Source organism: Salvelinus alpinus, chromosome 15, assembly GCF_045679555.1.
Source record: "Salvelinus alpinus chromosome 15, SLU_Salpinus.1, whole genome shotgun sequence".
Taxonomy (NCBI): Eukaryota; Metazoa; Chordata; class Actinopteri; order Salmoniformes; family Salmonidae; genus Salvelinus; species Salvelinus alpinus.
The window spans coordinates 54,072,655-54,361,012 of NC_092100.1; the positions used below are offsets into that span (position 1 = coordinate 54,072,655).

A 288,358-nucleotide genomic window follows, 5' to 3' on the forward strand; every position below is an offset into this window, starting at 1 on the left:
AGTAGCTATATGTCATTCAACGTGATATGTTTGTTTTTATAACACAAGAGATAGTCTGCCATACATAGGATCCTGAATATATATTCTAGGGCAGCTGGACATGGTAATTTTAAAGCAAATGGAGTGGAAAACATAACAAGTAGTGAGTAACTATGTGGTGGTTTAGCGGAGTGGGGACAAAGGGAAGGGGATGTTATGTTGTTGATTATGTTTCGGGTGTTTATTGTCTTGGGAAAAAGTATGTCATTTCTATTGAGTCAATCACCACCTTCCGGAGACACCTGAAACCCCACCTCTTCAAGGAATACCTAGGATAAAGCAATCCTTCTGCCCCCCCCCCCCCCCCCCCCTTAAAAGATTTAGATGCACTATTGTAAAGTGGCTGTTCCACTGGATGTCATTAGGTGAATGCACCAATTTGTAAGTCGCTCTGGATAAGAGCGTCTGCTAAATGACTTAAATGTAAATGTAAATGTATTGGGCAAAGCAATGATTTATATGATCTGACAGGACAGATATATAACTGGAGGGTGCTGTTGGATTGGTATCAGTGCATTTCAGTGCGTTTGTTCAGTGCATTTCAGTTGAACGTTGATGCACCAGGGGTATTCAACTCTTATCCTACGAGGTCTGTTTGTTTTCTGTTCTTGCTGAGACTTAATTGCCCTCACCGGGTGTCTGGTGTCCCAGGTCTAAATTGCTCCGTGATTAGGGGGGAACAATGAAAAAAAGCAGTGGAACTGGCTTCGAGGTCCAGAGTTGAGTTTGAGGACACTACACCTAGAAGCTGCCACAAACACCCCTAGTCTTCAGTACATCCAGAACCTAACAAGTATAATTTTCTGAACACAAGTTGATAGGCAAATCATTGGAAAAATCTGACGTCTCAGATTTTCTCACAGAGATTCCAGAGAGTGTGACGAGCTTGATAAAACGGATCCAGATGTGTGATCAAATCCACTCCTCTTTTCATAAAACCTCATTGGACCAACCCAGCTTGGTCCCAAATCTCTCCATGTTTGGCATGACAACGGCCATACGAGTTGGCTATAGCCTACAGCACAAACAGATCTGGGACCAAGGCAGTCTATTTGAAGAAAGATAATAACGAACAGTAAGAATTTCTCTGACTTGAACATTTTCACTCCCACTGTACTTTTCTGCCCAATGCATCACCTCGGGCACACTGCCTGCCCTCCAGGACACCTACAGCACCCAATTTCACAGGAAGTCCAAAAACATCATCAAGGACATCAACCACCCGAGCCACGGCCTGTTCACCCCGCTATTATCCAGAAGGCGAGGTCAGTACAGGTGCATCAAAGCTTGGACTGAGAGACTGAAAAACAGTTTCTATCTCAAGGCCATTAGACCGTTAAATAGCCATCTCTAGCCGGCTACCACCCGGTTACTCAACCCTGCACCTTAGAGGCTGCTGCCCTACATACATAGACATGGAATCACTGGCCACTTTAATAATGGAACACTAGTCACTTTAATAATGTTTACATACTCCTTTACTCATCTCATATGTATATACTATGTTCTAGTCAATAGCTCATTCTAATATTTATATATTTCTTAATTCCATTCTTTTACTTTTAGATGTGTGTATTGTTGTGAATTGTTGTGAATACTACTGCACTGTTGGAGCTAGGAACACAACATTTCGCTACACCCGCAATATAATCTGCTAAATATGTGTATGGGTTCAAACTGTGAGGTTGGTGAACAAGATGAACTGTAATACATTGACATCACCTGACCTTCTCTCTAATCAGTTCCAAATGTTATCTCACTATGGACAAAACCTTCACCCTGCAATCCACTCTACTTCCCTGTTAACAAGTGCATTTACCTAGCCCTGACCTTGCAGATATCGGATCTTGTTCACTAGGCACCAAACACAAGAAAATTACCCAAAAACAGGGAGGGACTGCTACCCAACTTGTCCAATAAGAAACGCACATTTTTGTTTTCTGTTGCGAAATGTTTAAAAATGTTTTCCATTGTGTGCCCTAATGAACAGGAGCCAGGTCTGTAAGCCTAGCTAAGTCAAGGACCGGGGTTAAGGGTGCATCAAGGATTGGTCAGGCTCAGAGGTCAAGCCTGACAGATTTCATGCTTTAATTTGGCCTGTCATGCTCTAGATTACCACTGGAGATGGAGAACTCTGAGTCAACCCAAGTAAGTCAACCTAGAACGATGCTGACTTTGCCAGGTTTTTCCTAACATGGTTTGTACAAATCTCAGGGTATGTATCGTTCATGACCCTTCGACAAGTCGTCATTGTATGTAATTACAGCATGCAAAGCTAGCAAAGTAATTATGTCATCGGTTCCATTTGAGAGAGGTTGGTAGTTCATTGAACATACCATATTTCATCGCCGCAACTATTCAAAAAACTCTACAAACATTGTTTCAGTTCAGTTGACTTGGGGTTTCAGTTCTTGCTTTCTTTTTCAGGTCACACGTTATTAACTTTAGGGTTAGGATAAGGATTAGGGTTAGGGTTAGGGTTACCGTGGCTTGCGAAAGTATTCACCCCCCTTGGCATTTTTCCTATTTTGTTGCCTTACAACCTGGAATTAACATTGTTGGTTTTTTTGGGGGGGGGTTGTATCATTTGATCTACACAACATGCCTACCACTTTGAAGATGCAAAATATTTTTTATTGTGAAACAAACAAGAAATAAGACAAAAAACATAACTATTCACCCCCCAAAGTCAATACTTTGTAGAGCAACATTTTGCAGCAATTACAGCTGCAAGTCTCTTGGGGTATATCTCTATAAGCTTGGCACATATAGCCACTGGGATTTTTGCCCATTCTTCAAGGCAAAACTGCTCTAGTATCCTTCAAGTTGGATGGGTTCCGCTAGTGTACAGCAATATTTAAGTCATACCACAGATTCTCAATTGGACTGAGGTCTGGGCTTTGACTAGGCCATTCCAAGACATTTAAATGTGTCCCCTTAAACGACTCGAGTGTTGCTTTAGCAGTAAGCTTAGGGTCATTGTCCTGCTGGAAGGTGAACCTCCGACCCAGTCCCAAATTTCAGGTTTCCCTCAAGAATTTCCCAGTATTTAGCGCCATCCATCATTCCTTCAATTCTTTTCTTTTTTAATTCTTAAAAAAAAATAAAAAAATACCCCCTTTTCGTGGTATCCAATCACTAGTAATTACTATCTTGTCTCATCGCTACAACTCCCGTACGGGCTCGGGAGAGTCGAAGGTCGAAAGCCATGCGTCCTCCGAAGCACAACCCAACCAAGCTTCTTAACACAGCGCGCTTCCAACCTGGAAGCCAGCCGCACCAATGTGTCGGAGGAAACACCGTGCACCTGGCCCCCTCGGTTAGCACGCACTGCGCCCGGCCCGCCACAGGAATCGCTGGAGTGCGATGAGACAAGGATATCCCTACCGGCCAAACCCTCCCTAACCCGGACGACGCTAGGCCAATTGTGCGTCGCCCCACGGACCTCCCAGTCGCGGCCAGCTGCGACAGAGCTTGGGCGCGAACCCAGAGACTCTGGTGGCGCAGCTAGCACTGCGATGCAGTGCCCTAGAACACTGCGCCACCCGGGAGGCCCCTATTCCTTCAATTCTGACCAGTTTCCTAGTCCCTGCAGATGAAAAACATCCCTAGCGTTTATCTTGATGGCCAAAAAGCTCAATTTTAGTCTCATCTAACCAGAGTACCTTCTTCCATATGTTTGGGGAGTCTCCCACATGCTTTTTGGCGAACACCAAACGTGTTTGGTTATTTTTTTTCTTTGAGCAATGGCTTTTTTCTGGCAACTCTTCCGTAAAGCCCAGCTCTGTGGAGTGTACGTCTTAAAGTGGTCCTATGGACAGATACTCCGATCTCCGCTGTAAGCTTTGCATTTCCTTCAGGGTTGTCTTTGGTCTCTTTTGTTGCCTTTTTGATTAATGCCTTGCCTGGTCTGTGAGTTTTGGTGGGTTTAATGATGCTCCATGGGATGTTCAAAGTTTCTGATAATTGTTTATAACCCAACCCTGATCTGTACTTCTCCACAACTTTGTCCCTGACCTGTTTGGAGAGTCCTTGGTCTTCATGGTGCCGCTTGCTTGGTGGTGCCTCTTGCTTAGTGGTGTTGCAGACTCTGGGGCCTTTCAGAACAGGTGTATATATACGGAGATCATGTGACACTTATATTGCACACAGGTGGACTTTATTTAACTAGTTATGTGACTTCTGTAGGTTATTGGTTGCACCAGATCTTATTTAGGGGCTTCATAGCAAAGGGGGTGAATACATATGCACCCATCACTTTTCAGTTTTCCTTTTGTAATATTTGTACAATTTTTTCAAACAAGTTTTTTTTTTCATTTCACTTCACCAATTTGGACTATTTTGTGTATGTCCATTACATGAAATCCAAATAAAAATCCATTTAAATTACAGGTTGTAATGCAACAAAATAGGAAAAACGCCAAGGGGGGTGAATACTTTTGCAAGGCACTGTAGGGTTAGTCATTTTTTTTAAACTTTATGGTATCCGTTTCAGATGCAAAACGCTTCTTAACCTTTAGGCCAATCTTAGCGTAGTTTTTCCAAAGCATGGTGATGTATGACCCTCGATGCAGATCTTCTAGAAGATGTGTGAGGGGGTGGAGACTACAACTCTAGGCCCAGGGTGTGGGGCTTACCAAAGGGAGATGCCAAGCCAAGTAATCTAACATGTTTGATAAACTACATGTGGGTACACCATCAAGAAATGTAGGTAGGAGGAGGATGGCAGTATAGTTAGGCTATGCTTCAGACAAACTATACATTTCAGATTTAAAAGAACATTCCCTGGTAAAATCATCATCATACAGTTATTATCACATTCCATATAATTCATAGTAAGCCATTATTTGAAATATTCTTTGTGGTTAATATGAACACCCGGCCCTGACTCCATTTTCATCCTACTACTTATTCTAAATCAAGAGTTGCAAGATTATGTTGATGTCTTTCCGTGAACTTTCTGTCCTACAGTATATTTCTGTTATCAAGGGGATTTGCTCAAAGTCAGTAAATCATTTTGTGGTGTTCCAAGACAGAGCAATGATGATCCAAGTTGTTCTTAACCCAGCTGGCTAATTATGTCATTTGAATTCAACAAATCAGTTTGACAAGAATTCAATGTATCCCAATTATGCTCAATTTGTTAGGTGACGTCCTTACAACCTTAAGCCCTGCATTTAAAATGCTTAAAAGCTCCATATTTTAATCCACAATTCAACCTGAGTCTATCTGTTAGTTGACAAGAATGTGCCTAGGATAAAAAACAGAAAATAGCCCTTTGAGAGCAAAACAGAGGGGAGCAGTGCGGAGCACGCCAAACCCTTTGAGATACGATCACATCTCCACATTTACCAGGGCAGATCTGAATGTTCTTTCTCTCTGGGCCAAGCAGCCACCCAGAGGTTTAAAGGTCTAAAGCCGCCCACTTAGCAAGGCCCACCCTGGCCACTTCCTGTGGATGGCTGATCTCCCGTAGCACGTTGCTGGCCCGGGGTGAAAGTAAGACGAATCCGAGATCTGTTTGTGCTGTCTTCTGTGACAGTGAACATAGGAATTGGCAAGATTGCAGAAACAGATCTGGGACCAGGCTAGGAAGAATGGGGAGAACTGAGGAGAATGTGGGGGGGCAGGTGTGTGACCTGGCCTGGGATGAGGCAGGAATGAGCTTCCACTATGCCCTTGGCCTAGTGTGACTACACTGTTGGAGGGGAGATGTTATCGGCTGGCCCGTCCCGACAGGGGAGTCTGGAACGAGGGCAGTGGGCAGCACCTCTCAGGCTAATGACACTCCTTCCTTGCTCTCCCCTGGCTGGTAATTGTTGCCTTGGCTTACAGCCTTAGACCCAAGCCCTTTGTGGTGTTCCAAGAGGCAGGAGTCATGATCAAAGTTGTTCTAAACCCAGCAATAATCCGCTAGCTAATAAACAAGACTCTGGTTTCAGGTCTTTCAGGTGTGTGTGTGTGTGTGTGTGTGTGTGTGTGTGTGTGTGTGTGTGTGTGTGTGTGTGTGTGTGTGTGTGTGTGTGTGTGTGTGTGTGTGTGTGTGTGTGTGTGTGTGTGTGTGTGTGTGTGTGTGTGTGTGTGTGTGTAAAGCTTGCTCTTTTAAGTTGGACATAACACGGGCATTTAGGTTTACCTCAGCCTAGGCTGAGAGACCTGGCTCTGTGTCTGTGCAGATGTTGCCTGTCATGCAGACTTAGCGATGATCTCTGATGACTGATGTTGACTGCAGCACTAACACATTACACAATACAGTTTGTTCATTGGGGAGGATTGAGCTGTTCCATTTATTAGAAGATATACTGTGAGACACATCTTATCTTTGTGGGATTAGAGGAAGATCTAAGACAATCTGGAGAGAATAAAATGCACAAGCTGCCCCAGCCATCCCAAAGATTCCACCGCTAGATACCAAGAGGCATGTCAAGGTGATGTAGAAAGAAAGGTATTTGAAGCGAAGAAACTGACCTTCATTGAGGTTCTTGGCAACACTTCACATTAGGTTGCTTTAGTACAACAAGGTTTCCCAAACTCAGTCCTCAGTCCACGTTTAGTTTTTTTCCCGAGCACTACACAGCTGATTCAAATAACCAACTCATAATTAAGCTTTGATTATTTGCAACAGCTGTGTTGTCTGAGGACAAAAAAACGTCCACCCAGGGGGGGCCCCAGGACCGAGTTTGGGAAAACCTGTAGTACAGTAAAGTACAGTACAGTCATGGTCAGATGATATAGATATAACTGTTTATTTGTGAGCTTTGTTTACACTTGTGACTGCTTTTCAAAGACGAGACACAAATTCCATCTTTCACAGAAAGGCTTTTTCTGTCCACAAGCTCTGATGAGCAAAAGCCCTCCAGCTCTGCTATAGCTGAAGTTTATCTGAACAAACAGAACTACACAAAGTAGGTCGAAACATACAGCCACATTGTGCAATATGGTAATAATAGGAAGTAAGGTGCTTTGATGTGAACTCTAAAGAGGCTAATATTGGATGGCATTTTAAAATCAAACCGATATACACTGCTCAAAAAAATAAAGGGAACACTTAAACAACACAATGTAAATCCAAGTCACTCACACTTCTGTGAAATCAAACTGTCCACTTAGGAAGCAACACTGAATGACAATAAATTTCACATGCTGTTGTGCAAATGGAATAGACAAAAGGTGGAAATTATAGGCAATTAGCAAGACACCCCCAATAAAGGAGTGGTTCTGCAGGTGGTGACCACAGACCACTTCTCAGTTCCTATGCTTCCTGGCTGATGTTTTGGTCACTTTTGAATGCTGGCGGTGCTTTCACTCTAGTGGTAGCATGAGACGGAGTCTACAACCCACACAAGTGGCTCAGGTAGTGCAGCTCATCCAGGATGGCACATCAATGCGAGCTGTGGCAAGAAGGTTTGCTGTGTCTGTCAGCGTAGTGTCCAGAGCATGGAGGCGCTACCAAGAGACAGGCCAGTACATCAGGAGACGTGGAGGAGGCCGTAAGAGGGCAACAACCCAGCAGCAGGACCGCTACCTCCGCCTTTGTGCAAGGAGGAGCAGGAGGAGCACTGCCAGAGCCCTGCAAAATGACCTCCAGCAGGCCACAAATGTGCATGTGTCTGCTCAGAAACAGACTCCATGAGGGTGGTATGAGGGCCCGACGTCCACAGGTGGGGGTTGTGCTTACAGCCCAACACCGTGCAGGACGTTTGGCATTTGCCAGAGAACACCAAGATTGGCAAATTCGCCACTGGCGCCCTGTGCTCTTCACAGATGAAAGCAGGTTCACACGCACATGTGACAGACGTGACAGAGTCTGGAGACGCCGTGGAGAACGTTCTGCTGCCTGCAACATCCTCCAGCATGACCGGTTTGGCGGTGGGTCAGTCATGGTGTGGGGTGGCATTTCTTTGGGGGGCCGCACAGCCCTCCATCTGCTCGCCAGAGGTACCCTGACTGCCATTAGGTACCGAGATGAGATCCTCAGACCCCTTGTGAGACCATATGCTGGTGCGGTTGGCCCTGGGTTCCTCCTAATGCAAGACAATGCTAGACCTCATGTGGCTGGAGTGTGTCAGCAGTTCCTGCAAGAGGAAGGCATTGATGCTATGGACTGTCTCGCTCCATCCACCAACGCCACGTTGCACCACAGACTGTCCAGGAGTTGGCGGATGCTTTAGTCCAGGTCTGGGAGGAGATCCCTCAGGAGACCATCCGCCACCTCATCAGGAGCATGCCCAGGCGTTGTAGGGAGGTCATACAGGCACGTGGAGGCCACACACACTACTGAGCCTCATTTTGACTTGTTTTAAGGACATTACATCAAAGTTGGATCAGCCTGTAGTGTGGTTTTCCACTTTAATTTTGAGTGTGACTCCAAATCCAGACCTCCATGGGTTGATAAATTTGATTTACATTGATCATTTTTGTGTGATTTTGTTGTCAGCACATTCAACTATGTAAAGAAAAAAGTATTTAATAAGAATATTTCATTCATTCAGATCTAGGATGTGTTATTTTAGTGTTCCCTTTATTTTTTTGAGCAGTGTATTTTATTAGGTTGTCCAACTGTCATTTCAGACAATGCCTTTTTCTCCCCAATTTCGATCTTGTCTCATCGCTGCAACTCCCCAACGGGCTCGGGAGGCGAAGGTCAAGTCATGACACCGCCAAACCGCGCTTCTTAACACCTGCCCATTTAACCAGGAAGCCAGCCGCACCAATGTGTGGGAGGAAACACTGTTCAACTGACGGCCGAGGTCAGAATGTAGGCGCCTGGGCCGCCACAAGGAGTCCCTAAAGAGCAATGAGCCAAGTGAAGCCCCACCGGCCAAACCCTTCCCTAACCCGGACGATGCTGGACCAATTGTGCACCACCTGATGGGACAACCGATCACAGCCGGTTGTGATCCAGCCCAGGATCGAACCCAGTTCTGAAGTGACGCCTCTAGCACTGCGATGCAGTGTCTTAGACCACCGCGCCACTCGGGAGCCCCTCAGACAATATCTTAGATTCAGCTGAACACCAAAGCTGCTTCTTGCGATTGAAAGTTTTCATGAAGTGTTGCCTGTATTTGTGAAACAAATAAAAAAAGCTGCTATATATACAGCTAATATGAATAATTTAGTTTGAAATAAATTGAGCATGTGTGTGTGCATGCACGCAAACACACACAAACACACACAAACACAGGCACAGAGGCCTCCATTATGATAGACAGTGGTGGTGTGAGTCAATTTATGACTCTGTGTGTCACACAAATATGCCCACACATTCTGTGTCACCACTGTGTCTCTGTCTGGCATATGTGGTCTTAACTTCTTATGGCTGCAGGGGCAGTATTGAGTAGCTTGGATGAAAGGTGCCCAGAGGTGCCCATAGTAAACTGCCTGCTCCTCAGTCCCAGTTGCTAATATATGCATATTATTATTAGTATTGGATAGAAAACACTCTGAAGTTTATAAAACTGTTTGAATGATGTCTGTGAGTATAACAGAACTCATATGGCAGGCAAAAACCTGAGAAGAAATCCAAACAGGAAGTGGGAAATCTGAGGTTGGTCGATTTTCAACCCAGCCCCTATTGAATACACAGTGGGATTTGGATCTGTTTGCACTTCCTACGGCTTCCACTAGATGTCAACAGTCTGTAGAACCTTGTCTGATGCCTCTACTGTGAAGTGGGGCCAAAGGAGACAGGAATTAGTCAGGTCTGCCATGAGGTGACCATGCTCTGACCATGCGCGTTCACATGAGAGGGAGATCTGTTCCATCGCACATCTGAAGTCAATGGTATTCTCCGGTTGGAACGTTATTCAAGATTTATGTCAAAAACATTCTAAAGATTGATTCAATACATCGTTTGACATGTTTCTACTGACTGTTACGGAACTTTTAGACATTTCGTCTGCTTTTAGTGAACGCGCTTCCTGACTTTGGGTTTGTTTACCAAACACGCTAACAAAAATAGCTATTTGGACATAAATGATGGACATTACCAAACAAAACTAACATTTCTTGTGGAAGTGGGAGTCCTGGGAGTGCATTCCGACGAAGCTCAGCAAAGGTAAGTGAAGATTTATAATACTATTTATGAGTTTTGTTGACTGCACAATTTGGCGGGTAACTGTATGGCTTCCTTTTGTGGCTGAACGCTGTTCTCAGATTATTGAATATTGTGCTTTTGCCATAAAGCTTTTTGAAATCTGACACAGCGGTTGCATTAAGAACAAGTGTATCTTTAATTCTATGTAAAACATGTATCTTTCATCAAAGTTTATGATGAGTATTTATGTTATTTGACGTGGCTCTCTGCAATTTCTCCGGATATTTTGGAGGCATTTCTGAACATAGCGCCAATGTAAAGTGAGTTTTTTGGATATAAATATGAACTTTATCAAACAAAACATATATGAATTGTGTAACATGAAGTCCTATGAGTGTCATCTGATGAAGATCATCAAAGGTTAGTGATTAATTTTAGCTCTTTCTGCTTTTTGTGACTCCTGTCTTTGGCTGGAAAAATGGCTGTGTTTTTCTGTGATTTTGCGGTGACCTAACATAATCGTTTGTGGTGCTTTCGCTGTAAAGCCTATTTGAAATCAGACACTTTGGTGGGATTAACAACAAGATTACCTTTAAAATGGTATAAGAGACATATATGTTTGAGGAATTTTAATTATGAGATTTCTGTTGTTTGAATTTGGCGCCCTGCACTTTCACTGGCTGTTGTCATATCATCCCGTTAACGGGATTGCAGCCATAAGAAGTTTTAACAGTCCACCCAAAGCGTGCACAAAACTCAATCGTCCTAGTGATAGTGAAAAACATGATCCTTTTTCTCTTTCTATCCGTTTCCCCTGCTCAGTTCAGCGAACTGCGATAATTGTAGAACACGGTTCCCTAATTGGCGGGCCGCGGGTGGCTATATTGGCCCCCCAAGTTTTCTGAGCACCAAAACAAAAACGAAATCAGCTCCAAATGATTTTAATTTTGGAAATATGTTTACAAGTATTCTCACGCATACTAGAGAGAAACGTGATCGTATACAAATGTAAGCCAGGTTTGAAATGATTGTGTTTTAGTCAAACATTATATCTGTTCGGGCTTCTTGGTGTCAATTTGCAGTTTACAAATGATTTGTAATTATGTTCCGACCCCCCCACACCATCTGCTTAAGAAAACATTAGCCTGCGTCTGAATCTAGTTGCTGATCCCTGTTGTGGAACATCTTCAAATTGTATGACATTGTGTCACAGAGAACATATGATTTACTTGCAGGAAATAACCAACCCCTTTGCACACATATCCTGGAAGATATATAGTGGGTGTATCTACAGACAAACAGATACTGTAGTAGTGTGTCTATACTGTACTGTAACCCACCACAAGAGCACTGAACACACACCTGTTTTCACTTACACTACATACCAGAATCTTACTTACTTAAGCCAATAAAAACTCCTATTCTGTTTGAAAATTGTACTGTAAATGTATAAGCAATCAGCTCACAATTGTCCCTCCTAAGTTCAAGAATGTTAAATATTTCCCACTGTGTTGAGGGATTGAAAATGTGTAGTCTTTCACAACAACAAACGTCTATTTGGGTTCTCTTTGATGAGCAACAGTTAAAAGGACTTCGTATGAATATTCGTAAGCATATGCATGACTGCATGACTGCAATGAGTGAAGGAATACCATTCATGCTACTGTTTTAGGAAAATGTATCAAGGAATTCCTTACTTTCCCTCTTTTCTCATATTTCTCTAAGTATAATCGCCTACACCAATAAAGATGTACGCTAACGTTCAGACATCTCTAGATCACAAAGATGAGACTTCCCATTTGCCATTACTGTTTCCAGCAACTCTTTTTGATTTCAGTTTCCATTTTAAGAGCAAGATCTGAAGCCAGGCAACTGTACCAGGGCACGACCCAAAACAATTAGCCAAACCAAGCCCATGACAGACACGTGAAGTTGTGTCGCTGGCGCTGTGAACACGACTAGTTTGCCTGAAACACAACTAGGCCTACACCCTGAATGCTCATAGTTCCTCTTATGAGTGACACGTTGCTTTCATCCCCACCTGACTCGAACATGGGCTCCCCAATGTGCCCATCCCAAGTCTGGGGTTTAGACCTAACTCACGAGCCCCCTGTCACGACCATCATCACAGATAAAACAAAAGGCAGACAACCACCCACTATATTTCTTCTGATGTACTATCCAGCTGCCCACAGTGGGTTCTGTGTTGGCAGGGAAGAGCGAGAGTGTGTGTGTGTTTGTATGTGCGTCTTGGCAGGGAGGAGCGTGAGGATTATTGCCAACCGAGGCTGAGGAAATGAAATATTTATATACTAGACTGACGCTCTGCTCAGCGGTGGCAAACGAAACCCCATTATATAGGATAGGGTTAGCACTGCTAGCCTGGTTAAACCACCACACTGAATGCCCCATCAATGGCGATACTGCTAGTCTAGTTTAACCAGTCTGAATGCTGCACTCAGTGGTGAGCCCTGAAGCACAAGCTCTATTGATGCATTTGTTTGTATAGCTGTTACGATATTTTTTTGAAAATGGATCAATTGTTTGTTTTTTTGATCAATAATGGCCAAACCCGAAAAGGAACAAAATGCAGCAAAACGAGATCATTCCAAGAGACCAGTCTGTTGGGTCAGAAATAAAAGGCCTTTGAAAATGGTTTCTAACTCTTCAGTGAGGGACCATGGATTGCTGAAAGGCCCGTATGCCGTGTCAACAGAAAGCTGCCTGGCTGTGCGTGGCAGCAGTAATGGGAGCTCTACTCTAACTCCAACCAAAGGTGTGACTGTGGTGTGTGGATGCTCGGCTAGTTAATCCCAATGCCGTAGAGAATGGAGGAGAGGGATTAACCCATGGTCCCTCACTGAAGAGTTTAACCCTAGCCTCCCCGAGGACGGTCCCTTTCTGAAGAAACCCCATGTTGAATTGGGGAAGAACGGGAACAGCCTTGCCTTGCCTTCTCTCTCTCTCTCTCTCTCTCTCTCTCTCTCTCTCTCTCTCTCTCTCTCTCTCTCTCTCTCTCTCTCTCTCTCTCTCTCTCTCTCTCTCTCTCTCTCTCTCTCTCTCTCTCTCTCTCTCTCTCTCTCTCTCTCGGGGATCCCCTCTTCTTCATTGTCCCATCACGAAGGCCAGCTGTCATTGTCCTCAGGAGGATGAAGGGATGAAGGAGGAAAAGAAAGCATTGAAGGGCGCATCCATCTGTGTCTGTCTGTCAGCTCCCGGTGTGTTTTAAAGAGATGGACCCCCTCACTGTGGAACTCAAATGACTTCAGGGCAATAAGGGGGGGTCTAAGTTGGGGATCTAAGGGGGATCAAATGGCTTTATCACCTCTAAATGAGATGCAATTAGTCTTGATTCAGGTTTGTTTTCTTACAGCCATGACTGACTTTGTTCAAAAATGTAGATAATAAGACAGGGAAACTCCGGCATTGACATGACTAAACATGGCCCATTGACAAACATTAGTAAGCAAGTGCATGTCAACGTGTATAACGTGTCTAACTATTGCGTCATGCTTAGCTAAGTGATCTTGGTCCCATTGATTACAGGTTCAATACCAATGGGTGTTAATGCAGTGCAACGGCGCCAGTGTGGAACAATAACAGACTAGCCACGCGAAAGAGAACTGAACACTAACAGCTCTTTTGTGAAAGTGTGAAAGAGCCGTGTTTTCCATAGGCAGGTCAGGCGAGGTCAGTAGAGCTACGGGCATGGATCTGTATAGAACCAACTGACTTGTACAAATCAAATGAATTGTGTAGATATTGGCTACGTTCCAATATCCATACCCGGCATACCACTTCACACTTCCTACTGCGTGGTTTGCTAGTGTGGATTTCAGAATAGAGCAGAATCCTCTATAAGTCAGTCCCTGTGAAGAAGATATGTGTTGTATTAACTAGACTGACGTAAATGTGCCGTGCATCAGCAAATTGAATACCACTGACACTATCATGTAAACCGCTGTGAGATAGCTAATTCATTACAACAGAAGAATCTGAGAATCTGCCCTGTGACTATTTGACCGGACAGCATGATCCACTTTTTGAATACACAAGAAGAGAATATGTATATCAAATCAAATTGTATTTGTCACATGCGCCGAATACAACAGTTGTAGACCTTACCGTGAAATGCGTACTTACAAGCCCTTAACCAACAACGCAGTTTTAAGAAAATAGAGTTAAGAAAATATTTACTAAATGAACAAAAGTAAAACATTTATCACAATAAAATAATAATAATGAGGCTATATACCAGGGGGTACTGGTACTGAGTCAATGTGCGGGGGTACAGAAGTCGAGGTAATTTGTACATGTAAGTAGGAGTAAAGTGACTATGCATAGATAATAAACAGCAGGAAGCTTGTCCCCAGTGATGTACTGGGCTGTAAGCACTACCCTCTGTAGCGCCGAGCAGTTGCCATACCAGGCAGTGATGCAAACGGTCAGGATACTCTCGATGGTGCAGCTGTAGAACTTTTTCATGATCTGTACCAAGGCCAAATCTTTTCAGTCTCCTGAGGGGGAAAAGACGTTGTTGTGTACTCTTGATGACTTTATTGGTGTGTTTGGATCATGATAGTTTGTTGGTGATGTGGACACCAAGGAACTTGGAACTCTCGACCCGCTCCACTACAGCCCCGTCGATGTGAATGGGGGCCCTGCTTTTCCTGTAGTCCACAACCTTCTCCTTTGTCTTGCTCACGTTGAGGGAGAGGTTGTTTTCCTAGCACCACACTGTCAGGTCTCTGACCTCCTCTCTATAGTCTGTCTCATCATTGTCGGTGGTCAGGCCTACCACCGTTATGTTGTCAGCAAACTTAATGATGGTGTTGGAGTCGTGCTTGGCCATGCAGTCGTTGGTGAACAGGGAGTACAGGAGGGGACTGAGCAAGCACCCCTGAGGGAGCCCCGTGTTGAGGATCAGCGTGGCAGATGTGTTGTTGCCTACCTTTACCACCTGGGTGCGGCCCGTCAGGAAGTTCAGGATCCAGTTGCAGAGGGAGGTGTTTAGTCCCAAGGTCCTAGGAGAATATATGGAGAACATAATATGTTCATTAATATGTTCATTAATCATGTACCTTATGGCAGGCCTCCAAAGATGGAGAGACAGCGAGAGTGAGAGAGGAGCTGGCTGGGGCCACCGCTAGCTATCTCATTTAGACTGACTACACCTGTACTTTTTTTTATGAGAGACTTAGAGGGGACGGCAACAACAGAGCCTCTTCACAGAGCTCATTCTTCTCACAGCTGTAGAGGACTGTTCTGTAGGTGGTCCCTTTCCCCACACACACCTGCTTGAATGTGGATAACCGGGCCTTCACCACGCTGTGCTGAGCAGAGCAGCTGCAGCACAATAGCAGGGCTGATATTTAGAGCTGGGTCTGACATCGTTTAACACCCATGCTTTAACAGTATCACTGCATGAAAGGTATTTGTGCGGTTTGGCCCCTGGCAGGTAATGTCAGCCGTATGCCATAGCCTTGTGGAGTTAGGCTAAAGCGGGCGATCAAAACACATTGCTGATAAGGCTAATGTTGGAGCTGATTGATGGCAATAGAGATCCAATAGAGATAATTCCACATATGTGACTGGCTCTGACAAACAGACGCTTGAGGGGGCAACATCTCAATGTAGATGTTACATTTCATCATGGTAGGCTGACCTAACGTGTTAGTAATGTGTGGTGGATGTCATGATGTGGTTGACTCAACTCGAGTGGTTAGGGGTTGGAGGGGGGTGTCCATGGCCACCTGTTTTTCCGATTCTGGTCACCATAGAGGTCTGTCTCGGTCTAAGCCCTGTGGCCCAGTGGGTGTTGTCCACACCCCTCCCTACCTGGAAGTGAGTTATACTGTCAGCAGCTTCTGTGAGTGGCCGGATCCTACCCTTTCATCCTGGGATGACGACTCAGAGGTCGGGAAAGACTGGGAGAGCATTCCCGGCTCCACCTCTCCACCCACTTTACAATCAACGCTTAGTCAATGAGCAATGGTTGGTCGTGGGACACATTGAACTTATCATGCTACTTCAATGGAAATGAACCTCCTATCGGTAGTGGTGAGAGGTTAGCATGTCTTAGGCCTAGGTTTCTGCTTATGTTTCCGACATTTTGGCACGCTATTTTTCGTCAACATCTCTATAATTAGATAAAGTATCTGTCAAAAGTTTGGATACATCTACTTATTCAAGGGTTTTTCTTTATTTGTACTATTTTCTACATTGTAGAATAATAGTGAAGACATCAAACTATGAAATAACACATATGGAATCATGTAGTAACCAAAAAAGTGATAAACAAATCTAAATATTATTATATATTATATATTTTTTATTTCTTCAAAGTAGCCAACCTATGCCTTGATGACAGCTTTGCACACGCTTGGCATTCTCTCAACCAGCTTCACCTGGAATCTTTTTCCAATGGTCTTGGAAATGGTTTCCAATGGTCTTTGAGCACTGCTTTTCCTTCACTCTGTGGTCCAATTCGTCCCATACCATCTCAATTGAGTTGAGGTCAGGTGATTGTGGAGGCCAGGTAATCTGATGCAGCACTCCATCACTCTCCTTGTTGGTCAAATAGCCCTTACACGGCTGGAGGTGTGTTTTGGGTCATTGTCCTGATGAAAAACAAACAATAGTCCCACTAAGCGCAAACTAGATGGGATGGCATATTGCTGCAGAATGCTGTGGTAGCCATGCTGGTTAAGTATGCCTTGAATTCTAAATAAATCACCAACAGTGTCACCAGTAAAGATCCCACACCTTCACACGTCCTCCTCCGTGCTTCACAATGGGAACCACACATGCAGAGATCATCCATTCACTTACTCTGCATCTCACAAAGACACGGCGGTTGGAACCAAAAATCTCAAATTTGGACTCATCAGACCAAATGACAGATTTCCACCAGTCTAATGTCCATTGCTTGTGTTTCTTGGCCCAAACAAGTCTCTTCTTATTATTGGTGTCCTTTAGTAGTGGTTTCTTTGCAGAAATTTGACCATGAAGGCCTGATTCACGCAGTCTCCTCTGAACAGCTGATGTTGAGATTTGTCTGTTTCTTGAACTCTATGAAGCATTTATTTGGGCTGCAATTTCTCAGGCTGGTATCTCTAATGAACTTATGCTCTGCAGCAGAGGTAACTCTGGCCCTTCCTTTCCTGTGGCGTTCCTCATGAGAGCCAGTTTGATCATAGCGCTTGATGGTTTTTGGGACTGCACTTAAAATTTTCTTCATTGATTGACCTTCATGTCTTAAAGTATTGATGGACTGTCATTTCTCTTCGCTTATTTGAGCTCTTCTTGCCATAATATGGACTTGGTCTTTTACCAAATAGGGCTATCTTCTGTATACCAACCCTACCTTGTCACAACACAACTGATTGGCTCAAACACATTAAGAAGGAAAGAAATTCCACAAATGAACTTTTAACAAGGCACACATGTTAATTGAAATGCATTCCAGAGCTGGTTGATAGAGCTGGTTGAGAGAATGCCAAGTGTATGCAAAGCTGTCATCAAGGCAAAGGGTGGCTACTTTGAAGAATCTCAAATACAAAACATATATTTTGATTTGTTTTACACTTTTTGGGTTACTACATGATTCCATATGTGTTATTTCGTAGTTTGATGTCTTCACTATTATTCTACAATGTAGAAAATAGTACAAATAAAGAAAAACCCTTGAATGAGTAGACGTATCCAAACTTTTGACAGGTACTTTATCTAATTATAGAGATGTTGACTAACAAATAGCCTGCCAAAATGTCGGAAACATAAGCAGAAACGTAGGCCTAAGACATGCTAACCTCTCACCATTACCGATAGTTGTGGAGGTTAGCATGGGGTATAATTTTGACCCTCTGTAACTTTGTCACTCATCATTATTCATAATTAATTCTGGATTATCCGTAATCATGGTAGCATCCACATTAATGTGGAAGTGTTTAGAAACATATGCTATTCTTATTTATAATTAAAGTGACACAATACATTATTTACCATTAATTTCTATTGGGCACAAAATGATCTGAAACACAACCAAAACAAACTGCAAATGCATCCAACAAGTTTGTAGAGTCACAGTGTCACGTTTGTCATATGAAGGAGACCAAGGTGCAGCGTTGTATGCGTATATTCTTCTTTTAATTAAAGAAAGAACACTGAACAAACTAACAAAACGAACGAAACGTGACGCTATATGAATAGTGCAGACAGGCAACTAAACATAGAATAAGAACCCACAAACACCAAAGGGAAATGGCTACCTAAATATGATCCCCAATCAGAGAACGACAAACAGCTGCCTCTGATTGGGAACCATATCAGGCCACCATAAACATACAAATACCTAGACAATACAAAACCCCTAGACAATACAAAACCCCTAGACAATACAAAAACTAGCGTATCCACCCTAGTCACACCCTGACCTAACTAAAATATAAAGAAAACAGAGATATCTCAGGTCAGGGCGTGACACACAGGCTTGATGTAGTCATTGTGTGCTAGGAATATGGAACCAAATACTAAACTTGATTACTTTATTTATAAGAATCTTTAGGAGTGTCATTCATTTTGACCCCTACCTTTGAAATTCATTTCTTATTCTTTGTTCAACCAAAATCTTCTCTGAGCAATTGTATTAGTGTAAAATAATATAATTTCCCACTTTTTTGCATACAATATACTGTAGCTCAGTATTGGAATTATTTATTTTATACAGTCATTGTTGGTCTTTATCAAGGGTGTCAATAATTTGGGACTCGACTGTAGAGCGTATTTTCTATATTTGCGTATTAGGTTCGAGTGCAGAACTCAGATGTTTACTTTATCACGTGTAGTCGAGCGGTTGCGGCTGGGTTATTAATAATTGTGGGCGGCTGCGGATGAACAAACAGCTGACCACTAGAAGGCGCGCCTCACACTTTGAAAACCTCCGCTCTACCTTTGCTCTCCCTTTTTGCTTGTTTTGTCACATAAACCGAAATTAGGCAAACGTGCTAAGATGTCATCAACCGGGAAATGGCGGTGCGATTTCTATCTATTGTTTAAATGATCGTACACCACAGAAAGACGATCAATATGCCTAATGCAACATGACAATCTATAAAATAACACATTTAAATGAATTGCTTCAACCTGCATCTATTCAACTTCAATAACATGCTCATAAAGTATCTCAGCCCCCTGCCAGCACAGCCCTGTGTTAGGCGACTAGTGTATGTGTGTTCCATGTGTCTCTGTGGATCAGACGTCCCAGGCCAGGGAGTGGGACATCACTAGTCTTCCTTATATGGGCTCGAGCAGGGCGAGCAGCAGAGCCTGTATAACCAAGCCCTACTAACCCTGTCCCTTTTATTTACATGTGTGTATGTGCATGCATGACTGTGCGTGTGTGTCTGTGTGTGTGTGTGTGTGGCGGGCACCACTGTGGAAAATCTACCCTGGCTATCAGAGTTGCTGCTTTGATATATGTTCCAGGGATATACTATAAAGTCCAGATACTTTGACTGTCTCTACTGTCTCACAGACAGCCATCTTGATTTATCATGTCATCTGTGCTGAGACTAACTGAACTTACTGAAGTCAGACAGCAGCAACAGTAGCAGCAGCAGTCAAATATGAGCTATGATTTGCCCCGTTTTATATATTTTTTCTCATAACCTGGGTGGTATTGTGAGAAATGTGTTTTTCGAACTGTCATTGTTTAAAGGAACTGTTTTATCAAACTATAATTCCCATAAAGCCATGCTTCTCCTCTTTCTAGCATCGTAGGCAATCTCACATAGCATACATAGCAGCTGATTTGTTCAGTTTTGTCTGTTTTTTGTTTTGTATCTAGCATTTCATGTAGTATGTACAGGCCATGTGAAATAATAATTTTCTATACGGTGTCAATATTAAGACAGTCACACATCCATGGAAGTTGGGTCAGAGTCACTGGCAGTTTGGACTTGGTGTCATTAACGCTTGAAGTAGGAGTCCTAATATGGACACCGTACTCCTGGTCCTGAGGGATTTTCTCTTCAGATTTGGCCATGTGACCACTTGAGTAAACATGTATTTAGAGGAGCGGTTGTAAGAACAGAACCCTTATTCAGACCAGCAGCAACACTAGGGCAGCAGACTCTGCAGTCTCCCCTAGCCTAGTCATCCCTTTAAATGTATCTCTACAACTCAACAGAACATGTCCTTTGATCCTACCTACATATTTTGCTCTGTGTCTTGAGTTTTCTATATCACTTTGCTCATTGTGTATTCATGAACAAGGTTCCATATCTTCCTGAGACCCAGCAATTCATTTTTGTCCTCTCTAGTGAACATCAATTATTGGTCAATATCTCTGAGGCCATACAATCCACTGTATTAAGTCTTATTATCCATTTGAGAGGACATTCTGGGCTTTTCAATGATACAGTATCACGTGTGGGGGTGTGACCTTGATAACCTTTTCTTCCTGGTTCTTTAAAACATGGCTGCCGTCAAAATTAGCAGTGAAGAAGCGTGTGTAATTATGAATGATCATTTTTCTGAGTTTGATATTCAAATTGTTTCTAGTAAGTGAATATATCAGGAATAGTTAAGTCGTCAAGACTGTGTAATCATTTTTTCACATTAAATAATAACAAAATAAGAGCTTATCAAGAAATGTCCTCTGTAGTGGACACCCGGATGCCGTAACAATTTTTTTCACTGACTGTACCCATTGACTGTAATGACATTTTTTCTCTCACATTTACGTCCTGATGACAACTACAGAGGAGAATTTTGCACTTACAATAAAAGATAAACAATATATTTTTGTTCACCCCAAACACTTACGTTATATAAAAAGAAATACAAAGTCCCAAACTTTTTTTTTTCAGGTCTCAGGAGGATATAATAATCCATTATGTGATTCAATAATATGTATGGAATCACACATAGTGTTTCTGGACATGCTATTCATGCTAGGTAGCACAAAGTACACTTAGAAAAATGGCTAAGTCTCCCAGAGACAATATAACATGATTAAAGGCGTACTTTATAAGTGCAACACTAATGGGAACTTAAAGGTAACAGGATTGTGGTTCCGTTTTTTCAGTAGCAGCTCATTTCAGAGGCTTTTAGGGGATTTAATTGTCACTCACAGTTCCCAGACCAGTCTAGCCTGGGTCAATAAAAAATTATGTATGGTTTTCTGTAGAAATTAGTGCTCTGAGGAGTGTGTGTGTGTGTGGGGGGGGCGGGGGTTTGGGTCGCAGGAAACTCACATCTATCAAACTAACAACCCTGTCCATTTAGGCTCTTGACAAAACACTACAGGACTCACTGAGTAATCGGATTGGTTGACACTGAATGCTGCTAAGGACAACTTTAGACTGAAGGACTAGTGTGAATGGAATGAGTATTCTGTATTATGGTAAGGCCTTCCCACCCAGCAAAATGTTGATGAAACGACGTTGAAAAGACAACTATGCCTGAAGTCCAATCTATGTTCGGTTTTGGTTGAAAGTGAAAGTTTAAAACACGCATTTTTCATGTCGTTGAAAAGACGACTTTACAAAGACATATTCGGTTTTGTTCGAACGTGAAAGTTGAAAATACCTATTTTCCAAAGACTTCAAAACGACTTATTTTCAATGTACTTGCAGCCAATACACATGGATTCAGTATAAAAAATGTCACGATTGTTGAAATGGACGGACCAAGGCGCAGCGTGATTAGAGTTCCACATCTTTTATTTAGTGAAACTTAAACGAAACAATAAACAAACAACGACCGTGAACTACATGTTGCTGAATGCACTCGCACAAACAATATCCCACAATGCAGGTGGGAACAGGGACACCTTAAGTATGATCCCCAATTAGAGATAACGATAATCAGCTGCCTCTAATTGGGAACCATACTCAAACCCAAACATAGAAATATAAACGACTAGAACACCCCCTAGTCACGCCCTGACCTACAACACCATAGAGAACCCCGAGGGCTCTCTATGGTCAGGGCGTGACAAAAAAAAATGGTCTGTGAAAATGTTTATTAATCAAATCAAAATTTATTAGTCACACGCCGAATACAACAGGTGTAGACCATACAGTGAAATGCTTACTTACGAGCCCCTAATCAACAATGCAGTTTAAAAAAAATAAGAGTAAGAATAAGAAATTAAATTAAAGTAACAAGTAGTTAAAGAGCAGCAGTAAAATAACAATAGTGAGACTACATACAGGGGGAAACCGGTACAGAGTCAATGTGCGGAGGCACCGGTTAGTTGAGGTAATCTACCTACATGTAGGTAGAGTTATTAAAGTGACTATGCATAGATGATAAAAACAGAGTAGCAGTGATGTAAAAGAGGGGGAGGTGGGGGGTCAATGCAAATAGTCTGGGTAGCCATTTGACTAGATGTTCAAGAGTCTTATGGCTTGGGGGTAGAAGCTGTTTAGAAGCCTCTTGAACCTAGAATTGGCACTCCGGTACCGCTTGCCGTGCGGTAGCAGAGAGAACAGTTTATGACTAGGGTGGCTGGAGTCTTTGACAATTGCAAATAGTCTGGGTAGCCATTTAACAATCATACACTGTATACAGTATCACTCCAGTATTTACATACAGTATTTCTTTACAACATTCAAGTGCTAATTATCTTTATTCCACTACTGAAGAAGCATGAATCAAATCATCCTACCTATTCATATTTCATATTTTGACATCCAGCATGACAAAAGATACATTTTTTAAATTGTTTTATTTATTGAATATTTGAAACATACAATATACTTGCAGTGAAGCCGCTCAATAACTACATCATACCAGTCATCCAACAGACTCCCATTCAGAGCGACACACAGAAGCATCCAGGGTCAATGCCCTGCTCAAGGGCATGTTGACCGATCTACCACCAGGCCAAAAAACGTGAACCCGAACCCTCCTAGATCCCCCCACAGTTCCCCAATAGTTTCACCCTCAACCATTTGAGACCCCTCCCACAGTCCCCCCCCAGGGAGATAAATAAATAAACAATTAATTCCATTCCTCACCCCCCAATAAACCAACAACAAAGAGAATGAACTAAAGAGAAAAAAGGAAAGACAGAAGAAAACAGCAAAGAACAATGCAAAAAAATAATACATTTAAAACAAAGGACATCAACGACAACTGAAATCATAACAGCAATGCCAACTGTATATGTTTGTGTGCATGTCAGGCACTATTACATGTATGTGTGTGTTCTTGTATGTGTTTATTTGAATGAGAATGTGTGTATATGCATGTGTACAAACACCTGCACGGCATCAGCCTCAGGCAAACCGGCATTAGTTATAAAAACACTGCCACTTAGTGTCATTCAAATGTACTTTTTATTATGTTTTATTTAGACTTTAAAAAAAAACTTTTATCTTTGACCATCATTCTCTCTCACACACAGCAACTCCACTCCCACTTGTCTCCAATTCCACATACCAACCCTCAGCTTCCCTCAGCCCATCCCATCTATCTATGCTGGCCACCCACTTCGGGTTTCTACGCAACACATATCTTTCAACTATGCTGTGATGTTTAACATATTATTTCAATCTATCTAATCGAATAGAATCCACAGATTGCGAGTTGAAGATAAATACTTTTACTAAGAGTATTAGTATATTAGTAATTGACTGACCCGGTCTCTCCAGATCTCCTAACAGTACTATTTCTAGTGTCAATTTTAGATCTATGTTATGCATTTTCAGCCATTCCTGAACCTGAGACCAGAAACAGGCTACCTGAGGGCAATACCAAAATAAATGGTCTATTGATTCTGTATCCTCACAACAAAATCTGCAGATCTTCGATGATTTTATGCCCCAAATATTCAACATTTTGTTGGTGGCAAGAATTCTATATAATAACTTTAGCTGAAAAGCACGAAGTCTTGAATCTTGCATTGTTTTATATATCAACTCATACACCCTGTACCATGGAATCGGGACATCAAAAATCTCTTCCCAACTATTTTGCAATTCGTATGGCAAAGATACATTTTTTATTACTACATGCCTCACCATTAATTGAATTACTGCCAATACATATTAAGAAAGGGGATTGCATTCAGTTTTGATATGAACATTTCATGTAACATTTAGTAATCATTATGATTTATGCAACCAACAGATAATTTATTTGTGCAAGTTTATATTTTGGGTTGGGCATTGTATCTTATTCTTACTCCTTTAATCACTGGTATCAACATATTGATAATGAGACACTCCCCCACCACCATGCGCCTCACACGCACTACGGTGCTCTCCAGGTGGCTATGCAATCCTCCCGGCATGCATTGCAGTAGCTCTGACAGGGGGGAAGGACATCAGGGTCGTGATCATTAGGCACCAAACAGAAGAAAACTGACTTCAACAAGGCGGGACAATATGGACACGTCCCATAACAAAACGCTCATTGTTGGGTTTTTTCCATTTCTCAAATGAACAAATCCCAGAGGTGGACAGGTCTCTGATCGTGTGACATAATACCGTGCCGTAGTGTTGGGGGGTGTTACTTGAGCGTAGCTCCTGTACTGTAGCTCTGCATCACTCAGTAGCCCCACGTACAGCATCAGAGCCTGGTTCACATAGAGCTGCTGCTCCAGAGGGGGTTGGCCCCGTGGTTGGCCCCGTGGTTGGCCCACACGCACGCACACAGTCACACACACAGTCAACAACATTGTAATAAATACACATCATCACAACACTCACCTGTATCAGTAGTGGCCTCTCCCTGTCCTGAGCCAGGTAGCCTAGAAGAATCCTCCAAACACAAGTCTGGGAATGAAGTTGAAGACTTCAGCTATAACAGAGGCTTTCTCAATTCAAACAATGATAGACTGACTCCACTGATAGTACAGAATGAATGACTGACTGCCCAGTTCACCATCAGTTCACTGTTTCACCTCATACTTGTATTGGAGCAGCAGCAGTTTATGGGTGATCACAAACTGGGCCTTTTTGTTCTTCAAAACCAGGTTCGACCTCCGTCAGGCCCGGAGGAAAAAGAAGACTTACTTTACAAGAGAAAGAGATGGGACAAAGACAAACCGTTTTTGACACCTTTTGATAACTTCTAGCTATCTCCCCACCCCTTACCTGTTGACAGCCTGCACTGGCCCAGTGAGCACTATTTCCAGCCAGCACTTCCGGAACATTCTCCAGCAGCTTCCAGCACACCCTCTGCCACACCATGTTTGAGCGTGTGCAGGAGGAGAAGAAGAGGGGCCAGCACTTCAAACACTAAACCTGCAGAAAGAGACACACAATTATGTAACTCTTCAGATGATACAATGGAAAAGTGTTGCAGTTGACAATCATCAGTGCAGGAGGAACACATCATGTTGAATGCAGCCTAGCTTAGCACTGTGTCCCTGAACACAGGCCTTCCCCAATGCATGGGCCACAAAAGTCAGGGAGCAGTCATTTCCATCTGGCAACAACACAGTGTATTGACAGTGAATGACATACAGAACAACATAAATGTTTGATGTAAACAGTTCAAGTTAAAAACAGCCATAAATAGACCCATAATCAGAATGTAATATACTGCGTTAAATAATGACTATCTTCTGCATTATATCAATTAGACATACAGATGGATGGATATACAAACCGGAGCCTGACAGGTTCTCTCTAGAGCAGTTATAGGATGTTTATAAAACCCAATAAAAAGCTTAGTCCCCCCCGCCCATAATCAAACAAGCATAATGGCAAAGTTAAGAGCTTGTCAGTCAAATATACTATAACCGAATCTATTAATTTTTCCCTCATACAAACACGTATTGTCCTCGTATCGTACACATATCGTACAGGTTACATACACAGGTTGGAGTCCTTAAAACTAGTTTTTCAACCACTTTGTGCATAACACAAGTAATTATCATTTCACTTATAATTCACTGTATCACAATTCCAGTAGGTCAGGAGTTTATATACACTAAGTTGACTGTGCCTTTAAACAGCTTGTAAAATTCCAGAAAATTGTCATGGCTTTAGAAGCTTCCTTTGAGTCAATTGGAGGTATACCTGTCGATGTATTTCAAAGCCTACCTTCAAACTCAGTGCCTCTTTGCTTGACATCATGGGAAAATCAAAATAAATCAGTCAAGACCCCAGAAAAACTATTGTAGACCTCCACAAGTCTGGTTCATCCTTGGGAGCAATTTCCAAACGCCTGAAGGTACCACGTTCATCTGTCAAACAGTAGTACGCAAGTATAAACACCATGGGACCACTCAGCTGTCATACCGCTCAGGAAGGAGACGCGTTCTGTCTCCGAGAGATTAATGTACTTTGGTGCGAAAAGTGCAAATCAATCCCAGAACAACAGCAAAGGACCTTGCGAAGATGCTGGAGGAAACAGGTACAGTATCTATATCCACAGTAAAACGAGTCCTATTTCAACATAACCTGAAAGGCTGCACAGCAAGGAAGAAGCCACAGCTCCAAAACCGCCATAAAAAAGCCAGACTACGGTTTGCAACTGCACATGGGGACAAAGGTCGTACTTTTTGGAGAAATGTCCTCTCGTCTGATGAAACAAAAATATAACTGTTTGGCCATAATGATCATCGTTATGTTTGGAGGAAAAAGGGGGATGCTTGCAAGCTGAAGAACCCCATCCCAACCGTGAAGCACGGAGGTGGCAGCATCATGTTGTGGGGGTGCTTTGCTGCAGGAGGGACTGGTGCACTTCACAAAATAGATAGCATCATGAGGTAGGAAAATTATGTGAATATATTGAAGCCACATCTCAAGACATTAGTCAGGAAGTTAAAGCTTGGTCGCAAATGGGTCTTCCAAATGGATAATGACCCCAAGCATACTTTCAAAGTTGTGGCAAAATGGCTTAAGGACAACAAAGTCAAGGTATTGGAGTGGCCATCACAAAGCCCTGACTTCAATCACATAGAAAATGTGTGGGCAGAACTGAAAAAGCGTGTGCGAGCAAGGAGGCCTACAAACCTGACTCAGTTACACCAGCTCTGTCAGGAGGAATGGGCCAAAATTCATCCAACTTATTTTTACTAAGCTTGTGGAAGGCTACCTGAAAAATTGGACCCAAGTTAAACAATTTAAAGGCAATGCTACCAAATACGAATTGAGTGTATGTAAACTTCTGACCCACTGGGAATGTGATGAAATAAATAAAAGCTGAAATAAATCATTCTGTCTACTATTATTCTGACACTTCACATTCTTAAAATAAAGTGGTGATACTAACTGACCTAAGACAGGGAATTTACTAGGATTAAATGTCAGCAATTGTGAAAAACTGGTGTAAGGTGTATGTAAACTTCCGACTTCAACTGTATCTAGATACGTATCGGATTGTCCTGAAAGGGAAAGATATATGGTATATTGTGGTTTGGAATGAAAACTTTTCAAACTATTTTATGTTAACATCAGCTACATATTGTCCTACATGACTACAAAAAGTCTGTTTAACAGTTATGCCACTGGTATGAAAATCAGCAATATAGTGTAGTGCATCACAGCCTAACATAACTCTAGTAAGGAGAATGCACAGCTCTCTCATCTTGAACTGTATTTGCCAGTGAGTGTGCACAAACTATGAAATAACACATATGGAATCATCTCGTAACCAAAAAAATCTAAAGATATTGTATATTTGAGATTGTTGAAAGTAGCCACCCTTTGCCTTGATGACAGCTTTGCACACTCTTGGCATTCTCTCACACAGCTTCATGAGGAAGTCACCTGGAATGCATTTCAGTTAACAGGTGTGCCTTGTTAAAAATTCATTTGTGGAATTTCTTTCCTTCTTAATGCGTTTGAGCCAATCAGTTGTGTTATGACAAGGCAGGGGTGGTATACAGAAGATATCCTCTATTTGATAAAAGACCAAGTCCATTTTCCAATTTTTTTATTTTTAGTTCCAACCAAGTAGGTGAATGGATGATCTCCGCATGTGTGGGTCCCACCGTGATGCATGGAGGAGGAGGTGTGATGGTGCTTTACTGGTGATACTGTCTGTGATTTATTTAGAATTCAAGGCACACAGCCAGCATGGCTACCACAGCATTCTGAGGTGATACACCATCCCATCTAGTTTGTGCTTAGTGGGACTATCTTTTGTTTCAACAGGACAATGACCCAACACACCTCCAGGCTGTGTAAGGGCTATTTGACCAAGAAGGAGAGTGATGGAGTGCTACATCAGATGACCTGGCCTCCACAATCACCCGACCTCAACCCAATTGAGATGATTTGGGATGAGTTGGACCGCAGAGTGAAGGAAAAGCAGCCAACAAGTGCTCAGCATATGTGGGAACTGCTTCAAGACTGTTGGAAAAGAATTCCTCATGAAGCTGGTTGAGAGAACGCCAAAAGTGTGCAGAGCTGTCATCAAGGCATAGGGTGGCTACTTTGAAGAATCTAAAACATAAAATATATTTTGATTACTACGTGATTCCATATGTGTTATTTCATAGTTTTGATGTCTTCACTATTATTCTACAATGTAGAAAATATAAAACATTAAGAAAAACCCTTGAATGAGTAGGTGTGTCCAAACTTTTGACTGGTACTGTAAAAGTCAAGGGGTCTGAATACTTTCCGAATGCACTGTATATATACACACACGTCACATGCGACTCGTAATAAGGCTAAGCAATTAGCCTATTAAAATGTTTTTCTGACTTCATAAAGATGATTAAGATAGACCAATTTTTGCTAGTCAGAGAACTGTCTAAATCACAGGCAGATATGTAATTAACATTGTACAATGAATGTATTCACATACAAGGCATGAAGGTTAACTTAGAAGACATAGGCATCTCTTTGTTAATGCTATTAGGCCAGAGGCCTAGAAACATTGGAAATGAAAATTGATCATGCAACCTTCCTCCATGGACTGAATACAAGAGAGAGAGCAAAGGCATTTAATTCCATTTATAACATCTGAAGGTGTAACCTTTCAACCCAAAACCAACCACAATTGACCAATCAAACGATACCAAGCTTACAGTGTAACCAGCATCTAAAAGCTTGTGTGAGGGATGAGACCAAAATAAATTAGACAGAATTCCTGAGAAGACAATACAATCTCTCTGCATAGAGTAATTCAGAGTTCACCCTGTACAGATAGATACATGTAACCACAGAGGTCATACATAGCATCGGAGTTATCCTCAGTGAACAAGTTTCAGATAGATACCAAACATAGATCATATAGCATTGTTCTATCACAATAGTCAGTGCTCTGGATACTGTTACATAGACATACATTTTGGCCCTTCAGAGGGGGAAGGGCTGACTAGTCCTTGGGCATTGTCCAATTGGACCATTTTCCATGCAGCTCCAGGTGACAGAGAGCACATTCATTCAGGCCAAGCCTACACGTGTGTGAGACAGGGCTTCAGACAGACAATAACGTCATCAGTGGCATGTGTCAGCGGAGGGTCATTGATGCCAGACAGACAGTGAGGGCCAAGGCACCAATTAGCAGAGCAGACCTTTACAAAGTCAACACATTTTGACAAATGTAGACAGAGCCATGGTGACTATAGATGATGCATCTAAGACTATGCAAAAGTATATCCCCTGCTATGTCTGGCCTGGGGGTTCAGTTTCTCAGGACTGTTCTCAATATGTGTTATTTGATATTACAGGGATCTGTCATTGTGTTGTGATAAATATGATATTGATTCAATATTAGTCTGATTTCACACATGGGCCTTTGTTTATCACAATCAGATTGGACTGTAGGCTATTTACTAATGCAATCGAGATGATGGCTTTTCCCATTTTCACAAGCTACAACAACACTAAGGTAATTTCCCGTGAACAACAAAAGTGAATGTGACCAAATAATTCAAAGACAGATCTCCATTAGGCAAAGGAGAATTATTCTCATCCATTTTGACGAAGCTGGATTCACGAGCTCCATGCTGATGTTCTTTGATTGGGTGGTTGGGGTGGAAGGTGGACTGGAGAGAGAGAAAATGAGAGCTTGTTTCTTTGTGCAGAGTGGTGGTTGGGCAGTCAGTCTAGGCAAGCCAGTTAAATGCATACAGCAGGGTGGGCGCCCTGGGGGTGTCTTGGTAATTGCTGGCGAGTCATAAAGGGCAAATAGAATGTTTACACTACCCTGGGGTCACCAGCATCATGTGTGCGCACACACTAGCATCATGAGCACCACCCAGCTAACACATTTCTGTTAGTTCTTCTGAGAACCTTTTTAGCATGTTTTGGCATAAGATTTAGAAGAACATTCCCTTACTGTCAAACAAAACATACCCAGAACGTGGTTACCATGTTCTTAGAATATGCAATATTAATGTTCTAGACACGTTTCATGGGACGTTGCAAGAACATTCATGTGTCCAGTTTTCTGTGGGTTAGGAGAACATGCCATCAACATCCCACCAACATACGCTTTGCCTAGTTAAATAAAGGTTAAATAAAAAATTAAATAAAATACACAGAACATGGTTGCCATGTTCTCAGGTACGTTTCTTGAGAACATGAAATGTGTCTAGAGCATTAATATCTTATATTCTGAGAAAATGGCCACCATGTTCTGTATATGTTTGGTGTGACATTGATGGAACAATATTCTCCTAACCCACAGAAACTGGACACATTAATGTTCTTGCAACATTTATGAAACGTGTCAAGAACATTAATATATTATGTTCTGAGAACATGGCAACCATATTCTGTGTAAGTTCTATTTGACATTAAAAGGGATAGTCTCTTGGAAACATTCCCTGCACATCACGGGAACATTCCTATGAAAATGTTAGCTAATGACCCGAGACTATTAAGTGAATGTTCTCTAAAGTTGTGGGAACGTTTGTTGCCAGCTGGGCACTCTCCAAAAGCTCCTGAAGATTTGCAGTGGGGCCCACTGTTTTTGTTATCCCGCTTTAAAAGCTAATTAGCCTTTCACCGTATCCCCATTTAATGCCTTCAGTACATGCCCATGTTTATATAGCTTGTAGAGGCTATCATTGCCACTGAGTAGTCTAAGAGAGGGTGTCATGTTAAAGGGGAATTTCACCCTGGCTCTGCCACGCCATACAGTCATTACTATATTAACAACATTCAAGTTTTAGTATAAACATCACAATTATCTAAACCATAAGCTAGCACAAGCACATTTTTATTTCACTGCTAGAATCGGGAAGTTTCAACACCCTGTGTATTCGTCTGCTTATAGTGAACCACAAAGTCCGGCATTCATAGCGAATGACTGGCTGTGCTAATTACAAACAAGTGTGTAAATGAGTTATCCTTCACCAGATTCAACGCAAATCCATTTCGACGACAGCTGAGAAGTGATGCGACACCATAATGTTTTTCCCGCTTCACAACAAAACAGAAGATTCTCTATTATAGGGAACCAAACATTTTCTAGCTTGCTAGCCTAGCTGGGTAAGTTAGCTAGCTAACGTTACAGTCCTGCATTGAACTCTGACAGCCATCAGCTAAATCATATAGCTATCTTTTGATATACACACTGTCAATCAATTTCGCCTATGCTATGGTAGTCGATGCTAGACTGGTAGCTAGCTACCTTCAGCAGAGTAAACATGTTTGTTTGTTCGGTCTACCTTTAACTGACGTAAGCTAGCTAATGCTACCAAATAAAGAGTATCTCAATTTGGTGGCCATCTATTCCATCCTTGTCTGGAAAACACTGTTACTAAAAATAGAATTGTTGATATAGCTAACGCACTCTCTCTGTGTGTTGATAGCAATGATGAATGTGTATAAATCATGTATGATTGGTTCTCAGCCATTCTCAGCTAGCTAGCAATCTTGCTGCCAATTTAGTGATGCTAGTTAGCTAACAGCAAGCTGACAATATTGAAATGCTTAGCTAGTCAGTCTAAGAGAGATCAATACAATTAGTGGGGTGGTTAAAATGGTGTATTGTTGTGTATTTTGTTGTAGATGGTACAGAATCTGATTTCACCAACATGCGCTTCCAACTCCTAGCTCTGCACAAGGTTTAGGTCATTTGGCCCAAATATTTCAAGCCGACGGCTAAGGTAGCTCAATTTATAGTAAGCATGGTATAAATATGAAACCATGTTTGCATGGTTTCTGTTTGTGTTATGGGGTTACAGGTGGTTAGAGGTAGCCTGAGGACCATAGAGTACCTTCCAGACCATGTAATCAATCTGCCCCTCTTCTGTTTTTACTTTTGTAAAACTCAGGGTATATGGAGTCATTCCACAGTGCCCTGCTGAAAAATACCCCAATGCGGGGGCATTTTGGGTACACAAGCATGAGGTGGTGGACATGCGGTTATGGAGCACAACAAGGTTGTGGGACAGAAACCAGCAAGGGACACTGAAAGGTATAGAAACAAGACTACAACAGTAATGACACAACCACCTCAGTATTCTCTCTGCAAATTCTCAAAACACAATACAAAAATGTCTACAAAATTCTCCTGCAAAGGGCTACGGTTGACAATAATGATCTGTCAAAGTCAATGGGCTGGGGGAGGTTACAGACAGTACTTTTTTGTTGTGCAGGGTTGTGCTTAGTAAATTAATTGTTGTGTATGAGAACGATCGAGATGCCATTTCTCCTCAATCTCCCATACACAACAATTCATACTGTGTAAGAACTGCCTTCCTAAGACTTTCCACACATTCTATAGCTCTTCACTTACTGTAGTTGACTGATCTTTCCTCTCAAAAGCAGCTCCCAATGTCCCCTCATTTTCCCTAAACAATACGCTTGCCAGTCCCATTCGGTTGATACCTTTACCAACAAAAGCATGTTGCCCTACGTCACTTCCATCAAACAGATGATTCAGATCTCAAATCTAAAATACAGGAGAGTGTACACTATTTAATGCTAACTCAAGACAACTGGGTATTCAACAACAAATATGGTAAAAGTAACACACAAAAGAATAATTGTATGAACAGTGTGATACAGTTCAGTGTGTCTCAGGTGTAGAGACACACAAGTGCAGAGAACTGTAGTAACAGATGTGATTTACCCAAATATTTTTGCTAACATCTTGTCTATTTCAAGTCTTCTTCTCATTGATCGACACAGGTGGGTGTCCACCCCAAAGTGCTGCATGTCATGATGACAGACCTTTCTCAATCAATAAGTCAGAAGACTTGAAATAGACACGAGGGCATTGCCCTTGTTTTTGTATTACTTTCTGGAGCAAAAAAAGTTTTTCTTTTAAAAACAAAGCATTTTCTAAATTCAAACTGACCCCCTGCAACTGGAGACATTTTATGAGACTCCTGTTTCACCGAATTGAGGACGAAGACGGCATTGCTAAGGTTGGTAGAAAATTCTCTGTGCTGCAACAAACAGTACCTATCCTGTAACTCCTAGTAATGGATGCCAAAAATCTTTGGTTGAATCACATTATCTAGTGTAACAATCTGTCGCTAAGAGAACTGGTAATGAGCAGATGATGGGAGAGGTGGCCATGATGAAATTGCCTTACCAAATAAACATACAGTAAGTTCAGGGAATACTTGTAAAGCTGTGGGAGGAGTGTTGTCCTGATCAAACTGCCATTCAGCTCCTCATGAGTCATCTGCCTGAAATCCAGCAAAATGTCTAACACCTCGAGGGATTAGTTCACGGGATGCAGTTCTGCTACAATGACACACGCATGCAAAGGAATTCTGTATCTAGAATCCACTCCAGCAAGAAGTCCAGGCAGCACACGGTATTATACTCTATTGTACAGTTTGAACGACAGTTGAACCGTGCCAGCATAACATCAATATTAGTAGACTAGTTGAACATGCAAATATATGCACAGGCACAGATATTACATTTGCAACAGTATCTAGCCTAATAGAAATAAATATGGCATAACCCTTAACCTTTGCAGTTGATAGACCGTACACATGAGCCTAGGTAGGTAGGCAGACAGTATCTACCGACAGCCATGTCTGTCTATCAGGCATGCTTAGGCAAATATTTTGAGTCAAACCAGCTTCCTGTCTATTTCATCCAAGGTCATAATCATAACCAATTTCAACCCTCATCAATGATGTTACATTGCTAGCTAGTAAAATGATTTACAGTTGCTGATGTTACACGTTTGCTAACAAGTTACTAACGTGAGGCGTGGCGCATAAGAAGTTAGCAGGCGCGAGGCTAACTAGCTAGCCAACTCCAGTCATGTGCTAACGTTTGCTGGTAAACCTAGTTTAGTTGGCTGGTTGTAATGTTGTAGCTTGCTGTTCAGTAGCTAGCCAAATATATGACAAAAAGACAAGAGGTTTTACAATTAAGATACAAAAGTAATCCGATTGTAAAACTTATATTTTTAGTCATCGATATGGCTATCGGTAGTTGTTAAGCTGGCTAACTTAGCTAGCTACATAGCTAGCTATGTTAGCAAACAGAAAAATTACTTAATTTCCCCCACTGTAACACAGAAGTATGTTGGCCAGCAATACACAATAGTGTTTCAGTAGATAAACTAAAGTTAGCTAGCTAGCTAGGTGGCTTGCAGGAAAAATAACTTAGCTAGGTGCACTATTTCTCATCAGTCCTCTCGGTGCTGGCACCAGCTGTATCTGAGCTTCTAATTTTAGCAAAATCCAACTCTTTGTTTCGAATCCTCTTTGCTATATTCCAGTTGAAACATGTATGATTGAAAGTCATAATGTACAGTGCATTCTGAAAGTAATCAGAACCCTTCACTTTTTCCACATTTTGTTACGTTACAGCCTTATTCTAACATGGATTTTAAAAAAAATCTCAATCTGCACACAATACCCCATAATGACAAAGCAAAACAGGTTTAGAAATTTCTGCAAATGTATTAAAAACAGAAATACCTTATTTACATAAATATTCAGACCCTTTGCTATTAGACTCAAAATTGAGCTCAGGTGCATCCTGTTTCCATTGATCATCCTTGAGATGTTTCTACAACTTGATTGGAGTCCACCTGTGGTAAATTTAATTGAAAAGACATGATTTGGAAAGGCACACACCTGTCTCTATAAGGTCCCACAGTTGACAGTGCATGTTAGGGCAAAAACCAAGCCAAGAGGTCGAAGGAATTGTCCGTAGAGCTCCGAGACAGGATTGTGTCGAGGCACAGATCTGGGGAAGGGAACTAAAACATTTATGCAGCATTGAAGGTCCCCAAGAACACAGTGGCCTCCATTTTTAAATGGTAGAAGTTTGGAACCACCAAGAATCTTCCTAGAGCTGGCCACCCAGTCAAACTGAGCAATCGGGGGAGAAGGGCCTTGGTCAAGGAGGTGACCAAGAACCTGATGGTCACTCTGACAGAGCTCAAGAGTTCCTCTGTAGAGATGGGAGAACCTTCCAGAAGGACAACCATCACTGCAGCACTCCACCAAGCAAGAATCTATGGTAAAGTGGGCAGGCGGAAGCCATTCCTCAGGAAACTCCTGCTTGGAGTTTGCCAAAAGGCACCTAAAGGACTCTCAGACCATGAGAAACAATACACCGGAAGCTGTCATAGGGTATATCATTCAGCGTGTGAAGCCCTGACCTGCCTTCCTCGTGGGCAATTATGTGTGAAACACATCTCACTGTCCTAGAAATGCTTCAAACATGATGAAAACAAGCCCAGATTCTGCCAGGGTGAAATTCCCCTTTAAAGCAGTGGAGTCCATTTAGCTGGTATGTCTGTCAGACTCACCGATTTGACTCTTACAAGTCATAGAAAAAAATGCAAGACTCCCACTCACAATTAAAGCTGACAATTGTGTTATTCTTTGTAGATTAGTAGTGGAACGTTTTGGCCCTCAAGATCTTTATTAGAACCATCAGAATTATTGACTGAAAATCCTGAGCTATGGTTCTCATCTAGCATTCAACACATCTCAGCTGCATTCTAGTCATGGAATAACAATATGCTGTAAATGATGTATAAGACCAGGATCAACATCCTGGTCATACACTGAAGATGAGGATCCTGCTCATGAATTAACATTAGAATGACCGCAGGAAAACAAGCTCTTGTCATGGAGTCAGCTAATGGGGATCCTAATAAAAACATTTTTTGTCTACCTTATATATAACTGTTGATGTTGTTTGTCGTGTTCTTTCCCACCATGCCCTCCCACTGGGCACAGACATTAATTCAATGTCTATTCTACGTTGGTTCAACGTCATTTCATTGAACGTTGATTCAACCAGTGTGTGCCCAGTGGGCTGGGGCTGCTGACCCCTGATGACCCCCAGGCTCTGAGTTCAGTCTGTGGTGAACCGTGGGTCTCTGAAATGAGGGCACGCCTTCCTGCCCTCCCTTCCTGGCTGGCTGTGAACTACCCAGACACCCCTAGGGCATGTTGGAGACAAACTACCCGCCACAACAAAACCAAAATTGGGTTCACAGCTCTCAATGCAGAAACCACAAGCCCTAGCCTTGCCATCAGGGAGACTGTTGAGCCTTGTGGTTAACACAGTCATTTAATAGTGGTTTAACTTTTGTTTTGTTGAGTGTCCGTGTGAGTGATAATAGCAATAGGCCATATATAATGTAGAACACACATGCCTCTCTGACATGCAGAATAGGGGAACACATCAGCTCTCTTCTTTCCGGACCCTTCTCTCACTCCTGGGCCCCTGAGCTCCTGTCAGTTTCAGATTTATACCGCCTCCAGTAGATTCCAACTGACAAAACCAACGGCCGTTTTACCTGACATGTTAAATGCAAGGGGAGAAAGTCCTCTGGGGTTTGGCTATAACTCTGAAAACGTCTCTCCGCTCTTGATTGATGTTCTATGCAATATCACATGCAGGCAAATTATGTGAGGTTAGAGACTTTTAGAATTAAAAAGCAATTTGTATTTAATCAAAATGTAGGCAATGAATTGAATGTTTCTACATGAGCTTTGGACCTATTTGTAGTGTTAGAATGATCTTGTTTCCTGCACCAAGTTGCTGTTCTTGGCAGTAAACAACTTGCAGCGTCCAAACCAAAGTCTGTGGTTGTAATCTTTTTTCCCCCCCCACTCTCACTCCAAATTGGCTTTTGCGTCAGCTTAGTCTCAGCCTAAGCACACCCTCCAGAAACTCCACAGGTTTAAATGTTGTTTTGGATGAACAGAAGAGAAGACCCCTCTTTAAAATTTCAGCAACAGCTTTCTAACAGTCTTTAATTGTGGGCTGTCTGTATCCCAAATTGCACCCTATATTACCAATTTCAGGCACTACCTTTGGCCAGGGCCAATAGGGCCACTAGTAGGGAATAGGATGCAATTTGGTTACGCATGCCATGCTCCAGAGATCCCTGGTGGGATAGCAGCGCTGCTTCCCACCACAACAAAGTGAAGCACCATGGGAGGGTACCCCTTTGATTCCAGGCCAAGACTCTGGGAGCTTTACTGAGCTAGAGCCAGACATCCACTGGTAATGGAGCTGTGAATCATATCAAGATCCTGCGAGAGGGGAATGTAATGAAATGGATTTCAGACATTCCACATCTAGCTTTTCCAATGTTCTGTGGATGGGTAAGCACGACTGCTGAAGTCACAGAGATAGAGAAAGAGAGGGAGCGAGAGAGAGAACGAAAAACAGAGCTGTGTAGTATGTCTGCCATAGAGAGATATGGCTACAGCACAGTGTTACTGTAAGAACACATGAATAGCGGACTCCGGTAACCTGCAGATATAACAACTTAGAGTATATAAAATATTTCTCTCTTCATACTTTATGAATCAGACCTGTGAATCAGGCCATCTAGGAAATAATGTATGCCCGCCATGTAGAGACTTAGGCTAGTAGCTACAGTACACGGTGTTACTGTAAGGCTGCTAGACTCAAACAGTGGCCTCCAGTAATCCGCTGAGAGAACAGAAGTATTTATTTCACTTCTGCTGCGTGAGAATCATCGAGACCATCTAGAGAAAAAAAGTGCCAACGGGAGAGTTGTTTTGAAACCTGGCCCACGTCAGGGTTGCCTATGTGGCGCCTGAATCTCACCCCCCACCTGCCGTCAGTACAGGCGTGCAGCACATCTCTCTGGCGTGGAGGTGTATACTGTGATCCCTGCTCCCATAGGGGCGGCCCCAGGACCAGGAGCATGGTCGATACCGGCATGCATGTCCACATAGGGGCGGCCCCAGGCCCAGGAGCATGGTCGATACCGGCATGCATGTCCACATAGGGGTGTTCCTAGGCCATGTTAGACACCAACACAGATATCCATGCTCACAGTGAGAGCATAGAGGTAGGGAGAAGAGACTACCCTGTCTGCTGACAGTGATAATGTAAATGTCATCACTACACGCTAGTGGTGAATTACAAACAAATGACCACATTAATGAAGCAATAAGGCATGAGAACCCGGGGATTATAGTGCGATAACTCCCAATTAAGAGCTGTTCTTAGACCCGAGGCGAAGCAAAGGGCTGGGAAACAGCCCTTAGGAGGGAGTTATCACACGATAATTCCCAGATTCGAGGGCCTTATTGATTTTATGAAACGGTTGTATATAACATAACAAAAAAAATATGACATGTTTTCCTTCAAACATAATTTTAAATGAGTAAATTTGTTTTATTTCGTCCTTCCACCAGACGATATAGTACGGGCAAAAGCCAGTTGTTGGTTCTGAAGTTGCTAACCATACCGGCTGGTCGTAAATTCTATTCTCATGTTTTGACCTAGTCGTTCATTCCATTTATTCCACGTTGCTATGCTAAACAAATCATTGGCATGCAGCAGGCTAGCAGAGTTTTAATGATGACGAGAGACAAGAATTTCAATAAATAGGAAACAAGAACTTCAGCAAATAATGATTTAACAAAATGTATAAATAGGCAACAACCAGCTGATTGTCAAGTCAATATGATACAGTAGTTATGGAGGATAGCTAGGCTAACGTTACTGCTCCTTTGCTAGCTAGTTAGCCAATTTAAGCTAAGACACAATCACATCAAGCAGCTGAAATGACCGAAAACTATGTGCATTTTCGTTTGTTTTACCTTTGTTTCCATTGCCAATCCCTTGGATATAGCATTATAATGATCCTGATAAATGAATTTGCCTGGATCAGAGAACCTGTCAATCTCGTCACGTTCATATGTACTGACATGGTGGAGATTGCAACGACAACAAAAAATGCTACATGTTGCACAGGTCAGATAGACAGACAGCGAGGCTTATATTACCCCTGCTGTACCAAACCAAATGTTAGGCAAGAGGCATGGGGAAATAATGTCTAGACTTTTTTACAACAAGGGGAGATTAAGTTTATGAATGCCTGGCTGGGCTGCGGGACAGTGGATGCACATTGATACTTGAAATGTCATTATGGCATCAAGGCATTTCCGTTTACTATCGAGGATCAAAATGTACCGTTTTTATAAGCTTGATCTATGGATGTCCTCACTGTTCTGACGAGAAGACAATTACGGGGTTCTGAGATGTACTTCTTGTTTGTTTGTATATTTCATTTATTCTATTTGTTCACAAAGACAATTTCGTCACTATACAATCAACTTATTTGAGTGAGATAAGGGCAAACACCTACATTCACTTTACCGTCCTTTATTCTCTGGTTGCTTTCACATGCACGCAACATCACCTCAATTGACTGCAATGGCTGATGTCATCAATGCATGGCTGCAAGCTTTGCGGAACTCCTGGTCTCTCTAAGAATCAAGTTAGAATGGGACATTCAGTACTTTTACCTGGCATTCGTCTGACCTGAGCTGACTGTAGGTATGCTCTGGGACAAATGTACAGAGACAGGCAGTCCAGCGCATAGAAGTAGAACAACTGGATTGGACAATCCCATTCAAGTCGATGTTCTGTGACGATAGGCTTTATCCATTCTAATTCTATTTCTTTGTGACCATGATGGCAGAGTTAGTTTGCCCTGTGGTGTGGGACATTCAGCCAAGCCATCACTAGTTCCTGTAAGTGCTGTGATGGTGATGACACATGAGGCTGCAGTACATTCAGCTCAACCATCTGGAGAACTAACTGCAGGAACAAACACAGGCAGGATAGATGGACGGACGTGCAACGGCATGTCAACTGTTTCCATGAACAACAACTGTTTCCATGAACACCCAGTAAGTCCCTCAGATCATTGAATGTCACCGCCGGTATAGTGATGATCAACGGTTAAGAACATCTGAGGGATCATTCGTATGATACATGGGAAAAAGGGAGTAAGTCAAGACAAAGCAATGACGTGATAGATGCCAGACAAATTCCTTAATAAGACCAAGAAGCTGAAATGAAATGACTGTCCAGGTCTAAAAAAACACTAGCAATGAAGAAGCGAAATTCCATTGAACATTAAGTTTATTCTGTGTCTGGGAAACCAGCCCAAAGTCTGAACAGCATAGTTGAAATTGGGATTAGATCAATTAGACTGTAAATGTCCATTAACATGTGTAGAAAATCCCCTGTATCATTGCCTGTACAGCACCTTGCTGTGATCAGGAATGCTGGTTCACTTCCTTACCTTCTGTACTTACCTTTAATTAAAGGGCTGTGATATATCCTTGGCTCGTTTACAGCACTAACAGAAAGTGCCGCAGTGTTTTTCAAAACCTTGTTGGGACGGTTATCTAACTAACTTACAGTACTGTAGTAAAGTTTCACCAGTGTGTGTGTGTCAAAGATAAACTTACATTTTTATACTAAGTGAAGGAATAGGAAGCATGAGTTTAATACAGTTTCCCCCCTCTGTCTCTTTGCTCAGATCTGTGCCAAATCGCTTTACACTTCATATTGCATAGAGCGAGAAAGTGCATATTTTTTGGCAACGTGCTGCTGCTGTATAATTGAAAAATGCAGAGTATCGAATGAACGGCCGTGATCCAGGTGTGTATAAGCAAACACTTTTTTTCAGGAATGCTGTGGCTTGAGAAAACACAATTTTTTGTGCAGCTAGGTAGCTGTGAAGCGAAGGTGGGGGAATGAAAACAACTTGGTATGAATGCAGGGTCTCAGATAGAGAGAAGAGTCAGAAACCAGCCAACTCTGATTAGAGGCCTTCACGGGTCAAAAATGTTGTACCCATTCCGAAATTGACCTGGGCCTTTCTCATCCGGACCCGATATGCATAATTTTCTTTATACAGTACCAGTCAAAGTTTGGACACACCTACTCATTCAAGGGTTTTTCTTTATTTTTACTATTTTCTGCATTGTAGAATAATAGTGAAGACATCAAAACTATGAAATAACATTTCTGGAATTATGTAGTAACCAAAAAAGTGTTTAAAAAATATATTTTATATTTGAGATTCTTCAAAGTAGCTACCCTTTGAATTGATGACAGCTTTGTACACTCTTGGTATTCTCTCAACCAGTTTCATGAGGTACTCACCTGGAATGCATTTAAATTAAAAGATGTTCCTTGATAAAAGTTAATTTGTGGAATTTCTATCCTTAATGCGTTTGAGTCAATCAGTTGTGTTGTGACATGTAGGGGTGGTATACAGAAGATAGCCCTATTTGGTCAAACATTAAGTCCATATTACGGCAAGAACAGCTCAAATAAGCAAAGAGAAACGACATTAAGGTCAGTCAGTGGAAAATTTCAAGATTTTTGTACAGCAAAAACCATCAAACACTATGATGAAACTAGCTCTCATGAGGACCGCCGCAGGAAAGGAAAACCCAGAGTTACCTCTGCTACAGAGGATAAGTTAGTTACCAGCCTCAGAAATTGCAGCCCAAATAAATACTTCAGAGTTCAAGTAACAGACACATCTCAACATCAACTGTTCAGAGGAGACTGTGTGAATTAGGCCTTCAAGGTCGAATTGCTGCAAAGAAGTCACTAGAAAAGGACACCAATAAGAAGAAGAGACTTGCTTGGGCCAAGAAACACAAGCAATGGATGGACAATAGACTGGTGGAAATCTGTCCAAATGAGATTTTTGGTTGCAACCGCCGTGTCTTTGTGAGACGCTGTCACGCCCTGACCTGAGATATCTATGTTTTCTTTATATTTTGGTTAGGTCAGGGTGTGACTAGGGTGGGTACGTTCGTTTTTGTACTGTCTTGGGTTTTTGTCTGTATCGGGTGTTTGTAGGTCTAGGTGATTTGTATGTCTATGGTGGCCTGATATAGTTCCCAAGCAGAGGCAGCTGTTTATCGTTGTCTCTGATTGGGGATCATATTTAGGTAGCCATTTTCCCTTTGGTGTTCGTGGGTTCTTGTTCAGTTGCCTGTCTGCACTATCTATATAGCTTCACGGTTAGTTTTGTTAGTTTGTTCAGTGTTCATTCGTTAAAATAAATAAGAATGTACGCATACCACGCTGCACCTTGGTCTCCTCCTTACAACGGCCGTGACAGACGCAGAGTAGGTGAACCGATGATCTCTGCATGTGTGGTTCCCACTGTGAAGCATGGAGGAGGAGGTGTGATGTGTGGGGGTGCTTTGCTGGTTACACGGTCTGTGATTCATTTAGAATTCAAGGTGCACTTAACCAGCATGGCTACCACAGAATTCTGCAGCAATACGCCATCCCATCTGGTTTGCACTGATTGGCATTATCATTTGTTTTTTAACAGGACAATGACCCAACAGACCTCCAGGCTGTGTAGGGCTAGGGCTATTTGACCAAGAAGGAAAGTGATGGAGTGCTGCATCAGATGACATGGCCTCCACAATCACCTGACCTCAACCCAATTGAGATGGTTTGGGATGTTTTGGACCGCAGAGGGAAGGAAAAGCAGCCAACAAGTGCTCAGCATATGTGGGAACTCCTTCAAGACTGTTGGAAAAGCATTCCAGGTGAAGCTGGTTGAGAGAATGCCAAGAGTGTGCAAAGCTGTCATCAATTCAAATGGCTACTTTGAAGAATCAAAAATATGTTTAAACTTTTTGGTTACTACATAATTCCAGTTTCATAGTTTTGATGTCTATTAAAAATAAAGAACATCCCTTGAATGAGTAGGTGTGTCCAAACGTTTGACTGGTACTGTAGATATAGAGACCCATTCCGAACGGATCCGAGGACAACTAGACCTGTTCCGTATAGACCTGGTCGGATCCAGACCTGGTTCAATCCAAGTGGGGGAAGCAGCGGAAAAGTCAAATTATAAGCTATTTTATTAATCGTAACTGATAACGCGCGAGGGAGAGACGGTATAAAGTGGTGATACTCTAGCAGGGGCCATACTATGTGTGTAGGTATTACTGTGATTGTGTGTGAGTGACATGGGTGGAGGGAGAAGTTAAGCTAGCCAGGCTGATTGAGGATGCATGCGTTTTCTCGTCCTACATAGTTATAAACAACAACAACTTCATTCAGAATATTTTAAGTAGCAGGCTACTTGTAGGATCTTGGTAATTTTTGCCTATCCTTCAACTTTTAATTCCATCTTTTTAATTCCATCTTCCATTGATTAGACATCTCCTAACTTTTGCCACACATGGGGCTCTATGACTGTAGCCTATTGGTGCTTTGTTGACTTATGATTGGCCAACAACAAGCTTCAAATTGTATTGGTCACATACACATGGTTAGCAGATGTTATTGCGAGTGTAGTGAAATGGTTACGAATATTGAAGTTGCCGTACCAGGCGGTGATACTGCCCGACAGGATATTCTCAATTGTGCATCTGTAAAAGTTTGAGGGTTTTAGGTGACAAGCCACACTTCTTCAGCCTCCTGAGTGAGGTTTCTTCACCACACTGTCTGTGTGGGTGGACCATTTCAGTTTGTCCGCGATGTGTATGCTGAGGAACTTAACTTCCCACCTTCTCCACTGCTGTCCATTCGATGTGGATAGGGTGGTGCTCCCTCTGCTGTTTCCTGAAGTCCACAATCATATTCTGTTTTCCCTGTAGGCTGTCTCGTCGTTGTTGGTAATCAAGCCTACTACTGTTGTGTCGTCTGTAAACTTGATGATTGAGTTTGAGCCATGCATGGCCATGCAGTCATGGGTGAACAGGGAGTACAGGAGGGGACTGAGCACGCACCCTTGTGGGGCCCCAGTGTTGAGGATCAGCGAAGTGGAGGTGTTGTTTCCTACCTTCACCACCTGGGGGGGGCCCGTCAGGATGTCCAGGACCCAGTTGCACAGGGCGTGGGTTGAGACCCGGGGCCTCAAGCTTAATGATGAGCTTTGAGGGTACTACAGTGTTGAATGCTGAGCTATAGTCAATGAACAGCATTCTTACATAGGTATTCCTCTTGTCCAGATGGGATAGGGCAGTGTGCAGTGTGATGGCGATTGCATCGTCTGTGGACCTATTGGGGCAGTAAGCAAATTGAAGTGGGTCTAGGGTGACAGGTAAGGTGGAGGTGATATGATCCTTGACAAGTCTCTCAAAGCACTTTATGATGACAGATTGTCATTTAGTTCAGTTACCTTTGCATTCTTGGGTACAGGAACAATGGTGGCCATCTTCAAGCATGTGGGGACAGCAGACTGGGATAGGGAGAGATTGAATATGTCCGTAAACACACCAGTCAGCTGGTCTGCGCATGCTCTGAGGACGAGGCTAGGGATACCGTCTTGGCAGGCAGCCTTGCGAGGGTTAACACGTTTAAATGTCTTACGTCGGCCACGGAGAAGGAGAACCCACAGTCCTTGGTAGCGGGCCGCGACGGTGGCATTGTATTATCTTCAAAGCGGGTGTTTAGTTTGTCTGGAAGCAAGACGTCGGTGTCCGTGACGTGGCTGGTTTTCCCTTTGTAGTCCATGATTGTCTATAGACCCTGCCACATACGTCTCATGTCTGAGCCGTTGAATTGAGACTCCACTTTGTCTCTATACTGACATTTTGATTGTTTGATTTCCTTATGGAGGGAATAACTACACTGTTTGTATTTTGCCATATTCCCAGTCATCTTTCCATGGTTAAATGCAGTGGTTCGCGCTATCCATGGTTTCTGGTTAGGGTAGGTTTTAATAGTCACAGTGGGTACAACATCTCCTATACACTTCCTTATAAACTTACTCACCGAATCAGCGTATACGTCGCTATTATTCTCTGAGGTTACCCGGAACATATTCCAGTCTGCGTGATCCAAACAACCTTGAAGCGTGGAATCCGATTGGTCAGACCAGAGTTGAATAGTCCTTAGCACGGGTACTTCGAATTTTGAGTTTCTGCCTATAGGAAGGGAGGAGCAAAATTGAGTCGTGGTCAGATTTAGGGCGGGGGAGGGCCTTGTATGCATCGCTGAAGATAGAGTAGCAGTGATCAGTGATTTTCCAGCGCTACAGTCAATATGCTGATAGCCTTGTTTTCAAATTTGCTTTGTTAAAATCCCCAGCTACATTAAATGCAGTCTCAGGATATATGGTTTCCAGTTCGCATAAAGTCCAGTGAAGTTCCTTGAGGGCCGTTGTGGTATCGGCTTGAGTGGGGATATACACGGCTGTGACAATAACTGAAGAAAATTCTCTTGGGAGATGATACAGTCAGCATTTGATTGTGAGGAATTCTAGGTCAGGTGAACAAAAGGACTTGAGTTCCTGTATGTTGTTACAATTACACCATGAGTCATTAATCATGAAACATTTACCCCCGCCCTTCTTCTTCCCGGGGAGAGGTTTATTACTGTCAGCGCGATGCACAAAGAATCCAGGTGGCTGTACCAACTCTGACAACATATGATTCCGTGAAACAGTATGTTACAATCCCTGATGTCTCTCTGGAATGCAACCTTTGCCCTGATTTCGTCGACCTTGTTATCTAGAGACTGGACATTAGCGAGTAATATACTCGGAAGCGGTGGGTGGTATGCCCACCTCCGAAGTCTGACCAGAAGACCGTTCCGTCTTCCTCTTCTCCGGTGGCATTGATTTGGGTCAGCCTCAGGAATCAGTTCAAATGCCCTGTGTGGTTCAGACAAATGATCGGCTTTAGGAAAGTTGTATTCCTGGTCGTAGTGCTGGTAAGTTGATGTCGCTCTGATATCCAAAAGTTCTTCCCGGCTGTATGTAAGAAATAATACATAAAAAAACAAAATACTACAAAGTTTCCTAAGGACTAGAAGCGATGCAGCCCTCTCTGTCGGGGTCACCTTGGCACGCGCTATTCTCGTGAAACGCAAGAGCAGCAGTATAAATGATTAAAACAAATGATCTCGCTCTCTCTACTGCAGCAGTCGTGTACGGGTCCTTCCGTACATGTCAGTTTAAATTACACATAGCCGAGACCTGTGACAATCATATCAGATCCGACCCAGACCCATGACATTATTTATGGGACTCGGGTATTCGGATCAGTGAGTTGGAACCGTGAAGACCTCTAGCTCTGATCCACAGTAAAATGTGGGCTCTATGGAGACCATGCCACTAGTTCCCTTTTCACACTATTCAGCAGAGACAAGATGCACTGGCCTGGCCTGGTTACCTATCCACCATAGTTGCTAGAATGGTGCTGGAAAGGACAATGTGAACTGGCTCAGGTTTTCACATTGTCCTTTCCAGCACCATCCAGCAACTGTGGTGATGGGTAACCAGGCCAGCACAGAGCATCTTGTCTCTGGCGGCAGGTAGTCTAGAGATAAGAGTGTTGGACCAGTAACCAAAAGACTGGTGGTTCGACTCCCCGAGCCGGTAAAGTGGAATAATCTGCTGTTCTGCCCTCTGCCCTTGAGCAAGACAGTTAAACCCCAACAACTGCTCCCTGGACGTTGACTAAGGCAGCCGCCTGCATCTCTCTGATTCAGAGGGGTTGGGTTAAATGCGGAAGACACATTTCGGTTGAATGCATTCAGTAGTACAACTGACTAGGTATTTCCCTTCCCAAGTACAGTATCTACATACATATACTAGTTGTATATACAAGTTCCAGTGCTCCCATCCCCCCATCTCACTCTCCTCCAGCCCCTCTCTGTCTCACTCCCCCTGTCTAAGGTAGAGGACAGAAGAGGAGGAAGAGGAACCCAAAGCAGACAGACACTACTGTTAAAACTCAAAGTGAGTCAACATGTGGTCTGAAAGTAAGTTCCAAGGCCTTCTGTGTCTCCCAAACCAGCCATTCTTTGAATGAGACCGACCACTGGTCTCACCGGACCTGGACTGGGACAGGCTGTCTCTGTGTGACAAAACCAGTCTGGCTGTCGGGAATAAGCTACAGCCTGTGGTGTGTGTGTGTGGCGTACAGTGGTCAGGACTAGAAAGCCATAAACCATCCTCTTTATACAACAGCGATTCTCCCTCTAACTCATGTACCACACATCCTCTCGACGTCTCCATACATTACTTACACATACACTCTGCTCTGGAAGAGAGGCCTCACTTAAGCAAAATGACTTTAAAACTCTTACATCCTGCATGTAGGTCAACAGGCAGGAACATACAGTACAGTACACTATGTTTGCACTGCTTTTATGCTGCCATTTTCTGCCATGTTAGCTGGTAGGAAATCATGATTTAGCTAGATCCACATTTTCACATACACGTCTTTCATATTTTGAAATAGAGATTTTCACGTTTCCCTACAGTGTTGATTTGAAATGTCATTACAATCTGAAGTATTTATTTCTGGGCCACATATCAGTTGGTTATCCTGTGTGGTTACTTTACTTGTTCACACACAGAGGGGGTTTTAACAGTCGTAAATGTAAGCAGACTCCCCCTTCTCAATTCCTTTGCAGTTCATTGCACTTTTTTAGCAACTACAGATTTTTTATTTTATTTTTTTTATTTCACCTTTATTTAACCAGGTAGGCTAGTTGAGAACAAGTTCTCATTTGCAACTGCGACCTGGCCAAGATAAAGCATAACAGTGTGAACAGACAACACAGAGTTACACATGGAGTAAACAATAAACAAGTCAATAACATGGTAGAAAAGAAAAAAACAGAGAATCTATATACAATGTGTGCAAAAGGCATGAGGTAGGCAATAAATCGAATAATTACAATTTAGCAGATTAACACTGGAGTGATAAATCATCAGATGATCATGTGCAAGAAGAGATACTGGTGTGCAAAAGAGCAGAAAAGTAAATAAATAAAAGCAGTATGGGGGGTGAGGTAGGTAAATTGGGTGGGTAGTTTACAGATGGACTATGTACAGCTGCAGCGATCGGTTAGCTGCTCGGATAGCAGATTTTTAAAGTTGTTGAGGGAGATAAAAGTCTCCAACTTCAGAGATTTTTGCAATTCGTTCCAGTCGCAGGCAGCAGAGAACTGGAAGGAAAGGCGTCCAAATGAGGTTTTGGCTTTAGGGATGATCAGTGAGATACACCTGCTGGAGCGCGTGCTGCGGGTGGGTGTAGCCATCGTGACCAGTGAACTGAGATAAGGCGGCACTTTACCTAGCATAGCCTTGTAGATGACCTGGAGCCAGTGGGTCTGACGACGAACATGTAGCGAGGGCCAGCCGACTAGGGCATACAGGTCGCAGTGGTGGGTCGTATAAGGTGCTTTAGTAACAAAACGAATGGCACTGTGATAAACTGCATCCAGTTTGCTGAGTAGAGTATTGGAAGCTATTTTGTAGATGACATCGCCGAAGTCGAGGATCGGTAGGATAGTCAGTTTTACTAGGGTAAGTTTGGCGGCGTGAGTGAAGGAGGCTTTGTTGCGGAATAGAAAGCCGATTCTTGATTTGATTTTGGATTGGAGATGTTTGATATGAGTCTGGAAGGAGAGTTTGCAGTCTAGCCAGACACCTAGGTACTTATAGATGTCCACATATTCTAGGTCGGAACCGTCCAGGGTGGTGATGCTAGTCGGGCGTGCGGGTGCAGGCAGCGAACGGTTGAAAAGCATGCATTTGGTTTTACTAGCGTTTAAGAGCAGTTGGAGGCCACGGAAGGAGTGTTGTATGGCATTGAAGCTCGTTTGGAGGTTAGATAGCACAGTGTCCAAGGAAGGGCCGGAAGTATATAGAATGGTGTCGTCTGCGTAGAGGTGGATCAGGGAATCGCCCGCAGCAAGAGCAACATCATTGATGTATACAGAGAAAAGAGTCGGCCCGAGAATTGAACCCTGTGGTACCCCCATAGAGACTGCCAGAGGACCGGACAACATGCCCTCCGATTTGACACACTGAACTCTGTCTGCAAAGTAGTTGGTGAACCAGGCAAGGCAGTCATTAGAAAAACCGAGGCTACTGAGTCTGCCGATAAGAATATGGTGATTGACAGAGTCGAAAGCCTTGGCCAGGTCGATGAAGACGGCTGCACAGTAATGTCTTTTATCGATGGCGGTTATGATATCGTTTAGTACCTTGAGCGTGGCTGAGGTGCACCCGTGACCGGCTCGGAAACCGGATTGCACAGCGGAGAAGGTACGGTGGGATTCGAGATGGTCAGTGATCTGTTTGTTGACTTGGCTTTCGAAGACCTTAGATAGGCAGGGCAGGATGGATATAGGTCTGTAACAGTTTGGGTCCAGGGTGTCTCCCCCTTTGAAGAGGGGGATGACCGCGGCAGCTTTCCAATCCTTGGGGATCTCAGATGATACGAAGGCGAGGTTGAACAGGCTGGTAATAGGGGGTGCGACAATGGCGGCGGACAGTTTCAGAAATAGGGGGTCCAGATTGTCAAGCCCAGCTGATTTGTATGGGTCCAGGTTTTCCAGCTCTTTCAGAACATCTGCTATCTGGATTTGGGTAAAGGAGAAGCTGGGGAGGCTTGGGCGAGTAGCAGCGGGGGGGGCGGGGCTGTTGGCCAAGGTTGGAGTCGCCAGGAGGAAGGCATGGCCAGCCATTGCGAAATGCTTGTTGAAGTCTTCGATTATCACGGATTTATCGGTGGTGACCGTGTTACCTAGCCTCAGTGCAGTGGGCAGCTGGGAGGAGGTGCTCTTGTTCTCCATGGACTTTACAGTATCCCAGAACTTTTTGGAGTTAGAGCTACAGGATGCAAATTTCTGCTTGAAAAAGCTGGCCTTTGCTTTCCTGACTGACTGCGTGTATTGGTTCCTGACTTCCCTGAACAGTTGCATATCGCGGGGGCTCTTCGATGCTATTGCAGTTCGCCACAGGATGTTTTTGTGCTGGTCGAGGGCAGTCAGGTCTGGAGTGAACCAAGGGCTATATCTGTTCTTGGTTCTGCATTTTTTGAACGGAGCATGCTTGTCTAATATGGTGAGGAAGTAACTTATAAAGAATGACCAGGCATCCTCAACTGACGGGATGAGGTCAATATCCTTCCAGGGTACCCGGGCCAGGTCGATTAGAAAGGCCTGCTCGCAGAAGTGTTTTAGGGAGCGTTTGACAGTGATGAGGGGTGGTCGTTTGACCGCGGACCCGTGGCGGATACAGGCAATGAGGCAGTGATCGCTGAGATCTTGATTGAAGACAGCAGAGGTGTATTTGGAGGGCAGGTTGGTCAGGATAATGTCTATTAGGGTGCCCATGTTTACGGATTTAGGGTTGTACCTGGTGGGTTCCTTGATGATTTGTGTGAGATTGAGGGCATCCAGCTTGGATTGTAGGACTGCCGGGGTGTTAAGCATATCCCAGTTTAGGTCACCTAACAGAACAAACTCTGAAGCTAGATGGGGAGCGATCAATTCACAGATGGTGTCCAGGGCACAGCTGGGAGCTGAGGGGGGTCGGTAGCAGGCGGCAACAGTGAGAGACTTATTTCTGGAGAGATTAATTTTTAAAATTAGAAGTTCGAGATTAAACATCATGAAGTCTTAAAGGAGTATATGCCATCTTTCATGAATTATTTCTCAATTATACTTTTAAAGTACAAATGTCAAATATATAAATCCTCATCGACGAACTCATCTCTGGATAGGGTCAACAGCTTCAAGTTTGTCTGCGTGCACATCACCGAGGACCTGAAATAAGACTAGTTTCAGGAAACTAGGCGTATGTCGCGGGTGACTACTTCATTTTTAATCAAAATTCATTTTTCCGGCAGAAATGCCTTCTGGAATATGTGAGCTTTCATGTGCCTTAATAATAAACTTGCATGACATCTGTAAATATGAATACATTTGTTAAATTACGAGCCTAGTTGGTTTAGCATCAGAAAAAAACAGCAATGTTCCCACTAGCCATGATTGGCTGAGATAATTAGTGGGCTGGACATGCCGAGAGATGAGTTCGGATTGGTCTGCTATATAGCACGCTTCTGTCTATTTGAGCTGGTCAGTATGTGTTGGTAATTCTGTCTAACGCGGCTTTTTAAAAATATATATAGTGTAGTAGAACTACATAAGTGTTGCTCTCCACTTTCTGGAGGACGATGAAGAGATGAAGAAAACACCTGTCTCTGGATTACATCTTCAAACTAAGGGCAACCATGGCATCCGTGACAGGGAGAAGCTTCCATTCATGATGTACACGGGTAAGATAGTCTAGCTAGCTACGTTTTCAGACATTACACGTTTCTAATTTTGACAGAAAGTATTTTTCATTTTAAGTTAAAGAATAGCTAATGTTAGCCTGCTGGCTTGCTAGCTAACATTACATGTATGATCTTATTATTCGTATCTCAGAGCCATTTGCTTTGATAGCTAGCTAACATTAGGTTATAACTAACATTGAACCTGCTTGGTTCGCTACCTGCAAATTCATGCAGGGTAGTAACATTATGAGTTGGGATTATGGTTAATTGTTTAGCTAGCTAACTGTCTTAACAAAAGATTCCACTATGCAAGTATCCATTTCAATAGAATGTCACAACTGTTGATAGACGTAGCTGGTAAATTCACTCTGGCTACCTTTAAAGCACTGGTAAGATAGTCTAGCTAGCAACATTTTCAGATATTACACGTTTCTTCTCCTGATTTCAGAGCACTCATGTGAGTGTGCCAGAGCGCCGAATAACTGACACATTTACGAACTCTTAGCACCCGTTGAATATGGCCAGTGTCAGTAAACGTTGGCAAAAAAGCGTAAATTGTTGCCAGCGTCACAGTTGCAGTCATCAACGCTCTGGATAACATAAAAACAGCCTAACCAGCTCTGTTGGGCGGTTAAAAATGGTCAGTAAGCCGTTCTCTCATTTGTGTCTGGAAGTAGCTAGCAAGCTAGCCAATGTTAGCCAGTTAGGTTGGGTGCTTGACTGCTGTTGTTAGGAAAGAACGCGAGGATCAACCCTTAAAGAGATGGGTGGGGATAAAGCTTAAGAGGGTGTGAACGATGCTGAATGGGTGTAGACAAAGAAGAGCTCTCTAGTAGGTACCAAAACATTCAAAAGCCATTTTCTCAAAAGTGAGGTTACAAGTTTATCAACTTTCAAAGCAGAATTACTTTCCCATTGTTCCTCAAATGCAGTGTATGATATACCATTTTGTAGCTCTGTGTCTCTGGTTTTATCAAATGTAAAAAAAACACCATTTCAAATTTTACTACATAAGACCGAATCAAGGCGGTCAGTCACAAATGGTCTCGGCACACCGACATCATGGTGAAAAAAGCGCAACAGCATCTCTACAACCTCAGGCAGCTGAAAAAATGTGGCATGGCCCCAATGACCCTCAAGAACTTCTACAGATACATCGAGAGAATTCTGTTGGGCTGCATCACTGCCAAAAGGTTGTGCAGACAGCCCAACGGCTCACCGGGGCCAAACTGCCTTCCCTCCAGGACATCTACAGCACCCGGTGTCAAAGGAAGGCCAAGAAGATCATCAAGGACCTCAGTCACCCAAGCCCCGGACTGTTCACTCGGCTACTGTCCGACAGACGGAGACAGTACAGGTGCATCAAAGCCAAGAACGAGAGGTGCACCAAAGCCAAGAATATACTATATAAATATAGTATATATTTCCGGACAGACAGTTCAAAACCTTGTTTCTTATGGTTGATTTATTATTGTATTTTTGCCATTTATGAATGTGTTATTCAATGCCTTTCTCTAGGCTGTAGTTGTAAAGGCCAAATTCTTTATTTTATAAGATTCTTTTTAATTTATTTTATACAGTGCATTCGGAAAGTATTCAGACCCCTTCACTTTTTCCACGTTTTGTTACGTTACAGCCGTATTCTAAAATTGATAAACAAAAAAACATATTTAATCCATTTACACACAATAACCCATAATGACAAAGGGAAAACAGGTTTTCAGACATTTAAAAAACAGAAATACCTTATTTACAGAAGTGACCCTTTGATATGAGACTCGAAATTGAATTCAGGTGCATCCTGTTTCCATTGATCATCCTTGATGTTTCTACAACTTCATTGGAGTCCACCTGTGGTAAATTAAAATGATTGGACATGATTTGGAAAGGCACACACCTGTCGAAATAAGGTCCCACAGTTGACAGTGCATGTCAGAGCAAAAACCAAGCCAGGAATTGTCCGTAGAGCTCCAGGACAGGATTGTCTCGAGGCCCAGATCTGGGGAAGCATTGAAAGTCCCCAAGAACCCTCCATCATTCTTAAATGGAAGAAGTTTGGAACCACCAAGATTCTTCCTAGAGCTGGCCAGCCGGCCAAACTGAGCAATCAGGGGAGAAGGGCCTTGGTCAGGGAGGTGACCAAGAACCCGATGATCACTCAGAAAGAGCTCAAGAGTTTCTCTGAGGAGATGGGAGAACCTTCCAGAAGAGCAACCATCTCTGCAGCAGTCCACCACCAGGCCTTTATGGTAGAGTGGCCAGATGGAAGCCACTCCTCAGTAAAAGGCACATGACAGTCCGCTTGGAGTTTGCCAAAAGACACCAACAAGATTCTCTGGTCTAATGAAACCAAGATTTAAATCTTTGGCCTGAATGCCAAGCGTCACGTCTGGAGGAAACCTGGCACGTCTGGAGCAAAGTACAGCGAGATCCTTGATGAAAACCTGCTCAAGAGCGCTCAGGACCTCACTAGGGTGAAGGTTCACCTTCCAACAGGACAACGACCCTAAGCACACAGCAAGACAACGTGTGGCTTCGGGATAAGTCTCTGAATGTCCTTGAGGGGCCCAGACAGAGCCCGGACTTGAACCCAATCGAACATCTTTGGAGACCTGAAAACAGCTGTTCAGCGATGCTCCCCATCCAACCTGACAGAGCTTGAGGATTTGCAGAGAAGAATGGGAGAAACTCCCCAAATACAGGTGTGCCGTAGCGTCATACCCAAGATGACCCGAGGCTGTAATCGCTACCAAAGATGCTTCAACAAAGTGCTGAGTAAAGGGTCTAAATCAGGGGTGTCAAAGTCAAATGGACGGAGGGCCAAATAAAAAATTTAGCTACAAGCCGAGGGCCGGACTGTTCGAATGTTCATTGAAAAATTTTTAAATGACGCATATAGTCTAGTGAACCTAATTGAACCTACTGAAAACCTAACAAATATATTCCAATATGATCAGATAAATAAAGCAATATTTTCTTATGGCTCTGTCAGTAATCTTTAATTTTCAACAGACACAAAAGACAAATTTCCTTTATATAAAAATCCCCATAACATGAACATTAAATGAAAGAAACCGGTATTCAAGGCACCATCAGTAGCCTATATTTTCTATTTTAGCAAAAGTGGGCTAAATTTACTTCAAAGAAAAAAACAATAATAGCAATTTTCTATCATCCACTCAACTGAAATATTTTTAAAATATAATTGGATTGAAATACAATAAAATAAAGTGCAAAAATCTATTAATCAAAAACAACACTTTGTTTAAGGAGAAGTAACATGCAGTGAAAACAAATATTAAACTTTAACTTTTAAACTTGAACTGAGTAAAAACTCTAAATATGTGATTGCACAGTAATGTTCACTTGTTTGAGGTTGAGGGTGATACTTGGTGGTGTCCCATCTTTTCCACAAGTTCATCAATGTTCGGGGTAAGGCTCTGAGCTGAGGAAATCCTCAGAATTGAGTGGAGGTGTTCAGCAGTAAGTCGACTTCTGTGTGATGTTTTGTTCAGGTTCATCAAAGAAAACAGTTGTTCACACAGGTATGTGCTGCCAAACATAGACAACGTTTGAGCAGCCTGGATGCGCAGCTGGGGCATTGTGTCGGGGAGGAAACGGGCGAACTCCGCAGCACCCACTGCCGCATATTTTGCCCTCAGTGCATCATTGCATTGGAGGTCAATCAACTCCATTTGGAGGTTTGGTGGTGAGCTTTCCACGTCAACAGCAAATGGGTTACCGAGCAGTTCCAACCTGCTTTTTTGTGCTTCAAAGTCAGCAAATCGGCGTCGAAAGTCAGCGGCAAGCATACCTATTTTATCAGCCAACTGTGCGCTCGGGAACGCACTGGTAGAGAGCTTCTCTTTCATGGTCTGGCAGCTGGGAAAGTGGCTCAAATTTTCTTTCCGCATCTGCGTCTCCCACAGAGTCAGTTTGGTTTTAAATGCCTTCACTGTACTGTACATATCAGAGATGACATGATCCCGACCCTGCAGCTGCAAGTTCATTGCATTCAGATGACTCGTAATGTCACACAGAAAAGCCATTTCACACAGAAACATTTCGTCTCGGAGTTGTGTTGTGTCTTTCCCTTTGCTGTCCAAGAACAGACAAATCTCCTCACGAAGCTCGAAACATCTTTGAAGCACCTTTCCCTGGCTTAGCCATCGCACCTCTGTGTGATAAGGCAAATCACCATGCTCCGTTTCTAACTCCGTCAGAAATGCCTTGAACTGGCGGTGATTCAAACCTTTGGCTCTGATAAAGTTAACTGTGCGCGTGATGATGCTCATTACATGCTCCATTTTCAAGGCTTTACCGCACAACGCTTCCTGGTGTATGATACAATGATAAGCTGTCAGCTCACCTGTCGCGTTTTCCTCTTGCATCTTTTCCCGTATCTTCGCCACCAGTCCGCTCCTGTGTCCACACATCGCAGGTGCTCCGTCGGTTGTCAAACCCACGAGTTTTTCCCAAGGCAGCTCCATCTCATTTACACATCTTGACACCTCTTCATACAAATCATGCCCCGTAGTTGTGCCATGCATAGGACGTAAAGCCAAAAACTCCTCTGTCACGCTTAGGCTGGAGTCCACTCCGCGGATGAAAATTGACAACTGGGCAATGTCAGAAATGTCGGTGCTCTCATCCACAGCCAAGGAATATGCAATGAAATCTTTTCCCTTTTTCACAAGCTGCTCTTTTAGATTGATGGACAACTGGTCTACTCTCTCGGCAATGGTGTTTCTGCTCAGACTCACATTTAAAAAGAGTTGCCTTTTTTCTGGGCAAACTTCGTCACAAACTTTAATCATGCAGTTTTTGATGAAATCCCCCTCCGTAAATGGCCGGGCTGATTTAGCGATCTCTTCTGCCAAAATAAAACTGGCCTTGACAGCAGCCTGGCCTTGTGATTTGGCTTTTTTGAACAGAGCCTGTCGAGATTTGAGGCCTCGTTTTAATTCCTCTGCCTTTTGTAGCCTTTGTTCCATGTCCATATTCTTGTTTTTGTCCGCGTGTTTCGTTTCATAATGTCGTCTCAGATTATACTCTTTCAGTACCGCCACACTTTCTCCACACAGAAGACACACAGGTTTTCCAGCTACCTCCGTGAACATATACTCCGACTCCCACCTTGTTTGAAACCCCCGGTTCTCAGTGTCCACCTTCCGTTTTGCCATTTTTGATGGGTATCTGAAAGTTAATTTTACTGTGATGCTGACGACTGCTGTGCCAATAAATATTGAAATGAAGCAGCCTACTGCTCGGTGCGTCACCGTTGCATTGTGGGAAATGTAGTATTGGTGCGTGTAAAAGATCTGCGGGCTGCCGGCTTGCTGCGGTCTGCGGGCCGGTTCTAATAATAAATCAAGATCATCCCAGGGGCCGTAAAAAACCTTCTCGCGGGCCGGATGTGGCCCGCGGGCCTTGACTCTGACATATGTGGTCTAAATAGTTATGTACATGTGATATTTACTTTTTTTATTTTTAATACATTTGTAAACATTTCTAACAAACCAGTTTTTACTTTGTCATTATGGGGTATTGTGTGTAGATTGTTGAGAAAAAAACAAAACGATTTCATCCATTTTATAATAAAATGTGTAAAAAGTCAAGGGGTCTGAATACCCCACCTCCACGGCTTAAATTTGGAGGTGTTAACAAACAACTTCCTTTCCAGACCAGTGTGGTCATAGCTCTCCCTGCACTGTGAGTCACGTGGGTCATGTCAGCCAGGCTAGTTAATCACAGTAAATAGAATAAAATTAATGTCTAATGTTTTTGTAAAAAATGTAACCCACCATGCATGGAATATCTAGCATTCGCAGATGGGGCCTAGATCGTCAGAGACTATTCTGGCTGGTCCAATGAGCCCTCTGTATCGCGGTCTCCTTCATGCAGTCTGCAACCTGGTCTCCCAGCCAGATGTTCAGCCACTTGGTTGTCTGGGCTGCCCTCACACATTTGACTGTGTTTGGAGCATAAAGTATTAAATTAATTATAAATTCCTTTCAACAATCAGTTTTCAAAATACACAACAAAATCTTTCAACATGTACCTGGCAAAACCTGGCTACTGCTCAAGCTTGGTAAGTCGCTTGGTGTGTCCACAGTCCTATGTATTCATGTATGTGTCCAGAGGACCTACCCTCGTGTATAAAACCGTTGGCGCTTACAGAATACTCACTTCGTGTAAGGCTTTTATGTTCTTCATAACTTCAGGCTATAGTAGAGTCTTCCAAAAGCAAGAGAGTTTCCTGGTACATCTCTTCAGTTGCAAAAGAGAGGGTAAAAGGGAAAGGGTGTAAATAATCAGTTGCACAACTGAATGCATTAAACCAATATGCGTCTTCCACATTTAACCCAAGCCTTCTGAATCAGAGGTGCGGAGGGCTGCCTTAATTGACATCCACGTCTTCGGCACCCAGGGAGCAGTTGTTGGAGGTTAACTGCCTTCCTCAAGGGCAGAAGGGCAGATTTTCCACCTTGCTGGCTCTGGGATTCGAACCAGCGACTTATCAGTTACTGGCCCAACGCCCTTAACCACTTTTAAGGGACAGTTTCACCCATATTTAGAAATTAAATACGTTGAGGGGAAGGTTGACAAGCCAGGTCAAATGTTTGAACAAAGGCAAGGGAGTGAAGAAGGAGCTAAATGAATAGGTGCGGCAGTAGCTTAAAGGTTAGAAAGGCAGACCGATATTCAAACGCCCAAGCTGCTGCGGGGAAATCTGCAGGGAGTGATCCGTCAGTCAGAGGGTTACCAGCTACACTATATCTGTATACTACCTACTGCTGTGGTGCCCTTGAACAAGGCACTTTAATCTAAGTGCCCATGAGCTGCTCCCAGCCTGTGATGTGTGTCACTGACAGAATATCTGTGCAAATTACCAATATAGCAAGTACGGTAAAAGGAATGCCAGATTATCTACGGCAGCTGTGCATGTAATGTATCCAGTCCCAACGTGGCTGCATGGTTCGAAGAGGCTCTGGTGAAGTTAAGTCTTTCAACTTCCTATTAAGGTTGTACTATTGGTTATCAATGCTGTTTTACAATGAAAATCAATGTTTTCTCCCCCCAAAGCTCTGTCCCCACTCTCAAAAAGGAATTTCTCAGTTTTACTTACCCTCAAACTTTAGAATCAAAGAGGCCAGGTTCCACTCATTCAGCGTATTTTTACAAAGCTGTCACTTTATTGGCCTTGGCATCTGCATTTAAGTACAGACATAAAGAAATGTTAGAAACATAACTAGCTAGTTAAACTAAATTGGCTGCATCAAATTTAACTTAAACTCTAATGTTAGCTAGCTAACAGAATTTGCATCCATCCTCCTCAACTTCACAATTCCGAATAAAGGTGTCACTAGCCAGCTCACTTAGCTAACAAGTGAAACAGTGTCCGAGACAGTCCAGAAGAAGCGTCAGACTTAGCTAGCTACCGTTACAGACACTGACATAGTTAGCTAGCCAAAAGTCGACAACATCCATACATTTTAGTTATATTCCGCGACAACACTTCAGTATGGTCACGAGGCTAACGTTAGCTAGCTACTGTAATGTTACCACAGCCAGAGATATTACCACAGAAACTGGCTAGCTAACGCTTAACTAGCTATTTCTCAAGTTAACGTTAGCTAGCTACCTAAATATGATAGGAATACCCATTTAACTTGAACGACCATCAAATTCATAATTCGTAACGTTTGTTACCATTGTTACCACCTTAGTCTGTCAAAATAACATTAGCCATTTTCCACTCGTCAGTCCTCTTTCTTCTATTTTATAAGGGCTTTCGCAACAATTGGATATGTATTCCACCACTTACTGTGCGGGTGTATAATAAGGATCCCAAAAAGTAAATAATGTGTGTAAAAAAATATATATATAGTACCTGTCAAAGGTTTGGACACACCTACTCATTCAAGGGTTTTTCATTATTTTTACTATTTTCTACATTGTATTGAAATGCATTCCAGGTGGCTACCTCATGAAGCTCGTTGAGAGAATGCCAAGAGTGTGCAAAGCTGTGTGCAAAGAGTGGCTACTTTGAAGAATCTCAAATATAAACTATATTTTGATTTGTTTAACACTTTTTTGGTTACTACATGATTCCATATGTGAATGAGTAGGTGTGTCCAAACTTTTGACTGGTACTGTGTATATACATCATACAGACTACCAAAAAATTAAACAAAATCAACCTGCTTTTCTGTAAAAAGAATAATAGATCTAATCGACTCCCTACACAGGCTCAGAAGATTCCTGTGAGGTCGGGAGAATTCCTAGCGACAATAACCAAAACATAACCGCTTCTAGTCACCCTGATTGAATCCACCTTTCCCACTGCTTTCTTCACAGTCCGAGATATTACAAATGGATTTCCCAAATGAACCTCCTTGTCCAAAAAACGTAGTCCAATAAGAAATTAATTATTGGACCGGTCCTTGTCTTCTACTACAACTTTGCTAGTTAGGTTCCATTCTTTGATTTTCACTATTTTCCATTCATTATCACTCACTTGCTGCACTTTCAGATTCAAACACAGTCGGCAACGTTCTCAACTGCATATCTCGTCCACTCGTCAGTCACTCAATTGTACTAGAATACTTGCAAGTATTCTGATGGAGTTCAACAGCTGGTACCGGGAGAATGAACCCACTGGCTTGGTCAAATATCCATAGCCCAACCTTAAAAACCCAGCACCAACAACCCAACCTTGCTGTATTTACAGAAAACAACCCAGCTATTGACCCAACGCCTGCAACCCAGTAATTGGATCATACAAACCACCACTCAACAACCTATGTTTGATTGAAGGCGTTAATCTGTATTTTTGCCTTGTAACTGATTGCTTCTAGAAAGAGAGAAGGAACAACACATGATCAAGATGAGCTACTACTTTAAAGCAATGAAGGATCTAATTGTTACAAATAATGAATGTATGGGCTACATTCATGAGAATAATACATGCATTTGCTTAACTTATCAACCTTGAAGAAGATACACTCATCACAAACATATTTCCAGGGTGTTGAAACATCTTCCTCCCAATACAGCCTCTTCCAACACCACGGATAGGGAGGGTGGGTACATCTGCAGATGTCAAATCAACTGATATTGTTGCTAGCTAACTTAGCAGTTGTGCTAGCTAACATGCTACTGAACAGTGACACTAGCATATTGACATGCATATTGATATTAAAATACAGCAACGTATTCACCTAAAAGTGTATAAGCAAATCATTAGTTGGCTAGTTACCTATTACATGAATTGTGAAAAAATATGATAGCTAACGTTAGCTAGCCAGTCAGTCAGTGGCGCTGACAGAATGAAACTGGTACCAACAAAATAACAAAATGTCTTTCACTCTATCCCATTAAAAAAATGACATTGCTAACTAGGCATCATTTAGCTAATACATGTTGAAGATTAGTTAATAAGTAAGACACTCACCAGACAACTGTTAGGTACTGTAGCTAGCTAGGTAGCTTGGTTTCCATTTTCCAACAGATGTTTCTAAACCCCTTGATTGGTCATCAACGGTTACTGGTCTTGGAACTCATACGTTCACCAGAAACAGCTTCTGGTAAACTGTTTGCAACTAGTGGCAATAAAATTATTGTTGCCAAAGGTTTGATGCAGATTCACCGCAAATGGCAAACGTTTGCAAACTTCTGGCAACATTTTGTGGCACACTATTTAGTTTACAGGCACATTTCCCACAAACTTGCTCAGCAACAAATTTATTTTTGTAAGTGTATACCTACTGCTGAACATTATCATTCTTAGTTTATCTTGTGTAAATTGCATTTTGATACGGGTACACTGCCCCTGCAGCCATAAGAAGTTAAATAGACGATGAGTTGAAAATCGACCAACCTCAGATTTCTCACTTCCTGGTTGGATTTCTTCTCAGGTTTTTGCCTGCCATATGAGTTCTGATATACTCACAGACATAATTCAAACAGTTTTAGAAACGTCAGAGTGTTTTCTATCCAATACTAATAGTAATATGCATATATTAGCAACTATGACTGAGGAGCAGGCCGTTTACTCTGGGCACCTCTGTGCACCTTTCATCCAAGTTATTCAATACTGGCTCTGCAGCCATAAGAAGTTAAATAGATTTGTCCCATTGTTCTTGATTTCTTGCCTTTTTAATGTATTTTTCTTTACATTTTAGTTGTTTGACATTTGACTGCATGGTTGGGTGCTAGAAACATAATTATTTCGCAACACCGCTATACCACCTGCTAAACTGTGTATGTGACCAATAAACTTTGATTTGATTTGATGTCAACAATCCTTCCTCCAAAAGACCATTCTATGGATTAAATCTCATGAAAATCATGGTCCTTGTTCTTTTGTCCTGGTTTCTTGCAGAATTACTATATTATTCTTAAAGTGAAACCATATACAGTGCCTTCGGAAACTATTCAGACCCCTTGACTTTTTCCACATTTTGTTAGGTTACAGCCTTATTCTAAAATGTATTAAATTGTTTTTTTCCCTCATCAATCTAAACACAATACCCCATAATGACAAAGCAAAAAACAGGATTGTAGAAATGTACATAAGTATTCAGACCATTTACTCAGTACTTTGTTGAAGCACCTTTGGCAGCGATTACAGCCTCTTGGGTATGATGCTACAAGCTTGGCACACCTGTATTTGGGGAGTTTCTTGCATTCTTCTCTACAGATCCTCTCAAGCTTGTCTTGGCTGTGTGCTTAGGGTCGTTGTTCCCAGTCAGGTCCTGAGCGTTGTGGAGCAGGTGTTCATCAAGGATCTCTCTGTACTTTGCTCCGTTCATCTTGGCCTCGATCCTGACTAGTCTCCCAGTCCCTGCCGCTGAAAAACATCCCCACGGCATGATGCTTCCACCACTATGCTTCACCGTAGGGATGGTGCCATGTTTCCTCCAGACGTGACGCTTGGCATTCAGGCCAAAGAGTTCTTGGATTCGTCAGACCAGAACATTTTGTTTCTCATGGTCTGAGAGTCTTTAGGTGCCTTTTGGAAAACTCCAAGTGGGCTGTCATGTGCCTTTTAATAAGGAGTGGCTTCAGTCTGGCCACTCTACCATAAAGGCCTAATTGGTGGGGTGCGGCATAGATGGTTGTCCTTCTGGAAGGTTCTCCCATCTCCACAGAAGAACTCTAGAGCACTGTCAGAGTGACCATCAGGTTTTTGATCACCTCCCTGACCAAGGTCCTTCTCCCCCGATTGCCTAGTTTTGCCGGGCGGCCAGCTCTAGAAAGAGTCTTGGTGGTTCCAAACTTCTTCCATTTAAGAATGATGGAGGCTACTGTGTTCTTGGGGACTTTCAATGCTGCAGAAATTTCTTGGTACCCTTCCCCAGACAATTCCTTGACGGCTTGGTTTTTGCCCTGACATGCACTGTCAATTGTGGGACCTTATTTCGACAGGTGTGTGCCTTTCCAAATCATGTCCAATCAATCAAATGTACCCCAGGTGGACTCCAATCAAGTTGTTTTTACATCTCAAGGATGATCAATGGAAACAGGATGGACCTGAGCTTAATTTCGAGTCTCAGAGCAAAGGGTCTGAATACTTCTGTAAATAAGGTATTTCAGTTTTTTATGTTTTATAAATTTGCAAAAATGTCAAAAAAACTGTTTTCACTTTGTCATTATGGGGTCTTGTGTTTAGATTGCTGAGGATTATTGTTTTTTATGCATTTTAGAATAAGGCTGTAATGTAACAAAATGTTGAAAAAGTCAAGGAGTCTGAATACTTTCCGAAGGCGCTGTATGTTCATTCTCCCTGCTATATGTCTTCTGCTGTAACATACCATTGGGAGTCTCAAGCCTCAGCATCGAGTCTACCATTCACTTAACTACAATAATAATAGAATACAATATAACTTCACTTGTCCATTGTGAAACGGTAGTGTCTTTTTGCAGTCTTATTACTTTTCCCAACCCCCGACACCACATGCTGTGTTACAGGTCGGGTTATGATGTTGAAACTATGATAGACCGCAAGTCTACAATGATCTTCTCACATTTGTAAGAGCTTAGATAGCCACTCTCTCTGTGGTTATTAATGTGATGTTCCTCAACCACAAAGAGAGCAGAGATTACATCCCTCCACGTTTCACCATCACCCTTCTGGCTGCTCCGTTTTACATACTTGCATTTGTTCGTTGACAGATTGCTGTCAAAAGACACAGCCATGTGAAGCCACCATGTAGGTTCAGCTATGGCATGACCGGGGGAGTTAGGAGTACTACATGGTTCCATGCGAACTCAAAAGCTGCGTCCCAAATGGCACTCTATTCCCTACAAAGTGTACTACTTTTGACCCCTATGGGCCCTGGTCAAAACTAGTGCACTATATAGGGAATAGGGTGCCATTTGGGGTGCAGGCAAAACGTCTGACGATACCCCTCAGGCATTTGCGTATCATATCTCTGTCTAGATGAAAAGCTATGCTGGTCCTAACTCTCAGTCCCAACTCTCATCATTATATTAGCCAGATTTGTATCTTATTAAGACTGCTAACTGAGGCTTACATTAACATTATTCAATGTTACCAACATACTACATATAATTTATATTTTAATGAACTAATCTTCATAAAAGCATGGTTAACTTGTCAGCTGTAGAACTCTACTAAACATACAGAATCAGAAGTCAGTCAACCATTCTCTACTGAGTAAGAAAGATACTGTAGATTCACTAGAGTTGTAAAAGTGAAGAAATGGAGTGTTTTGCATTTAGAGTATTTTTGTGTAATTTCTTTACCAATTTAGAGCACCCATGCATCAATGCTCTCTGAGACAATTGTTTCCATAGGTCTCCTTTTCAACAGATCCTCCCTGTCATTATTCATTGGTGATATTCAATTTGTCATAGTCATTCTGACTCATCTATTAATGTCTGGATGTCTGGATCCAGACCAAACCAGATGCTACCAGAGGGCCCCTGGGCGTACACCATTCTGACACAGGAACATCTCTATGTTATGCTATACCTTTTTCCTTGTGCTTTTGTATTTTTTTTTTCTCTGCCTCTCTATCTCTGTCTCTCGTCCCTCTCTTTCTCCCTCTCCATCTCCCTCGTAATCTCACTCTCTCCGTCTCTACGTTTCTGATATAATATCAAAATGACATTGATGTGGCTCAGTAGGTAGAGCATGATGTTTGCAATAACAGGGGTGTGGGTTCGATTCCCATGGGGGACCAGTATGAAAATGTACGCACTCACTAATGTATGTCACTCCGGATAAGAATGTCTGCTAAATGACAAAAACATTTTTTTTTTAACATTAAACGGAAACCATAAAGTTATAGTGTCCAATAACAATGGTAGACACAAATCAACATTTATTGCTCAAAAACAAGAACTATGAAAAACGGAATAATACAGTTGACTGTGAGACACCAAATCAGCTGGTCAATCCAGGGATCCACACCACATCTTTTCAGTCAGTCTCTGCCTCCCTGCCTGCCTCCCTGCCTGCCTCCATGCCTGCATCAGAGGGCCTTACTTGTCAGAGGGAAAATGGACGGGTCATGGACCTGCACATGTCAACGGCAGAGAGTAGCGTGGAGAGGAGAGGAGAGGGAGAGGGCTCTGTGGGCTATACCCCAGCTGACCTCTCTCCTCCCAGCTGCAGCCACAGTCCCAGCTCCACTATACCCAGCCCCAGCACCAAAGCTATCTACTGCCCTACTCCCCAGGCTCAAGTCCCCAACTCCAGTCCCGGTTGCCCGCACTCTCTTCATCCCCAGCCCTAACCACAGCCCACTATCCCCAGCCCCAAACCTATCTATTATCCTACTCCCCTGCCCCTGCCCCAACCTCAAACCCCCAACTCCAGTTCCAGCCTCAGCTCTATCCCCAGCTTCAGCCCCAGGCCACCCTAAAACATAAAATGGAATTGCTTTTATTTCCAAATTCCAAAACATTCTCAGTAATGCAATAAAAGGTTGGCCGTAATTCATGTCACTTATTACTATACAAGAGTTCAGAAATTAGTCACTGATTGCTTGAGGGGTTCGGAGAGTCGAGGAAAGTTATTTCGGCAGTGTTTTATGTTCATAAACATGCATAAATCCAGAATACACGATCCTGTCATAAACCCAGACATCTGAGCATGCCTTCTACCCTGAAGGGTTTCCCTTTAGGCTGTACCTTTCATAATAACAGTTATTTCTAAATGAAAAATGGAAAACAATTCGGAAGGGGTAGGTTACCACGTACCCAATGAATGAACAGCTGATTAGGCCTAATTGATGAAATGAGCAATGGGACCGTTTGAAATGGTCAACTGCATTGAGGCAGTTCAAAGAACAATGACTTGTAACAGCCTGCATCCTATTGATTATTGATGTCAAGTCACTTTGAAATACAGCCTATACTGAATAGATTGAGTCTTTTTTAACAGCCAGCGTAGTATTGTTTAACTGCTATTCATTTAACTATTCGCTTCAATCATTACATTTTATGTACAGCACTTTAGAATGCATCAACACACTATGTTTGTGAACCCATCCTCATCCACACACACACACACACACACACACACACCACACACACACACACACACACACACACACACACACACACACACACACACACACACACACACACACACACACACACACACACACACACACACACACACACACACACACACACAAACGTAGGACAGAGAGAATTCAATTCATTTTATCCTCTATTGCCCTTTCAACCACAAAATTCACTTCCCCTTATTCCAGAAAGCTCAACAGATATACCCTGGCATTATGTAGCTGAGCGAGGAGGAGAAACTTATTTATTTTTTTGTCCATTGTGTATTTCCGTTAGATATGTTTGCAAATGTATTGAAAATGAAATACAGAAATATCTCATTTATATACAGTGGGGAGAACAAGTATTTGATACACTGCCGATTTTGCAGGTTTTCCTACTTACAAAGCATGTAGAGGTCTGTCATTTTTATCATAGGTACACTTCAACTGTGAGAGACGGAATCTAAAACAAAAATCCAGAAAATCACATTGTATGATTTTTAAGTAATTAATTTGCATTTTATTGCATGACATAAGTATTTGATCACCTACCAACCAGTAAGAATTCCGGCTCTCACAGACCTGATAGTTTTTCTTTAAGAAGCCCTCCTGTTCTCCACTCATTACCTGTATTAACTGCACCTGTTTGAACTCGTTACCTGTATAAAAGACACCTGTCCACACACTCAATCAAACAGACTCCAACCTCTCCACAATGGCCAAGACCAGAGAGCTGTGTAAGGACATCAGGGATACATTGTAGACCTGTACAAGGCTGGGATGGGCTACAGGACAATAGCCAAGCAGCTTGGTGAGAAGGCAACAACTGTTGGCACAATTATTAGAAAATGGAAGAAGTTCAAGATGACGGTCAATCACCCTCGGTCTGGGGCTCCATGCAAGATCTCACCTCGTGGGGCATCAATGATCATGAGGAATGTGAGGGATCAGCCCAGAACTACACGGCAGGACCTGGTCAATGACCTGAAGAGAGCTGGGACCACAGTCTCAAAGAAAACCATTAGTAACACACTACGCCGTCATGGATTAAAATCCTGCAGCGCACGCAAGGTCCCCCTGCTCAAGCCAGCGCATGTCCAGGCCCGTCTGAAGTTTGCCAATGACCATCTGGATGATCCAGAGGAGGAATGGGAGAAGGTCATGTGGTCTGATGAGACAAAAATAGAGCTTTTTGCTCTAAACTCCACTCGCCGTGTTTGGAGGAATAGAAGGATGAGTACAACCCCAAGAACACCATCCCAACCGTGAAGCATGGAGGTGGAAACATCATTCTTTGGGGATGCTTTTCTGCAAAGGGGACAGGACGACTGCACCGTATTGAAGGGAGGATGGATGGGGCCATGTATCGCGAGATCTTGACCAACAACCTCCTTCCCTCAGTAAGAGCATTGAAGATGGGTCGTGGCTGGGTCTTCCAGCATGACAACGACCCGAAACACACAGCCAGGGCAACTAAGGAGTGGCTCCGTAAGAAGCATCTCAAGGTCCTGGAGTGGCCTAGCCAGTCTCCAGACCTGAACCCAATAGAAAATCTTTGGAGGGAGCCGAAAGTCCGTATTGCCCAGCGACAGCCCCGAAACCTGAAGGATCTGGAGAAGGTCTGTATGGAGGAGTGGGCCAAAATCCCTGCTGCAGTGTGTGCAAACCTGGTCAAGAACTACAGGAAACGTATGATCTCTGTAATTGCAAACTAAGGTTTCTGTACCAAATATTCAGTTCTGCTTTTCTGATGTATCAAATACTTGTTCTCCCCACTGTAAGTATTCACACCCCTGAGTCAATACATGTTTGAATCACCTTTGGCAGCGATTACAGCTGTGTCTTTCTGGGTATGTCTAAGAGCTTTGCACACCTGGATTGTACAATATTTGCACATTTATTCTTTTAAAAATTCTTCAAGCGCTGTCAAGTTGGTTGTTGATCATTGCTAGACAGCCATTTTCAAGTCTTGCGATAATTTTTAAGCCGATTTAAGTCAAACCTGTAACTGAACCACTCAGGAACATTCAATGTCATCTTGGTGCTTTAGTTTATTGCCCTGCTGAAAGGTGAATCCAAAGTGTAATTAATAACTTCACCATGCTCAAAGGGATATTCAATGTATGTTTATTTTTATTTTTACCAATCTACCAATAGGTGTCTTTGTGGTTGAATCTGTGTTTGAAATTCACTGCTCGACTGAGGAACCTTACAGATAATTGTATATGTGGGGTACAGAGATGAGGTAGTCAAACACTATTATTGTACACAGAGTGAGTCCATGAAACTTATTACGTGACTTGTTAAGCACATTTTTACTCCTGAACTTATTAAAGGGGTTGAACATTTATTAACCCTCCTGTTGTGTTCGTTTCATGTTAATTAATTCTGTGTTCCCGGTCCAAAATGACCGCCCCATTACAGCTGATTATAAATCCATAATTATACATATTATCACCTAATGTTGTGTTAGATCTTTTTATCAACTTAAGTTCTTGTGAACATTACAAGTTTTTAAGTTATATTTTCTATTTATGGCCTGTAGGCCTCATTGACCTGAGCTCATACAACTTGTTTTTGAGTAAAAAAAGCATAAAGTTGTCACGGCCGTTTAAAAGGGTGGACCAAGGTGCAGCGCGATTGGAATACATATTTTAATCCAACGAAGAACACTTAACAAACTAACTAACAAACGAAACGTGACGCCAACGTAGTGCTCACAGGCAACTAAACATGGACAACTACCCACACAGACAGGTGGGAAAAAGGCAACCTAAGTATGGTTCTCAATCAGAGACAACGATAGACAGCTGCCTCTGATTGAGAACCACACCCGGCCAAACACATAGAAATAGAAAATCATAGAACATAGACTGCCCACCCAAATCACACCCTGACCAAACCAAAATAGAGACAAAACTCTCTCTACGGTCAGGGCGTGACAAATGTATGGATTATTTTGACTATAACAAATACTCAGATGAAACATATTGTGCTATTTATCACAGACTACTTTGTGTCAAAGTTTAACAAGGACTCTCTCCTCCTCACTAGTGTCATGATCAAAGATATGATCAAGAGCCTCACATACAGTATATGGTTTGGTCATTGTGCTGCCACAGAATGAATTGTGAGCAAGGCCTCAAAAAAGCTTTATATACCAGAGCTGTAAGAAAAGTTCTATATATTATTGAAAGTATGTTGCGATTGTTTGTGAGAATGGTTCCTGTGGGGGAAAGATTCTATTGGAGAAAGGTTCCAGTGGGGGTTGCCATGGAAGCCAAGAAGGGGAGTGAGGTGTGTTTGTGTGTGTGTGCTCAAACACACATGCATGTGGGGGTCTGGGAGAGGATGTGTGTCCATCTAATGAATGGACATGTGCCTGAACTCACTTTTATACACGAATTGTAGTATCATCCATTAATTTCTAATGACCGGTCATTTTTGACAGGGAACACCACAGGTGTACAAAAGTTAAATAAAACACCCAAGATGTAATGAAAATCATCTAAATGTATTTTGTGTGTTCAGATGCCCTGCGTGGACAAAGTCCTGGAACCTGATGACAATCAGATTTAAATTAACTACATTCAGAGAGAACATGTAAATTGGTCCAATTCGACCGGATCGCAGCAGGAGGGTTAACTCAAGACATTTCAGCTTTTCATTTATCATTAATTAGCAACATTTCAAAAAATAGAATTCCACTTTGACATTATTGTGTCTAGGCCAGTGACACAATCCATTTTAAATTCAGGCTGTAACACAACAAAATGTGGAAAAAGTCAAGGGCTGTGAATACATTCTGAAGGCGTTTATAGACTATGTGTAGGCCTGTCTCACACTTGAATCTTATCTTTGTGCCAGACTGGGTTCACTGTAAATCATTGTAATGTTTGTTTATGTGTCAATTCATCTCGTAAGGGATGACTGGAAATTTGACACGGAAATAAATAAATGAATTCACTCACTCACACACACGCTCACGCACACGCTCACGCACACGCTCACGCACCTCTGCCTCGTGAAACATTCTCCAGGATCAGAAACCCAAACCCAATCTCCAAATAAAATGCAGCAACGGAATTACGTCATGGCTTGACGTTTTAATTACACCATTAGGCGCTGCATCTTAGTTGTCACAGAATTACTCCATTGCTTGACATCTAAATTACGCCATGTGGTGCACTATCTTAGCTGTCAGTCAAACCCCGTAAAAGTTAAACTAACATTTTTACGTTTAGGCATTAATTCCAAATTGTTGAGTTTAGGGTTAAATCAAATTGTGTTTGTCACATGCGCCGAATACTACAGGTGTAGACCTTACCGTGAAATGCTTACTTACAAGCCCTTAACCAACAATGCAGTTAAGAAAAATAAAAGTGAAGAAAAGAAATTGACTAAATAAACTAAAGTACAAAATAAAAGAGCAACAATAAAAGAACAATAACGACACTATATACAGGGGGTACCGGTACAGAGTCAATGTGCGTGGGTACAGGTTAGTCGAGCTAATTGAGATATTATGTACATGTAGGTAGGGGTAAGGTGACCATGCATAGATAATAGATAATAAACTGGAAATAGTCAATGCAAATAATCCGGGTAGCCATTTGATTAGATGTTCAGCAGTCTTATGTCTTGGGGGTAGAAGCTATTCAGAAGCCTTTTGGACCTAGACTTGGCACTCCGATATCGCTTGCCGTGCGGTAGTAGAGAGAACAGTCTATGACTAGGGTGGCTGATGTCTTTGGCAATTTTTAGGGCCTTCATCTGACACCGCCCGGTATAGAGTTTCTGGATGGCAGGAAGCTTTGCCCTAGCCATGTACTGGGCCGTACGCACTACCCTCTGCAGCGCCTTGCGGTCGGAGGCTGAGCAGTTACCATACCAGTCGATGATGATGAACACCAACAAACTAACATGGTCCAAGCACACCAACACAGTCGTGAAGAGGGCACAACAAAACCTATTCCCCCTCAGGAGGCTGAAAAGATTTGGCATGGGTCCTCAGATCCTCAAAAGGTTCTACAGCTGCACCATCGAGAGCATCCTGACTGGTTGCCTGGTATGGCAACTGCTCGGCCTCCGACCACAAGGTACTACAGAGGGTAGTGCAAGCGGCCCAGTGCATCACTGGGGCCAAGCTTCCTGCAATCCAGGACCTCTATACCAGGCGGTGTCAGAGGAAGGCCCGAAAAATTGTCAAAGAGTCCAGCCACCCTAGTCATAGACTGTTCTCTCTGCTACCACAGACAAAAAGTTAGAGGAAAATCTCCCTCAGTCTTCTGAATATCTAACCCTGGGATAGAGTTTTATTTTCTAGCTGTACAAATGTTAATGCCAAAGACACCAGAATGGCTTTCTAAGACGTGTTGAGTGTTGCTGAGTGGTCCAGACTCAGTCCTGACTTGAATCTGCTTAAACGTCTGAGACCTGGTTTAAATATGGCTGTCCGTCAATGATTCCCAACCAAATGTACAGAGCTTGAGCAATTTTGACAAAAACAATGGTTATGTTAACCTAAAAGTTGTGCAAAGTTGGTAGAATCTTATTCAAAATGATTCACAGCTATATTGGCTTTTATTTTTTTAAATTTGTATTCATTTTGAAAATGTGGAGCAGGTTGTGTAGATCAGAAGGAAACAAATAAAATATAATCCCTTTTTTAGATGTAATTTTAAGGCAGCAAAATGTGAAGACTGTCCAATTTGGTGTGAAGACTAGACACTGTACAGCTCAACTTCTCCACAGCCCTGCTGGCTAAACTTTGAGTCAGAGGAGACTGAAGAGGAGCAGTCGGGAGTCACAGTCCACGGTTAGTGTGACTCACGTCTTCTCTGATCTGTCTAATCACTGCTTCACTCTACTATTCACAGCAAGTCTCGTTCAGAATGACGTAAGCCCTGGAGTTGTATTGCACAGCTCCATGACAGCCTACAGAACAGTTCACATGCCTGCTTTTTCTTCTACTCATGAAAAGTCAGACTGAAGTTCGAAGGTCATGTTTCACATCATACTGCTTACCTGAATTACTGTTGTGTTCCAAATAAATTGTTGCGATAGAATATACTGTACTGCATACTATAATGCAATGTAATGCAAGTCAATGTACGTAAGCCAAATATGAGACGCTTTTAACGCTGACAGTTCTGTAAGTCGCTTTGGAAAAGTGTCTGCTAAATGACCACAATGCACAGAACTGGTTCTTAACCATGTTAACCATGGCCGTACTGCTGTTCTTAAGATATTGCTAACGATATAACATCTAGTACTTTAAAATACAGTAATGTAATGTTTATTAACCATGTTTACCATTGCATGTACAGTGAGTAATGGTCATAAGAATTTGTCTCAACACTGGCTATAGTATATTGGTTCATTCTGTTATGTAGGTCACGCTATAACTACAAGCCCATCCATCGCCCAAATGGCACCCTATTCCCTATATAGTGCACTACTTTTGTCAAAAGTTGTGATCTACCAAGGGAATAGGGTTCCATTTGGGATGCACAAACTATATATCTCTCTCTATTCAACGCAGGTTGTCCGTAGAACATTTCTTGAGTTGATTTAAAAAAAAAAAAAGTTTTAGTTCTCTAATAAGTGCTATCTAGCCCTCCTCCTGTGAGGAGACCTTCTCTCTTTGGAACAGTTTGAACAGGGAAGTGGACCAGTCAAAGACTTTATCTGTGGTTCTCTGTAGGGTTTAATCTCTTATTGTGAGACTGAACACACTAAAGTAAAACGTCCGTGTCCAAATATAGCCCAGATCAATGCGTACGATTTGACATTGAATTATATTTCCAGGCCGCTGGTCCACCCTACATTTATATCTCCAGTGACAAGGCTCATTAGGCCTATTGTCCACTTCTATTTCTGTGCCGAGGTTTTAAATAGTGTGTGTGTGTGTGTGTGTGTGTGTGTGTGTGTGTGTGTGTGTGTGTGTGTGTGTGTGTGTGTGCGTGCACGTGTGTGCGCGCACGTGTTGAGAGAATAACTGTGTGCATGAAAGAGCAGAGCAGCAGAGAATGTGAACAGTAGGATTTGCTTACACAAGTCTTCTCCTTTGGGGGTTTTGTTGCTTGGTGGGGTTTTTTCTTCCAAGCATAGTTGTAAATCCCATCCCATTATGATGTTGACAGGCTGTATCCCGGGTGACGAACGCAGTTGTAACAGCCCCCAATTGCTGTATTGCTTTTGGTGTGTGTGGTGCGCGTGCATCTGTGTGTAGATGTGTAACTGAAGTCATGCACAGCTGAGAGTCTCAAGTGCTTGTCCCTGGAGGGGCACACAAGAGGGTAACGTAGTTCCAAATACACACACACACACACACACACATAACAACAACAACACACACACACACACACACACACACACACACACACACACACACACACACACACACACACACACACACACACACACACACACACACACACACACACACACACACACATCCACATCATGGCTGTGCATTATTGCTGAGCTCAGGAGGATCACTCCACACGGTCCTGAAATGTGTGAGACAGCACAGGCTGTGTTTTGTTAGCATGATGGATGGACACTTGGAGAAGAGAAAGAAAGAAGACAGGAGGAGAAACAAATCAGTTGGCAGGAATCTGTACACAGCCGTTATGCTACACCACATGAGCGGCAACACCTACAGATGTAGGATCTTAATTTGACCACTCTCTTGTTGCTGAGAATTTTCCTGCACAGGAAATAGGAAACGCTAACTTGCAGTGGATTCGAGGTTTAAAAAGTCGTTCACTTTAAAATGCAAGACTTGATTTGCCCTGACGAAATATGTATCAACCTCTACAAAAATGTCCATTAATTATAATAAACATAATAACACGTTTCTTTTTGCTGCGGGGTTATTTTCTTGTTGTAGCAAACTGGCTCAAATTAAGATCCTACATCTGTATTGTTCCACTTACAGGGTTTCAGAGCTCCTCATAACTGATCTCAAAGTGCTCTCTGACACCATTGTGAGGCAAACTGAAAGGCTCAACCAAGGTTGGTTCTTTGTTAATAGTTACTGGTGAATAATAGTTTATAACATTGAATCCAACACTGACTTTTGATGTATGGCATCCACCCCACAGCTTCAGGCTGCCACTATATCATAACCAGAGCCAGACTGCCAAACAAGCTTTGGATCGTCAGAAGTGGAGAGGTCTTGTGTCTGCCTTTATGAGCCAGTAGGAACAGAGAGGATATAAATGAGTATAAATCCATTCCAAGGCTGTGTCCCAAATGGCACCCTACAGATGTAGGATCTTAATTGGATCACTCTTTTGTTGTTGAGCATTCTCCTGCACAACAGGAAATGCAAACATGTAGTGTATTTGAGTTTTAAAAAGGATTCTAAAGTTTGTAATTTCCACTTCCGCTCAGACTTGATTTGCCCTAATGAAAAATGTATCAGCCCCTACAAAATGGTCCATGAATTATAACCCACATAATAATGAACATTTCCTGTTGGGGCAGGGTTATTTTCCTGCTGTAGAAAACTGGTTCAAATTCAGATTCTACATCTGTATTCCCTTTTGTCAAAAGTAGTGCACCGTATAGTGAATAGGGTGTCATTTAGGACCCAAACTATTTAAGTATTATAAGTATGCATTCCATTTAAAGATACACTTTGAGCAATGCATTTCATCAGTGGATACTATCCATCAGTGTTTCCTCCATCAGAACACCCACGTCTGTTTCCTCCGAAAAATTCATCTGGTTTACTCCATGTGCCGGGGTTTTGTGAATGACTCATAAATATGATAATAATGTTTGGCTCCAGACGTCACAGGAGACTGGTGGGTAATGGGGCTACACCGTGACCCTGCTCTGTGTGTGTGTGTGTGTGTGTGTGCGTGCATGTGTGACTGTGTGTGCATCCATGCGTGTGTGTGATCTGGACAATGAGACTAGTCAGCTGGAGCTGTACAAGTCCCTCTATATACCACATTTGCATGTTCTGTATTTACTTAATACAGAACATGCTCCTAGGGACCTGGTACATGCACACACTCATCTGGCTCCCTGTCATCCGTGAGTAACAGTGGCATCCACCAGACAAAACCCAGATTAAGGGATATGCTTGTTAGTTGAGATATTAGATTTCAGTTATTCCTTAATTGGCGCAGGTGTTGGTTGGTTTGATTCCTGGTTGGGTTTAAGCAACGTTTTGGGTGGGTTTGATCCCCGGGTAGAGTCAGTCTTCTCTGTGGCCAATTAGCGATATCCTCAAAGACACTGAGGAGACCTGTACAGCATCTGATTCCCATAGCGAAGATTTACAAAGGAGACCCTTTAACGGGAGGTAAAGGTCAGTCGCACAAAGGTGGCATGTGACATTGCAATATTAACTCTTCTCTTAGTTTAGTAAACACACCGCCCATATGTTCGTATTGTCCCCGTGTCACTCATTCAAATCATGCAAAACGAGAGGGAAGCATGAGCGGTTTTAAAAGCGAAAAACTTCCAGGCGGCACCAAGTCCGTTGAGTGTTGAGGCACAATGGACTATGGGAAGTGAGGAGTGAGACAGAGACCGGTTCAGATGACGACAGTCCCCCTCCCCCCATTCAGGCTGCGTGTGGCAGAGAGAGCGGGGGATAGACAGAGAGAGGAGATAGACAGTGCCGACCCCAGAGAGAAAGAGAGAGAGGCAGACTCCAAAAGAGAGAGGTGTCATGGAAGGGAGGAGAGCACCCGTGTGTGCCACCTGCCTCTATCCAGGGTTCACTCACTCTGCTCCCTGTACCATTTGACACATCTGGTCATTAGCGCTCAGTTGGAGACGTATGTCCCATACGGTGTCCCAGAGGCGTGTCGCTCACCTTGGGAGGGCCTAGCTAGCCTGGCCCTGGCCTGTGCGATGCTGTATCGTACTAATGTGGCGTTACAGTCTAATCAAAGCTGAGTGGTATTGCTGTATCAGACCTCTCCAGAGACTCATCCAGCCTCATTACATTACTGCCTGTCTGTCCCCAACCTTATGTGAAACCCCACACCTCCCGGCTTCCACCCACAGTTTTATATATCTCTGACATACTTTCCATTCAGCCCACTGGCTGCCGTAGCTGCTGCAGCATCAGAAACAGTTAGAGCAGGGCCAGAGTGATCCTCTGAGGACGAACTGTTCTGTTCTTTCTCACTCTCGCTCTCTCTCTCTCTCTGTGTCTCTCTCAAACTCTCTCTCTCTTTCTCTTTCACTTTCTACCTCACTCTGCTTCTCTTTCTTTCTAAAGCTGTCTCTTATTTTCTCTCCGTCTTCCGCTCTCTTTCCCTGCCTGTCTTTCTCTCTCTCTCCCACATCAGGAACAGAAGGGCAGGGCCAGAACGATCCTCTGAGGACAAACTATTCTACTCTCTCCGTGGTCCTCTCACTCTCTATTCTCTCTCTCTCTCTTCCGCTCTCCCTTTCTCTTAGAAAGCTGTTTTGATATTTTCCCTGTTTACTTTCTCCTCTACGGGCATAAGTATTAATGTGATTCTCGACCACAACATGATACTCTTGCTCTGTACCATGACCACATTCAATCAATTGGACCGCACTATCACTATCACTCAGAGAAACATATGTAAAGGCATGGAGCAATGCCAAAGTCGGGGGTTCCCCGCAGTGAACACATACAGGGATCACAAAATGTATGTACTCTGTGCTGTAAGATGCCTATGTTTGCTAAGTGGCATCTATTACATATTGTAGCAACGTCACAGGTCTCAAATTAGGACCGAGTGCATTGCTGTGTTAGCCCCATGTACATCCTACTTCGGCCTCGGCTCTTTGGTTGCTGAAATAAAACAAAAGGAGAGCGGCTGAGTGGCGAGTCTGTACAGGGACCGGATTATTGATAAATATCTGTTAATGCCATAGCTTTCTGGGTAATGGGAGAAGCTGGGGTAGGAGGGGCAGGGGCCCAGTCAGAGCTGTGTTCAAACACTATTTGAAATTATTTTAAATACTTTATCTGTGCTTGCCTGTTGCAATGGAACCAAATCGAAAAGTTGCACACTGCACACCCCTCCCATTAAAGCCCAAGGCAGGCTAAAGCAAATGCTCCAAAGCATTTAATTGATTTCAAATATTTTTTTCCAAAGCCGCTGAGCTGAGCTATGGGGGAGCCCCGCTGTGCTGGGGAGCGACCATGGTCCTCCATGGAAAACACTCTGCTCAGAACTGGAAGGCCACTAGAAGGCCGCCGTCTGGAATGCTGGGAATGGGGCAGATTCCTCAGAGGGGCTGTTAACTCCGGACTACCTTTCCCTACCCCTCTCCTCCCACCTTCCATCCCTTGTGATGACAACACACACCGCCCTGTAGACGTGCAGACAGAACCCTCCTGGCATATGTCCGGGGCGATGATCTTGATCTACAAGAACGAGCAAAAGACCCTGCATGGAAAGACACGTTTCATCACTATACAAATTCCAACAACCACACTGCCGCCACTTTAAGTGGAACGGGGGGCAATGTAGAAATGCATAGTAGACAGTCGTGTGTGTGTGTGTGTGTGTGTGTGTGTGTGTGTGTGTGTGTGTGTGTGTGTGTGTGTGTGTGTGTGTGTGTGTGTGTGTGTGTGTGTGTGTGTGTGTGTGTGTGTGTGTGTGTGTGTGTGCGTGCGTGCAGGGGTGTGTTAGTGTGTATAAGGGGAAATGTAGGAAATGTGTCCTCCTGCAAGTTCTGATACGCCAAACGAGTTGAACACGGAACCATAAATCCAGTTATTTGGTGTTTCCAACCCTCCTTACGAGTCTGTAAAATGTAACGTGTGATACATAAAGTGTTGAACTAGAAGCGTCAGTACATGGCGGTGGGTGACCTCATTTGAAGTTTAAACTATTTCTGCGGCGTAACAAAGCCGTTGATGGTATTTCGAAAGCAATGTGACCCGGCGCTGAATTCCACAGACACATCAAATTACAGCCCTGTGCTTGTGGAATGACTTTAAGGTAACGGGATCGTAGACTTTGGTTGGAATTTTATACTTTTTTGGGGGGGGGAAATGCCTTCCATGAGTTTTACATGTGACATTACATAGAAACACATTTTTTTGTAGCCATTTTTGACTTTACCCAGATGAACACCCCGTTCCATAGAAGCCTTATAGCAGAGGCAGCGCATCTAAACTGTAGTGGTCTCAGATTGTATAACATTTTGTTAACAACATTCCTACTAGCTAATTGGAGTGGACTACATTTGAAATACCCAAGTGGGGGACAACAGGATGACTTTGCAGGACATTCATGTAGCCTACATGAATAAGACATAATATGCATTTAGATCTTCTCCTATGAGCGTAGCACACCCACCACCCTGTCCAGTTGATCTATCACATCTGATTGAACAATAACCAGGAATAACACAATCAAGATGTGGTTTCTATTTCTTCAACTCCTGACCGTTAGCTACGAGGCATCAGGCGTTCCACTGAAGGATGACAAAAAAACATAACTCTAATTATCATCATACTGAGACATTCCATCATTAGTATTATTAGGAGTCAGCATTGAAAACAATCATGGCCACGGTAACATCTGTTTCTCCTAAAAACTCTGCTGCTTCCACGGTGATCTTCAACTAGGCAGTTGTTCTTTCCACGAACGCAGTCAGGTTGATGACCTTTCCATTGAAGGCTATAAAGTCAGTCTGATTAACTATTAAAGTGTCTTTTGAAACAACACATTTGTGAGAGCAAGATTTCTGAACAGGTCTCGTATCTGTGTCTGGACCGACATAAGCAACATTTCCTACAGTAGATTGACTTATTCCAGGACTGTACCTATTGTCTCCATCATTCTGCCTAATAGTTCCACCAATCTGCCTTGCAGCCTCTACATTAGAGATATTATGAATGAGTGTATATCGTTGGGCCTCTCTAGCCTCTTTCTGCACCTGGCATCCACCAAATGCTGCTCTGTGTCCCCTCCCACACACAATTACAACATTTAACATCGACATTCACCATAATCACGTTCCCCTCCACGTTTGGCACATCTTTTTTTCATTTGTAGAGAGCCGCTACATGTCCCATTCTTTGGCATTTAAAACACCTTAATGGAGGTGGGACAATCTCTCAGTGAAAGCCAGGAAGCCCATCTGTACTTTCTTAGGTACAACCTTCTCATACATGAATAATACTGAATAACACTTCTCTGCCCCTCTTTCTTACTGAACAGCCTTTTGGCTTCAACCACTATGCCCCCCTCTACATTTTATTTCATATAATATATGGACATAGATAGTGGAACCCCAGAAATGATCCCCCTCAGCCTAGCCGAAGCTCCAGGGAAATGACTTGTGATTTTTCTTCCTATTGAGAGGTTTCATTTTCAGAATCTGCCCTTGCTGAACATGGTCAGCGCAGAATATTAACAGTCTACCATTACCAATGAACCGGTCTAGTGTGATTTCCCCTATCTCTTTCTTAACCGCATTGGTTAATCAAATAGGGTGTAGATGAGACCCCGTGGTCGCATCAAACAGGATTACAACTTTCCACTCCGACACATCATTACTTTTGTTTTTCACTGCCTTCACCCTCTTCACGTTCTCAACACGAGAAGTGCCACTGCTGTCAGCAACCCTTATAGCAGGGTCATTCTTTTTTATTTTCCTTTTCACCACAGACCATCCAGGTCCATGACTTTCATCATCCCCACCCATACCATCAGAACTATCATCCATGTCGACAACAGTACAGCACAGCTGTTGCTAAAACCGCCTACCACAATATAGAACGACGGATTCTATTTCGCTTCCTTGTTTGACGTCGAACCTCGCGCGTCCAAGCTTACACAGATTCTTCACCAAAGACTACGCAGTATTCTAACTGTCCTCTCCAAGTTTAGCTGGGATTTTATTTTGCCCGAAGGGATTTGAGAAATATGATTGGTTGATGACAGGCCTATGACATTGGCCTACTTCTCGTCTTGCGCTGTGCCGAATATCAGATCTTATCAACGATTGGAGAAGTGTTAACATCACCAGTACCAGATCCTTCTGATTTATATACACTGCTCTCACTACGCTGACAGACACAGCAAACCTTCTTGCCACAGCTCGCATTGATGTGCCATCCTGGATGAGCTGCACTACCTGAGCCACTTGTGTGGGTTGTAGACTCCGTCTCATGCTACCACTAGAGTGAAAGCACCGCCAGCATTCAAAAGTGACCAAAACATCAGCCAGGAAGCATAGGAACTGAGAAGTGGTCTGTGGTCACCACCTGCAATTCACTCCTTTATTGGGGGTGTCTTGCTAATTGCCTATAATTTCCACCTTTTGTCTATTCCATTTGCACAACAGCATGTGAAATTTATTGTCAATCAGTGTTGCTTCCTAAGTGGACAGTTTGATTTCACAGAAATGTGATTGACTTGGAGTTACATTGTGTTGTTTAAGTGTTCCCTTTATTTTTTTGAGCAGTGTATTTTCCTGAGTGGCGCATCACTCTAAGGCACTGCATCTCAGCGCTAGAGGCGTCACTACAGACACCCTGGTTCGAATCCAGGCTGTATCACAACCGGCCGTGATTGGGAGTCCCATAGGGCAGGGCACAATTTGGCCGGTGTAGGCCGTCATTGTAAATAAGAATTTGTTCTTAACTGACTTGCCTAGTTAAATGAATAAATTAAAAAATATATATATATTTTTTAATAAGCGCAACATGACTGCAACAGACAGATTGGAATGTCTAACTGCAGGACATAATTGTTTGGTTTTGGAGGTCAGGGCCCTGGGCACGGATGGTATTCGGACATGACTACTAGATAGATAGTTTCAGTTACAATTGTATAAATTCAGACAGATAATTTGTTTGTTCCACAGGATGGGATCTTTTTGTGTTGGTAAAATCAATTATGCGAGAAATGGTGGTGGAAATGCATTTATGCGCAAATATTGATATAATAAACCTCATATTGAAGTAAACTTGGAGTCACGCGATGAAATGGTGTGTGGTCATCCCACTATGACTCGGAAAACCATGCAGGTCATTAGGCTACAGATTAAATGAGTTACGATGACCTTCACAGGGTGGTGAAAGTGAACCGTGATCTTCATGCTCCTTTCAAATGAAAATCAAAAGGTCTTATTCTGGTGACATGGTGATCGATGCTCAAAGTGTTGTTTGACAAATACAAATATTCTCGCTCGTATCCGTAGTATTGTCATCATATAGACTTGCCTACCCGCACTGTATCTGCGAGCTGTTGGCTAGAGCGCACGTGCCTAGACCAGAGTAGGAACATTTGCTATGTACATTTCTATGTGAGAGTAAAAAAAGCATATTTGTCTTTCCCCAGATCACCAACATCCCAGTCTCCCCCCCCGCTCCTTTCACCTGGCTGGGGGCCATTCCGACCGGGGGGCCTTCCGACCTGGCCTGGGTCTTCTGGGATAGGGGAAGCATTGTGTGTCACCAGGTTAGGAAAGGAGGAGGGAGGACTAGCACGGCATGATCCCCTGGTCCCAGGTTGTCTACCACAGCACGTAGAGCGCTAGATATTACCAGGGTGAAAGCCCCAAAGCTGGATGAAGATCAAAGGGGAAATATGCTAATGTTGGAGGTCGGATCAGCACCTTAGACCATTTAACGCTGTGTGTTTGACTGTTGTCTGTGAAAGTGCCTGATAATATGGGGAACTGTGGAATATATCAATGTGCAAAGAATATAAGAAGATACTGTATTTCCTTCATATTGGGAAAGTGTGGCGCTGTCAATGGCAAACTCTCCGACCGCTCCTTTCCAGCACCATACATATTTCTTCAACATTATTTTTTATAATCTTGTCATATATTTGACTACGTTGCTCTGGCAAAGACTCTCCATGATCCGAGATGGCCTCCAGGGAAGCGGATTCTAACTGAATATGTATACTCCCTCCAAGTTACGCTGAAAAATCAAAGGGGAGCACTCATTCCATTTCGAAAATATGTTAACTCACTTGCAATGGTGCAGAGCAGCACATATGTCTGTTGGGGGGGAGCATGTTGAAGACTGATTGCAGACAGGAGTGAGGATTCCAGGAAAACCCATTAATTTAGAGTGACTGTTGAACGGCTCTCCTTTGAGCCTGCAAAACTCGCAAAGGAGAGGAGAACCAGAGTTCCTCCGATAGACCTACCCTATATGAAGTGGGAGAACCACAACTAGCAGCAATCCAGGCACAAATATGCTGCATATTGTAGCTGTCGTGTTTCAGCAGCAGTCTATGGCTACTTCAACAAGCTAAAACCAAAATCCAATTATAGACCACAAAGGCCAAAGTGTAACATATCAATTAATTGCCTGGCATCATGTTACATGTTGGATCAAAAGGGCCAAATTTGCCTATTGTTATTGTACTTCATCCAGAAACACAAGAATCTATTCCTCTGCTGTTTTCATGGGTTTTATTTGAGATAATTGAGTGAAAACCAATCAAGCCCTTTCCCCCATTGTATCTCCTCCAACACAGCATTAGCCTTGTTTGTTTCACTAATGTTATCCCATTTGTCATTCTGTGTGACAAGCACTCCGGCCCAACAACAAACCAAGTCAGTCAACTGGCTGAAAGCTGAAAGCCCTGCAGGCCTTTTGGGGCTTTGGCTCGGGGCAGTGTGTTCTAATTGGTCAGACCAGTGTTTGAGCTGTGGAGAAAAGCCAGGTGACTGGTGGACTGGAGAGACTGGCGACATCCAGCTGCTTGGCTCAGACTGCCCTGGTCATTTGTTTGTCTTCCTGCCTTTGTTTGTACTAGAGATTTCCTGTGTAAACTCACGCAGCAACAAGATCCTTCTCTTTGGAAGAAGAGGCCCCTCAATTATGTTCGGATGGAGAATCGTAATACAAATGTATCTTCTTTCTTGCATGGAGTCTCTCTCTCTCTCTCTCTCCTCTCTCATCTCTCTCTCTCTCTCCTCTCTCTCTCTCTCTCTCTCCTCTCTCCTCTCTCCTCTCTCTCTCTCTCTGCATTTAACAATTTTGTGTATCAATCTCACAAAATGGCGTGCGAGCGGAAGCAAAACGATGCCAACACAATAAAATTTATGAAGCGGACCATCTTGATTAAATGAGCTGGGCAACACGGGTCCATGCTCACCCTTCCTGTACAGAGACTGAGTCAACATACAGCCACAAATAAAAAGGAGAGCAAACTAACACCACAGCAAATACCCTACCTAACCCGGCAACCAGAGGCATAACCACAACCAAGTTAATAACCAAGTGTGCTCATCTACCCTAACTGTCAGATTAGAATAATCAAATGGAGCTTCTAAACCAGGTCCAAACAACCACAATCTCAGTGCACAGTAACAGCGTGATGTTCTCATCTGTTTATTGTTACGGTATGCACTATGCAATATATAATATAGTTGTACATCATATCTATAAAATATGCAGAGGGGACATTCAGTGTTGATGAATGCTCCATTCCCACCACCACTGTATCTGGGTCCAGAATGAATCCATTGTTGCAGGCTTGACTTGAAGGCATGATGAAGCTCAGCTATTGTCGTAGCTAGACTCACACCGGAAACTTTCTCTCAATGAATAATGGAAACGGAGAGAGAGAGAGAGAGAGAGAGAGAGAGAGAGAGAGAGAGAGAGAGACACGGAGAGCTCTTTGCTTGAAGTGCAAAGCCTGCCCAGTGACATAGAGAGAGGGAGAGAGTAGCATAGTCACAAAGTTCTTATTGAGGGCCTGTGTCTGAGGCTCAGACCTCCAATAGGAAATGTCTTCCTTCTAATTAGACCAGGTTTGCTGGAAAGAGAGAGAGAGAGAATAATCGCTGCAGGGGCTGCCCTAAGCTGCCAACCTTGTTTAAAGGATTAAAGATTGAGCCCAATAAAAGCGTTCACTTCTGTTCTGTCACAAAACCTAACAAACACAATACACAGCTGCAATGGAAAGTGTTTTTTCCTCAAATCAAATGATGCCTCTCCATAGTGCTGTCCACTCACTGATCAAGTCATTTCGAAACAGGTCATATATATTGGAACTGCTTAGCTTTTATTTGATTATATAATTATTTGAGCTGTTGGAGATATTCCAATGGAGCATTTTAGTCCAAGGCTTAATTTGTTTATGTGAAACCCTGTATGTAGCAGTGAAGAAGTCTCGCCACATTCAAACACCGCGAAACACTGCAAACTATATGTAAGCCATCCTAATGGTTGACAGCCCAGTGATGCCACGTTGTGAGAGCCTTTTACAACACTGCCATAAATATCACATTCGATAAGCCAAAGAGAAGCATTAAGAGAGAGACAAGATAAATGTTAGGGGAAAAAAGGGTTTGACATTCTGATCGAACCCGTCGTAGAGTTTGACATTCTGGTCGAACCCATCACAGAGTTTGACATTCTGATCTAACCCATCGTAGAGCATTAGGGCAGTAGTAAATCATATGGTATCTTCTTCGGTGACCTTTCTGGAGACAGCATGCATGGCCAACCAACACAGAACATGGAGAGGATCTGTGTGACTAATTTACAACATCCACTGGTCGAACTCAACAGTTCCTTAACTTCAAGAGTTCCTTAACTGTCGACATAATAGTTATGTGGAACTTGTTCCACTGTTTGTTTGTTTTTTACCTCACAGTCCACACTAAAATACTTTGAACATGGTTGGGTGGAGCTCTTTAGTATATCTCATTGTTGTTTTTCAGCGGAAGAGAAATGGGGAAAAAGAAACACACAGAGAAAATATATTTAACTGAAGTACAACGCCACGGAGAAATAGGCTACACACCCATCTGGTCCAGATGAAATCTGTCAGAGCGATGCACTCCCGCCATTGAACTCTGCAAACCGAGTGTGCACACTGGTCGAGATTGATTGACAGGTTTTGGCTTGCAGAACCTGGTCTCACTTATGATGCGTTCACACGGCCCGAGACGTGACGGTCAGTGGGTCATGACCTGGGTCAAACAATGACGGAGCTCCTTATTCCGATGTTAGGGTCAAAGGTCCTCCAATCAGAATCATCCATTTGTCACATGCATAATACACATCTAGCGTTTAGCTTTGATGTCCCATTTTGGAAAAGCGATGTGGTCCCAAAGACCTTAATACTGACCTAACGTTTGACCTTTTGGGGGTCATTTTAGAGTCAGCCTAGCTCCAGGCATTTTGGTGTATGCTAAGTGATAACAATCAATTATAACATAATGCACTTATGCAGTGCTTTTGCAGATGCTAGTCAATGGGGTGGAGAATGCTGGAAAAGGATGGGCAGTAGTGGGAGTGAGTTCACTTACCAAGAAAGAACTGTCCTGCAGGTGTCATAAGAGAGAGAGAGAGGGAGAGAGAGGCAGAGAGAGAGAGGAAGATTGTTTTTAACTTAATTGCAGGCCAATTCATAAATTAATCGAATGAATCAAATAAATAGCCCTACATTTCGAATGACTAACCGTCTATAATATACAATAACAAACACTCTGGAAGAGTCCCAGTAAATGGAAACAGGAGTGAAACTCGCGGTTAAATCTTCAATGTTTTCCAGACTAACAAGAATTCCATCCGTCTCTCTCTCTCTAGGATTGGTGGGGGTTGCTTGTTTAAGCCAATTGGCAGAGAGCAATGCTAATGTCATATCGGTGTCGGTCGTGAGTTGAGAACATTACGAACCGGGCGCAAGTGAATTTATCCGGAGATGCGGTGACATTCACAGGTGAACTTTACAAAGTAGACCCTTCACTCGTTTGTGCCTACAACATGCAGTCGCCAACATTTGGACGAATCTAACCGCTCAGTACCGGACAAGTCTACGGGACAGCGGTGCGCTTTCTGGACATTTCATCCAATGCGACGTAACGTGCATCGTTTCTACAATTCAAGGAATATTGGTTCTGAACTCTTTGGGGGTAAGGGTACCATTTATGTTGCGTCCTTGTATCAGTGTATTTCAAGTATCAAATGATTGCGTATAGATGGCATAATGGAAACTGTTTTTATATTGCAATTTCGTTTAACTTTTAAGAGCCTGAATTGAGCTCCCCGGTGAAATGTGTTTATTTCATTATTTATCACGAGTAGCCTCACTTTATTAGGCTACTATTCACAAGAACCATCGGGCTATTTTTCCTCTGGAGAAGTGAATTTTATAATCAGATGCTCTATCATATTTAAATGCACTGTTGTTGACTATGAAAGCTTGTCGTCATTTTTTTAGCAAGGGTCTGAGAGAGGGCTTTCTATATCCTATGTTATATAGATATGTTATTCATAATGTTTTCAGAATCCCCACGGTCTGTTAATCATTATGAATGCTTTCCAGAAATGAAATAGCCTAGCCTAATGGGCAATTAACATAGCCTAGCCTAACCGTCTAATAAGAGATCACAAATACTTTCCTTCTCAGTGGTGGTCTTAGGAACAAACGCTTTCTGTATGTAAGTGTGGCAATGCGGTCTAAAATATAGTGGGTGTATGTGTCGAACTTCGAGGTGTGGAGGCCCCCCTGGGTTCCAGATGTATGGACTCAGCTGTTGCCTGTCACTTTCGTGACAACTGGTCGGCCGGGCAGTGTGACTGTGGCCGCTGCTGCTGCGCTGTCTGTCTGTCTCTCCCTGCGCACTTCCATCCCCGACTCGAAGCGAGCCGCGGTGCGCTCTGCTCAACCACTGAAGGGAGATTGTGTTTACTCTCTGTTCACAGCGTCACTTTTCAGTCCTTTTCTGTCGTTTCGTGTGTTTGACATTCTTGGTGGATGGATATACTGTTTACTAGACTCTCTCACCGAGGGAATGCTGACACACACTCGTCACAATCTTGTATGATTGCCAAAGGCACCAACACATGGAAGTTTATGTTATGTTTCATTTACAAAAGCCTTTCCTTAAATAATATTTGCTCCCAACGGGGGACAGTCAACATCAACATAAGCCACTAAGCCTGTATGCGTGCTCTCTCTGAAGGCTTGTAGTGTATGTAGCCGAGTGTGGCTCTGTGGCGTTCCCTGGGTTCAGTTTCTGTTAGAGGGAGAGCAGGACGGCACACGCACGCACGTGTGGGCAAGCACAGTGACAAGAACGGACCCAGGCAGACTGGCTTGAAATCTGTCACTGTGACCACAGCTGGTAGGCTGCATTGGGGAAAGAAAAACTGATAGCTTTATTGGCATGGGAAACGTGCCCCCCCAAAAAGTGAAATGGATAAAACAAAAGTAAAAGGAACAATTAGAAATGAACACTAAACATTACGTTCACATAAGTATCAAAATAATAGAGACATTTCAAATGTCATATTATGGCTCTGTACAGTCTCTCGCTCTCTCGATCCATCTGCTGATCCCAGCACAGCCCTGTTTAAATCCTGTCAGCTCAGAGAGGTGAGAAAAGATGGACCAGTTCTCACACTTCAGATTGGTGTCTCACAGTGTCACAGTGTTATGCATGAGCAGTTTTAACTGAAGGTGTTCTGTCACTCTGTCTTATTGGACACGTGGTTAGTCAGTGATGGGGTACAATCCATTTGGGGTTGAGTTAGTGTGATCTCTGTCCATGTGAAAGTTATTAGTGAATCCGAGAGCAGAAACATGTGTGTTTGAAACACTATGGCATGCTGTGTGTGTGTGTGTGTGTGTGTGTGTGTGTGTGTGTGTGTGTGTGTGTGTGTGTGTGTGTGTGTGTGTGTGTGTGTGTGTGTGTGTGTGTGTGTGTGTGTGTGTGTGTGTGTGTGTGTGTGTGTGTGTGCATGTGTTTCTTGGGTAAAATAGGGCAGAGAGGGCTCAGAGCAGAAATCAAGGTAGGGGTGTCACCTAGTGGCCAGAAGAGCCACTCACTGCTTTGGTTGGCAGCTTTTTGGTCAGCTCATCAATGGCATTTAACTATGACATAACTACACTGAACAAAAATATGTCTCAGGTCAGTTAGGATCACCAATTTATTTTAAGAATGTGAAATGTCAGAATAATAGTAGAGTGAATGATTTATTTCCACTTTTATTTCTTTCATCACATTCCCAGTGGGTCAGTAGTTTACATACACTCAATTAGTGTTTGGTTGCATTGCCTTTAAATTGTTTAACTTGGGTCAAACATTTCGGGTAGCCTTCCACAAACTTCCCACAATAAGTTGGGTGAATTTTGGCCCATTCCTCCTGACAGAGCTGGTGTAACTGAGTCAGGTTTGTAGGCCTCCTTGCTCGCACACGCTTTTTCAGTTCTGCCCACAGATTTTCTATAGGTTTGAGGTCAGGGCTTTGTGATGGCCACCTTGACTTTGTTGTCCAATTTGCCACAACTTTGGAAGAATGCTTGGGGTCATTGTCCATTTGGAAGACCCATTTGCGACCAAGCTTTAACTTCCTGACTGATGTCTTGAGATGTTGCTGCAATATATCCACATAATTTTTCTTCCTCATGATGCCATTAATTATGTGAAGTGCACCAGTCCCTCCTGCAGCAAAGCACCCCCACAACATGATGCTGCCACCCCCGTGCTTCATAGTTGGGATGGTGTTCTTCGGCTTGCAAGCCTCCCCCTTTTTCCTCCAAACATAATGATGGGCATTATGGAATTTTCCAAGTTGTTTAAAGCCACAGTCAACTTAGTGTATGTAAACTTCTGACCCACTGGAATTGTGATACAGTGAAATAATCCGTCTGTAAACAATTGTTGGAAAAATTACAAAGTAATTATCCTAACCGACCTGCCAAAACTATAGTTTGTTAACCAGAAATGTGTGGAGTGGTTGAAAAACGAGTTTTGATGACTCCAACCTAAGTGTATGTAAACTTCCGACTTCAACTGTACACCATACACCAACGAATGTTGTTGTGATTTCCTGTGATATAATATGCAAAGTTTCTTATATATGAAGTATTCTATACATTTCCTCACAATTTCCTCACCTTAGGCCTAGACTGAACAGCAGTGTTCATTTAGCCGTTTAGATCATCTCGGAGGAGAAATGAAATCTGTAGAAACCAGGCTGGCATACAATGGTTTGCAGAGGGTGCAAATCCTCTCTTATGAATATGCTGTTATTTATGGAGAAAAGATTAACTGAGAAAAGGCCCAGGAAAGAATTTCTGGACCAGCCCCAAACGTCGAGTAATGTTTGGATGTCTCATTTTGGAAGATTTATCTGAATACCATGAATGTATTTATTTTTTTCATTCTTCCATCTAATATGAATCAGAATATAATCCACGAAGGAAAATAAGAAGTTTGAGTTTGTTATAAATTCTCTTGGACATGGTCTTGGAGACATTGTAGATGCACCATGGCCAACTGAGTGCCAACTCAATAAATCGTAAGTCTGTAGAATAGATGGTTCTTCATTATATTTTAATATGCAGCAGTGTATTGTTCAGTCCTCACAGGATCAGGATTGTGTAGTTTATAACCCTGCCTGCTTATTCTCATACGAATACCCCCAAATTACAGTAAATTAGGCTGGTCCCAGATCTGTTTGTACATTACTGGCCTATATAGCCAACTCCTATGATCTTTACTAATCGCCTGGTCCCATATCTGTTGGCGCAGTAGAACCAATTCTTAATGTCGTTGTCAATGCCAGTAGGAGTTGGCCAAACAGCACAAACAGATCTGGGACCAGGCTACTCAACTCAAGTATACCTTTCATCCTGTGAAAGTGACTGGTTCCATCACATTAGTGCCGTGGTGTGCCAGTGCATTAGTGTGTCATCAGCTAGAGGTGTGGAGAGCTGAGGACTGATCACAGACATGAATCCAATCTTAGACATAAAGTCAAACACGTCGGCGTGTGTGTGTGACAGACCCACAGAAAAGTGTGTGTTTGTGCACGTTTGTTTGTGTGTGTGTGTGGGTGCGAGTGTGCTGCTCACGTGTGTGTGTGCGGCAGCCGTCTAGCCGAGTGCGAATGAGCAGAAATGCAAGCCCCGGTGCCTGTATGTGTATACGTTACCTCTGTTGATTTAATACCCCTAGCAGTGAAATGTACACAGAGCTGTGTTTGTGCAGGACTGAATGAATCACCCTCACGTCCGTGTAAATCGCTCTCAAGCCAAACAGTCTGGCACTGGGCTGGCAGGCTTTTATCCCCAGACAGAGTGTGTGTGTCTGTGTGTGTGTGGGCTAGGCCAGCTCTCTGCATGCCTGTCGAATGGGCTAAAAGCAGTAGGGTATTTCCATGTAAAAATCCCCATGAGCACTAACATGTGAAGTTCATTGGATCATCACATTTGGTGTCAAATGAAAGCTGAGAGTCAATATCTTTGAGATAGTAAGCCACGTGTACGTTGTTCGACCATTTTCCATCCCAAAAAAAGTGTTTTACGCAATGGCTTTGATTTCTGGTAAAAACATATGGAAAATTGGTCTTCGAAAACATCTAGCAGAAAACGTCTCAAAAGGTAGAAATACATCGAAACACAATAACGTTGAAGTGAAGACTCTGGCCAGCTAATATCAACATTTACATTTAGCTTGGGAGAAATGTTTTGCCGTCTATAAGTTGAATAAATATTGCCCCGTGTCTTGTCATTCTGTTACCAAAAACCCACATATGTTTAAGATATATTCCAAATGTCTCTCCCTCATGAAGAGAAAGGATAATGCAAGTTCACAGAAGTAACAAGTAAAGGGAGACCTACCAATTAGTTACAGTGGTTTTACTGATAACAATTTGGTTTAGGATTTATTAAATGATTAAAAATGCATCATTCTGTTGCCAAATCATAACGGTTTTCTTTCTCTTTCTGTCGCATGGTGGTCAAAGCAAGAGTGTGAAAACCCTCCCTCTCTCTCTCCCTGTCCCTTCTCTCTCTCTCTCTCCAGTTAATGTAATCTCTTATTTTGGAAAGAGGGATCATCAACAGGGAAGAGAAAGGAGGTACTAGACGGAGCAGCAATATTTAGACGTTGACCCGTCATTTATTTATTTTAGTCTTAACATTTACATTTACATTTAAGTCATTTAGCAGACGCTCTTATCCAGAGCGACTTACAAATTGGTGCATTCACCTTATGATATCCAGTGGAACAACCACTTTACAATAGTGCATCTAACTCTTTTAAGGGGGGGGGGGGGTTAGAAGGATTACTTTATCCTATCCTAGGTATTCCTTAAAGAGGTGGGGTTTCAGGTGTCTCCGAAAGGTGGTGATTGACTCCGCTGACCTGGCGTCGTGAGGGAGTTTGTTCCACCATTGGGGTGCCAGAGCAGCGAACAGTTTTGACTGGGCTGAGCGGGAACTGTACTTCCTCAGAGGTAGGGAGGCGAGCAGGCCAGAGGTGGATGAACGCAGTGCCCTTGTTTGGGTGTAGGGCCTGATCAGAGCCTGAAGGTACGGAGGTGCCGTTCCCCTCACAGCTCCGTAGGCAAGCACCATGGTCTTGTAGCGGATGCGAGCTTCAACTGGAAGCCAGTGGAGAGAGCGGAGGAGCGGGGTGACGTGAGAGAACTTGGGAAAGTTGAACACCAGACGGGCTGCGGCGTTCTGGATGAGTTGTAGGGGTTTAATGGCACAGGCAGGGAGCCCAGCCAACAGCGAGTTGCAGTAATCCAGACGGGAGATGACAAGTGCCTGGATTAGGACCTGCGCCGCTTCCTGCGTGAGGCAGGGTCGTACTCTGCGAATGTTGTAGAGCATGAACCTACAGGAACGGGTCACCGCCTTGATGTTAGTTGAGAACGACAGTAATATTTAACAATATTATTAATTTAAAAAACGGTGCAAAACCTTGTCAAATGTGAAAAAAATGCATAGGTCCGGACCCCGGTGTCCTCATATGTAGCTACGGCCCGGAGCGAGAGAGAGAGATAGGCTGTGGGGTATAACCCAGTATTTCATGGCCAGACTAGGGAGAGATGGAAGTCAAATCATGGCAGTCAATACTGCAGAGTGACTGCAGAGTGACTGCAGAGTGACTGCAGAGCCTGTCGGTGGCCTCGGCCATAAACAGTTTGTGGTAGGATGGCGGGGAGCTTAATGAATTGTGACTTGTTTAAACGCTGGTGGTCCCTGCACACGCGGTCACTCACAAACTCACTCCATGTAAACTGCTGTGCTTTGCTGCTTGAGTTATCGTTTGTAGGGCAGTGCAGCTAGAGTGTGCTCGTTCGAAGAGAGGCGATTTAAGATACACTATTATCACCGGTCTTCTGTAGTAGTTTAATCACAGGTTTGCCTCATGTTTGCTTTGTGTTGAAGATGTTCTACTTTAACTTTGTAACTCAAACAGTTACACTTGCACGAGGTCCTCTATAGGAGTTTTATCATAAATGTATGTTTTCTTTGCGTTTCTTTCTCAAACGTTCATCTCCCAACCTGCTAAAGCTAAGGCCATGTGAGATCTGCCTGCCTAAGCTGTGGCCCACATTGAATTGACATGCTTAGCATTTTTGTAAAGTGATTAAAGGTAGTTAGTGATTTAGCACTTCCAGACACAACTCTGTTTATTAGGAGTTGCAGGATGATGTGGGGGGAAAAACAGACTTGGCACACACATTGGAGTTTTATGCCCTACCAGATCTGTGGTGCTATAACCACACATGAACACACACACACACACACACACACACACAAACACACAAAAGTTTAATGCCCTACCAGATCATCTGTTGCTGCTAGAACCACACACACAGCGTAATTGTGGGTATAAACATCAGACCACCACGATGATGAAAGTCATACTCCAGCTCACACACACACATTTCATTATTTCCCCATACATACTCAAGATGCCCAGCTCTGAGGGTGGAATCTTAACCCTTTGACGCGTACAATCACGTATTTGTGATCATTGTTGAGCGGTCCCTGCAGCGTACGATCTCAAATATGTGATTGGAGCAGTAGCAACGGAACGCATGACGCAACAAACACATCTTAACACCATTGTTGTCTGAACAGCATTTTAATATTTTTTTGTACTGATGGAAAATAAAGGTCTTAACTTTATTCCTCAATTTGACCTTTTTATTGTAAAAGATAAAAGCGAACGTCATCATCCAAGCATCACACGGAACACATCCACAGCCAAACTCATTCCATAAACCAGTTTAAATAACGAAACGTAAGTTAGCGACCTAACAGCTAGACTAGTTTACAACGTACCACATCTCTGGTGAGCACAAGAGACTAATGTAATGTTGTTTAGAAAAGAAATGCATGTCAGCTAAGCTAACAGCAGCTAAATTCTTCATGATGGCAGCCATGTTTGTTTATGTTTGACTTGGCGAAAACTCCCTAGTCCCAGAATGCGATTCACTATAAAACGCAAATAAACAAAGTCAAGGATGGCTGCGCTCATTGCCTGAAAATATGAACTTAGTTTTGCCACTTTTCAACATATTACAAAGCGTCAATGTACTTGTTACAGTGTATACAAGAAACGGAGCACATGACTTGACAAGTCGTTAACCGTTTTTGTCAAATCACAAAGCAAATACATTTTTTCACCTCACAGATCATCACACCAAATACAAGCCTACTGCCTAGCCTAACCGTAGTGCGAAAGCTAAACAGGGATGAAAACATTTTAGGGGGGTTGTGAGGGGGCATTCATTTCATTTGTGGGGGGTTTTCAAGTCCATAGGGGGTAGAGATGGGGGAAGGTATCGTAGGGGTATATGATGCAGGAAATATTACTATGATGGGGGATTTATCAATAAATGGAGGGCAAACGCAAGAGAAGTTTATATGCGAAATAAAAATAAAACCCCTGGAAAGGGGGGTCTGAGCTGGCAACCCTGAGGTACCAAAGTTACAATCTGATTTTGCGTTCAAAACAACTGGGAACTGGGAATTCTCCGACTTTCGACTTCAGTGAATTCAAGACAACTGGCAACTCGGGGGAAAAAACGGTCATCCAACTCGGATTCCAACTTGGGAACTCTGGCCTCTTTCTAGAGCTCTGACTTTCCAACCTGAAGATCATTAACGTCATGATTTTACCAAGTTTTTTTCAGAGTTCACAGTTGTATTGAAAGAGCCATAAATCATTAGAGTGAACTATTCCTTGTTATAACATCTTTGGTCTGACAGAAGCTTACGTGACAACCAGGCCCGCCACAAGAGTCGCTAGTGCGAGATGGGACAAGAACATCCCTGCCGGCCAAACCCTCCCCTAACCCGGACCCAGCTGGGTCAATTGTGCACCGCCCCATGGGTCTCCCGGGTCGCGGCCAGCTGCGACAGAGCCTGGACTCAAACCAGGATCTCTAGTGGCACAGCTAGCACTGTGATGCAGTGCCTTAGACCACTGCGCTAGTCGGGAGGCCCTTCAAAAAAGTATTTACACACATTACATATGTGTCCATTAAAATCTATTCAAGAATCGGAATGCATGATTTGTCACCAGTACTTGAAAACATGTAAATAAAACAGTAAATACATTATGATCCATACATACATATGGTGTGCTACAGCAGGAACGACAACACGATATACAGAAAATAAGGCACTTACTTTGATAGGAACGCACACAATTTGTAAGAAAAACAACCATGAAGGCAATGCGGGCGCCAGCCAGAAAATGTGCTGGAGGAAAACGTTGTTCTGTTCTGACTAGAGTCAATGTCTTCATACTTGATCTGGGGAAACACTAGGGAAGTGCTTGGGCTCTCGTTGAAGAGAGAAGTTTGTCCGGCTCAGTAAAGCAACAAACATAAATTGTACGCAACAGTGAAATGGGCTTATGTGGATTAACGAGGAGGCAGAACACACCTCAATTCAAACTGTTGTTAGAAAATAAAACTTGTTCGAAAATCATTTGAAATTGACAAGTTAAAACATAGCCTATAGATAATTAGCAGGCAGCTTGCCTTGGTTTAAGAGCAGGGCTGGTAACTGTCCTGTTGCGTAACAATCACATTTTGGAACAGTGAGCGCATTCTGCCATCAAGCACATGAAAAAACTAACGTTGGGGCAACGGTATGAGATATTTGGAACTCACATGTGAAAAGGTTAACCTGATATGCGCACACTTGAGTTGATGATAGCATAAATCATGTGTTGATTGCAATGGAGCATTTGCGCATCAACTTAGATGGAAAGTTGGTCCTGTCCAACCTGATCCAAACACGGACTACACACAGACACGGACTACAAACGGTGCTATCTAGAACATTAAATGGTCCTTTGGCTCTCCCCATAGGGGAACCCTACGAAGAACACTTTTTGGTAGCAGGTAGAAGAACCCTTTTGGTTCTAGGTGGAACCCTTTTTTGGTTCAATGTAGAGCTTTTTCTACACAGGGTTCTACATGGAACCCAAAAGGGTTCTCCTATGGGGACAGCCGAAGAGCCTTTTTGGAACCCTTTTTTCTAAGAGTGTACTAGCCCCATAGGAGGGCCTGTTTTTCCCTTCTCCTCGTCTATGGGGTTCCGAGTCTTACGTGGCCATCCTTCTAAATCTGGTCTCGGTACGTGAGAAGCCTGGGCTTCCGAGGTTATGGGGTTCATACTATGTTTGTCTATGGAGATTGCATGATTGTGTGCTCGACCTCCTCTTCACAGTAGCATCACAAGGATAGGAGAGGAGAAAAGAAAACCACATCACCCTGAGACATAGTCATTAAAGAACACAGCTTATTTACCTGAACCCCAACAGGAAAGTAATCTAGAGCCTTCTGTCCCTGCCGGACCCCTGGCTGGAAGTATGCAAAACATTCTTCCCCTCCCCGGTCCTTCCTGTGTTTCTCATTCCAGACCCGCCGTCCTGTAGTCCAGCCCCCGGTCTGTTGTCATTGTCAGGAGAGGTCATGTCAGGGAGAATTGATGATATGGAAAAGGTCAGGTATTTAATGGATTCGACTGGGTGAGGGAGTTTATACATGCTGCAGTGAAGGTACAGTGGGGAGAACAAGTATTTGATACACTGCCGATTTTGCAGGTTTTCCTACTTACAAAGCATGTAGAGGTCTGTAATTTTTATCATAGGTACACTTCAACTGTGAGAGACAGAATCTAAAACAAATATCCAGAAAATCACATTGTATGATTTTTAAGTAATTAATTTGCATTTTATTGCATGAAATAAGTATTTGATACATCAGAAAAGCAGAACTTAATATTTGGTACAGAAACCTTTGTTTGCAATTACAGAGATCATACATTTCCTGTAGTTCTTGACCAGGTTTGCACACACTGCAGCAGGGATTTTGGCCCACTCCTCCATACAGACCTTCTCCAGATCCTTCAGGTTTGGGGGCTGTCGCTGGGCAATACGGACTTTCAGCTCCCTCCAAAGATTTTATATTGGGTTCAGGTCTGGAGACTGGCTAGGCCACTCCAGGACCTTGAGATGCTTCTTACGGAGCCACTCCTTAGTTGCCCTGGCTGTGTGTTTCGGGTCGTTGTCATGCTGGAAGACCCAGCCACGACCCATCTTCAATGCTCTTACTGAGGGAAGGAGGTTGTTGGCCAAGATCTCGCGATAAATGGCCCCATCCATCCTCCCCTCAATACGGTGCAGTCGCCCTGTCCCCTTTGCAGAAAAGCATCCCCAAAGAATGATGTTTCCACCTCCATGCTTCACGGTTGAGATGGTGTTCTTGGGGTTGTACTCATCCTTCTTCTTCCTCCAAACACGGCGAGTGGAGTTTAGACCAAAAAGCTCATGTTGTCTCATCAGACCACATGACCTTCTCCCATTCCTCCTCTGGATCATCCAGATGGTCATTGGCAAACCTCAGAAGGACCTGGACATGCGCTGGCTTGAGAAGGGGGACCTTGCGTGCGCTGCAGGATTTTAATCCATGACGGCGTAGTGTGTTACTAATGGTTTTCTTTGAGACTGTGGTCCCAGCTCTCTTCAGGTCATTGACCAGGTCCTGCCGTGTAGTTCTGGGCTGATCCCTCACCTTCCTCATGATCATTGATGCCCCACGAGGTGAGATCTTGCATGGAGCCCCAGACCAAGGGTGATTGACCGTCATCTTGAACTTCTTCCATTTTCTAATAATTGCGCCAACAGTTGTTGCCTTCTCACCAAGCTGCTTGCCTATTGTCCTGTAGTCCATCCTAGCCTTGTGCAGGTCTACAATTTTATCCCTGATGTCCTTACACAGCTCTCTGGTCTTGGCCATTGTGGAGAGGTTGGAGTCTGTTTGATTGAGTGTGTGGACAGGTGTCTTTTATATAGGTATCGAGTTCAAACAGGTGCAGTTAATACAGGTAATGAGTGGAGAACAGGAGGGCGTCTTAAATAAAAACTAACAGGTCTGTGAGAGCCGGAAATCTTACTGGTTGGTAGGTGATCAAATACTTATGTCATGCAATAAAATGCAAATTAATTACTTAAAAATCATACAATGTGATTTTCTGGATTTTTGTTTTAGATTCCGTCTCTCACAGTTGAAGTGTACCTGTGATAAAAATTACAGACCTCTACATGCTTTGTAAGTAGGAAAACCTGCAAAATCGGCAGTGTATCAAATACTTGTTCTCCCCACTGTATTTTCTGGGATTTACCAGGTTGCGAGCTCTAGTAGACAATGCAAGACTTTAATCTAGAATTTGGGTGTTCATTTTGCTAAAAGGCCTAAGGTAAGTGTTGATGAGGTGTCTTCGGTGGCTGGTAAACATACATAGTGGTCTGGGTCACATTGTCATTATTTAGCCAAAATGCATAATGATGATGCAAAAAAACACAAATGCCAAAAATGATAAGGCATAGAATGGAATGATATTCAGTCATTCTAAATGGTTCTGAAAAATAATCATTAGATTAAAGCCCTAAAATGAGCAGACTCTTCTTCTTCAAGATGTAAAGCGGCCACTTCTCATGCATTCCTCCAATGCCTTATACCGCTACTCATGTGAGATCATCTCTATCTCCTGGTCCAGAGATAATTCTCTAGTGTGATCTTCAAGCACACGCCTGCCGATAGCCTCCAGTGTGTGTGTGCGTCTAGCCTCCAGCGCCAGAAGGCCATCGCATGCTTATATAGCCACTTGACCTCATTCACCATTCTCCATGTGAACCTCTGAATTAGATTACAGTCCAGAAGTGTGGTTCACTGATTCGTGTTGCGTTGGATAAACAAACACAGAACAGTAGTGACTGAGGAGAGGTTCTCACAGGCCCTGCACGGGAGGAGAAGATGAATGATACAAAGACAGCAAACTGTCCCTTACTTCCTTCCTCAATGTCTTGCATGGTCCCATATCCTCCTCCTGACATAAGCAAGTGAGTTGTCTCTCTCACTGCACATAGATGAAGTAGTTTGCTCTCTCACTTTCTTTCTGTTACGGGTCATTTCCTCCTGAATCAAAGATTATGTGTCAGCTGATCCAGGAGAGAGCGATGGTATAGTCCATCCCCTCCCTGCCTTCCTCTTCAAAATTAGTTGACAGACAGTGAGATAGAACAACAGAAGGTGTGTGTTCTCTCTCTGTCTCTCTCTCTGTCTCTCTCTCTCTCTGTGTGTGTGAATTATCAATAGCAGCCCATTCAGGGCTCCCTAACACTTGTTGTGGAGCAAACATCTTGCCTTCCAGTTGATCCTTTATGCAGGACATGAGTCATCTCATTGCAGTAGGCTTCGTGCTCCACGTGTATCTTCCTTTGTGTGCTAGCTAGTGTTTACCCCCATGTTGTGAATAGACTTATCTTTTGTCATCTGGTGGAAGTGACTATAAGCCACAGTTGAAGGTGGGCTGGAGGCTAACCTAGAGGTGGGTCAATATTGACGCTAGACGAACTGAGGATGACATACCTAGCAGAGTAAACCCCAGGGCCACAATAGCCCCAGCCAGATGACAAAGAGAGGTTTGTTTGCCCTGCTACGACCTCCATGGCAGCTCCTAGAGTGTCGAAGAGAGAGAGAGAGGAGTTCAAAGAGCTGAGGCTTTGTTTGGTGTGCTCACACTGTCTTCCTGTTCTGACTGTTAGGGTGGTGGCAGCAGCACTAGCTCCAGATGTAGATGTAATGTGTGTGTGTGTGTGTGTGTGTGTATGCACACGCGTGCGTATGCACAACCACACTAGCCCAACCACAGTACATTCAGCTCAAAAGATGACTCAACAAAGCAAACAACATAATAACATCTCTTGAAGGCAAATGAATAACAATTTGTTTTTAATCGAATTGCCATTAAAATGTTGCGAAATTCTTCAGCATGTGTCCACAAAGCACATTCCCACATGGTAGACCATGTCACTCCTTAAAGTCGCTTGAAACGTTTAGATGTCGTTAGTGACCTTAGAAGTCACAGCTCCAACAGTAACACAGAGACGCGGACAGAAGAAAACCAAACATAGCCGATGTCCCAAATGGCAACCTATTCCCTACGTAGTTCACTCTAAAAGGGGAATAGGGTGCCATTTGGGATGCAGCCATAGTGGCCTGGGTTCTAAGAATAAGCCCTGTGCCATGGGAATGACATGTGTAATCTGTGAGGTGATAAGACAGGGGCTGGTGTCCTGTTTTCCATTCCTCACATAGCCTAGCCTGCACACTGTTGAAGCTGTGTGTTCAGCTTAACCTCCCGGTGCCCAGGGCACTATAATGGCTATAGCTTGGCCTCCGTCGGCTATGTCTGTTCCTCTGTAATCTCCCAGAACCAAAATATTGTGTGCACTAACTAGCTAGCTACACACTTTGAGTCAGCATGATATTTATTTGAACAGTCCGTAATGTTCTTCTGACTCAGGGTTCTGTGGTCTCTCGGCAGAATGGCTCTCTGAATGGATCTCTCTTAACGCTCAGACACACCGGTAGGATTGTCCAACGTTTGCCTGCCGACAGTACACAAATATGTGGACAGCCCTTCAAATGAACGGATTTGGCAATTTCAGCCACACCCGTTGCTGACAGGTCGAGCACACAACCATGCAATCTCCGTAGACAAACATTGACAGTACAACGGTCTTACTGAAGAGCTCAGTGACCTTTCCAATAAGTCAGTTCGTCAAATTTCTGCCCTGCTAGAGCTGCCCTGGTCAACTGTAAGTGTTGTTATTGGGAAATGGAAGCAGCAATGGCTCAGCCGCAAAGTGGTAGGCCACACAAGCTCACAGAACTGGATCGCCGAGTGCTGAAGCGCGTAGCGCGTATTGTCTGTACTTGGTTGCAACACTCACTACCGATTTCCAAACTGCCTCTAGAAGCAACGTCAGCACAATAACTGTTTCGTCGGGAGCTTCAAGAAATGGGTTTACATGGCTGAGCAGCCGCATACAAGCCTAAGATCACCATTCACAATGCCAAGCGTCAGCTGGAGTGGTGTAAAGGTTGCCACCATTGGACTCTGGAGCAGTGGAAACGCGTTCTCTGGAGTGACGAATCACGCTTCATCATCTGGCAGTCTGACGGAGTAATCTGGGTATGGTGGATGCCAGGCGAATGCTACCTAATCATTAGTCAAACAGTTGCAAACAAGAGTTTCTATTGGATGAATTCAGGTATATTTATCCCCGTTTCGTGCCATTTGCTTCAGTTTAAGAAACGTTTTTCAACAGAATCGGCAGAATGAATAGAACCCTAATCACAAGCAAACACAGAACTAGCAGCCACATATAAACCGCATGATAACTTTGCTCGTTGTATATATAATTCCTTCTCGCATCTACGCTCTCTCCTCCTCTCACCTTTTCCCTTCACTTGTGGACTTCAGTGTCTGTGACCAGGTGAAAAAACCTTACGAAGCCAAACTTTCATACCATGACCGCTAACTGCTACACACAGCCTACATCGTTTTCACCATATTATTACTATAGCTTTATAAAAACCTGCTTAGGGCTGACCCCAATTAGTCGACTGGTCAATATCACTTCCCTATTAAATATATCGCCAGTAGTACATTTACCGTTAATTCCTGTAATTTCTAATCTACAATGTTTGTTTGGTTATGGTAATTTCTGTTAATGCATTCAATATATTATTATTCCAGTCTTACCGTTCTTATTGTCAGATTGGACACATTGTTTGCAATGTTGAGTAAGGACTCACACCTGATAACGTATAGAAGTATATAGGCATATAAATGTGCCCATTTGTGGATCTGATTAGTATTTCTGATTGGTTTAATGCACCGCCACTAATGAGCTGTGGAGATTCTCAAAGTTATGTTTTCTTCACCTCAAACAGCAAGCAATAAAGTCTGTTTTTACATCTGTCAAGAATGACAATAGTTCCTCGATGTATTTGAAAAATCTTTCCAGCTCACAATTCCGTGTGAAAGTGAAAAATGTCATGCTCAGATCCAGTGGAAACGTCATAAAATAGGCCTACCTGATTTACTTCTTATCAGTCCTTGACTTGGACTGAAATAGGTTCCAGTACTCATTTTGGGTGCTGTTACTGTTTATATTTAGGTGCAGGAGCTCCACAATACTTTTGAGCTAATGTTCTATAAGAGGAACAGGAGCTTAAGCTGTAGAACATTTTAGGTGCTGGTACTCAGCTCCGATGAGCTCCTGCCCAAGTCAAGCGCTTCTTCTTATCCCTTGCGCAAATAGGCTACAGCTGTGTCTGTCCCGAGCTCACTGGCACAGGAAACTCCGAGGGCCTAGAATATTTAATACAATGTTGCAAGTTCGCTAGCGCAAACTTCACTTCAGGCTGGACTCAAGTTAATAGTTGATACAATGTTTGAAGTTCGTTGCAGACAGGCCATGGTTAGCCAATGTGATTTATAGGATTTTCTTTTTTATCAGGATATTTTCGACCTGCAGGCTGCAATGTTTTTATTTGTTGGCTTTATGTGGGCTATTTTTACATAGTTGGCAATGGCAATAGAAGTAACTTTTAAGATTTGAATCATTTTCATTGAGAAAATCTACATGACAATGATTTTGAGATATGAAGACATTATTATAAATTAAATAAAACTGTTCCACGAAAATGTGCATATGAAAATCATAACTGGCACACAGATCGGTAGAAATGGCAAGATAAATTGGCATTCCACATGAGAAAGGTTGCAGACTACTGTAGTCTATTACCGGCAAATTCTGGAGAGTAATTGCAGAATCTGCAAAAGCCAGCAGGAGCGGGAGGAGAATGGGTCAGGCTAAGTTTTTTTTTCTTCAGGCTATAGATCTCTGGCTCCCTCTTGAGTCATTTGTGTGTTATTTCATCAAACCGTAAGCTTGTAGCATCAGACAAGCTCAATACATATCATTGATTTCATTAAAACACGTAGGGTGTGTCTATATATGGAAATTGGTCGAAAGAACCTTCGGTCGACCAATTTTCTTTTTGTTGTGGACAGCCCTAAACCAACTACAATCATGCAGTACAGTGTACAGCAAGCAGTTTAGTAGTTACACCGGCGGGCCCCGGTGGCAATAAATTAATAAAACCAAAGGCTTACCTTACTTGGAAGAGTTCCAGTGTTGGATAGCCGTTACCAGCCAACTTAAAATAGCATCCCTCTCACTTTGAACCAGGTGTTTGAGTAGACTAAACTAGCTAGCTGCATTCTCTAGCTAAGTAAGTGAAAGTAAAAGTTTAAAAAAATACTTATACTATGAAATATAGCTCTCTCTCTCTTGCTTCTCCTTAATTTTGGAAGAAATTAATTTGTTCAAAACTGTTCAACTATTGTCTTTCTCTCTCTTTGAGGCAACTACTCACCACATTTTATGCACTGCAGTGCTAGCTAGCTGTAGCTTATGCTTTCAATACTAGATTCAATGTCTGATCCTTTGATTGGGAGGACACCATTTCAGTTCATGCTGCAAGCCTTGATAGGTTGGAGTACGTCCTCCGGAAGTTGTCATAATTACTGTGTACGTCTATGGAAGAGGTGAGAACCATGAGCCTCCAAAGTCAATGTACCCAGAGGAGGACAGAAGCTAGCTGTCCTCCGGCTACACCATGGTGCTACCCTACAGAGTGCTGCTGAGGCTATGGTAGACCTTCATTGCAAAATAGTGTTTTTTAACCTATTATTTGGTTATGTGAATATATTTATAGTCGTGGCCAAAAGTTTTGAGAATGACAGAAATATGAATTTTCGCAAGGTCTGCTGCCTCAGTTTGTATGATGGTAATTTGCATATACTCCACAATGTTATGAAGAGTGATCAGATGAATTGCAATTAATTGCAAAGTCTCTCTTTGCCATGCAAATGAACTGAATCCCCCCAAAACATTTCCACTGCCTTTCAGCCCTGCCACAAAAGCACCAGCTGACATCGAGTGATCAGATGAATTGCAATTAATTGCAAAGTCTCTCTTTGCCATGCAAATGAACTGAATCCCCCAAAAACATTTCCACTGCCTTTCAGCCCTGCCACAAAAGGACCAGCTGACATCATGTCAGTGATTCTCTCGTTAACACAGGTGTGAGTGTTGACGAGGACAAGGCTGGAGATCACTCTGTCATGCTGATTGAGTTTGAATATCAAACTGGAAGCTTCAAAAGGAGGTTCAAAAGGAGGTTGGAATCATTGTTCTTCTTCTGTCAATCATGGTTACCTGCAAGGAAACACGTGCCGTCATCATTGCTTTGCACAAAAAGGGCTTCACAGGCAAGGATATTGCTGGCAGTAAGATTGCAGCTAAATCAACCATTTATCGGATCATCAAGAACTTCAAGGAGAGCGGTTCAATTGTTGTGAAGAAGGCTTCAGGGCGCCCAAGAAAGTCCAGCAAGCGCCAGGACCGTCTCCTAAAGTTGATTCAGCTGCGGGATCGGGGCACCACCAGTACAGAGCTTGCTCAGGAATGGCAGCAGGCAGGTGTGAGTGCATCTGCACGCACAGTGAGGCGAAGACTTTTGGAGGATGGCCTGGTGTCAAAAAGGGCAGCAAAGAAACCACTTCTCTCCAGGAAAAACATTAGGGACAGACTGATATTCTACATATTCTGCAAAAGGTAAAGGGATTGGACTGCTGAGGACCGGGGTAAAGTCATTTTCTCTGATGAATCCCCTTTCCGATTGTTTTGGGCATCTGGAAAAAAGCTTGTCCAGAGAAGACAAGGTGAGCGCTACCATCAGTCCTGTGTCATGCCAACAGTAAAGCATCCTGAGACCATTCATGTGTGGTGTTGCTTCTCAGCCAGGGGAGTGGGCTCACTCACAATTTTGCCTAAGAACACAGCCATGAATAAAGAATGGTACCAACACATCCTCCGAGAGCAACTTCTCCCAACCATCCAGGAACAGTTTGGTGACGAACAATGCCTTTTCCAGCATGATGGAGCACCTTGCCATAAGGCAAAAGTGATAACTAAGTGGCTCGGGGAACAAAACATTGATATTTTGGTTCCATGGCCAGGAAACTCTCTAGACCTCAATCCCATTGAGAACTTGTGGTCAATCCTGAAGAGGCGGGTGGACAAACAAAAACCCACAAATTCTGACAAACTCCAAGCATTGATTATGCAAGAATGGGCTGCCATCAGTCAGGATGTGGCCCAGAAGTTAATTGACAGCATGCCAGGGTGGATTGCAGAGGTCTTGAAAAAGAAGGGTCAACACTGCAAATATTGACTCTTTGCATCAACTTCATGTAATTGTCAATAAAAGCCTTTGACACTTATGAAATGCTTGTAATTATACTTCAGTATTCCATAGTAACATCTGACAAAAATATCTAAAGACACTTAAGCAGCAAACTTTGTGGAAATTAATATTTGTCATTCTCAAAACCTTTGGCCACGACTGTAGTATAGTAGTATAAAAAAATACTATTTTATTTTGATGAAATTCACTGAGGATGGTCTTCCCCTTCCTCTGAGGAGGAGCTTACACTGGTGGATGTATACGTAGAACGTGTACGTAATTGCTCCCCCATGTGAGGGTTCGTGCTCCCTGATTAGCTCAAAGTCAAGTTGTTGGCCACTGATGAGCATTGCGATTCTACAAGTAGAATCGGTAGATTCATCGCTACCGGGTCGGTACACAGCAGGTACCGCTTTTGTTATAGTGAGAGGAGGAACGGCCTCCCCCTGTGATAAGTACCCATCAGCAGTCTATCGGCAGTGAGATTCTTGGTGTGTTTCATGAATTACCCCTTTGTGGCGGCCTCTGATCTCTTCTGTTGTCCACAATGCGACCCCCAGCTATAGACAGGCCTGGACACTGGTCCCCAGAGCCCAGCCCAGGGCCATGGTCAAACATAGCTGTCTACTCAACCGGCGCAAACTGTCTCATACTTCACCCCTGGCCCCTGGACAGAAGTCTAATAATGGGGTCTGGGACTTCTATGTCCCCTGAAGCTTAACGCTAGCCCTCTCTCTAGGCTACCTGTGACCGCTAGCTAGCCATCCACATTTAGAGGTGAAGAGGTCAACGTCAGAGCCAGGGGAGGAAGGCCATGGGGGCTATGGAAGGAGGGGTATAATTCAGCCTCGTTTCCTTTCTCTTCTTCTTTCTGTTCAGTTTTTTTACTACCACCTTAATGAGAATGAAGCATCCCTACTGACTGTGTCAGAGGTCCCCTCTGTGCAGTGGTACTGGAGCATGTTAAATTAGCCTGTTATAAAATACTGTAGCTAACAGAGCCAGTGTTCCTCCAGGAATGTTAATGATTGTGTTAAGAATGGCGCCCGGAGCTATTATATGGAAGAGTGACACTCCGCCAAGCAAGCAGATGTGGCTAAAAGAACTCAATTCCATCTGAAAAAAGAACATACAATTTACGTAATAAACCCTTTGAATTTACTGATGTCTGGGGGGGACTTTCAGCAGTTGTCACCTTAGCTGCCTCATTATTTTCTTCATTAATGTATTATTATTATTATTTGTTTTTGAGTTGAATGATTTATTTTCTAGCATTGGATGTGAAAGTCATTCTGTCTCGTTTTTTTCTTGTTAATCATTGAAGTTAATATTGGTATAGGGGAGGGAGGGGGGTATGCATGTGTTGGAGAGGGAAGGGTTTTGCACAATGTGCTCCCATGTAGCATGCTGTGTAGGTGGAAGGAATAACGGGGCATTATCTGTCATATTTTGCTGACGATTGTTAAATTGTAAAAAATGACAATAAATATATTGTTAAAAAAAACAGAATAGCACCGGAGGGGATGGCTGCCATTTTAGTTTTTTGCTGTTTTTTTTTAACATAATTTGTCCGCCATCGTTTCATATAACCGAAAGGAGCTTCTGGACATCAGAACAGCGATTACTCACCTCGACCTGGACAATGATTTTTCTTTCATGAGTTGGGCGCGAAGGCCATACTGCTCTTCCCAAACCAGGCCCATATCCCTGACATTCGTATGAAGAGGAGACGCTGTTAGAGGTCGAAGAGCCGGATGCCTGGTGAGACTGCATTGACGAGTGGATAATCCACCTTTACCCTCCAATCTACTGGCGAACGTGTAATAACTGGAAAATAAACTGGATGAGCTCTGTTCGAGACCATCCAATCAATGGGACATAAAAAAAACAGTAATATCCTATGTTTCACAGAGTCGTGGCTGAACAAGGACATGGATAATATACAGTTAGCGGGGTCTTCTGTGCATCAGCAAGACAGTACAGCAGCCTCCGGGGGTGGTGTGTGTGTCATTGTCAAGAACAGCTGGTGCGCAATCTCTAATATTATGGAAGCCTCAAGGTTTTGCTCGCCTGAGGTAGAGTACCTCATGATAAGCTGTAGACCACACTATTTACCAAGACAGTTTATCTATATTCTTCGCAGCTGTCTATTTACCACCACAAATCGATGCTGACCACACTCAATGAGCTGTATAAGGCCATAAGAAAACAAGAAAATGCTCAACCATAGGCGGCGCTCCTAGTGGACAGGGACTTTAATGCAGGAAAACTGAAATCCATTTTACGTCACTTCTACCAGCATGTTACATGTGCAACTAGAGAGAAAAAAAAAATCTAGATCACCTTTACTCCACACACAGAGACATGTACAAAGCTCTACCTCGCCCTCCATTTGGCAAATCTGACCATAACTCTATCCTCCTGATTACTACTTTCAAGCAAAACTTAAACGGGAAGTACCAGTGATGCGCTCTATACGGAAGTGGTCAGATGAAGTGGATGCTAAGCTACAGGACTGTTTCGCTAGCACAGAATGGAATATGTTCCGGGATTCATTCCATGGCATTGAGGAGTAATACCACATCAGTCACCGGTTTCATTAATAAGTTCATCGACGACATCGTACCCACCGTACGTACATATCCCAACCAGAAGCCATAGATTTCGGGAAACATCCACACTGAGCTAAAGACTAGAGCTGCCGAGATAATGCCAAGAGTGTGCAAAGCTGTCATCAAGGCAAAGGGTGGCTACTTTGAAGAATCTCAAATATAAAATATATTTTGATTTGTTTAACACTTTTTTGGTTACTACATGTTCCATATGTGTTATTTCATAGTTTTAATGTCTTCACTATTATTCTACAATGTAGAAAATAGTAAAAATAAAGAAAAACCCTGGAATGAGTAGGTGTGTCCAAACTTTTGACTGGTCTTGTAGATGTTCCCTCAATTCCCTCGACTAACCCGTACCACTTTCCATTGACTCGGTACCGGTACTTGTATATAGCCTCGTCATTGTTATTTTATTGTGTTACTATCTTTCTTTGAGTTTATTTAGCAAATTTTTCTTACTTTTTTAAAATAGATTTTAATACATTTCACTGTAAGGTCTACTACACCTGTTATATTCGGCATGTGACAAATGCAATTTTATTTGTGCGTTTGATGGGATCCCTGACTGTGCTGAGAGAAGAAGTGTTTAACTGTTTGACTCAGAGTATTGTTGAATGCCATAGTTTGCCTTTTGAAGGCCTTGTGGGTCGTCGGGAAAACGCTTCCATGTGTGGGAAGGAAGGGAATGGATAATTTTTTTATTTTATGGCCTCCTTCGTTACAACGACTAGCCTCGGAGCGCTCACACCCTGGCGGGTTCAACTAGGCGGTCCAGAAAATGTGCCAGTTTAGCTTTGGGCTAGAAACGAACAGGAAATGGTTTCCCTCCTCCTTGGTGTGTGGTGTGTGTGTGTCCCTCACCATGCAAGTGGATAACGTGTTTAACTCTGAGGAGAGCTGGAAGAAAAGTAAGTCCCAGATGTGTGATATGTTTAGTTGCAGTTTGTCTTTTTGTTTGTCAAATGTTGTGGGTTGTGTGTCCTTCTGACGCTGAGGTCAGCTAGAAGTCTGGTCAGAGGTTAGAGGTCATTCTCAGAGAGCAGGAGTCACATCCTGAACCTGGATGTGGACCCACTGAGTGCTGTTCCAACAGGAACAGAAGCATGCAAACTAAAAGTTGTCTCTCAGAGAAGGAAAGAAATAGCCTTTTTCAAAAGAAAGACATTCGAGTTTCATGTTCACTTGCTATATGTAATACTGTATACATGTTTACTCGCCAGAGTTCTCACAAACTCACCAGAGATCTCAGCTCAACCTTAACCGAACTGTTGAACTGTCATTAAAGTCAACAAGAGCAGGACCACACATGACAGGCCTCGTCCTTTGCTCTGTTGCTATGGCAGCAGCTTTTATGCTAGTAAGTGTGTAGTATACTTCCCATTTAGCTTTTGTCTCTGCTGTGTGTAGTATAAGACATTTCCTTTCAGCCCTAGTCTCTGCTGTGTGTAGACTGCCATTGTCCTTTGTTCAGTGATAGTGTCCTCAAATAAAGGTTATTCCTCCCTTTTAACAGCCCTGAGGAGCTCTGTCGCTCTATACTTCCCATTGTATCCAATGAGCTCCCCACTTTACAACTGGGTGAGAGGGTGTCAAATTGAGGGTGAAATACGATGGCCAACCTATCCCTGACTATCCTAGGATGCATCCCAAATGGCACCCTATTCCCTATTTAGTGCACTACTTTTGACCAGGGTCCCAAAAATGTGTGCACTATATAGGGAATAGTGTGCCATTTGGGATGCAGTCTAGATTGTACTGTAACAGTGTTGGTGATGCAGTTAGACAGGAGTGTTGCCGTTATAAAGCGGCGGCACATCTAGACTATGTATATTGCCCCGAGATGTTTTGACAGGCCACTCACAGATGTGTTATGTAGGCATTGCTTTTGCAATGCAATTCAATGCCATTCAATGCAATGCATGGAGGAGTTCCATGATTGGAACAATATCCTGGTACTCCAGTTACCTCTAAATATAATGGAATAGAATATCTCTGTACATTCCATTCCTTTACATATTTGCATTTGTTACATATTACATTTACATTTGTTACATATTACATTTACACTGTCTGACATCATATACTAGAAACCTTATTTTGCTTGTATAACTTAATACCATTGTGAACCGTAATCCATTTGCAGTCAAGATTTAAAAGTTCAGATGCAGCTATTGCAAAATAGACGTAAAAAAAATGATTTAATAATATTTTTCATTATGATTAATGACGCTTGCTGGAGCGACGAATCGCACAATAATCCCTTTCAGAAAGGTTAAGTGCATAACACATTTATTAACGATTACTTAACCAAATGCCCAATCCCAACATGATATTAATTCCAATGCATTTTGACATTAAAATAGCCAGGCAGCGATGTGTTCTCCCTGTTCTCAATGCTCTGTATTCTAATGCACCGGCGACGTGCCTGCCCAGCTGTGTGAGAACTGTTCAAACGGGTTATCGGAGGGTTATAAGGCTAACAAGCCTCTAAGCCCCATCCCACCATGGTCTATCTGACTTTGGGTTTGTCAGCACCAATCTAGCTAAGTCAATATCAGCACTGCCTGTTCCACCAATGACTGTTCTGCTACTGTAGCTCCACCACCACTACCAGTTGACCTTTTTCATCCCTCCTCTTTCTAAACCCCTTTTCTCCCCCTCTTTCAGTGCGTAAAATGGATTGTTATTACAGTAGAGTGATAGGGGTTTATGGGGTTTATTTATCTTTATGACTCTGGGGCTTTTGTGTCAGGCTCTTCTCCTGGTGATACCCTAGGTGTATTGGCAGGTCATTAAAAGCCTGGAGAATGAGACAGTCAGGCTTCTAGCTTTTATGATAAGGTAACTCGCACATCACTGGGTGCTATTCTCAACAATGGGCCCTGAACGACGACAGTAAACTGTAAACGAACCCTAAACTGCCAGGGTACACCACACTGTGCTGTGCACTGCGGGGGAGAGGAGTCCCATAGCCGAGATTGTCATGACCTTCTCGTTGCCCCTACACTGTTTCCGCTTTATAGCCTCTGTGATGGGGTGGCGTTGAGGATATACGATAGGCTATATGCCACTTAGCAGACGTTCCTGTCGAAAGAAGCCTGCGAGAGAAGCAGTGCACGTTTGTTAGCACGTGATCCCTGCGGGGATTGAACCCGCAACTTTACCAACTGAGCCGCACATGACCACTAGTGTGATGGCGTGCATTGCGATATACGTAGGTCATGAACTCATACGACTGCACAGTCGTGAAACATTTTACTGGGCATCTTACAACCCCGTGGGATCGTGCTTGCTACCCCAGACTTTTTGGTTTTACGAGTCCGTGTTCAAGGGCGAGGCTAGTTTGACCACTGAAGAATGTTGTGTGTTGTTTTATTATTGTTTGGTGCTGGTCCTGCCTCCTGACTCTTGACGTTAGTTCTGTCCTGTCATTGTCGAGGCATGCTATAGCTAGACTCTAACTGGAGGGCAACGACAGCGAGGTGAGCTTGTGGGGTGTCGTTTAACTGCATTAGAAGGTGATACGGACCAGAGACCAGGTGTGAGGTGCAGCTTGGTCAGGTGTGTGTGTGTGTGTGTCTGGGGCTGTAAAGCCCCTGGTGGTAGACATTTATGGATGACCCCTAAGGGTCACAGGTCAGGGGTGTGTGGAACACATACACAAGTGAGGGATGCTGGGCTTGAACTGTGAAATTGTCAGAGACCCCTTTCTAACAATAGAGTTGTACCGCAGCCAGCTTCAGAATGTAAGACAATGTTTTTCTTTTTTATGTACTGTGTCTGGTAGAGTGGAATAAGAAACATTTACATGAAACACATGATGAACACATGGCCGAAATGGTTTACGTCGTTTGACATTGACTTGAAATGATGTATTGATAGATTCAGTCATAAAACTTTAAAGAGTTGTATAATTGATGAAAGATTGGGCTCGCGAGTGGCACAGCGGTCTAAGGCACTGCATCTCATTGCTAGAGGCGTCACTACAGAACCTGGTTCGATTCCAGGCTGTTTCACAACTGGCCGTGATTGGAATTCCCATAGGGCATCGCATAGTTTTCCCAGCGTCGTCCGGGTTTGGCCGGGGTAGGCTGTCATTGTAAATAAGAATTTGTTCTTAACTGACTTACCTAGTTAAATAAGGTGAAATAAAAACGTGTGGGATAATTTCAGATTTCAGAGCCACATTGAAGTGACTTTGAACCAGTTAGTCAACTTTCTTCCAATCAAGATGAGAAGGAAGTCTGACAATTTCAATATCGCCACATAGCCAACGTAGAAATCTACAGTCAGATTTCCATAGTTTGTAGATAGTACATCCCGTTTAGTGACTTTCTGTTAAAACCACTTAACAATTTGCATCTGTTTCTTATTGCTATTCTATAGAATTTCTGTACCTGATGTTTTTCCAACTCAACCTTGTCTTGGCCTGAATAGCCTGCAGGCAGGATGCAGAGTTGTCCCTCCCTCTATGACTTGCTAATGAGGAAGGGGCAGAAGGTCAATTGGGCCGGTACAAAGGCCTGTGGCCTGCACTGGGACCTGCTGTGTGGTGTGTCAGTGGGGCTCCCCGGCCTTGGCTGCAACAATGGCTTTGTCCACAGACACACACACACACACACACACTCACACTCACACTCACACTCAAACAAAAGCATACACGCAATATTATTTTCAGTGAAATCAACAAGCATCCATCTTAGGATAAAGCCTGATATTTCCCTAACTCTGAGGTGGCTAGGCATGTGGTGTCCCCCATAATGATGTCCCCAGAGTAGCTAGGAACTTTGTGTAGACATGGACAGACCTCCAGCCACCACAGAGGAAGCCCAGGGTGACAGTCTCCACAACCTCAGCCTCAGCCTGAGGCAATAGACAACAGGAAGAACTTCTACACCTTTTACACATTCCTTTCCTCAGGACAAGAAGGAGACAGAGAGGGAGAGGTCAACTGTCCTGTGAAGTTGGGTTCAATTTCATTTCAATTCAGCCAAGTCAGGGAGTTTGGAATTTCATTTTACTTCCTGAATTGACTGAATTAAAATGGAATTGACTCCAGACCTGCTGTCCTGCTTGCTCATATCGGGGGAGTTTCTGTCAGTAGTTCCTTAGTCAAAGGCCACTGAACAGGGGCAATACACAATACTCAACACATCATAAATGCGGTACAATGGTTCCAGCACGTTTGTCAGTGAACTGGTGCCAATGTGACCTTTCAACCCTACACAGATTTCAGACCTGAAATTGTAAGCTAATGATACTTAGAAAAGTTTATTATCCTCTCTCTGTCTAAAACGTCTGACCTCCTACCCCCTGAGACTAGCTGATAATAGAGCTTCCTTGTGGAAGTGGTTCATTTGTAGTGAGACTATAGAGACTACTTCTGCTATTCTTATGTAAAGCACCCCTGTGGATTGAATCCAGAGTTGCATTATTCTTTCTCTGTGATGGGGTCCTGCTGACGTCATTGTTGACTGGGAAAGTGAGGGAGGACTTTCAGCAGGCAGTTCAGCAGTTCAGTATCGTAGGGGACAGGGAGAAGTGGTCAATGGTCATCTGATGGGAAATGTTTTCTTAGCACACTCAAACTGAGACTGCATCTTACAAGACGACCCTCTTTAAAGAGGCATAGGTCACATTGTATCACATCAGAAAATACAAGACGTGAGGTTCTAATAAAAGAACAAATAACAGTTCTGGGTGACTTTAACCTCCCCACGTCTACCTTTGACTCATTCCTCTCTGCCTCCTTCTTTCCACTCCTCTCCTCTTTTGACCTCACCCTCTCACCTTCCCCCCCTACTCACAAGGCAGGCAATACGCTTGACCTCATCTTTACTAGATGCTGTTCTTCCACTAATCTCATTGCAACTCCCCTCCAAGTCTCCGACCACTACCTTGTATCCTTTTCCCTCTCGCTCTCATCCAACACTTCCCACACTGCCCCTACTCGGATGGTATCGCGCCGTCCCAACCTTCGCTCTCTCTCCCCCGCTACTCTCTCCTCTTCCATCCTATCATCTCTTCCCTCTGCTCAAACCTTCTCCAACCTATCTCCTGATTCTGCCTCCTCAACCCTCCTCTCCTCCCTTTCTGCATCCTTTGACTCTCTATGTCCCCTATCCTCCAGGCCGGCTCGGTCCTCCCCTCCTGCTCCGTGGCTCGACGACTCATTGCGAGCTCACAGAACAGGGCTCCGGGCAGCCGAGCGGAAATGGAGGAAAACTCGCCTCCCTGCGGACCTGGCATCCTTTCACTCCCTCCTCTCTACATTCTCCTCTTCTGTCTCTGCTGCTAAAGCCAATTTCTACCACTCTAAATTCCAAGCATCTGCCTCTAACCCTAGGAAGCTCTTTGCCACCTTCTCCTCCCTCCTGAATCCTCCTCCCCCTCCTCCCCCCTCCTCCCTCTCTGCTGATGACTTCGTCAACCATTTTGAAAAGAAGGTCGACGACATCCGATCCTCGTTTGCTAAGTCAAACGACACCGCTGGTTCTGCTCACACTGCCCTACCCTGTGCTTTGACCTCTTTCTCCCCTCTCTCTCCAGATGAAATCTCGCGTCTTGTGACGGCCGGCCGCCCAACAACCTGCCCGCTTGACCCTATCCCCTCCTCTCTTCTCCAGACCATTTCCGGAGACCTTCTCCCTTACCTCACCTCGCTCATCAACTCATCCTTGACCGCTGGCTACGTCCCTTCCGTCTTCAAGAGAGCGAGAGTTGCACCCCTTCTGAAAAAACCTACACTCGATCCCTCTGATGTCAACAACTACAGACCAGTATCCCTTCTTTCTTTTCTCTCCAAAACTCTTGAACGTGCCGTCCTTGGCCAGCTCTCCTGCTATCTCTCTCAGAATGACCTTCTTGATCCAAATCAGTCAGGTTTCAAGACTAGTCATTCAACTGAGACTGCTCTTCTCTGTGTCACGGAGGCGCTCCGCACTGCTAAAGCTAACTCTCTCTCCTCTGCTCTCATCCTTCTAGACCTATCGGCTGCCTTTGATACTGTGAACCATCAGATCCTCCTCTCCACCCTCTCCGAGCTGGGCATCTCCGGCGCGGCCCACGCTTGGATTGCGTCCTACCTGACAGGTCGCTCCTACCAGGTGGCGTGGCGAGAATCTGTCTCCGCACCACGTGCTCTCACCACTGGTGTCCCCCAGGGCTCTGTTCTAGGCCCTCTCCTATTCTCGCTATACACCAAGTCACTTGGCTCTGTCATATCCTCACATGGTCTCTCCTATCATTGCTATGCAGACGACACACAATTAATCTTCTCCTTTCCCCCCTCTGATAACCAGGTGGTGAATCGCATCTCTGCATGTCTGGCAGACATATCAGTGTGGATGACGGATCACCACCTCAAGCTGAACCTCGGCAAGACGGAGCTGCTCTTCCTCCCGGGGAAGGACTGCCCGTTCCATGATCTCGCCATCACGGTTGACAACTCCATTGTGTCCTCCTCCCAGAGTGCTAAGAACCTTGGCGTGATCCTGGACAACACCCTGTCGTTCTCAACTAACATCAAGGCGGTGACCCGTTCCTGTAGGTTCATGCTCTACAACATTCGCAGAGTACGACCCTGCCTCACGCAGGAAGCGGCGCAGGTCCTAATCCAGGCACTTGTCATCTCCCGTCTGGATTACTGCAACTCGCTGTTGGCTGGGCTCCCTGCCTGTGCCATTAAACCCCTACAACTCATCCAGAATGCCGCAGCCCGTCTGGTGTTCAACTTTCCCAAGTTCTCTCACGTCACCCCGCTCCTCCGCTCTCTCCACTGGCTTCCAGTTGAAGCTCGCATCCGTTACAAGACCATGGTGCTTGCCTACGGAGCTGTGAGGGGAACGGCACCTCCGTACCTTCAGGCTCTGATCAGGCCCTACACCCAAACAAGGGCACTGCGTTCATCCACCTCTGGCCTGCTCGCCTCCCTACCTCTGAGGAAGTACAGTTCCCGCTCAGCCCAGTCAAAACTGTTCGCTGCTCTGGCACCCCAATGGTGGAACAAACTCCCTCACGACGCCAGGTCAGCGGAGTCAATCACCACCTTCCGGAGACACCTGAAACCCCACCTCTTTAAGGAATACCTAGGATAGGATAAAGTAATCCTTCTAACCCCCCCCCCCCCTTAAAAGAGTTAGATGCACTATTGTAAAGTGGTTGTTCCACTGGATATCATAAGGTGAATGCACCAATTTGTAAGTCGCTCTGGATAAGAGCGTCTGCTAAATGACTTAAATGTAAATGTAAATGTAAAAGAAGATAAACAAAACCTGGAAACAACACTGAACACTTCCCACAGTTCCTGCAACAGTTTTAATAGGGGAAGGAGAGATAGGAATGTCATGTGAGAGCCATTGTCGCTGTGGGGTTGACCACCATCAGTCTGGTGGTAACCCGAGCTGTGGCATTTGTCGCTGATGTGATGTGATGCGCTCGTCAGGGAAAGAGTTCCTGTGGGGAAGGCTCACTGGTGGTTCTCATTTGATGTGTGTTTGAAGTGTGAGAGGAGGGTCACCAAAGGGCGGAGACACCCTGAGCCTGGCCCTGCCTCTGAGTGGCTGGGTTAGGGGTTAGGGGGTGGGATACGGGGATTTACGGAGGTGGGAGAGTGTGGGAGTAGTAGGATGGTCATCTGGTTGAACAGCCCTCCACACACACCCTCAAACAGTCAGTTTACACACACAGAACACACACCTCTCTGGTTTTACAGTCTTTCCCTACTTTGATATGGAATGTGGCTGTGCTGACAGCTCTGGAAGAGGGAGAGAAGGCAGAGGAGGGGGAGCTAGGCTGCTGTGAGCCTGTTACTGTCCTGGATTTAGTAGAGCTACAGTAGAGGGAGACTGGAGAGGAGGCTGAGCTAGCAGAAGCTGAAAGAGGAGAGGTTGCTGTCTTGGATCTTTGAGCTACAATAGAGGGAGATTGAAAGAGGAGAGGCTGAGCCGAGAGCCATGTAGCCCAGAGCCAGTGGAGAATAACGGACAGGATTTAGTAGTGATAAGAGCCTGCTCAGGAGAGCTTTCTGCACAGAGGTAAGACCACTAAGGGCTCCGTCAAAGGAACTTTACAGTAGTGGATTTTAAAAAAAGCAGCTTTTCAATTGCATGTATCCTAGTTGTACCGGTATGGCAGAAAAAATACATTTGACATTTAAAATGGGATATTTTGTCATTTTTATATGTCTCACACTTAGCAGTGACTTCTAGGTTTAAACTGGATTTAAATAGTGATTTTAACTGTTTTATTGGTAAAATGGTCGCATTTATTTTTTTGGTACTCAGTCCCTTCTTTTTAGGGAAGAAAAATGATTTAATATGCATGCAAAGTGGTGTGCTAGTATGGACATTGGTAATCAGAATTTAGGCTTACTGAGTCTGAGATTTTGGGTCCTGTAATGCTATATGAATTTGATCAGTAGTGTGGTTGATGTTGAGCTAGCAGTGTGACAGCTGCATGTGTGTTGAGAACCGGGTGCAGGCCAGGCAGGCTGTCGCGTGCAGGTGGTCCTTCTCTCAGTCCATGGCAGGCAGGGTTAGAAGTTCTGAGGGTTAGGAGTTCCCCCTCTCACACCCATTTGATCTTGGAATAACACCCCAACTGCGATGGCGGGAGGCAGAGGTCAGCCAAACTGTAGCCTGCCAGCAACTCTTTGATATGGGACAGACAGGGTTGTGAGAAACTTCTATTTTAAAGAGGATGTCAATCGTATTCTCGTGGTATTTTCCAGATGACTTTTTGTAAAATAATTTGGACAGTTCTTTCTGCTCATGTTTTCCATACATTGGATAGTTGGATAATATATGTATTGGATGACACGTTTTTATTTAATTAATGTGAAAAAATTGCGGGGTTGATTCACAAAGATCCAATTATTTCAAATCTGAAATACTTGTACCTTTTCCAAATGGTTTATATGTAGGCTAGTGTTTCTTTATTTACGTGCCAGGTATCGTACAAGGGGCTGGTTTTATCAAGTGCCAACAGGTGACAAGTCGTAATCTGAGTACACATGTTCATTTGATTTGAGATCCTCTGTTCTGCACATCGTGACTAGAGAAACATCTTGTTCGACAGACGGAGAGAAAAAAGACTTGTCTGAATATGGAGAACCTGAGACTTTTGAACTGAATATATTGTTTTCTCTGCAAGTAGACCTAGGGTCCATCCTTAATGACACCATAATCCCTATATAGTGCACTACTTTTATGGGCCCCGGTCAAAAGTAGTGCACTAAATAGGAAATAGAGTGTCATTTGGCAAGCACATGTAGACCCTATCCAGAATGAGTCTGTGGGTGAGTCTGTGGGTGAGTCTGCGCCGAATCAGACATGTACAGTCCTGACCCGCTGACAGAGTCGCATGTGATCCGTATGCTTGTTGGGTTGTGGGCTTGTCCGTCACGCGTCTCTTTGAGGAATTATGACAGTAATTCAGACCAGCAGCTGGTTATCTCCCCTCTTCCTCTCACAAAGGGTTGTTTGTCTAATGTAGTAGATTATTTTCGTGTGTATGTTCACACAATAGTGTCTATATTTGGAGGACACCTTTTCAATCGATGAGTTTAGACAGGGGATGCCATTGAACTGAGTGGCTGCCAATCATGACTCGTGGTTTAAATGATCTTGCGGGACTGTCACTGTCACTGTCATTAAATCTGCAGTGAACATGAAGCATATGTCAGGACACGTGTGGTATCGCCTCTCTATGCTGGCTGTGTGGCAGTAGCACAGCCCCTGTCATTTCCCTCATACCATGACTGAAGTTTACTCTTCATTGTAATCCATAGCGCATTTAGCATTTCCATAGGAGTCAATAGTCACTGGTTACCCCAGCATGGTCTACCTCTAACCTGCCAATCCCCCCTCCTCCCATGCTACCCAGACCCCTGCAGTCTTGAATGTTTAACAGCCTTTGTAAAGATGCTTGTTAACATGGCTTTACTTAGGGAGCCTCGGATGCATGTCTGATTTGCCAAAACAGAGACCTTGTAGCCCCCAGCTGGGAGGGACTGGGTGGGGGGTGGGCGAGAGAGGGGCACAGGAACTAACCACAAGTCCCTTGTGGGAGCTATCTTTTCAACTCAGCCCGTAAAGGTTTGAGAGTTTGTCAGAATTCAGTGTGTGTACGATGGCTTGTACAGTCAGTCAGTAGGTTGAAACAAAGTTGGCTGACATCTGAGGTGAGAATTAGCATACTTGCCGATGTGGTTCAAGGAATGGCATTGCTAAACACACGAGGCGTTGTCTCAGTATCCTGTATTCATGTTTCACCTATCTGCATCTGGCTATATCTCCGACTTGACATTCTTCTGAGCGAGGTCCTGCTCCGAGAGACCAGTGAAGAGAGGCTTCGTCTCTGACATGTGAAAGCAAACATCTCTCTCGTTCTTGCTCGCTCTCCCTCTCGTTTTCTCTAATGAAAGTCACATGTACTCCCCCCCCCCCCCCCTTCGTAAAGCAAAGCCCATGCTGCTACAGTCATGTTCACTCTCTGCTCTACGCTCTGGCTGACCTTTCTCTATAGTTAGCCTCTATCTCCCCAACCCACTACACTCTCGGTCCTCAAACAAGGCCACACGTTTTAAAGTTATTTCAGTCTCATTTGCAAGTCAATAGATGTGTATAGAACAAGACGTGTCTTATTCCGCACCTCTGACTGAAGACAAGTTATCTTGGTTTGAAAGACGCCGACCACCGTGAATGCAGCAGAGATAACAGAGCTCATCTTCAGGAGAGAAGGGGGGGGGGGCAGAGAGAGAGAGAGACACAGAAAGAGAGACAGTAGAGATAACCAGGCTCTCGATGGAACATGCCTTCCACAGTTGATTCACTATGAAAGGCTCTATTGTTGAAGCCTGAAGCTGCTTTGCAAGGTGTTTTAAGTGGGAGGTGTCTATCGTACCAACCCCATCTGCCTGACTTGACACCTCCTGGCACGATGCAAACCATGCATCAGGGTACAACGCTGAAGCATCCACTTCTACAGGCGTCATCCATCATGCGCGTGTCTGAGTGGATGCACTGTGTGTCTTGTTCTGTGTGTGTGAGCAGCCTTGTGGAGGGGCAGGCATGCCAGGTGTTGGCATGAGTGAGATATGGGTTATTGGGAGGAAGGGTGCTCAGGCAGGCAGGCTGTCCTTAAGTGGAGTGCTGTTCTGTGGGTATGAATAGCTGTTTGGTAGCTGCCTGTCTGGCTGTCTGCCTGCCCTGTGCTGGGCAGTTAATCACTCATTCCTCAGGAGGTCCAGGCACTAGGCATGCGGACTGTGCTGCTTTGTGTGTGTGTGTGTGTGTGTGTGTGTGTGTGTGTGTGTGTGTGTGTGTTCTGCTATCTCACAGAGAGTCGTAACTAAACGAGAAACAGGACGCAGGGCATACAGCTGACACTTAAACAGTTTGGCCTCTTGTCAGTGGAGGGGTGTGTGTGACCGCTTGCCTGCCTGCTTGCATATCTGTCTTTGTGTGCGTGTGTGTTTGAGAACCACACTCAGGCATCCATGCATATATGCCATTCTGAGAGAGAGAGAGAGAGAGAGAGAAATAGAAAAACGGAGAGGGAGAGAAATAGAAAAACGGAGAGAGGGAGAGAAATAGAAAAACGGAGAGAGAGAGAGAGGGAGAGAGAGAAAAACGGAGAGTGAGAGAGAAATAGAAAAACGGAGAGAGAGAGAGAGAGAGGGAGAGAAATAGAAAAACGGAGAGAGAGAGAGAGGGAGAGAAATAGAAAAACGGAGGGAGAGAAATAGAAAAACGGAGAGTGAGAGAGAAATAGAAAAACGGAGAGAGAGGGAGAGAAATAGAAAAACGGAGAGAGAGAGAGAGGGAGAGAAATAGAAAAACGGAGAGAGAGAAATAGAAAAACGGAGAGAGAGAGAGGGAGAGAAATAGAAAAACGGAGAGAGAGAGAGAGAGAGGGAGAGAGAGAAAAACGGAGAGTGAGAGAGAGAGAGAAAAACGGAGAGAGAGAGAGAGAGAGAGAAAAACGGAGAGAGAGAGAAATAGAAAAACGGAGAGAGACAAAATTGAAAAACGGAGAGTGAGAGAGAAATATAAAAACAGAGAGAGAAAGAGAGGGAGAGAAATAGAAAAACAGAGAGAGAGAAATAGAAAAACAGAGATAGAGAGAGAGGGAGAGAAATAGAAAAACAGAGAGAGAGAGAGAGGGAGAGAAATAGAAAAACAGAGAGAGAGAGAGGGAGAGAAATAGAAAAACGGAGAGAGAGAGAGAGGGAGAGAAATAGAAAAACGGAGAGAGAGAAATAGAAAAACGGAGAGAGAGAGAGGGAGAGAAATAGAAAAACGGAGAGAGAGAGAGAGAGAGGGAGAGAGAGAAAAACGGAGAGTGAGAGAGAGAGAGAAAAACGGAGAGAGAGAGAGAGAGAGAAAAACGGAGAGAGAGAGAAATAGAAAAACGGAGAGAGACAAAATTGAAAAACGGAGTGAGAGAGAAATATAAAAACAGAGAGAGAAAGAGAGGGAGAGAAATAGAAAAACAGAGAGAGAGAAATAGAAAAACAGAGATAGAGAGAGAGGGAGAGAAATAGAAAAACAGAGAGAGAGAGAGAGGGAGAGAAATAGAAAAACAGAGAGAGAGAGAGGGAGAGAAATAGAAAAACGGAGAGAGAGAGAGAAATAGAAAAACAGAGAGAGAGAGAGAGGGAGAGAAATAGAAAAACGGAGAGAGAGAGAAATAGAAAAACAGAGAGAGAGAGGGAGAGAAATAGAAAAACTGAGAGAGAGAGAGAAATAGAAAAACAGAGAGAGAGAGAGAGACTGTATATATACATAATATGACATTTGAAATGTCTTTATTCTTTTGGAACTTCTGTGAGTGTAATGTTTACTGTTCATTTTTATTGTTTATTTCACTTTTATTTATTATCTACTTCACTTGCTTTGGCAATGTTAACATATGAGACATATGTTAACATTGCCATTAAAGCCCTTGCCATTAAAGCCCTTGAATTTCATTTAATTTAATTGAGAGAGTGAATTCTGGCCCACTACTGTCACGCCTGACTTCTTCAAAGGCACCAGTCAAGTGTGGCTGGTTTTCTCAGCTGTGTCCCCACAGCCCTCCCCAGCCCTGTGTGCCTGCCTAGCCGTGGGGGGTGGAAGCAGGGGTACAAGCGGGGTGTGCTGACCACTGGCTGGGGAGGGCTGTGGAGTCTCACAGTCAGAGCTGTAGAGCTGTGGCCCTTCCTTTGAGAAATGGCCACAACTGCCTATTCATTTACTCCATGCCTGTATGTCATACAAGGCCTTTCAGCATGACTTGTACAGCTCAGAGTAGCATTTGTATAGTATGTAGTAGTTGTAGTCGCCGCCGCTGCAGCAGTACTAGTATTGGCAGAACTGTACTACTGCTACTTGAATGTTGTATGCCTAACGAATCCTTCCATCCTTACAGAGCAAAAATGTCTTGTAGGTCAAAGCTGTTTTGTCACTGCTCTCTTGAAATGTAGGCTACACGCAAAGCACTGAGGAGGCCCTGAAACCTTCTGCTGCCTCAGCTCAGTGGTTTCAGTGACAAGACAGAGTAGTCCCCTTGCTTTTCCACTTCTCAATGTATCCCCCTAGACGCACACTGCTCTCCTGTGTGGCCGGTCAGCTGTGTGCGTGTGTGTGTGGGTGTGTTTGTGCATGCGTGTGGTGGGTCAGCGTCGCAGCGAGTCATTCTTTGATCCCATCTGCCCTATTTCTATCTCTCCGTGTCAGGGTCCACTCTTCTGTCGTCCCCATCTTTCCATCTTTCCATCCATCCATTTCTCTCTTCCTCGTCCCTGGCCTCCCCCGAGTCCCCTCTTGTCTCTTCCCTATATCCATTCCAAAGAATAAAGGATGATCAGAGAGACAGACAGACACCCTCTTCCCTCTCTCGCTGTTGGCAGGTTGGAAAACAAAGAGCCGAGGAGAAGAAGCGAGGGAAGGAAAGAAGGAGAGAGAGGGGCAAAGAGGGGCTTTGGACATTCCTCATATGGCTCTGGGATCCACAGGGATTTGTGCCTACTAAGGCCAGGGTACTGTTATTTAATACAGAGCTACAGCGAGGAACCCTTTATCTTGAGATCGTACATCCTATCTATTAGCCTCATATAGAGAGATCACATTTGATTCGTCACATGCTTTGTAAACAACCGGTGTAGGCTACCAGTGAAATGTTTACTTACGGGCCCTTCCCGACAATGCAGAGAGGGAAAAAATAGAAATAATAGAGAAACAATAACACAAGGAATAAATACACAATGAGGAACGATAACGTGGCTATATACACAGGTTACCAGTAGAGTCATTGTGCAGTGGTACGAGGCAACAGGATTGATAATAAACAGTAGCAGCAGTGTATGTGATGAGTCAAAAGAGTTAGTGCAAAAAAGGTCAAAGACAAACTATTTAGCAGTCTTATGGCTTGGGGGTTGAAGCTGTTGAGGGTCCTGTTGGTTCCAGACTTGGTGCATCGGTACCGCTTGCCGTGCGGTAGCAGAATGAAGAGTTTTTAGGGCCTTCCTCTGATACCGCCTGGTATAGAGGTCCTGGATGGCAGTGAGCTTGGCCCCAGTGATGTACTTGGCTTTACGCACTACCCTCTGTAGCGCCTTGCGGTCGGATGCCAAGAAGTTGCCATACCAAGTGGGGATGCAGCCAGTCAAGTTGCTCTCAATGGTGCAGTCGTAAAACGTTTTGAAGATCTGAGGGCCCATGCAAAATATTTTCAGCCTCCTGAGGGGGAAGAGGCGACTGTGTTGATGTGAGTGGACCATGATAATTCCTTAGTGATGTGGACACCTAGGAACTTGAAGCGCTCAACCTGCTCCACTACAGCCCCGTCGATGTGGATTGGGGCATGCTCAGCCCTCTGTTTCCTGTAGTCTACGATCAGCTCCTTTGTCTTGCTGACGTTGAGGGAGAGGTTGTTGTCCTGGCACCATACTGCCAGGTCTCTGACCTCCCTGTAGGCTGTCTCATTGACGTCAGTGATCAGGCCTACCACCGTAGTGTCGTCTGAAAACATAATGATGGTGTTGGAGTCGTGCATGGCCACGCAGTCGTAGGTGAACAGGGAGTACAGGAGTGGACTAAGCACACCCCTGAGGGGCCCCCGTGTTAAGGGTCAGTGTGGCGGATGTGTTGTTGCCTACCCTCACCCCTGGAGGTGGCCAGTTAGGAAGTCCAGGATCCAGTTGCAGTTAGGTGTTTAATCCTTTACTTAGCGATGAGTTTGGAAGGGAACTATGGTGTTGAACACTGAGCTGTAGTCAATGAACAGCATTCCCACGTAGGTGTTCCTTTTGTCCAGGTGGGAAAGGACAGTGTGGCGTGCAATAGAGATTGCGTCATCTGTGGATCTGTTGGGATGGTATGCAAATTGGAGTGGGTCCAGAGTGTCTGGGATGATGGTGTTGATGTGAGCCATGAGCAGCCTTTCAAAGCATTTCATGGCCAAAGATGTGAATGCTACTGGGCGATAGATATTTAAACAGGTTACCTTGGCGTTCTTGGGCACAGGGACTATGGGAGTCGGCTTGAAACATGTAAATATTACAGTCTGGATCAGGGAGAGGTTGAAAATGTCAGTGAAGACACTTGCCAGCTGGTAAGTGCATGCTCTGAGAACGTGTCCTGGTAATCCGTCTGGCCCTGCGGCCTTGTGAATGTTAACCTCTAACGAGCCTCTACCCCGGGTCCGGGATCACCCCCCACCCCCCCACACACTGATTAGCATAGCTAGCATAGCTTCACAAGTAGATAGTAGCATCTAAATATCATTAAATCACAAGTCCAAGACACCAGATGAAAGATACAGATCTTGTGAATAAAGCCACCATTTCAGATTTTTAAAATGTTTTACAGGGAAGATAAAATATGTAAATCTATTAGCTAAACACGTTAGCAAAATACACCACTTTTCTAACTCCATCAGTTTCTTACTACTTCAGGTGCTATCACCAATTCGGCTAAACTAAGATATTGATAGCCACTAACCAAGAAAAAACCTCTTCAGATGACAGTCTGATAACATATTTATGGTATAGGATAGGTTTTGTTAGAAAAAAGTGCATATTTCAGGTAGAAATCACAGTTTACAATTGCACCGACCATCACAAGACGACTAGAATTACTATAGAGAGCAACGTGTATGACCAATTTACTCTTAATAAAACATTTCATAAGAATAGACAAAGCATAGCAATGGAAAGACCCAGATCTTGTGATTCCAGACAATATTTCAGATTTTCTAAGCGTTTTACAGCGAAAACACAATAAATCGATAAGTTAGCATACCACATGTGAAAACGTTACCAGAGCATCGATTCCAGCCAAAGAGCGCTATAACGTAATCACCGCCAAAATATATTAATTTTTTCACTAACCTTCTCAGAATTCTTCCGATGACACTCCTGTAACATCATTTTACAACATACATATACAGTTTGTTCGAAAATGTGCATATTTAGCCATACAAAACCGTGGTTATACAATGGAAATAGTCACAACTCAAGCATCAAAATGAGGGACGTCAGCTTTCAGAGTGATCTAGTTTAATCGAAAGCTAATCATATACTTGACTAAAAAATACAGGGTTGACAGGAATCGAAAGACAAATTAGTTCTTAATGCAACCGCTGACTTACATTTTTAAAATTATCCTTACTTTTCAATACAGGGTTCGCCAAGTGAAGCTATACCAAACAAAATGGCGAAATATGCGTTTAAAATATTTCGACAGAACAACGATTTATCATATTAAATATTGCTTACTTTGAGCTGTTCTTCCATCAGATTCTTGGGCAATGTATCCTTTCTATGTTATAAACTTCTTTTGGTCGATAGATGTCCTCTGTCCTTCGAAATGTCCACTAACAACGACCGAGACCCCGAAACGTTCCCAAAGCTAAAAAGTGCACGACAAAGAAATTCCTCAGAATCGCACTAAACGGATATAAATTGCTATAAAACGGTTCAAATTAACTACATTATGATGTTTTTAACAACTATAACGAGTAAAAACATGACCAGACAAATATTACTGGTTAAACAACGATTTGGAATGAGGCAAGTCCGATGTCCATCCTGCTTGCATCCTCTGCTCTCATCCTTCTAGACCTATCGGCTGCCTTTGATACTGTGAACCATCAGATCCTCCTCTCCACCCTCTCCGAGCTGGGCATCTCCGGCGCGGCCCACGCTTGGATTGCGTCCTACCTGACAGGTCGCTCCTACCAGGTGGCGTGGCGAGAATCTGTCTCCGCACCACGTGCTCTCACCACTGGTGTCCCCCAGGGCTCTGTTCTAGGCCCTCTCCTATTCTCGCTATACACCAAGTCACTTGGCTCTGTCATATCCTCACATGGTCTCTCCTATCATTGCTATGCAGACGACACACAATTAATCTTCTCCTTTCCCCCCTCTGATAACCAGGTGGTGAATCGCATCTCTGCATGTCTGGCAGACATATCAGTGTGGATGACGGATCACCACCTCAAGCTGAACCTCGGCAAGACGGAGCTGCTCTTCCTCCCGGGGAAGGACTGCCCGTTCCATGATCTCGCCATCACGGTTGACAACTCCATTGTGTCCTCCTCCCAGAGTGCTAAGAACCTTGGCGTGATCCTGGACAACACCCTGTCGTTCTCAACTAACATCAAGGCGGTGACCCGTTCCTGTAGGTTCATGCTCTACAACATTCGCAGAGTACGACCCTGCCTCACGCAGGAAGCGGCGCAGGTCCTAATCCAGGCACTTGTCATCTCCCGTCTGGATTACTGCAACTCGCTGTTGGCTGGGCTCCCTGCCTGTGCCATTAAACCCCTACAACTCATCCAGAACGCCGCAGCCCGTCTGGTGTTCAACTTTCCCAAGTTCTCTCACGTCACCCCGCTCCTCCGCTCTCTCCACTGGCTTCCAGTTGAAGCTCGCATCCACTACAAGACCATGGTGCTTGCCTACGGAGCTGTGAGGGGAACGGCACCTCCGTACCTTCAGGCTCTGATCAGGCCCTACACCCAAACAAGGGCACTGCGTTCATCCACCTCTGGCCTGCTCGCCTCCCTACCTCTGAGGAAGTACAGTTCCCGCTCAGCCCAGTCAAAACTGTTCGCTGCTCTGGCACCCCAATGGTGGAACAAACTCCCTCACGACGCCAGGTCAGCGGAGTCAATCACCACCTTCCGGAGACACCTGAAACCCCACCTCTTTAAGGAATACCTAGGATAGGATAAAGTAATCCTTCTAACCCCCCCCCCCCTAAAAGAGTTAGATGCACTATTGTAAAGTGGTTGTTCCACTGGATATCATAAGGTGAATGCACCAATTTGTAAGTCGCTCTGGATAAGAGCGTCTGCTAAATGACTTAAATGTAAATGTAAATGCTTGTGACGCGCGAAGAAAAGAGAGTGTACTTCCACGTTTTCTTGTTTTATAGTGGCTGTGATTGTGCAATAGACTCCATTCAAAACGTGATGACGTACAGACACCCAGAGGAAGACGTAGGCAGTGTCGGTTTCTTCATAGCATTCACTGTCGCCTTAAAAACAGACTCCAGATCAGGGGTAAAAATTCTGAAATCTGACCCCTGTCATGAAAAGTGCTGTAGATATTGTTCTGTACCACTCAGAGACAAAATTCCAACGGCTATAGAAACTAGAAAGTGTTTTCTATCCAATAATAACAATAATATGCATATTGTACGATCAAGAATTTAGCACGAGGCAGTTTAATTTGGAGACCCAAATATGCTAATGCGGAACAGCACCCCCTATAGTTCCAAGAAGTTAACCTGTTTAAAGGTCTTACTCACATCAGCTACGGAGAGCGTGATCACACAGTCGTCCGGAACAGCTTGTGTCCTCATGCATGGTTCAGTGTTGCTAGCTTCGAAGCAAGCATATAAGGAATTTAGCTCGTCTGTTAAGCTCGCGTCACTGGACAGCTTGTTATCCGTGATAGTTTGCAAACCCTGCCACATCCGAAGAGCATGAGAGCCGGTGTAGTAGGATTCAATCTTGGTGCTGTATTGATGCTTTGCCTGTTTGATGGTTCGTGGGAAGGTGTAGCGTGATTTCTTAAAAGCGTCCGGATTAGTGTCCCGCTCCTTGAAAGCGGCAGCTCTAGCCTTTAGCTCAGTGCGGATGTTGCCTGTAATCCATTGGTTCTGGTTGGGATATGGACGTACGCACACTGTAGGGACGACATCATCAATGCACTTATTAATGAAGCCGGTGACTGATGTGCCTTAATGCCATCGGATGAATCTCGGAAACATATTCCAGTCGCTGTAGCTTAGCATCTGCTTCATCTGACCGCTTCAGTCATCTGGTACTGGTACATCCTGTTTGAGTTTTTGCTTGTAAGCAGGAATAAGGAGGATATAGTTAGGTGATCTAGTTTTTTTTGCCTCTAGTTGCACAGGTGACATGCTGATAGAAATTAGGTAAAACGGATTTTAGTTTTCCTGCATTAAAGTTACCGGCCACTAGGAGCACTGCCTCTGGGTGAGCATTTTCTTGTTTGCTTTTGGCCCTATACAGCTTGTTGAGTGCGGTCTTAGCATCGGTTTGTGGTGGTAAAAATAAAAATGGTAAGTATTTTGGTAAATAACATGGTCCACAACTTATCATGAGGTATTTTAACTTCTCTGCGCTACGGATCCCTTTTACGGGATCATTTTCCTAAACCACCGCTGAATTGCAGGGCGCAAAATATTACTAAAAATATTTATAATCATTTATAATCACTCCCAGTTACACAACAAATGTTCTTTTTGTTCGATAAATATTACTTTTATAACAAAAAAACGCATTTTGGGTTGTGCGTTATGTTCAGAAAACCAAAGCCTCGTTCTGTTCGACGAAAATTCCAAAAAGTATCCGTAATGGCCGTAGAAACATGTCAAATGTTTTTTTATAATCAATCCTCAGGTTGTTTTTAACAAACATAATCGATAATATTTCAACCGGACGTAACCTACTCAATAAGAGAGAAAAAGAAAATGGAGGGGCCTCCCGGGTGGCGCAGTGGTCTAGGGCACTGCCTCGCAGCGCTAGCTGTGCCACCAGAGACTCTGGGTTCGCGCCCAGGCTGAGGACACCTGACTGCTTTTGAAAAATCTCACTCATTTTTCAAAATAAAAGCCTGAAACTATGGTCACAGCCTGAGGAAGCCATTGGAAAAGGAATCTGGTTGATACCCCTTTAAATGGAAGAAAGACGGGCCAGGAAACACAGATCATTTTTTTAAATAATAATCACTTCCGGGTTATATTTCCTCAGGTTTTCGCCTGCAGAATCAGTTTTGTTATACTCACAGACAATATGTTGACAGTTTTGGTAACTTTGGAGTGTTTTCTATCCTAATCCGTAAATTATATGCATATTCTACGATCTGGACCTGAGAAATAGTCCGTTTACCTTGGGAACGTTATTTAAAAAAAAATATATATATATATGACCCCTAGCGTCAGAATTCAGGCGAGCAGAACCTTCGAGACTCCAGAAGCTCTTTTCGGTCATAGGAAACGTTGGCGGAAACATTACGTACAAAAAAATTGAGATCATCATGAAAAAATACACAAAATAGAACAATTGGTCAGGAGCCCGTAAAACTGCCACTATTCCCTCCAGCGTCATTCTTCAGCTGTAGAGAATATTCCCTATATAGTGCACTACATTTAAACATAGAGCTCTGGTCAAAAGTACCACACTATATACTGTAGGGCACCATTTGGGATGCGACCATTGCTTTAGCCTTACATATGTTACCCGAGAGAGAGAGACATAGCGTCATGATGAGCTACACTGAGTGTACAAAACATTAAGAACAACTTCCTAATATTGAGTTGCATCCCCCTTTTGCCCTCAGAACATCCTCAATTCGTCGTGGTATGGACTCGACAAGGTGTCGAAAGCGTTCCACAGGGATGCTGGCCCATGTTGACTCCAATGCTTCCCGCAGTTGTGTCAAGTTGGCGGGATTTCCTTTGGGTGGTGAAACATTGATACACACAGGAAATTGTTATGCGTGAAAAACCCAGCAGCGTTGTAGCGCTTGACACAAACCGGTGTGCCTGGCACCTACTACCATTACCCATTCAAAGGCACTTACAGTACATTCCAAAAGTATTCAGGCCCCTTGACTTTTTCCACATTTTGTTACGTTATTATTCTAAAATGGATTAAAAAAAAAAAATGACCATCAATCTTCACACAATACCCCATAATGACAATGCGAAAACAAGTTTTTAGAAATGTTTGCTAATTAAAAAAACAGAAATACCTTATTTACATAAATATTCAGACCCTTTGCAATGAGACTCAAAATTGAGCTCAGGTGCATCCTGTTTCCGTTGATCATCCTTGATGTTTCTACAACTTGATTGCAGCCCACCTGTGGTAAATTCAATTGATTGGACATGATTTGGAAATGCACACACCAGTCTATATAAGGTCCCACAGTTGACAGTGCATGTCAGAGCAAAAACCAAGCCATGAGGTTGAAGGAATTGTCCGTAGAGCTCCGAGACAGGATTGTGTCGAGGCACAGATCGGGGGTAGGGTACCAAAACTTTCTGCAGCATTGAAGGTCCCCAAGAACACAGTGGCCTCCATCATGCTCAAATGGAAGAAGATTAGAACCACCAAGACTCTTCCTAGAGCTAAACTAAGCAATCAGGGGAGAAGGGCCTTGGTCAGGGAGGTGACCAAGAACCCGATGGTCACTTTGACATTGCTCCAGAGTTCCTCTGTGGAGATGGGAGAATCTTCCAGCACTCCACAAATCAGGCCGTTATGGTAGAGTGGCCAGACGGAAGCCACTCCTCAGTAAAAGACACATGACAGCCCGCTTGGAGTTTGCCAAGCCTCTGAGTGGCACACATACACAATCCATGTCTCAATTGTCTCAAGGCTTTAAAATCCTTCTTTAACCTATCTCCTCCCCTTCATCTACACTGATTGAAGTGGATTTAAGTGCCATCAATAAGGGATCATAGCTTTCACCTGGATTCACCGGGTCAGACTATGTCAGGGAAAGAGCGGTTGTCCTTAATGTTTTGTACACTCAGTGTATAACTCATCTGTCTCTGAAGCATGTCCTGTACAGATACGGTGACAAGGTGAGGTTTTAAAGTGTGAGTCTGCTCGGCCTGGTTTTGCTCTCACGTCTGTGCTGAAAGCAAAAGTAATTACAGTATGAAGGTGGAATGTGCAGTCCATTGTCGAAGTCGATGTAGAATTCAGGTACTGTAATACAAGCAGTCTGTAAAGGTCTCACGACAAGTCAAGACATCACCTCATAAAATGAACTTGCAAACTGGGAGGGGTTTTATAATGGTTTTCGACCCAAGCCACATGAGGGGGACCCATCATGACGAAACACTGCCACAATGGCAAAAATAGTACCATTGTGATTTGTGAATCGTAAAGGCAAATCGTCACCAGAAGAACTTAAGTGTTACCCAGATCCCCTCAGCGCCTTTCGGGGAAAACATCCCACATGAAAGTGGTGGTATAGTGACTCAGTGACTGCTGAGACTGAGATTCCTGTAACGATAGGGGGGGGGGGGGGGGGGGGGGGGGTTCAGTGTGTTTTATAGCAACTATAGTGGATGGGTTACCAGTCCATATCAGTACAACTTGGTTTGGCTCAGTTCGACTCAGTAGTGTGAAGAGCTTATACTTTCGCCCTGAAGTAACACATCCCTCTCTCTTCCTCTCTCCTTCTTTCTCCCTGCAGTAGAAGGCGTGGCGTGTGATGAACCTGGAGAGTGCGTGTGGTTACCAGGTCGGGGTGCAGGGCCCACGGGCTGTGATGGAGCAGAAGGTCAAAAGTCGACTGAACTATGGCTTCCAGAGGAGCTCCACGTCAGACGACGACTCCGGATGTGCCCTGGAGGAGTACGCCTGGGTGCCGCCCGGCCTCAGACCAGAACAGGTGAGACGCGCCAGAATCTACACAGTTCTAATGCATGCCCCTTAAATTCAACACTATATGCCACTAATATGTCATGTATGCAATACAACCGCTGTTCCACAAAATGACACAAAGCAGTATGTGATGATTACTTGTGGGAATTGAACCCTGGACCTTGCCGTTTCTAGTGTCATGCTCTTACCAACTTTTTATTTTTTATTTTGTTTTACCTTTATTTAACTAGGCAAGTCGGTTAAGAACAAATTCTTATTTTCAATGACGGCCTACCAGGGAACAGTGGGTTAACTGCCTTGTTCAGGGGCAGAACGACAGATTTTTTACCTTGTCAGCTCGGGGATTCGATCTTACAACCTTTCGGTTACTAGTCCAACGCTCTAACCACTATGCTACCTGCGCAAAAGGCCCGGAAGCAGATTCGCTTGTTTAGATAGGAGCTGAAAAATACCACAGTAGCTTTCTCTGTGATTATTCTCCTTGTCATAACTCCATTAGGTAAATTACCAGGCCTCCTCAGGTTTTTGGGGTGGTGGGCAGTGCAGCGGGAGGGCTTGTCAACCTGAAGCAGGACAAAGCTGCCTGTCTTTAACTGTTTAACTGTCACCGTGGCACTTTGACCCCTTGGGGCCCACTGGGCTGGTTACTACTTTGCCCCTCTGGGCCGTTGACCACCACTGAAGGCTACTTTACGAGGAAGGGTCATTACAGACACCAGATAAAAAGGTGGGATGTTCTTGTCTCCTGTTTAGAGGGGGCTTCCTGCTGCTCTATTGCCCCCTATATCCACCTCCCCAGGCCAAGGGTTACAGAACAGTACACTGACAGACGCCCTTCCTCCAGGGCTGTGTGTTTCTCCACTGTAGTGATCACCCCATAACGGGCACTACAGGGCTGTTCCATAGAATAGCTGCTGTAAAGGCATTACAGTTAACCTATGCATTTACACACAAAGGGGAGAGGCTTTAGAGGCAGGGTGTCCCTGTTGCTTCGGTCCCTTCTCTCCCCTTTCTCTATCTTTCTCTCCCCCGATCACCCTTCATTGCTTCCATGTGTGCTTTTTAAAAGGGAGGGAGAGGGGGATAGAGTGAGGGGAGTAAGGGAAGGGAGGGAGAGAGTGAGACCGATGAGAGAAGGAAGGGAAGGAGGCCTCCCCAGTATTTGGGAGAGTGCCACATAACACAAGTGGACTCTGTTTGTGACAGGCCTGTAAAAGGCAGCCGTGGCGATGCCCGCTCCAAGCTGAGCCTGGTGTTGCCAGCAACCAGCAGGACGGGGTGAGCAATGGGGGCCTGATCCACGACTAAAGGCCTTCTCCAGCATCTGATCTGCCAGATCTCTACTAATCACTAGCAGACTTTTCCATGCCGAGTGTGTAAATAAAAATATACACATCCTGTCTCTAAGTGGCTTTGGGGTGGTGCTTGACAAGTCTGTCTGTCTCGCAAGAAAGGAGCCCGCGATGTGCTAGCTTTTAGGGTAGGGATACACAAACGCACGCACACACCCACCGCACGAACATACATGCACGCAGCCCATTATCCAGGGACAGTCTGGGTAGGTATATTATTATTCCTAATTTACTGAATAACATCTATCTGGGACAGTATAATAGGTTAAGAGAAATATGTGAAGGTGCTCTTCTTTAAACAGGGAACTAGAAAAAGGGTCTGGGCTGTTTTTATGTTCGTGACCAAGAACATTTTACTTTCGTGTTACTTCACAGTATAGGCAACCCTCCCGGGCTAATTTGTTTGTGTGGTAGGTGGAAGCATGGCGCTACCAACGCCAAGGTTCAACCCTCGCAAGGATCAAATACACATACTAAAAGAAAGATGAATGTGTTACTGTCTCTAAACATCTCTCTTTTGCCGTCTATGGTCCAGGTCCAGCTGTATTTCTCCTGTCTGCCTGAGGACAAGGTCCCTTATGTTAACAGTCCCGGAGAGAAGTTCCGAATCAAACAACTCCTGTATCAACTGCCTCCACATGACAACGAGGTAAGTGATAGACCCCAAAGAGTTTGTGTGTGTATGTGCATGCATGGCTATGTGTAGTTCATAAACTGTGTGTGTGTGTGTCTATAGTGTGTGTGTATGTATGTGTCATAAAATGCATCCCAGTGAGCCCTCTCATTAAAGGCATCATAACAGTGCAGGTCTCACAGAAGGACAGCACCCATTTCCCCCAAATCCATCCCTCCCATCCCCTTTTTTTTGGACTCAATGTTGTTTGAAGAGCTGTGTCCGACCCTTGTCCTTCACTGCCTTTTAGTTAACCGCTGTTTAAGACCACCTTACTACCTACCAGGGTTGGTGTCAATTCTATTTCAATTCAGACTCGAAATAAACTTCAAGTCCAATTCTCCAAGCAACAACAACATGACTTCCAGTTGCCTGAGCTGAAATGGAATTCACTCCATCCCTGTCACCTATAGCTCCACGCCACTCTGGTCATGCGTGGGAGGACAAGACATTCGCGTCGGCGGCGTCACAGAGTTTTTAGTCCCTTGGTCCCACGCTGGGTCACAGACTGAAATGGCGTGGGCACAATACATCTTTTGACTTAAAGATTTGACGATGTTTGCTGGGAGCCCCCGCTAGCAGGATTCCTGTCATAGCTGTGGTCTTTATGGGGACAGAACTGTGGGACGGCGGGGCATTATGGGGACAGAACTGTGGGACGGGGGACGCTGCTGAAAGAGAAAGTCTTTATGCCACCACCACTGCATGAGCTGCCTACCCTGTCTCTTTGTTGCTCACCCTCTCGTGATTTCACTCTAAACACAACCCTTGTTTGTGTAAACTGTTCATGTCTGCTTTCCCTTGTTAGCGGTTTCGGAGGGAGACATCAAAAAGGGGGTGTTAAAAAAATTAAATAGTTCTCAGTCAGAGCTAAGCCAGGCTTAGGTTTAGGGTGGAGGTTTGGAGTGGGGATGACGGAGGTGGAAGGGCAATGAGGAGGGCAATAGATGGCTTTGTTGAACATGCCCTGGTATGCAGCTCAACTCTCCCTCTGTCTTATGATGATTGAAGGACTGATCTGTGTGTGTTTTACTAAAACACTAAAATACCTATTTCCTTCTAGTTTGACGTCGACTCCACTCCCTCATGTTGGTTGTCACTCTTTGCTCTGTTTGTGTTGTACAATAAAAGTCCACTTTCCCTTGTGTTTGACTGTTTCTTCTCTCTCCCTCCCTCACTTTCCCTCCCTCCCCCCAGGTGCGGTACTGCCAGTCTCTCAGTGAGGAGGAGAAGAAGGAGCTCCACATGTTCAGTGTCCAGAGGAAGAAGGAGGCACTGGGGAGGGGCTCCCTCAAACTGCTGCCCCGGGCCCTGCTACACAGCGTCTGTGAACACGTACGTCCCCGCTCTGCCTCTCTCACCTTACCGCAGTCCCTGACAGGACACACTGATCCACATTACTCAAGTAACTTATGTATACTATTGAGAAACAGATTACAGAAAGATGTAGCCTTTTTGTTTATCCCATTATGAATATAAGGCTAAAACACAGACAAGAAGCTCCATGTCAACCTTGCCATGCCAGAGATCCCTAAACATATGCTGGATTTTCAGCCATGCAGTCTATAATGTAAAAAGCCTCTCAGTGGTTTGGAGAGTCGCTAGAAGGTTGTCGGACCGTACTGCACTCTGCTGTGATTGCACCACATTGTGTTTTATTTAGAATTTACAATGGGTCCTGAGCAGCCTGGGGTTGACCATCATTTTTTATTTAATTTCTTTAGATTTAACCTTTATTTAACTAGGCAAGTCGGTGAAGAACAAATTCTTATTTATAATGACGGCCTACCCCGGCCAACGCTGGGCCAATTGTGCGCCGCCCTATGGGACTCCCAATCAGGGCCGGATGTGATACAGCCTGGATTCGAACCAGGGACTGTAGTGATGCCTCTTGCACCGAGATGCAGTGCCTTAGACCGCTGCGCCACTCGGGAGCCCTCTTGTCAAAACACAGCTCTCTGGTGGCTCTCCCTCCAGTCAACATCACTCCACTCCACTCCAAGATAAAGGCTGTTTTCTCGTCAACGCTGACGCTTGCTCACTGCCTGCTTTAGCTTTTGCCATGCTTTAGCTTTTGCCATCGCTCTTACACACTGTGTGTGTAAGAGCGAGAGAGAGAGAGAGAGTGTGTGTATGTTAAAAGCAAGGCCTGTGTGTCCCCCACATGGCATACAGAGACAAACAAGAGCCTGACCGCAGTGGGACCATAGTGGACCACAGTTAGCCTCACGGTCATAATTCCCATAATAACACCAGATGCCATGTTCTGTACTGACGTGGTCTCAACACAAATGGAAGGGAATTGGCCACGTCTCTCTCAACCCCCCTTTTCTCCCCAGTAGGACATGGGGACTTAGTGAAGCTACTCTGAAAATACTGTATAGTTTAACAAGCTACCAATTATTTCACACTGGAATAAGTTAAGCTACACTAAAGCTACCCTTCAGAAAAATATATTTTACTGTGCTAAAGTTACTTTGAAAAGGTACATCCAAACTACTTTGTGATAAATTATCATATCTAAATCAGAAATGTCATAGACTTCAAATTGCAAGAACAGATCACTCTGGAGTTAAATGTTACCAGAATGTGTAATTTAGCCTATTAAACACAAAAATGATGTTTCAAGTGAGAATTATGCAGATATGATGCTGGAAAATAAAGTCTTGCCTTCAACCATATTTTATTTTTGTAAAATAAGTAGTCTGTAGTTCCAGTAGTTAGCTACACTGCTACATGGCGACAAAAAAGAAGGAATTGACTACTGAAAACACTACCACCAAGCTACTGCAAAATGTCAATTAAATGACTAGTTGAGCTAAATGTAGTTCACTACTCCCCAACACTGCACCCTAGTTAGCATCCAGGGTAGAGGCAATGCTGTAGGATAGGATAGAAAGGATAGGCCACAGGTACACACTCCAGACTGGAGGTTACATAAGCAGGCCATTTAGCCATAAATGAGGACATGTGGCAGTCAACCACACATTGAATTAGTAATGGTATTCATGTTTTCAAAATGTCAGTACTTTGACATTTAAAAAAACAACATGCAAGTTTTACTGGTCTTGAATTGTCATTTTAATTAAATGTACAGTACCAGTAAAAGTTTAGACACACCTACTCATTCAAGGGGTTTTCTTTATTTTTTACTATTTTCTACATTGTACAATAATAGTGAAGACATCAAAACTAGGAAATAACACATATGGAATCATGTAGTAACAAAAAAAAGTGTAAAACAAATCAAAATATATTTGAGATTCTTCAGAAGTAGCCACCCTTTGCCTTGATGACAGCACTCTTGGCATTCTCTCAACCAGCTTCACCTGGAATGCTTTTCCAACAGTCTTGAATGAGTTCCCACATATGCTGAGCACTTGTTGGCTGCTTTTACTTCACTCTGCGGTCCGACTCACCCCAAACCATCTCAATTGGGTTGAGGTCAGGTGATTGTGGAGAACAGGTCATCTGATGCAGCACTCCATCACTCTCCTTCTTGGTCAAATAGCCCTTACACATCCTGGAGGGTCATTGTCCTGTTGAAAAACAAATGTTCACCGTTCACCTACGCCACGTCTCACAAAGACACGGAGGTTGGAAACAAAAATCTCAAATTTGGACTGATCAGACCAAAGGACAGATTTCCACCGGTCTAATGTCCATTGCTTGTGTTTCTTGGCCCAAACAAGTCTCTTCTCCTTATTGTTGTCCTTTAGTAGTGGTTTCTTTGCAACAATTCGACCATGAAGACCTGATTCACAGTCTCCTCTGAAGAGTCGATGTTGAGATGCGTCTGTTACATGAACTCTGTGAAGCATTTATTTGGGCTACAATTTCTGAGTCTGGTAACTCTAATGAACTTATCCTCTGCAGCAGAGGTAACTCTCGGTCTTCCTTTCCTGTGGCGGTCCTCATGAGAGCCAGTTTCATCATAGGGCTTGATGGTTTTTGCAACTGTACTTGAAGAAACTTTCAAAGTTCTTAACATTTTCCAGAATGTCTTAAAGTAATGATGGACTGTTGTTTCTCTTTGCTTATTTAAACTGTTCTTGTCATAATATGGACTTGGTCTTTTACCAAATAGGGCTATCTTCTGAATACCTGTCATAACACAACTGATTGGCTGAAACGCATTAACCTCTCTTTGGGTAGGTGGGACGTTAGCGTGATACTGCAGGGCGCCATATTCAAAACAGAAATCCCATAATTTAAATTCCTCAAACATACAAGTATTTTACACCATTTTAAAGATACACTTGTTGTAAATCCAGCCAAAGTGTCCGATTTCAAAAAAGGTTTTACGACGAAAGCACACCAAACGATTGTAAGGTATGAGCCAAGTCACAGAAAAAGACAGCCATGTTTCCAGCTAAAGAGAGCATTAACAAAAAGCAGAAAGAGATGAAATTAATCACTAACCTTTGATAATCTTCATCAGATGACACTCATAGGACTTCATGTTACACAATACATGTATTTTATGTTCGGTAAAGTTCATATTTATATCCAAAAATATGAGTTTAGGCAAGACGCTACTGTATCACTTGGCAAAAAGCCTGAGAAAATGCATAGCGCCACATTAAAATGAATGACTATGAAAATTACTATAAAATCTAACTTTCATTAAATCACACATGAAAGATATCAAATTAAAGCTACACTGGTTGTGAATCCAGCCAACATGTCAGAATTCAAATAGGCTTTTCAGCGAAAGCATACGATGCTATTATCTGAGCATAGCACCATTGTAAACAAAAGAGAGAAAACATTTCAACCCTGCAGGAGCGACACAAAACGCAGAATAAAAATATAATTCATGCCTTACCTTTGACGAGCTTCTGTTGTTGGCACTCCAATATGTCCCATAAACATCACAAATGGTCCTTTTGTTCGATTAATTTCGTCGATATATGTCCAAAATGTCCATTTATTTGGCGCGTTTGATCCAGAAAAACACCGGTTCCAACTTGCTCAAACATAACGACAAAATATATCAAAGGTTACCTTTAAACTTTGCCAAAGAATGTCAAACTACTTATGTAATACAACTTTAGGTATTTTTTAACGTTAATAATCGATAAAATTGAAGACGGGATGATATGTGTTCAATACAGGATTAAAACGATATGTAGCATGCCTTCTGTTTGATTGAAACGCATGTCTAGGACACCAGGAGTGACTCGACTTCAAGATGGCCGTATTTCTTCATTACACAAAGGAATAACCTCCCCCTATTTCTCACGACTGTTGACATCCAGTGGAAGCCTTAGGAACTGCAAGCAAGTTGCTTAGAAATCTGGTGTCCCAATAGAACCTAATTGAAAAGACGGTGACCTCAAAAAAAAAAGAATTCTGAATGGTTTGTCCTCTGGGTTTCGCCTGCTAAATAAGTTCTGTTATACCCACAGACATGATTCAAACAGTTTTAGAAACTTCAGAGTGTTTTCTATCCAAATCTACTAATAATATGCATATCTTATCTCCTGGCGATGAGTAACTGGCAGTTGAATTTGGGTATGTTTTTCATCCAAATGTGAAAATGAGGCCCCCTACCCTAGAGAAGTTAAGAAGGAAAGAAATTCCACAAATGTACTTTTAAAAAGGCACACCTGTTAATTGAAATGCATTCCAGGTGACTACCTCATAAAGCTGGTTCAGAGAATGCCAAGAGTGTGGAAACCTGCCATCAAGACATAGGGTGGCTACTTTGAAGAATCTCAAATAAAAGCTATACTTTGATTTGTTTAACACATGATTCCATACGTGTTATTTCATAGTTTTGATTTCTTCACTATTATTCTACAATGTAACAAAGTCAAAATTAAGAAAAACCCTTGAATGAGTAGGTGTGTCCAAACTTTTGACTGGTACTGTATACCGATTAATTCGAAACTAAAATGAATGTATAAATATTTTATGAGCTTCGTAAAATACTACAGTATACAATCTCTAGTTTGAGAGTGAAACTCTGTTCCTGTCCGTGTTGTTGTTTTCATTACAGTGTGGGGAGAGTGTCAACGGAGGAGAGATGGCGGTGTTTGCCTCCAGAGCGGGTCCTGGGCTGGTCTGGCACCCAGCATGCTTTGCGTGCTCCATGTGTAGCGAACTGCTGGTGGACCTCATCTACTTCTACCAGGACGGAAAGATCCACTGTGGCCGACACCATGCTGAACTGCTCAAACCACGATGCTCAGCCTGCGACGAGGTGAGACGTTTGTGTGTGGGTGTGAGTGTGAAGAGCCATTGTGACGCACACCAAGCATTGTTCCTAAAACCACTCGGGGTCGGAATTGAACTCACACCAACACTGGCATATGTTCTCTGAAGGCAACAGCAATAACCGCTAGACCAAACCAAGCCACGCACTTCTCAAACTATTTGTTTATGCGTCTGTCTTCAGGTTATCTTTTCTGATGAGTGCACAGAGGCGGAGGGGCGTCATTGGCACATGAAGCACTTCTCCTGTTTCGAGTGTGAGACGGTTTTGGGGGGACAGCGTTATATCATGAAGGATGGGCGGCCATATTGCTGCGGCTGCTTCGGCTCGCTCTTCGCTGAGTACTGCGAGGCCTGCAGAGAACACATCGGTAAGCCCTGACCACTGCAGACAGACGACTGCTTCCTGCCATTGTAAAAGAAATGCCAAAAACTACAATAAACTGAAATAGTGAAGTGTTAGACATCAACGTTTTTTAGGCAGTGAGAGAGTCATCCAATGCAAAAGATCCAAATAAGGTAACATGTCATTATTCTCAGCCAGTATAAACATGTTATATGATATATGCCTAGGAGGAACTTGACACTGATCCAGGGAATCGCACCACAAAAGTGTTTAACAAAATACACAAACAAATTTCTCTCCACTAGGGGTGGACAATCCCCAGATGACGTATGACGGTCTCCACTGGCACGCCACCGAGGGTTGTTTCTGCTGTGCCCAGTGTAAGAGCTCTCTACTGGGCTGTCCCTTCCTGCCCAAGCAGGGCCGTATTTACTGCTCCAAGGCCTGCAGTCTGGGCGAGGACGTCCACACCTCTGACTCCTCCGACTCCGCCTTCCAGTCTGCACGCTCCCGCGAATCCCGCCGCAGCGTCCGCATGGGCAAGAGCAGCCGCTCGGCTGACCAGTGCCGCCAGTCGCTCCTCTTCTCGCCCTCCGTCAACTACAAGTTCCCTGGGTTCACCGGTGATGCCGGCAACACAGACACACTCACCAACAAGCTGGCCCACCTGGGTTTAACCAACGAGGAGCAATTTTGGAAGGGGAGGGAGGGCACTGAGGCCCCCGAGGATCGTGAGGAAGAGGAGTGGGCCGAACACGAGGACTACATGACACAGCTGCTGCTCAAGTTTGGGGAGCACGGTGTCTTCCAGCAGGGTGAGGCAGTCGACTCCAGACCCCCAACAGATCTGTGGATGACCGAGGCAGAGGTCAAGATGAAACAGTGTGAGCCTCAGGGCTCAAGGGCTGGGAGAGGAGGAGGTGGAGGAGGGTCAGGCAGCCAAAGCCTTGCCAGTAAGAAGTACCAGGCAGATATGTACTGGGCTCAGTCCCAGGATGGGTTAGGGGATTCAGCCTACGGTAGCCACCCAGGCCCTGCTAGCAGCAGAAAGCTCCAGGAGCTGGAGATGGAGCACAGGGCTGGTAGCATTGGGGATAAAGGCTTCCAGAGGGAGGAAAAACAGTGGTATGATGACTCTCTGGAGTGTATCACAGATGGGCTGAAACAGACGGATCAGAGCGTCAGGGACTCGATGGACTCACTGGCACTGTCCAACATCACCGGTAAGACATGTTACATCTCCATTGGAATAGCCTTTTAGTCCAGGACTAGGCTTAACCAGGTTTTGATCTGTGTAGCATACCACCTTTCAATGTTCTGTGACGGCAGATTGCTATTTGAAACAGCATTGTGGTGAATAGACACCTTGTACAAACATATATCCTCATTCTCCCTCCTTTTCTTCTTCTTCTTCCAGCGGCATCAGTAAACGGAGACAGTAAAGAGCGCCCTCTGGTCTATTCCTTACAAAACTTCCAGGAGCTTGAGGCAGAGAACTGTGAGAACACAAGCAACATGGGAACTCTCAATTCCTCCACGTTACACCGCAGTGCCAATTCCCTGAAGAGCCTTACATCTGAGCTGGAGCAGGTGGAGGAGAATGTACCAGAGGAAGAGGCGGCTCCTCTTCCCTCTCCCCCAAAGCCACCTCACGTCCCGGAGTTGAGGAGGACTCGCTCCCAATCCCGACCCCAACAGGTCAAGTTCTCCCCAGACGTCGTTGACAACAGTCGCTATGGTGACCTGCCAGTGCGCCAGCCCCCCATGAGCGAGCGGACGCGGCGGCGTGCCTACCACTTTGAAGAGCAGGACCCGGAGCTTCTTGGCTCAAGCTCCGGCCGCCATCACAACCACCACCATCACCACAGGAGGCGCCGCAGCCGCAAGTCCCGCTCCGACAACGCTCTCCACCTGGTGCCCAAGGAGAGGGCTAACCGCATGTACTTCAGAGAGGACCATAGAGGCCATAGGAGCCACGGCCACAAGGGTCCCCAGCAGCAGACCTTCCTGCCCAACCAGCAGAGGTATGACCAGGGCCAACCTGGTCACCCCCATCCCCACCACGCCACCTCAGATTACGGGCTCCAGCAGGGCCCAGCCATGGAGAGGTTCCTGGGGCTGTGTGGGGACAGGGGCGAGGATGACTGGTGCTCCACCTGCTCATCTTCCTCCTCAGAGTCTGAGTCTGAGGAGGAAGGCTTTTTCCTGGGGCAGCCCATCCCCCAGCCACACAGACACTACTATGATAACCTGCCCAGCCCTAGCCACATGGCAGGCCTACCCTCCCCGCCTTACGGGGGAATCCCACGGACTAAGTCCAAAAAAAAGAAGGGGCACAAGGGGAAAAACTGTATAATTTCATAACTTTTTTGTGGAGTACCCTTTTAAATTATACTCGGTCTGCATTGCAACCCCCCTTTAGATCTCTTGTTGCCACTGTTCGGAATATGGAAACGGCCTGCCTGCTTGCTACAAATGCCAAAATGATCTTGCCAACTGGTTGTACTACATGTCTTCTCGAGATGGATTACAAAAAACAGACATGTTTGTAGTGGAATGGCATTGAAAGACTAAACAGATTGCATATTCTTTTTTTTTACCTTTATTTAAGTAGGCAAATCAGTTAAGAACAAATTCTCATTTACAATGACGGCCTACCCTGGCCAAACCTTAACAACGCTGGGACAATTGTGCACCGCACTATGGGACTCCCAATCACGTCCGGTTGTGATACAGTTTGGAATCAGGCTGCACCACTCGGGAGCCCCAGTTATTAAAGGATCTATTTTGCTAACCAGGGTTTTAAAAATGAAAGTATGATAGTTTCTGCTAGCAAAGGTATTATAGAATACAGTATGATGACATCAGCTATTTCCATGTATGTGCTTCTTTTGTATTTAGGCTTACCAGTATGCATTTGCAGCCCTGACAAGTGGGGATAGCATATGTACTATAAAGAGCCTGGTTGGGTTGACTATTTTATTTATGGGTCATATTATATTGTAAACAGATCACAGTCATCTGTATAAATGTAAAAACTGGAATATAAAAGGCTAAGATTGATAATAATTGTAATAAAAAACATATTATAACATGTCAGGTTTTTTGTTTATTCCAAAAGGAGAGCAATGTCCCCCAAAAGAACGAGTATGTGTATGAAGAATGAATATAGTGTAGAGGAACAGAAACTCCGGAAAGCTTGTTAAATTACTTTTATTACCCAACAGAAAAAGTAACACAAAGAACAGTACCAGTCAAAAGTTTGGTTTGCGCTTAGTGGGACTATCATTTGTTTTTCAACAGGACAATGACCCAGGGAACTCCTTCAAGACTGTTGGAAAAGCATTCCAGGTGAAGCTGGTTGAGAGAATGCCAAGAGTGTGCAAAACTGTCAATGCAAAGGGTGGCTACTTTGAAGAATCTCAAATATAAAATATATTTTGATCTGTTTAACACTTTCTTGGTTACTACATGATTCCATAGTTATTCTACAATGTAGAAAATAGTAAAAATAAAGAAAAACCCTTGAATGAGTAGGTGTGTTCAAACTTTTGACTGGTACTGTATGACAGTAAACACCATAAAATATGCAAAACATTTGTTTTCGGACAAGTTTTCTGGAGAGCACTAAACGGTATTGAAACCACTCAAATCTCTTCATTACGGCACACTGATAAATGTTGATGACTGAACTCCAAAAAGCGTATTCTTACCATTCCTTCTGTGTATACATACACACACAGTGTACTTTTAAAAAAATCTGTGTGATTTGGTTGTTTAACAGTTGGTCAGAAGTGGAGTTCAGCAATGTGTCTAAGGAGTGAAGAAATTACTGCTGGACATGAGGTTTAAAGAACGACACCTGAAATCTATATAAACAGCATGGGAAAAAAACATTCTTTAAAATATTAACTCCCTAAAGTGACCTCAAATTCTATAAAATATTTATTCTCAAATAAGCATGTTTCCAATAATAACATATTTTAGTGAACAAATGTTAGTGTTTTTTCTTGAAAATGTACTTGAATATCTTGGCAGGGTCACGTTTCAGAGGATGCATGGCTCTCGACATTTGCCTCTCCTGAGTCCGTACGGGAGTTGCAGCGATGGCGACAAGACTAACTATCAATTGAATATCACGAAATTGGGGAGAAAAAAGGGGTAAAAAAAAAAAGATTTTTTCTTAAATCACAGTGTGGAGAGGATGCCACACTAGGTTGCCTCCTCTCACAGTCTTCTATGCCACCACACAAACTCCACCTCTGGTCCATCAGTACCTGCACGTAATAAGGGCTTTTGTGGTTCCCCCTCATGCTGACGGTTCTGGCGTCATGACCTGGTCCAGCTCTATGATAAAGTGTCGGAGGTCGTCAAGGCAAAGCTCCCTGATCTCAATCAGGTTGTCCTTCAGAGGGTTCTGGAGCAGCTTCTCCAGACTGGGCTCCTTGACCACCAGCATCTTGACAACCGTGCCAAACGTCTCGCAGTCCTGCTTGTATAGCTATAGACACACACGGCAACAACTCATTACATTAGAAATGTGTACAAACCATAAAGTGAACACCGTTCTGAAACATAGTATTAGTAAAATAACTCCATTAATATCAAGAAAGGAAATTGATTGATCACCACAGAATCGACAACACAAAGTACAAAGACACACATCAATCAATCAATAAATGATAAACACATGGAACTGTGAATAAAACAAATAAACACATGCACCAGGAGAAGCCAGCGTCATACACAAATAGAATTGAACATAAAGTTGCGCAGTGACACCTTTGCTTCAAAGTGTATTTAATAGCCGTAACACAGTAAATGAGTTCAGACTTAGTCCATGCTCCCAACACTTCACTGTGAACTTCATGAACCCACATTTCTGGCAAGTAGGTGTATTCAACGAAACAGGCGTGCGAGCGAGCCTGCGTGTGTCCAACCATCCATTGGTACAGAAGGGAGTGAAGGTGTTATATTAACAGTCTGTTAGCGTTAGCTGCTCAGTTCTTTCACACCACATGGTAACAAAAACAGGCCCTCGGGTCCAGGAGGCAGCTCTGGTTTTACTACCACACTAGAAAAGGGCTGTTAACCTCTATTAAAAGCAGGGCTGGGGTCCCAGCCAGGTGCTCGCCCATTGGGCACTAGGTCTTAAACACCTGGGGGTTGACGTGAACAGACCCACTATGTGTGTATACTATGTATACCCTTATTTGATCCTTCCTGGAGGTCAGCACTCAGTAGGTCTGGCCCTGGCTTTCACACCAAAGTGCCTTGTGAAGTGCCCTTAGAAAAGGAGCAGCCTGGGACAAGGGTTCAGCTCCAGGGTTGAACGAATACTGCCAATCTTTCTCTGAAGTGCCCTATAAAGTGCCCTTACAAAGGGAGGGCACGGGGAGCAGTCTGGGACAAGGGTTCAGCTGTAGGGTTCAGTGGATTCTAACAAATCTCCTCTGAAGTGTACTATGAAAGTGCCCTATGGAGTGCTCTTCCAAAGAGGGCACAGGGCACTCAAGGGTTCAGCTTAATCTAATCCTGCCAAGTTTCCACCGTCCTCACCATTCTTCAGAGCACAGCGAAAACGCTTGATGAAAGTTCACTGGAGCTGGCTGGTGCTAAGTTGAGCTTTACTGTTCCTTTTACCACCAATAAACGCGTTGTACCGTGTGTGTAATGTGCTTTGAATTCAAGCCGTGGCGATTTAGTCTCTCTAAAATAATCACAATAACTGTATGCTAGCTTCATTAAACATTATGGAGATAGTGACTACAAAATTCTTTGAGTCTGAAACTATTTTTAGTCAGTGGCAAGCTTTTTCTCCAGTGGTAAAAGCTGTTTCATTACAGGAATAACAGACTTCAATTACTTTGTCGTCAGACAGTGCCATTCTCCGCATCAATTTCACAAAACAGCAAGAGATTCCTGTGACCTATTTCTTTACAGTAGTGATCTAATCAAGAAGTCCCAGGAAGCTTCCTTAAGAGGTAAAAGTGTGTCATGTTAAGACCCTGTAGCCATTTTGAGAATCTGGGCTTTAGTAGTATTTTTTTCTACTTTAGAACTACTTTAGAACAGCTTAAGCAGATTTGTTATCTTCTGCCTGCGCAGACTAAATATATTAGTACGTTTGCGGCATAAAAGAGGAGTTGTTGAGTGGTCTAAGGACAGATGGACTTGACCATACAAAAAATAAAAACAGGCCTTGTTTGTTGCAGGACGCTTTCAGCTAGGAGCAAAAAAGTGTGTGTGTGTGTGGGGGAGGCGAGACTGACAATGCGGTACAGATAAAGAGGAGGATGTGATGTTTAAGATGCTGTAACTCACAGGTTCAGCACAGGACAGAGCCTGTCATACTGCATCCTGGATGAAACATGAACTGCCCCATGGTCACTAGCAAACAACCACATGGTTCTCAGAAGGCCAAACTCTGACACAGAGGCTTCAGCTGGGTGGGCCAAGCAGCGCCATACAGTACTTTCAAAGGTCAGGGGAATAATAGAACCCTGAAACAATAAGTATATCCCAATAAACCAAGCTAGATGCATGGGGGAAAAACCCTCTGTTGTATAACATTGTTCTACACAATAGAACGCATAATAACAACAAGCACATTCCAAGTAGAGTAACTACAAAAGCACAGAAGTAAATCATGCTGCTCGTTAACTGACCATTTGGCCTACATTGTGGTTTAAGCGCATCTTGAGCCGTATGCTACTGAAGATTCCTGTTCATGAACCGTCACCAAGCACAACTACCACCTGAGGGAGTCTTTAGGGTAGGCTGGGGGAGCGCAAAGTGGGGCAAACTCGATGAAGACGGTTAGCTGAAATGATATACTCTCCACCATACTCTCCAGAGAGACTAAATGAGGGTGTCTCTCTTCTCTGCTCTACCTGCCAATTAACTAAATGAAAAGAGAATCAATGACTCCAAATGTCTCCAGTAGACTTCTCTCTCCCGCTCTCATCATTCCCCCTCTCTTGTCTGAGTCTCTCCTCCACCCTGAAAATACCCCCAGCTCAGCTCAACTAGCTGCAGCATGTTGAGGTAGTTAACACAGACGCTGCTATCTGCTCATTCCCGCATCTCTAACCCACATTCTCCTCCCTGTAGACTGCTCTTCAAACTGGAGTAGAACTGCTATGACCTGCAGAGGTGTCTGCTGATCTAGACAAGATTCTAGAACAAATAACCCGGGTTCAATTCTAGAAAGAAAATTCGACACGATTGTTGAGTAAAACCTGCACACAAAGTACCAACAACAAAACACTGACAAAATGTGGCATATGTTGGCCTGAGAGACCGATGCTTTAATGTCTGTAGCCCATCATGTCAACCGTAGCCACTGGGCCACATAATGACAGTGTTGGACAGGCACCAACCACAGAGAAGTGAGAGACCAGGAACACACTGTGTGACCAAATAAGCCCAGGGTCAAGTTCCTCTTTAAACAACTTTCTCCTACAAGTCAAAGAGGGATAAATCGTTTCTACTTCATTTGGAACAGTTTTACCAAAACATGGAATATGCACAGTGTACAAAACATTAGGAACAGCTTCCTAATATTGAAAGCTTTCTTTGTTTAACTCAGAGGGAATAAGCATAACTGTGAAGAGAGAGAATTGGTTCCATGTTTAAAGATGCATAAAGAAACCAGTGACATTAACAAGACAAACGCATGCAGCGCCGTGTCACATCTCATAGTACTCACTACTCACCATTAGGGCGGTGATTGTCAAGCAAATAACTGCCGACAGACATGACAGCTCTGCTTCTAGCTCCTAAGCAACTTTTTTAGTATTTTGTATGTTATTTCTTACATTATTAGCTCAGAAAGTTTTTGTGTTATTACATACAGCCGCAAAGAACTTTTGGATATCAGAGCAGCGACCAGGATCTCAGCGATTATTGCCTCATTGCCTGCGTGCGTAATGGGTCCGCGGTCAAACGACCACCCCTCATCACTGTCAAACGCTCCATAAAACACTTCAGCGAGCAGGCCTTTCTAATCGACCTGGCCCGTATATCCTGGAAGGATATTGACCTCATCCCGTCAGTAAAGGATGCCTGGTTGCTCTTTAAAAGTGCTTTCCTCACCATCTTAAATAAGCATGCCCCATTCAAAAAATGTAGAACTAAGAACAGATATAGCCCTTGGTTCACCCCAGACTACCCTGCCCTTGACCAGCACAAAAACATCCTGTGGCGTTCTGCATTAGCATCAAATAGCCCCCGCGATATGCAACTTTTCAGGGAAGCTGACCAATATACTAAGTCAGTTAGGAAAGCTACGGCTAGCTTTTTCAAACAGAAATTTGCATCCTGAAGCACTAATTCCAAAAGGTTTTGGGACACTGTAAGGTCCATGGAGAATAGAAGCACCTCCTCCCAGCTGCCCACTGCACTGAGGATAGGTAACACTGTCACCACCGATAAATCTACGATAATCGATAATTTCAATAAGCATTTTTCTACGGCTGGCCATGCTTTCCACCTGGCTACCCCTACCAACAGCTCAGCACCCCCTGCAGCATCTTGCACAAGCCACCCCCCGCTTCTCCTTCACCCAAATCCAGACAGCTGATGTTCTGAAAGAGCTGCAAAATCTGGATCCCTACAAATCAGCTGGACTAGACAATCTGGACCTTTTCTTTAAAAAATTATCCGCCGAAATTGTTGCAACCCCTATTACTAGCCTGTTCAACCTCTCTTTCGTATCGTCTGAGATCCCCAATGATTGGAAAGCTGCCGCGGTCATCCCCCTCTTCAAAGGGGGAGACACTCTAGACCCAAACTGTTATAGACCTAAATCCATCCTGCCCTGCCATTCTAAAATCTTCGAAAGCCAAGTTAACAAACAGATCACAGACCATTTTTAATCCCACCGTACCTTCTCCACTATGCAATCTGGTTTCCGAGCTGGTCATGGTGCACCTCAGCCACGCTCAAGGTCCTAAACGATATCATAACCGCCATCAATAAAAGACAGTACTGTGCAGCCGTCTTCATCAACCTGGCCAAAGCTTTCGACTCTGTCAATCACCGCATTCTTATCGGCAGACTCAATAGCCTTGGCTTCTAAAATGACTGCCTCGCCTGGTTCACCAACTACTTCTCAGACAGTGTGCCAAATTGGAGGGCCTGTTGTCCAGACCTCTGGCAGTCTCTATGGGGGTGCCACAGGGTTCAATTCTCAGGCTGACTCTTTTCTCTGTATATATCAATGATGTCGCTCTTGCTGCTAGTGACTCTGATCCACCTCAACGCAGACGACACCATTCTGTATACATCTGGCCCTTCTTTGGACACTGTGTTTACAAACCTCCAAACAAGCTTCAATGCCATACAACACTCCTTCCGTGGCCTCCAACTGCTTTTAAACGCTAGTAAAACTAAATGTATGCTCTTCAACAGATTGCTGCCCACACCCGCACGACTAGCATCACTACTCTGGACGGATCTGACTTAGAATATGTGGATAACAACAAATACCTAGGTGTCTGGTTAGACTGTAAACGCTCCTTCCAGACTCACATTAAGCATCTCCAATCCAAAATTAAATCTAGAATCGTCTTCTTATTTCGCAACAAAGCCTCCTTCACTCATGCTGCCAAACATACCCTCAAAACTGACTATCCTACCGATCCTTGACTTCGGCGATGCCATTTACAAAATAGCCTCCAACACTCTACTCAGCAAACTGGATGTAGTCTATCACAGTGCCATCCGTTTTGTCACCAAAGCCCCATATACTCCCCACCACTTGCGACCTGTATGCTCTCATTGGCTGGCCCTCACTACATATTCGTTGCCAAACCCACTGGCTCCAGGTCATCTATAAGTCTTTGCTAGGTAAAGCTCCGCCTCAGCTCACTGGTCACCATAGCAACACCCACCTGTAGCACGCACTCCAGCAGGTTTTCACTGGTCATCCCCAAAGCCAACACCTACTTTGGCCGCCTTTCCTTCCAGTTCTCTGCTGCCAATGACTGGAACGAATTGCAAAAGTCACTGAAGCAGGAATCTTTTATCTCCCTCTCTAACTTTAAGCATCAGCTGTCAGAGAAGCTTACCGATCACTGTACCTGTACACAGCCTTTCTGTAAATAGCACCCCCGACTACCTCATCCCCATATTGTTATTTATCTTCTTGCTCTTTTGCACCCCAGTATCTCTACTTGCACATCATCATCTGCAAATCTATCACTTCAGTGTTAATGCTAAATTATTTCACCTCTATGGCCTATTTATTGCATTACCTCCCTACTCTTCTACATTTGCACACACGGTGTATAGATTTTTAATTTGTGTTATTGACTGTACGTTTGTTAATGTGTAACTCTGTGTTGTTGTTTTTGTCGCACTGCTTTGCTTTATCTTGGCCAGGTCGCAGTTGTAAATGAGAACATGTTCTCAACTGGACTACCTGGTTAAATAAAGGTGAATTAAAAAAAATGGCGTGATTGTGATAACGTACAGAAACTCAAGTCATTTTGTTCACCCGACCTAGAATACCTCACAATTAAATGCTGACCGTATTACCTCCAAAGAGAATTCGCTTTGGTTAGTCACAGCCATCTATATTCCCCCTCAAACCAATACCACGACGGCCCTCAAGGAACTACACTGGACTTTGTGCAAACTGGAAACCACATATCCTGAGATAGCATTTATTGTAGTTGAGGATTTTAACAAAGCAAATTTGAGGAAAATCCTCGCGAAGTTCTATCAACAAATTGACAGTAGAACTTGCGCTACTAAAACACCACTGCTACTCCAACTTCCAGGATGTTGACAAGGCCCTCCCTTCGGCAAATCAGATTATGACTTAATTTTGCTCATCCTTTCTATAGGTAGAATCTCAAACAGGAAGTACCAGTGCTAAGGTCTATTCAATACTGGTCTGACCAATCGGAATCCATGCTTCAAGATTGTTTTGATCACGGGGACTGGGATATGTTGCTATTGGACCAGGTCTCTTTTGGAAAAGAGATGTTATCTCAATGAGAAAAACCTGTATAAATAAAGGTAAAAATAAATAAATAAAAATGTTCCGGGTAGCCTCCGAGAATAACACCGACGTATACACTGATACGGTGACTGAGTTCATCAGGAAGTGTATAGCGGATGTTGTTCCCACTGTGACTTAAAACCTACCCAAACCAGAAACTGTGGATAGATGGCAGTATTTGCGCTAAACTGAAAGTGCGAATACAAACAGTGTAGTTATTCCCTACGTAAGGCAAACAGGCAAAACGTCAGTAGAGAGACAAAGTGGAGTCGCAATTCAACGGCTCAGATACGAGACGTATGTGGCAGGGTCTACAGATAATTATGGATTACAAAAGGGAAAACAAGCCATGTCGGGGACACCAACGTCTTGCTCCCGGACAAGCTAAACACAGTCTTTGCCCACTTTAAGGAAAACACAGTGCCACCGACACGGCCCGCTCCCAAGGACTGTGGGCTCTCGTTCTCCGTGGCCAACGTGTGTAAGACATTTAAACGTGTTAACTCTCGCAAGGCTTCCGGCCCAGACGGCATCCCTAGCCGCGTCCTCAGAGCGTGCGCAGACTAGCTGGCTGGAGTGTTTACAGACATATTCAATCTCTCCCTATCCCAGTCTGCTGTCCCCTGCTTCAAGATGTCCACCATTGCTTTCTTGGTGACAGGAACAAAGGTAACTGAATTAAATTACTATCGCCCCGTAGCACTCACTTCTGTCATCACAAAGTGCTTTGAGAGGCTAGTTAAAGATCATATCACCTCTACCTTACCTGACAACCTAGACCCACTTTAATTTGAATACCGCCTCAATAGATCCACAGATGATGCAATCGCCATCGCACTGCACACTGCCCTATCCCATCTGGACAAGAGGAATACCTACGTAAGAATGCTGTTCATTGACTATAGCTCATCCTTCAACACTATAGTACCCTCCAAGCTCAACATTAAGCTCGGGCACTGGGTCTGAACCCCGCCCTGTGCAACTGGGCCGCCCCCAGGTGGTGAAGGTAAGAAACAACACCTCCACTTCGCTGATCCTCAACACAGGGGCCCCACAAGGGAGCGTGCTCAGCCCCCTCCTGTACTCCCTGTTCACCCATGACTGCATAGCCACGCAAGCCTAAAACTCAAATCATCAAGTTTGCAGATGACACAACAGTTGTAGGCTTGATTACCAACAATGATGAGACAGCCTACAGGGAGGTGGTGAGGGCAACTGGCAGAGTGGTGCCAGGAAAATAAACCTTAACCTCAACGTCAACAAAACGAAAGAGCTGATCGTGAACTTCAGGATACAGCAGAGAGAGAGCACACCCTTATCCACATCAACGGGACTGCGATGGAGAAGGTGAAAAGCTTCAAGTTCCTTGGCGTACACATCACCGACGATCTGAAATGGTCCACCCATACAGACAGTGTGGTGAAGAAGGCGCAACAGCATCTATAGCATTTTGCTACACCCGCAATAACATCTGCTAAATATGTGTATGTGACCAATAAAATTTGATTGACCGTTAATTAACAAACACGTTTAGCATCTCCTGGCTTCCACGCATAGCCTACAAGTCACTGATGCAGACCTTTGGAACATCTACATTAACATTTTACAATAACATTTTCAAAAGTCTAATAAATCCATTATTTATTTTAGACAGATCTAAAGAAACATGACATGAAGAAAAAGTAGTCTATTTCAGAAGAACAGAATAACATAACTTGAGTTGTCCTTATGTTAGGCCCTGATCTGGCCATGCCATATGGCTGATGGCTACACTACTTAATTTAGCAGACAATATTTGCTTAGAATTCAATGGCACTCGTTTATAGTATGAAGAATACAATTGAACATTGCTGAATGAATTAGAAAGGATATTTTCGCCAAACGATTTCCGAGTGACTGCGCACATGCTGCTATTCTGTGTTGCGTGTTTAACAAAGAAACAGGTCCTACTATATGCTTAATTTAGAGTTATGTAATACACTTTAGTTGTTACACAAACACTAGGCTATATGTTTTGATTTTTAATACATTCTAAGGCTGCATGATGCGACTCATGAGGATTTGAAAAGAAGTGACATGAAAGTCATGAACTCTGCTTTGTTTCTTGTGCAGGCTGCACACACTTCATCAGTCTCTCATTCACAATTTGACTAGCACTTGATAATAGTCTCTTCAGGACTTGAAATTCTACGGCGGCATCCCCCCTTTGCGGCAGTAATGTACCCTAAAATAATAAAAAAATATATATAAAATCGGCCAGTAGTCATTGGGCTGAAAATAATAATAATAATTTCCTTCTCCCGGCAGCTAATTGCCGTGCTCCGAAGCACCTCTCACTCACATGGCTCTCTCATACAGTGGGGAGAACAAGTATTTGACACACTGACGATTTTGCAGGTTTTCCTACTTACACAGCATGTAGAGGTCTGTAATTTTTATCATAGGTACACTTCAAATGTGAGAGACGGAATCTAAAACAAAAATCCAGAAAATCACATTGTATGATTTTTAAGTAATTCATTTGCATTTTATTGCATGAAATAAGTATTTGATACATCAGAAAAGCAGAACTTAATATTTGGTACAGAAACCTTTGTTTGCAATTACAGAGATCATACGTTTCCTGTAGTTCTTGACCAGGTTTGCACACACTGCAGCAGGGATTTTGGCCCACTCCTCCATACAGACCTTCTCCAGATCCTTCAGGTTTCGGGGCTGTCGCTGGGCAATATGGACTTTCAGCTCCCTCCAAAGATTTTTTATTGGGTTCAGGTCTGGAGACTGGCTAGGCCACTCCAGGACCTTGAGATGCTTCTTACGGAGCCACTCCTTAGTTGCCCTGGCTGTGTGTTTCGGGTCGTTGTCATGCTGGAAGACCCAGCCACGACCCATCTTCAATGCTCTTACTGAGGGAAGGAGGTTGTTGGCCAAGATCTCGCCATACATGGCCCCATCCATCCTCCCCTCAATACGGTGCAGTCGTCCTGTCCCCTTTGCAGAAAAGCATCCCCAAAGAATGATGTTTCCACCTCCATGCTTCACGGTTGGGATGGTGTTCTTGGGGTTGTACTCATCCTTCTTCTTCCTCCAAACACGGCGAGTGGCGTTTAGACCAAAAAGCTCTATTTTTGTCTCATCAGACCACATGACCTTCTCCCATTCCTCCTCTGGATCATCCAGATGGTCATTGGCAAACTTCAGACGGGCCTGGACATGCGCTGGCTTGAGCAGGTGGACCTTGCGTGTGCTGCAGGATTTTAATCCATGACGGCGTAGTGTGTTACTAATGGTTTTCTTTGAGACTGTGGTCCCAGCTCTCTTCAGGTCATTGACCAGGTCCTGCCGTGTAGTTCTGGGCTGATCCCTCACCTTCCTCATGATCATTGATGCCCCACGAGGTGAGATCTTGCATGGAGCCCCAGACCGAGGGTGATTGACCGTCATCTTGAACTTCTTCCATTTTCTTATAATTGCGCCAACAGTTGTTGCCTTCTCACCAAGCTGCTTGCCTATTGTCCTGTAGCCCATCCCAGCCTTGTGCAGGTCTACAATTTTATCCCTGATGTCCTTACACTGCTCTCTGGTCTTGGCCATTGTGGAGAGGTTGGAGTCTGTTTGATTGAGTGTGTGGACAGGTGTCTTTTATACAGGTAACGAGTTCAAACAGGTGCAGTTAATACAGGTAATGAGTGGAGAACAGGAGGGCTTCTTAAAGATAAACTAACAGGTCTGTGAGAGACGGAATTCTTACTGGTTGGTAGGTGATCAAATACTTATGTCATGCAATAAAATGCAAATTAATTACTTAAAAATCATACAATGTGATTTTCTGGATTTTTGTTTTAGATTCCGTCTCTCACAGTTGAAGTGTACCTATGATAAAAAATTACAGACCTCTACATGCTTTGTAAGTAGGAAAACCTGCAAAATCGTCAGTGTATCAAATACTTGTTCTCCCCACTGTATATCTCAATTCTTATTAGCCGCTAATGCAGTCACTTGATTGGGTCCTTCTCACAGGCATCTCAGCACCGAAGTAGGCTACACGTGAAGACTGACATGTCGGGGACGAAACTGCACGCATCCTTCTTATTAAATTCCGAGGTGCATATTTAAGATGTTAGAAGACCTATCCACATTTACTTTTCGTCAGCCAACATGAGTAGGCCTAACGAACAGCAAAAGCACTAGCCTATGTCAATCTACTATCCCCCATAGTACAAAAGTTGACCTTTTCTATTCTGTGAGAGAAATAAATACTCCAAACATACTCTGGGACAGTTGTGGAATGCGATAGATACCAAATTAATACAGCCACTCGCATATTATATTTTTTTTTAAAGCAATGAGGCTGACGCAACAGATCAGAACATTTATCTTAAAGGTTTGATAAACTATTAGGCTATTTCTTAACATTATAAGCGCAGCAATGCGCACACAGCTGTAGGCTATACGTGTGAATGTTCCAAAATGCAATCAAATAGCGGTAAAACACCGTTCTCAAAAGTGACCGCAAATGTGATTATGCATGTAATACTTTATAATTAACAGGTGCATTTTTATGGCGAAAATTATCATCTCTAAACTTGGCTCACACACCACCTATGTACGCCAGTTAGGCTCTACACCGGTTGTAAAGCGTACTAATGTGCTCCATTTTAAGAAGTTATTTGGCCACTTTAGTGGCATAATGGGCTTGGTTACATGAGATGGGCAACTGATTTGAAAAAGTAGCACAAAAAAATGCATGCACTGTTTCTTGCCTTACTGCACACGCTGGGCATCATTCACAAGTGATACGCTAATGTCACCCATCAGACTATTCTTAATTTAATCTTGAACTAAATAATATATCAAATTTGTTTTGATTTAGAATGGACCACTATCAAGCACCTGTCTCGGAACAGGGGCAGGGGGAAAAAATACATGTCATCTATGCACTTAAATAGCGAATGGAGGACGCGTCCCATAGTGCATTTTCATGCCAGCCAGGTAGGCCATTGTCCTGTTGTAAAACAAAGCAAAGTCCATAATATTAGGAAAGTTGAGAAATAAATATAGTAGGCCTAGCCTATAGACAGCTGATGGGATCCTCTTTTTAATAAAGGCCATCAAAACAATGTTGTGCAACATGAATTCATGGGCTCTCATGAAGTGTTTGATTCGATTTTTCATCACATTTGCATCGATGTCAGAGTGATTGGAGTGACAATAGAGTGCTGAGTAGCAGGCAGTTACCAAGTTTGGTAGGCTACTAATGACAGTCAGCAGCATCAGAGCTTGGAGAACCCTAGTTACCGTGACAAAATGGTCACGAGGAATTGCTCGTGAGCTCCTCAAAGTCTGTTGGCTACTGGAGTGAAACCTGCTTTTGCATGCCCAGTCATTGCGCAACAAATAGCAATTCTGAACGCTATCGCGTGTTAACTTTGGTGGCCACGATTTTAAAAGGAGCTATTTTTATTTCTCAATCTCAACTCGTAATTAAAGCGCGCCTCCCATTCGGGCGTGTAGGCTATAGCCTGCCTAGCGTTGACTACCAGCGCGTCACCCACCACTTTGCAATGTGTGCTTGAGGCAGTGGAATTGTTTGAAACCTGAACGATTTACTTTACTTCAAATAATGAGGCATGTCTTACTTTGCTTCAAAGTAGCCTTGCGAAAAATCCATCTGTAGAAACATGGAGGCAATTATTTTATAAAGACTTCCTCATGCCATTAACCAGCATTTCTCTCCTGTTCTATTGATTTTCATATCAACTTCATTTTGTTGTCCAGAAGCCAAAGCTACAATCCTAGTCATATTAGCAACCTATCATTGCAACAACCATTAGATTTCCCCTCTTTCTACATTTCTAACAGAGATTTTTATCTCTGTCACAACTGTTCGCATTAGGTTAAGAGCGGTGCTTTCCGCAAATTGCATTTTGGCAAATGTTTGAAAATGTTTTATTAGCTGCTTCATCACAGAGGTTGCATGTTCAACAATGGACTATAGCCTTTTGAACTGTTAGACGATAAGGCTTGCCATTGTTGCATGTTCCCAGTAAGCTCTGAATGAAGAATGTTCGGTCCGTGTATGCATGCATGGTATCAGAGAGGAAGAGGCAAAGCGAGAGGTTTTTCTTTCGCCAAAATCTGACCAGAATAAGCCCAATAGGTTTCTATGGGCTTGTTTTGGGCCTAAGCTTGTTACCTGCCTTCCCGCCTAGGGCCGACTTCCATTGTTAGCGCGGAAACATAAGCATCGCGTCATTATATACAGATCTCAAATAGTACTTTTCTGTTGGTCACGTCATTTTACTGTTTTGGAAAAATTTAACCGTTTGTTGACCGGCAACAAAATTTAGTCGGCAGCAAAATGTACACATTTCCAGCCCTAGTCCTGATGTCGGATATCGTGTAGGGCTTGGAATTGATGTGGCCGGTGTGGGGCGGGTGTGACTCCAAAGAACTGACCCGTGCAAGAATGCTATCTCTAGTCCGACTCCTAGGCCTGAACCTTCCCTCCATTTGGATTAGTGGCTCTCTGAAGCACCATTGCCTGCAGATGGCGGCTTGGGAAACATGTCATTTTGATTTGGGAGAGAGAGCGCACAGGGAGGGAGGATGAGTTGGCAGGAAGGACTTAAGCATCTCAGGTTGTGATGCTCTACACAGGGCCTGCTATTTGAGTCTGCCTGCCCTGCCCTGCCCTGCCCTTCCACACACACACACACACACACACACACACACACACACACACACACACACACACACACACACACACACACACACACACACACACACACACACACACACACACACACACACACACACACACACACACACACACACACACAGCTACACTACCACTTATCTGTTCCCGTTAAACCAGGGCAGGAATTGCCCTGCAGGGCAGGGCCACCCACGGTGTGGGTACTTCTTTTGGCATTACAAACATGCTTACGCACACATAGCACACATGCTTACCCTGCCATTTCCTAACCAGTTCACAGCAGCAGTTGTGTGGAGAGGCACTGGCTTGTAACATCTATATTGACCTTAGCCAAATGCAGTCTAATCCCCATCCCTGTACAGTGGAGGGCCAAGCCAAACTCACCAGACCAAACGGAGACCAAGATGCATGGGGATGGAGCTGGGTTTGCATGGGGATGTGGCCGGGGTACAGGGCTACGGCTGGGGATGGGGATGGGAATAGAGATGTGGCTAACACCAGGGATGTGGTTGGGGCAGAAAGTCTGGAGCTGGGCATGGGGATAGTGTTTGGGATAGAGCTGGCGCTGGGTGGCTGGTGCTTTGACTGAGGATGGGGCTGGGCGCTGGCACGAGGTTCATACCTCCGTTGAGGCTGATTTAGTGTGATGGCTCCTGTCCATAGCTGTTTATTCAACTCCACATGGAGGGAGGAGACTGTCCTTTAGATGTTTATGTCTGGTTCATGTTCTAAAAATACCTCACTGTAGAGCTACCGTACCTATGTAATATGCGGCCGATTACGGGCTAGGAAAGCAAATGAGAAAGCCAAGACATTCATTAATGCTATGTTCCAATAACTTCCTCTTGAAAGGCTCCTGTGTTACATTATAGGAATTACTCTTGAAAACGCCAATCAAATTCATCAGGAAACAAGCTAGCAGCAACCCTTGAACTTGTTAGCCTGTATCCCATCTTCTCCAATTTGGTTGATGGTACTACACTGTAAAGCATTAGCCTACATGTTTCTAACCAAAATGTAAATAGTCGTACATGGATGTACGACTATTTACATTTTGGTTAGAAACCTAGATTAAGTATCAGAGAAACTATTTAACGTAATGGGAGTATCGACGTTGCTGCCAGTGATTTTCTGAGGAGTCCCTCCATTCATCATTTCAATCACTGTACGCTAAACTTATCCATTTCTTCCCTATTAGTCCATCAGATGAAGTCTGCTTCCCAAATGGCACCTTATTGCCTTTACAGTGCCCTACTTTTGACCAGATTAGTACACTATAAAGGGAATAGTGTGCCATTTGGAACCTAGACTAAGCGGTCCAGTCCGGTCTGCATCCAGTCCAGGCTGAGTGATTAAATGGCTGTTTTAATGATATCCTCTGTGTACCAGGCCCTGCAGTCATTACATCCACTCATTACTCCACTTCCCTTATTAACTCAGGACCCCTGCCTCTCTGCCTACATCGGGGCTCATTTGAGCCGAGCTCCAGTATAGAATCACAGCTTTGTATGTATAATCTCCTAAAGACGAAACCCCCAACTCTGTATCCGTTACGCTTACACGCATGCAGACACACAAGCAAGCAAACACACACACAACACTGTACCCCTCTAATTCAGACCTCCGTGTCCGCTCCAAACGCCCCCTCATCCCTTCTTCCCTTTTCTCTGCCATGGCTTCTTAACCCGTCCTGTGTGGCCCTACCTCTCTCTAGTATCAGGTCTGGATATCAGTCCCTGGCTCCCTCCGCTGGGAGATAGGGAGGGAACCCAGGAAAAAAAAACACACACACACACACACACACACAGAGCAGGTTCAGGTCAAGCCACCCTTCCTGTTTGGTTAAGTAACCAGGGACCGGTTCTGTCTGAGAGTTCACAGTACAGTTTGAGGAAACACTACTCCCTAAATACTCTCTATTGTTACAAATACAGCGTGACACTTCCTCACACATGCATTGAAACGCCAACTCCAAGTGTGTGTGCGTCCTTAAGAAACAGTATTTTTGTAAGCTCCAGTGATGTCGAGGGAAGTTATTTCATTTTGAGGCCCTTTTTTTCACCCATTCCCACTTCTTCCTCAAAGCTTCAAAGCATGTAGAAGAAGTGTGTGTGTGTGTGTGTGTGTGTGTGTGTGTGTGTGTGTGTGTGTATGTATATATATATATATATATATATATATATATATATATATATATATATATATATATATATATATATATATATATATATATATATATATATAAAGTAAATTTGTGAAAATGTAATCATTGTCAACACACTGTAGAAAAGTTTAGGAAAGGTTTTGTTTTGAAAGATGGCAAACATAATCAACTCTAAGTGAATGGTGAGTAGGGCTGTTACGGTGACTGATAAGGATGACCGGTCAAATGTATTTTCAGCAGCTAACCGATTAACAGTTAGCATCCCTAAAATCAGGACATGTTTTTCTACGCAACCTGACCCACCTGCATAGAATTGTTCCCGAGAGCCGATCAGTGACCCGCCAAATAACACATTTCATTAATTGTTTTTATGATTCCAGAGTAGTAGGCTATTATTCCCCTTCCTGCATGAATTAATTTGTCTGCATGTCTACATTTGGATAAAAGGCTACTCAAACCTTTACCGGCGTACCGTTTTTGGACATATGGCCTGCATATGGTCTAAATGCACGAAAGCCTGAATTAACCTAACAATTAACTGATATTAAACTGAATTTACCTATCGTAAACAAATACCTGCTTGCACTTTTTGCTGGCTGTATATCCATCTACTGGCTTGTTGTCATTGTCCAAAATGACACAAAAATCCTTCCAAACCAGGTGATTTTTTGCGGGTCAACCGCTGGGAACCGTTGGTATCCAACCTGATGCAGGACTCTACCACACAGCCAGCAGAGAATGACTAGCTAGCAGTTGAGTGTTGTTGGATAGTGGGACCTCTATTACCTTCTCAATTTCGAGGGCTTTAGCTGCGATGGCTTGAGAGCGCCGTGTCTTGAAGTTGGCCTTCTGTGTCTGCTCGGTCTCATCCTTGGCCGGCACGGTGTCCTCAGGCTCTGCTAGCAGGGCTGGGGTGGGGTCAAGTTCCTCCTGGCAGGGTAAAGGTTAAAGCTAATGGGTTAGAGTGCCAGGCAGGACACAGCAGTTCAAATGGCTTAAATGATTCAGGTTTCAAATTCAAAGCGTGTGAGGGCAACACTGATTAGAGTCAACGAGGTTGTTGCTGTCATTTTTTCCCAGCACATCAAACGCTTTAATATGCATGCAGCATCTCAACAGTGATCTAGAATGTTTCTCCTTCAACATCTTTGATCAAAGACCGTCGACAGCTGAAGACGAAGGCCCACGCCCACCGACGTCAGCGCATCATATTGCATCATTTAGTGTTAAAAGGGAAATGAGACACAATACATAACATCTCTGAGTGTCAATTTGAACAAGAGGAGGCCTTTTGTGACCGCGTTAGCATCGAAAACAAACGACTTTTGAAACGCGCATTACTTTTAGTTTACAGAATCCAGAAAGCTTTCATCCATGGCAAGGAAATGGGTCATGCATGGTGAACGCAGTCTTCATCTATCGTGACCTCATCAGACCACATGAAAGAGACAGGCCACTTAAGGTACATCAACTGTTCCTCTGCGATGTGGTTTCTAGAATGAATGACATGAACAGGGATTTGCAACAGATTCCATACACCATGACAGGGCAATGAATTGTGTTGATAAATTATGTATCCATAGGAAGGTATGTGAAATGTGATGGTCAGACAATGTTGAAACGATGACACAAAAGAAAAATAGCCTGTATGGTAACAAATCGGACTTCAACTATGTATCGAGTCTCATGGACTTCCATAATCCAACCAAGTGATGTAAAACAGTTGTGCAGGTCTTAAGAGATTCTTCTACCTTTTAGGACTAGTATAACGCTAGTAAAGGGTATGCTACTACTATGACAGGTAGCCTATCGTTTTGATATAGGCCTAATGAATGAATGATCCTATCAACTGAGAGGCTGAGCTGAAATCAGGAGCAGCGAGCTACGTCTTACATAGTTACGCAGTCGTACCTTGATTGAGACAGCGCTGTGTGGAGAACCGTCTATGGAGGCACTCTTTGTGTGGCCTAGCAACCTGGGCTGATCTGTGGAGTGAAGGAGAAGAGGAATGAAGGAGACGGGGGACAGAAGGAGAAAGAGAAAAAGGAGACGAAAGATATAGAAACAGTCAAACAGAAACACTCGCAACTCATGCATACACAGTAAACTAAGAAGCATTGTAAAACAAAAAGGAAACGTTTAAGAAAAAGGAGGGCACTCAAAATAAAAATCAGGGCCACCAGGCGCAGTACAATTCCATTTAAATCCTCTCAGTATTAAAAACACACTGGGGAACTACCACCACTTATTCTATATTGTCCTCCACCGTGCAATCACTCATTGCACTCTTACAGTAAACAATGGATAGGACACGATGCTATGGGACTGACGACAAGCAAAGCCCAGACAAATCGCTGTTAATTTTACGTTCTTGTTGGAATAGCTTGCACAATAGCGGTCGACAAATTCAGCTGTGACTAAATTGAAATATTGTGCTCCGCCGGCTCCAATATGTCTATAAAAAAACAAATATGGCTGGGTGGAAATGTTTGTTTTCATTCCCATGGCGATGAGACTGAGCCAAGGTGAAATTAAAAACACACTTCTTCCAGGAAGTTATGAAAAAAATTCCAAGTAACCCATGAAAAAGTAGTTTGTTAGTTCAAAATGCAGCAACATTTGAAATTTATTGAGTGCTGGATTTCCTATGATACTATTAACAGATGATTCTTTGAATGAGAGATGTTTACTTGGGCAAAAATGTTTGTAGGCTGAATTTATAATAAAATGGATATTTGCCGTGTTAAAAGAACAGAGTAGCACAGACATAGAACTCTCTGTCTATGACAGACCAGGCCTTTGCATGTTGAGGAAAACCTGGTAACTTGGAATGACACTCACTCGCCAGACACACTGAATCTGTGGAGAAGAAACTAGGCTGCTGTTTAACTTAAATGATTAGGGACAGATGCTCATGAATTGCAAATCCAGAAGAGGAGCATCCAGAAGATTGTGTGTGTTCCATCAAAGAGAAACGTAATGACATTAGTTAAACAGCAGCAAAGGAATCTAAGCAGATTAAACATCAAACCTCGCTAACAGGTAATGAATGAATGAAAGTCAGAAACAGAACCCTGCGGATAAGACTAATCCCTACCAACAGTCAATGTATTAGAGCAGGGGATTTCTGCCAGCTTAAATTGGCTAATTGTTTTTGTGTGTTATCAATCCAAACAAAGAAAAGTTAGGATATATGGTACAGTCTAATCATTAGGGCTGGGAATTGCCAGGGACGTCACAGTAGGATATCATGATACTCACGATTCTATATGTATTGCGATATCGAGACCGCAGTTTTATTGCGATTTGATGTTCCAAATACATTGCTTACTATATAGTATGTCTGCTGCAGAGAGACAAGGGACCGTGAGAGAAAATTTGTTTTAAAAATCAGTAATGGAAGTTAAAAAAGTGCTAAAAACATGTTGGCTCACTATTTCATAAGAAGATGGAGAACAAGCTATATGATGTTAAATACTAGAGGTGTTGCACGGGTACAGCATACACACACATTTCTTATTTTACAAATCGATACTTGGAGTCAAAGTATCAATATAATATTTGACCAAAATAATATTGTAAACATATTCAGTTTATGCCCATCCACTACTAATCATGAAAGCTAGGCTATCCTTCACCAAAATATTGTGGACACATGCTCTTCAAAACATCTCATTCCAAAATCAAGGGCATTAATATGGAGTTGGTCCCCACTTTGCTGCTATAACACCCTCCACTCTTCTTGAAAGGCTTTCCCTTTCCACTAGATGTAGGAACACTGCTGCGAGGACTTCCTTCCATTCAGTCACAAGAGCTTTAGTGATGCTGGGTCTTGTGCTGAAGTCGCTTCCTGAGGCAGTTTGCAACTTGGTAGTGAGTGTTGATTTTTTACATGCTTCAGCACTTGGCGGTCTTGTTCTGTGAGCTTGTGTGGCCTACCACTTCATGGCTGATCCGTTGTTGCTCCTAGACGTTTCCACTTCACAATAACAGCACTTACAGTTGACCGGGGCAGCTCCAGCAGGGCATACATTTTACAAACTGACTTGTTGGAAAGATGGCATCTTATGATGGTGCCACGTTGAAAGTCACTGAGCTCTTCAGTAAGGCCATTCCACTGCCAATATTCGTCTTTGGAGATTGCATGGCTGTGTGCTCGATTTTATACACCTGTCAGCAACGGGTGTGGTTGAAATAGCTGAATCCACGAATTTGTCCGCATACTTTTGTATATATAGTGTAGAATAGTCTTCTTCAAGAGGTACTTGAAAAATACTATTTGGGAACTAAAAACCTGAACCATAACCTATAGGCAGCAGGCTTTCTCTAAGCCATTGTACTCCAAATGCTCACTCAGAGACATTGTACAGGATTCTCTATAGTAAAACTAGGCCTACAAGACCCTGTGCTGTACAATGTCTCCGAGTGAGAATTTGGAGTACAATGGCTTAGAGAAAGCCTGCTGCCTATAGGTTATGGTTCAGGTTTTTAGTGTGGTGTGCATTCCTTATCGTCCCTCCCAAACAGTTTCTTTCTGTGCACTTTGATGTGTTGACCTAGCCAAATTAGTGTTCCAGAAAGGGGTGGAGGGACAACCGTTTTCTACCTGTTTTACTGCATCTTCAAAAGGGGATAGAATATGCAGCCCAAATATAGGGGTGGGGGGGGGGGGGGGGGCTTCTTCAGGCTAAACTGAAAGCTTCCTCTGTGCTCTCTTTACGCAGTAGCATAATGGAGGAACATAAGGGCTTTAAAACCCCTCTGCAGTGATTATGAGAAAGGACTTCTTCAGTCAAAAAACAACGTGTGAAATGGCTGCATTAGACATGGGGATATTTAAGGACACTCCCTGTTACTTTCCTTTATTCTCCTACTATCCCAATATTCGCAATCTCAAAATCTCCTCACTTCAATTGAAGGTAGGCCTAACTTAACCCACGCAGATTCCTGGTTAATCCACATAGAGAAAAGGTAATAGTTGTCTTTTTACTTTCCCAGGTTGTCCATTGAGGTCAGAAGACCTCTATGACAAGGGAGACCTGGCAAGACCTGACTGAATCCTTTTGACGCTCATAAAGAAAGTTAGGCTACAACATAATGGTATGCTCAAAGGGGAAGGTAATGGGACTGGGAGTGAGTGCTGGTTTGATCTTGAAGACATCTGCTAGCTCAGTGCGCAAGCCAAGCAAAGGTTAGACCTTGAATCAAAAGCCAAATCACCTCAATGAACAAGGCTATAGCCTTATAGAACCTGCGTGTGTGTGTGTGTGTGTGTGTGTGTGTGTGTGTGTGTGTGTGTGTGTGTGTGTGTGTGTGTGTGTGTGTGTAATTAAAAATGTTCCAGCACCTCCATTTAATACACACCTCCACTGAAAACAGATGCTCCTCTCAGAGAGCGGCCGGGCCTCTACATATTAGTTTTAGCATCTCTTCAAAACGTGCCAATTTTCTTTTAGGGATATGAAGTGCAGACTTACCAGGCTCTCTGCTCTGGCTGTGAGGCTCTTCTTTATACCCTGGAGAGGGGCGAGAAAGAAAAAAGGTCACCAAAATGACTGACAGCTGATACAAACACCAAGGTTACAGTATCCACACTAGTGGACGCACGTCCTTTACATTGCGTCATTCCAAGTGATATGCTAAAATGGACACTGGAACAGAGCCAGACTCTAAAGTGATTGATTAAAATGTGATATTATTAAATCATTGACAGCTGAACTAAATGCCTCAGTAGAGAAACCAAAGGAGACTTAGGATGCTTCCCTATGAGACCTGGTCAAAATAAGTGCACTATATAGGGAATATGGTGCCATTTGGGTTGCAAAATTACTCTTCTGATGGTAGGGGAAGCCCTTCTGGTCCCTGTCTGGGGAGTAGCTCCTTCTGCTGGTGTTGGACCCGGAGCGCATGAGAACGGAGCCTGTTATTGCCGGAGTATCCCTTCTGATGGGAGAGCGGTCCCGTAATCTACTGTAGGAGTCCCCGGCAGGGCTTGCAGGGTAGGGGCCCAGGACCCTCCGCCTGATACCCTCAGGGTTCTCCCTGAGAAAACAGAGAGAGCGAGAGAAGGGGATTCAAGGGCCCATCCATTCAGGTCCACTCAATGACAGAACCAAAGCCACGGCTCTACACACGATGAGCGCCTGGATTCTAATTACCTCTAAGTGTATAGTGAAAGAAGAAAACCACTTGATATGAAAAAATTCAGTTGCTGGACTTAGAACAAAATAAGTAGTGCCTTGGATCTTGAAAAACAGTATACAACAACTGAAGTCACCGTGTCAGTCCATTGGTGCTTGGCACTTGGTCTATTAACTAAGTGCACTAGAAAGAATGGGTCTACCCTCGGCCAAAGTACATGAGGCCCTACCTCAGGTTGGGGTAGGCTGGAGACACGGTCCTCGAGAGAGGAGCTATCACTTGAACTCTGCTGCTGGGGTGGGAGCCCACTCTGCTGCTGTTCCTAAAATTTCAAAATAAAAACAGACTTTGGTAACACTTTACTTGACACCCTGCGTCATAACCATGTCATAATATGTCAACAGCTGACATAACCTGTCATTGCTGGACTTAGAACAAAATAAGTAGTGCCTTTTATCTTGAGAAACGGTATACAACTGTCATTCCACTGCTACATCCGCAATAATCTGATAAGCACATGTATGTGACCAATACAACTTGATAACACATTTAGACCGGTTGTGACATGGATTGCGTTATTTTATGGCTGGTTAAGACACCTACATAAGAGTGTCAAAACCCACAAAACCACACCAGGCAAAACATTTCATTACACGACAGCCTACTTGTCAACAGTATGTTTGTTAAATAACCTTTTCTGAAGTGGACCGTATTAAATCATCATTGTAATTGTGCATTGGGTTAGGTCAGACATGCACCGAAGCCAATGCTCTGTTGCTGACAACTGCGTTGAACGCAGGAGCAGATTTCAGGTACAGGACAAGACACCCTCTTTTGATTTATGACTGACATAAGGGCATGTATGTGATAGGCATATCTGGCTTATTTGATGAAATCTGTCATAATGCTTCATGACAGTGTCAAAGTGTATTTTCTTAGTCCAAGTAGAGTGACAGGATCGTCATAATGCTTCATGACAGTGTCAAAGTATATTTTCTGCAAGTTAATTAAAATATGATGAAAAAAACATGACAAAATAATTAATTACAACAGCAACGGACTTAAGAAACAAACTTTCAGAATTAAAGGAAACTTCTTGGCAGGGAAAAAACACATTTGAATAAATGTGGGTTTTGACACTTATGTACATGTCATTATCAGCCATAAAAAAAAAAAAAATGTAACAGCTGTAAATATCGTGACAGTGTTATGACCATATTATGACAAGTTATTTGTATTTATTATGGTTCCCCATTAGCTGCTGACTCTTCCTGGGGTTCGGCAAAATGAAGGTAGTTATAAAATTTCAAAAACATTACAATACATTCATTACAGAATTCACAACACACTAAGTGTGTGCCTTCAGGCCCACACTCCACTACCACATATTTACAACACAAAATGCATGTGTCTGTGCCTATGTTTGTGTTGCTTCACAGTCCCCGCTGTTCAATAAGGTGTATTTTTATCCGTAAAAAAAAAAAATGATTCTACTGCTTGCATCAGTTACCTGAAGTGGAATACAGTTCCATGTGGTGATGGTTCTATGTAGTACTGTGCGCCTCCAAAAGTCTGTTCTGACTTGGGGACTGTGAAGAGACCTCTGATGGCATGTCTTGTAGGGTATGAATGGGTGTCTAATCTGTGTGCTAGTCGTTTAAAACAGACAGCTCGGTGCTTTCAACATGTCAATGCCTCTCACAAATACAAGTAGTGACGAAGTCAATCTCTCCTCTACTTTGAGCCAGGAGAGATTGACATGCATATTATTAATATTAGCTCTCTGTGTACATCCAAGGGCCAGCCGTGCTGCCCTGTTCTGAGCCAATTGCAATTTTCCTAAGTCCCTCTTTGTGGCACCTAACCACACGACTGAACAGTATTACAGGTGTGACAAAACTAGAGTCTGTAGGTCCTGCCTTGTTGATAGTGCTGTTCAGAAGGTTAAGCAGCGCATTATTATGGACAGACTTCTCCCCATCTTAGCTACTGTTGTATCAATATGTTATGACCATGACAGTTTACAATCCAGGGTTACTCCAAGCAGTTTAGTCACCTCAACTTGTTCAATTTCCACATTATTTATTAACATATTTAGTTGAGGTTTAGGGTTAATTGAATGATTTGTCCCAACCAAATACAATGGTTTTAGTTTTTGAAATATTTAGGACTAACTTATTCCTTGCCACCAATTCTGAAATTAACTTCAGCTCTTTGTTATGTGTTGCAGTCATTTCAGTTGCTGTAGTAGCTGACATGTATAGTTTACGCCAAGCCTGTGGCATGACGTTAGTAAAGATTTACTTTTTTCAAGGGGCCTAGACAGCTGCCTTGGGGATTTCCTGATTCTACCTGGATTATGTTGGAGAGGCTTCCATTAAAGAACACCCTATGTGTTCTGTTAGATGGGTAAATCTTTATCCACAATATAGCAGGGAGTGTAAAGCCATAACACAAGCTTTTCCAGCAGCAGACTATGATCAATAATGTCAAAAGCCACACTGAAGTCTAACAAAACAGCCCCCCCAATCATCAATTTCTCTAAGCCAATCATCAGTCATTTGTGTAAGTGCTGTTCTTGTTGATTGTTCTTCCCTATAAGCGTGCTGAAAGTCTGTTGTCAATTTGTTTACTATAAAATAGCATTGTATCTGGTCAAACACAATTTTTTCAAAAACTATACAAAGGGTTGGTAACAGGCTGATTGGTCAGCTATTTGAGCCAGTAAAAGGGGGCTTTACTATTCTTAGGTAGCAGAATGATCGTTGCTTCTCTCCAGGCCTGAGGGCACACACTTTCTGGTAGGCTTATTTTGAAGATATGGCAAATAGGAGTGGATATATTGTCCACTATTATCCTCAGTAATTTTCCAAATTGTCAGACCCCGGTGGCTTATCATTGTTGAAAGACAATACGTTTTTCACTTCTTCCACACTCAATTTACGGAATTCAAAATTACAATTATTGTCTTTCATAATTTGGTCAAATATACTTGGATGTGGTGTCAGCATTAGTTGCTGGCATGTCATGCCTAAGTTTGCTAATCTTGCCAAAAAAAAAAAAAAAAAATCAAGGACATTCATGTCAGCTGTGTTATTTGGAAAGACCTCAAGCCATGAGGTCGAAGGAATTGTCCATAGAGCACTGAGACAGGATGGCGTCGAGGCACAGATCTGGGGAAGGGTACCAAAAAATTTGTCTGTAGCATTGAAGACCCCCAAAAACACAGTTGCCTCAATCATATTTTAAATGGAAGAAGTTTGGAACCACCAAACTGAGCAATCGGGGGAGAAGGGCCTTGGTCAGGGAGGTATATATTAAACAAATTTACAACAGACTTTCAGCACGATTATCTGGTCTGATTAAACCAAGATTGAACTTTTTCGCCTGAATGTCAAGCATCACGTCTGGAGGAAACCTGGAAGCATCCCTACGGTGACGCATGATGGTGGCAGCATCACGCTGTGGGGATGTTTTTCAGTGGCAGGGACTGGGAGACAATTCAGGACCTATGCAAAGATGAACGGAGCAAAGTACAGAGAGATCCTTGATGAAAACCTGTTCCAGCGCGTTCAGGACCTCGGAAGGTGAACCTTCGCCCCAGTCTAACAGGATAACGACCCTAAGCACAAAGCCAAGACAATGCAGGATTGGCTTCGGGAACAGTCTTTGAATGTCCATGAGTGGCCAAGCCAGAGCCCGGACTTGAAACCAATCGAACATCTCTGGAGACCTGAAAACAGCTGTGCAGCGACACAAACCATCCAACTTGACAGAGCTTGAGAGGATCTGCAGAGAATAACGTGAGAAACTCCCCAAATACAGGTGTGCCAAGCTTGTATCATCATACCCAAGGAGACTCAAGGCTGTAATTATTGCCAAAGGTGCTTCAACAAAGTACTAAAGTAAAATTTTAATTAATACATTTGCAAAAAATTATATTAGGCTGTAACGTATTTTTTGGGGAAAAAGCCAAGGGGTCTGAATACTTCCCAAATGCACCCTATTAGAGGTTGACGAATTATGATTTTTCAACACCGATACAGATAATTGGAGGACCAAAAAGAGCCGACAACGATTAATCGGACGATTTTAAATATATATACACACATATATACAGTTGAAATCGGAAGTTTACATACACCTTAGCCAAATACATTTAAACTCAGTTTCACAATTTCTGACAGTTAATCAAAGTAAAAAAATTCAGCTTTTATTTCTTTCATCACATTCCCAGTGGGTCAGAAGTTTACATACACTCATTAGTATTTGGTAGCATTTCCTTTAAATTGTTTAACTTGGGTCAAACACTTCCGGTAGCCTTCCACAAGCTTCCCACAATAACTTGGGTGAATTTTGGCCCATTCCTCCTGGCAGAGCTGGTGTAACTGAGTCAGGTTTGTTGGCCTCGTTGCTCTCACACGCTTTTTCAGTTCTGCCCACAGATTTTCTATAGGATTGAGGTCAAGGCTTTGTGATGGCCATTCCAATACCTTGACTTTGTTGTCCTTAAGCCATTTTGCCACAAATTTGGATGTATGCTTGGGGTCATTGTCCATTTGGAAGACCCATTTGCGACCAAGTTTAAACTTCCTGACTGATGTCTTGAGATGTTGCTTCAATATATCCACATAATTTTCCTACCTCATGATGCTATCTATTTTGTGAAGAGCACCAGTCCCTCCTGCAGCAAAGCAGGACCTCATGGAGGTCAGGGAGAGAGGGCTAAGGGCCCAGGGATTGCCTTTGCGATGGGGGTTCGAGGGCAACACTGTCCTTTCTGGTTAGGACAGCGGGAGGAAGGTCTGGCGAGGGTGAGTTTAACCTGACCAGAGCCCATCCAACCATCTATAGCAGGTCACGGTAAATTTATCCTGGCCATTTGGAAGGCCAATTTGCCTTTTGGTCCATGGACAAAAATAATAACGGATTTGTCTTTGTTAATCAGGTACTTAGCTACACTGATGTCACCTGGGAGCCTCTCATTGCTAGCTCTGTAGCTTTGATGATTTGAATTGCTGTATCCTAGTCAATAGGTTTGTTAGCATGCTCAGCCAAGATCTTTGCGTTGTATGCTGCAGCAGGTTCGCCATGTTGAGCGCGCAGCTAGCCTGGCCACAAGCCAGATAGGCCTTCTCCAGGCAAGTCAAATTTAGCCACAGCCAACCACCTCTTGCAGCTCACAATTGATTTCTGACCATTGGAACGTTGCTTTGGCTGGTGTGATGTCTCACTTTTCTCCCTCTCCATGGACATTACAGTTGAGAACTGATCCTCTTTTACAGCCAGCTAGAACTTCTTAGGCAGTATCTGCTGTGCTTCTTCTCCATAGCGTCCCGGTGCGCAGTACAGGCACATCAAAGGTCAGACTGGGATCTGCTACAGACACTCTCTTAGGTGACAGTACAGGGACCAGATGGAGGCAGACCGTTTGCGGCGCAAGTGTGTGTTTCTTCTTTCCCCGTGTACACACTTGGTTCAGCAGACACTGTCACCATACAGGGACCACCTACAGAGGTTGTGGTTAACCGTTTGCGGTGCAAGTGTGTCGCTTCTTTCTCCTTGTGGTACACACTTCCCGTATTTATAGCACCCTGACGGTTAATCTCAACAACTGTTCAGAGGAGACTGCATGAATCAGGCGTTTTGGTTCCAACCACTGTGTCTTCGTGAGACGCAGAGTAGGTAAACGGATGATCTCCACATGTGTGGTTCCCACCGTGAAGCATGGAGGAGGTGTAATGTGTGTGGGTGCTTTGTTGTTGACACTGTCTGTGATTTATTTAGAATTCAAGGCACACTTAACTGCATGGCTACCACAGCATTCTTCAGCGATACGCCATCCCATCTGGTTTGCGCTTAGTGGGACTATCATGTTTTTCAACAGGAGAAGGATCCAACACACCTCCAGGCTGTATAATGGAAAGGGGGATACCTAGTCAGTTGTACAACTGAATGCGTCTTTGACATTTAACCCAATCCCTCTGAATCAGAGAGGTGCGGGGGGGCTGCCATAAATCGACATCCACGTCTTCGGCGTCCGGGGAACATTGGGTTAACTGCCTTGGTCAGGGACAGAACGACAGACTTCTACCTTGTCAGCTAATGGCTATTTGACCAAGGAGAGTGATGGAGTGCTGCATCAGATGACCAGGCCTCCACAATCACCCGACCTCTACCCGATTGAGATGGTTTGGGATGAGTTGGACCGCAAAGTGAAGGAAAGGCAGTCAACAAGTGCTCAGCATATGTGGGAAATCCTTCAAGACTGTTGGAAAAGCATTCTTCATGACGCTGGTTGAGAGAATGTCAAGAGTGTTGCAAAGCTGTCATCAAGGCAAAGGGTGGCTACTTTGAAGAATCTAAAATATATTTTGATTTGTTTAACACTTCTTTGGTTACTACATGATTCCATATGTGTTATTTCAGAGTTAATGTCTTCACTATTATTCTACAATGTAGAAAATAGTACAAATAAAGAAAAAACGTTGAATGAGTAGGTGTGTCCAAACATTCGACTTGTACTGTATGTCTTTTTTTTTTTTTTTACCCAATAGGTGCTCTTCTTTGCGTTGGAAAACCTCCCTGGTCTTTGTGGTTGAATATGAACCCAGTGATCAACCTTACAAATAATTGCATGTTTTGGTTACAGAGATGAGGTAGTCATTCAAAAATCATGTTAAACACTACTATTGCACACAGAGCCCATGTAACTTATGTGTAACTTATGTGACTTATTATGTGACATTTTTACTCCTGCTTATTTAGGCTTGCCATAACAAAGGGGTTGAATACTTATTTACCCAAGAGATTTCAGCTTTTCATTTTTAATTGTTTTGTAAATTACGAAAAACATAATTCCACTTTGATAATATGGATGTATCGTATGTAGGCCACTGACCAAAACATCTCAATACAATCAATTTTAAATTCAGGGCTGTGACAACAAAAATGTGGAAAAAAGGGGTGTGAATACTTTCTGAAGGCACTGTATGACATGCATTATCTGAATTAGGCCACAGAATCATACCTACGGAGGAACGGCTTCTGTGGAGGAATTTTCTAATGTCTTTGAACTTCCGAGTTGGTTTAACGTTAGACCAGAGCAAGCTAACAAGCTTGTGTGTGCAGAGCAGCACTATAATTAAAAACACGTCTTACCTTTTTGTAGTTAATAAATCCAATGTGAAACGTGATAACTATAGTATCCCTACCTAGCATTGAAAAAGTCAATTCATTCTTCTCTAATTAAAACATCTCTCCCTAATTTCTGAATTACACTTGTAACGTTGTCAGTAGGCTACAGTTAACCTATGCTTCAGAGGGGAGGAGTAGGTAGACTACACACACACACCCACTGGCAAAGATTTCCAGCTGGCAGGCAGACGCTGGATGGAATAAGTTTGAGTGACAGAGTGAAAGCTTTGCAAAGGCTCGTTATTGTGATTTTTGTGGGATTGGAAAAAAATGCCCGGAGCATAAAATAACGTTAGTAACCAGTGGCCAGCGAAGAGTCCAAATCTGAATCACATCCACGCACTATGGCGAGAGCTGAAAACAGCAGTTGGCGGAGGGCACTCCTCAAACGTTGAAGAATTAGAGTAGTTTGCTGCTGAAAAGTAGGCCAAATTAACAATAAAAAGGTGCTGTAAGCACAGTGATGGGTACAAGAACCATTTGTCTGTAGTTATCTTGGCCAAAGCCTGTGCAACCAAATACTAACTCGGGGGCACCAATAATTCTGCCCATGACGTTTGTCTTTATTTTTGAAATAATAAATTGTAAACTTAAAAATGTACTAAAGTACATTTGGTTTTGCAATGTTGAAAATCTAAAAGGTGTGGAGACCAAAAGTCTTTTCAATTTCAACTTATTTTTCAAGAAATTGTGAATTAGTTAATGTCCAGGTAGCAGATAATGGACCTTACTTGGTTCTAACTTGAAAAAGTATGTTAATTTACAATAGTACAATTTATTCTCCCCGCATATAAAAACCACAAAGAAAGCCCAGAATGCAAGACGTGAATCATAGAAATTACTAAAGGTGGAGTACTCTTTCTCTCTCTCTCTCTCTCTGAGGACCATGCCTTAGGACTACCTGGCCTGATAACTCCTCGCTGTCCCCAGTCCACCTGGCCGTGCTGCTGCTCCAGTTTCAACTGTTCTGCCTGCGGCTATGGAATTCTGACCTGTTCCCCGGACGTGCTACCTGTCCCAGACCTGCTGTTTTCAACTCTCTAGAGACAGCAGGAGCGGTAGAGATACTCTGAATGATCGGCTATAAAAAGCCAACTGACATTTACTCCTGAGGTGCTGAGCTGTTGCACCCTCGACATCCACTGTGATTATTATTATTTGACCCTGCTGGTCATCTATGAACATTTGAACATCTTGGCCATGTTCTATTATAATCTCCACCCGGCACAGCCAGAAGAGGACTGGCAACCCCTCATAGCCTGGTTCCTCTCTAGGTTTCTTCTTAGGTTCTGGCCTTTCTAGGGAGTTTTTCCTAGCCACCGTGCTTCTACACCTGCATTGCTTGCTGTTTGGGGTTTTAGGCTGGGTTTCTGACTTTGAGATATCAGCTGATGTAAGAAGGGCTTAATAAATAAATGTGATGATTTAGGATGAACGGCGAAAATAAGGTCTGTGGTAAACACAGGTTTAGGACGTCATACGTTTTGTTGATTTAAGAGTAAGTAATTTAGGAATGTTTTCTTGGGGTGCTCGAAGTTACTATTATATGCGTTTATGGAATTAAGAAATAGGTAACACACTGCCTTTAAGAAAAGTGCAAAGATGCCAATATATTTGGCCGCAACTGTATAAATGAACCAACCAGCGGCACCTGGTTTTCATGACCCCTGCTTGAACTTCGAGGGCCATGTCCCAAAACAAAGATCAGGCCTAACAAGGCCTCCAGCATTTACGCCCCCCAGGCCAGTTTGAAGTAGCCAAGGCTCAGCCTGCCAAATAAAGTTAATTACCACCGTTGCAGTGAGTGATCCTACATCTGCAGTGCTTCTACATCTGCATTGCTTGCTGTTTGGGGTTTTAGGCTGGGTTTCTGTACAGCACTTTGTGACTTCTGCTGATGTAAAAAGGGCGTAATAAATACATTTGATTGATTCCTCCTTAAAAACTCACCTTTCCATAAAGAAAGCTATGAAAAAGGAATTCTGTGGTCACTATACATAAAATGTCACCTTTTGAAGAAAATTCCTAGTTGTAATGGTTGATTAAGTAGGTCTATAGCTGCATCTTCAAAGCCGTTCTTCCAAGCATAGGAACAGGTTCTCTAAACGCAGGTTATATCCTTACAAACCAAAGAGAAGAAAACACGCTGATCTGAGAGCAAGAATAACCCCCCAAAAAACAGTCAGAGCAAATGGGTGTCATAGTCCCACCTGCAATAACAGGAAAACTAAACACTAGCTCTTTCAGGTCCAGGAAGAAAGACAACTGCAGAATACCAGAGGGGGAAAAGGAGACCGTGGCCTGACTAAGCTAGAAAGTACTCAAGAGGTTCTGAGAGAGTGTCTCTCTACAAGGTCAGCATCCTAAATGGGCACCCTATTCCCTATAGTGCACTACTTTTGACCAGAGCCTCTACACAGGGAATACGTTGCCATTTGGTGCTCAGCCTCCCTCTACAAGGTCATGCCGTTAAAGCCAATCCATTACATGGAAAGCGTTACACAAACAAATTAAACATGAAATTAACTCATTTTGAAAACAAAATAACATGAAACCCAATATCAATCTAGGTAATTGGTTTTAGTCATAAGGTTATTACAGCCAATGCCTCCCTCTCATCTTCCTGAATAGTGAAATCAATAATATATCATTGCAATCAGCCCTGTGCACAAATTTAATATGAGTGCACTTAATGGGATTCCCCTTTCACTCATTATCTGCTATCGTCGCATGAGGTCAAGAGCTCCACAACGGAGCGGATTGAGCAACCCACCCGCCACCGCCCACCTGCCTCTATTGCAAAGGCACACCTGCAGTGTGCACCCCCCCCCCCCCCCCTCAAAACGTATGTGTGGGAGTCTAGTGAAGGCCCATGAACAGCAGCCCCCAGGCCCAGGACTCTGTCTTGTGTTGAGGGGAAAGGGATAAGGGTGTGGTGCTGGAGAGGCCTTGCTGTTCGTCTGGTGTCTGGCCACCTCAGTTTTCGACACCTCCGGCCAGGCGAGAGAGACCCAACAAAGAGTTCCTGACCGCTGCTTCCTGTGGGCTACACTGCAAGGGTGAGGCCTCCAGTCAACCTCCTTGCCACACTAATGGCGGAAAAATGGACCCAGATGCCCGCCTGCTGCCCTGTCAAAACCACACCATGAGTCTCTCTTTTAGGCTCCATTGCAGCTCCCTGGACTTGTAGGCAATGACATTGGTGAACCGACTCGAACCAACGTGGGAGACAGAATTGCAAATGTCGGTGATAAATATGCGAGGTGTCATACTATGGATCCTAAAAATAATTGGACTGGTTGCGGTAATGAAGGAAGAGGTGAGAAATCAGACCGTAGTTAGCTTGCACTCCCACAGAAGACAGCATAGAGAGCATGTACGCCGTACAGAGAGTCTGAGGATAGCCGAGAGTGTGGTGGAGGTTGTCTGGCTGGAGAGGGAGTGGTTAGCGGCCCAGATGGTTTTCCTGTGGGGGTTTAGCCTTGTTGGCTCAATGAGTTGACACTGGTGCCCTTTGTCCCTGTCTGGAGTCTGGTATGACACTTGGGTAGGAGTGAATGGGGAGGGGTGGGTCTTGGCCTGTGAACTGTTGGCACTCTGTATTGGGTCACTGCTAGACGGCTGTCTTGGCAGCACAGGGGCAGAGCAGATCCACTGGCTTTAGCTGTGCTCTGTGTGGGGTCGGGCTGACAAGCGCCCCAAGGCAAGGAGTCTGGTGGTTGATAAGTGGAATATGGTATGAAACGAGAGCCAAGAACCTCCTCTCAGTCTTTCCCGCCCAATCCCTCAGAGACAGGTTGGCAAATTCGCTTCAGTGTATTTTCAATCCCTCTTCAAAAATCAGTGACTGTGCGATATATGTCAAATGTAATATCTTGAGTGGGGATTTACACTGAGTACACAAAACATTAATAACACCTGCTCTTTCCATGACAGATTGACTAGGTGAAAGCTATGATCCCTTATTGGTGTCACTTGTTAAATCCACTTCAAACCAGTGAAGATGAAGGGGAGGAGACAAGTTAAAGAAGGATTTTTAAGTCTTGAGACATGGATTGTGTATGTGTGCTATTCAGAGGGTGAATGGGCAAGACAAAAAATGTAAGTGGCTTTGAACGGGGTATGGTATAAGGTGCCAGGTGCACCGGTTTGTGTCAAGAACTGCAATGCTGCTGGGTTTTTCACGCTCAACAGTTTCCCGTGTGTATCAAGAACGGTCCACCGCCCAGAGGACATCCAGCCAACTTGACACAACTGTGGGAAGTATTGGAGTCAACATGGGCCAGCAACCCTGTGGAACGTTATCAATGCCTACCGAGCTGCAATAATTAAAAGCAATAATTTCAGAGTTGAATTAATGCTACAAGTTGTGCTCTACACAAAGACACATACATGATATGAAAAATGCTGCTCAAAAACGTGGTTAGAGAGGCGAGCCAACAACCAGCAAATCCTAGATGCCATTGCCTACCGCTGTGCCCTTGAGCAAGGCACTTAACACCCAACAACAGCAGCTCCCAGGTGGCAGCCCCCCGCACCACTCCAAAACCTGTATATACTTGTGTCTTTCGGAGGGGACCTCGTGTGCAATTGACCAATAAAGGTATGGTGGCTTCAGAAATGTAGAACTCTGCTGCCATCCGGTGGTTCATACCACCACAGTATTTTAAAACAGGTCATTAACAAAGTATTACTCAACGTCTCTCAATCTTATAGATGTGGTCAAGCCTGATTTACCTCATCTCTCCTTGACGGCCCATCTGAGAATCAACTCTGGATCCCCTGTAGCATGGATCCCTGTAGTCCTCCTGCATACAAAGATAGTGTATGTGTTGAAATTTGTGTGAATAATACAGACTGCTGAAAAAAATAAAAATACTGATAATCAACATACATTCAACAGCTAGGATACCGCCTAAATGGTCCGTTTTATATTAGTCCAACTGCAAAGAAAGTAAACTAAATCTTAGTTTTCTGAGATCAATATGACAATGGTCATTATAAAGCGTCACCAACCTGTCGGGGAGATGGGGAGTTCCTCCCTCGGATGCTCCCTACCACGTCACCGTGGTATCCACGATCACTTCCTGTGTGAATGTTGTCGCTAGGGTATCCTCTCTGGTCATCGTCATGAAAACTTTGAATGCCACCATACCGCTTGGTTTCATATTCAAATTCGCGGTCGTATTCTTGCTCCGGTCTTGTCACAGCCGTCCTCCTCTCGACAACATTCACAACTCTCTGGTACATTCCCTAAACAAAAAAACATCACGACATGGATTAGTTCCTTTCAAAAACACAAGTGCAGAGAGACAATCTACTCTATGCATGAACAAATAAGTTATACATCTCTTTACATTGACAACTCCATGAAGGATGGTCGATGGCCTAATAAACACTCGTGTGATGACAGCACATACGTGAACATAATCTTCATCGTCTGCCAAAAGAGTGCATTGTGCAAAGTGCTAGAATGACCAGTCACTTACCGCTCTCTCTGAAATAAGCTCATCGGTGGCCTCTCCGATTCGGCTTCGGTCTCGCCTGTATGCCACTGCAAGTAAGCGACAACAAGCATACAAATCACAGCCTTGACAATAATTAACACAGAGGGACGCAAACTAAAATGTGTTAATTTGTTTTATTTTACTAGGCAAGTCAGTTAAGAACAAATTCTTATTTTCAATGACGGCCTAGGAATAGTGGGTTAACTGCCTGTTCAGGGGCAGAAAGACAGATTTGTACCTTGTCAGCTCGGGGATTCGAACTTGCAACCTTTCGGTTACTAGTCCAATGCTCTAACCACTAGGCTACCCTGGCGCCCCATTGTCCACAAGTAGCTCACGTTTCAAACAAGTATGTACACTAATGCGGCGTTCACATGCTGTCGGAGTAATCGGAAGTTCGGAGTTCCAACTGGGAAGTTTCACTTGAACGACCCTCCAAGTCATAATTACAAGTGGGAAGTCTGGGTGCAGATGCAGCGAGTGACGCAGTCCACGAACCTCACTGGCTGTGCTCTTGCGATGGGTTGTAAAATCATTGGCTGCAGAGCAACTCTGCTGTCCTCAGAACTGGATCATTATAAACCGATTCACATTTTCGCCTCCTCCTCCCTTGTTAGGCCACTATAGGTGTTGTAGGTAGGTTGCATGTTGCTATAATAATATGGATATAGGCATAAACCAACTACGCATAATTTATTTCACAAGCTTTCCTCAGCTGTAGCCTAAGTTTTTTTTTTCTTCTCCTCATTAGATTTTTCCATCTTGGAATTGTTTGCTCAATTTCACTTCTTGTGGCCGAACATACAGTTGAAGTCGGAAGTTTACATACACCTTAGACAAATACATTTCAACTCAGTTTCACAATTCCTGACATTTAATCCTAGTAAAAATCCCCTGTCTTAGGTCAGTTAGGATCACCACTTTATTTTAAGAATGTGAAATGTCATAATAGTAGAGAGAATGATTTATTTCAGCTTTTATTTCTTTCATCACATTCCCAGTGGGTCAGAAGTTTACACACTCTCAATTAGTATTTGGTAGCCTTGTCTTTAAATTGTTTAACTGGGGTCAAACGTTTCAGAAGCTTCCCACAATAGGTTGGGTGAATTTTGGCCCATTCCTCATGACAGAGCTGGTGTAACTGAGTCAGGTTTGTAGGCCTCCTTGCTCGCACACGCTTTTTCAGTTCTGCCCACAAATGTTCTATAGGATTGAGGTCAGGGCTTTGTGATGACCACTCCAAAACCTTGACTTTGTTGTCCTTAAGCCATTTTGCCACAACTTTGGAAGTATGCTTGGGGTCATTGTCCATTTGGAAGACCCATTTGCGACCAAGCTTTAACTTCCTGACTGATGTCTTGAGATGTTGCTTCAATATATCCACATAATTTTGCTACCTCATGATGCCATCTATTTTGTGAAGTGCACCAGTCCCTCCTGCAGCAAAGCACCCCCACAACATGATTCTGCCACCCCGTGCTTTACGGTTGGGATGGTGTTCTTCGGCTTGAAAGCCTCCCACTTTTCCCTCCAAACATAATGATGGTCATTATGGCCAAACAGTTCTATTTTTGTTTCATCAGACGAAAGGACATTTCTCCAAAAAGCACGATCTTTGTCCCCATGTGCAGTTGCAAACCGTAGTATGGCTTTTTTATGGCGGTTTGGAGCAGTGGCTTCTTCCTTGCTGATCTGCCTTTCAAGTTATGTCGATATAGGACTCGTTTTACTGTGGAAATAGATACTTTTGTACCTGTTTCCTCCAGCATCTTCACAAGGTCCTTTGCTGTTGTTCTGGGATTGATTTGCACTTTTCACACCAAAGTGCAGTAATCTCTAGGAGACAGAACGCGTCTCCTTCCTGAGCGGTATGACGGCTGTGTGGTCCCATGGTGTTTATACTTGCGTACTGTTGTTTATACAGATGAACGTGATACCTTCAGGCGTTTGGAAATTGCTCCCAAGGATGAACCAGACTTGTGGAGGTCTACAATTTTTTTTTATGAGGTCTTGGCTGATTTCTTTTGATTTTCCCATGATGTCAAGCAAAGAGGCACTGAGTTTGAAGGTAGGCCTCGAAATACATCCACAGGTACACCTCCAATTGACTCAAATTATGACAATTAGTCTATCAGAAGCTTCTAAAGCCATGACATCATTTTCTGGAATTGTCCAAGCTGTTTAATGGCACAGTCAACTTAGTGTATGTAAACTTCTGACCCATTGGAATTGTGATACAGTGAATTATTAGTGAAATAATGTCTGTAAACAATTGTTGGAAAAATTACTTGTGTCATGTACATAATAGATGTCCTAACCGACTTGCCAAAATCATAGTTTGTTAACAAGACATTTGTGGAGTGGTTGAAAAACGAGTTTTAATGACGTGTATGTAAACTTCCGACCTCAACTGTATTTGTCATTCAAAATAAATCTGTGAATGAGTATAGCACAGAATCCAACTTTCATAATTATTCCCATAGAAAAGCTGCAACTTTAGGACAATAAACACTTTATAGGAATAATTTGGAAAATACGCTTCATAACTTTAATTTGTCTTAATGCTTTTAAAATATTTCAGTGAGTAGGATTAGGCTTTTAGTCGTTTGGTTTGTAATGGCAAGGAAGGATTTTTTCCCCAGACTTGAATGCATGTTTAATTTGTTTTAATGCTTTGCTCAACTGTAAGGTTTGTTCAAATTTCTCATTAGATTTGTATCTCTCTCTCTCATTATTACCGTAGGCCTCCCATGTTCATGGGTTATTCAAAAAACTTAAACTTTCGGAGATTCATTCAATGTTTGATCATGAATACGGTAACACGGTCACCACGACAGCCCTACTTGTGTGACAAGAAGCTGTAATCCTACGGCAGGCAACTAAATCCTTGACGTTTCGCCTGTGAACAGTTAAGTAGGAGACTGAGGTTACTCTGAGATCAAGCTAGCTAAAATCCTATTGGTTGAAGAATTGGTCCGACTTCAAAAGCAATAAAACACAATCATGTCAGAATACCCAGTTTCCCTCAAGCACATGAATGCCTCATTAGACAGTACACAGTGTAGTGTGTGCACTAGGGAGACTTAAGTAACGTTTATACTCTGACAAACAGATATCGCAAATCAAACTCTGAAAGTATCTGAGCTAGGCATCAGGGTTACAGTATAACTGTCCCTTCATATTGTGCACACAGATTTTTCAGTTACTGTAGTGTGGTAGAGCTGTAGCTAACTTACTCCAAGTTGCTGAAGGGCTCCTCAATGTGGTGTGGGACCTGGAGAATGTTAAACCTGCAAATATTGATGAATATTTAGGAATTATTGAGTTGTCTATGGAGTGTATTGACACAAATGTGGTTGATATTCAAAAACTAGGATACAAGACACAGAAAGAAAATTTGTACATGTAAACAAAATCAACCGGGGCATATTCATTACGACGTCTCTTAAAACAGAAGGACCTACCTGAATTCCCCTTGGGGTGTAATAATTACGCCACAGTTGCTAACGACAGAATTCAGGCAGCTAGGGCCCTTAGTTTAATTACGTTTGCTTCCGCTTAAGAAACGTTTCGCAACAGTGTGTAATGAATACGACCCTGATGATTAATAATGTTTCTATATGAACATCCCAAGTCAATTGAAATGATAGCGTCTCTAGCTAGTAATTTACAAACAATTGGACAGTTACTGAAGTTAGCCTAGCTACAAAGAGATGCTGGCCAATGCTAGCTAGCGTACACTGAAGCTGTTGTTGCTAGAAAAACGAACTTACCAGTTGTGTATTAGTATTAAAGGTAGTCTTGCACTTTTTGCGATAAAGTAGTGTATTTTTTTTATATAGTTCCAAACCTTTCTGCATGTGCTACATTTGACAACAAACACCACGAGTAAAATTCAACCTCTTCCTCGTCGGTGTTTGATTGGCGGAGTGCAGTATGTTACGCTGCGTTTACCGCCGCCTATCTGCTTCTTCGACCTTTTTTTCTTCGGCGGCGGGTGGTAGCCAAAGTATAACTCTCTTATACTTTGCTTGAATAAAAATATATATAATAATAAAATAAACTAATACCTTACCATCTAACAATATACTTACAAAAAATTAAAAAATTCTAATAAATAAACATCATACTCCACAATTTCAAAATATTTTGGCCTACTTCAGGCCAACAGCCTGAAAGGACGGGATAAAACGGCTTAACACACTCTTCCGATGTCAAGTCTCGCACAACCAAATACCTCTCTGCAGCTGCCACCACAACATCAATTTTCAGAGACGTACGTTCCGTCCCTGCAGTACAGTTGATAACCATTGCAATAAAGGTAAAAATGCAATCTTACTGAAACATATATCGGGGTGGCAGGTAGAGCCTTGGGCCAGTAACTGAAAAGTTGCTGGATCGAACCCCCGAGCTGAGGCTGTCATTGTACATAAGAATTTGTTCTTAACTGACTTGCCTAGTTAAATAAAGGTTAGAAAAAGCACTTGCTGGTCCCGTGTGGCTCAGTTGGTAGAGCATGGCGCTTGCAACGCCAGGGTTGTGGGGAATGAACCCACGGGGGGACCAGGATGAATATGTATGAACTTTCCAATTTGTAAGTCGCTCTGGATAAGAGCGTCTGCTAAATGACTTAAATGTAAATGTATCCTTCTGTACGGGTAGAAATCTACTATGCAGGATCCCTACACAGATGAACTGTCTTGGGTTAGTTATGAACATCTTTGGTACCGTCAAAAAGGAAACCCTCATGCACACACCAACGGATTAATGGAATGCTGAATGTTTTAGTTGTCCCTCTAGTTCTACAACGTTTTAGTTGTAGTTAATACAAATATTGTTGTTGATCATTTTAATGTACGTAATGAAGGAGTAAGTCAATTTAAAGAGTGGCTACAGAAGACGCAAGACTCAGGAGTCATTTGGAGGGTTGCTGTCACAAAACCAAGTAAAGGACAGCATGTGCTTTTTAAAGTAAGGCCACATCAGGAACACTGTCATGCCACACACAGTCTCTCTCTCACTCACTCACTGACACACACATTTCTTGTTTGTTTAGTCTCTTGCTATTTATGGTATCCTATGCAATCCCAGTAAATAGTTTTGCTGTTTTGAAGAAATTAAAAGAATAAACTCCATACATTTTGTTCAGACTCATTGTAAGTGTCAATGCAATGTTGCCGTCAGTTCCCAAACAGCCAATGACAGAAGACTGTCCATTGTCAAACTAATTAATTACTGTATTTAATTATAAAAAATATGTAACAACATTCCAAACTTGTTTAACATTATCTAGTCCAAATATGGCATGATTACGCTCTGTGTCGGTTTGCAACGCTTTCAATTGGGGACTTTTATTTTGAAGGCAAACCGCAAACTCAACACCGAGGACGACGATCACTAGTGACCATGGCAACGGAGTAAACAAACATTTTCAACGTGTGGAAAGCATGCATAAAACGTTTTTACAGTCAACAAAAATGATTTACCCAAAAATAGATTAGAAAACAATAGTGTGTATTTTTATACGTTATTCTGTAAACCTGTAATGTAAGACTGCTAATTTGCTAGCTAGTGTGGCAAACTAGCATTTGGGGGGGGGGGGGGGGGGGGGCAAGCTGATACTTTTTTTCTTATTTTATGAAACTTTTAAAAGTGTTTAAAAATATATGGAGTTGTAATTATACGTTCGAAATGCATATTTAGCAAAGTACATAACTCATGGCGCGTTCAAGATAACTGGGAACTCGGAAAAATACGAGGTCAAATCATGACTTCTGTGATTTTCAGGTTGGAGCTCGAGAAAGAGGCCCGAGGTCCAGAGTTGGAATTCCGAGTTGGATGACCATTTGAAACGAATTTTCGCAGTCGGAACTGTTTTTTTTCCCGAGTTCCCAGAAGACTTCAACAATCTGAAGTCGGAAATCAGAGATTTCTGAGTTCCCCGTTTTTTTGAACGCTGCACAAACATGTTACGTTGTGTGGAGCGTGGGTATTGCGAATGCACCTCAACCAATAAAAACGTGTGATGTGCGGGACCGGTACGTTTAGTGTGCGGCGGCGAGTACTTTGAGTGCCTTGAGAGAGTGATTGGGTAGGCGGTGCCACGTGATCATCATCCTTCCACTGGAGTTCTACGACAGCAGAGAGCGGCTTTGGTAATTTCCCCGTCAAATTAATCTATATTGAGTTCAAACAAATAAAGGTTTCATACGATGGGAGACAAGAAGAGCCCCACAAGGTAAAATTACATATATATCTATAAATATTACCAGAAAATGTGATGAACACTTGTAAACATAGGGTGCGACCAATGGATGCGTAGCGCTAGCTACATTGTAGCTTCATGGCGGCTGACTGGCTCTTTTATGCCGGGGCCACCGTGTGTCAAATAGAAGCGTTTTACCTCGTAAATCTGACCATACGGCTCAAATAAGAGTAATTTGTATTGTTGTGTTTTTGTACAAATACACATCAATGAATGTTACCTAAAATGGCAATGCTGACAGTGTCGCTCCCCTTATCGTGTCTGTGTGTGTCTGTGTGTCTCTCTGTGTGTGTGTGCGTGCGCGTGTGGTTTGTGTGTGTTGTTTTTGTGTTTGAAGGCCGAAGCGGCAACCCAAGCCCTCTTCTGACGATGCCTACTGGGACTGTAGCGTATGTACTTTCAGGAACACCGCCGAAGCTTTCAAGTGTATGATGTGCGATGTCAGAAAGGGAACGTCAACACGGTAAGGGTTTCCACTAGATACCACAGCCACAAGTCTAAATTGTCTATATCGCAGTAGCGTGCCGTGGGCCTGGCGCCTGGGCCTTCAGTGAGGTCCTACACAGTCCCACCCGAATTAATCCACCTGTTATTACCATCATTTAGATGCCATGGCTCTAGACACTATACATTTAGACAGAAACGCAGTATAACCAGGCGTTGCGTCACCTTGAAATTGACATTTTTTTCAGAGAATTGCAGGGGAAGAGTACAATACAGTACAGTTCAACTAATAGGCAAGAACATAGTCGAGTGCAACAGAGTTATATTAATATTCTTCTTCTATCCATTTCTGGTCCACAAACTTTGAGCTTTAAGTCCCCCAAAAAATAAATACAGTGTGTTCACTAAACAGCGCATTGTCGCACCCAAAGCAGTTTCACCGTGATGATAAAGACACATAACTATTCACTGAAAATAAAAGAAAACAAATAATTTGCAACATAGGCTATTTGCCATTTTATTTTGTTAATATATAGGCTATTTAATATTAACGAAATAAAATGCGAAACATACATACACATTTAATAAAAAATAACATGCATTGTATGCCTACTCACCAAAGACTGATTATTAGACAGTTGCGTGCGCTTAGGGGATCGTGAGAAAAATGCTGCAAGGCCATTGAGGTTGGCAAAGAAGACCTTGCATTCTTTAAGCTTTGAGGCTCCTTGAGTCAGTACTAAATTTAGTCGATGTGCATAGCAGTGAATGAATAAGGCCATCGGTGCCCTCTCCTTAACTTTAGCCTGCACCCCATTGAGTCCAGATGCCATGACTGCTGCGCCATCAAAACACTGTGCCACAACTTTATCCAGACTACATTCATTTTCCTCCAAGAAACGGAAAATAAGAGCGGCAATGTCATCAGCTCGCTTGCCGCTTGTCACATCTTCAAACCGGATAAATCGCTCCTTGACTCCCGTGTCCGTCACATAACGCAGGACGAGTGAGAGCTGTAGCTCCACTCTGGTGTCCCCAAACGTTTTCAAAAGCACCATTGCTTGTAAGTGCCCAGCCGTACTTTGGTGTCTCGTTGCTGCCTTGGTTAGACAACTCAAGTTTGCAAAGCCAGTGTGGCTCCAAACACCAAATCGATCACTTGCAAATAATAGGCATTCCCAGCAGTACAGTTTGCAGTGCTTCTCGGAGCCTGTGAGCCATTGACAGCGCTCATAGTTGAAACTTTGAAAGTGGCGAACGAACGAACCCCTTTCCCGCCTGTGACAGGCTTTGTGGCGTCGGGCGACCTCTCCTTACAATGTCTAACTTTTCTTGAAAAGTTCGTCTTGAGAATGGCGTTATAATTATATCCTCGACCAAATCGATATCTTCTCCTCCTTCCGCCATTGTGGGTTCAAAAAACAGTAGAACGCGAATTAATTCGTTTATCAAATTTAGTTTCCTAGATCTGCATAGACCTGCCCATAGGACCTGCCTCTCAATATTGGTAATCCAATCAAAAGACGTGGACGCCCTACGCCTGCTAGCTGGCTCCTGTGTAGCACTGGAGCCAGCCAGCAGGCGTACAATAGCCAACTCTAAAGCTGATTGGTTGACACAAAATTTTAATTTCCATTCACTTTAAGCTACAAGCGCCCGCACTGTTGATTCTGAAGGCCTGAGGGCAGATTTTAGACCCCTGGCAACACATGATGGCTGAATATGATTGGATAAAAGATCTAACGTAAAGACCAGCCCTCCAAATCTCAACCTGGGGCTGGAAGCAGTGCAACCAAGAGGAAAGCTATGAAATGAAGAGTATAACTCTTACTCTGGGGAATAATTTAATACATATTTGTGGGAAAATATATTTAAAAAAAAATTATATTCTGATGATGTTTAGGCCAGCAGAGAAGGCCTTGCAGGCCCTGACGGCCCACCACTGCTATATCGTAACAATTTATGAAAATAAACATTTGCTTTTTGGTCTTTATTTAAGGTTAGCAGTGTGGTTGAGATTAGGTTTAAAATCACATTTTAAGAACATACATTTAAGAAATATGTGGGTTTATATGTGGCTGTGGTAACTAGTGATGACTGGGAAGAAGATCAAAGATGATGTCCAGACAGTTTGACTTTTGGGTGTAAACCTATTGTGCAGATTATTCATAAATCATTGTAATTGTACCCTAAATTCAAGTGGTTATTTTGAGCGAGACATTTCTATTATGGGGACATTATTTGACAGATTCTATGGTGTAGTTCGTCTGACAGATTGTGTCAAATGTGTTGTTTTTTTCAATAAAGGGTATAAAACAACAAGTTTGAACCCTTCTAAATTTTCATTTCTCAAGATGTCCGGAGCCATGCACAGAACTTAACCCACTGAGCACAAATGCCAGGCGTATGCATTCCTGTACCCTCAATATGTTGTCGCTATGCAGTATTTGTCTATGTGCAGTGTGCTTCCTTATGATAGTTTTTCCCCCATACATACAATTCATCATACACTAGAAATCTAGCAAAACAAGTCACAGGACCCCTGTATATTTTCAGTGTGCATAAATATGCAGTGCATATATGTATGTACCTGCTGCTCATGGCCTAATATCCAATATTAATAATCGCTCATCTGTTTTCTAGGAAGCCTCGCCCTGTCTCCCAAATGGTTGCCCAGCAAGTCACTGCACAGTTTGCTTCACCCACACAACCCAAAAAAGAGAAGAAGGAGAAATCGGACAAAGAGAAGAGTGAAAAGGAACCGACACAGAAAAAGAACAGCCACAAGAAGACGAGGTAAGGAGGGAACTGTTTGAACAACATATTCACAAAGATACTATGAGGGTTGGAGAATATTTGAATCATCTCGTTTTATTATGATTATTACATTCTATCAAAATCATTTACAGGTTCCAAGTGACCTGCTATAACATCAATGTCAAGACTTAAAAATTGCTGTCTCGCTATGATCACCAACACCTTGGCAGAGCATGAAGAATGTGAAAATGTCTTAGATTTAGGGCTCACGTGCTGACCAGACTGGACACGTCGCAAAATAAATGTAGAAATCCATGTTATTCAATTATTGCACCCACACTGCTCGCGCGCGCTAACGAGCGTCTGCGATGCCATGGGCTAAAATAGAACTCCTTTCTATTTCTGACGCAGATCGCGCTGATAGTCCTGCCTCCCATCTCCTCATTGGTTTATAGAAGCAGGTACCCACGTGCCATCTCCTCATTGGTTATACCCACGTGGGTGATTGAAAGACAAACTGTTTTGCCAGTCGTCGTGGTAATACTATGAAAGTTTAGATGCCGATCACCATATAAGTTCAAAGATGGAAAAAGCCTGGAAGGAGGAGAGATGACTAGAAACAATTCAGTTGGCCGTTTTATTTGTGGATTAATTGTCGGAGTAGAGGACCTTGTGCATTTCAGGTAAAATAACAACTCAATGTTTATATCCCAGGACAAATTAGCTAGCAAGCTAACTAGCTAAATTGGCATACATTTTTAATGCTTTTTGACCTGTCCCCAAATTAATGTCATTGGTTCAGAGTTTGTTTTGATATTTTAACCTGCGTGTCGTGATCGCGTTTGGTGTAGGGGGACAAAATTTTCGCACGATGGCACACGCGCGCAGCCAGTTTGGTTCCGTGTTAGACACACCAATAGCGCTTGCTGGCCAAGAGCACTTAGCACCTCTGATTTTGTAATTTGTGCACCGATTTTACTAAGGCCAAACTTCTTTAGGAAAACAGCCCTAATGTTGGAAACAAACCTCATTACGTTGTCATCCAGAGTCACATTTATTTATTTTCCAAGCTAGAGCACACTATTTTACAGCAGGTTTTTAAAGGACCCACCCAAGTTTGGTCTGCTTCATGTATTCATTTTTGTCATGGAAACCATATTGAAATGCTAGTATCGTTCCGGGCCTAGATTTTACATGTAGGGGGTGCGTGCGCGCAACTCAATATTAGGAAGATGTCTTTAATATTTTGAGAGTATTTTGTGTAGATCTTTGACAAATTACAATTAAATATATTCCAATCCCACTTTGTAAGACAGTAAAATGTGAATAAATCAAGGGGATGAACACTTACGATACCTACTATATATCCATCCATACTTCTCTGTCTCCATCCCAGGCCCAGGTTAAAAAACGTGGACCGGAGCAGTGCCCAGCACCTAGAGGTAACGGTGGGTGACCTTACGGTCATAATCACAGACTTTAAGGAGAAAGCCAAGCCCGCCTCCACTCCTTCCAGTGCCGCCTCGGCAGACCAGCACAGCCAGAGCGGCAACACCAGTTCTGACAACACTGAAAGGGGGGTGTCCCGGTCGTCCTCGCCGCGGGGGGAGGGGTCCTCAGTTAACAGCGAGAGTCACTAATCTCCCATTTCCTCCCTCCTCGCCTAACATAGTCTTGTGGAACCAGACAAGTGTGTCTCTGAATATTGCATACAAGTCTGGCATGCAAGATTACACCCAACGCTACATACACCCTTATGTCACCCCCATATCCATCACCCCACACTCCAACCCAGCATTTCAACATGCACACATTGTAAAAAAAAATATATATAATAATAAAACTTATGTATTATGAGGCTGGTGCTGGGAGGACGCTGTGTATCATCAACGAATTGGTTTCAGCCAATATCTGTCGGTCGTGTTCAGTAGGCAGCAAGCAGAAGAAAATTGACTGAAACTGGAAGGTAATACCTGGACTTATCCAATAAATAAGAAACGATCATGTTTGTTTTCTGTTGCACAACGTTTTAAAACATTTTGCTATGGTGTGACCTAATGAAAACGACCATGGCCTGAGTGAACTGAACTGAAGCTGGGTCTTGACTGTGTTGAATGAACCCTGCCTTGCATGCACAGCTAGCTGAGTGATGCCATGGGATCTGATGGTATTTACTTACAACACCTCAGTGTTGTAGTGTCATCCCTCATCACACACTTAGTGGTTGGTTTCTGTCTCTTACCAATGTGGACTATTGCAGAGTAAAAGAGTGCTTTAGCTACAGAGGAATACGAATATGCATTATGAGTAGGGTTGCAAAATTCTGGTAACTTACCCGAAATCCATAGGTTTTCCAGAAATCACCTGGACGATTCCCCGACTCCGAGAATAAGTAGGAAATTCAGGATTCCTCCAACTGAGAGAACTGGAAAACCTGGGAATTTTGGCAAAGTTACCAAAATTTGCAACAACCCTAGTTATGAGAGAATAAATGTGAAGCGAGTGGTCCATCTCTTGATTGTAGATTGACAGATATATTTTTTGTTAGCAGCAGATTGCACCTGCTGGCATATGGTGTGCATTAATTAATGAGAAGATATTGGACCAGTTTCCCAGATACATAGTAGTCCTTGACTAATCACTTTGAATGGAGAATCTCCATTGAACCTTCTTCTTAGTCCAACAGTAGGCTGAATCTGTGTCTGGGAAACAGGCCCATTGTTTTATAAAGCATTATAAAGCATTTCAGTTTGGCCAAAATTTTACTGCCCATGTTACTGAATATTATCAGTGCTTTATGTTACTGGTTATAACCAGCCATGTTGTCATATGTACATCAATGAGCATCTCAATTATTGCGTTACTATTTAATGTTTGATTCACAATTGAGAATATTGTTATGAAGTATGCTTCTCTTCCACAAGTTTGTAGAGTCAAGCATGCTGTCATCCAACAGTGGTTTATATTGAAAATATGAAATAAAACTAAACTGATAGGTTCATCAGTCAGACTTGAGTTTCCTCCGTTTGTGCTCAGTGGATGGCAGATGGGTCTTAACCATAGACTTTTATGGCTGCGTTTACACGGGTAACCAATTCATGATTCTTTTTTTTTCATGAATTGGTCTTTTGACCAATCAGATCAGCTCTGAAAAAGATCTGATGTAAAAAAAAATATATATATATATTAGTGGGAGAAATATTCGATTTGGGCTGCCTATTTAAATGCAGCCTAAGCTCCTCACACAGGAGACTGTATTTGGGATATTCATGGATAGCCCTCATTTTTATAACCTATTTACAAGTACTGTATCTGCTAGAGTCTGGATAACTTGACATGCTAAGGAATTTAGTTAGGAGACCCATAAAGACCTATTTCTGAGTGGCGCAGCGGTCTATGATTCACTGCGTCGCAGTGCTTGAGGCATAGCTACAGACCCGGGTTCGATCCCAGGCTGTGTCACAACTGGCCTTGACCGGGAGTCCCATAGGGCGGCGCAAAATTAGCCGAGCGTTGTCTGGGTTAGGGGAGGGTTTGGCAGGGGGGCTTTACTTGGCTCATCGCGCTCTAGCGACTCCTTGTGGCGGGCTGGGCGCCTGCAGGCTGACCTCCGTCGTTAGTTGAACAGTGTTTTCTCGGACACATTGATGCTTCCGGGTTAAGCGGCCGGGTTATTAAAGAAGAGCGGTTTGGCGGGTCCTGTTTTAGAGGACGCATGCCTTTCCCAAGCCTGTTGGAATTGCAGCGATGAGACAAGATCGAAAAAGGGGGTCAAATAAAATGTTTTAAAAATATACACTGCTCAAAAAAATAAAGGGAACACTTAAACAACACAATGTAACTCCAAGTCAATCACACTTCTGTGAAATCAAACTGTCCACTTAGGAAGCAACACTGATTGACAATAAATTTCACATGCTGTTGTGCAAATGGAATAGACAACAGGTGGAAATTATAGGCAATTAGCAAGACACCCCCAATAAAGGAGTGGTTCTGCAGGTGGTGACCACAGACCACTTCTCAGTTCCTATGCTTCCTGGCTGATGTTTTGGTCACTTTTGAATGCTGGCGGTGCTTTCATTCTAGTGGTAGCATGAGACGGAGTCTACAACCCACACAAGTGGCTCAGGTAGTGCAGCTCATCCGGGATGGCACATCAATGCGAGCTGTGGCAAGAAGGTTTGCTGTGTCTGTCAGCGTAGTGTCCAGAGCATGGAGGCGCTACCAGGAGACAGGCCAGTACAGGAGACGTGGAGGAGGCCGTAGGAGGGCAACAACCCAGCAGCAGGACCGCTACCTCCGCCTTTGTGCAAGGAGGAGCGCTGCCAGAGCCCTGCAAAATGACCTCCAGCAGGCCACAAATGTGCATGTGTCTGCTCAAACGGTCAGAAACAGACTCCATGAGGGTGGTATGAGGGCCCGACGTCCACAGGTGGGGGTTGTGCTTACAGCCCAACACCGTGCAGGATGTTTGGCATTTGCCAGAGAACACCAAGATTGGCAAATTCGCCACTGGCGCCCTGTGCTCTTCACAGATGAAAGCAGGTTCACACTGAGCACATGTGACAGACGTGACAGAGTCTGGAGACGCCGTGGAGAACGTTCTGCTGCCTGCAACATCCTCCAGCATGACCGGTTTGGCGGTGGGTCAGTCATGGTGTGGGGTGGCATTTCTTTGGGGGGCCGCATAGCCCTCCATGGGCTCGCCAGAGGTAGCCTGACTGCCATTAGGTACCGAGATGAGATCCTCAGACCCCTTGTGAGACCATATGCTGGTGCGGTTGGCCCTGGGTTCCTCCTAATGCAAGACAATGCTAGACCTCATATGGCTGGAGTGTGTCAGCAGTTCCTGCAAGAGGTAGGCATTGATGCTATGGACTGGCCCGCCCGTTCCCTAGACCTGAATCCAATTGAGCACATCTGGGACATCATGTCTCGCTCCATCCACCAACGCCACGTTGCACCACAGACTGTCCAGGAGTTGGCGGATGCTTTAGTCCAGGTCTGGGAGGAGATCCCTCAGGAGACCATCCGCCACCTCATCAGGAGCATGCCCAGGCGTTGTAGGGAGGTCAAACAGGCACGTGGAGGCCACACACACTACTGAGCCTCATTTTGACTTGTTTTAAGGACATTACATCAAAGTTGGATCAGCCTGTAGTGTGGTTTTCCACTTTAATTTTGAGTGTGACTCCAAATCCAGACCTCCATGGGTTGATAAATTTGATTTCCATTGATAATTTGTGTGTGATTTTGTTGTCAGCACATTCAACTATGTAAAGAAAAAAGTATTTAATAAGAATATTTCATTCATTCAGATCTAGGATGTGTTATTTTAGTGTTCCCTTTATTTTTTTGAGCAGTGTATAATAAATAGGTCTTTATTTTTGTTTGTGTCTGTTAGAAACGTGTACACTGGTATGTATACATGAGGCGGTATTGTATTGCAGATGTTTGTAAGGCTAATATTTCCTAATCTCTTTCCTTCATATCTAATTACTAAGGTATTTAGCTAGCTAGTATCTAGTAGGAAGCTATTTGATCATAGTTCAACTTGTCCTGCAAGCCAATGGGTGCTTTCCAGACACCCAGATACACAAAAAAAAGTATGGCCAAAAGTATGTGTATTTGGACACCCCTTCAAATGAGTGGACTCGGCTATTTCAGCCACATGTATAAAGTTGAGCACACAGCCATGCAATCTCCATAGACAAACATTGGCAGTAGAATGGCCCGTACTGAAGAGCTAAGTGACTTTTATCGTGGCAAAAACATTATAGGATGACACCTTTCCGATAAGTCAGTTCGTAAAATGTCTGCCCTGCTAGAGCTGCCCTGGTCAACTGTAAGTGCTGCTATTGTGAAGTGGAAATGTCTAGGAGCAACAACTGCTCACAACAAAGAGGTGTGCCACACAAGCTCACAGAACGGGGCCACCGAGTGCTGAAGTGTAAAAAAATTGACTGTCCTTGGGTTGCAACACTCACTGAGTCCAAACTGCCTCTGGAAGCAAAGTCAGCACAAGAACTGTATGTTGGGAGCTTCAAGACATGGGTTTCCATGTCCGAGCAGCCACACACAAGCCTAAGATCACCATCCTCAATGCCAAGCATCGGGTGGAGTTGTGTAAAGCTCGCCGCCATGGGACTCTGGAGCAGTAGAAACACGTTTTCTGGAGTGATGAATCATGCTTCACCATCTGGCAGTCTGACGGACAAATCTAGGTTTGGCGGATGCCAGGAGAATGCTACCTGCCCGACTGCATAGTGCCAACTATAAAGATTGGTGGAGGAGGAATTGTGGTCTGGGGCTGTTTTTCATGGTTCGGGCTAGGCCCCTTAGCTCCAGTGCAGGGAAATCTTAATGCTACAGCATACAATGACATTCTAGATGATTCTGTGCTTCCAACTTCGTGGCAACAACTTTGGGATGAATTGGAACACAGACTGCGTGTCGGGCCAAATCGCCCAACATCAATGCTCGACCACACTAATGCTCTTGTGGCTAAACATCCCGACAGCAATGTTCCAACATGTAGTGGAAAGCCTTCCAAAAAGAGTGAAGGCTGTTCTTGGAGCAAAGGGGGGACCAATTCCATATTCATGCCCGTGATTTTGGAATGAGATGTTCTATGAGCCGGAGTCCACATACTTTTGACCGTGTAGTGCATGAAATAATATCTGGAACAGTAATTAGGGGTGTATTCATTACGCTAATTCTGTAGCAAAACGTTTTCTCTGTTGCAAAACGTTTGCTATAGAAACGGTTTACTCCAAACCGAAAACGTGTTACAACGAAGACGACAGTTTCTATTGGACAAATGTAGGTAAGTCCCTCCGTTTCGTCCCGTTTGCTCTGTTTGCTTCCATTTGGTTCTTAAACTGTAAACGATTTCCTTTGCAAGACGTAATGAATACACCCCTGTGCTTTGGTTTCTTGACAGAAGGTGGAGCTCAAAGTTGACGTAAACACAACGCTAGTTAGTCAATGTAAATCCATATCTGAAAGAATGTTACGGTAGTACGGTTAAGTGCATTTTTTTTATTCACAAAATGCGATGTTATCTTCATGCACTTCTACTGTGCATGGTCTTTGCTGTCTTTTCGGTGCTGTATGTTTTTAATCAACTACCGGTAGCCTCGTCTTTTGAGTCGCAATACGAAGACGGATGGACCGACAGAAGAACAAAACAATCCAGTGGCAGGCAACCCCGATTTGGGGCCCAAGACACTGGGCACATAGTCAGGAAAGGTGGAGTGGCGAGCCTTTTCGACCATCAAGAAGATGACAGGACCAGGTAAAATAACAATTTATTAGCTAACTAGGTAGTTAGTTGGCTACGGAAGTCAGCCAAGTCACTAGCTAACACGCTAAAGCTAGCCACACTTGTAAAACACTAGCCACAACTCTTCGCTAGCAGGATTACTAGCTAACGTTAGCTAACCAGCTAATCTGTTGACTTTACAGATAAAACATTGCCCCGTACCATAAGGATGACGATGTACAACCACAGATCAATGAGCCAGTGGGTTAACTAACAATGGGTTACCAAAGTCGTAATGCCATGGTGAGGATGTTGATAATCATTGCCTGCTTTAAATCCATTAACCTGCTAATTCACAATTATCCACATTGCAATTTGTTGATTTTTTCCCCCCATGTGAGCTAACGTTACCTATCAAGAGATGTCCTGCTTAGTTCAAGAAGATGGGTACTTACCTAACTAGTTATCTATTTCTACAAATATTAGAGAAACTCAAGCAGTTTGCTAGATAACAAAGTAACTCTCTAATCTACCCCTATCAGGATTCAATCACCATGGAACCAAAAGGCATTCAACTTGTTGTTCTGTCTTGTGTAAGGCATTGTCAGTGTTCTTACTGGAATCCCTATTGTAAACTGCCTCCTGATGTTTGTGGAATGAACTGATTATTGGGACCCATGTATGCATGGCTGGGGCAACCCCTTGAAAGGCAGACAGTGGCCACTTTACTCATTTTAAAATCTGGCAGTAGCTGTGCGTGGGTAAAATCACTGGGGAAGCCAAGCCAGAAAAAAAGCCATGTTACAACCTGGTTGTGGTGTTTGCTCTATAACCTGTTAGTTCATATGCCTTGACACCGTGATATATAGGCCTAAGGTCGAGACAATAAGAAGACGGTGGCAGAATAAATGTTGTTTCATAACAAAACCGGTGAGCAAACTCTGTCCGGTGAAGTCCATAAACCATATTGCATGTAACAAACAGTTAGGTTACCTACAGGAAGTTAATGTTTGCAACATTTTTGGACTACTAAACAACTGTTGAGTTAGAAACACGAAGAGTAACTGCAAGTCGCAAAGAAAACAGGTGGTGCACCGTTTCAACATCATCAAATCACCGATGCTTAGTCTAAAATTAAAAGATACCAAAAATAATGTAGTCCAATCAATGTAAGCTAAATATGATTTGGCTGTCTATGGTTCTGATTTGTGTGTGTGTTTGTGCAAGTAGAAAAACATTTTGGCTACAAATATTCAAAACTCATGAGGGGCTGCAGTTGCTCGTGGGAATCATGAGAAACGCCAATGCCTTCCTCTTTCTTGTTGACTAAACAGTATATGACTTCGTCATACAGTACGCTTTTAGTTTTTGTTGCTATAGGCTAGCGAGCAAGCATTTTATCCAGGTAGCCTAACTTCATTTCATGGGCAACAATGAGCCAGCTAGTTTAGGAAAGGGCCTATTTTAGCTAGCTAGACACCGGAGGACAACAACACAACGAGATGCAAAAATTCTAGTTTTTTCTGTAAATAACATTTTGCTCTCGATGGGATTGGTGTGAAGCCAAATCCAAACTGGCTTCCCTCGACAACATTCACAGTTAAGCACACACAGTTTAGCTCAACGCTGATTGACTATTTTATGCTTAAAAAAAAAAAAAATGTATCAAATGTTCGCTGGCTTCCCTTGCATTTAAACCTACATGCTGCAACACTGTCCTACTCTTTTTGACCAGACAGCATCAGATAGATGGGCTACACAAACAGAGACAGAGGGGCACTGTTTCGCTCGCTCTGACGCTTTCTCCGGTGAGATACATTCAGCCTCTTGCGAATTAAAGGAAAGTTATGAAACACATTTGAAAGATGAATTGTTTTTTTCTTGGGAAATGTTTTGGGGAATCCTGGCTTCCCTTTACGTCCATGAATACACACCACTGCAACCTCGACCCGGTTTCCCAAAAGCATCTTAAGGCATAGTTAGAAAAGAGGAGTGGGAGGCCCCGGTGCACAACTGAGCAAGAGGACAAGTACATTAGTTTAGAGTTTGAGAAACAGACGCCTCACAAGTCCTCAACTGGCAGCTTCCTTAAATAGTACCCGCAAAACACCAGTCTCAACGTCAACAGTGAAGAGGCGACTCCGGGATGCTAGCCTTCTAGGCAGAGTTGCAAAGAAAAAGTCATATCTCAGACTGGCCAAAAAAAAGATTAAAATTAGCAAAAGAACAGACACTGGACAGAGGAACTCTGCCAAGATGGCCAGCATCCCCGAGTCGCCTCTTCACTGTTGATGTTGAGACTGGTCTTTTGCGGGTACTATTTCACGTATCTGCCAGTTGAGGACATGTGAGGCGTCTGTTTCTCAAACTAGAGACACTAATGTACTTGTCCTCTTGCTCAGTTGTGCACCCCACTCTTTCTATTCTGGTTAGAGCCAGTTTGCACTGTTCTGTGAACGGAGTAGTACACAGCGTTGTACGAGATCTTCATTTTCTTGGCAATTTCTCAGAACAAGAATAGACTGAGTTTCAGAAGAAAGGTCTTTGTTTCTGGCCATTTTGAGCCTGTAATTGAACCCACAAATGTTGATGCTCCCAGATACTCAAATAGTCTGAAGGCCAGTTTTATTGCTTCTTTAATTAGAACAACAGTTTTCACCTGTTCAAACATATTTGCGAAAGGGTTTTCTAATGATCAATTAGCCTTTTAAAATTATAAACTTGGATTAGCTAACACAACGTGCTATTGGAACACAGGAGTGATTGCTGATAATGGCTATGTAGATATTCCATTTTTTTTTTTTTTAAATAACCATTTCCAGCTACAATAGTCATTTACAACATTAACTATGTCTACACAGTATTTCTGATCAATTTGATGTTATTAGCTTTTCATTCAAAAACAAAGACAATTCTAAGTGACCCTAAACTCTAGCATTAAGCGATTACACTACATCTGAGCTGCTTCAATATTTATATATATTAGGCCTATAGGCTACAACTATCTAAAAGCTCACAAATTTCACTGTAGCCTAACCAATAACCTAAACGTTACCATATTAGGTCTATGCCAATGTTGCTTGTCTTGGTACTTAATGTTTAATTGTAGAATATCTGTAGGCCTACTTGAAGCCCATTTCCTGCCTGCCGTTAGACTACAATGATTTGTTCAGCAATTGCTAAAACCATTGTCATATTTAATTTTTAGGTCACTTTGGATATTTTCTATAGCAACGAGGGAACGAGCGATTGAATTTGGCTTTATTTATTCATTCGTGCGCACAGTTTGCACACTAAAGAAATACATAATTTACTAAATCAAACATTGCATACAAAATAGCAGGAGAAAACAGAATACATGTCAAACATACTAATACAAAAACATGAATACATAATAGGCTATATTCTGGAGTCATTTTCAACACGTGACAGCTCCTGTAACGACAGTTAAGTTTCACTTTGTATCGAGTGCACAGCATGGTGTTTTGGGAAACGGGTGTGTCATTTTCGGCCGTTGTTTTTACGATGCATCATTAAAACATGTGTAAATTCCATTGTTATCGGGAAACCTGGCCTTGTAGTGTAGTCATAATACCCATGAAACCTAGCGGTCAAACACAGAAATGGTTCCCAAAAAAATGCCCACCATACATTTGATCCATTGTGGATTTTAGAAACACTTCAGATAAGGGCTGTGTTTCGTCTTACCCTGGCGTGATGTTTTGAAAACCGTGTAAATCTCTCTGACAATGTGATTTTTTAAAAATAAATATATTTGCCTGTATTTACCCTCCAAAATTGAAATGCTAATGTGGCTATCATACAGAACTACAAATGCCTGTCTCAAGCTTCACATCACTCACCAGGGCTATGATGATCTGGAAGAGACTGCCAAATCGAGGCAAAGGTAAGAATCTCTGGATTAACTATCTAATGTTAGCTAAATGTAGTAATTAGTCAATTGTTTAAATTGACAATTCTGTTAACTGTCTTGAGCAAGTTTTTTAAACGGAAAATGCCTGTTAGCTAGCTAGCTCATGGTTAGCTAGTTAGCCATCTAGCCAGGATAATGTTGCTAACGTAGCCATCTAGCCAGGATAATGTTGCTACGTTAGCAACGTTGTCCTGTCTAGATGGCTACGTTAGCCATATTTGTCTAGCCATTTAAATGCTTGAGAAATTCTTAAAAATGATTTCTAGCTTTCTTTGGCCTTTATAAAGCAACAATCTAGCTTGCTAGTTAATTGAATTTATCACAGGTGTTCTCCAATCAAGTTGTAGAAACATCTCAATGATTATCAATGGAAATAGGATGCACCTGAGCTCCGTTTCGAGTCTCATAGTCATAGCAAAGGGTCTGAAAACGTATGTAAATAAAGGTGTATTTTTTTTTTTTTTTTCGCTTTGTCATTATGGGTTATTGTGTGTAAATTGCTTAAGATTTTTTTAATCCATTTTATAATAAAGCTGTAAGGGGTCTGAATACTTCCCGAATGCACGTATGTCGCAAATAAAAGCCCTGGGTAGCGAGTTGATACAATTCCAAGTCTGGAAGGTTAAAACTACCTTCAGGCCGTGAACTTGACAGTTCATGCAGCTTTAGTATTCTGATCATAGAGGTCTGAACATGGAATTCTGAGCGCGTCATGCATCGACACCTACATTTAAATGTCTACCGTGTCCAGATTCCTTTTTCCCGCACCATATTCAAATGCCTAGAATGCATTCAACAAATGGTGTAATAGGCAAAATATGATAACACAACAACTGATGGCTGTAGGAAACTACTGTGGCAAACTAGCCAGCTAACCTCTGTAGCTAGCCAGCATGCTAGCAAGCGATGGTAAAGGGATTGTAACTGGGTTAGCATTAGCTAGCTGGCTAGCATTTATGAGGCCAGCAAACACTTTCCTCACACGCTAGGAACGTATGTCCCCCAACGTCACCCACTGTATGCGCTTTCGGTAGGTAGCCTGATTTGCGTCCAGACAGGAGAAATCTGGCCATCCAGATCTAAACACAATCAGTCCACGAAACGATTTTTGTGCGTCTAGACCCGTGTTTTCAATATTTTTTTTTAAATTTTTTAAAAAAAAATTACCGTTATTTTACCAGGTAAGTTGACTGAGAACACGTTCTCATTTGCAGCAACGACCTGGGGAATAGTTACAGGGGAGAGGAGGGGGATGAATGAGCCAATTGTAAACTGGGGATTATTAGGTGACCGTGATGGTTGAGGGCCAGATTGGGAATTTAGCCAGGACACCGGGGTTAACACCCCTACTCTTACGATAAGTGCCATGGGATCTTTAATGACCTCAGAGAGTCAGGACACCCGTTTAACGTCCCATCCGAAAGACGGCACCCTACACAGAGCAGTGTCCCCAATCACTGCCCTGGGGCATTGGGATCTTTGTTTAGACCAGAGGAAAGAGTGCCTCCTACTGGCCCTCCAACACCACTTCCAGCAGCACCTGGTCTCCCATCCAGGGACTGACCAGGACCAACCCTGCTTAGCTTCAGAAGCAAGCCAGCAGTGGTATGCAGGGTGGTATGCTGCTATGCTATGCATATGCTGATATGATCTTCGTATTCTGATAGCAGAAGCAGAAGTCAGATAGCAGAAGTCGCATTGTAAGTGTCAAGTGTAGAAACCACTTCAGACTTCGGAATATGTGCAGCATTTTTTATTTGTCTAAGACCGAGTATACTTTTAATTTTATTTTTTTAGAATGTCTTCGGTGGGGTAATTGGTATTGGATTTGGATTTGTCAGTCATGCCATTCTAAAGAGGTTTATTCTACCTGTAAGATTTATGGGAAGATTATTCAATTGAATTAAATCTTCTTTCATATTGTTGAGTAATAAATGCAGCAAAAAAAGAAACGTCCTCTCACTGTCAACTGCGTTTATTTTCAACAAATTTAACATGTGTAAATATTTGTATGACCATAAGATTCAACAACTGAGACATAAACTGAACAAGTTCCACAGACAGGTGACTAACAGAAATTGAATAATGTGTCCCTGAACAAAGGGGGGGGGGGTCAAAATCAAAAGTAACAGTCAGTATCTGGTGTGGCCACCAGCTGCATTAAGTACTGCAGTGCATCTCCTCCTCATAGACTGCACCAGATTTGCCAGTTCTTGCTGTGAGATGTTACACCACTCTTCCACCAAGGCACCTGCAAGTAGTTCCCGGACATTTCTGGGGGGAATGGCCCTAGCCCTCACCTTCCGATCGAACAGGTCCCAGATGTGCTCAATGTTATTGAGATCCGGGCTCTTTGCTGGCCATGGCAGAACACTGACATTCCTGTCTTGCAGGAAATCATGTACAGAACGAGCAGTATGGCTGGTGGCATTGTCATGCTGGAGGGTCATGTCAGGATGAGCCTGTAGGAAGGGTACCACATGAGGGAGAAGGATGTCTTCCCTGTAAACACACAGTTTTGAGATTGCCTGCAATGACAACAAGCTCAATCCGATGATGCTGTGACACACCGCCCCAGACCACGACGGGCCCTCCACCTCCAAATCGATCCCACTCCAGAGTACAGGCCTCGGTGTAACGCTCATTCCTTCGACGATAAACGCGAATCCGACCATCACCCCTGGTGAGACAAAACCGTGACCTGTCAGTGAAGAGCACTTTTTGCCAGTTCTGTCTGGTCCAGCGACGGTGGGTTTGTGCCCATAGGTGACGTTGTTGCCGGTGATGTCTGGTGAGGACCTGCCTTAAAACAGGCCTACAAGTCCTCAGTCCAGCCTCTCTCAGCCTATTGTGGAAAGTCTGAGCACTGATGGAGGGATTGTGCGTTCCTGTTGTAACTCGGGCAGTTGTTGTTGCCATCCTGTACCTGTCCCGCAGGTGATGTTCGGATGTACCGATCCAGTGCAGGTGTTGTTACACGTGGTGTGCCACTGCGAGGACGATCAGCTGTCCGTCCTGTCTCCCTGTAGTGCTGTCTTAGGCGTCTCACAGTATGGACATTGCAATTTATTGCCCTGGCCACATCTGTAGTCCTCATGCCTCCTTGCAGCATGCCTAAGGTGCGTTCACGCAGATGAGCAGGGACCCTGGGCATCTTTCTTTTGATGTTTTTCAGAGTCAGTAGAAAGGCCTCTTTAGTGTCCAAAGTTTTCATAACTGTGACCTTAATTGGCTACCGTCTGTAAGCTGTTAGTGTCTTAATGACTGTTCCACAGGTGCATGTTCATTAATTGTTCATTGAGCAAGCATGGGAAAGTGTTTAAACCCTTTACAATGAAGATCTGTGAAGTAAGTTATTTGGATTTTTACGAATTATCTTTGAAAGACAGGGTCTTGAAAAAGAGACATTTCTTTTTTTGCTGAGTTTATAATAAAGTTACCTTTATATATTTGTCACATTAATCATCCTAAGTATTAAATATTTGTTGTGGTCCACTTAAAGGATCGCTGTAGATTTGAGTTATTTTTCCTATTGCCATTATTTTGTTTTTTTAGAATTGCCAGTGCAAACAGGAAGGGGGGTGAGGGGACATCAGTCTTGTGCCCCTTTGTAAAGCAATTTAATCAGATATTGTTTGTGTATATTTTAGCTTTAGGACATTTTATACAATATTTTTATAAAATGTATTATTTAATCTGGAAAGTTGAAAGCTTCCAAAGTTTTTAGTAGAAAAGGACATTCAAGTTTGTCACGCCTTTTCGGCATCAACAGCAATTATTGATAGATCTATATCTAGGTTTTTTTGCAAACTGAAACTTGCTCTTGAATGGAATTCTATGGTAAAGCCATCCATTCCTGGTACTTTTCTCTGTGCAAATGTTTTAACAATATCTAATATTTATTCTTGGGTGATCTCAGTTTTTAGTGATTCTTTTTTGTCTACTGATAATTGCTTCAGAGTTGTTGAGATTAAACGATGCTCCTACAAAGGTTCTAACGATGGACGATGCTTTTGGGAAACCGGGCCCTGGTCTCAGTATGCCAACTCCTATGGTCAACGGGGTGACAAACAGTGACCATTTAGTAGTTGGCAAGATAGCATTAAAAAATCAAGCTTTATTTATACAGCACATTTTCAACATGGAATGCAACGCAATGTGCTTTACAGAAAAAATACAATAAAAAAATAAAAGCTGAAATATTTACGACACAACAAACATAAGATTTTAAATAAATAAGAGAACTAAAAATCACCCTAAGGATAAGCAAAGCTAAAAAAAATTGTTTTTAAGATCTGTTTTAAATATGTCTACAGTTTCAGCCTCCCTCAGGTTCTCTGGCAGGCTATTCCAGAGGCTGGGTGCATAATACCTAAAGGCTGCCTCTCCATGCCTCTTGGTTCTAGGCTTTGGGATAGTTAAAAGACCAGTGCCAGAGGACCTGAGGCACTCGCTGGGTACATAACTTAAAAGCATGTCATGTATTGGGGTACACAATCGTGGATTGATTTAAAAACCAATAGAAGACTCTTAATTCAAAAACTCACAGGCAGCCAGTGCAGAGACCTTAAAACCAGTGTAATGTCAGTACCCGTGCTGCAGCATTCTGTATGTTTTGCAGTTGACCAATGGCTTTCCTGGGTAGACCAGACAGGAGAGCATTACAGTAGTCAAGCCTGTTTGTAATAAAAGCATGGATGAGTCTCTGTCGGCCTGAGAGAGAAACGGCCGCACCTTGGCAAAGTTCCTTAGGCGGTTAAAAAGCTATTTTGGTCACATTCCTGATGTGTTATTCAAAATTTTGTTCAGAATCTAAAACAACACCTAGGTGTTTTTGCCTGCTGTTTTATCTTCTTATGGCTTGTGAATTAAAATTTGCAGCTAGATTCTCTCATTGCTTTGGCTCGAACAACACGTACCCCGGTCTTGTCTTGATTTAGCTGGAGGAAGTTGTGAGCCATCCAAGTATTTAAATCCCCAATACAGTCTCATTTATCCGTGGAGCTAAAATCCTCTGGGGACACAGAAATGGAAAGTTGTGTATCGTCTGCGTAGCAGTGAAAATCAATGCTGTGCTTTCTGATAACGCTGCCAAGAGGTAACATGTATATAAACTGAACAGTACCGGAGCCAAAATCGAACCTTGTGGAATGCCACATGTAATATGTAGTTTATCGAAGTTATGTTCACCAAAGTTTGACAAACTCTCGACCGGTTAAATAGGTCCTAAACTAATTTAGAACTGGACCGGAGAGGCCAACCCACCTCTCCAGTCTGTCAAGAAGGACATCATGGTCAACAGTGTCGAAGACAGCCTTAGTTAAAGTTGCGTATGTGGTGCGGACAAAAAGCAGATTTGAAATGTAAAAAATGTTGCCACTTAAACAAATATTTTGTTTGAACACCAATTTCTCCAGAATTTTGCTTTATTTCTCCAGAATTTTGCTTAAAAATGGAAGGTTGGAGATTGCCCAAAAAAATCTAGTTTTACTTTTCTTCAGAAGGGGTTTCACCATAGCAGTTTTTAGTGCAGTGGGGAAAGTGCCTGTGAACAATGAGTGATTTTAACAATATCTTGCACTTCTTCAGATATACAATTAAAAATAGTTTTGATGAAGGTGGTGGGGATAGGATCGAGAAGGCAGCTACAAGGCTTAAGTTGTGATATCACTTTCCTGAGCATGTCTGTGTCAACCAGGGAAAATAAATCCGTAGTGCCTTTTGCGTGGTAGTCTAGGGCACATACCATCAAACTTCTCATCAGGTCTTGCTTGAATGATACCCAGCCTAATGTTGGTTCTTATCTTATCTCTGAAATATGCTGCAAACTCATCACATTTAGATGAGGGAAGTCCACATAAATTGTACCCCGGCAAACCTATCAGGCCGTCAATGGTCGAGGAGCACTCTCAAATTATTCCGATTTTTAATAGTGATCAAGTTAGAAAAATGAGCTCGTCTGGCATTTCTTATTGCCTTGTTAAATATGCCAAGTTTCTCTCTTGAGATATCATAAAGGACCTGCAACTTTGATTTTCTCAAGTTCCGCTCTGCCTTTCTGCAATTTCTCTTTTTAATTGATTCGTTTCCTCACTCATCCAAGGGGCTCTCCGTTTGGATGAGGCCCTTTTTCAACTTTACTGGCGCTATGACGTCAATGGTCACCCTTTTAATTTGCTGTTAAAGTTATCAACTAAATCATCACAAGAGGAAGGCACAATAGGTGATGGAGTATTGTTCATACACTCAATAAAATCTGTAGCAACTTCAGGGGTAAGATAGTGTTTCTTAATGATGCGTTCAGTATTACCCTGTGCTATGTGCAGCAAGGTAGTAAACAAATCCACAGTGGCGATCGGATAAAGCAACCTCAACAGTAGAGGATATGTCAATAGAAAGCCCCTTGGTAATAATCAGGTCCAGAGTATGGGTGGGCCCAGTAACATGTTGGATAAAGTTCATAGAGCTCAAAAGTTTAATACATTCAATGGCCTTGGAGTCAATTTAACAATGTTGGGAATTCCCACCATCCAATACTTCCCCCAATCCAATGCTTTTAAATCCACGACGGGGACTGTGCAAGTGGTGCCCTAAGATGCTGCTCTCCTCCCTTTTCTTACTCTCTTACTATCTCAGGGAGAAGCCAGCCTCCGGCAGCGTCCAGGAGGCCACCAGAGATGAGCGGATCCATCTGGCTGTGGTGGCCTGTGGTCCCAGACTCGAGGAGACTCTCACCATGTTAAAGTCTGCTCTCCTCTTCGGCGCCAAACCGCTACACTTTCACATTTTCGCAGAGGACCATCTGCATGGCAGCTTTGGACAGTCTGTAAGTGTGGAGAACAGGAATTAGTGGCAGGATGAATATTGGTACTAAGTGACATGGCCCTAGCAGTTAAGAGGATGGAACTAGAATGAAAGAAGCTAGATATCTGTACCTGTGCTGGTGTGTGGTTGTCTCTGTCAAAGCGAAACCTGTTCACCTGTGTCTGTTCCCTGTGTATTTTCCCTCAGCTGGACTCGTGGCCCAGTGTCTTCCAGACCAGGTTTAACTACACCACGTACCCCATCACCTTCCCCAGTGAGAACGCCAAGGAGTGGAAGAAACTCTTCAAACCCTGTGCTTCTCAAAGGCTCTTCCTACCGGTGAGTCCTCAGGGTTTGATGAGACTGGCCATAAAATAAAATACAACTGTTCAGTGTCCCCCTTGCTGAGAACAATACACATTTATTTATGAGATATTGGATCCAGATTAAGCCCATTCCTGGACCTAAACAACTTTCATTGAAGATTCTCCATTGAAATCTGGGTCAGGGAATCTGGCACATGACGTGCTGTCAGAGTAATGTGTGTAATGTTTGACTATGTTCTTGGGCATTCTAACCTTTTTGTCTCCTCTCCAGTTGATCCTAAAAGACGTAGACTCTCTGCTGTACGTGGACACCGATATCTTGTTCCTTCAGCCTGTAGAGGAGATCTGGTCCCTGCTCTCCCTCTTCAACTCCACCCATCTGGCAGCCATGGCCCCTGAGCACGAGGAGCCACGCATCGCCTGGTACAACCGCTTCGCACGGCACCCTTACTATGGAAAGACCGGGGTCAACTCTGGGGTCATGCTCATGAACATGACCCGGATAAGAGAGAAATACTTCAAGGTGATTGTGTCAGTGAGAATGAGCATCTTTGTGTGTTGGTGTATATGCTTGAGAAGAGGTGTCAGGATCTCTTGAACTTTCTCAGCTTATTTTTTTGTATGTTCTGTTAAAAGCATTTTGAGTCTAGAAAGGCCAAACTGTTGAAGGTACAGTAGCAGTCAAAAGTTTGGACACACCTACTCATTTAAGACATTTCTTTATTTTTACTATTTTCTACATTGTAGAATAATAGTGAAGATATCAAAACTATTAAATAACACATGGAATCATGTAGTAACCAAATAAGTGTTAAACAAATCAGATTCTTCAAAGTAGCCACCCTTTGCCTTGATGACAGCTTTACACACTCTTGGCATTCTCTCAACCAGCTTCATGACGTAGTCACCTGGAATGCATTTCAATTAACAGGTGTGCCTTTTTAAAAGTTTATTTGTGGATATACCTCCTTAATGCGTTTGAGCCAATCAGTTGTGTTGTGACAAGGTAGGGGTGGTATACAGAAGATGGCCCTATTTGGTCCATATTATGCCAAGAACAGCTCAAATAAGCAGAGCGAAACGACAATCCATCATTACTTTAAGACATGAAGGTCAGTCAATCTGGAAAATTTCAACAACTAAAAAAAGTGCAGTCGCAAAAACCATCAAGCACTATGATGAAACTGGCTCTCATGAGGACAGCCACAGGAAAGGAAGACCCAGAATTACCTCTGCTGCAGAGGATAAGTTCATTAGAGTTACCAGACTTGCAGACTACCAGACTTGCAGACTGCAAATTGCAGACAAAATAAATGCTTTACAGAGTTCAAGTAACAGACACATCTCAACATCAACTGTTCAGAGGAGACTGTGTGAATCAGGCCTTCATGGTCGAATTTCTGCAAAGAAACCACTACTAAAGGACACCAATAAGGAAAAGAGACTTGCTTGGGCCAAGAAACACGAGCAATAGGCATTTAGACCAGTGGATGGTCTGATGAGTACAAATTTGAGAGTTTTGGTTCCAACCGCTGTGTCACAGAGTAGGTGAACGGATGATCTCCGCATGTGTGGTTCCCACCGTAAAAGGAGGTGTGATGGTGCTTTGCTGGTGACACTGTCAGTGCTTTTATTTAGAATTCAAGCCACATTTAACCAGCATGGCTACCACAGCGTTCTGCAGTGATACGCCATCCCATCTGGTTTGTGCTTAGTGGGACTATAATTTGTTTTTCAACAGGACAATGACCCAGCACACCTCCGGACTGTGTAAGGGCTATTTGACCAAGAAGGAGCGTGATGGAGCATTGCATCAGATGACCTGGCCTCCTCAATCACCCGACCTCAACCTAAATGAGATGGTTTGGGATGAGTTGGACCACAGAGGAAAAGCAGCCTACAAGTGCTCAACATATGTGCGAACTCCGTCAAGACTGATTCCAGGTGAAGCTGGTTGAGAGAATCCCAAGAGTGTGCAAAGCTGTCATCAAGGCAGAGGGTGGCTACTTTGAAGAATTGAAAATGTATTTAATACTTTTTTGGTTACTACCTGATTCCATGTGTTATTTCATAGTTTTGATGTCTTGGCTATTATTCTACAATGTAGAAAATAGTACAAATAAACTCTTGAATGAGTTGGTGTGTCTAAACTTTTGACTGGTACTGTCATTTGTAAATTATCGTAGTTGTGTTCTTGAATTTGTAATGTTGGCTACAGCATTTTCTGTAAATCTTCTCCACCCCCAGTATTGACCAGAGGAGGTCACTGTTGCCATTCTTCTGCGTAGCTCACCAGCGGTGGCTCACCAACGGTGTACTGCAGGGTTTCCCAAACTTGGTCTTTGGGACCCCTGTCAGCTAATCATCAAGCTTTGAATGAGCTGTGTAGGGTTAAGGCAAGAACCAAAACCACTTGGGGTCCTGAGGACCAAGTTTGGAAAATGCTGGTGTACTGTAATAAACATATCGCTATGCCTCAGACACAGAAAGGATGAAGCAATTTATTAATTGTTTGGTGTCAGTCAGGAGTTTGGCTGTTTTAGTTTTCCATTTATATTGTGTCACATTACCCACGTAAGAATGAATGTGGTTCACACTGTCATTTAAAATTTTTGTTTCTTTCTTTACTATGACTTGTCGTAACAGAATGACATGACGTCAGTCCCCCTCAAATGGGTGGAGCTGCTGATGCCACTTCTCCAGAAATATAAACTCAACATCACCTGGGGAGACCAGGACCTGCTCAACATCATATTCCATCATAACCCAGGTGAAACTCACCTTCATTAGGTCCCACCGCCTCAAAAACCGTTGTGCAACCCCAAAAAAAATTGCATTTCTTACTGAACACTGAACGGGTTCAGATAGTACTTCCATGTTTCTGATCTTTTTATTTCGTTTATTTCAAGTGAACATGATCCAGACAGACACGTTGCTTTATTGTTGAAACAATCTATTTTCTTTGTCTCGAGGAATAACTGTTTTCTGTAAGTATACAACTCACGCAATGGTGTAACAGAAATCCTCAGCTAACTCTCTCGCCTCCTGTATTTCCTTGTGCAGAGAGCCTGTATGTGTTCCCGTGCCAATGGAACTACCGTCCAGACCACTGTATCTACGGCAGCAACTGTCTCGAAGCCGAACAAGAGGGCGTCTTCATTCTCCACGGAAACCGAGGCGTTTACCATGACGACAAGCAGCCAGCGTTCCGGGCCGTCTATGAAGCCATCCAGAAGGTAACGACATCCTCAACTATGCCTGTAACCTGGGAATTCAAAAAGCGGGGGGGGGGGGATATTGAAGTAAAGAACATCAGAACTGAGGGAGGATATGCTTCCTGATGCATTTACCTAAACTCAGCAAAAATGGAAACGTCATCTCCCTGTCAACTGCGTTTATTTTCAGCAAACTTAACATGTGCAAATATTTGTATGACCATAACAAGATTCAACAACTGAGACAGATGTAAACTGAACAAGTTCCACAGACATGTGACTAACAGAAGTGGAGTAATGTGTCCCTGAACAAAGGGGGGTCAAAATCAAAAGTAACAGTCACTATCTGGTGTGGCCACCAGCTGCATTAAGTACTGCAGTGCATCTCCTCCTCATGGACTACACCAGATTTGCCAGTTCTTGCTGTGAGATGTTACTCCACTCTTCCACCAAGGCACCTACAAGTAGTTCCCGGACATTTCCGGGGGGAATGGCCCTAGCCCTCACCCTCCGATCCAACAGGCCCCAGATGTGCTCAATGGGATTGAGATCCTGGCTCTTCGCTGGCCATGGCAGAACACTGACATTCCTGTCTTGCAGGAAATCACGCACAGCACGAGCAGTATGGCTGGTGGCATCGTCATGCTGGAGGGTCATGTCAGGATGAGCCTGCTGGAAGGGTACCACATGAGGGAGGAGGATGTCTTCCCTGTAACGTACAGCGTTGAGATCAGTCAGGCTGTTTGTCAAATACCCTTAGTGTGGGAGTTAACATTTCCTCTCTTGTCTTTCTGTCCTCTAGGCCCAGTGCACTCAAACATGATTTTCCTATGTCTTATAGACATTTCCACACTGAGGTTGAAATACTACCGTGAAATTGGGAAAGTTAATAATGCCTTTTTTGTGTAAGAGCTGTTTGAAATTTCATCCTGATTTGGTGCGATAGAGTTTTGGCCTGCCTGGTGACATCACCAGGCTGTAGCCAATAGACCAATAAGAAATAGTTCCGAACCTCTCTGTCAATAACGGCTCGTCTTCACTCAAACCACTCGCAGACAGTCCTAGCAAAATTCTAGCTTGAGATATCGCTTCTAATAAGCTATTTTTGTTTGTTTTCATTAAAATGGTCAAAAATACGAAGCACAGCAAGGTACTTTAATTGTTACCCAAAAATTATTTGATATTGAGATAAAAACTGCTGCATTTGGACCTTTTAATACAACAAGCTATCCTCTAACATTTGCTCAATTACATCATCAGGGCACTCCGGGCCAAATCCTTTATTCAGTACTCTGGACTTCCATCCATCCAGATGAAAATGCTAAATTGATAGTCCCTTTAACTTCTCTGTAATTCGGCCTCCGCTCTCCCAAAGCCAGGCTAATCCCTACCTACCTACTACCCAGACCTGTGTCCACCCACCGATCACTCCTAGTACAGGAATTTTTAGAGCAGGGTTCCCTAACTGGCGGCCCATGGGTGATTTTTGTATTTAGCCCCAAAGTTTTCTGAGCAAAAACAAAATGACATAGAAGAATGCAAAAACACCAGCAAATCAGCTCCATGTGATTCTAATTGATTATAATAATACATGAACACACACACACACAAGAGAGCATACACACAGCACACACTCCTACAGCGGGGATGCCCAGGTGCATTTTAACCCAGAGTCCACTCACAAGCAACTGAGACGGAAATAGTTTGATAGTGAAACATGCTGCGTGTTAAAACTTAAGCCAATAGTGCTCTTTAGGTTGATAATTATTTCTCCGTATTCCTTATAGTGAAGCTGTGTTTAGTGTTTAACCAGCCTTTCGACGGCTTGTGTTCCGTCTGTTGAGCATTTGGAAGAAGCTCTTACCAGGTCTTCCTTTGCTGCCCGCTCTGTCTTTCATTCTCTTCCTTTACACCTCTTCCAGTTTCCTCTCTCCCTGCTCCCCCATTCCCTCCCCTCCCAGTCCTTTGAGGACAGCAGGCCTGAAGCCCATACTGTAGCAGGCATTTCTGGAGAACACTCTCGTTCTCAGCACACAAAGAACTCAGTCAGTGTCTCTCCCTAGACGACCTATCCCAGCTTGCACTGAGGCTGCTTGGCAATAAACCCGGGCTCACCATTACTGATATGAGCCAAGCCCACAGAAGAGTTGTAAAAAGGTTAGTGCTGATGATGCTATGTTGAGACACAATGATGGGATGTTGTGAACAATAAACACACACACACACACACACACACACCAAGAAGACCACCATCACCACCCAACAGCATCCACATAAAAATCAATAGGAGACAGTTAATGCTGCTTTATGGCCTGCTGTTGTGTATGATAGATGATAAAGCAAGTGTGTGTGCATCCTTTGAGTGACCTAATGCTTAGCCAAACTGGGTTCCAATGAGCCCTCGTAAAAAGGTAATTTCCTCTTTACCGTGCCTGCTGTAAAAGTGCGGCTCAGCCACGGAATGTAAAAAAGCTTGATTCTTTATTCATGGATATGACTGAGGAGATTGGGTCTGCAGTGACTGAGAGTCTTGGACATTTGTGTTGGGTTGTGGCACTTGCATGACTAAACCAAACAACCGCCAACTCTTGAGTGCTTTGTCCATAGTTTTCCATAATGCTGCATAGTTTATTAATCCCCGTGTCCTAAGAGCGGAGGGAGAGATGGGGTGGAGGTTCCGTGGTGAGAGTAACCGAAGCAAGGGTCGACGCCTGATCTTTTGGGGCAATTTGTGGTCGCCCAGAGTTGACCGCAGCAGTGCTACCGCTAGACCAAACTCCTGCACTGACACGTGATCATATACATGTCTTTCTTTTCTTCTCCACAGTACACATTTGGGGACAACCTAGTCCAGTTCCTACTCCTCCCCCTGGAGGCAAATCTTCAGGAGACCAAACACACCTACTGTGGAAGAGCCAGCCACATGTTTACTAAGAGGTTAAAACAGAGCATTGGTGTACTTCAACAGGAAACCATAGAGGGAAGGTGATGTATACCACTAGACTACCACTCTCCTCTACCATCAATGGCTGACTGACACTCTGTGGCACACCTCTAAACGATGTCCCCAGGAGTACAGGGAGGGCATACATTACTGGCATGTGTATATGATCCCGGGCGGGATTTAGCCCACACTCTTTCCTCAAACGACCATGCCCAAGTTGGATGAATCCGTCATCTGTTTACAAATGGGCAACAGCTACCGGTGCGTCAACACTCCTCCAAAGACAATTTCGATGGGGAAGATGATCAGTGTAATACATTGTCTGTTTTCCTGTGGAACCGTTGTTCCTCAGAAAGTCGTCCTGTTAACGTGATCATCATCAGGTTAGATAACTGCAGTCAAAATGTGTGGGAAAGCACTGAAATTAAATCTCTTTGCCCTCGACAGAATTGGACATTTCTATCATCTGACTGCTAAAAATGGTACACTTCACAGTCGGTGTTGCTGTGTGATTTTCACCTGTGATGAGAATGTCACGTCTGACAATCACATTGTAATCCTCAGAAGTATTCAAGGAAGAGAGCCCATCACGGTTCTTTGTATGCCCCGCATGATCAAAAAGTATATATTTTATTTAAAGTATATGTTAATATCATATCAATTAGATTTAAATGTTAGAATTAGATTTAAATATACGTCTGCAGTGTCATGAAGAATGACAACACATCGGTTAAAGCTTGTCATAACTATTCCATGAATGCAGTTTCATTTGTACAAAACTTGATTGGTAACAAATGCTAAAGGGAAGGGTTTTGAGGTTAGAATCTGAGGATATCAATATTGGTGTTATTGATATAGAATTTTTTTTTATTTTAATTTTCACATTTTGTTACGTTACAGCCTTATTCTAAAGTGGATTAATTTGTTTTTTCCCCCCTCATCAATCTACACACAATACCCCATAATGAGAGAGCAGGTTTTTAGATTTTTTTGGCAAATTTATAAAAAATCAAAAACTGAAATATCACATTTACATAAGTATTCAAACCCTTTATTCAGTACTTTCTTGAAGCACCTTTGGCAGCGATTACAGCCTTGACTTCTTGGGTATGACACTAAAAGCTTGGCACACCTGTATTTGGGGAGTTTCTCCCATTCTTCTCTGTAGATCCTCTCAAGCTCTGTCAGGTTGGAAGGGAGAGCATCACTGCACAGATATTTTCAGGTCTCTCCAGAGATGTTAGATCGGATTGAAGTCCGGACTCTGGCTGGGCCACTCAAGAACATTCAGAAACTTGTCCCAAAACCACACCTACGTTGTCTTGGCTGTGTGCTTAGGGTCGTTGTCCTGTTGGAAGGTGAATCTTTGCCCCAGTCTGAGGACCTGAGCGCTCTGGAGTAGGTTTTCATCAGTGATCTCTCTGTACTTTTCTCTGCTCATCTTTCCTTTGATCCTGACCAGTCTCCCAGTCCCTGCCGCTGAAAAACATCCCCACAGTATAATGCTGCCACCACCATGCTTCACCGTAGGGATGGTGCCATGTTTCCTCCAGATGTGATGCTTGGGAGTCAGGCTGAAGAGCTTAATCTTGGTTTCATCAGACCACAGAATCTTGGTTCTCATGCTCTGAGAGTCCTTTAGGTGCCTTTTGGCTAACTCCAAGTGGGCTGTCATGTGCTTTTTACTGAGGAGTGGCTTCCGTCTGGCCACTCTGGCCTGATTGGTGGAATCCTGCGGAGATGGTTATCCTTTTGGAAGTTTCTACCATCTCCGAAGAGGAACTCTGGAGCTCTGTCAGAGTGACCATCGGGTTCTTGGTCACCTCCCTGACCAAGGCCCTTCTCCCCCGATTGCTCAGTTTGGCCGGAAGAGTCTCGGTGGTTCCACACTTCTTCCATTTAAGAATGTGTGAGGCCGTTGTATACTTGGGGACCTTCAATGCTGCAGACATTTTTTGGTACCCTTCCCCAGATGTTTCTCGACACACTCCTGTCTCAGAGCTCTACGGACAATTCCTTCAACCTCATGGCTTGGTTTTTGCTCTGACATGCACTGTCAACTGTGGGACCTTTTATAGACTGGTGTGTGCCTTTCCAAATCATGTCCAATCAATTGAATTTATCACAGGTGGGCTGCAATCAAGTTGTAGAAACATCAGAGAGGATGATCAATGGAAACATGGTGCACATTTCTAAAAACCTGTTTTCGCTTTGTCATTATGGGGTATTGTGTGTAAATTGAAGGGGAAAAAATTTATTAATTAAATTTTAGAATAAGGCTGTAACGTAACAAAATGACGAAAAGGGGAAGGGGTCTGAAATACTTTACGAATGCACTGTAAATGAGATTACACCTATCAACAGAATGCACTTTTAATGTCTGCCATATTATAACTCAATAATGATTATAACTACTGAGTAAATGATCCGAGAATACGTCCATAGTCTCCATGTAAATATAGATAGAATTCTATAATAACCATTAATCAATATTTGTGTGGAATTAGGAATGAAGGTTTACTAAAGAGATTTAATCATAAAATGTTTGGTTTTAGCTCAAGTTTACATGCGATAGGTTGTTGTGCTCTGTGCATTGAACTTATCCCCCAGGTTTATGCTGTATCTGTAAAGTAGTACGTACTGTACTTCAATATAACTTCATTCATATTTTTGGATTCACGTGAATTTTATAGATCGTATAGGTACTTAATAGGTACTAAACAAGCAAACATACAATCAACTGAAAATACCTTTTTAATATGTATTGAATACATTTTAAATAACATACATTTTCTCCAATTGTACATTGACTTAACACAACCAAACTGTATTAAGGGATTTTTGTCACTTTTTCCCTCCATTTCTAACTAATGCTAAAAACAGATTTTGCACTATTAATTGTACAAATCATGGATTATGTCTTAAAATGTCAATGTTAAAATCTGACAGTGTATGAAATGTTTTATTGAGTATATCAAATCTATGGTGAAACAAGTTTGTTCATTGTGATGTTATAACCATATATTGTTTATAATAAATATTACACGTAAATAGTACACCTTGTTGTGAACTTGGTTGTGCTGCTTGACCTACAGTCAATGTGCAATGTTTCATATATAAAAGGCTACAATCGATAGAACAGCGTTGGTGGAATTAAGCATGAAAGCAGAGTCTTTTTGTAGTCGTCGTCTTGGGATTTTGCAAACGGACTAAGAGAAATGGAAGGAGATAATTATTTATGAATATGGTCTATGGTAATCATGGTATAGACATGGTATTTTTGTTAATTAAGTCTACCTCAAAGTTGATGTCATGTGTATTGGCTACAATCATTATATGGAGTGTATACAGTGGCAAGAAAAAGTATGTGAACCCTTTGGAATTACCTGGATTTCTGCATAAATTGGTCATGTAACTTGATCTGATCTTCAAGTCACAACAATAGACAAACACAGTCTGCTTAAACTAATAACACGCTAACAATTATAGGTTTTCATGTCTTTTTATTGAACACACCTTATAAACATTCACAGTGCAGGGTGGAACAAGTATGTGAACCGTTGGATTTAATAACTGGTTGACCCTCCTTTGGCAGCAATAACCTCAACCAAACGTTTTCTGTAGTTGTGGATCAGACCTGCACAATGGTCAGGAGGAATTTTGGACCATTCCTCTTTACAAAACTGTTTCAGTTCAGCAATATTCTTGGGATATCTGGTGTGAACTGCTCTCTTGAGGTCATGCCACAGCATCTCAATCGGGTTGAGTTCAGGACTCTGACTGGGCCACTCCAGAAGGTGTATTTTCTTCTGTTGAAGCCATTCTGTTGTTGATTTACTTCTGTGTTTTGAGTTACTTCCTGTTGGATGACCCAACTTCTGTTGAACTTCAATTGGCGGACAGTTAGCTTAACATTCAAAATGTATTGATAGACTTGGGAATTCATTTTTCCGTCGACAATAGCAAGCTGTCCAGGCCCTGAGGCAGCAGAGCAGTCCCAAACCATGACGCTCCCTCCACCATACTTTACAGTCGGGATGAGGTTTTGATGTTTGTGTGCTGTGCCTTTTTTTCTCCACACATAGTGTTGTGTGTTCCTTCCAAACAACTCAACTTTAGTTTCATCTGTCCACAGAATATTTAGCCAGTAGCGCTGTGGAACATCCAGGTGCTCTTTTGCGAACTTCAGACGTGCAGCAATGTTTTTTTGGGACAGCAATGGGTTCTTCCGTGGTGTCCTCCCATGAACACCGTTCTTGTTTAGTGTTTTACGTATTGTAGACTTGTCAACAGAGATGTTAGCATGTTCTAGAGATTTCCTTAAGTCTTTAGCTGACACTAGGATTCTTCTTAACCTCATTGAGCATTCTGCGCTGTGCTCTTGCAGTCATCTTTGCAGGACGGCCACTCCTAGGGAGAGTAGCAACAGTGCTGAACTTTCTCCATTTATAGACAATTTGTCTTACCGGGACTGATGATCATTAAGGTTTTTTGATGATCTTTTGTAACCCTTTCCAGCTTTATGCAAGTCAACAATTGGTAATCTTCGGTCTTCTGAGCTCTCTTTTGTTCGAGACATGGTTCACATCAGGCAATGCTTCTTGTGAATAGCAAACTCTCAAATTGAGGTTTTTTTTTATAGGGCAATGCAGCTCTAACCAACATCTCCAATCTTGTCTCATTGATTGGACTCCAGGTTAGCTGACTTCTGACTCCAATTAGCTTTTGGAGAAGTCATTAGCCTAGGGGTTCACATACTTTTTCCAACCTACACAGTGAATGTTTAAATGATGTATTCAATATAGACGAGAAAAATACAATAAGTTGTGTGTTATTAGTTTAAGCACACCGTTTGTCTATTGTTGTGACTTAGATGAAGATCAGATCAAATTTGATGACCAATTTATGCAGAAATCCAGGTAATTCCAAAGGGTTCACATATACTTTTTCTTACCAGGTGAAAGCTATGATCCCTTGTTGATGTCAATCAGTGTAGATGAAGGGGAGGCGATGGGTTAAACAAGGATTTTTAAGCCTTGAGACAATTGAAACCTGGATTGTGTGTGTGTGTGTGCCATTCAGAAGGTGAATGGGCAAGACAACATTTTTAGTGCCTTTTGAATGGGGTGTGGTAGTAGGTGTCAAGCGCGCCAGTTTGTGTCACAAACTGCTACGCTGCTGGGTTTTTCATGCTGAAAAGTTTCCCGCGTGCATCAAGAACGGTCCACCAGCCAAAGGACATCCAGCCAACTTGACACAACTGTGGGGGAAATTATGTGAATATGAAAAAGATAATTGATGTTAAGACTTACGGGAGTTTGGCTTGCTTGTATGACATCAAAGCGGTATTTACTATAATTACTAACATCCTCAATGTTTCATCTTTCAAAATATAGTGAGTGCAAGAGTTTTCCAATTACCGCCGCTTTGAAACGCAGAGCCAGAGCTCTGACGTCATGTATATCATGTTACTGTAAAGCCACTACGTTACAATTTTAGGCGCTAATCAGTGCACATCTGCAATTTTCAACCCGTATACGAGTACCAGTATAAAGGGTTTAAAGGTCAACTGCCCCTCTAGAACCAACTTCTCTGGTTTTAAAAAGACTGTCGCATCGATAGGATTCCCGAAACATGAATTCTAGTGTCATAATTGACTACAATTTTGATCGTAATGTCAGTCTCTTGCAAAACAGAGTTTTGTAAATTAGTTCGTCACGACTTACTGGATTGTTGGGTATGGATAACTTGTGCCCGCTTTTGCCAATGAGGCACAATTGCCCAGAGACACCACGTTGTGGTCCGCCCCCAGCTGCTCTGGAAGCCTGCCTCCCTTCTGCTCAATAGCACTTTAAAATCCCAGACATTAAGTCTGTATGAGGTAAATGGCTTAACACAGGAAAGTGAAAGGGGTGGTAGGTATATGTCAGCTGGTATATAATAAGCTATAGCTATCATTCACAGTTGTATGGGAAGGGTTAGATACAGGATCTTCTCTCTCTTTTTATTTAACTAGGCAAGTCAGTTAAGAACAAATTCTTATTTACAATGACGGCCTAGGAACAGTGGGTTAACTGCCTTGTTCAGTGGCAGAACGACAGATTTTTACCTTGTCAGCTCCGGGATTCGATCTAGCAACCTTTCGGTTACTGGCACAACGCTCTAACCACTAGGCTACCTGCCGCATGCTATTACTTACCAATTGGGTACACAACAATGACTGTTGTTCGTTTTACCTTTACAAGAAAAGACTGCACACTAATGTTAAATGTAATTCAGTAATGTCCGTTTTTTTATTATTTTTTTTATCTTTGAGAGTCAAATAGAGGATGACCTCTGTAATGTGAAAAAACCTTCCCCCATCTACCCAACCAACACTTTTCTTTCTAGGAGGAGGATGAGTCTTGTTAGCTGAGAGAGAGAGAGAGCTCCCTGCCAGCCATGTGTCTTGTTGCGGTGTCAACAAGCTGAAGTGACAAACTGGAGATGAGGAAACACAGAAACTTTGTCACAGCCAGGCCTGGGAAGAGGACATTTGTTTTCTCCTCAGCACATCCGTCTCCCTCTTTCCCTTCTTTCCTTCTCGCTCCAGGCGAAGTAGGATATTTTTTTTGGAAGAGAGAGACGTTTGATCAATAATACATTACTATAGCGCTGCTGAGACGGGTATAATTGTGCTGATATGTCAGGGCTTAGAACAATTAATATAATTTACCATTGTACATTAGCTATGCATGGGTTGTGTCCCAAACGGCTCCCTATGTCCTATATAGAGCACTACTTTTGACAATAGCCCTGGGCCCGGTTTCCCGATAGCGATGGAACCTAATGAGCTTAGTGCGTTTCCCAAAACACCATGCATAGATAACGTTCACTAAGTGTGTCGTCGGAGCATACTGATAGGATGGAAAGAATGATATAGCTGCTGTCACCATTCAAATCTTACCCTTTTAACATTATAATTATTACACAGTACTGACGATGGATCAGCTCCTAGAGAGATATTACCACCTGTATTGAGGCGGCTTATTCCAATGCTAACCCAATAATAATGCACTAAACCACAGATTTGGCACAGCAATGCACACGTTAAACATAATGAAATGTGATGAGGCAAATTACAGTACGCTAGCCTACAATTAGCTAAATAGATCTCAATTGATTCAACAATACATTTATTTCAATATTATTCAAATACACTGAGTATACCAAACATTAGGAACCACTTCCTAGTATTGAGTTGTGTTACAGCCTGAATTCAAAATGGATAACATATGTATTTTTTTCCCCCCATCCTCACAAAATACCTCAATGTTAATTTTTGCAAATGTATAAAAAATTAAATACAGAAATGTCTCATTTACATAAGTATTCACACCCCTGAGTCCAATACTTTATAAAAGCACCTTTGGCGGCGAATACAGCTTTGAGTTGTCTTGGGTATGTCTGTATCGGCTTTGAGTTGTCTTGGGTATGTCTGTATCGGCTTTGAGTGGTCTTGGGTATGTCTGGTTTGGCTTTTCACATCTGGATTCAGGGATTTTCTTCCTTGCAGCTTTTCTCAAGCTCTGAGTCTAAGCCAGGAGGGGGGATTCTACTAAACTAACCTATGGAATTGTTATTAAGATGGTCATACCAAGGATCATTTAGCTATTTGAGTTAACATTTTAGGACCCCTTTAGGTCTAAAAAAATATATATATACAAAAATGATTTGAAACATTGAATTTGGCCTTACTGCTTATTAGCCCATAGAAACACAGTCAAAAAATACACCAAAGAAATGTGTTTTAAAGTGTCTGTCCTATGTCTGAGAGATATAAGAAAGTTCAGGCTTATTATAATTTGTTTGACCCATTTTTAACCAATTTTGTTTTGTCACTAAACTACTTATATACACCCATTTTATTTTTTTAAACTGGTACTGGGCTACCTTCAGACTAGTCTTGTGGGCATCCTAGAGCAAAGCCGACGTGTTCGTGAGAGTCTCACCTTTCCATAGAGTGGTCCTATTACTTTGTAGGCCAAACCATTCGGACGCCACAGACCTTTTCGTTAGAAGACCACTTTTCCTGATGTCTCATGGTCTGACAAACACCGCTGTAGCACGGCCCCCTTCCACGGCAGATGCGGAAGGCCGCCTAGTTTAACATCTCTACTGGATCAGTGTCCCAAAATCCGGACAGTTGCTGGTAATATGCGATATTTGACTAGAATGGCATTGTAAACATTTTATCTCTGGGTCCCAGAGATAAAATGTTGCGTAGTTTTGTTTCTTAAAATCTATTTTTATATCCTAACACAATCCATGTTGTAATACAGTGTTTCACGTGAAATCCGACTGTTTCAATTTGCAATAAATTTATGAAATCTAATCTGCTAAACCTTGTCTCACCAGATCAAGTTCAGTTTCTATGCAATCCTCAAACACTCTAGAAGGCAACCAAACTTTGTTTCATCATTCTACGTTACATATAGGCTACACAACACGTCAATTAGCCCATGAAGGTCCGCTATCATTACGCACAAATGAGACGAGCGTTGTTCACTTGATTGACAGTGTCTTGGTCCAATGTTTTGAAACATAGCTAGCTAGATAGCCAATGAGCTGGGCTTTCCAAGAGTATGTGATTGCCCTTTGTAGGAGAAACGGCTGTTATGCTGGAGCTCTGCATAAAACAATTAATTCTCAATTGAAAATCGACAGGACGCAGTGATGTTTGCGTTACGCAGTGGTTCGCTTTCTTCTACAAACTTTTCTAAAAACGGAAAAAGTACAACATGGCTACTTAGAGTGGATAAATCCACGTATACACATTTGGATGAGATTATTGCAGAAATAGACCAGGAGAGTGACACAGAACAAAGGATGAGTTCAGCACGCAAGAAAGATTTTTGGGGGATGATATTTTTGGATCAGTAATTAAAATACCTTTTTGCTTCTCATGCTAATGCAGTTGTTTAAATGGTTGCATATTCATTTGATATTTTTCTTAGGTCTATATACTGTATATAGAATTCTAAGGCATACAATGTATTGGTGTAGCTTATGAGTATGTTATGTTGGCTATGCCATGCTGTGGTTTCTGAGTGTCATATTGGTCTACATATTTCATTATGGTTGTGTTCCCCATACTCTATCATATACTGTATACAGTACCAGTCAAAAGTTTGGACACACCTACTCATTCCAAAGTTTTTCTTTAATTTTAACCATTTTCTACATTGTAGAATAATAGTGAAGACATCGAAACTATGAAATAACACATGAAATCGTGTAGTAACCAAAAATGTGTTAAACAAATCAGATTCTTCAAAGTAGCCACCCTTTGCCTTGATGGCAGCTTTTCACACTCTTGGCATTCTCTCAACCAGCTTCATGAGGTAGTCACCTGGAATTCGTTTCAATTAACATGTGTGTCTTGTTAATTTGTGGAATTTCATTCCTTAATGCGTTTGAGCCAACCAGTTGTGTTGTGAGAAGGTAGGGTTAGTATACAGAAGATAGCACTATTTGGTAAAAGACGTAGTCGATATTTGGCAAGAACAGCTCAAATAAGCAAAGACAAATGATAGTCCATCATTACTTTAAGACATGAAGGTTAGTCAATCTGGAAAATTTCAAGAACTTTGAAAGTTTCTTCATGTGCAGTCACAAAAACCATCAAGCGCTATGATGAAACTGGTTCTCATGAGGACCGCCACAGGAAAGGAAGACCCAGAGTTAGCTCTGCTGCAGAGGATTAAGTAACACAGAGTTTAAGTAACAGACACATCTCAACATCAACTGTTCAGAGGAGATGCGAATCAGGCCTTCATTTTCAAATTGCTGCAAAGAAACCACTACTAAAGGAAACCAGTAAGATGAAGAAACTTGCTTGGGCCAAGAAACACGAGAAATGGACATTAGAGCGGTTGAAATCTGTCCTTTGGTCTAATGAATCCGAATTTGAGATTTTTGGTTCCAACTGCCGTGTCTTTGAGATGCAGAGTAGGTGAACGGATGATCTCCACATGTGTGGTTCCCACTGTGAAGCATGGAGGAGGTGGTGTGATGGTGTGGGGATGCTTTGCTGATGACACTCAGTGATTTATTTAGAATTCAAGGCACTTAACCAGCATGACTACCACAGCATTCTTCAGCGATACGCCATTCCATTTGGTTTGTGCTTAGTGGGACTATCATTTGTTTTTCAACAGGACAATGACTCAACACCTGGACTAGCCTGGAGGTGTGTTAAGGGCTATTTGACCAAGAAGGAGAGTGATGGAGTGCTACATCAGATGACCTGGCCTCCACAATCACCCGACCTCAACCCAAATGAGATGGTTTGGGGTAAATTGGACTGCAGAGTGAAGGAAAAGCAGCCAACAAGTGCTCAACATATGTGGGAACTCCTTCAAGACTGTTGGAAAAGCATTCCAGGTGAAGCTGGTTGAGAGAATGACTAAGTGAGCAAAGCTGTCATCAAGGCAAAGGGTGGCTACTTCGAAGAATCTGATTTGTTTAACACAGTTTGGTTACTACATGATTCCTAGTTCCGGAGTTCCAAATTAAGCAGCAGCAGCTGAAAAGATGAGCTCCTACAAATATTGAAATTTAAATGTTTTTTTTAGAGTAAAGTACATCGAAAAAATCAAAAGAAAACTGCAAACTGAATAGGAGACCAAACAAGCAGCAAACAAAGAAGAAAGGCTTTTGAAAAAGTAACAATTTTTCATAAAATTATACCGTTTTCTTAGCTAGCTAAGTTGTTTACCTGTTGCTAGGCAGTTGCTAGGGACATTCCTGAAAGAAGCTAGCTAGCTAACAAGGAGTGTCTAGTTGGCAGAAGAGAAGAAGGGACAAAGAAGGGACAAAGTGGGACAAAATAAGGACAGAAGAAAAGGGAAAGGGGACATTAAGGTGAAGCAGTCCTCTAAAGACACAAAAGACAATAATACAAGAAACAACACTTCTATTGCCTCTCACTCTACGATACGCACTTCCGGTTTGGTTTGGAGCGAGTAGTTGCATTCCGCTTTGCTCCACAGGTAGTATTACAGGTAGTATTACATTTCATTTCATTACAGTACAACAGTTTGATTTGTTTGATCTTAGCTGGCTACATAGCCGTCTTTGTATCCAAGATAATTGTGTAGTCTAGAGTAATTGTCGAGGTTACCTAGCCAGCTACACTTTCAAACAAAGTCAACAACGCAGCCACTGCTAGCTAGCCTATTTCACCAGCCAGCAGTACTATATCATTTTAGTCAATAAGATTTTTTGCAACGTAAGCTTAACTTTCTGAACATTCGAGACGTGTAGTCCACTTGTCATTCCAATCTCCTTTGCATTCTGTAGCCTGTCAACTATGTGTCTGTCTATCCCTGTTCTCTCCTCTCTGCACAGACCATACAAACGCTTCACACCGCGTGGCCGCTGCTACTCTAACCTGGTGGTCCCAGCGCGCACGACCCACGTGGAGTTCCAGGTCTCAGGCAGCCTCTGGAACTGCCGATCTGCGGCCAACAAGGCAGAGTTCATCTCAGCCTATGCTTCCCTCCAGTCCCTCGACTTCTTGGCACTGACGGAAACATGGATTACCACTGATAACACTGCTACTCCTACTGCTCTCTCCTCGTCTGCCCACGTGTTCTCGCACACCCCGAGAGCTTCTGGTCAGCGTGGTGGTGGCACTGGGATCCTCATCTCTCCCAAGTGGACATTCTCTCTTTCTCCCCTGACCCATCTGTCTATCGCCTCCTTTGAATTCCATGCTGTCACAGTTACCAGCCCTTTCAAGCTTAACATCCTTATCATTTATCGCCCTCCAGGTTCCCTTGGAGAGTTCATCAATGAGCTTGACGCCCTGATAAGTTCCTTTCCTGAGGATGGCTCACCTCTCACAGTTCTGGGTGACTTTAACCTCCCCACGTCTACCTTTGACTCATTCCTCTCTGCCTCCTTCTTTCCACTCCTCTCCTCTTTTGACCTCACCCTCTCACCTTCCCCCCCTACTCACAAGGCAGGCAATACGCTTGACCTCATCTTTACTAGATGCTGTTCTTCCACTAATCTCATTGCAACTCCCCTCCAAGTCTCCGACCACTACCTTGTATCCTTTTCCCTCTCGCTCTCATCCAACACTTCCCACACTGCCCCTACTCGGATGGTATCGCGCCGTCCCAACCTTCGCTCTCTCTCCCCCGCTACTCTCTCCTCTTCCATCCTATCATCTCTTCCCTCTGCTCAAACCTTCTCCAACCTATCTCCTGATTCTGCCTCCTCAACCCTCCTCTCCTCCCTTTCTGCATCCTTTGACTCTCTATGTCCCCTATCCTCCAGGCCGGCTCGGTCCTCCCCTCCTGCTCCGTGGCTCGACGACTCATTGCGAGCTCACAGAACAGGGCTCCGGGCAGCCGAGCGGAAATGGAGGAAAACTCGCCTCCCTGCGGACCTGGCATCCTTTCACTCCCTCCTCTCTACATTCTCCTCTTCTGTCTCTGCTGCTAAAGCCAATTTCTACCACTCTAAATTCCAAGCATCTGCCTCTAACCCTAGGAAGCTCTTTGCCACCTTCTCCTCCCTCCTGAATCCTCCTCCCCCTCCTCCCCCCTCCTCCCTCTCTGCTGATGACTTCGTCAACCATTTTGAAAAGAAGGTCGACGACATCCGATCCTCGTTTGCTAAGTCAAACGACACCGCTGGTTCTGCTCACACTGCCCTACCCTGTGCTTTGACCTCTTTCTCCCCTCTCTCTCCAGATGAAATCTCGCGTCTTGTGACGGCCGGCCGCCCAACAACCTGCCCGCTTGACCCTATCCCCTCCTCTCTTCTCCAGACCATTTCCGGAGACCTTCTCCCTTACCTCACCTCGCTCATCAACTCATCCTTGACCGCTGGCTACGTCCCTTCCGTCTTCAAGAGAGCGAGAGTTGCACCCCTTCTGAAAAAACCTACACTCGATCCCTCCGATGTCAACAACTACAGACCAGTATCCCTTCTTTCTTTTCTCTCCAAAACTCTTGAACGTGCCGTCCTTGGCCAGCTCTCCTGCTATCTCTCTCAGAATGACCTTCTTGATCCAAATCAGTCAGGTTTCAAGACTAGTCATTCAACTGAGACTGCTCTTCTCTGTGTCACGGAGGCGCTCCGCACTGCTAAAGCTAACTCTCTCTCCTCTGCTCTCATCCTTCTAGACCTATCGGCTGCCTTTGATACTGTGAACCATCAGATCCTCCTCTCCGAGCTGGGCATCTCCGGCGCGGCCCACGCTTGGATTGCGTCCTACCTGACAGGTCGCTCCTACCAGGTGGCGTGGCGAGAATCTGTCTCCGCACCACGTGCTCTCACCACTGGTGTCCCCCAGGGCTCTGTTCTAGGCCCTCTCCTATTCTCGCTATACACCAAGGCACTTGGCTCTGTCATATCCTCACATGGTCTCTCCTATCATTGCTATGCAGACGACACACAATTAATCTTCTCCTTTCCCCCCTCTGATAACCAGGTGGTGAATCGCATCTCTGCATGTCTGGCAGACATATCAGTGTGGATGACGGATCACCACCTCAAGCTGAACCTCGGCAAGACGGAGCTGCTCTTCCTCCCGGGGAAGGACTGCCCGTTCCATGATCTCGCCATCACGGTTGACAACTCCATTGTGTCCTCCTCCCAGAGTGCTAAGAACCTTGGCGTGATCCTGGACAACACCCTGTCGTTCTCAACTAACATCAAGGCGGTGACCCGTTCCTGTAGGTTCATGCTCTACAACATTCGCAGAGTACGACCCTGCCTCACGCAGGAAGCGGCGCAGGTCCTAATCCAGGCACTTGTCATCTCCCGTCTGGATTACTGCAACTCGCTGTTGGCTGGGCTCCCTGCCTGTGCCATTAAACCCCTACAACTCATCCAGAACGCCGCAGCCCGTCTGGTGTTCAACTTTCCCAAGTTCTCTCACGTCACCCCGCTCCTCCGCTCTCTCCACTGGCTTCCAGTTGAAGCTCGCATCCGCTACAAGACCATGGTGCTTGCCTACGGAGCTGTGAGGGGAACGGCACCTCCGTACCTTCAGGCTCTGATCAGGCCCTACACCCAAACAAGGGCACTGCGTTCATCCACCTCTGGCCTGCTCGCCTCCCTACCTCTGAGGAAGTACAGTTCCCGCTCAGCCCAGTCAAAACTGTTCGCTGCTCTGGCACCCCAATGGTGGAACAAACTCCCTCACGACGCCAGGTCAGCGGAGTCAATCACCACCTTCCGGAGACACCTGAAACCCCACCTCTTTAAGGAATACCTAGGATAGGATAAAGTAATCCTTCTAACCCCCCCCCCCCCTTAAAAGAGTTAGATGCACTATTGTAAAGTGGTTGTTCCACTGGATATCATAAGGTGAATGCACCAATTTGTAAGTCGCTCTGGATAAGAGCGTCTGCTAAATGACTTAAATGTAAATGTAATTCCTTATGTGTTATTTCATAGTTTTGATGTCTTCACTTTTATTGTACAAAAAAACTGTTTGGTCATTGTTATGTTTGGAGGAAAAAGGGGGAGGCTTGCAAGCTGAAGAACACCATCCCAACCGTGAAGCACGGGGGGTGGCAGCATCATGTTGTGGGGGTGCTTTGCTGCAGGAGAGACTGGTGCACTTCACAAAATAGATGGAATCATGAGGATGGAAAATTGTGGATATATTGAAGCAACATCTCAAGACATCAGTCATGAAGTTAAAGCTTGGACGCAAATGGGTCTTCCAAATGGACAATGACCCCAAGCATACTTCCAAAGTTGTGGCAAAATGGCTTAAGGACAACAAAGTCAAGGTTTTGGAGTGGTCATCACAAAGCCCTGACCTCAATCCTATAGAAAATTTGTGGCAGAAGTGAAAAAGCGTGTGCGAGCAAGGAGGCCTACAAACCTGACTCAGTTACACCAGCTCTGTCAGGAGGAATGGGCCAAAATTCACCTAACCTATTGTGGGAAGCTTCTGAAACGTTTGATCCCAGTTAAACAATTTAAAGGCAATGCAACCAAATACTAATTGAGTGTATGTAAACTTCTGACCCACTGGGAATGTGATGAATGAAATAAAAGCTGAAATAAATCATTCTCTCTACTATTATTCTGACATTTCACATTCTTAAAATAAAGTGGTGATCCTAACTGACCTAAGACGGGGGATTTTTACTAGGATTAAATGTCAGGAATTGTGAAACTGAGTTGAAATGTATTTGTTTAAGGTGTATGTAAACTTCCGACTTCAACTGCATGCCTCATCCCGATCTACGGACAGTTCCTTGGACTTTATGGTATAGAGCAGAAGAAGGCACAGTGATGCCAAAATGGTGGTGGTTTACCCAATAAATGCTGGGAGTTTCTACATAGAGTGTGCGACTCTTTTTTTTAAAGTTTTTTTATAGCTTATTGTTTCTGCTCTGATATGCACTGTCAACTGTGGGACCTTATCTAGACAGGTGTGTGTCTTTCTAAATCATGTCCAAACAATTGAATTGGTCACAGGTGGACTCAATTGAAGTTGTAGCGACATCTCAAAGATGATAAAAAGGAAATTAGATGCACCTGAGCTCAAATTGGAGTGTCACAGCAAAGGGGTGTGAATACTCATGTAAATGAGATATTTCTGTATTTCATTTTCAAAACGTGCTAACATTTCTAAAAACATGTTTTCACATTTTGAATTTGGGCTGTAACGCAACAAAAATGTGTAAGTCAAGGGGTGTGAATACTTTCTGAAAGCACTGTAGCTGTTCTAGCGGTCTGAGGCATTCGGTAAATAACGAGCGTTTTCAAGTGCGACTTTAGTGAGGATGGTTTTTGGAAACGGCTCTGAGATTTAACGATGCTCCTACGGCGGTGCTGACGATCTTAGCCATAAAATGCTTTTGGGAAACCGGACCCTGGTCAAATGTAGTGCATTACTGGTCAAATGTAGTGCATTACTGGTCAAATGTAGTGCATTACTGGTCAAATGTAGTGCATTACATAGGAAATGGGAGCCATTTAGGACATACAGGTTATTTACCATTAAGCATTAGCTATGCATGGCTTATTCTTCTGTAATGTTGATCTGGGAATCTGCTACAGTAAGCAAGGACGTGTGAAATGTGCATAATGCAAATGAGATGAAATGGCAGGTTCAGTGACAAGCATGGAGGCCATGCAGATCTCATCTCACCATGAGCACTGGTTTGTGAACAAAACAGGGATCCCCTGCCCATTCACATCCCCTATCCATCTGTGTATGTTATTTTAAAATGAAGTGGATGTTGCATCTGTATTGAGTTTAGCTTTACCTCTTGTCCTGGCGTGTTCAATTGTTCTTCATAAGGGTTAATGGACAGTCTTTTTCACTTAAACACAAGTTGTCACCTATCGACTGGAGTCCTTGCATTCAATGTTTTCATCAATTTGCAAGTTCTATTAGTGTATTCCTGAAAGAACATTGGTGGGATAGATAAATGACAAATTGTTCAACAGCAACAAATAATCTATCCATAGGCTACCTGGGGGCACCAGTCTCTCTCTCTCCCTTGCTTTGGTTGGCCACTGGTGTCATTTAAACACACAAGACATGGGAAATGTTGTGGAATTGCAGGTAATTTAGCTTTAAAACAGCAAAACAAGAGGGTGTGAACAGTTTGGGGTTGCAAGGTGGGTGTTTGTTACTACGACGATAAATGACAATATCCATCCGGACCTTTGCCACCTAGGAATTTTGTGTTACCGGACCTTCTCAAATAGTACTCGAGCACCCCTGCTCTATACCCTATATAGTGCACTACTTTTGACCGCGGCCCAATGGGCCCCGGTCAAAAGTAGCACACTATGTAGGGAATAGGGTGCCATTGGGGACGTAACTGCACTCTCACACTTTGGGTTTTATGGTCCAATTGTACCACATGTCAGCCTGATTCATCATACAGAATGCACCAAGTAATGCACTGTCTATTACCAGACATAAGAGGTTATCAATCACTTCAATTGACTTTTTTTTTTTTTTACTGACGAAGTGGCTTGTCAATAAGCCACCCCCAGTCCCAGAGCCTGTGGGGTAGAGACTATTGACTGGAATCAATGGCTTGTCAAGTGCTGTTAGAGAACAGTATGCTCCACGATTCAATACTTGCTACTGTCTTGATTGCATTGTCATTGTGGACTTGTACTGAAATACAACACGCATATATGAATAACTTGAGATAACTGTGTGTGATGTATGCCTCTCACATGTTACAGATAACCTGATGTGTTTTATACTCCAGTGTCTGGCAGAGTTGGCAGCAGAAGGAGATACAATTGCATTGACTTGTCAAAATGCCAACTGGGTTTATTTGGTTATAGCACTGTGATTTTACAGAATGTGTGTACTGCATGCATACATGTGTGACCATGTGTGTCTGTGTTTTGAGCTGTAGAAGTTTTGGCCCACATGCCTGTTTAGTTTGCTCGCCATTTTAGCCAAACATGGCGGCTGGTGGCTTTGGATGATGGGTGCTGTGATGGGTGCTGTGGTTGGGCTGGCCAGGAGTGAAGATTCACCATGCGCAAGCCAGAGTGCAGAATCTTATAGGTCTGGACCATCAATGTGAACACTCTCCCTCGAGCCAGAATGACCCTCTCCCTATGTCTGACCATGGGCAAGCCAGACTGGACTATGACTGGATCATGGGCTAGCCAGTGCAGACATGGACTACCTAGAGTGGAGACTTTCCCTATTATCTAAGCACACAGGTTCCTTACCAGGTAATGATTTCATCAATTCTGAGACACTCTTTTGTGTCGGTCTGTGGAGATAGGAAAATAAACCCAGCAGACCACCTTCACTGTGTGTTTTTGCCAATCCAAATTGGAAACATATTAGATACAGCTCAATATCCTCCTGCTCTTCCAACATAGTCCCGTGAGTCCTCAACCTTCTAACATAGGTCATTTTAATTGTGTCTAGTCTACCACACATCCATCCCCTCTCCTTCGTCCCTGGCAACTTTTAATGAATCCATTGTTCACAGCACCGCACACACACTGCTTTCCAACTGGCACCCTATTGCCTATATAGGGCACTACTTTTGACCGGTGCCCATTGGGCTCTGGTCAAAAGAAGTGTACTATGTAGGCGATAGGGTGCCATTTAGGACGCACTCAACCAACTGTTGCTTCGTTGACTACCCGTGGAGCTCGACCTGTATGTGGAACCTTTAATTGTTTTTCCTGTGAGCCTGACAGCTGTCTGAACATGATGGATTGGCCTCAATACTCATCTCAGATGCTCCGAAAGGACAATCTCCTGGATACCTAGAACAATATTTACATTAAAATGAGACATTTCAGGATGCTTGAGTGGTGAGTGAGTGAGTCTGTACACTGCAAAAAGTGAAATCTAAGCAAGTGTAAATATCTGAGTGATGATTCACTTAACTAGTTTATTTCTTGTTTTTCCGTACCAAGCTAAATTATCTAACGTCAATGGCAGATCATTTAGCTTATTTTAACCTAAAAAAGGCTTAATACCTGTAGTTTATCTTATTTCAAGATATTTTTCTAGATCTTTTCCTTATATAAAACCATTGTCTTCCCGTACCGTTGAAAACCGTTTTGCTACTGTGTGACCTAATGAATGCCATCTGCATGTTCTATTATGGCTGGAGGAACAGAGAGTCCGAGACCATTTAAGTGATTTCAGTGAAAACCCTGCAGTGCTCTGTGGCTGACCTCCTGAACTGGTAGCATAATCACCCCACGGTCATTATGGCAGTCTACCGGGTGGCATGGCATCCTCTACAATAGACACACACACACACACAGAGAGAGAGAGAGCTGTTCTCGGGCTATGTACGGAAAACAGGCAAGGCGCTGGATGAACACTTTACAGTCTCCCGGGGTCCTGTGGTCTACGCAATGACTGCATATATGAATGGACATTGATCACGTGACACCATTCATTCCTTTGTAAAGACTCAATAGCACATTGAAGCCAAATGAAGTTGGTTAAGATGGCCTCTCATGGAGACATAACATGCGCCGTTTGAGCTACTCCAGGAAGTGACTTTGCAGGCTAGCTGCCCTCTCATTGAGTAACTCCATTTGAAGGACGACCAGGGTACTGCATGCTGCCATTAGCAATAACTTATACTAAACTTTTTCTGTGTGCGATTTTAAAATAATTGTCTCAAGTACATGCATCTGGTGGAACACTGGTCACTAGAATAATGTTTACGGAGTTTCCCCCCCCCCCCCCCATTTCATATGTTTAAACTGTGTTCTAGTCAAGGCCATCATATTGAACTATTGCTGTACATACTGTATACGCTTCTATCCTACAGTATGTATTCTTCAGATATACTACATATTCTATCGACATACTGTCCATAATGTCTATACATCCCATCATATGTATATGTGTGTGTGTGTGTGTATATATATATATATATATATATATATATATATATATATATACAGTGGGGAGAACAAGTATTTGATACACTGCCGATTTTGAAGGTTTTCCTACTTACAAAGCATGTAGAGGTCTGTAATTTTTATCATAGGTACACTTCAACTGTGAGAGACGGAATCTAAAACAAAAATCCAGAAAATCACATTGTATGATTTTTAAGTAATTAATTTGCATTTTATTGCGTGACATAAGTATTTGATCACCTACCAACCAGTAAGAATTCCGGCTCTCACAGACCTGTTAGTTTTTCTTTTAGAAGCCCTCCTGTTCTCCACTCATTACCTGTATTAACTGCACCTGTTTGAACTTGTTACCTGTATAAAAGACACCTGTACACACACTCAATCAAACAGACTCCAATCTCTCCACAATGGCCAAGACCAGAGAGCTGTGTAAGGACATCAGGGATAAAATTGTAGACCTGCACAAGGCTGGGATGGGCTACAGGACAATAGGCAAGCAGCTTGGTGAGAAGGCAACAACTGTTGGCGCAATTATTAGAAAATGGAAGATGTTCAAGATGACGGTCAATCACCCTCGGTCTGGGGCTCCATGCAAGATCTCACCTCGTGGGGCATCAATGATCATAAGGAAGGTGAGGGATCAGCCCAGAACTACACGGCAGGACCTGGTCAATGACCTGAAGAGAGCTGGGACCACAGTCTCAAAGAAAACCATTAGTAACACACTACGCTGTCATGGATTGAAATCCTGCAGCGCACGCAAGGTCCCCCTGCTCAAGCCAGCGCATGTCCAGGCCCGTCTGAAGTTTGCCAATGACCATCTGGATGATCCAGAGGAGGAATGGGAGAAGGTCATGTGGTCTGATGAGACAAAAATAGAGCTTTTTGGTCTAAACTCCACTCGCCATGTTTGGAGGAAGAAGAAGGTTGAGTACAACCCCAAGAACACCCTCCCAACCGTGAAGCATGGAGGTGGAAACATAATTCTTTGGGGATGCTTTTCTGCAAAGGGGACAGGACGACTGCACCGTATTGAGGGGAGGATGGATGGGGCCATGTATCGCGAGATCTTGGCCAAAAACCTCCTTCCCTCAGTAAGAGCATTGAAGATGGGTCGTGGCTGGATCTTCCAGCATGACAACGACCCGAAACACACAGCCAGGGCAACTAAGGAGTGGCTCCGTAAGAAGCATCTCAAGGTCCTGGAGTGGCCTAGCCAGTCTCCAGACCTGAACCCAATAGAAAATCTTTGGAGGGAGCTGAACGTCCGTATTGCCCACCGACAGCCCCGAAACCTGAAGGATCTGGAGAAGGTCTGTATGGAGGAGTGGGCCAAAATCCCTGCTGCAGTGTGTGCAAACCTGGTCAATAACTACAGGAAACGTATGATCTTTGTAATTGCAAACAAAGGTTTCTGTACCAAATATTAAGTTCTGCTTTTCTGATGTATCAAATACTTATGTCATGCAATAAAATGCAAATTAATTACTTAAAAATCATACAATGTGATTTTCTGGATTTTTGTTTTAGATTCCGTCTCTCACAGTTGAAGTGTACCTATGATAAAAATTACAGACCTCTACATGTTTTGTAAGTAGGAAAACCTTCAAAATCGGCAGTGTATCAAATACTTGTTCTCCCCACTGTATATATATATACACTGCTCAAAAAAATTAAGGGAACACTAAAATAACACATCCTAGATCTGAATGAATGAAATATTCTTATTAAATACTTTTTTCTTTACATAGTTGAATGTGCTGACAACAAAATCACACAAAAATTATCAATGGAAATCAAATTTATCAACCCATGGAGGTCTGGATTTGGAGTCACACTCAAAATTAAAGTGGAAAACCACACTACAGGCTGATCCAACTTTGATGTAATGTCCTTAAAACAAGTCAAAATTAGGCTCAGTAGTGTGTGTGGCCTCCACGTGCCTGTATGACCTCCCTACAACGCCTGGGCATGTTCCTGATGAGGTGGCGGATGGTCTCCTGAGGGATCTCCTCCCAGACCTGGACTAAAGCATCCGCCAACTCCTGGACAGTCTGTGGTGCAACGTGGCGTTGGTGGATGGAGCGAGACATGATGTCCCAGATGTGCTCAATTGGATTCAGGTCTAGGGAACGGGCGGGCCAGTCCATAGCATCAATGCCTTCCTCTTGCAGGAACTGCTGACACACTCCAGCCACATGAGGTCTAGCATTGTCTTGCATTAGGAGGAACCCAGGGCCAACCGCATCAGCATATGGTCTCACAAGGGGTCTGAGGATCTCATCTCGGTACCTAATGGCAGTCAGGCTACCTCTGGCGAGCCCATGGAGGGCTATGCGGCCCCCCAAAGAAATGCCACCCCACACCATGACTGACCCACCGCCAAAACCGGTCATGCTGGAGGATGTTGCAGGCAGCAGAACGTTCTCCACGGCGTCTCCAGACTGTCACGTCTGTCACATGTGCTCAGTGTGAACCTGCTTTCATCTGTGAAGAGCACAGGGCGCCAGTGGCGAATTTGCCAATCTTGGTGTTCTCTGGCAAATGCCAAACGTCCTGCACGGTGTTGGGCTGTAAGCACAACCCCCACCTGTGGACGTCGGGCGCTCATACCACCCTCATGGAGTCTGTTTCTGACCGTTTGAGCAGACACATGCACATTTGTGGCCTGCTGGAGGTCATTTTGCAGGGCTCTGGCAGTGCTCCTCCTGCTCCTCCTTGCACAAAGGCGGAGGTAGCGGTCCTGCTGCTGGGTTGTTGCCCTCCTACGGCCTCCTCCACGTCTCCTGATGTACTGGCCTGTCTCCTGGTAGCGCCTCCATGCTCTGGACACTACGCTGACAGACACAGCAAACCTTCTTGCCACAGCTCGCATTGATGTGCCATCCTGGATGAGCTGCACTACCTGAGCCACTTGTGTGGGTTGTAGACTTCAAAAGTGACCAAAACATCAGCCAGGAAGCATATTAACTGAGAAGTGGTCTGTGGTCACCACCTGCAGAACCACTCCTTTATTGGGGGTGTCTTGCTAATTGCCTATAATTTCCTCCTGTTGTCTATTCCATTTGCACAACAGCATATGAAATTTATTGTCAATCAGTGTTGCTTCCTAAGTGGACAGTTTGATTTCACAGAAGTGTGATTGACTTGGAGTTACATTGTGTTGTTTAAGTGTTCCCTTTATTTTTTATTATTTTTTAAGTCTGGTTCATCCTTGAGAGCAATTCCCAAACGCCTGAAGGTACAACGTTCATCTGTACAAACAATAGTACGCAAGTATGAACACCATGGTACCACGCAGCCGTCATACCGCTCAGGAGGGAGACGCGTTCTGTCTCCTAGAGATGAACGTACTTTGGTGCGAAAACTGCAAATCAATCCCAGAACAACAGCAAAGGACCTTGTGAAGATACTGGAGGAAACAGGTACAAAGTTATCTATATCCACAGTAAAACAAGTCCTATATCGACATAACCTGAAAGGCCGCTCAGCAAGGAAGAAGCCACTGCTCCAAAACCGCCATAAAAAAGCCAGACTACGGTTTGCAACTGCACATGGGTACGAAGATCGTACTTTTTTGAGAAATGTCCTCTGGTCTGATGAAACAACAATAGAAACTGTTTGGCCATTATGACCATCGTTATGTTTGGAGTATAAAGGGTGAGGCTTGCAAGCCGAAGAACACCATCCCAACCGTGAAGCACGGGGGTGGCAGCATCATGTTGTGGGGGTGCTTTGCTTCAGGAGGGACTGGTGCACTTCACAAAATAGATGGCATCATGATGATGGAAAATTATGTGGATATATTGAAGCAACATCTCAAGACATCAGTCAGGATGTTAATGCTTGGTCGCAAATGGGTCTTCCAAATGGACAATGACCCCAAGCATACTTGCAAAATGGCTTAAGGACAACAAAGTCAAGGTATTGGAGTGGCTATCACAAAGCCTTGACCTCAATCACATAGAAAATATGTGGGCAGAACTGAAAAAGCGTGTGTGAGCAAGGAGGCCTACAAACCTGACTCAGTTACACCAGCTCTGTCAGGAGGAATGGGCCAAAATTCACCCAACTTATTGTGGGAAGCTTGTGGAAGGCTACCTGAAATGTTTGACCCAAGTTAAACAACTTAAAGGCAATGCTACCAAATACTAATTGAGTGTATGTAAACCTCTGACCCACTGGGAATGTGATGAAAGAAATAAAAGCTGAAAAAAATCATTCGCTCTACTATTATTCTGACATTTCATATTCTTAAAATTAAGTGGGGAACTTAACTGACCTAAGACACAGCATTTTTACTAGAATTAAATGTCAGAAATTGTGAAAAACTGAGTTGACAATTATTTGGCTAAGGTGTATGTAAACTTCTGTATTCAACTGTATGTACACACACACACACACACACACACACACACACACACACACACACACACACAATACCAGTCAAAAGTTTGGACATACCTACTCCTTCCAGGGTTTGTCTTTATTTTTTACTATTTTTTACATTGTAGAATGAAGACATCAAAACTATGAAATAACACATATGGAATCCTATAGTAACAAAGTCTTAAACAAATCTAAATATATTTTATATTTGAGATTCTTCAAAGTAGCCACCCTTTGCCTTGATGACAGCTTTGCGGGCTCGCTCAGATGATTTCTCTGGTTAGATTCAGCCACTTGCGAATTCCCGGAAAATCATGAAAACACATTTAAAAACATTTATTGGTCAAATATTTGGGAAGCCTGGCTTCCCTTGGCATCCTTGAATACACGCCACCGCGCTGGCACAAATCACTGTCGGCCGGAATTAGCCAGTCCAAAGCCTTCCAGGTTGGACAAACCGTTTAGCCCACTGTTTTGCCTGAACCATTTTACCCAGGAACATAAACAAGGAATACAACAAAAACCTGACTCCTTTTATAAATGTTCACCTAATTCTCCTCAAGTCTCATCCATCCAGTTCTCATCAATCCATAAACTGGATGAAAACATGGACCTTCTGACTTTCCAAAATTGTCATTCATAGATTCTCTATAGAGATGCTGATGCATCTCTTTTTCACTTAATATCTCAACTCCTTTCAAGGACATTTCTGAAGCTTTTTTTACTTCTTTTCCTCATTTTTATTCATGGATTGTGCGTTAGTGCTTTACCCTAAGTCATGCATGACTTCACCAGACAATTCAGTGTTCATAACGCCAGGGTATTTAATTCAAACTTTGAAGCATCCATCCATGCTCCTGGTCTGAAGTCAAATGATCTTTGAGCTACTTTGCGCTATCTCAAGCAGTATTTCTTTAAAGCTCAGCTATATACAAAAGTATGTGGACACCCCTTCAAATTAGTGGATTTTGTCTATTTCAGCCAGTCCCATTTTCAACGTGGCACCATCATAGGATGCCACCTTTCCAACACGAAGTTGGAAGTGTGCGCTTAGTATTTTTCTGCTTTTGTTTTGTGTAGCACTGTGTTTTTCGTGACGTCATTACATTATATACGTATGCACGTCTGCTTTGACATTGGTTTTGCACATCGCTGTTAAACTAGACATGATTCCGTCATTTTTAGCTGATATCGGCCGATTTCGATATGCTCACCGATATATCGTGCATCCCTAATAAACACCATGAAAAATGTCTGTTACCAAGTTCTCATAATTGAATTATCCAGAGTTTAAACACAAAGTCGTAAAAAATCCTCTCAGCTCCTCTCTAATTTCACCAAACTGGTGACAACGGTGAAAATGGAATAAGTGGAAATAAACAGTTGACCTTTTTAGATGTTATGACTTGATGTCCTCAAACGGTTATTAAAGGACTTGTGAAGCTACACATTTCGTATGAGAGAAGACCCACATCCCACTTGGCACACACACTGGTTGAATCAACGTTGTTTACACGTAATTTCAACGAAGTTGAACTTTGATCTGTAAGTAAACCAAATCCCCAGTCCTGACATCTTATGTAGATGTTGCTCAAATAACACAGTCCTAAGGAATGGAGTTCGGCATAGACAAATATATTGATATCTAACTATAAGGCTCTGTAGTCTGGGAGAACCATGTTTTGAAGTAAAAAGTAAAAAGACGTGGTCTTTTGAAGAGTTGAAGGATCTATAAGACGGAGTGAGATGTGATACCTGTTGACAGATAGCACCGCCATGGGGACACTGATGGCTGCCAAAGGAAAACCAATTATAATGTTGGGGCCACTCTCATCTCATTATTCTCACCGAGAAGGGTATTCACAAGAGTTTAAATTGCTGCCTGACCTCTATGTGCTGTTTCAGCACAAAACTGTTTTTCATTTTGTGGCAAATTGAAGAAAAAATGTTTCAACTTGCGTGTGTTTGTTTTGAAGATTGGTTTCGACAGAAGTGTTGCACTAATTCCAGCAATGGTGTGCATGTTTGTAAAGTTAATACACATCCCCTAATTACGCGTTACAATGCAGCAACAGTTGATCGTCCTTTAGTGTCCAGTCCTACTCACGTTGTCTGGTCAAAGACCCCTAATGAACAGGAGAGCATTTCAAGCATCACAGTGGAAAGTCGTAAAAGCATCATTTGGAATTTGTTTCCAGTTTGAATAGACCGTCATCGACGGTGTTCATCCTCTTAATTTAATTTAGTAATGGGGATGGTCAAAGGAAATAGAGTAACTCAACAGAGCCATCTATTTAATGGTCTTCACATTCAAATCAAATTAAGTCCACCCATGTCCTCCCTCCTCATAGTCATACACCAAACCACCACACCCATTTAGCATAGAGTTTATCATGACTCCAGACACATTTTCGAATTCAATTAACATTTAAGGGAAAGTAGCTTCCTCCCTCACCATGATTATGGAACGTGGCAGTTACAAGGGTATCATCGCATAGCTGTAAAGTTCAATGCCCAGTTTAATCGGCAGCTGTACAGCAGGCTTATGAAAGTGCTTCGGGAACAGTTTAAAGAGGATATGTCTGATTGGGTGTGAAGTTAAAGGGGATGGAGTGTGATTCTTCTCTCTATCAGCAGGATTAAAGGTGCATCTCCAGCGGTCAGGTTGAGTGGTACAGAGCTGATAGAAGGAGAGCGTTAGATAATGACTGTCACTTATCAGCGGTTTAGTTCCGTGTGAAATCCTAGCTCTCTATAATGTCGCGACTACAGCACAGTAACAAATAAATAGGCTCAGAACTATACATGCGAAGACAAACTGATGACAATAATTAGCGGTCATTTCAGCGTACCAGTTAAATCGTCAGTTGAGGAGGGACACATTGAGCTACATGTGATGTAACATACCAAAAGGTCTGGTGACCTCCGCTTATAAATTGTATTCCTCAACATTTAGAGTATTTAGTCATGAGATGCATGCAACCATTTTGTGGTTCTTCACTATAAAGTGTGTTAAATCAGATGACTATATCTGTGGTCAAAACAGTGTCTTTACTGAATCTAAATTCTTTCCTTTCTTCAAGTACTTCAGTTTACTTGGAGTACCACAATGGACGCCTTGGTTGTAGCCTGTAACCACAATGGACGCCTTGGTTGTAGCCTGTAACCACAATGGACGCCTTGGTTGTAGCCTGTAACCACAATGGACACCTTGGTTGTAGCCTGTAACCACAATGGACGCCTTGGTTGTAGCCTGTAACCACAATGGACACCTTGGTTGTAGCCTATAACCACAATGGACGCCTTAGTTGTAGCCTGTAACCACAATGGACGCCTTGGTTGTAGCCTGTAACCACAATGGACGCCTTGGTTGTAGCCTGTAACCACAATGGACACCTTGGTTGTAGCCTATAACCACAATGGACGCCTTGGTTGTAGCCTGTAACCACAATGGACACCTTGGTTGTAGCCTATAACCACAATGGACGCCTTGGTTGTAACCTGTAACCACAATGGACACCTTGGTTGTAGCCTATAACCACAATGGACGCCTTGGTTGTAACCTGTAACCACAATGGACGCCTTGGTTGTAGCCTATAACCACAATGGACACCTTGGTTGTAGCCTATAACCACAATGGACGCCTTGGTTGTAGCCTATAACCACAATGGACACCTTGGTTGTAGCCTGTAACCACAATGGACACCTTGGTTGTAGCCTATAACCACAATGGACACCTTGGTTGTAGCCTATAACCACAATGGACGCCTTGGTTGTAGCCTAGAACCACAATGGACGCCTTGGTTGTAGCCTATAACCACAATGGACGCCTTGGTTGTAGCCTGTAACCACAATGGACGCCTTGGTTGTAGCCTGTAACCACAATGGACGCCTTGGTTGTAGCCTGTAACCACAATGGACACCTTGGTTGTAGCCTGTAACCACAATGGACACCTTGGTTGTAGCCTATAACCACAATGGACACCTTGGTTGTAGCCTGTAACCACAATGGACACCTTGGTTGTAGCCTATAACCACAATGGACACCTTGGTTGTAGCCTATAACCACAATGGACACCTTGGTTGTAGCCTATAACCACAATGGACACCTTGGTTGTAGCCTATAACCACAATGGACACCTTGGTTGTAGCCTATAACCACAATGGACACCTTGGTTGTAGCCTATAACCACAATGAACACCTTGGTTGTAGCCTATAACCACAATGGACACCTTGGTTGTAGCCTATAACCACAATGGACACCTTGGTTGTAGCCTATAACCACAATGGACGCCTTGGTTGTAGCCTATAACCACAATGGACACTTTGGTTGTAGCCTATAACCACAATGGACGCCTTGGTTGTAGCCTATAACCACAATGGACGCCTTGGTTGTAGCCTATAACCACAATGGACGCCTTGGTTGTAGCCTGTAACCACAATGGACGCCTTGGTTGTAGCCTGTAACCACAATGGACGCCTTGGTTGTAGCCTGTAACCACAATGGACACCTTGGTTGTAGCCTGTAACCACAATGGACGCCTTGGTTGTAGCCTGTAACCACAATGGACACCTTGGTTGTAGCCTATAACCACAATGGACGCCTTAGTTGTAGCCTGTAACCACAATGGACGCCTTAGTTGTAGCCTGTAACCACAATGGACGCCTTGGTTGTAGCCTGTAACCACAATGGACGCCTTGGTTGTAGCCTGTAACCACAATGGACGCCTTGGTTGTAGCCTATAACCACAATGGACGCCTTGGTTGTAACCTGTAACCACAATGGACACCTTGGTTGTAGCCTATAACCACAATGGACGCCTTGGTTGTAACCTGTAACCACAATGGACGCCTTGGTTGTAGCCTATAACCACAATGGACGCCTTGGTTGTAGCCTATAACCACAATGGACGCCTTGGTTGTAGCCTATAACCACAATGGACACCTTGGTTGTAGCCTATAACCACAATGGACACCTTGGTTGTAGCCTGTAACCACAATGGACACCTTGGTTGTAGCCTGTAACCACAATGGACACCTTGGTTGTAGCCTATAACCACAATGGACGCCTTGGTTGTAGCCTAGAACCACAATGGACGCCTTGGTTGTAGCCTATAACCACAATGGACGCCTTGGTTGTAGCCTATAACCACAATGGACGCCTTGGTTGTAGCCTGTAACCACAATGGACGCCTTGGTTGTAGCCTGTAACCACAATGGACACCTTGGTTGTAGCCTGTAACCACAATGGACACCTTGGTTGTAGCCTGTAACCACAATGGACACCTTGGTTGTAGCCTATAACCACAATGGACACCTTGGTTGTAGCCTATAACCACAATGGACACCTTGGTTGTAGCCTATAACCACAATGGACACCTTGGTTGTAGCCTATAACCACAATGGACACCTTGGTTGTAGCCTATAACCACAATGGACACCTTGGTTGTAGCCTATAACCACAATGAACACCTTGGTTGTAGCCTATAACCACAATGGACGCCTTGGTTGTAGCCTATAACCACAATGGACGCCTTGGTTGTAGCCTATAACCACAATGGACACCTTGGTTGTAGCCTATAACCACAATGGACGCCTTGGTTGTAGCCTATAACCACAATGGACGCCTTGGTTGTAGCCTATAACCACAATGGACGCCTTGGTTGTAGCCTGTAACCACAATGGACGCCTTGGTTGTAGCCTGTAACCACAATGGACGCCTTGGTTGTAGCCTGTAACCACAATGGACGCCTTGGTTGTAGCCTGTAACCACAATGGACGCCTTGGTTGTAGCCTGTAACCACAATGGACGCCTTGGTTGTAGCCTGTAACCACAATGGACGCCTTGGTTGTAGCCTGTAACCACAATGGACGCCTTTTGTTGTGTGTACCCTGCTTAGCTATGGAAACAAGCTGTGTTAATTTTTCAGCTGAGCTATCACGTCAACACATTTAGACATTTATCAGCTTCCATACTCATTTGTGTAGACTACATAAATAACATTGAATAGTTGAAAGGACCACCTAACTTTTCTTACAGAAGCGTCATGTTAATTTGGAGTGAGGTTGGGTTTATGTAGGCTACATTGACATCTGATTTGCCCAAAGGACACCATCATTTCAACGTGAAGCTAGGTATGCTATCATTCGACCATGGTTGATTGGATCTTTGGAAGTTTAGAAGTAATTACTGTACCTTTCAGCCCTATAAATATGATGCCAAATTCATGATACTAATAACACACTTTTACCTTTTGGATATTGTCTTGTATATGAAAGATGGTTGGTTGATTTCAAATTGAATCTACAAGATATGTCAAATTCACATCTCCATTTTAACCAAAAATCTAAGTTGAAGAATAAGACTAAATCAAATCAAACTTTATTTAGTAAAGTCCATTTCTTGCAATTCTATAACCTAGATTTTGGGTTGAGATGGAGATGTGAATCCAACTTATCAATCATTCATTTGTAGACAAACTAGATATTGAACTGTGAATGCAAACAAATGACAACATTTGAAGGAGATGTATGTTCTGCTTGGATAGAATATATACTGTACTACATATTATGAATAATATTAGTAACATTAAAAAGACTATCCAAAGGCAAAAGTTTATTATTAATATCATGAATTTCGTATCCTATTTCTAGGGCTAAAGGTAACTACTTCTAAACTTCCAAAGATCCAATCAAGCATTTGATAATTGATAGTATACCTAGCTACACATTGAAATTATGGTTTCCTTTGTTGGGAAAATCAGATGTCAATGTAGCCCTACATAATCCCAATCTCATGCCGAATTTACTTTCATATACAGCTTGTGTAAGAAATGTTAGTTAGGTCCTTTCAGCCACACTATATATACAAAAGTATGTGGACACCCCTTCAAATTAGTATATTCAGCTATTTCAGCCACACCGTTACTGACAGGTGTATAAAATCGAGCACTCAACCATGCAATCTCCATAGATAAACTTTGGCAGTAGAATGGCCTTACTGAAGAGCTCAGTGACTTTCAACTTGGCACCGTCATCTGGGTTTGGCGGATGCCAGGAGAACGCTACCTGCCCCAATGCATAGTGCCAACTGTAAAGTTTGGTGGAGGAGGAATAATGGTCTGGGCTGTTTTTCATGGTTCGGGCTAGGCCCCTTAGTTCCAGTGAAGGGAAATCTTAATGCTACAGCATACAATGACGTTCTAGATGATTCTGTGCTTCCAACTTTGTGGGAACAGTTTGGGGAAGACCCTTTCCTGTTTCAGCATGACAATGCCCCCGTGCACAAAGTGAGGTCCATACAGAAATCGTTTGTCGAGAGTGGTGTGGAAGAACTTGACTGGGCCTGCACAGAGCCCTGACCTCAACCCCATCGCACACCTTTGGGATGAATTGGAACGCCGACTGCGAGCCAGGCCTAATCACTCAACGTCAGTGCTCGACCTCACTAATGCTCTTTTGGCTGAATGGATGCAAGACCCCGCGGCAATGTTGCAACATCTAGCGGAAAGGGGAAAGCCTTCCCAGAGGAGTGGAGGCTGTTATAGGAGCAAAGGGAGGACCGACTCCATATTGATGCCCATGAATTTGGAATGAAATGTTCAACGAGCAGGTGTCCACATACTTTTTGTCATGCAGTGTATTTAATGTTATTTACATAGTCTATGGAAATTAGTATGGACGCTGGTCAGTGTCTAAATGTGTTGACATGCTACACAGCATGTTTCCACAGCTAAGCAGGCTACAGCAGAGGTAGGCATCTGGATGGTGGACTCGTTCTCACTGAAGTGCATCACCCCTCATATACCAATAGGAGTCACTATTCAGGCAGAAAACACTGGACTGTGGCTTCATATTTTATTTGAATAGACCTATTTTATTTAGGTTGACAGCATGACGTTGAAACGATGTACTTGGAAAACATACCGTTTTGCTATCAACATTGAAACAAAGTCAAATAAATGTGGCTAATCAAATCTAAAATTCAACGTCGTTTACGCCACCCAATTGAACGTAGGATTTTAAAAATGCAAAATGATATGTCAACGTATACATAGTTGTGGTGATTGTTCAAATTTGATGTAACAACCTGTTAGTCAGGTTAAATCCACGTGTTTCAGTTGTCATTTTTACACATGCTAACGTTTACAGCGTTTGTTGAAATCAGATGAAAACGGTACTGATTGATACCTGTATTTTCCATGTTGATTCTACATCACAATATGTCGACAAATCTCTCGCAGTTCTTTGCTAACACTGATTTTCCCCCAATTTGTATTTTCAATAACAAAGAATACCAAGCGCTGCCTGCTCTAATGCTCTCGCTCTATGTCGTTGCATGTGCTGATGTCTCAGACTGTGTAGTTGGGTAAAAAATCTTTCTCAGCTTTACAGTCTTGTTGCCACTGGGGACTTTACTGAGAGACGAGAACAGTGGATGTATTACAGTCCTCCGTTGGGAGAAGAGTGGTAAGCGAATAGCTAAACTCCCCACCTACCCGAAGCTACTGTATAGTACATTGTTTTGCCTGCTGTCAAGGCTGCGGCTCATGAATTCTAGCTCAATGTTTTGGTTTGCTTCTGCTCTATATCATGTTTATGACTCATATCTAGTGGAGGAGGCACATTAAATAAGCGAAGCAAAAACAACTCTTAAATGATGGATCATTTCAAAACTGTAGAGCAACGGCAATGGGACATGAGTTTCTTTGTGCTCAGACAAGGTCCCACGAGGAACCAATACTGATCTGCATCTTTGGCAGCAGATGTTTTGTTTCCGAGAGAATCCTTTCTCCCCTCCCTGGCCGGTTAGTTTGGTGATCATCAATGACTAACACCTTGCAGCGTAAAGTACAACACTTACACTTCTGACTCCCTCCTCAAAAGCCACTCTGCAATAGTCTAACCAGAAAGTGTTACAAGCAATTGAAGTATTGAAATGAAATAGTTATTCCTGTAAAGATGCCTGCAAGCCATGAGGTCTTTAGTGTTTCGTCTCTCAGACGTTGATGCTCCATTGGGGATAGGAGTGTGGAGGATACATTTGGGGAAATCCCTAACAAAAGACAACTGATATTTTAGACAAACAGACTTCTGAAATGTACTGTAGGTTATCTGGGGAGAGTGTCTATTAAACATGAAATGCACAAAGAGAGAACTCCACTCTGCGCTAGGTTGCTAGACTAGACTGCAATACTCAAGGTAGATCCTGTTTCATCAATGTGTTCTTTACTGACATAGCCTGTGGGCTGAAAAGCTGAAGATAACTATTTTAGTTGAAAACATGGGAATGAAATGCAGAAATGCTACATTCTCAGCATCAATAGCACACAATAGACCAGATACTGAACTGTTGGATTATTTCTGTCATGAAAAACGCTATTTAAATTGAATAAATTATTATTAGACTACATAGCATATTTTCTCTGCCACTAAAGTTGATTCCTTCCTCGCCAAAGAAATGCAATCCGATACAGTGCCTCTTTTGTTTGTGTGCCCAGATGATTTTTCTTCAAAATGTACTTGCAAATGTGTGTTAATTAGATCCCCTTCAGAATACATTTGAATGATATAACCATAAAGTTTTGGAGCTATGAAAAATGGACTACCCCATCGTCATATTTCAAGAGCACAGCAGAGGCTAATTAATTGTAAAGAGCCGCATAAACCAGACAGCCACATTGCAATAGCATTGATTATTTAATCCGTTGCTGAATCGCTCCATCATTGCCTCAGCCATTCAGTGGAGTTAAGAGCACTCCGTCTGTACACTGGGCTACATTTAAACAAACATTAGCAAAAAACAAGTTCTATTTTGACAACCTCTGAGTTAGACAGAGCGATTGTCGTGCCAAAAGACGACCGTTGGCCAAAAAAAGTGTCTGGGCTACGTAACAATGGCGTTTGAATGGCTGTTGGCGTGTAAACAAACACCAACCGTTACGTTGACAACCATTCATTTAGATTTAAACAGAGCCATTACCAGTACCACACACGCAGTGACTTTACCACAATGCCTCGTTTAGTCGTTAAACCCCTGTACTGGGGAAATCTCCAGGCAGAGTACAACAGAACCTATAGGCCTAGCATAGGCTAGCACAAATCTTCCAAATCCAATATTTTGGAGCCTGGAGATCATGGCGGTTTGGTTTTGGGCGACAGCACACATCATCAGGTTTGTATTTCCCCCTGCTTGTTCAGGGGCCTGTTGCACAAAACTAGGATAAGGGATTAAGCCAGGATATCTTGGTGATCCTGGCTCAATTGATCCGTAATCCGGTTGCACTAAAGATGGATAGGGGGCAGGAGGATATGTTATGGTATAAATTACCATGGAGATTTATTCTGTGGAGCTAGCCTGCTCCAGACCAGGCTAAATTCCAGGATCTATTTAATCTCATCCCTAATGTCAGTCAGCAGTCACCACAAATGGAAACCAATAGTTATTTCACTGCTCACTATACATTGTTATCACATATAACTAGACCCACTGTTATTATTTAAACGTTTGTGATCATTAATTTCAATGATTTTGGATAAAAAATGATTTTTAGATGATGTTGCTATCATTAGATAATTTACAGTTTCCCATAGACTATAAGGCTATATATAAAATGATAGAATATTAGGGCCACAGAGGGGAAAAAAACACAAGTCATAATATTGTAACCAGTTGTTTTAAAGGAGGACAGTTGTTAAAATGACAGATGTGGGGCATTTCGTGAAATTGTACTTCAGTATGGTTTCATAAACAAAGACATGCTGATGTGCCAGAATATTAAGTATCACATTGTCATAAGTATCAAAACTGTAAAAACAATATGTAGCTTTTCTGCAGAAAGAACCAGCCTCATAAATTTATGACTTTATCCTTTTTCTTCAGTGTGGCCCTAGTACTCTGTCATATAAACAAATACACATTCCATATGAATATAAAAACACAATGTGTAACATTATGTTCCTTTATTGAATAAGGACAAAACAAAGCAGGTAAACCATCAGCTCCTTTCGAAACTGAAGTCACAGTGACTCTACAAGATGGAAAGCACAGAATCCAAGCATATTATACAAAATGATACATACACATTCAAAGGTCTGTATATAACACACCCTGCATGTCTGCACACTAAAATAAATGCAGGACAAATCCATACACATCAACTGAACAGACAAATGAATGGATGCAGTAGCCTCCCTGCAGCCTTGTATTACACACAGTATACCGCACAAACATCATAAGAGGCCAAATTCGTCAAAAAACAAACCCAAAAAAACCCAAATTCCTCTGCCACCGCAGGACATATTTAACCAAAATTGAAAGCACACATACTAACTAAAATAATTCAACACATATTGGTCCCTCAGCAGCCGACCACTGTCGTCATCAGGGAAGATTGCCGGATTGTCCCAGTCCATGGCTGGTGGCACTCTGGGGGCCCTCTCCTTCCTCAGGCAGGCCACATTGTGGAGGACAGCACAAGCCACAGTAATATCACATGCCCTAACAGGGCTGACCCTTAATTTGTGAAGGCAGTGAAAGCGTGCCTTCAGGAGGCCAAAGGTCATTTCAACTCTGGCCCTGGTCCTGGCATGGGCATGGTTGTAGGCCTGCTGTGCTTCCTGGGGGTCTGTGAAAGGTGTCAGGAGAAAAGGCTGGCAGCCATACCCCCTGTCTCCCAGCAACACACCAGAGAATTCACCTGTCAACACAAAATCTCATCATTACTACCTCATAAACACAGTGATATTCTTGACACAGCCATGATGGTTATAAATAGGGGTTGTGTGGCTTACCTTGTGATAGGCACTGATAGATTTCAGAGGCCCGAAAGATTCTGGAGTCATGGACTGAGCCAGGCCATTTTGCCACAACATTGCTGATCACACAGTCAGCATTGCAGACCATCTGAAATCATAAGATGAGGAATATTACACCAATCAATGCACATCACTGGCAATGCAGAGTGTTCGTCAATGGACAATATCAAAAAGTTATGTTCACCTGAACATTAATGCTGTGAAAGGATTTCCTATTCACAAAATCGGCCTCATGGGCACCTGAGGGGGCTTTTATCCTTACGTGTGTGCAGTCCACTGCACCAATGACATTGGGGAAACCTGTCACACAAAGTAATGAGTATCCTACTATGTGTTAACAGTTGTCCTGTAATTTGTAGATCCTCTTACCTGCAATCCTATAGAACTCCTCTTTGATGTCACAGAGTCTTCTGTGGCCAGGGAAGGAGATGAAGACATCTGCTAATGCTTTGATAGCCAGACACACACTCCTTATTGTGCGGCAAATTGTGGCCTTGTTCAGCTGTTCTGCATCCCCCACTGAGTACAGGAAGGCTCCACTAGCAAAAAAGCGCAAGGCCACACAAACCATTTGCTCCACACTCAGTGCATGGCTCCGTGCAGTGCGGTGCTTAATCCTGGGACCCAGTAGTCTGCATAGATACCTGATGCCATCTGCAGAAAACCTGTATCTTTCATATAGATGGTCATCAGGGAAGGCCAGTGGGTCCAACCGGTCCCTGAAGACCCTTTCTCGCCTGAAGGCTCTCCTCAGCACAAGTGCTTCTTCATCCACCACATCTCGCACGAATGGGCATGCCATTGTCAGAGCAGAAAGGAACACACAATTTTGGGCCTTCATATAGGCTAGTGGCCACACCTGGTGCTGGGGGGGTGGGCAAAAGAGGGCGATGCCTTATAACGATGACTTGGTTGTACTGATTGCTGGGAAAATAAAAAAAACCTTAGAAAGATGCCACCGTCCTGTGTGCTCACAATAAGAGCTCATATGTCATGGCTCACTTGACTTTACGAGAATATACCTAATTTTTATTTTGAGCTGTGTCATCTTCTTGGAGCTGGGGGAGGAAAGAAAAATAATGATTAATACATTTGTGTTACAGTTAGCATACAGTGTACATTGAAGGCATATCTCACCTCCCTCTCAAGTTTTTTTATTTCAAGGTCCAGTTTCCTAATTGTCCTCTTTTTTATTTCGGACTCCAGTGCAAGATTTTCCATCTTTTTCTTCTTGTACTGAATGTCTATGTCTGCCAGTTCTATTTGGCGCCGGAGGTGGTTGCCATACAACTTTCTGATAGCTTGTGAGCTCTGTGAACACAATACAATTAGCGGTGTCGTGTCCTTTTATTAATACGCACTATGTTGCCAGGCTGGTTTTCCCACTGTATAGCATCTGGGTCCTGTAAAAGAAATTAGATTTTTTGATTTTGATGAGGACTCCTCACCATTGTAGAGTAAATAGTACTTTCACAGTCTTAACATGATACCTCATGCCTTCTGGAATCCAGAGAGATGGTCTCCTCCTCATCATCGTCTCCATCATGTGCTGTTGCTGCTGCACTGGGGCCTTCACCCTATCACATTTAATCGGATTCATATTGAAGCTAGTAGACAAGACATGCCAGGCCTACAGTATGCCTTTGATGGAGTACTCACTGGATCAGCATCGTCTGGTGCTTGTGCTGGTGGCTCTAACAGGAACACAGTGCTGCCAGACACTGCAAGGCAATAGGTAAACCAAAGTCAGACAGTCCAAATTGATTCAATATGAATGTGGTTGTATCCCATGTAGAGATGGAAGGACATACCTTGAATGAAGCGGGTGGCATCTTGGGAGGAACCTATGCTCGTCTCTTTCCCCCCAGGGATCCCCTCTAAGACGGGCCTGCCTTTATTTAGCTCCAAGGCCATGTCCTCTGCTGGGGTAAGGTCAGCCTTTGGTGACCCACCACCCGTGCCTTGTCTGTGGGTATTCTTTTTCACTGCTAAAACAGTACAGACAATGTGTGAGCAGGCACCTTCTGGGTACAATATATGCTTGTGCTTTGTTAAATATTAGTCAGGGACCATACCATTCTGCAGAATGTTCTTGTATTTGATTTTGACCTGCTGCCATGTCCGTTTTGGCCCGTTCATGTTTAATCTACACACACACACACACACACACACACATTTAATGGAGTCACACTGCAAAAAATTACTTGGTATTTTTGTCTTGTTTTCAGTAAAAATATCAAAAAATTTATCATAGCTTTATACAGTGTGATGGAGTTACTTTACACAATTTCACTCATATCTGCAGTGCATTTCAATTAAAAATTTAACCGTTTCATAATTACAGTACAACTGCATTTTTGGAGATGTGAATTAAATATTTGAATTGTAATTGTGATGTTTCAGCGGAGCGGTGAGTGTGTAATTGTGCACTACTTACGCATTCAGGCGGTCTGCAATACTTTGCCACGCTTTTTCTCTTTGCTTTATCACTGTGGCGGTGTTGCCTTTCTTCTTAATTATATCTTTTACCTCCTCGTATGCCTCCATGAGGATTTGTGCTTCCGACGGGGAAAAGTACGCGGCTCTAGTTGCCATGGTAAATCAGTTAATCTGTGATCTGTGGCGGGGTCTATTTGAGTGAGCCGTGAGCGCGCACCTATCCAGGATTGGTTTCACCTGGCTTAATGAATCCGTGTCTGCTCATCCTGGCTTGGTCTTTGTGCAACCAATTAAGCCTGGACGCACATGTTTTGGCTTCATTGAGCTCAGCTGAGTCATTTATCCCGGATGTCTTAATTCTACTTTTGTGCAACAGGCCCCAGGTCACACTTTGGCTGATTTTGTTTACAATGAAGTCATGCTATGCACATGAACTTGACTCGCCACTGAGTTGCCATGTACAGAGTTTCTATGCTTGAGTGAGCTGCCTGGACGATACATTTGGAGTGGAATGAGTGACACCTGAAAATAAGCATGTGAGTCAAATCAGTCACCCAACTAATTATATAGTATGCCTACATGGAATTTATACTTTATAGTCTTGCCTTTCTCCTATTGGCTATTTAAATTGACTCAACGGAGGTGCATTTTGTGGAAATAATGTATACCTATGCTTGGTTTATTTTATATCAAAAAGGTGTTTTGAATAGCAAAACTTGACCTAACAAGTAAAAATCATCTTCGGCGTTTGACATGTTGATGTTTTCGGATTTGTTTTGCTAACTGCCAAGACCTTAAATTATTAACTATGAACTCACTTGCAAGTGCGTCCAAAATAATTATTACTAAAGAGAGTTGGTAGGGAGAGTAGCAGCAGAAAAGAGCTTCGGCAAAGAAACCCTTTCTGGGACATGTTGACCAAAAGTCTGGGCTCATATTCATAAAGCATCTCAGAGTACGACTGCTGATCTAGATTCATGTTTTTGCCATTTAGATCATAATGAACAGGATTATATGGACAGTGGGGACCTGTTCCTAGATCAGTACTCCTACTACTCTGAGACTCTTTATGAATATTGGCCCTGATGCTGCATGGTGCCTCTTCTCCAAAATCACATGAATTTGTTCTGCACCTCCAACTGATTAATTAGGATGAATAATAATTGCCCCTTGAGCTTTTCCATTCCAGCATGAAGAGTAATTGACAATCTAATATCACAAGACTTGGCATTAAACAATCCGAATAATTTATTATCAAGCCACCTTCTAATCTTTGTTCTGTGATGAAAACATTTAATCCTCCTTTGACAGAATTTAGAATTTAGTACCTTACCATACGATGCCTTCATTTTTGGGGTACTGTTTATGCATTCATAATGCCTTTATAACAGCAACTTAAGACACAACTTCTGTCATAGGACGTTTTTCTGTAATGCAGTTGTGGTCTTCTCAACAAATTCAATTCTATGTTTGTTTGAGTGAGTGTAGAAAGGTCAGAGATACAGGAAGTAAGCCAACTCAATACATCAGTCAAGTAATGACTGTCGATGTAGTCTTGAAAAACACATTGAAATGTCCTGCTATAAGTAATTTATTTACATTAGTTCCATTTAATGGTGACTTAAGAAATCAATTTTCTCCTTATTAAGAAAATAATTACTCTTCCTCTTATGAGTAGGTTTTATTCCCTGGAGTTGGTCTTAAATGGAATCAACAGCTTGGAAGTCACAAAAGGTTAAAGTCTCTTATTGATTTGAAAGTAATTAACTTGTATAAATCTTTAGGAACACTTTTATAAGCATGAATCCACCGCCTATAGGTAGTGAGGACTGTTCAACGTTGATCTGACCAATTGGAATTCATGCTTCAGGATTGTTTTGATCACGCGGACTGGGAAATGTTCCGGGTTGTCTTTTGGAATAGTATCGACGTATACATTGAGTCAGTGACTGGGTTCATCAGGAAGTGCAGAGAGGATGTTGTTCCTACTGTGATGATTACAACTTACCCAAACCAAAAACCAAAAAAACACAAGCCACCACATTTAACCACGGCAAGGTGACTGGGAACATGGACGTGTACAAACAGACCAGCTTTGACTTCTGCAAGGCAATCAGAGGCAAAAACAACAGTACAGGAACAAAGTGGAGTGGCAGGGACTCCAGACAATCACTGATAATATAGGGAAAGATGGCCATGTCGCGGAGACCAACGCCTCACTCCCGCACATGCTAAATTCCTTTGCCTGCTTCGAGGAAAACAACACTGAGCCGCCAAATTGGGCCCCGCCGTTTACGAGAAATGTGTCCTCCCGACACAGTGTCCTCCACGTCCTCCGTGGCCAACGTAAGACATTCAAGCGTGTTAACACTCTCAAGGCTGCTGGCCCAGACAACATCCCAAGCTGTGTCCTCAGAGCATATGCAGACCGTCTGACTGGAATGTTTACGGACATATTCAATCTCTCCCTATTCCAGTCTGTTATCCCCACTTGCTTCAAGATGTTCACCATTGTTCCTGTCACCAAGAAAGCGAAGGTAACTGAACTAAATTACTATCATCATGAAGTGCTTTGAGAGGCTGGTTAAGGACCATGTCACTTCCACCTTACCCAACATCCTAGATCCACTACAATTTGCATACCGCCCCAACAGATCCACAGACGACGCAATCACCATTGCGCTCTCCCCTATCCCACCTGGACAAGAGGAATACCTATGTGAGAATGCTGGTCATTCATGCTTGGCAGCCTTCAACAACGTAGTGCCCTCCGAGCTCACCACTCTCAGCTCAGGGACCTTGGCTCTGAACCCCTCCCTGTGAAACTGGGTCCTCGACTTCCTGGCAGGCCGACCCCAGATGGTGAAGGAAGGCAACATAGGGCACCACGGGTGCGTGCTCAGCCCCCTCCTGTACTCCCTATTCACCCATGACTGCGTGGCTACGCACGTCTCCAACTCAATCATCAACAACGACTAGACGGCCTACAGGGAGGAGGTGAGAGCCTTGGCAGATTGGTGCCAGGAAAATAACCTCTCCCTCAACGTCAACAAAACGATAGAGCTGTTTGTGGACGACAGGAGAATGCAGAGAGAGAAAGCCCCCATCCACATAGACGGGGCTGCAGTGGAGAGGATTAAAAGCTCTTCGGCGTGCACATCACTGAGGACCTGTGAAGAAGGCGCAACAGCGCCTCTTCAACCTCAGGAGGCTAAAGAATTTTGGCGTCACCCCTCAGATCCTCACAAACCTCTACAAATGCACGATCGAGAGCATTCTGCCGGGCTGTTCACTGCCTGCTACGGCAACTGCACCGCCCGCAACCACAGGGCTGCAGTGGGTGGCGCGGTCAGCCCAACGCATCACTTAGGGCACATTGTCTTCCGTCCCAGGACATCTACAGAATCCGGTGTCACAGGAAGGCCGTGAAGATCATCAAGGACATCAGCCACCTGAGCCACGGCTAATCATCCTGCTACCATCTAGCAGGTGGAGAAAATACAGGTGCATCAAAGCTGGTACCCTGCCCTGCACCTTAGACACTGTCACTAGCTGGCTACCACCCAGTACTCTACCCTGCAGCTTAGACCGCTGCCCTATATACATAGTCATTGAACACTGGTCACTTTAATAATGTTTATTGTTCTGAAGTCATTTCTGTTGTTGGGAACAGGTAAGATTACCATTCCTGCAACATTGTTATTTTTAAATGTAGGTTGATCTTTGAAGGATTAAACTTTGATTACTCACTTTATCTATACGGTTTTCTCGAAATAGCTCATGCTATATAACTACTGCTTTACATAGCTTTTTCCTACTTACAGTATATATTGTCCATACTGTCTATGCACACCACATATTTACAGTGCTTTCGGAAAGTATTCAGAGCCCTTGACTTTTTCCACATTTTGTTAAGTTACAGCCTTATTCTGAAATTGTTTTCCCCCTCATTAATCTACACATCATAATGACAAAGCAAAAATAGGTTTTTAGAAGAAAAAAACCGGAAATATCACATTTACATAAGTATTCAGACCCTTTATTCAGTACTTTGTTGAAGCACCTTTGGCAGCGATTACAGCATCGGGTCTTCTTGGGTATGACGCTACAAGCTTGGCACACCTGTATTTGAGGAGTTTCTCATATTCTTCTCTGCAGATCCTCAGGTTGGATAGGGAGCGTTGCTGCACAGCTATTTTCAGGTCTCTCCGGAGATGTTAGGTCTCTCCGGGCTCTGGCTGGGCCACTCAAGGACATTCAAAGACTTGTCCCAAAGCCACTCATGCATTGTCTTGGCTGTGTGCTTAGGGTCGTTGTTCTGTTGGAAGGTGAACCTACGCCCCAGTCTGAGGTCCTGAGTGCTCTGGAGCAGGTTTTCATCAAGGATCTCTCTGTACTTTGCTCCGTTCATCTTTGCCTCGATCCTGACTAGTCTCCCAGTCCCTGCCGCTGAAACACATCCCCACAGCATGATACTGCCACCACCATGCTTCACCGTAGGGATGGTGCCAGGTTTCCTCAAATCAAATTGTATTTGTCACATGCGCCGAATACAACAGGTGTAGACCTTACAATTTTTAGGGCCTTCCTCTGACACCGCCTGGTATAGAGGTCCTGGATGGCAGGAAGCTTGGCCCCGGTGATATACTGGGCTGTACGCACTACCCTCTGTAGTGCCTTGCGGTCGGAGGCCGAGCAGTTGCCATACCAGGCAGTGATGAAATCCGTCAGGATGCTTTCAATGGTGCAGCTGTAGAACCTTTTGAGGATCTGAGGACCCATGCCAAATCTTATCAGCCTCTGAGGGGGAATAGGTTTTGTCGTGCTCTCTTCACGACTGTCTTGGTGTGCTTGGACCATGTTAGTTTGTTGGTGATGTGGACGCCAAGGAACTTGAAGCTCTCAACCTGCTCCACTACAACCCCATCAATAGGGGTGTGCTCAGTCCTCCATTTCCTGTAGTCCACAATCATCTCCTTTGTCTTGATTATGTTGAGGGAGAGGTTGTTGTCCTTGCACCACATGGTCAGGTCTCTGACCTGTTGTTCGGTGTTCAGGCCTACCACTGTTGTGTCATCAGCAAACTTAATGATGGTGTTTGAGTCATGCTTGGACATGCAATCTTGGGTGACCAGGGAGTACAGGAGGGGACTGAGCACGCACCCCAGAGGGGCCACCATGTTGAGGATCAGCGTGGCAGATGTGTTGTTACCTACCCTTACCACCAAGGGGCTGGCCCGTCAAGAAAGACTAGGAACCAGTTGCAGAGGGAGGTGTTTAGTCCGAGGGTCCTTAGCTTAGTGATGAGCTTTGAGGGCACAATGGTGTTGAACGCTGAGCTGTAGTCAATGAATAGCATTCTCACATAGGTGTTCCTTTTGTCCAGGTGTGAAAGGGCAGTGTGGAGTGCAATAGAGATTGCATCATCTGTGGATCTGTTGGTGCGATATGCAAATTGGAGTGGGTCTAGGGTTTCTGGGATAATGCTGTTGTGAGCCATGACCAGCCTTTCAATGCACTTTATGCCTACAGACGTGAGTGCTGCAGGTCGGTAGTCATTTAGGCAGGTTACCTTAATGTTCAGGGACTATGGGACTATGGTGATCTATGGGGGCGAGCGTAGAAGTTATTTAGCTCGTCTGGAAGGCTCGTGTCACTGGGCAGCTCTCGGCTGTGCTTCTCTTTGTAGTCTGTAATAGTTTGCAAGCCCTGCCACATCCGACGAGCATTGGAGCCGGTGTAGTACGATTCAATGTTAGTCCTTTATTGATGCTTTGCCTGTTTGATGGTTCGTCGGAGGGCATAGCGGGATTTCTTATAAGCTTCCAGGTTAGAGTCCCGCTTCTTGAAAGCGGCAGCTCTACCCTTTAGCTCAGTGCGAATGTTGCCTGTAATACATGGCTTTTGGTTGGGGTATGTACGTACTGTCACTATGGGGATGACGACGTCGATGCACTTATTGATAAAGCCAGTGACTGATGTGGTGTACTCCTCAATGCCATCGGAAGAATCCCGGGAACATATTCCAGTCTGTGCTAGCAAAACAGTCCTGAAGTTTAGCATCTGCTTCATCTGACCACTTTTTAGACCGAGTCACTGGTGCTTCCTGTTTTAATTTTCACTTGTCAGAAGGAATCATGAGGATAGCATTTTGTTCACATTTGTCAAATGGAGGGTGAGGGAGAGCTTTGTATGCAGCTCTGTGTGTGCAGTAAAAGTGGTCTAGAATTGTTTTCCCTCTGGTTGCACATTTAACATGCTGATAGAAATTAGGTAAAACTGATGTAAGTTTCCCTGCAGTAAAGTCCCCGGCCACTAGGAGCGCCGCCTCCAGACGTGACACTTGGCATTCAGGCCAAAGAGTTCAGTTTTGGTTTCATTAGTCCAGAGAATCTTGTATCTCATGGTCTGAGAGTCCTTTAGGTGCCTTTTGGCAAACTCCAAGCGGGCTGTCATGTTCTTTTTACTGAGGAGTGGCTTCCGTCTGGCCACTCTGCAATAAAGACCTGATTGGTGGAGGGCTGCAGAGATGGTTGTCCTTCTGGAAGGTCCTCCCATCTCCACAGAGGAACTAGAGCTCTGTCAGAGTGACCATCGGGTTCTTGGTCACCTCCCTGACCAAGGCCCTTCTCCCCCGATTGCTCAGTTTGGCCGGGCGGCCAGCTCTAGGAAGAGTCATTGTTGTTCCAAACTTCTTCCATTTAAGAATGATGGAGGCCACTGTGTTCTTGGGGATCTTCAATGCTGCAGAAATGTTTTGGTACCCTTCCCCAGATCTATGCCTCGACACAATCCTGTATCGGGGCTCTACAGACAATTCCTTCGGCCTCATGGCTTGGTTTTTGCTCTGACATGCACTGTCAACTGTGGGACCTTATATAGAAAGACGTGTGCCTTTTCAAATCAGGACCAATCAGTTGAATTTACCACAGGTTTACTCAAATCAAATCAAATTTTATTTGTCACATACACATGGTTAGCAGATCTTAATGCGAGTGTAGCGAAATGCTTGTGCTTCTAGTTCCGACAATGCAGTAATAACCAACAAGTAATCTAACCTAACAATTCCACAACTACTACCTTATACACACAAGTGTAAAGGGATAAAGAATATGTACATAAAGATATATGAATGAGTGATGGTACAGAACGGCATAGGCAAGATGCAGTAGATGGTATAGTGTACAGTCTATACATATGAGATGAGTAATGTAGGGTATGTAAACATAAAGTGGCATAGTTTAAAGTGGCTAGTGATACATGTATTACATAAAGATGGCAAGATGCAGTGGATGATATACAGTACAGTATATACATATACATATGAGATGAGTAATGTAGGGTATGTAAACATTATATTAAGTGGCATTGTTTAAAGTGGCTAGTGATACATTTTTATATACATTTCCATCAATTCCCATTATTAAAGTGGCTGGAGTTGTCAGTATGTTGGCAGCGGCCACTAAATGTTAGTGGTGGCTGTTTAACAGTCTGATGGCCTTGAGATAGAAGCTGTTTTTCAGTCTCTCGGTCCCTGCTTTGATGCACCTGTACTGACCTCGCCTTCTGGATGATAGCGGGGTGAACAGGCAGTGGCTCGGGTGGTTGTTGTCCTTGATGATCTTTATGGCCTTCCTGTGACATCGGGTGGTGTAGGTGTCCTGGAGGGCAGGTAGTTTGCCCCCGGTGATGCGTTGTGCAGACCTCACTACCCTCTGGAGAGCCTTACGGTTGTGGGCGGAGCAGTTGCCGTACCAGGCGGTGATACAGCCCGACAGGATGCTCTCGATTGTGCATCTGTAGAAGTTTGTGAGTGCTTTTGGTGACAAGCCGAATTTCTTCAGCCTCCTGAGGTTGAAGAGGCGCTGCTGCGCCTTCTTCACAACGCTGTCTGTGTGGGTGGACCAATTCAGTTTGTCCGTGATGTGTACACCGAGGAACTTAAAACTTTCCACCTTCTCCGCTACTGCCCCGTCGATGTGGATAGGGGGGTGCTCCCTCTGCTGTTTCCTGAAGTCCACAATCATCTCCTTTGTTTTGTTGACGTTGAGTGTGAGGTTATTTTCCTGACACCACACTCCGAGGGCCCTCACCTCCTCCCTGTAGGCCGTCTCGTCGTTGTTGGTAATCAAGCCTACCACTGTAGTGTCGTCCGCAAACTTGATGATTGAGTTGGAGGCGTGCATGGCCACGCAGTCGTGGGTGAACAGGGAGTTCAGGAGAGGGCTCAGAACGCACCCTTGTGGGGCCCCAGTGTTGAGGATCAGCGGGGTGGAGATGTTGTTACCTACCCTCACCACCTGGGGGCGGCCCGTCAGGAAGTCCAGGACCCAGTTGCACAGGGCGGGGTCGAGACCCAGGGTCTCGAGCTTGATGACGAGTTTGGAGGGTACTATGGTGTTAAATGCTGAGCTGTAGTCGATGAACAGCATTCTCACATAGGTATTCCTCTTGTCCAGATGGGTTAGGGTAGTGTGCAGTGTGGTTGCGATTGCGTCGTCTGTGGACCTATTGGGTCGGCAAGCAAATTGGAGTGGGTCTAGGGTGTCAGGTAGGGTGGAGGTGATATGGTCCTTGACTAGTCTCTCAAAGCACTTCATGATGACGGAAGTGAGTGCTACGGGGCGGTAGTCGTTTAGCTCAGTAACCTTAGCTTTCTTGGGAACAGGAACAATGGTGGCCCTCTTGAAGCATGTGGGAACAGCAGACTGGGATAAGGATGGATTGAATATGTCCTTAAACACACCAGCCAGCTGGTCTGCGCATGCTCTGAGGACGCGGCTGGGAATGCCGTCTGGGCCTGCAGCCTTGCGAGGGTTAACACGTTTAAATGTTTTACTCACCTCGGCTGCAGTGAAGGAGAGCCCGCAGGTTTCGGTAGCGGGCCGTGTCAGTGGCACTGTATTGTCCTCAAAGCGAGCAAAAAAGTTATTTAGTCTGCCTGGGAGCAAGACATCCTGGTCCGCGACGGGGCTGGTTTTCTTTTTGTAATCCGTGATTGACTGTAGACCCTGCCACATACCTCTTGTGTCTGAGCTGTTGAATTGCGACTCTACTTTGTCTCTATACTGGGACTTAGCTTGTTTGATTGCCTTGCGGAGGGAATAGCTACACTGTTTGTATTCAATCATGTTTCCGGTCACCTTGCCCTGGTTAAAAGCAGTGGTTCGCGCTTTCAGTTTCACGCGAATGCTGCCATCAATCCACGGTTTCTGGTTTGGGAATGTTTTAATCGTTGCTGTGGGTACGACATCGTCAATGCACTTTCTAATGAACTCGCTCACCGAATCAGCATATTCATCAATGTTGTTGTTGGACGCAATGCGGAACATATCCCAATCCACGTGATCGAAGCAGTCTTGAAGCGTGGAATCAGATTGGTCGGACCAGCGTTGAACAGACCTGAGCGCGGGAGCTTGCTGTTTTAGTTTCTGTTTGTAGGCTGGAAGCAACAAAATGGAGTCGTGGTCAGCTTTTCCGAAAGGAGGGCGGGGGAGGGCCTTATATGCGTCACGGAAGTTAGTATAACAATGATCCAAGGTTTTACCAGCCCTGGTAGCACAATCGATATGCTGATATAATTTAGGGAGTTTTGTTTTCAGATTAGCCTTGTTAAAATCCCCAGCTACGATGAATGCAGCCTCAGGGTGTGTGGTTTCCAGTTTACAAAGAGTCAGATAAAGTTGGTTCAGGGCCATCGATGTGTCTGCTTGGGGGGGAATATACAGTGGGGAGAACAAGTATTTGATACACTGCCGATTTTGCAGGTTTTCCTACTTACAAAGCATGTAGAGGTCTGTCATTTTTATCATAGGTACACTTCAACTGTGAGAGACGGAATCTAAAACAAAAATCCAGAAAATCACATTGTATGATTTTTAAGTAATTAATTTGCATTTTATTGCATGACATAAGTATTTGATCACCTACCAACCAGTAAGAATTCCGGCTCTCACAGACCTGTTAGTTTTTCTTTAAGAAGCCCTCCTGTTCTCCACTCATTACCTGTATTAACTGCACCTGTTTGAACTCGTTACCTGTATAAAAGACACCTGTCCACACACTCAATCAAACAGACTCCAACCTCTCCACAATGGCCAAGACCAGAGAGCTGTGTAAGGACATCAGGGATAAATTGTAGACCTGTACAAGGCTGGGATGGGCTACAGGACAATAGCCAAGCAGCTTGGTGAGAAGGCAACAACTGTTGGCACAATTATTAGAAAATGGAAGAAGTTCAAGATGACGGTCAATCACCCTCGGTCTGGGGCTCCATGCAAGATCTCACCTCGTGGGGCATCAATGATCATGAGGAATGTGAGGGATCAGCCCAGAACTACACGGCAGGACCTGGTCAATGACCTGAAGAGAGCTGGGACCACAGTCTCAAAGAAAACCATTAGTAACACACTACGCCGTCATGGATTAAAATCCTGCAGCGCACGCAAGGTCCCCCTGCTCAAGCCAGCGCATGTCCAGGCCCGTCTGAAGTTTGCCAATGACCATCTGGATGATCCAGAGGAGGAATGGGAGAAGGTCATGTGGTCTGATGAGACAAAAATAGAGCTTTTTGCTCTAAACTCCACTCGCCGTGTTTGGAGGAATAGAAGGATGAGTACAACCCCAAGAACACCATCCCAACCGTGAAGCATGGAGGTGGAAACATCATTCTTTGGGGATGCTTTTCTGCAAAGGGGACAGGACGACTGCACCGTATTGAGGGGAGGATGGATGGGGCCATGTATCGCGAGATCTTGACCAACAACCTCCTTCCCTCAGTAAGAGCATTGAAGATGGGTCGTGGCTGGGTCTTCCAGCATGACAACGACCCGAAACACACAGCCAGGGCAACTAAGGAGTGGCTCCGTAAGAAGCATCTCAAGGTCCTGGAGTGGCCTAGCCAGTCTCCAGACCTGAACCCAATAGAAAATCTTTGGAGGGAGCCGAAAGTCCGTATTGCCCAGCGACAGCCCCGAAACCTGAAGGATCTGGAGAAGGTCTGTATGGAGGAGTGGGCCAAAATCCCTGCTGCAGTGTGTGCAAACCTGGTCAAGAACTACAGGAAACGTATGATCTCTGTAATTGCAAACTAAGGTTTCTGTACCAAATATTCAGTTCTGCTTTTCTGATGTATCAAATACTTATGTCATGCAATAAAATGCAAATTAATTACTTAAAAATCATACAATGTGATTTTCTGGATTTTTGTTTTAGATTCCGTCTCTCACAGTTGAAGTGTACCTATGATAAAAATTACAGACCTCTACATGCTTTGTAAGTAGGAAAACCTGCAAAATCGGCAGTGTATCAAATACTTGTTCTCCCCACTGTATACGGCTGTGATTATAATCTAAGAGAATTCCCTTGGTAGATAATGCGGTCGACATTTGATTGTGAGGAATTCTAAATCTGGTGAACAGAATGACTTGAGTTCCTGTATGTTGTTATGATCACACCACGTCTCGTTAATCATAAGGGATACCCCCCCGCCCCTCTTCTTACCAGAAAGATGTTTGTTTCTGTCGGTGCGATGCGTGAAGAAACCAGCTGGCTGCACCGACTCCGTTAGCGTCTCTCGAGTGAGCCATGTTTCCGTGAAGCAAAGAACATTACAATCCCTGATGTCTCTCTGGAATGTTACCCGTGCTCGGATTTCATCAACCTTATTGTCAAGAGACTGGACATTGGCGAGTAGTATGCTAGGGAGTGGAGCGCGATGTGCCCGTCTCCGAAGCCTGACCAGGAGACCGCCTCGTTTGCCCCTTTTTCGGCGTCGTTGTTTAGGGTCACCGGCTGGGATCAGATCCATTGTATTGGGTGGAAGGCAAAACACCAGATCCGCTTCGGGAGAGTCATATTCCTGGTTGTAACGATGGTGAGTTGACGTTGCTCTTATATTCAGTAGTTCCTCCCAACTGTATGTAATGACACCTAAGATTACCTGGGGTACCAATGTAAGGAATAACACATAAAACAACAAAATACTGCATAGTTTCCTAGAAACGCGAAGCGAGGCGGCCATCTCGGTCGGCGCCGGAAGTACATAGCTCCAATCAAGTTGTAGAAACATGTCAAGGAAGATCAATGGAAACAGTATGCACCTGAGCTCCATTTCTAGTCTCATAGCAAAGGGTCTGAATACCTATGTAAATAAGGTATCTTTTTAATTTTTAAGACGTGCAAAAATGTCTAAAAACCTGTTCTCACTTTGTCATTATGGGGTATTGTGTGTAGATTTGCTGAGGATTTCTTGTTATTTAATCAGTTTTAGAATAAGGCTGTAACGTATCAAAATGTGGAAAAAGTCAAGGGGTCTGAGTACTTTCCGAAGGCACTGTACAGCCCGGACTCTGACATTGCTCGTTCTGATATTGCTTCTTCTTCAGTGACAAATAAACTTTCAATTTGATTTTGATCCAACTCAAAAAACGAATTGTTATTAGAAACAATACTTTTGCAAAGTGTGAGTTACAACTTTTATTTTTGCAAGATATATTTATAAGTATTTTTATTTTCAGATTGGATTCAATTCAACATTGAACCCCATCAACCACCCACTCTACGATTTCCCTCCTCTTTCCTATTCCCTCCCCGACCCGGGGCAGACATATTAATATTTATAGTTCTAGATAATTTAAAGGAAGGATGTATACCACCAGGCAGGTGTTTAAGTACTAATAAAATGCATATATTATGCAGTTAAGGGAACAAGGTTCTGGGCATTTTTGCATACATTAAAATAAAGTAAAAACCTGATGAAACCATATTCAAAAGTATTACCGATTATGCTCCCAATTAAACACATTTTCACCAAAAACATAATCTCTCATTGTACAGTATTGGTGTTTTTGGTAAAACCTAACAAAAAAACTCCCTTAAACATCTTAAAAAGGTATAATTGAGAGTTAAGGGTTACTGGTTGTCCCAATATCTGCCAAACACACCAATTCACAATGTCATCTCTTTCACTAGGTGGTCTGTAGCTCTGGACCTCCCAATCACACCACTTATCCCATGTCTCCTCTCCTCAGCATCTTAACCAAAGCGGCTTTCCCCGCCCAATTCCCATTCCCAAATCCCCTAACCCAATTCTCCACTGGACACCCAAAAATGTGCAGAAAAAGCATTTCCAGTAGGAAGCCAACTCTCATCTTACCAGGAAGTCTTATATACAATGTCATAGACACACGCACACCCAACATCTTATCCATGATATTTTGGTTGAGCGCAACAGTATGTGATCATTAAAGTTATCTTTTTGTCCACAGACAAGCAGCTTACCAAAGGGTTAAATGCTAGTTCTAAGCTTAGCTAACATAGTTCTGAGTCGGTAGATTTAAAATAAGGTTCCAGACATAGCTGACATCTTACATTCGTGTCTTTTTAAAGTTGTCCACCAGATAGACAAGATGCAAGTTGATCACTGCGCAGGCAAATCCATGGTGTACATTTAACTCGGGAAGTGTAAAATGTACACTATTTTCAGTGAACATATGAGTCCCACTGTACTGGTGTTAACGTAACACATAAAAGTGTTTAACTATGTTGCGGTGTTCCCCATTCAACTCTTAAAGTGTTCAAATTAACTCGATTGTGGTGTTTGCATTGCTCTACTGTGGAGTAATACGCAACACCTGCAGTGTAAAACATAACACTTGACTTAAAGTAAACTGAACTCACTTTGCTTAGTGTTGATGCTGTAGTGTTACAGTACTGTAAATAACACCTGTAGTGTTACTGTAAATCATTTTGGGGTCTTGTTGTAAAGCCTAATTAGCATATTTCCCAGGGTGCCCTTTCTTTTCGAGTTAATTGTAGACTTACCACCCATGACTGTATTTGTTAGTGACAGAGACCTGCTTATTGAATTCATTCCTGTAAAAGGTCTGTGGAGTGAGTACCTAGGCTAATGCTATCATTGAAATTGACTCTGAAAATACCATACATTTATCATGAGGTCTTACTTTGATGGTCTAGTTTTACCTTAACACAGTCGTGTCAGGAAACTCCTGGTTTACAGGCCGCGTCAGGCCTGCAAGTCACGTTATGCGGGCTTGCAAAGTGATATGTAATTCCTATTGGTAGTGATGGGAAACCGAGGATTTCTGAAGGCTTTGGCGCTTTCACCAAATTGTGCGTAAAACCGGTTCATTACTCGGCGCTTAATTATCAGCTCACAATGCACATTAGTGTCATTTTCTGGTCAGCATTAAATAGCAGTGTGCGATTATCCGATGTTTTTTTTCTCTCCACTGTTTCATCAAAACTCTGTGGCGCGACGGTAAGTCGTTGACTTTTTTTTAGCCTATAATCAGTTGGAATACCATGTTTGCATCATCCTTCCCTTTCTTGTCTTCAAGGTTAACTATTTTTCAAAAACGGAAACTATGGCATTATTTAGGATGCTTAAGACAGACGCTTATACAATACAAAATAAAACAAATTATTTAAACAGGAGTGCAAAGTGTGGTTTCACAAAACTATTTTCAAATGATTGCGTCTTCAATGGGATTCAAACTCATACCCGCACGTCCCTGAATGTTCCGTAGTTCATCACTTGCTAAACTACCAGTAAGGATTTCGAACATGTAGTTTCACCTAACTATATTTGTAAGTACAGTGTCCAGTAGAGGTCAGAGTTTGAAAGGAGCTTGGAATCAAAGAAAGCACCGGAACGACGCCGAAATCAGTGGGATCTCTCATTTTGCAACACACGGTGTGAAAAAGCACATGATCAAACAAGACTTGATCATTGATGTCATTGATCATTGATATCATTGATGACGTACTTCTGACAAAGTGATACACACATCAGCAAACCGCTTCGAAAGTTAGCTGCTTAGCGATTTCGACTCCTGCCTCGGAGTTCCGGTATCTAATGTAACATCATTACCTATACCTATTGGAATCCAGACAGATTTAGGATATCCAACATTTGGAATTTGTATTCACCCACAACCTGCATTCAGAATGATAGTCTTCCTATCCAATTTCCTAACCTTGACCATCTAAACTGGAACAACCATTTCAGTAATGGTGCAATAAATCTAACTAACTGGTTGGATCAGTTTAGAAAAATATATGTTAGTTATCAATGTACAGTGGCAAGAAAAAGTATGTGAACCCTTTGGAAATACCTGGATTTCTGCATGAATTGGTAATAAAATTTGATCTGATCTTCATCTAGGTCACAACAATAGACAAACACAGTCTGCTTAAACTAATAACACACAAACAATTATACATTTTCATATCTTTATTGAACACACTGTGTAAACATTCACAGTGCAGGGTGGGAAAAGTATGTGAACCCTTGGATTTAATAACTAGTTGACCATCCTTTTGGAAGAAATAACCTCATCCAAACTTTTTCTGTAGTTGCCGATCAGACTTGCACAACGGTCAGGAGGAATTTTGGACCATTCCTCTTTACAAAACTGTTTCAGTTCAGTAATATTCTTGGGATGTCTGGTGTGAACTGCTCTCTTGAGGTCATGCCACAGAATCTCAATCGGGTTGAGGTCAGGATCAGACTGGGCCAGAAGGCATACAGTGCCTTGCAAAAGTATTCATCCCCCTTGGAGTTTTTCCTATTTTGTTGGTTACAACCTGTAATGTAAATTGATATCTATTTGTATTTCATGTAATGGACATGCACATAATAGTCCAAATTTGGTGAAGTGAAATTTTAAAAATTACTTATTTCGAAGAAGAAAAAAAAAAATAGAAATGGAAAGTGGTGCGTGCATATGTTTTCACCCCCTTTGCTATGAAGCCCCTAAATAAGATCTGGTGCAACCAATTACCTTCAGAAGTCACATAATTAGTTAGATTGCACACAGGTGGACTTTATTTAAGTGTCCCATGAGCTGTCACATGATCTCAGTATATATACACCTGTTCTAAAAGGCCCCAGAGTCTGCAACACCACTAAGCAAGGGGCACCACCAAGCAGCGGCACCATGAAGACCAAGGAGCTCTCCAAACAGGGACAAAGTTGTGGAGAAGTACAGATCAGGGTTGGGTTATAAAAAAATATCAGAAACTTTAAACAGCCCACGGAGCACCATTAAATCCATGATTAAATAATGGAAAGAATATGGCACCACAACAAGCCTGCCAAGAGAGGGCCGCCCACCAAAACTCATGGACCAGGCAAGGAGGGCATTAATCAGAGAGGCAACAAAGAGACCAAAGATAACCCTGAATGAGCTGCAAAGCTCCACATCAGAGACTGGAGTATCTGTCCATAGGACCACGGAAGAGTGGCCAGAAAAAAAACATTTCCTTGATGGCCAAAAAGCTCAATTTTAGTCTCATCTGACTAGAGTACCTTCTTCCATATGTTTGGTGGAGTCTCCCACATGTCTTTTGGTGAACACCAAACGTGTTTGCTTATTTTTTTCTTTAAGCAAACGCTATGTCTGAGGCAAACCCAACATCTCTCATTACCCCGAGAACACCATCCCCACAGTGAAGCACGGTGGTGGCAGCATAATGCTGTGGGGATGTTTTTCATCGGCAGGGACTGAGAAATTTGAGACTGGGACGGAGGTTCACCTTCCAGCAGGACAATGACCCTAAGTATACTGCTAAAGCAATACTCAAGTGGTTTAAGGGGAGACATTTAAATGGTTTGGAATGGTCTAGTCAAAGCCCAGACATCAATCCAACTGAGAATCTGTGATATGACTTAAAGATTGCTGTATACCAACGGAACCCATCCAACTTGAAGGAGCTGGAGCAGTTTTGCCTTCAAAAATGAAGAATCCCAGTGGCTAGATGTGCCAAGCTCATAGAGACATACCCCAAGAGACTTGCAGCTGTAATAGCTGCAAAAGGTGGCTCTACAATGTATTGACTTTGGGGGGATGAATAGTTATGCACACTCAAGTTTTCTGTTTTTTTTGTATTATTTCTTGTTTGTTTTGCAATAGAACATATTTTGCATCTTCAAAGTGGGAGGCATGTTGTGTAAATCAAATGATACAACCACCCCCAAAATCCATTTTAATTCCAGGTTGTAAGGCAACAAAATAGGGAAAATGCATTGGGGGGTAATTACCTTCGCAAGCCACTGTATTTTCTTCTGTTGAAGCCATTCTGTTGTTGATTTACTTCTGTGTTTTGGGTCTTTGTCCTGTTGCATCAGCCAACTTCTGTTGAGCTTTAATTGGTGGACAGCCTAACATTCTCCTGCAAATTTTTTTTGATAAACTTGGGAATTCATTTTTTCGTCGATGATAGCAAGCTGCCCAGGCCCTGAGGCAGCAAAGCAGCCCCAAACCATGATGCTCCCTCCACCATACTTTACAGTTGGGATCAATCAGATTTAATCAATAAAATGTATTTATAAAGCCCTTTTTACATCAGCCAATGTCACAAAGTTTGGGATGAGGTTTTGATGTTGGTGTGGTGTGCCTTTTTTTCTCCACACATAGTGTTGTGTGTTCCTTCCAAACAACTCAACTGTAGTTTCATCTGTCCAAGGTATATTTTGCCAGTAGCGCTGTGGAATATCCAGGTGCTCTTTTGCAAACTTCAGACATGCAGCAATGTTTTTTTTGGACAGCAGTGGCTTCTTCCGTGGTGTCCTCCCATGAACACCAATCTTGTTAAGGGTTTTACGTATCGTAGACTCGTCAACAGAGGTGTTAGCATGTTCCAGAGATTTCTGTAAGTCTTTAGCTAACACTAGGATTCTTCTTAACCTCACTGAGCATTCCGCACTGTGCTCTTGCAGTCATCTTTGCAGGACGGCCACTCCTAGGGAGAGTAGCAACAGTGCTGAACTTTCTAACTTTTTAGACAATTTGTCTTACCGTGGACTGATGAACATCAAGGCTTTTAGAGATACTTTTGTAACCCTCTCCAGCTTTATACAAGTCAACAATTCTTCATCTTCTGAGATCTCTTTTGTTTGAGGCATGGTTCACATCAGGCAATGCTTCTTGTGAATAGCAAACTCAAATTTTGCGATCGTTTTTTTATAGGGCAAGGCAGCAGGTTAGCTGACATCTCCAGGTTAGCTGACTCCTGACTCCAATTAGCTTTTGGAGAAGTCATTAGCCTAGGGGTTCACATTCTTTTTCCAACCTACACTGTGAATGTTTAAATGATGTATTCAATATAGACGAGAAAAATACTATATTTTGTGTGTTATTAGTTTAAGTGCACTGTTTCTCTATTGTTGTGATTGAGATGAAGATCAGATCAAATTTGATGACCAAGTTATGCAGAAATCCAGGTAATTTTCTTGCCACTGTACATGCAAAAACACAGATATAAAAAATTCTAAAAAATCTATTTGCAGTAGAGCATGCTGGAAAATTTGAAAATGATGGGCATGGTCTTGATGGCACAGCAAAGTGACCCTTGTTACTTAGTGTAGATTTTTCAATGTAACACTTCTAGTGTTGATTCAGGTGTTACATTAACACTCATTGGTGTAAAAGATCCCTGGTGTTGGTGTTAATAACCAGTGTTAAACCAAAACCACGCCCATCATTATCATATTTCCCAGCATGCTCTATTGCAGATTGATTTTTAGTTTTAATATCTATGTTTTTGCATGTACATTGATTTATTACTTAATCTTATGCTGCTCAAATATAAATAACATACATTTTTCTAAACTAATCCATATGTTACTTATTGCACCCGTTACTGACATTGTTGTTCCAGTTTAGATGGTTTAGTTAGTCTCATATTTTTAGGTTGTTTCACACACAGTTCTGAGCTATAGTTCAAATCAGAGTTTGATGTTGTTACATTGTATTTTTTTCATTTTGTCCGGTTGGTTGCACATTGCCAAATGTCAAACGAAATAAATTCCTGAACAAAACCATGTGTCCTTGCAAGTCATTTGTTTATTGGACCAGAATTTGCACATTAAATCCCTTTACTATTATCATGAAGCGTCACTTTTGTGTCCCAATCTATTAATTTTGCTTTGGTATTCCAACAACGTGGGCTACTAAATGCGCTGCTAGTCACAGAATGTTTCAGAGATCTCAAATTATATGATGCTTTGTGCATTTCATCAAATGCTCACAGTCAAACAACCAATAATAATGTGTGACTGGTACTTTTCCTGTGCTTGGACCGGACTGCGTTCTCACCTGCAGCGAACCACACCATGGTACGAATTGAATCGGACCGAGACCACCCTTTTTGAGCGAACCATGGTGCATTGTTTAGTGTCCTCCCGAGTGAGGATAGAATTGAATCGGACCAAGACATTTTTGAGCGAACCACGGTGCATTGTTTAGTGTGCTCCTGAGAGCGGATAGTGTTCACACCAGTCTCCTCAGCCCGGCAGTCATTCTGAATGCAGAATACACATTTAAAAGGTTTGTTATCCCCACTCTGGAAAGTGGGATTGGAATTGGAATTACACATACTTTTTCAAGCTAGCTTAATATGACTTGCAGGCCATATGTGGCCTGTAAACCATGAGATTAAGGCCACTGTATTAGGGTAAAGCTAGACACTCAGAATAAGGCCTTATGAAATTATAACATATTTAATAGAAAATGTATTTGCGTAGGATCTCACTTGATGAAATCCACCCATGTCTCTGTCACTAACAAATACAGTCATGGGTGGTAACTCTACAATTCACTCAAAAGGCAAGGCACTCTGGGAAATATGCAAAAAAGCCTTTACACTAAGCAGTTTGTTAATTCCTGTATAGACACTGGACGAGTGTTAACTCAACACTGAGTGTTACATTTAACACTGGATGATTTTCTGTTTATAAAACAATAACTCTGGTTATTAACACCAACAGTGGAGGTTGTTTTACACCATTGAGTGTTATTTTCACTCTTACAGAGTGAATTGAACTCCTGAATCAACAGTCCAAATGGGACACTGAAAAATCAACATTGGCGAATTTGCTGTCTGAGTGCTAGGTGCTGTAAAGAGCAAGCCTGATCCAACCAAGAGCAATCCTGAGACCGGGGCCTGTATTCATAAAGCTATATCCTACATCAGCACTCCAACGCTGAGAAAAAATGCCCAGAATCAGCACCCTAAGGGTTGAGGGGCTACTGTACAGTATATACAGTATATTGGTGTGGATTAGTCCTATCCTATACAGGTACACCTTTTTTCCCCCAATCACACACACATTATCTTAGGCACAAGCACGTTCCCAGCTTGCTGCCTCAATAAGGTAATTCTGAGAATGATACTCAGAAAAGGAAATGTTCAATTCAAATTCTATATTATCTTAGAAAAACTGTATTCAGCCAATGTCCTAATAGCTCTACAAAATATAGTGTGTTTTGGATCCACTCAAGGCATTGTTACGCAGGATGTTATATTGGTTAAATTCTTATGTGGGGCAAAATACTGCTTGAGAGAAGAAAGTGGCATATATATTCCCTTTGGGGAAAATGTAGCACTTATTGAAAATAAGCACAAGGCCCATAACAATGTCAGAAAACCATTTCTCTCACCGGTATTTCTACTATGTGATAGGACCAACTAATGGATGTTGGAACCCTTAAAACAACTGATAGTTATCATTTTTCTTACCTCTCTCAACTTGAAAAAAAAGATCTACTCTTCAAGGACGCTTTTTTTTTAGAGCACTTTGATCATTAGGAAAGGCACTCTGGCTTTGGTAAATGCCTTACTTTTTATCACAGGGGTATTGTCATTAAAACCCTACCGGCTCTGAGCAGAGATCTTCAGTTTAAATTATTTATTTTTTAAACGGATTAAAAGTGAACCTGACTGGTCTACTGTGGCTAAGGATCTCTGATGGTATGTAAATTATGACGTGAAGGGAAATTTTGTCTCTAACTAATTGTGTACTCCCGTGACCAGTCTGTACTGGACGGGAATTCATGTTCCTGTCAAGAAAAAGTTCAATCAGAACAGTAGTGAAGTTTTCAGGCACTTTGATAACTGGGCCAGCCGCTAGTTCTGAACTTTTACATCACCAATGGGATTATGGGAACTGTGGTACATGATCATCCTCCCACATGGGTTCTGCTCTGCTGCTTGGTGGATATCAACTACATACAGATGCCCTAAGGGGCAAAGTAGCTTTAAAATGTACATCTTGAAACAGCTGAAATACAATATTTTTGGTTGTAAAGATATTTCACAACGGTTTAGACGGTACAATGATTCTCTACATATTGAGTGCTTGTTTTGTCTCGCAAACTTAAATTAGGCAAACTATTGGACTTTTAGCAGCCAGGAAATGGCGGAGTGTGTTCTGCATATTGCACTTTTAAGTAACTGGTTCCACAGCCTTTTTTAATTTACTGAACTTTTCGATCAAAGTGTTAACTGAATTTAACATGTTTAGTTGGCCCAAACTTAGCTTCAATTTGAGAAAATTTCAGTCAACTTAAAATGATGTGTTTGCTCAACTTGTCTTGTACGGTGTCCTCCTTAATTATCGGGACAGTGGAGCATTTTCTCTTACTTTGGCTCTATATTCAAAGTTTGGATTTAAAATAAACGATGACATTGACGTTCAAGTGCAGACTGTCAGATAATCCTGAATGAATTGTGAATTATAATGAGTGGGAACAGATACAGCTACAGATAAACAAATATCATACCCCCAAGACATGCTAACCTCTCCATTACAATGGTGGCAGGTAGCCTAGGGGTTAGAGCGTTGGGCCAGTAACCGAAAGATTGCTGGTTTCGAATCCCTGAGCTGACAAGGTAAAACTCTGTCGTTCTGCCCCTGAACAAGGCAGTTAACCCACCGTTCCTACGGTAGGCCGTCATTGTAAATATGAAATGTTTTTAACTGACTTGCCTAGTTAAACAAAGGTTAGAACAAAGGTTCCAGACTCATATCAAACATCTCCAATCCAAAATCAAAGCAAGAATCGGCTTTCTATTCCGCAACAAAGCCTCCTTCACTCACGCCGCCAAACTTACCCTAGTAAAACTGACTATCCTACCGATCCTCGACTTCGGCGATGTCATCTACAAAATAGCTTCCAATACTCTACTCAGCAAACTGGATGCAGTTTATCACAGTGCCATTCGTTTTGTTACTAAAGCACCTTATACGACCCACCACTGCGACCTGTATGCCCTAGTCGGCTGGCCCTCGCTACATGTTCGTCGTCAGACCCACTGGCTCCAGGTCATCTACAAGGCTATGCTAGGTAAAGTGCCGCCTTATCTCAGTTCACTGGTCACGATGGCTACACCCACCCGCAACACGCGCTCCAGCAGGTGTATCTCACTGATCATCCCTAAAGCCAAAACCTCATTTGGACGCCTTTCCTTCCAGTTCTCTGCTGCCTGCGACTGGAACGAATTGCAAAAATCTCTGAAGTTGGAGACTTTTATCTCCCTCAACAACTTTAAAAATCTGCTATCCGAGCAGCTAACCGATCGCTGCAGCTGTACATAGTCCATCTGTAAACTACCCACCCAATTTACCTACCTCACCCCCCATACTGCTTTTATTTATTTACTTTTCTGCTCTTTTGCACACCAGTATCTCTTCTTGCACATGATCATCTGATGATTTATCACTCCAGTGTTAATCTGCTAAATTGTAATTATTCGATTTATTGCCTACCTCATGCCTTTTGCACACATTGTATATAGATTCTCTTTTTTTTTCTTCTACCATGTTATTGACTTGTTTATTGTTTACTCCATGTGTAACTCTGTGTTGTCTGTTCACACTGCTATGCTTTATCTTGGCCAGGTCGCAGTTGCAAATGAGAACTTGTTCTCAACTAGCCTACCTGGTTAAATAAAGGTGAAATAAAAAAATAAAAATAAAAAAGATAAAAACAATGAAAAGATAAACAATAGCGGGAGGTTAGAATTATTGAGGGGGGTATGATATTTGTGCGTCTAACGTTCTCACTCATTATTCACGATTCATTCAGGATTATCTGTAATTGTGGTAGCAACCACATTCAAGTAAAAGTGTTAAGAAACATATTCTATCCTTATTTACAGTAAAAGTTACTCCAAAATGACAGAATACCCTATTTACCATTCATTTCTATTGGACACAAAGAATCTGGTTCAGGGCATAGCGATCTTTCTACTACGCCACCATGTCTGTGCCAATGACTGATTTGACCTCTTTTGCTTCCCTTTGCACTTCAAAGTAAATCTCAGCTCTGTTAAAATAGTTTTACTTGAGTGTACTTTTATTTATCGTTGTGATTAAGGAGTCAAATGAAAAAGAGTATTACGCCCCACCAACATTAGACAACTCTACAGAAAAACCTAGAACAATGTAATCATGTATGTCAACATGTGTCAAATGTGTAAGTTGAAAACAAAAGCACCGTGTGTGTCTGTGTGTAACTAGTTCCAACACCTTTTTTTGTGTGTGTAAAACAATGCCCAAATAATAATTTCTAGTTGAATGAACACGTGAGACAATTTGGGCCAACACATCATTTTAAGTTGACAGAATTTTTTGCCTAAGCTTTCAAGTTGGAGCTAAATTTGGGCCAACTTAAAATGTTAAGTTCAAGTAACAATTTGACAGAAATGTTGAGTAATCTATAAAAAAAAAAAAAGGCTGTAGAACCAGTTACTCCATAATAATTTGTTGAAACAACTAGAATTAGTTTTTCAGTGGACTTTAATAAAATCACAGTCCAATCAAACAAGAACACGGTCACAGTGTCGACAGGGGCCCCATCCCAAATGGCACCCTATTCCCTATATGGTGCACTACTTTTGACCAGAGCCCATAGTCCACTACTTTTGACCAGAGCCCTATGTAATGGAATTGAGTGCCATTTGGGACGTAAAGCAGAGTCAACGGCTTCATTCATTCCCCAGACTTCACCTACGTTCAAGCCAGACATGACAGGATGATCCTACCTCCCAGTCCCACCAACCCCAGAGGCACTAAGTGACAATAATAACAGGCTTGGTGGACGTAATGCAATTTATACTATTTGATCATGGCTCATCATTATCTCATTCCCAATGCCTAATAACAACATGCAAGCTATTATGCTGAAAGGAATAGTGCCAAAGGACAGCACTAGCAACTCACATGGCACACTATTCCCTATGCATTCTACGAAACACAGTGCCATTTGGGACTCAGCCTAAGACGAGGACGGATGATAATTCACCATTTGCATTTAGATTGTACCTCTTTACACTGACACATGAATGGACTTCTTTGGTGTTTTTCTGTTCGGTTCATGTCAAAGTGGATGATTGTATTCATGGTAATACCTACATTTACACGGGCTTTTAGACTATCTCGCGAGGAAAGAGAGACAATAGTGGCAAATGCTGCAGGCTTATAGGCATGAAATGTATGGAGTATTCTCCAAAGACTCAACCTACATAGCTGGATGTTCTGTACTTAATTGCACACTTTTAGCTTCGAAAGGCTTCAGGAAATGTATATTCTAGTGTTCTCGCATGGATCAAATGTGTTTTAGTGCTAGGTATCTCATTGCAATAGAAGTGTTACTGTACGTTAGTGCAGATGTATCTTTTTGTTACTCCACACAATCAAAAGGAGTGTTGGTGAGAATAAAAATGTAAAATCTTTAAAAAATCAAAGGTCTGCTCCGAGTCATGTCATCTGTCTGATGTTGATGAGTTTATTCCAGTGGGGTTGCAACTGCCATCCTATTTTGACTGTGTGGTGCAGCTCCTTGACTTTCATTGTGTCTTCAGAACATGTTAGAGAGAAAATCATTTTGGCGAATTCTAGGATTTTACATTGGTGTGTTCCCAGGTGGTTTTTACCTTCCAATCACATTGCTTATTCAATTGCATCACTTAGGAAAATGACCTTTTCTTAATTCCACCCCTGTATTCAATATTTTATTGTAGTTTAGCTATGCCTGCTGTATTCTGCTGGCACCATGGGGCCTTCATTTCATTCTGGCCTTCTTCCTGGAGGTTTTGCTCCTTGATTATAACTATTGATGAGAAACGGTTGGTCAATCAGGGTGAGTGGGCTCAGCCATTCATTTTCATTAGCCACTCACGTCTTATGGCTTCATGCTGATTGAGTGGAGCAACAGACCATCTGTGAGGCTCTGTGAGATCATCAGTAACCCCTCTCTCCAGAGCTTAGGGCTTGGCTTATGTATGAGCAAACCCAACTGAATCCAAGACCAATTCATTAAATGGATCAACATAAAAAAATTAAAAAATGTGCTTAACATTTTGAAATGTAAACACCAACACACACGAATCACATGGAATAGCTTAAAACATAGTCAACCATTTCAGTCACAGGTAATACAGTGCCTTCAGAAAGGATTCATACCTCTTCACTTATTCCACATTTTATTGTGTTACAGCTGAATTCAAAATGGATTAGATTTTTTTTTCTCTCACCCATCTACACACAATACCCTGTAAATAAAAAAGTGAAAACATGTTTTAGAAATTTTAGCAATTGTATTGAAAATGAAATACAGAAATCTCATTTACATAAGTATTCACACCCCTGAGTCATTTACATGTTAGAATCACCATTGGCAGCGATTACAGCTGTGTCTTTCTGGGTCTCTAAGAGCTTTGCACACCTGGATTGTACAATATTTGCATATTACTCTTTTAAAAAATCTTCAAGCTCTGTCAAGTTGATTGTTAATCATTGCTAGACTGCCATTTTCAAGTCTTGCCATAGATTTTCAAGCTGATTTAAGTCAAAACTGTAACTAGGCCACTCAGGAACATTCCATGTATTTGTAAGAAACTCCAGTGTATATTTGGCCTTTTGTTTTAGGTTATTTTCCTGCTGAAAGGTGAATTTGTCTCCCAGTGTCTTTTGGAAAGCAGACTGAACCAGGTTTTCCTCTAGGATTCTGCCTGTGCTTCGCTCTATTCCATTTATTTTTATCCTAAAAAAAAACTCCCTAGTCCTTGCCGATTACAAGCATACCCATAACATGATGCAGCCAATACCATGCTTGAAAATATGAAGAGTGGTACTCAGTGATGTGTTGGATTTGCCCCAAAGTATTCAGGACATAAAGATAATTTCTTTGCCACATTTTTTTGCAGTTTTACTTTAGTGCCTTTTTGCAAACAGGATGCATGTTTTGGAATATTTTTTATTCTGTACAGGTTTCCTTCTTTTCACTCTGTCATTTAGATTAGTATTATGGAGTAACTACAATGTTGTTGATCCATCCTCAGTTTTTTCCCTATAACAGTCATTAAACTCTGAAACAGTTTAAAAGATACTATTGGCTTCATCCCCTCTGGCAGCTGAGTTAGGAAGGCCGTCTGAATATTTGTAGTGACTGGGTGTATTGATACACCATCCAAAGTGTAATTAATAATTTTACCATGCTCATAGGGATATTCATTGTCTGTTTTATTTTTATCCATCTACCAATAGGTGCTCTTTGCGAAGCATTGGAAAACCTCCCTGGTCTTTGTGGTTGAATCTGTGTTTCCACTGCTCGACTGAGGGACCTTACAGATAATTGTATGTGTGGAGTACAGACATGAGGTAGACGTTCAAAAATCATGATAAACTATGTTATTGGACACAGAGTGAGTCCATGCAACTTATTATGTGTCTTGTTAAGCACATTTTTACTCCTAAACTTATTTAGGGTTGCTATAACAAAGGGTTTGACTACTCATTGACTCAAGACAGTTCAGATTTTCATTTTTAGTTCATTAGTAAAAAAAAAAATAATAATTAAGTAAAAGAAATATATACTTTGACATGGGGTGTTGTGTGTAGGGCAGTGACACAAAATCTAAATGTAATACTTTTTTAAATTCAGGCTGTAACACAACAAAATCGCGAAAAAGTCAAGGAGTGTGTATACTTTCTGAAGGCACTGTATCTGTCTTATTGTGGTATAAATGTAATTTGACAGAAAATACCAATATGGTTTATTCTTGTCACTTTCTCTGGACGAGGCTTCTGTAATTTCCCTCCTCCAACACATGTACGTATCCTTTCTTCCACTCCTGAGGTTTTCTGAATAAGAATAGACCGGTTGAATTAAATGATGATATCTCTGAATCCTGCCTCATTCTCCTTCACTGGGCCTCAGCTGACAACAAATGAAAGCTCCTGTCTCGTCGGAATTTCAATAGGCTCACAATGGGTTCATTATTTGCCACATGCTTTACTTTTCTTCATCTCTCCCTGCTTATTCCTTATGCAGAATGTATATTTTGGCCGTCTGACAGTCACTTAAATTAGTGGAACATGTAGGCCTATTCATGAGAGTTTTAATATTTCTCTTTCCTTTTCCAGTTGGTAAATCCAGTTCAGAGAGGTTGTTAATGGGATAATGAGGTTGTAATGGGCCTTACGCACTGTACTAACACTGGCTGCGGATCACTCAGACAGACCGCCGAACAGAAGATCTATTGAGGAACTTGTTATAAATGGTACATAAAGGCACTTTTGTGGGTAAAAACACACATGGGTCTCAATGTGCTTTAATGTACCAATGCAGAGGTTGATGCGGTGGAAAAGGTGGCAGAAATACATATTGTAAAACTGTAATGAAAGAGAATAATTTATCCCTGATGTAAATAAATGTTTACTTGTTAGTCAGTGGATGTGGCGTTGAGTGATGGGTGTTTTCCAGTTTTCACCAGCAGAGGAATATATTAAGTGTACAGTAATATCTACACCAGGGCTGTCAAACTCATTCCATGGAGGGCCTAGTGTCTGCAGGTTTTTTTTTTTTTTTCAATGAAGAACTATACAGAGTTCTTTACTAATTAGTGACCTTAACTCATCTATTAAGTCCATGGGAGGAGCGAAGGACCTCGCCCCTCCGTGGAATGAGTTTGACAAAATGATCTACACTGTCAATTATGAGAGAGAACTAAGTTTACACTTCCGTCCTCATGCTTTCAATCATTTATCTTCTGAAGAGGCCCATTTACCCCAGGCTAACTTTCACACATTCATGCCCTCATATGTAAAAAAAAAAAAATGCATTTAATGTACTATTAATATGGGCGTCATGGAAAGTCTTACCCAAAGTATTTTGCCACAAGGTCATGTAGAAAGCAACAAAGGGCAAAATGCTACCCAGTGTAGCAGTGAAAGAACCCAATTCATGTATTCCAGCAGGCTCCATCTGTCTCCGGGTTGTTTGCAGAGCTGTGTAGCCACATGTATTATTCTGACTGGTGCCGTTCCCTGTCCCTGTGCCCCAGCTGCAGAGGGCCCTGTCAGTAAACAGAGTAAACACGGGAGCAGCGTACAGCACAGCTGGCATGTGCCGAACTACAGGCCCACAGACCAGCCCACCCAGATCCCCGATGGAACCCGCTACAACCTCTGTGAAGTAGAGTGCAAGGGTGAATTGAGTTATTGCACACGTGCACTTCACAGTGTAGGTGTTCCCTAACGGAAATATGCAAATAAATACTAGAACGCGCCAATAGGATCTCACCAGCTCGTGCTTGGCTCTGCCCACCTCCTTGCTTGTTCTGCCCACTGATTAATTTGCTCCCATTGTAAATGACAGGCTCGGGCCTATCTTGGGTTAGTTATAAAAAATTAAAAAATCACCCAGTAAAATACTACTTGAGTAAAAGCCTAAAAGTATTTGGTTTCAAATATACTTAAGTATCAAAAGTAAATGTAATTGCCAAAACATACTGGAGTATCAAAAGTAAAAGTATAAATCATTTAAAATTCCTTATATTAAGCAAACCAGACAGAACAATTTTCTTATTTGTTTTTACGAATAGCCAGGGGCACTCTCCAACACTATAATTTATAAACAAAGCATTTATGTTTAGTGAGTCTGCCAGATCGGAGGCAGTATGGATGATCAGGGATGTTCACTTGAGAAGTGTGTGAATCTGACCATTTTCCTGTCCTGCTAAGCAGTCAGAGTGTAATGAGTACTTTTGGGTGTCAGGGAAAATATATGGAGTAAAAAGCACATTATATTCTTTAGGAATGTAGTGAAGTAAAAGCAAAAGGTATAAAAAATATTAATAGTAAAGTACAGATAGCCCAAAAAACGACTTAGGTAGTACTTTTCACCACTGCCAGCATGTCACCTGTGCAACTGGAGGCGAAAAAACTCTAGATCATCTTTACACAAACACAAAGCTCTCCCTTGTCCTCCATTTGGCAAATCTGACCATAACTCTATCCTCCTGATTCCTGCTTACAAGCAAAAACTCAAACATGAAGTACCAGTGACAAACTCATTACAAAAGTGATCCAATGAAGCGGGTGCTAAGCTGCAGGACTATTTCGCTAACACAGACTGGAATATGTTCTGGGATTCATCAGATGGCATTGAGGAGTTTACCACATCTCTCACCTGCTTAATTTATAAGTGCATTGACGTCATCGTCCCTACGGTGACAATACGTACATATCCCAACCAGAAGCCATGGATTACAGGCAACATCTGCACTGAGGTTAAGGCTACAGTTGCCACTTTCATCCGGACGCTTAAAAGAAATCCTGCTACACCCTCTGACAAACCATCAAACAGGCAAAGCGTCAATACAGGATCAAGATGGAATCCTACTACACCGGCTCTGACGCTGGTCGGATGTGGTAGGGATGCAAACTACCACAGATTACAAAGGGAAACCCAGCTGTGCGCTGTACAATGACGCGAGCCTACCAGACGAGCTAAATACCTTCTAGGCTCGTTTCGAGGCTACCAACACTGAACCATGCATGAGAGCACCAGCTGTTCCAGACGACTGTGATCACACTCTCCATGGCCGATGTGAGTAAGACCTTTAAACAGATTAACATTCACAAGGCCGCAGGGCCAGGAGTATTACCAGGACGCATGCACAGAGCATGCACTTGCCAGCTGGCAAGTGTCTTCAATTACATTTTCAACCTCTCCCTGACTCAGTCGTTAATACCTAGATGTTTCAAGCAGACCACCATAGTCCCTGTGCCCAAGAACACCAAGGTAACCTGTCTAAATGACTATAGCCCCGTAGCACTCACATCTGTAGCCATTAAATTATTGGAAAAAACAACCCCAGGTGGTGAGGGTAGGCAACAACATATCTGCCATGCTGACCCTCAACATAGGGGCCCTTCAGGTGCATGCTTAGTCCCCTCCTGTACTACTTGTTCACCCACGATTGTGAGGCTGTGCACGACTCCAACAACATCGTTAACTTTGCCGACTACACAACGGTGATAGGCCTGATCATCAATGACAATGAGAACGGCTACAGGGAGGAGAACAGATACCTGGCAGTGTGGTGCCAGAACAACAACCTCTCCCTCAATGTCAGCAAGACAAAGGAGCTGATCGTAGACTACAGGAAATGGAGGGCCGAGCATGCCCCCATTCACATTGACGGGGCTGTAGTGCAGCAGGTCGAGAGCTTCAAGTTCCTCGGTGTCCACATCACTAAGAATGTATCATGGTCCACACACACAAACACAGTCGTGAAGAGGGCACAACAATGCCTCTTCCCCCGCAGGAGGTTGAAAAGATTTGTCATGGGCCCTCAGATCCTCAGAAAGTTTTACAGCTGCACCTTTGAGAGCATCTTGACTGAGAACATCTTGACTGGCTGCATCACCGCTTGATATGGCAACTGCTTGGCATCCGACCGCATGGCGGCTACAGATGGTAGTGCGTACGGACCAGTACATCACTGGGGCCGAGCTCCCTGTAATCCAGGACCTCTATACCAGGCTGTGACAAACCTGTCAGACTCCAGCCACCCAAATCATAGACTGTTATCTCTGCTATCACACGGCAAGCGGTACCGATGCACCAAGTCTGGAACCAACAGGACCTTGAACAGCTTCTACCCCCAAGCCATGAGACTGCTAAATAGTTAGTTAAATAGTTAACCAAATAGCAAACCGGAATACAATGCATTTGGAAAGTATTCAGACCCCTTCCCCTTTTCCACATTTTGTTACATTACAGCCTTATTCTAAAATGGATTGCATTATTATTTTTCCTCAGCAATCGACACATAATACCGCATATTGACGACTCAAAATCAGGTTTTAGACATTTTTGAAAATGTATTAAAAATAATAAAAAACAGATACTTATTTACATAAGTATTCAGACCCTTTGCTATGAGACTTGAAATTGAGCTCAGGTGCATCCTGTTTCCATTGATCATCCTTGAGATGTTTCTACAACTTGATTGGAGCCGGCTGTGGTAAATTCAATTGATTGGACATGATTTGGAAAGGCACACACCTGTTCATATAAGGCCCCACAGTTGACAGTGCATGTCAGAGCAGAAATCAAGCCATGAGGTCGAAGGAATTGTCAGTAGACAGGATTATGTCGAGGCACAGATCTGGGGAAAGGTACCAAAAAATGTCTGCAGCATTGAAGGTCCCCAAGAACACAGTGACCTCCATCATTCTTAAATGGGAGAAGTTTGGAACCGCCAAGACTCTTCCTAAAGCTGGCCGCCCGTCCAAACTGAGCAATCGGGGGAGAAGGGCCTTGGTCAGGGAGGTGACCAAGAACCCGATGATCACTGTAACAGAGCTCCAGAGTTCCTCTGTGGAGATTTGTGAACCTTCCAGAAGGACAATCATCACTGTGGCACTCCACCAATCAGGCCTTTATGGTAGCGTAGCCAGACGGATGCCACTCCTCAGTAAAAGGCACGACAGCCCCCTTGGAGTTGCAAAAAGATAACGACTCTCAGACCGTGAGAGACAAGATTCTCTGGTCTGATGAAACCAAGATTAAACTCTTTGGTCTGAATGCCAAGTGTCACGTCTGGAGGAAACCTGACACCATCCCTACGGTGAAGCATGGTGGTAGCAGCATCATGCTGTGGGGATGTTTTTCAGTGGCAGGGACTGGGAGACTAGTCAGGATCGAGGGAAAGATGAATGGAGTAAAGTGCAGAGAGATCCTTGATGAAAACCTGCTCCAGAGTGCTCAGGACATCAGACTGGGGCGAAGGTTCACCTTCCAACATGACAACGACCCTAAGCACACAGCCAATACAATGCAGGAGTGGTTTTGGGATAAGTCTCTGAATGTCCTTGAGGGGCCAGCCAGAGCCCGAACTTGAACCCGATCGAACATCTCTGGAAAGACCTAAAAAAAATTGTTGTGCAGTGACGCTCCCCATCCAACCTGACAGAGCTTCAGAGGATCTTCAGAGAAGAATGTGAGAAACTCACAAAATACAGGTGTGACAAGCTTGTAGCGTCATACCCAAGAAGACTCAAGGCTGTAATCGCTGCCAAAGGTGCTTCAACACAATACTGAGTAAAGGGTCTGAATACTTATGTAAATGTAATATTTTCCGTTTTTTTTATTATACATTTGCTAACATTTCAAAAAACGTGTTTTTGATTTGTCATTACGGGGTATTGTGTGTAGTTTGATGAGGGGGGGAAACACTTTCATCCATTTTAGAATAAGGCTGTAAGGTATCTTTATTATTTTTTAAGTCAAGGGGTCTGAATAATTTCCGAATGCACTGTATCTGCATTGACCTTTTTTTGCACTAACTCTTTTGACTCATCACACACGCTGCTGTTACTGTTTATTATCTATCCTGTTGCCTAGTCACTTTATCCCTTCCTATATGTACATATCTAACTCAATTACCTCGTACCCCTGCACATTGACTCTATACTGGTTCCATGTTTACTGTATATAGCCAAGTTAACTTTATTCATTGTGTATTTATGCCTTGTGCTATTATTTTTCTATTATTTCTCTTTTTTTCTCTCTGCATCGTTGTGAAGAGATCCTTGATGAATAAAGAATCCACGTAAGAATCCCGTAAGTAAACATTTCACTGTTTGCGAACCATGTGAAAAATAAAATGACATTACATTTTTATTTGAAATCCCTGTGATATCACATTAAAGGGCCTGATTGACGGGACAAAACACAGATACAGAGGGTCAGTAGGGAAGTAGGGCAAGAGAGAAAAATCAGCTTGGTGGATTTTCTCAAGGGCTGCTTCTGTACTGTAGGTGTCTCCTCACAATCAGTTGACACCTCCAACACACACACACACACACACACACACACACACACACACACACACACACACACACACACACACACACACACACACACACACACACACACACACACACACACACACACACACACACAAAGGCTGTTGTGAGCCATTAGGGGAACGATGAGAGGAATGTCTGGTAGAGGGAAGCCTGTAGATCTCAATGCAAATTTTCCTCTATCTCCTGACAGAATGAAAATACTATTCTTTAGGGGAAAGCGTGTGCTGTGCGGCAGCTTAACCAGGCCAAAAGAGGAAGATGGTAAACAAGAATTAAATGATGCCGCTGAGGAGGCTGCCATTGCCGTGGAGGAGGCTGCCGGAGCCGAGACGACGACATGACATTTCCGCTGTGCGACATTAATAATGAAGGAGATTACACAGACACCTCGACAGGGATGTGTGTGAGTGTGCGTGTGCGCGTGTGTTACAAATGAGACCGACCCAGGAAGATTATTAGAAGACCGACAGACAGACAGACAGACAGGGAAGCAACCCACGCCAAATACCAAAGGGCCAATGCAGGCAGCTGTTGTGAAATTCATATTTGATGTCCTTCCATCAAAGAGCCCACGAGAAGGAATCTTTTCTTTTCATGACGTGCTTGACTTGATAAAGTATAGACAAAACTGTGTTGTCTATGGTAGGCATGTGCCAGGATCTATTTCACCAGATAATGAGCGAGAAAAGCCCCTATGGAGAGAGGGGAAACATATAACTATTGATGTGGAGATACAATGACCTATATTACATTCTGCATTTGACGTTCTTCCCCATCTGAACCTATTTTTTCTATATTTTGAATCAAACGCTGAAACGTGTTTGTCACCGAAACGATGTTCCTTTCATTTTCATTTTCCATTTTCCAAGAAGCCGAGAAGCCGAGAAGCCAGGGGAAGACCGTACAGTAATTGAAGGTTGAGAATGACTCTTCGTGGTATTCTGTGTGTAAAGGACATTCGACGAGGAGACTTTTTGCTTTCAATGACTTCTCTTCAGTGCGCTTGATTGACTTCCCACGTACAAGTGGGCCAAATGAGAATACTGAGCCATGGATTTGGCTTTTAACCCAAAATGATAGTTCACCATCATCCCTCCTGGTAACCTCATTATTGTAAGAGATAATGTGTTCCCAGTAACTTACCTGGTTAATAAAGGCAATAAATAAATACATCACTAGCATCGGTAAAAAGCTAAGGGCACAACTCAAACACAGTAACCAGCCTCTCGAGATACACCAAAAACAACAGGACCCTAATTATTATGACAAGCACTGTCATTCAGGTTGACAGTGACATAGGATCAAACACAACTGGATGGACAGGTGAACATCATTTGCAAGCTTCGCTCGTTTAGCTCCAAATGTGTTTTGATTTTCGGAGCGATATGACAGCACTCGCTGTCTCCCCTGCTTCCCCACAACAGACGGGGAGCTCCAGCTGAGAGTGTCTGACCCTGTTTAGTCTTTGAAAATGTCTCTCGCAGACAAACTTAGCATGCCAGTGTTTAAGAGGAACCCCAAAAGGTGTCACAGAGGACAGGAGGAGCAGTGTTAACATGTGTGTTTTCTCCTCCCTTGGGGGATGAGCTGTGTTTGACAACCCCATCCCTATCCTAACCGGCGGAAATAGACACCACGGCTGAAAAGAAATAAATAAATAAATAAACGCTCCATTCTCTGAGGCTGTGGTGGCAATGTTAATAGCGTGTGACAGCCAGCTGAAATGTGTACGCCATTTTTGAGTTAGCGGTTGCAGTTAACACATCACCATACCTGCAGCCCAAATGGCACCCTATCCTCTATATAGTGCACTACTTTTGACCAGGGGATGCAATTTGGGACGCAACCCATGTGTTGGAGTAGCGGCGAGGCCACATGCAAATAGCTGACTGCTTCGTGATGTATAGCCGTGTCAAACACAACCTCGGTGTAGCAGAAGGTCACCGTGCAGCGAGGTCTGTGTCCCAAATGACACAGTACTCTCCATTTTAGCGCACCTCTTTTGTCCACGGACCATAGGGTGCCATTCGAAAGTAGTGCACTACATAGGGATTAAGGTGCCATTTGGGATGCAGCTATGGAGATAAGCCAGGGCTGTCCTATATCACCCCTCATGTTCAGATTGTCACACTGGGAAATAGGATTCATTACTTTTATTTTGCTGGATGCATTTCATTAGCCTAGACTAGCACCCACACGGTGTTGTGGCATCCAGGGCAGCAATACAACATACCGCAGATGGGAATGGTGTAGGAGGTTTAGAAGTATTATAACACCGCACAGGGAGCATCAATGTTTAATAGGAACGGTCCAATATAATATGAGTTCTTCATTAGATCTCAACTAAGATTATACAGCTGTTGTCCCTAATGTATACAAGCACTGGATGAATATTTGTATGAATATATATTTGAATGTATGTCTATGTTTGTCCCCGCTGACTCTGAAAATAGGGAAAACCTGGATGGACTTCCTGGTCTTAGATGAGGATGATCGTGATGCTTTTTGATTCCGTGAATTAATATCTAACACAATGAGAGAAAGTACAGATTTCGAATTGTAACATCTTAAAATATTATAGTATGTATGGTAATCTGGAGTGCACGCATCAAGGCAGATTCATGTCATCCATGAGTGGACTTTCGCTTCATGGATGGAGCCCCAATTGCCAACATTTATGTTAGAAAAGACTGGTTGAGAGGTGGGAGTCAACTGCTTGTATACGCCTGGGTTCCCTCAGAGAGCCTCAATAACATAATGTCTCCTTCCTTCTCCATAGATCTTATCACACCTTTTTATTGTCCACCTTATTATATCCGTTTCACTCCGATAGTTCTTGAAGTGTTATTACCTATTTACATACATTTACATTCATATTCAGTATTTTTCCATAACCTGGTCTGGATGATTCCAACCGATGTGTTACCAATCTGTCATGCCTTGTCCACAAAATGTTTTTGACAGTTTACATATTTGGATTATTCAAATTTGAAATCCAATTGCCATCGAGGCATGAGGAATTGGTTCTGTATGGGAGTCTATGGAATGGATACTGACACTTGGAATGGATACTGAATGTGAACAAAACTGTATCAAAGAGGGCCCAGAAATCTCCACTATAATGACATCAAACTGCAACGAGAGGTTTGTTTACACGTTACTAAGATAAAGCAATGCAATCAACAACAACAAAAATAACAGTTTTCCTGCTAAATTACCCTCATCTAAACTGGTCGAGGAATACTTCTCTTGGAAGAATTCCAGGAAGTTCACCGCTGGCACCGATTTCCGTTTATTCTTATCAACATGTCGGGAAAGGTTTCCTTCTCTCTACCTGTGTGTGAAGATCAGAGACAGCTTGCCGAAAAAGAACCCCTCCTTTTATCTCGTCAGAAAGCTGAGGATCAAGAGGAGCCGTCATATTTAATGAGGAAACTAAATGGCTGGAGATTTGATCAAGGTCTCGCGGACAAAACGAGTTAGCAGTGAGCCCAGAGGAGCCCAGAGGAGGGAGTTTAAGAGAGTACAGATTGACTGGCATCAAATGGGTCAGAGAGAGAGAGAGCGAGAGGGCAAAGAGGTAAAGAGAGGGAGCAGAGAGAAAGAGAGAGGGCAGGTTTCAGGCAGAGCGGCGGCTCAGGAAAAACTTTTACATTGACAGGACGAGAATGATTAAAATATCCCTGGAAAGATAATGATAACACAAGCTGTATTCAAGATATGAAAGGTATAACAGAGGTTATATTAGTATATTGGTATATTTGATACTTTGATATTTGAAACAAATGTATTTACACTTGAGAGAAAGATTTGCAAGCCAGTGGTCAAATCAAATCAAATCACATTTTATTTGTCACATACACATGGTTAGCAGATGTTAATGCGAGTGTAGCGAAATGCTTGTGCTTCTAGTTCCGACAATGCAGTAATAACCAACGAGTAATCTAACCTAACAATTCCACAACTACTACCTTATACACACAAGTGTAAAGGGATAAAGAATATGTACATAAAGATATATGAATGAGTATAGGCAAGATTCAGTTGATGGTATAGAGTACAGTATATACATATGAGATGATTAATGTAGGGTATATAAACATAAAGTGGCATAGTTTAAAGTGGCTAGTGATACATGTATTACATAAAGATCGCAAGATGCAGTAGATGATATAAAGTACAGTATATACATATGAGATGAGTAATGTAGGGTATGTAAACATATTAAGTGGCATTGTTTAAAGTGGCTAGTGATACATTTTTACATACATTTCCATCAATTCCCATTATTAAAGTGGCTGGAGTTGAGTCCAGTATATTGGCAGCAGCCACTAAATGTTAGTGGTGGCTGTTAAACAGTCTGATGGCCTTGAGATAGAAGCTGTTTTTCAGTCTCTCGGTCCCTGCTTTGATGCACCTGTACTGACCTCGCCTTCTGGATGATAGCGGGGTGAACAGGCAGTGGCTCGGGTGGTTGTTGTCCTTGATGATCTTTATGGCCTTCCTGTGACATCGGGTGGTGTAGGTGTCCTGGAGGGCAGGTAGTTTGCCCCCGGTGATGCGTTGTGCAGACCTCACTACCCTCTGGAGAGCCTTACGGTTGTGGGCGGAGCAGTTGCCATACCAGGCGGTGATACAGCCCGACAGGATGCTCTCGATTGTGCATCTGTAGAAGTTTGTGAGGGTTTTAGGTGCCAAGCCACATTTCTTCAGTCTCCTGAGGTTGAAGAGGCGCTGCTGCGCCTTCTTCACAACGCTGTCTGTGTGGGTGGACCAATTCAGTTTGTCCGTGATGTGTACGCCGAGGAACTTAAAACTTACTACCCTTTCCACTACTGTCCCGTCGATGTGGATAGGGGGATGCTCCCTCTGCTGTTTCTTGAAGTCCACAATCATCTCCTTTGTTTTGTTGACGTTGATTGTGAGGTTATTTTCCTGACACCACACTCCGAGGGCCCTCACCTCCTCCCTGTAGGCCGTCTCCTCCCTGTTGGCCGTCACCAACCTTTTCTGAGTGATGATCACTTCGCAGTCAAAAAGCATGCCTAGATCTACAGCTCATATTTTCTTTTAAACATTAACCTAATAAAAACAGTTACGTAGGAATGAGGTTTGTGCAGTAGGACTAATACATTATCACAGCATATTGGCTATATGCCTGGCCTGCCAATATCGTTCTTCTCAGACCATATTACACTGAACAAAAAATATAAATGCAACATGTAAAGTGTTGGTCCCATGTTTCATGAGCTGAAATGAAAGATCCCAGAAATGTTCCA

The 288,358-nt window shown here is 43.2% G+C and overlaps 5 protein-coding genes across 10 annotated transcripts; 3 read left to right on the forward strand and 2 right to left on the reverse strand.

The window, feature by feature from the left end:
• Positions 1–85,463: 85,463 nt before the first annotated feature.
• On the forward strand, positions 85,464–142,457 carry LOC139540339 (prickle-like protein 1). Of its 2 annotated transcripts, none has more exons than XM_071344096.1 (8): positions 85,464–85,708; positions 130,581–130,778; positions 132,659–132,772; positions 133,994–134,131; positions 138,801–139,004; positions 139,200–139,386; positions 139,667–140,584; positions 140,779–142,457. In XM_071344096.1, the coding sequence occupies exons 2-8, from the start codon at positions 130,599–130,601 to the stop codon at positions 141,723–141,725; spliced, it is 2,688 nt and encodes an 895-aa protein (XP_071200197.1). In that variant the 5' UTR covers positions 85,464–85,708; positions 130,581–130,598; the 3' UTR covers positions 141,726–142,457. The 2 variants fall into 2 exon arrangements, with proteins under 2 accessions (XP_071200197.1, XP_071200196.1); XM_071344095.1 differs by lacking the exon at positions 85,464–85,708 and adding an exon at positions 115,745–115,884.
• A 662-nt stretch (positions 142,458–143,119) lies between these two features.
• On the reverse strand, positions 143,120–182,011 carry LOC139540340 (periphilin-1-like). Of its 2 annotated transcripts, XM_071344097.1 has the most exons (11): positions 181,873–182,011; positions 181,336–181,389; positions 178,082–178,146; positions 177,609–177,845; positions 177,330–177,400; positions 165,625–165,717; positions 165,085–165,296; positions 164,732–164,770; positions 161,166–161,239; positions 160,041–160,184; positions 143,120–143,862 (listed from the first exon to the last, which is right to left on the reverse strand). In XM_071344097.1, coding segments are annotated over exons 2-11 (1,128 nt in total). In that variant the 5' UTR covers positions 181,337–181,389; positions 181,873–182,011; the 3' UTR covers positions 143,120–143,670. The 2 variants fall into 2 exon arrangements, with proteins under 2 accessions (XP_071200198.1, XP_071200199.1); XM_071344098.1 differs by lacking the exon at positions 165,625–165,717 and having other exon boundaries at positions 181,873–182,004.
• Positions 182,012–184,095: 2,084 nt separating this feature from the next.
• On the forward strand, positions 184,096–190,573 carry LOC139540343 (YY1-associated factor 2-like). The gene is made up of 4 exons (XM_071344099.1): positions 184,096–184,337; positions 184,702–184,827; positions 187,452–187,604; positions 188,962–190,573. Exons 1-4 carry the CDS (start codon positions 184,312–184,314, stop codon positions 189,203–189,205), a joined length of 549 nt encoding a protein of 182 aa, XP_071200200.1. The 5' UTR covers positions 184,096–184,311; the 3' UTR covers positions 189,206–190,573.
• A 3,890-nt stretch (positions 190,574–194,463) lies between these two features.
• On the forward strand, positions 194,464–215,108 carry LOC139540347 (glucoside xylosyltransferase 1-like). Of its 2 annotated transcripts, XM_071344103.1 has the most exons (8): positions 194,464–194,862; positions 198,656–198,736; positions 205,400–205,589; positions 205,775–205,906; positions 206,165–206,416; positions 208,540–208,663; positions 208,957–209,129; positions 211,936–215,108. In XM_071344103.1, the coding sequence occupies exons 1-8, from the start codon at positions 194,618–194,620 to the stop codon at positions 212,095–212,097; spliced, it is 1,359 nt and encodes a 452-aa protein (XP_071200204.1). In that variant the 5' UTR covers positions 194,464–194,617; the 3' UTR covers positions 212,098–215,108. The 2 variants fall into 2 exon arrangements, with proteins under 2 accessions (XP_071200204.1, XP_071200205.1); XM_071344104.1 differs by lacking the exon at positions 198,656–198,736 and having other exon boundaries at positions 194,466–194,862.
• Positions 215,109–246,799: 31,691 nt separating this feature from the next.
• On the reverse strand, positions 246,800–250,494 carry LOC139540349 (myb/SANT-like DNA-binding domain-containing protein 4). Of its 3 annotated transcripts, XM_071344107.1 has the most exons (11): positions 250,107–250,494; positions 249,745–249,815; positions 249,481–249,657; positions 249,329–249,390; positions 249,160–249,246; positions 249,031–249,072; positions 248,807–248,980; positions 248,692–248,727; positions 248,039–248,593; positions 247,646–247,757; positions 246,800–247,551 (listed from the first exon to the last, which is right to left on the reverse strand). In XM_071344107.1, exons 1-8 carry the CDS (start codon positions 250,262–250,264, stop codon positions 248,692–248,694), a joined length of 807 nt encoding a protein of 268 aa, XP_071200208.1. In that variant the 5' UTR covers positions 250,265–250,494; the 3' UTR covers positions 246,800–247,551; positions 247,646–247,757; positions 248,039–248,593. The 3 variants fall into 3 exon arrangements, with proteins under 3 accessions (XP_071200208.1, XP_071200207.1, XP_071200206.1); XM_071344106.1 differs by having other exon boundaries at positions 248,692–248,980; XM_071344105.1 differs by having other exon boundaries at positions 248,039–248,980.
• Between the last annotated feature and the right edge of the window lie 37,864 nt (positions 250,495–288,358).

Bases quoted from the DNA above. Each gene is read 5' to 3' on its own strand.
- LOC139540339 (XM_071344096.1), top strand. From the start codon at position 130,599: ATGAACCTGGAGAGTGCGTGTGGTTACCAGGTCGGGGTGCAGGGCCCA. The intron at 132,773-133,993 runs GTAAGTGATAGA...CCCTCCCCCCAG, and splicing joins TGCCTCCACATGACAACGAG to GTGCGGTACTGCCAGTCTCT. The intron at 139,005-139,199 runs GTGAGACGTTTG...GTCTGTCTTCAG, and splicing joins GATGCTCAGCCTGCGACGAG to GTTATCTTTTCTGATGAGTG.
- LOC139540340 (XM_071344097.1), bottom strand. The intron at 177,846-178,081 runs GTAAGTGACTGG...TTTTTTGTTTAG, and splicing joins AGCTTATTTCAGAGAGAGCG to GGAATGTACCAGAGAGTTGT. The intron at 177,401-177,608 runs GTTGGTGACGCT...CTTTGTATGCAG, and splicing joins ACTCCCCATCTCCCCGACAG to GAGGACTACAGGGATCCATG.
- LOC139540343 (XM_071344099.1), top strand. From the start codon at position 184,312: ATGGGAGACAAGAAGAGCCCCACAAG. The intron at 184,338-184,701 runs GTAAAATTACAT...TTGTGTTTGAAG, and splicing joins GACAAGAAGAGCCCCACAAG to GCCGAAGCGGCAACCCAAGC. The intron at 184,828-187,451 runs GTAAGGGTTTCC...TCTGTTTTCTAG, and splicing joins AGAAAGGGAACGTCAACACG to GAAGCCTCGCCCTGTCTCCC.
- LOC139540347 (XM_071344103.1), top strand. From the start codon at position 194,618: ATGCGATGTTATCTTCATGCACTTCTACTGTGCATGGTCTTTGCTGTC. The intron at 194,863-198,655 runs GTAAAATAACAA...GCTATCATACAG, and splicing joins CAAGAAGATGACAGGACCAG to AACTACAAATGCCTGTCTCA. The intron at 205,907-206,164 runs GTGAGTCCTCAG...TCTCCTCTCCAG, and splicing joins CTCAAAGGCTCTTCCTACCG to TTGATCCTAAAAGACGTAGA.
- LOC139540349 (XM_071344106.1), bottom strand. From the start codon at position 250,264: ATGGCAACTAGAGCCGCGTACTTTTCCCCGTCGGAAGCACAAATCCTC. The intron at 249,391-249,480 runs GTATGTCCTTCC...ATTGCCTTGCAG, and splicing joins TGCCACCCGCTTCATTCAAG to TGTCTGGCAGCACTGTGTTC. The intron at 249,247-249,328 runs GTGAGTACTCCA...TAAATGTGATAG, and splicing joins CACCAGACGATGCTGATCCA to GGTGAAGGCCCCAGTGCAGC.